General features: G+C 42.2%; 1 protein-coding gene across 2 annotated transcripts; it reads left to right on the top strand.

Annotated features, from left to right (window-relative positions):
- Positions 1-45,665: 45,665 nt before the first annotated feature.
- LOC111156631 (solute carrier family 24 member 2) lies at positions 45,666-285,327 on the top strand. Of its 2 annotated transcripts, XM_022517639.1 has the most exons (10): positions 45,666-46,595; positions 192,703-192,741; positions 195,276-195,384; positions 221,248-221,298; positions 239,929-240,027; positions 243,192-243,310; positions 262,685-262,816; positions 271,095-271,184; positions 278,261-278,427; positions 284,703-284,952. In XM_022517639.1, the coding sequence occupies exons 1-10, from the start codon at positions 45,666-45,668 to the stop codon at positions 284,950-284,952; spliced, it is 1,986 nt and encodes a 661-aa protein (XP_022373347.1). The 2 variants fall into 2 exon arrangements, with proteins under 2 accessions (XP_022373347.1, XP_022373348.1); XM_022517640.1 differs by lacking the exon at positions 221,248-221,298 and having other exon boundaries at positions 284,703-285,327.
- The last annotated feature ends 3,031 nt before the right edge of the window (positions 285,328-288,358 follow it).

Genomic DNA, 288,358 nt, shown 5'->3' with positions numbered 1-288,358 from the left:
GCTGCATTTTCCCCCCTTCGCTGCTCTTCTGGCTTCTATTCTTACTAGAATATGAAACCCCACCCCACTTTACACATGCCTTGTCCTGGAAATAGCCTATATCCTCCTTGTAAGGGACAAGGAGTTAATGATTCTCTAGAATTAAATAATATTTAAGGAAGGGCCAGGTGACAGGGACCCAGAGGAAGCTATCCTATGTGCATTCCAGACCATTGGAGCTAGACATCTCTGTGCCAAGACCCCTGACTCCAAGGAATAACACCTGGGCCCTTGTTTTTTTCTAACTGGTTCCTGGACGCCTGAGAGGACACATATACCAGACCACCATCCTCAATAAGAACACAGCCAGACCCCAAAGAAAGATAAGACTCCTGCTCTTTTCCTTTCCAAGTCACCCAGACACTCCGTCAGTATCTCTCTCTCCCATATGCATGTATCTTCAATAAACTCTGCTTTCAACTCCCGCTGGCTCATGCTCAATTTCCATTCTGCATGAAGCCAAGGAGGGTGCCCTTTTGGCTGGTCCCACGGGAACCCCCACCTTTGGGTCTTCGAAGCTAACCTTCAGGCATCACAGACAAAGACAAAGCTGTAAGGACAAAGAAGGTGACACAATACGAATTCAACTGGAAGAACCCTGAGGGAATTCAAGCACCCAGAAATAAATCTGTCCTTGTGTAGCAAAGGGAGCTACTGATACCTTCTACATTTCTAAAAATTTTCAGCTATTCATGTAAACTGTTAGAAAACATCTGGGTCAAACTCATACATATTCAAGAACATTACACCATTTCCAAGTTCTCATACAGACCAAGGACAACCTCCGTGATCCTGAAATAAACCATTAGAATTAAATCCTACTTTTAATTTTGTTTGCATTTTTAAACTTTTTTTTTTTTAAAGCAAGGATTCAATTATATTTATATAAAAAATGAGAATGGGAGATATAATCTTTCTGGGAAACATTTTTCTATTCTAGGTGAAGGAAATCAATTTCTAGTGCAATAAATTATATTAACTGAAAAACAGTGTACACACAAGTTTATAGCATTTTTGTCTGGAGTTGGAGTCTATGGGTTTTGGCAAATGTTCAAAGTGGTTCATGACTCCAAAAAGTTTTAGAATTTCTGATCTAGAGAAACAGTTGTGCTAGTTACCCTCAAAGCAGGCAATAAATATTGTCTGTGAACTAGGACGTTGATGGACATTGGAGGCAGTGATCTGGGGTATCTGGGCAAGTGCACGAAGTCTAGTCAGACTATCTTGCAGCTTGAGTGCAACATTTTATCCTTTACCCCTCAGCATTACTAGGGAAGAATTAAAATCCTCATAATAGAACTGAGTTGCCTCTAAGAATTTGTCCCTTTTCCTTTCCTCCTCCTACCAGGTAAAGATTCTCTTCTGAATGTAATTTGGGTTAGCTTGACTGCCAAGATCAAGGGGTACATAAAGCCCCAAATTCCACATCATAGAAGACAAATCATTTCAACTGAGAAAAAATGTTATGATTTTCCACTTAAAAAATATAGAGTAAATCTCCCTTTCCTATCACAGAGACTAAAACAGAAAGTCTAAGAACTCAGGAGGATTAGGGGAAAAGTCAGCTTTCTGTGGTCTCTTTAGTTTGTCGACTAAATTAACACTTAGAAGCTTTTAAAAACTGAAATGTGAAATTGTGGTCAAGTTCAAAGAAAGGAAAATGAAATTCAAGAACACTTGACTTTTCTGTGGGAAATGCCGGTTTACCCTGCATAACCTCCAGGTGTTAGAGGAGGCTCCTGGTACACGTGGGAATATAATAAAAAATAAGGTTGAGATAGTTTACTTGGTGTTGAGAGTTACATGTGTGTTATTTTATCAATACATATTCTTGAATAAAGGCACAGCCATTTGATTCTACCATCCAAGCCTTGCCGCTACAAGCATACTATCTCCTGAAGCTTTCTGATTTCAAACACTTTGTTTTTTGTTTGTTTGTTTGTTTGTTAAGATTTTATTTATTTATTTGAGAGAGAGCAAGTGAGAGAGAGCACAAACAGGGTGAAGGGCAGAGGGAGAAGCAGACTCCCCGCTGAGCAGGGAACCCAATGTAAGACTCAATCCTGAGACTCTGGGATCCTGACCTGAGCCGAAGGCATACGCCTAACTGACTGAGCCACCCAAGCGCCCATCAGACAACTTTGTTTTTAATGATTATGCTTAATACTATAACATCCTGACTCATTCCAGTCCTCTGTATTACTCATCAGGGGGTCTTCTCCCTGGACAGCAGTGGGTGGGTTGAGAACCCAGGTATCTTTGCAGCCAAGACAGTCCCCGTTCCTATGTGCCCCAGGGTTTTTGTTTGCCTTCCTGTTGCCACATACTGAGCTTCTGCAGTGTCCTTTGTGACCATCTGGCCCAGCCACCACATTCTACAGCTGGGCCTGCTGCCCAGAGAACCACAACTGCCACCACCTTGACATTACCCAGTAAGACTGATATTGGACTTCTTGCCTCCAGAACCATAAGAGGATAAGTTTGTGTTGTTTTAATACCTGAAGCTTGAGGTCAATTGTTACAACAGCAATGAGGAAACACTTGTTAAGATGACAATCTTCCCAAATTGATTTCCAGATTCAACAAAATCTCAACATGATGATAATGATGATGATGATGATGATTTTTTTTTAGAAACTGACAAGCTGATCTTAAAATTTATATGGAAATGCAAAGAAGCTTGAACACACTGAAAACGGCTCAAGGGATTTTGGGGAGAATGATAGATACGTTTAAAATTGGATTTTGGGGGCACCTGGGTGGCTCAGTTGGTTAGGTGTCTGCCTTCAGCTCAGGTCATGATCCCAGGGTCCTGGGATCAAGCTCCATGTAAGGCTCCCTGCTCAGCGGGGAGACTGCTTCTCCCTCTGCCTCTGCCTGCCGCACCACTGGTTTATGCATGCTCTCTCTGTCAAATAAATAAAGTCTTAAAAAAAAATAGAAATAAAACTGGATTTTGGTCATGGCTGCACAACTTATAAATAGCTAAAAATTATTGACTTACACTCTTAACACAGGTGAATTTTATATATAAATTATACCTGAATAAAGGTGTAAATAAAATGTTTGCATACTTACAAGGAGGTGTAGTTGCTGGTACATAATGCTTTTTTACATTTAAAAACTGTTGAACCTAGGCGATGAATGAATCTAGAACAATTCAGATGATCTACTTCCTCAATTTTTCTTTGTGTTTAAAAATGTTCTCAGTACAAGAATTCTTTGGATTTGTCATTTGTTGCAATATAAACTAAATTATGGAGAAATAGAAGATGAGATCATTGAGTAATATCTCATACTATTGCATCATATTAAATATAATTTTAAACCATTACTCTGATGCCTACCTAATCGGTTTTTAATTATTTAAAAGTCTTCATAATGTACAGGCATTTATTTATATAATCTCGGTGGAGTATTCTTATAAGGAATTGAGAACCAGACCCTTATTCAGAAACATAACTGTATATTGTAACATTGATCCTATGAGAGGAGCAGGTTTTATTAAGATTTAGACTTTGGGTCTCTTTTCTGAGAAAATAACCTGCTGGGAAGTTGAGCCAAGTGCTTTTTAAATTTGTTCACATGTATCAGCTCTTCTTTTCCCTCACAACAACCCTTTAGGAATTTTGTGTGTCTAAATCCATTATAGAAACATTTATTTTAAATATCCTTGATTGTTGATGAAATATCACATCAGTGTTTTGGTCTTCACAGTTTAGACGGGTGCCTGCTATGTTTATGTCTTCTTAGAGTCATAACATTCCAGACGTAGAGGGATAAAGATGTTTGCGTGGTTGCTTGACAGAAAGTCTATGGCCCAAAAATAGACACATTTTTATGCTTATAGGCTATACATTGGTGAGTATATTTTATTGTCACTCATATTCACACTACTTTATAATGCATTCCATTTTAAGAACAGACATAAATCGGGGTGCCTGGGTGGCTCCATTGGTTAAGTGGCCAACTCTTGATTTTGGCTCAGGTCATGATCTCGGGGTCCTGAAATGGAGCCCCACATCTGGCAGGGAGTCTGCTTCAGAATTCTCTATCTCCCTCTCCTTCTCCCTCTGCCCTTCCCCCTGCCCTCATGCACACATGCTCTCTCACATTAAAATAAATAAATCAATCTCTTAAAAACAATAGACATAAACCTTTTTCTTTCCAGTGTTGCTTTACCTCTCCAATGAAACATTTGCAAACTAGAGTTATAAATGTAATGACAGTGCAATGTTCATTAGCCAATGTGAGCAGAAGCTCATCAGATGCACATTTAAGTTAACTGAATGTAATGTTATAACCTCAGCAAGAGAACGTTTATTTAAACTAAAATACTGCAAAATGTTGCTTGTACACTTGCTATTACTTACTTGACATTACCAGAGACATCACACACTTATACAGCTGTGGATCTGTACAGAATTTATTCCATACATACTTAATGGGCAATTAAGAGATTTTTTTTTTGTAATGGTACTCTGGCCCTAATACTAGTTTGGTTTTGTCTTGCCTTACTTGTTGACTTTAGTACCTAATCCCCAAACAGAGCAGATGCAAGACTGCACTACCCAGAAAACCTCCTCTAACACCCACCCTGCCCCTGGGGTTTCAGCACCCACTCCGTGCCCTTTAGGACCCTACATGTTTTCCCACGTGCTACTTGGCTAGGGAAGCAGCTATCTCTTTCCACATCTGCCTTTCCCACTAGCTTGTGCTTCCCCTGCATGCAAAACCCATGTTTTATTTATCTTTGTATCCCCAGTGCCTGGGGCATCCTTGGCACTCAAATAAATAGGGCCTTTGAATGGCTGCTAGGCAGAACACAGATTATTCCAGGTCAACTTTTATTGAACATCTGCTGATGGAGAAGTGCTCCGTTCAAGTAAGGAACACAGGAATGAGTGGATCTGAGTCTGTGGACTGCCAGAACTCGAAGTACATCACAATTCAAAGAAGAATGTTTCGTGGTTAGAAGATTTTTACATTTTTTTGGTCTCGCCTACTGCCCTTTAAGGGAAATTGCATATAACATCTTTAGAAAATGTTTAAAATATCTGTTTGTCATTCTTACTATCTATAACTATATCTCTATAGTTCTCAAATATTAATAATAGATAACTCTCCCTGGGACCATTGTAAGTGCTTTACATACAATACTGGGTATCATTTACACCCAATACTTCATACACAGTATGTATATATACATAATTTATATACAATACTTTACCTACATTACATCATTTATTCTCCACCCAGTGACTCCCATTTTACCCAGTTTATAGACAAAGAAACAGAAGCACAGAGGAGCTAAATAACTTGCACAAGTCATTTAATATAGGATATGAAAAGAGCCAAAATTGTAACCTGCTCACTTTTTCCCTTGAATTTTAGCCTAACATTTTCAGCAAATCTACAATTTAAACCTCCTCCTCTGGACACACAAAAAAATTCAGTGTTATCAAGTTAACTTATATCTAAATGCGGAAAAATCCCTTTGTTCTGAATAATTTAAATAACAATGCCAGGGATTATAACACAATCTGACCCCATACAAGCAGGGCTGTCACAAGGGAATTGCTGAGGGTTGACAAATTTGAACTGCAGCTTCCCATTGAAAAACAGAAGTCTTTGGAAATCCGAATCAAAGCTGGGATCAAGCTTTGCGGGCAACCCAGGTTGGGAGCTTCCTCCATCCAAACATAAAATGACCAAATAATTAGTGCAGGCCCCATGAATTCACCATCTATTTGTTCTAAGCAAATTAGGCTGCTTGTTTACTGGTATGAACTGAAAAGAGGCATTACTCGAAATAAATGAATGGGGATTAGGATGATGTGCAAGGGTTGACATGGGACTAGCAAAATAAGGGATGGGTTGTGCTTGCCTGCTGTGTAAACTTCGAATTTTTCTGCCATTATGGGTCATTCTATTCATTGGTGATGCATTTATTTTTTACCTCACTGCGAGTAATCAAGACCTCAAAAACACATATATGTAAGGGCAGTTTTTTAAAAATCTAAAAAGAGGGGTGCCTGGGGGCTCAGTGGGTTAAGCCTCTGCCTTCAGCTCAGGTCATGATCTCAGGGTTCTGGGATTGAGCCCTACATCTGGCTCTCTGCTCAGCAGGGAGCCTGGTCCCACCCCCCCCCACCCTCTTCAGCCTGCCTCTCTGCCTACTTGTGATCTCTCTCTCTCTGTCAAATAAATAAATAAATAAAATCTTTTTAAAAAAGTCTGAAAAGAGAGTAAGAGTCAGAGAGAGGAGGAAGAGATTTGTATCAGCAATCACTGAGAAAGATAGCTTAATGTGACCCAGAGTTACATTCAGCACCCTGAACTTCTTGGCAGCCAAGGCTAAAAGAGAAACAGTGTAAGTTATGTGATTCACATTATCGGATACAAGAAAGCAGTTTGTACTTTGGGGCACAGAAACTTTTTCCTAACATTCAATTCTACAAGAAACTTCTCTCAGGGATATAGAAGCAATGGGCAGTATTAAAGGAACAGATGGGACCGCCGTTTTGTAAAAGAGGCAGAAAGTTCTATTGTTTCTTATCTTCTGAAACATTCTCTGTTTTCTCACTTCTCTGTTTACTTGTACCTGTGTAGCATGGACCCCTTCTCCCCCAAAATCCAATGTAACAATTGTGTAATGTCAAATAATGAGAAAAGCCATTTCTCCCCCACGAAATGATCTTGAAATCATTATGAACAGAACCCAAGCCAGGTCTGCATTTCTGTTCCAACATTTAATATAAGTGGAAATTTCTGAACAAGAATTTAGGATGCCATGAACTCCTCAAGGGCAACGGCTCAGTGATTAGTGAAGTCCCAGATGAATAAACACATATTAAAGCACAATCCTCCAAAAGATATTGCACTAACAGCTACATGCACTATTTTTTCCAGACTTTGGGGTTTTATGGAGGACTATAATCCTTCATGTCTGGGGGTACAGATACAGAGCTCCTGATTTTTCATATTTTATCAAAGAAAGATTCCAGAAAACCCTACATCTGTTATGACTATAATTTTAAAAAAAGATGGAGCATATTAACACAAGGATAGTATGAAGGGCATAACTTCAACATAGAAGACAGTCTTCTAGCTTGAATATATTAGCTTTGTAAAAACCTGGCTATATAATTCATATTTTTTTCCTCTTTGATGAAGGCTGGGGAGAGCAACTACATATCTCTCCCCCAAACTTCCCTGTCACTAATATTCCAAACCTGTTCAGTGTCCTTTATCGACAAAGCTTTAGTGTGAGCTGGAAAAAAAAAAAAATTATAAGACCCAAATCTAATTTCACAGAGCAGGCAAAAAAGGTGAATTCAGAGCTGAGAGGCAATGGGACAATAGCTGACCTATCATCCACCATAAAAACCCTTTTCACAAGATGCCTGGGTGGCTCAGTGGGCTAAGCCTCTGCCTTTGGCTCAGGTCATGATCCCAGGTCCTGGGATTGAGTGGGGCATCTGGCTCCCTGATCAACAGGAAGTCTGCTTCTCCCTCTGCCTGCTGTTCCCTCTGCTTGTGCTCACTCTCTTCCTGTCTCTCTCAACCTAAAAAATATTATGCACATTGAACAAACCAGTAACACCTCAAGAACTTTGCCTTGCTCTTCTTTTACCTGAAATGCTTCCCCCAGATATCCAGACAACTGCCCTTCCCCTTGTCCAGGTCTTTGCTCAAATGCCGCCCCTGCTCAGTGATGGCTTCCCTGGCTACCCAACAGCCCACACCCCTTCTCTGCCTTATTTTACTCCATAACACTTATCGACATATACTGTAATGTACATTTTTTTTACTTATTTATCTTCCTTATATTTAATGTCTCTACTAGGAAGTGACCTCTGCAAGAATAGAGATTTTGTCTGTTCTGTTCACTGTTGTATCCTCAGCACTTAGCATACTGTCTGTCTCGGAGTGGGTACTTGCTAAACATATGTTTAATGAATGGTCTTAAGCAGAACTTAAATGTTTGTATACATGTAAGTCAAGGGTAATGAAAAAGAATATGGTTCCCCCAAAATTAAAACATACGTCCATGAAAAGACTTGTACAGGAATGTTTGTTGCTTTATTCACAAGAACCAAGCACTGTAAACCATTCATCTGTCCATCAACAAGGGAACTGATGTGTATTCTTACAATGGAATATATTCATCAACAAAAATGAATTAACTACTGAGACCCCAGCAACAAGGATAATTCTCAAAAACATTGAGCAAAATAACCCAGTTACAAAATGTACTTCCTGGATGAGCATTTTTATATCGAGTTCTATAATTGGTAAAAAATCAGAGTAGTATTTGTCTAGGAAGAGGCAAAAGGAATACAAGGGTATTTTCTGGGATGATAGAATGTTCTGTATCTCAGTTGGGGTGGAGGTTACCAGGAATATATACTTGTCAAAACTCATTGAATCACGAACTTAAAATAAGTGCATTTCATCCTACGTAAATTTTACCTCCGTGAAAAACTCAGTCATGTCTGATTCAAAATAAAGTCACAAAAACAATCTGTAATCCCAATTTGATGATAATCTATTAATTAAACAAGGACAATACATAGATTCTTTTATCCTAACCTTACCAAGAAAAAAACAATTACCATTTGAATGGCATATCTTGGTCCTAAATGGCTTCTTTACTTGGAAATCAATAATTTCCTTTCAGAAAGATGATAAATATTTGACATAATGATGGTTTGAAATTTTTTTCTCACTACTGGAAGTTTTTGTATTATAAACAACTTTCTTTTCTTTGTATTATGAACAACTGGGTACATTTTAAGATGATATTATGTCTGCCAAATTAAAAACCATTTTTAAAATTCAGTTGGAGAAATAAAAGGTCTGTGAATCAAATGTAATGAAGAATCCAATGACATTTGCAGCCTACTATTGTTCAGGCTGATTTGATTTCAAATTTATTTGGGGACAGGATTTAAAAATGCATGTTTTTTTTTCCCCCAAGTTTCAAACTAGCTCATAAGTGGTTCTACTTTATGAATTAATGGAGAGGAGATATTTCAGATGGAAGAAACAGTAAGAGTGGTGGATGCGTTTTAAAAGAGGCATAGAAAACAATGGACTTGAGAGACTCTTAACTACAGGAAACAAACTGAAGGTTGCCGGAGGAGAGTAGTGGGGGGCTGGGTTACTGGGTGATGGGCATTATGGAGGGCATTTGATGTAATGAGCACTGGGTGTTATATGCAACTGATGAATCACTAAATTCTACCCCTGAAACTAATAATACATTATATACTGACTAAATTTAATTTAAATAAAAATTAAAAAAAAAAAAGAAAAAAGCAACAATGGACTTGATTTTTACTCAGACTACTTGAGATAGGGCAAGGAGAACTTGAACGTTCTTCCCTCTGGGCAGCCAGACTAGAATACATAAATGTGCTTGATAGAGCTGATGACTGGAATTCATATAATCAGGCATATGCCAGCCATTCAGTGTCCTTTACTTGGTTCTTTGGCTCATGGGTCAATGCCAAGGTCCTCAGAGTCCCTGTAATGTCCAGTTAGGGAAGGGTAAGAGTCTGAAGTCATTGGGTCTCGATGATTCACCACATTGCAGAACTGCTCCTGTGAACCTTACAGGGCCTTACTGGCTCCCAGAATGGAAGGCTCTTCAGAGAGTCCGTCTATTTCATTCCACCTGAGAGATCCTAAAGTAGTTGTGGGGTGAAGTTTCAACTGGATGATTCCAGGCCCTGCTCTTACTGTATGATTTAGTATAAATTAGTTAACCATTTCTTAGAGTTGGCATCCTGGTTTGTAAAATGCAGCTACTACTAATTCTTATCTCACAGTGTTGTGGTGAGAATCTAGTGAACTAATGCATATCAAAATCTAGCACAATACCTCATGACAAGTAAACACATAGAAAGTGTTACTGTAAAAATATGTTAATTAATTTTAAAGATCTTGGTTTCCCGAGGGATTCCCCCAAATGACTTACTTTTTCTGGGGTACTTGAAGCAAACACAGTGTCTAGCAGATTTCTTTGAGCCATAAAACCCAATATTTAAGATAGAGCACGTCCATAGCCTGTGCTCACAGCGGTCTCAAGGCCTCCACAGCAGTTCTGCCTTGGCACTCTGTTGGAAAACTACTAGAAAGACTCTTCTATCTCCATCACAGACCAGATAACTCATCACCCATTTACTCCTCCTCCTGGGTGGTCAAGGAAGCCAATGAGGCCAATATCATCCTAGGTTGTATTAACATACCAAATTAGAAAACAAAACAAAACACCTGACACTGGAAAATCCAGATACAATAAAACTCCAAATTTTGAGTAGTAAAAAGAAAAAGGAAAGGAATAATTATATTAGAAGAGTTAAAGGGAAAAAAGCTATAATTTTATAAGTGAGAAGAAAGGAAAGGAAAGGGAAGGGAAGGGAAGGGAAGGGAAGGAAGAAGGAAGGAAAGAAAGAGAGAGAGGGAAAGAAAGAAAGAAAGAAAGAAAGAAAGAAAGAAAGAAAGAAAGAAAGAAAGAAAGAAAGGGAAAGAAAGAAAGAAGGAGGAAGGGAGGAAGGAAGGAGAGAGAAGGGAAGAAGGAAGGAAGGAAGGCCGACCGGCTGGCCCTGAGCTTTCTAACAGCCAAGGCAAAATGAAGATTTCTCAGGTTCCATCCTCTGCTTAAAAGACATTGACAAAATTGCAGAAGAGACAAGCATTTTCCTGGTCTCATGTTCTGAGATTCATTTATCAGGTAAATGTCAAAATAAGAAATATTAAGCAACACGCCATATGGAACCTCAATGTCAAGTTTGAAGTGATTTTTTTTTCCATGAAATGATATTCTATATTGCACATATGGCCCTTTTTGTCCCTACCCAGTCCTCATTAAAAACAAATGACACCATTATAAATGATAATTCTATACATCCAGTGTTGCAGAGAGGCAGTTCAAGTCTATATGGAGATAGTCGAAAAAAGAGCTGAAGTTCAAGGTCCTGTAGGGGATGAAGCTGTTCAAGACGAAGGTAATTAAGATAGAGAATAGTAAAGAATCCTGAAGGCAAGAAATCAGAAGGGCCAATAATGTAGATGAAACTAAATTACCTACCAGTTTATAAGCCAGATGATAAAATCTAGTTCTCAGAAATGAAAAGACTTTCTAGGAATTGTACAGATGGCAGACTCAAGAGTGGGGCTCAGGGTGGGGGTTAAGAAAGTGAACTGAAGAAATATACAGGGTGCTTGCAAAGATCAGGCCCTCTGCTAGAGCCTCGTCCCAGTGAATCTGGAATCCTCACAAGCACTCGGCATAGTCTTACGATCTCTGAGTGGTGGAGGCAGGTGTCAAACACTTCTGTGCTCCAGACTGTGCTCTCGGCATCCCTTTGTGTGGGCCATGGAAGAGCCTGCTATGGGCCACTGAGGGGAAGGGGAAGGTGAGCCATGCAAGTGACTGCATGGGCCACTGAGGGGAAGGGGAAGGGGGAAAGAGAGAGAGAGAGAGAGAGAGAGAGCTAAAGGGTGCCTAGGGAACCAAGAACTACACAAACCCTCACATCCTGTGAGTTTCAGGTACATCAAGACAGTATGGTCTCAATAAAGACAGCTTTACTGGTAAAGTTGGATTTCAGTCCTTCTTGTGTAGAGACCCAAAAAAGTGAGAAAGAGTTAGAGATGAAAAGGAAGGGTAAGAAAAAGAGCATGGGGAGAAGACAGCAGACAGTGTGCGGTCTAGCTGGTAGGAAAGGGCTGCTGAAGGTCCATCAGTGATCCAGAAGAAAAATTGTTGACTCCGTTAAAATGACCCTATGTAGACTGCAAATAGAATGTTGGCATAGAGTCAGGGCATTTCTGGTCTTGAGCAGCAGACCCTCCCCTCCCGTAAGCCCCCTCCTACCTTCAGCAAAACAGCTGGTGCTGGGTCACCTACCAAAATCTTCTCCCTTGCACATACCCCCCCGCCTCAGGCAATGTGTCCTTTTATGACACCTGATCACTTCTAAAATTCCTTGCCATCTGTCTAATCTTATACGTTTCCACCAGATCTTACCAGTTTTTAAAACTTGAGGGGGGGAGGCGGACGGCGCAGGGATTAAATGCATGGATAAGACATGATTTGCCTAGTGAATCTAGATATGAGCCCCTCTCATTCGTGAATTTATACTCACAGTTCTCAGAAAACAACTTCATTTCCTATTTTTCTTAAATATTCATATTCTGCCTTATGGGGATTAAATAAAGCCATCTACCAAACAAAATGCATGTATTTCTGGCTGTTATTGAATCATAAGACTATTTGCACATAAAAAAATAATAATACTAGGCATCAGAAAAAAGCAGGCTGGGGTTGTTAAAAATTAATCTCTTGCAGCTATCATGAAGGATGGTTAGGACAGCTGGACAGCAAAAGGACACGCACATGTGAAAATTGTTCAGATGAGACTAGGTTTGCAGAGAAAAGGGCGTCGGCTGACAGAAATAGTCTAGAAACGTCTTATAGATGGGTGATTCCAGAGTTCATAGAATCCTCTAAGGAAGGATGTTTAACCCACAATAGGAAATTTTAAGGAGATGACTTCTCTTCACACAGCTAATAAGCAGAAGGGGTATCTCCAGAGGGCAGGAATGAGGAACTAGAAAATATCACCCTATTCCCTTGATAGAAAGACAACAATTTAATATGAGCTTTTGGCTTGTTTGTTGAATATGGGGGAGGGAAGAGGAGGAAAACAGAAGGAAGGAAAACAAAGAGACACTATTTAAACATGCATGTTGAATGTAAGCCATATTCCCATTTCAGAAATGTCAAAATACATGAAAATGTGCATTTTAGAATCAAGAAAATATGGTAATAAGGCTAATAATATCTTTTATAAAAAGTATTTTTTTGTAAATGATAAGTATTTGCTCTTTCTTCATGGTCATTTGAATGTCCCTGTTAATCTTATAAACTCCCTATGAAAGGTACATACTTTTAAATATAAGGTTAACATTTAGAGACTTGGAAACATGATTTCCTTTGTTATAAAATCAATCTCTCATATTTGATGACCAAGTCTTAATTACAATGTGAAATGGCAAAAGGGGTTTTTTTTTTAAATACATTTTTTTAAAGATTTTATTCATTTATTTGACAGAGAAAGACACAGCAAGAGACAGAACACAAGCCACGGGAGTGGGAGAGGGAGAAGCAGGCCTCCCCCTGAGCAAGGAGCCCACTTTGGGGCTCAATCCCAGGACCCTAGGGATCATGACCCGAGCCAAAGGAAGACGCCTGATGACTGAGCCATCCAGGCACCCCAAGGGTTATTTTTTAAGATATTTATTTATTTTGGGGAGGCAGAGAGAGAGAGAATCTCAGTTAGACTCCCCACTGAGTGCAGAGCCCAATGCAGGGCTCCATCTCACAACTTTGAGATCATGACCCTGAGATTATGACCTGAGCCAAAATCAAGAGTTGGACGCTTAACCAACTGAGCCATCCAGGTGCCCCAAAAGGGTTATTTTAAACAAGCAAACAATGTTACAGTTTCCTGATGTATTCTAGATATGCCAAATTCCATATGTGTAATACTTCATATGGCCATTATAAAAATATGTGTGTGTATATATATGTATATGTGTGTGTGCATGTGTGTGTGTGTGCATGTGTATATATATATATGTGTGTGTGTATGTGTATATATATAGATATATATATATAAATATATAAATTCACCCAATGAGAACAGGTCAATTTGCTCAAAGATCTTAACTTAATGATCAGTTCAACACACTTTTTTTTTTAAAGATTTTATTTATTTATTTGACAGAGATCACAACCAGGCAGAGAGGCAGGCAGAGAGACGAGGAAGCAGGCTCCCCTAAGAGCAGAGAGCCCGATGTGAGGCTCCATCCCAGGACCCCAGGACCATGACCTGAGCCGAAAGCAGAGACTTTAACCCAATGAGCCACCCAGGTGCCCCAAAACACTTTTGATTGGTTATTTATCTGTTCTTTTGGCTCTTTTGGGCAATTAACTTACAGTGCAGTTTGAAATGGCCAAGATAAAACCAATTGTGATTGGGTTCTCAGCATGATTCACTACAATTGTTTCTTCTATTTCTTCTGATGCATTTGTGGAATGATATAAACCAATAGACTGAACCAAAGATCTAAGAGGGATGCTACCCATCTGGGTTTCCTCCAACATAGTAAGCCTGAAAAACACAGGCTCTCCTGGATTAGTACTTTGAGACTATGTAAACTGGGCATCAATACCATGATGGAGCTGCTGCTTCTCCAAACCCTGGACACCAGGTGTGCGATTGCTATGTTACTACTCATCGCAAACTACCTCAAACAATTACATTCATTCTACAAATACTTATTGAGTGCCTACTAGTGGTTTGCATGATGCTTGAGGCCAGCGGAACACAGTAGTGCGGTAGAGATAGGCAGATGCCACCAAAACCTCATGCTCCCTCTTCTAGTATTGAGGTGTTCCTGCAAAGAAGTTATACGTCCCAAAACCCCCTTGGCACCTTAGGTGGGGCCATGGGAGCCGGTTTTATCATCAGAGTACATTTGCAAGTGATGTATGTCACTTCTAGGTCAAGGTGATTTTTTTTTAAAGATTTTATTTATTTGAGAGAGAGAGTACAAGCAGGGGAAGGGTCAGAGGGACAGGGAGAGGCTGACTCCCCATTGAGCAGGAAGCCCGATGTGGAGCTCAATCCCAGGACCATGGGATCATGACCTGAGCCGAAGGCAGACCGCTTAACTGACTTAGTCACCTGGGTGTCCCTGGGTAAAGGTGATTTTAAGTGGGTGATTTCTCTATCCTCTATTCTCCCTCATGGAAGCAGAGGACTCTGAGGTCCTAGAGGACAGTAGAGCTATAAGATGGAAAAAGCCTGGGTTCTTGAATAACCACGTGGAGGAAAGCCACTCACCAGCCAGCTGGGAATAAGGAGAATTTAGCTATGCAAAAAGGGAAAGAAAGGCAAAGAGAAAAGCATGTATAAGGTGCTCCTAGTAGGAAAGCACATATGTGAGGGACTAAAACAGACCAGAATGTCCCTGCTGATATCAGCAACTGGTTGTCAAATACCATGTAAGTCGATCAGGGGGGAAGGGTGTGGAGGGAGAGGTCTTCGGGGACATCAAAAAATAAAAAATTAAGGTTAAAAAAACAGAGCAAAAAAACAGATGGATAATAACATCTGTCCCAACATGGAAGTCTTTGGTACTGCCTGTGCTCTGTTGCCCATTATACCAGCTACCATTTTTGTGTATAGTTCTTTATGTTTTATAATCCAGGATGATATGAACTTGAGATGTTGAAAAGTAGAATGTTCAAAAGTGTGATACAAAAGAACCTAACTGTTCAGAGAATGTTTAAAATCTGATACATATTAGAAAAAAATCTAAATATGTTATACTTCCTTTAATTTAGAAGATAAAAATTAGTCTTTGCATGGGCTCCAAGGAGTCCATAAATCTGAAACACACAGACAAAAGTCTATGGGTTTTGTGCAGAGATGCCTTTTTCTGGGGATAGGTTCCAGGCACATATCTGATTTTAGAAGATTAAGAACTAAATGAATTAGTGTCTAGAAATATTTAGAAGGGCAGAGAATCAAACAGTCCAAATGATGCCAAGAAAAAATTAATAAAGTGCTGAATTTTAAGTGAGCTAGTAATTAGGTGAGAACAGTGTTTAGAGAAATTGGCCCAAGGCCCATCCAATGAACTGAGTAAGCAACCTTCCAATTATTTCATTGGTATAACCAGTATATCCTCAGAGGCCATATTTTATTTTCTATAACAGATTGGAAAAAGAAAAAAAATCAGAGTTAGAAATATTAAGTGCCTTTTTCAGAATTCGCAGGAGAATCCAAGGACCCCTCTAGTTACTGCTTTTTGCTCTTAACCAGCTGATTATTCACATAAAATTGAAATGGGTGCCAAGAGAGCTCTTACCCTCAAAATTTAGATGTCGTCTGTGTGTTAGAGCCCAATGTTTGCAGTGATTATCTTAATAGGGAAGTTCTCTCCCATTAGCCAAAATCTATATTCTGCTCTACCTTGAAAAAGAATGAACATTTTTCGTTAACCTTTAAATTGCAGACCAATCAGTCTGAAGGATGACCTTTTAGAATTCTCTGAGTTTTCTTTTCACTAAATTTCAGGACCACATGGTCCAACCACATATCTGACATAATGAGGAAACAGTTTTCCGACATGATTTTTCCAGTGTTCATCACGGTTATGCTTATGCTTCTCTCCTTTTTGGAAACTTAGATATCATTTGCAAAATCTTTCTAAACAGAGGATTCTTTTTTTTCTTTTTCTTTTTTTTTTTTTTTTTTTAATTCCACCAATAGAGATGGTTTTAAATTTACAGAGATGCCTAATGTCTGAATGGTGACAGTAAGAGGGCCATAAAAATGGTCAAATTCTGCCATGGGTGTGTTCTGGAAACCTACAGCCCCCCATGTGGGAAGACCACTCCCCATCACCCACCCCAGAACTGTAACTGGCTTCCACTATCTACTTTGGAACACAGCACTAGTTGTTCACTCTGAAACCCATTCTTCCTTTCTTTCCTAAGAACAGCATCATGATTTTTAGTTAGGCATATTATCACTCAGAACATTTTAAATTACCTTTTATATGTAGGATGTGACCATATGACTAAGTCTGAACAAAATGTTGATGGGTATGATGGAATGGCTTATAACACAGCAACATTCCCACTGAGGACAATTAGCATAAAATAAGCAAACAACAAACAAGCTTAAAGCCATTAAAGGATGGCTAAAGCAACCAGAATTAGAGGGACCAAGATTTTGGAGTGGGAGCAACAGTGGAGAAGTGAACCGAGCATCTGCAGCTGCTTTTTTCTCTGAGGATATATGTCCAGTTGGAGCTGGGCTCCAAAGCTTGGCTTTGCACACACAGAGGGCTGCTGAGGATTGATAGAGAAACCAGTAAAAATTTTGGTGGTTTCATGGGGGCCAGAGAGTCAATATTAGAGACATTATAAGACAGAATGTGTGTTGGGTGGGAAGTGGGGACAAAGAAGCAAGCCTGCCAGGCGGCTGGTTTATTCCTTTAACAAATTACCAAATTCTGAAACTCCACAGTGCAAGAGGCTAAGAAGCTAAGTAGGAAGAATGCTTCTAGGAAACAGAACAGAGTTTTAGCTAAAGGTCAAGGATTAGAGTTCAGGACCTTCTGGAAAGAAAGGCCCAGAGAACAGATCAGGCCCTGAAGAGCTATTTATAGCTTAAGAACAGAAGAGAATATAGGTATGTAGGGACTTACTAAAAACTACAGAGCTCAGGGCCTACATGAAGTGAGATTATAAGACCCAGTTCTTTCTGCCTAGAAAAGAAAATGGTGAATACTTTCTAGAAGAAGACAAAATCATCTAGGGGCTGAATGGTAATAAACAGTGTTTGGCATGCAATCAAAGTTATCACACATGCCAAGAGACAGAACATGACTTGAAGAGGAAAATGAGATGACAGATGTAGGACTAGAGGTGGTCCTTATACTGGAGTCACCAAAGATTTTAAAACAGCATGACTAATACATTAGACAAAACAGTTGAAAACTATGGAGAATTTCATCATGGGATTATAATCTATAAAAAAAAATCTAATGGAAATTCTAGGACTGAAAAGCCCAATACTTGAAACTCGGGTTTACTAGCCAGTTAGAGACAGCAATAAAGAGGATTAGTGAGGTGGAAGAGAGTTTGCTAGGACATATCTAGAGGGAAGCACTAAGAAAAAAAAAAGCATTAAAAATTTACAAGAGAGTAAGACACATATAACAAAAAACCAAATGTAAACATAATTGCATTTCCAGAAGGAAACAAGAAAAAATATGAAAGAGGAAAAAACATGGAGAGATCATGGGGCAATGGAGTTTTTAAAAAAATTAGCTAAGGGAAAAAAAGCATATTACCTTCAAAAACAAAATCAGAACTTCTGTAAGTCAGAAGATAACAAGATGACATCTTGAAAGTGATGAAAGGAAATAACTTTAAGGAAGGGCACGACACAGGGAATATAGCAATGGTATTATAAGGGCACTGTATGGTGACGGATGGGAGTTACGCTTGTGAACACAGCATAACACACAGACTTGTACACCTGACACTAATGTAACATTGTGTGTTATATTTTAATAAAGACAAGAAAATAAGTTTAAAACTAAAGTTTTATATTTAGTAAAATTATCCTTCAAAAATGAAGGTAAGATAGGGAAGTTTTCAAAGAAACAAAACATAATTTTTACCAGTAAATGTGTACTAATGGAAGTTATTCAGACAAAAAAAAAAAAAAAAAAGAAAGAAAAAAGAAAAAAGAAAGAAAAAGAAAAATTATCCCAGAGTGAAACATAAAAATGCAAAAAGTAAAGAAGAACAATGGAAAGGATAAATAAAAGTAAACTATTGAGAATACAAAACAATAACAATGTCTTTCAGTGTTTTAAAATAAGATTAACAGAAGGATAACTGAGTTAAGATGATCTAAAGGTTTTAATATTAGGAAAGTGGTAGAAGATAATCCATATTAGACTATAATAGATCAGGACTGCATGATGAAATCTCATAACCTCTAAAGAAATAGTGAAAAGATAGAAAATCAATGGGTAAAATGGAATGATAAAATTGATTAATCCAAAAGAAGTCCAGAAAAATAGAGAACAAAATAAATAGACAAAATAGAAGTCTGGGGAGGAGTCAAGATGGCGGAGAAGTAGCAGGCTGAGACTACTTCAGGTAGCGGGAGATCAGCTAGATAGCTTATCTAAAGATTGCAAACACCTACAAATCCAACAGGAGATCGAAGAGAAGAAGAACAGCAATTCTAGAAACAGAAAATCAACCACTTTCTGAAAGGTAGGACTGGCGGAGAAGTGAATCCAAAGCGACGGGAAGATAGACCACAGGGGGAGGGGCCGGCTCCCGGCAAGCGGCGGAGCAGCGGAGCACAAAATCAGGACTTTTAAAAGTCTGTTCCGCTGAGGGACATCGCTCCAGAGGCTTAACCGGGTGAAGCCCAGGCGGGGTCAGCGCAGCCTCAGGTCCCGCAGGGTCACAGAAGGATCGGGGGTGTCTGAGTGTTGCAGAGCTACAGGTATTAGAACTGGGAAGCCGGCTACAGAGACAGAGCCGAGGAGTGAGCTCTAAGCTCGGGGTTACCTTGAACCGGTCGCAGGCTCGGTCAGCTCGGAGCACGGCCGGAGGCCAGGGTGACGGGAGTAATTGGGCGCTGTTCTCTGAGGGCACACTGAGGAGTGGGGCCCCTGGCTCTGGGCTCCTCCGGGCCGGAGACCGGGAGGCCGCCATCTTCATTCCCGCCCTCCGGAACTCTACGGAAAGCGCTCAGGGAACAAAAGCTCCCGAAAGCAAACCTGAGCGGATTACTCAGCCCAGCCCCTGGTAAGGGCGGTGCAACTCTGCCCGGGGCAAAGACACTTGAGAATCACTACAACAGGCCCCTCCCCCAGAAGATCAACAAGAAACCCAGCCAGGACCAAGTTCACCTACCAAGGAGTGCAGTTTCAATACCAAGGAGAGCAGCGGAATTCCAGAGGAGGAGAAAGCAAAGCACGGAACTCATGGCTTTCTCCCCATGATTCTTTAGCCTTACAGTTAATTTATTTTTTTTTCTTTTTCAATTTTTTTTCTCTTCTTCTGCCAAATTTTTTTAACTTTTACCCTTTTCTTTTTTAACATTTTTTAACTAGTTTATCTAATATATATATATTTTTTGATTTTTATATTTTTTCTTTATTCGTTTTCTTTTTTTTGTTTCTTTTTTTTTTCTTTTCTTTCTGAACCTCTTTTTATCCCCTTTCTCCCCCCTCACGATTTGGGATCTCTTCTGATTTGGCTAAAGCATATTTTCCTGGGGTTGTTGCCACCCTTTTAGTATTTTACTTGCTCCTTCATCTACTCTTATCTGGACAAAATGACAAGGCGGAAAAATTCACCACAAAAAAAAAGAACAAGAGGCAGTACCAAAGGCTAGGGACCTAATCAATAAAGACATTGGTAATATGTCAGATCTAGAGTTCAGAATGACGATTCTCAAGGTTCTAGCCGGGCTCAAAAAAGGCATGGAAGATATTAGAGAAACCCTCTCAGGAGATATAAAAGCCCTTTCTGGAGAAATAAAAGAACTAAAATCTAACCAAGTTGAAATAAAAAAAGCTATTAATGAGGTGCAATCAAAAATGGAGGCTCTCACTGCTAGGATAAATGAGGCAGAAGAAAGAATTAGCGATATAGAAGACCAAATGACAGAGAATAAAAAAGCTGAGCAAAAGAGGGACAAACAGCTACTGGACCACGAGGGGAGAATTCGAGAGATAAGTGACACCATAAGACGAAACAACATTAGAATAATTGGGATTCCAGAAGAAGAAGAAAGAGAGAGAGAAGCAGAAGGTATATTGGAGAGAATTATTGAAGAGAATTTCCCCAATATGGCAAAGGGAACAAGCATCAAAATCCAGGAGGTTCAGGGAACCCCCCTCAAAATCATTAAGAATAGGTCCACACCCCGTCGCCTAATAGTAACATTTACAAGTCTTAGTGACAAAGAGAAAATCCTGAAAGCAGCCCGGGAAAAGAAGTCTGTAACATACAATGGTAAAAATATTAGATTGGCAGCAGACTTATCCACAGAGACCTGGCAGGCCAGAAAGAGCTGGCATGATATATTCAGAGCACTAAATGAGAAAAACATGCAGCCAAGAATACTATATCCAGCTAGGCTATCATTGAAAATAGAAGGAGAGATTAAAAGCTTCCAGGACAAACAAAAACTGAAAGAATTTGCAAACACTAAACCAGCTCTACAGGAAATATTGAAAGGGGTCCTCTAAGCAAAGAGAGACCCTAAAAGTAGTAGATCAGAAAGGAACAGAGACAATATACAATAACAGTCATCTTACAGGCAATACAATGGCACTAAATTCATATCTCTCAATAGTTACCCTGAATGTTAATGGGCTAAATGCCCCAATCAAAAGACACAGGGTATCAGAATGGATAAAAAAACAAAACCCATCTATATGTTGCCTACAAGAAACTCATTTTAAACCCGAGGACACCTCCAGATTTAAAGTGAGGGGGTGGAAAATAATTTACCATGCTAATGGACATCAGAAGAAAGCAGGAGTGGCAATCCTTATATCAGATCAATTAGATTTTAAGCCAAAGACTATAATAAGAGATGAGGAAGGACACTATATCATACTCAAAGGATCTGTCCAACAACAAGATCTAACAATTTTAAATATCTATGCCCCTAACGTGGGAGCAGCCAACTATATAAACCAATTAATAACAAAATCAAAGAAACACATCGACAATAATACAATAATAGTAGGGGACTTTAACACTCCCCTCACGGAAATGGACAGATCATCCAAGCAAAAGATCAACAAGGAAATCAAGGCCTTAAATGACACACTGGACCAGATGGACATCACAGATATATTCAGAACATTTCATCCCAAAACAACAGAATACACATTCTTCTCTAGTGCACATGGAACATTCTCCAGAATAGATCACATCCTGGGTCCTAAATCAGGTCTCAACCAGTATCAAAAGATTGGGATCATTCCCTGCATATTTTCAGACCACAATGTTCTGAAGCTAGAACTCAATCACAAGAGGAAATTTGGAAAGAACCCAAATACATGGAGACTAAACAGCATCCTTCTAAAGAATGAATGGGTCAACCAGGAAATTAAAGAAGAATTGAAAAAATTCATGGAAACAAATGATAATGAAAACACAACAGTTCAAAATCTGTAGGACACAACAAAGGCAGTCCTGAGAGGAAAATACATAGCGGTACAAGCCTTTCTCAAGAAACAAGAAAGGTCTCAGGTACACAACCTAACCCTACACCTAAAGGAGCTGGAGAAAGAACAAGAAAGAAACCCTAAACCCAGCAGGAGAAGAGAAATCATAAAGATCAGAGCAGAAATCAATGAAATAGAAACCAAAAAGACAATAGAACAAATCAACGAAACTAGGAGCTGGTTCTTTGAAAGAATTAATAAGATTGATAAACCCCTGGCCAGACTTATCAAAAAGAAAAGAGAAAGGGCCCAAATAAATAAAATCATGAATGAAAGAGGAGAGATCACAACGAACACCAAAGAAATACAGACAATTATAAGAACATACTATGAGCAACTCTACGCCAACAAATTTGACAATCTGGAAGAAATGGATGCATTCCTAGAGACATATAAACTACCACAACTGAACCAGGAAGAAACAGAAAGCCTGAACAGACCCATAACCAGTAAGGAGATTGAAACAGTCATCAAAAATCTCCAAACAAACAAAAGCCCAGGGCCAGATGGCTTCCCAGGGGAATTCTACCAAACATTTAAAGAAGAACTAATTCCTATTCTCCTGAAACTGTTCCAAAAAATAGAAATGGAAGGAAAACTTCCAAACTCATTTTATAAGGCCAGCATCACCTTGATCCCAAAACCAGACAAGGATCCCATCAAAAAAGAGAACTACAGACCAATATCCTTGATGAACACAGATGCAAAAATTCTCACCAAAATACTAGCCAATAGGATTCAACAGTACATTAAAAGGATTATTCACCACGACCAAGTGAGTTTTATTCCAGGGCTGCAAGGTTGGTTCAACATCCGCAAATCAATCAATGTGATACAACACATTAATAAAAGAAAGAACAAGAACCATATGATACTCTCAATAGATGCTGAAAAAGCATTTGACAAAGTGCAGCATCCCTTCCTGATCAAAACTCTTCAAAGTGTAGGGATAGAGGGCACATACCTCAATGTTATCAAAGCCATCTATGAAAAACCCACCGCAAATATCATTCTCAATGGAGAAAAACTGAAAGCTTTTCTGCTAAGGTCAGGAACACGGCAGAGATGTCCATTATCACCAAAGCTATTCAACATAGTACTAGAAGTCCTAGCCTCAGCAATCAGACAACAAAAGGAAATTAAAGGCATCCATATTGGCAAAGAAGAAGTCAAACTATCACTCTTCACAGATGATATGATATTATATGTGGAAAACCCAAAAGACTCCACTCCAAAACTGCTTGAACTTGTACAGGAATTCAGTAAAGTGTCAGGATATAAAATCAATGCACAGAAATCAGTTGCATTTCTCTACACCAACAACAAGACAGAAGAAAGAGAAATTAAGGAGTCAATCCCATTTACAATTGCACCCAAAACTATAAAATACCTAGGAATAAATCTAACCAAAGAGACTAAGAATCTATACACAGAAAACTATAAAGTACTCATGAAAGAAATTGAGGAAGACACAAAGAAATGGAGAAATGTTCCATGCTCCTGGATTGGAAGAATAAATATTGTGAAACTGTCTATGCTACCTAAAGCAATCTACACATTTAATGCAATTCCTATCAAAGTACCATCCATTTTTTTCAAAGAAATGAACAAATAATCCTAAAATTTATATGGAACCAGAAAAGACCTCGAATAGCCTAAGGAATATTGAAAAAGAAAGCCAAAGTTGGTGGCATCACAATTCCGGACTTCAAGCTCTATTACAAAGCTGTCATCATCAAGACAGCATGGTACTGGCACAAAAACAGACACATAGATCAATGGAACAGAATAGAGAGCCCAGAAAGAGACCCTCAACTCTATGGTCAACTCATCTTCGACAAAGCAGGAAAGAATGTCCAATGGAGGGCGCCTGGGTGGCTCAGTGGGTTAAGCCGCTGCCTTCGGCTCAGGTCGTGGTCTCAGGGTCCTGGGATCGAGTCCCGCATTGGGCTCTCTGCTTGGCAGGGAGCCTGCTTCTCTCCTTCTCTCTGCCTGCCTCTCTGTCTACTTGTGATCTCTCTCTGTCAAATAAATAAATAAAAAATCTTTAAAAAAAAAAAAGAATGTCCAATGGAAAAAAGACAGCCTCTTCAATAAATGGTGTTGGGAAAATTGGACAGCCACATGCAGAAAAATGAAATTGGACCATTTTCTTACACCACACACGAAAATAGACTCAAAATGGATGAAGGACCTCAATGTGAGAAAGGAATCCATCAAAATCCTTGAGGAGAACACAGGCAGCAACCTCTTCGACCTCAGCCGCAGCAACATCTTCCTAGGAACATCGCCAAAGGCAAGGGAAGCAAGGGCAAAAATGAACTATTAGGATTTTATCAAGATCAAAAGCTTTTGCACAGCAAAGGAAACAGTTAACAAAACCAAAAGACAACTGACAGAATGGGAGAAGATATTTGCAAACGACATATTAGATAAAGGGCTAGTGTCCAAAATCTATAAAGAACTTAGCAAACTCAACACCCAAAGAACAAATAATCCAGTCAAGAAATGGGCAGAAGACATGAACAGACATTTCTGCAAAGAAGACATCCAGATGGTCAACAGACACATGAAAAGGTGTTCCATATCACTCGGCATCAGGGAAATACAAATCAAAACCACAATGAGATATCACCTCACACCAGTCAGAATGGCTAAAATTAACAAGTCAGGAAATTACAGATGCTGGCGAGGTTGCGGAGAAAGGGGAACCCAACTACACTGTTGGTGGGAATGCAAGCTGGTGCAACCACTCTGGAAAACAGCATGGCGGTTCCTCAAAATGTTGAAAATAGAACTACCCTATGACCCAGCAATTGCACTGCTGGGTATTTACCCTAAAGATACAAACGTAATGATCCGAAGGGGCACGTGCACCCGAATGTTTATAGCAGCAATGTCTACAATAGCCAAACTATGGAAAGAACCTAGATGTCCATCAACAGATGAATGGATAAAGAAGATGTGGTATATATACACAATGGAATACTATGCAGCCATCAAAAGAAATGAAATCTTGCCATATGCGACGATGTGGATGGAACTAGAGGGTATCATGCTTAGCGAAATAAGTCAGTCGGAGAAAGCCAACTATCATGTGATCTCCCTGATATGAGGGAGAGGAGATGCAACATGGGGGGTTAAGGGGGTAGGAGAAGAGTAAATGAAACAAGATGGGATTGGGAGGGAGACAAACCATAAGTGACTCTTAATCTCACAAAACAAACTGAGGGTTGMTGGGGGGAGGGGGKTTGGGAGAGGGGGGTGGGGTTATGGACATTGGGGAGGGTATGTGCTATGGTGAGTGCTGTGAAGTGTGTAAACCTGGCGATTCACAGACCTATACCCCTGGGGATAAAAATATATTATATGTTTATAAAAAATAAAATTAAATTTAAAAAAAAGAAGTCTGACATACATTAAAACCAAATATATTAGTAATCATAGCATATGTAAATGAATCCATTGCAAATTTAAGTTTGTAATGTAGATGAACTAAATGCTCCAAATATTTGGAAAGATATGCAGCAAACTGCTAGCTCTGGCCTCTCTGGGGAGTGAAATTGTTTGGGGAAAAATAAGGAGAAGGATTTTATATTCTAAAATGCTGGTTGTTAGAAATGTTCCCAATAAGCATGTTTTACTTTTGAGTTTAAAAGAAAAGCAAATGGGATATTTTATATACCTATTTAGCCAAATATTCTGTAAGTTTTATCCATTTCTTCCTGTGGACTTCACACATTCCTTGCTAAGGTTATCCTTAAAGTTATAACCTATTATATGGCTTAAAAAATTATTGTGATACAATCTCAATGTCCATTTTGTTTTCTAACAAGTTACTGGTTATATAAAATAGAGCTATGAATTTTATCATGGTTTTTCTTAGAACCAGCTACATTATTGGATGTGTTAACTGAATTAATACCCCTCTTTCAAATATTAGGATATTCTACCATCTTGGGATACACAAGATCTCCCTCTTTCTACTTTATTATGAATGCGAGTAACGCCAATGAACTATTGAAACGCATTGCCACCTACGACCACTAAAGTTGATCAGTTCATGTTCTCAATACAGTTCCTAGCTTTTCTTTCCTATTTACACAATTTTTTAAAAAATCTAGTCTTTGTAGACAGATACTATATTAATAGATTAGATAAAATGCCTACAAATAATGAGCTTCATCTGCTCCACCAGATGTTCACTCTCACGCACTGAGGTCCCTCCACCCTGGATAGCCACGCTCCCTGTGGTTGGTACCTGGTCTCCTGGGACTGTGCCTCGCCGACCTGTAGGTCCTTTCTATTTGCTAGATGGGATGCTACCTGATTCATGGATTGTTGAATAAATCCAGTAAAATCTATAAAATTTACTCCGTTGAATTTCGTTTTCTAACAATAGAAAAATCTTCTTAAATAATCCTGAAATGTTCACTTCCTGCATTTTATCAGAAAACTCTTGTTCTTAAACCTGTTAGCTATTATTCTAAAGATAAGGAGTTCTAGGGTCAAATACTCTTTACGTAAATGTCATCCATTTCTTCAGGGGGGTTTCAATTTCATTACTCACATGACTTTTAAAACTGAGTGCAATGTGTGTCCTTCAGACTTACCAGAGATGAGAGAGAATACTGCAGTAGTTTCACAAACATCTGTCTAATCCAGTAATGCTGACACGATCATGGTGGTTTTATTTCAGGCACCTTCCAGCACCATCTATATTTAACTGTTTAAAAAAAAAAATAGTAACTATTTCTTTTAGGATTCTGAAACAAGATCTAGAAAGAACCCAAAAAGATTACTCAGTATAATTCTCCATCTATAGGGAGTCCTTAGGGTGTAGAACCCAAATTTATCTACCTGCATTTCCCCCATAGTTCCTTCCATTTAGAATTTGCTCTATAAATGTTCTCGGAATTGACTGGAAGTCCTAACCATTCAGAATGGATGACTACGCCTTCATGATTTTTCAGGGGGTCATGCTGTTTGTCACAAAAAAAGGGTCCTGGGGCCCCAACTCTGAACAAATGAGGAATCAGCATCACAATGTTAGAAACAGGTATCAAGTGGCCCTTATGCAAGGGAACTCGGATACTGTACAGTATCACAGGGGAATCACTTTTGTTTAAATCAGAGGCCTCAGAGACCTCGGGGAAAGAATCTGAGGGTTTCAGAGAGGAGGGAGGTGGGGGGATGGAGCAGCCCTGTGCTGGGCATTAAGGAGGGCATGTATTGTATAGAGCACTGGGTGTTATATGCAACTACTGAATCATTGAACACTACATCAAAAACTAATGATGTACCAAACAGTGGCTAACTGAACATAATAAAAAAATAAAATAAAATAAAAAATAAAGCAGAGGCCTTTCAGTAGCCATAGGACGGAGAGGAGCTGGGGGCCCTGTCTCCAGTTTGAAATGGTAGATTTCCTCCAGTTAAAATTAGCATTTAAAATACTTTTCATATCCTGTTTTATTCAAATATGCCACCTCTGTAGTTAGAGTAACCCTGTTATATTTAGAGCTGGCTGAAGCTAAGTCTGCTTGAGCCGTTCATTATACGCTCCCTCCTAAGTGTACCAGGTGTCTCTCCTCTCTATTCTTTCTAATAGAATCCAGTGTTGCGCTCTTTTCTTTTAACATGTTCGTTCACCCTAAAGGATGTGAGAAAAGCAAAATAAAATATCCTATTGAATAACAAAATTAGGAAACAGTTTCCTAGACTAACAAGAAAGGCAAGATGATGTCGTTGGGTTCAGTGACATGGCAGGAGCCAAGTTCTTACATAGATTTCGAACCTTTAATGTTCCTTTTGTCCCTTGTCACCATAAAGATATGCCACTTAACTGACTTAAATTCCTGAGATTATAAATGGTCCCATTTGGGTTATAAAATTCAAGGGTCAGACCAGCAAGATTGTTTCCAAAAGAGGACAGAATCCAAATGCTAGAGAGAATTTAAGTCCATTTGCTGCCTTTTTTTTTTTTTAATTTATAAAGGAAAAATCTCAAACGAGATAGAAGACATCATGTAAAATTAGCATTTTCCCCTGTATTTCTGTTTTAGGATCTGTTTTGACATCTGATTTTATGTTTACAGGAATGGATTTTCAAATCTGTTCTATTTAGAGACAGGCATCAAAATTCAGAGCAGAAGAAACCTCAGTTTATCTCATCCAGAGCCTTTATTCTGCAGGTGAGAAAACTGAAGCTGCAAAGAAAAGAGGGACCTACTCAGGGCATCTGTCTAGTTAATGGCTCAAGTCAAGCCCCCTACTCCTGACCTCTGTGTTCTTTCCAAGACATGCCCAGTCTTCACACCATTCTGGTTCCACTAAATTCCTTAAGACTTTAAATCTCAGAATTTTATATTTTGCTATCATTTTTCCAGATAATTTTTAGAATAAAATCAAATAATACTCTTTAGCCTAAGTTACCCTAATATTGATAAAGAGCATGCCCTTTCTAATTTCGTCTAGTTTAATAATCAAAGATAGAGTAAAATGAGGCAAAGAAAAAGTCTTGATTTAGCTTTTAGGAGGAAAAAATTGCATTCATTCACTCATTCATTATACAAGCAGCAATCCACTGTGACATTTGAGATAAGACAGTTTCCTGGAAAGCTAATACATCTTCAGCTTCAGGGACCCACACTTGCCTAGGCCTCTTCTAACATCCTATGACTAAAAAAAAAAGGTCCTATGGCTAAGTTTATATTCTTTTTCTGAGGCCCATGAAAGTGTTTGAGCTTCAGGTTATGCAATACCTGGACCCAACAGTGGAAAAAAAATGGTCAAGCTCATAATTTGGATGCATTTGAAGGCAATTGTTCACCAAGAACTAATCATGGTAACCTAATTGCTTTTCCTTTTTTGATTGCTTATTAGGTTAGTATAAGAGATTGAAATCACTCATGTAACATGATTATCAAGATCCTTCTGTGTGTCAGGCACTGTTCAAGGGTTCAGGGATAACACATAGCAAAGTAACTATCCTCACAGAGTACACAGTACAATGAAATTAATGATATATATCTTCATTTTGAATAAGCTTACTAAGATGTATTTTTGAATAAGATGATGGTCTGTGCTCTTCAGCATTACATCATTGGGTAGATTTCCTATCAGAGGAATATGGCCAAACATTAGAGAATTGATGAATGGGTTCATGTACACTTGGACAGCAGTCTCTAAAAGAATAGCATAGGGGATGTCAGTCAATGGCATTGTTTTATTCAGTAACTTTGCTACAATCTGAAAGTAAAACACAAGCATCCTTACAAAATGTACAGCCGAAGAGTGTAAGTCAATAATGATGAATGACAAAGTCAAGACTTGTCAATATTTTCCATGAAACATTGGTGGGCTTCCATGCAAGGCTATTCCATTATTGACAGCGTTATGCCCCTTTATCACGTTGTGTTGACAGGTGTCAAGAATAATATGTTAGTACACGTTCAATCACTGTGATAGTTTGTCAAATGAATATGTCAATTTTAGTAACTGAAACATTTCTTTCTTATAAAGTTCAAGAAAGTACAGACATCTCTGTTATAATATTATTTATTAAAACTAAATCTCCAAACACCTGACAATAATTAATGTAATATACTATATCAATAGAGTAAAGAACAAAAAGCACATGATCATCATCAGAGATACAGGAAAAGTGTTTGACAAAGTCCAATACCTCTTCATGACAAAAAACACTCAGTAAACTAAAATAGAAAAGAACTTTCTCAACCTGAGAAAGCCCATCTGTGAAAAACCCACAGCCAGCATAGAGTCAATGGTGAGAGACTGAACACTTCCCCCTGAGGTCAGGAAAAGACAGCTCTTGCCACTGCTATTCAACATAGTACTGGAGTTTCTAACCAAGAAAATTAGGAAAGAAAATGAAATAAAAGGCATCTTGTTTGGAAAGGAGGAAGTGAAACTCTCTATTTGCATATGATATGATCTTGTATATAAGCTATTCTAAGGACCCACTAGAAGACTGTTAGAACTAATACACCAGTTCAGCAAGGTTGCTGGATATAAGATAATATAAAAAATTAATTGTATTTCTATACAGTAACAATGGACAATCTCAAAATAAAATTAAGAAAACAATTCCATTCATAATAGTTTTGAAAAAAATTAAATACTTAGTATTAAATTTAACTAAAGAGATAGAAAACATGTACTCTGAAAAGCTACAAAATAATGTTGAAAGAAATTATTGAAGACCTAAATAAATGTAGAGAATTCCCATGTTCAGGGATCGAAGGACTTTATATTGTTAAGATAGCAACACTCCCCCAAATTAGTCTGCAAATTCAACACAATCCCTATCAAAATCCTAGGTGACCTCCTTGCAGGAATTGATGAGCTGGTCCTATAATTCATATGGAAATGCAAAGGACCCAGAATAGCCAAAACAATATTGAAAAAAACCAACGTTGTAGAACCCACATTTCCTTATTTTCCACAACATCAGATGTTCTAGACCACCATTCTTTGTCAGTATCATTTCTTCTTCACTAAATAATATTTTTCTTCACTAAAAACAAATATACATTTTTAAAATATAAATTTAATGGTATGGGCATTACACCTCAGTAAAGGTGTTTTAAAAACCCTAATTCTTCATTCATTTTGAAATGAAATTTTTTCATTTCTCAAATATTTAACCAGCTCCTTTCACAATTCTTAATAATGGCACAATTTCCAAACTATTTTTTAGCTCCAGCATTACAAGCTGCCAACTGAGGTGCAAATATTTTTCTAATTTTCATTATTTCATTTCCCTTATCTTCCTAAATAGTGGCTAATTCTCTCTGATGTTTTTTGATGAATAATAGTATGTAAAATTATCAACAATATATATATTTTAGGGGCACCTGGGTGGCTCAGTGGGTTAAAGCCTCTGCCTTTGGCTCAGGTCATGATCTCAGGGTCCTGGGATCGAGCCCCACATCAGGCTCTCTGCTCAGCAGGGAGCCTACATCTCCCTGCCCCCACCTGCCTCTCTGCCTACTTGTGATCTCTGTCTGTCAAATAAATAAATAAAATCTTTAAAAAAAGAATATATAATTTTATATCTTTAATTGCATCATCCAGAAATTATTGAATAAGGTGGTTAATATCAAATAAAAATATCCAGAAAAAATTTAAATCATGGTTAAAACTCCAAACTTTCTCCATAATGTTACACTAGCACACCTGTATAATGTTAGCAGAGTTTTAATGTCCACATATTTCACTGAAATCATTTCTCTCTGGCACCACCAACAAAAACTTTTTAAAGCATTTCAGATCTTACTTATGTCAGCTCTTCATAACATATTTATGTTAGGTTATTATGTCTATGTTGGAAAGAAAAAAAATTTCCAAGTTTCTTCAAGGGGCTGAATTTCTCCTTTAAAGGAAATTATTCTATGTTTACATAAAACAACTGAAACATCATCAATAATGACTGAAATTTCACCGCTGATTTATGTTTTCCAAAATGTAGTGTTCTTTTCCGAAGGATACAAATATACAGATTTGAAGGGATACATGCACCCCAATGTTTAAAGTAGCATTTTCAAAAATAGCCAAACAATGGAGAGAGCCCAAATATCCATTGACTGAAGAATGGATAAAGAAGATGTGGTGTATGTATACAATGGAATATTGCTCAGCCATGAAAAAGAATGAAATCTTGCCATTTGCAATGACATGGATGGAGCTAGAGAGTATTACGCTAAGTGAAATAGGTCAGTCAGAGAAAGACGAATACCATACGATCTCACTCATAGATGTAATTTAAGAATGGAAACAAATGAGCATATGGGAAGGGAGAAAAGGAGAAAGGGAAGTAAGCCATAAGAGACTCATAGCGATAGAGAACAAACTGAGGGTTGATGGAGGGAGGTGAGTGGGGGATGGACTAGACGGATGATGGGTGTAAAGGAGAACACTTGTTGTGGTGAGTACTGGGAGCTGTATGTAAGTGACAGATCACTGAATCCTACCCAGGAAACTACCTAAAATTTAAATTTAAAAAAGTTAGAGTTAAAAAAAAAAAGTAGTGTTCTCTTGTCAGTAAACATATACTTTTTTAAAAGGATTTATTTATTTATTTATTTAGTTGAGAGAGAGGGAGAGAGCATGCACATGCACAAGAGCAAGGGGAAGGGAGGTGGGAGGAACAGAGGGAGAGGGAGAGAGGGAGACTCCCTGCTGAGCACAAAGCCCAGTGATGCCAGGATCAATCTCAAGACTCTGAGATCATGACCTGAGCCAAAATCAAGAGTTCGATACTTAATCAGTGAAGCCACCCAGGCGGTCCAGTAAACATATGCTTTTAACAAGCCAGGACAATAAATATAGATTATAATTATGTATCTATATTGATATTATTCTTTTTTCCACAGTTTTATTAAATATTCATGCCTAAAAAGCCCATTCTTTTTAAGGATTTGGAAGTGACTTCATTTACTTTCTCAAGAATTTGACTTAAATTTTTGAAATTTTTATTGACTTTTTATTGAACTTTTGAATTTTTATTATTCCACTCACTCTTAATATTTTAAAATGTTTTCCTTAATGATGATCATAAATTTCTTATGCTTAAGTCATAAGATCTAACAGGATTCCTAATCTAATAAAATGTTTAACATTTTTTCCTTTTAATAGTGTAATTTTGATGTCATTTCTTCTTTATACTCCCACAGATTCAAATTATTCCTGTTAATTATATTTAATGGAAATATTGAGAAACATATCCAAATGTTGTCATCCCTTTGTTCTAGGTATTTCTATGCAACATTTTGTTTTAAATCCTTACATTCCAAAACATTAAAATATACACTTACACAACAGTTACAACATACTAACTATAAAAGACAAATAAAAAACATTATTTAGATTCAGTAGCAACTATAATTCTAGGATGAATATAAACTGGTCATTCTCCCAAATCACAGACAGTTTTATAAAGAACACACCATCTATCTCCTCTGTTTACTGGACTTTGGCCAACTGGCTAGAGCTATCACTATTTCTCAGATGTTTTTATGACAGGTGACCATTTATCAAGAGTTGCGGAATATCATACAATATTTCAATAGAACTAGTGAGTTTATATTATGAATGAACTTTACTATTGCTATATAACATTTACCAAGTGGTATAGAAATACTTCAGTATTTTAATAACCAGTCTGGCCATTAAATATCAGTCCTAAGTCTGCATGGGCCGCTCCATGTAAGGATCAAGAAAATTACTCTCTCTGCCTGCCTCTCTATTTGTGATCTCTCTCTCTGTCAAATAAATAAATAAAATCTTTAAAATAAAAGATTTTATTTATTTATTTGACAGACAGAGATCACAAGTAGGCAGAGAGGCAGGCAGAGAGAGGGGGAAGCAGGCTCCCCGCCGAACAGAGAGCCCGATGTGGGGCTCGATCCCAGGACCCTGAGATCATGATCTGAGCTGAAGGCAGAGGTTTAACCTGCTGAGCCACCTAGGCACACCAAGAAAATTACTCTTAATAAAGGATGTTCTCCATTATAGTCTGATGTGTGCCTAGTATGGAAAACTAACAGGACAGGAAGTATTTGATGGAAAATAATGACCCTTCCCTAATACTTTTGCTAAGGACTTGGCCAAGACAAGACTGGAAGTTCATTGGTCCTCCCTGTGGAGTAAATTACAAGGTAAAATTACCACTGGTTATTGAGGGAAATAGAGACATCCAGGGAAGAGCATTAACAGAGAAAATTCATCCTTGTCAACCCACTCATGAGAGAAAGACACAAGTGACTTCCCAGAGTTTCCAATAGCAAGAAACATACTTCAATATAGAGTCTTTACACACTGAGTTAAATATATAACAATGTCCACTGCAGTGCTATTTATAATTGGGAAACAACAATATGGTAATTGGAGAATTGTTAAATAAGCTGTGATCCACCTACAAGATATTATATAGCCCCTCAGGAAAAAAAGTAGTCTTTCGGTAAAGGTAGTAGTATAAATGTATATCTTTATTTGTCTCACTGAATACCTCCAAATCAACAAAACTAAACTATATACTGAAGGGTATCCCATCTACAATGAACCCAGGACATGGCTCTATTCCAAATTACCAATACTAAAGAATTTCTATAAAATATAGCGATATTTGGGAAAATTAAGTAAGAATTAAAAAAAAAAACAGATAATGTTCCACTAATAGAGCTCAATGATATTCCCTCAAAGTCAGTGACAGGCATGAGAAATTGGATCTCTGGCTTGAAACAAAAATTAAAGTAGGCTAAGCAAGGGGCTGATATACCTTAGTGCCACAGTTTCGAGTCCTAGATTGGCAAGGCTGGAGTGGTCAGATTGTGGGCCAGCCTTAATGTTTTCTCAGACTTGGACTCTAACTACACACATTTTGGGTTGAATACCCCCACCCCACCAGCAAATTCATATCTACCTGAAATTTCGAAATATGATTTTTTTTTTTTGCTGCTATCCTCTTGATTTCAGACTTCTAGCATCCAGAACTGTAAAGTATCCATTCCCGTAGTTTTAAGCTACAAAGTTTGTAGCAACTTGCTTTGGCAGCCTAAGGAAACCAATACACCACATAAATAAACCAGAGTGTGATGAAGGATGGAGTGAGGGAATATCAAGCAGATTTGCAGTGCTTACCAAAGTGGACTGAATAGAGATGAACACCAAATGGCTAAACACGAAGCATCTGTGATCTATTAGCCTTCATTATGAACCACAAAAAAAGACTAAACACTGTCTCCAGCTGACAGCCAGCAAGGAAATCAAGACTTCAGTCCTGCAAGTGCTCAGAACAAAATCCTCCCAATACCTGAATGAGCAGGAAATGGATTTTCCCTTGAACATTGAGAAAAACAGCCGTGCTGATACCTTAATATTTAGTCCAGTGAGACTATACTGGACTTCTGACCTACTGAACTATAAGACAATAAATGCATTGTTTTAAGGCACTGAAGTTTGTTTATTTTTTTAATAGCAACAATAGAAAGCTAATTGAGCAAGGACACAGGATAGGCCCCAAAGATGGAGAGCTTCACTGAAAGTCTTAAAGAAGCAATCACTTCTCCAAAGATCCTTCCCCATCCTGTGTAGCTAGGAGATGGCCCTTCTCACACTGGCAGAAGCCTGAAGGTTGACCCTCAGAAGAAGCTCAAGAAAGAGTTATCTGGGACATAGGGCAAAGCTATGGTCAAGTGTGAGCTATCTTAAAGTCTATAAACTGAATGATAAAACTCCACCAACCTCATTTCTTGTTCAGCTCCCATAATGCTGGCAGCTAAGAATACATACCCCCAACAGGAGCTTGGAGAACTCCCCCATGGGGAAACTGATCAGCCAAAGTAGAGTTACCTAAAGATACTGACACTTGTGTTTCTTGCAATGTGATGGTCAAGTCCCCACTTGATTACCCTATAGTAAAGCCCTCTTCTTGACAGGTCCCATCCAAGTGGGGGCTTTGAATTAATATTTTAGTGCCTCCCTCTTAATTATCTTTTTTAAAAGATTTTATTTGTAAGTAAACTTCACACCCAACATAGGGCTCGAATGGATAACCTTGAGGTCAAGCATCGTATGCTCTGCCAATGGAGCCAGGCAGGCGTCCCCCTCACTCTGAACTATTAACAGACACCAAAGTCCACCAGACATTTTCGAGAGGCCTGTGATAGGAAAACTAGGCCAGAATAAACAGTGACATGGAACACGCAGGAAACTGAATCCTCAAGAAAATGTGCAATAACTATAAGAAATACTCTGTTGTTCAAAGATTTTATTGAACACCTACTGGGCACTCACCATTCTAGGTGTTGAACATAAAGTAATGAACAAGGCAGGAAAAATCCCTGGCCTTAGGAGGCTTACATTATCTAAGCAATGTAAGAGAAGCCACTAGACCTAAGAACTAAAAGCAGAGAACTAGTACATACTAAAGCAATAGTCAAAGAACAAGATAGGGCTTTTAAAAACTAAAAATATAATAAGTAAACTTTTAAATACTGGAAGTGTTAAATGATAAAGCTGAAAATCTCCTAAGGGATAGAAAATGGAGAAGAAGAAAAAAATGCCTTAATTAGAGGATCTGGCAAAGAAGGTAGTGGGAGATGACGGGGCTCTAGGAGTGACATCTCCCAAGGGGAAACCACACACCTGGCAGATCGCTGAAAGGTGTGAAAACAATGAGGGAAAAAATGAACAGTGCCATCAGAGAGTTTGGGGTGAACCCGTATACTAGACAGTTCAACTGATGATTATATTTGCATAATTCAAGGGATGTACTGTTGATTAACAATGTGAATATTAACTTATTCAAAATGGCAACATAACCATATTGAAAGGATGGGGGAGCGGATTGTGTTGCAATGAGGGTTTCAGGGAGTGAGTGTGGGGACACTGTAAGAGGAAGAAATCCTTTTCTTTCATAATAAGAATTTAATAGTTAACATCCACATCGGAAAAACCAAGAGATAAAAAAAACAAGCCTACAACTTTGAAAGGTAATGATAAGTACCAGGAAAAAACAAACAAACAGCTAAAACCTTCAAAAACGATACATCCGGGGACAAGGAAGCAGGAGTTGCAGGGAGAAAAAGCAGCAGTTTTTAAAATAAGCCTTGTAAAGTATTTGATGTCACCTGTTGTCCATCTTGATTCTGAACAAATTGAGAAACAGACAACATGGAGGGGCAGCCAGAAGAGAAACGATCACTCTTATTCTGATAAAGGCCAATTTGGGGAGGAGGAGCCCCAGACAGACTTATTAACTGAGTCCCATGGTTGGGCCAGGGGAGGCCTGCTCCCAAGGTGTCAGGACCCCCAAGCCCACCACCACACACATATAGGTTATGTGGAGGAGGATGGATGTTGCTGAACTGAATGGCTTGCACCTCCTGAACTGGGAAAATGATTAGCGATTCATTTTACGTTCATGTGTTGAAGCAAACAAGGATCTTATTTCAGTGTTCAAAACCAAAGAGAGAGTGACACATTCCTGCTGGCTTGCTCTACATACAGTTGATGACCAAGGCACATATATCTTCTTTCCCAATATCTTAAACTCTGTGTTATATTGAAATTCGGAGCCAGAGGTAGGTAAAGGGGGAACATAGTTTAAGTGCAGGCATACAATTTTTTTGAGCTGTTAGAAAGAAGTGCTCCCTGTTTGCTCACCGTGTGGACTGTCCTGACTCTACCTCTTGCCAACAGGTCTCCTTTCACCAGTATTATTTATCCTTCTTTCCTTGCTAATGTGGCTTTAAGAGATAAAGGGGTACCTTGGAGGTCACTCAGGAAGTTCCTACTAGAATCAGGAAGACAGCCAGGGTTTTAGACTCTAGGTCCCTTGTTAGAATCAACAGACCATGCTCCTGCCCTCCTCTAAGCCTGGCCTCAGCCCTGTGCCTACCTTGGTACCCAGGAGGCCTGAGCTGAGCTGGTGTTGCAAAGAGAAACTCAATTTTTGTGCTTCCTGAGCATTTAAGCCCGGAAAAATTCCTGTCCCTAATGTAAAAATCACAGGCATTCATCATTTTTCATTTCCTAAATAGATGAAAAAGAAGAAAGAGCAATAATTCGGGTGTGTTGCTTTAAGTGCTATTGCAAAAACCACTGTCAAACGCAAAGAAGTGTGTACTTACGTCCTTCAACCCCACAGATATTTTTTTCTGCTTTTATGGTTCTTATTGAACTGGAAGGGGAGAGCCACAGGCCAAAAAATGAGCCAAATGCAAAGGAAAACAAAGTCAGCCCAGGGTTGGGAGCCAAAGGAGAACATTTTTCAGAGAACATCAGGATTTTATTTTGGTATTTACACCTGTGATTTTTAAATAAGCAAAACAGATCTTCTTAGGAAGTAGAAAGTTATCCTAGATTATAGACCAGCTGGTGGTAGAAAAACCCCATAGGTGTCACCTAGGGATATGATCACAACAGGAAAAAATGCAACTAACTCTTAGATAGGCAGGGACTAAAAATATGTCATGTAAAATGAGGACTAGTAGAAAGAATTTAGACATTGGAACCAATATCGGGAAAATGAGAGTTATTTAACATTGGGCAAGCTACTTAGCCTCGCTGAGCCTCAGCTTCTTCATCTGTAAAATGGGAATAACAGTGATAAAAGTCACGAGATTGAAGAGATAAATGAAAAAGCTTGTTCAGGGCAGCTATGCAACATATGTTACTTCCCTTTGTTTGTTCCTCTTTTCCACTGGGGTAGTCATTAGTGCCAGCCACCAAAATTTTCCCTTCTTTCCCAAGCACATGGTGCAACTATACCTTCTTGCTCCATTGAAAGTATTGCCAGGTGCTTTGCTTTGGCCAGTGATATCTGAACAACAGTAATGAGTCACTTCCCAGCTCAAGCTTTAAAATCAAGTACAAGATCTGCCATGCATCTTTTTTCTCTAGTGGCAACTGGCAATGTTCCACATAGTGACCAGCTTGGAGTCAGGAGTGAGCATGACATGGCAAAATGCACAAAGAACAGGTAGCATAAATAAGAAGCAAAAACCTTAGTTCTAGCCACTGTGAGTTTTGAGCTCTTTGTTACTGTGGCAGAACCTGCCTGATGGATTCATTCTCTTTTGAGTAAATGCGTTTGCCATCAGCTCATTAATTCATGCCGCAGATAGGTGTTGAACAAATGCCAAGCACTGTGTTAGATGCTGGGAAATGTAGGATACTGATTCTTGTCCTCAAGAAGCTCCAAGGAAGAAGGAAGAAGAGGATCATTGTCAGGAGTCTTTTAGAAATATCCCTCCATTGATGCTGATATTGAATGAGAGTCAAGAATGAGAATTACTGCTTTTGTGCACATGGAATCCTTCCTCTATGCCCTGACTACCTGCAGATATTAGTAACAGAAAGCGTGGGATTGTAATAAAAGAAAGGAAGAAGGTTGTGTGTTGGGGAAAGAATGAAAAAAAGAGGTGGTTAAACTGACAAAGTAAACAGTGAGTATTTCATGTCGTCTCTTGGTTGCCCACAACTTCCTGGCTCAGCTATCTCTCTTCCACTTTACCCTGGTGAAAATTTACTAGAGCTTTTATCCCTTAGACTGAATATCAAGTAAAAAACAACATAAAGTTGCTTATTATAACTTTAGAGCCATTTACTTTTTTAAACTCCTCAATTTATTATGGAAAAGATATAAAAAGCCAGAAACAATAAATTTTTTAAAGGTGAAATTGTAGGCATAGTGCCAACTGCGGATGCCATTTTGGGTGGAAGCAAGGGGAACTCACCAATCCTATCATACGCCATGCCATCTTGTTTCTATGATTCTATCTAAATGATATGAGTGTTTAGTAAATTGTTAATTCATAGCCCTTTGGCAGTTTTCATTAAGGTTTTTCTCTGAGGTTTTTATCTTGTTCTTTTGTTTGGAACCCATTCCTCTGCTTCTTCATTCTCCCTGGCCTTCTGTCTTGGTCTCTAGGCATTACATGAAACAGCCACCTCTTCCAGTCTTGAACGAGCGGCTTCATATAAGAGATGAACTTTATTTTTCAACCCTGTCCTAGCTCTTCCTTGTCTCTCAAACCTTTGTGATTGTCCAAGCAGCCTATTTTATTTGTAACTGTAGTTCAGGGAGTGCTAAGACCTGTCAGTGTCCCGGAGTGGAGGATCTCAGCCCCTAGACACAGGCTGATTAGAAGCCAGACCCTTGGGTACCAGCTTTTAAAGTATGCAAATATATACAGTCCTATAGGACCACAAGGGTAAGCCCCACCAGGGCTAAATGACCTAGATGGGCCCTTTGGCAGCCCTCACAAAAATCCGGACTCGGGACAAGTGTATGAGCCTCTATAGGAGATAACCTGGGAGCTGTAGCAAAGCAGAGAGAGTGCGCAGAAATTGTATGCTCAGGTCTAGACCCTTACATGTATGCTAAATTCTGGCCAAAGCTCCAGAACAAGCAAATGGGCCGCTTCCACAGAAAGACTGACGCTGTGTTTCAGGCTGCTGTCTGTGCAGTGCCCTGCAGTTGGGGGGGAGGGGGAAACGGCGACGGGTGGGGACACACAGCCTGCCAAGAACTAGCTGTATGATTGTTCCAGGCCTGTGGGACCCAGGAATACAAGCCCACCCCCACCCCCAGCCACCACACCAGGCAATCAAGGGGGCCTCCCCTGGCGGCAGCAGCAAAGAACAGGGCACCACAGAAAAAACTAGGGCGCCAGCGGTGTGTCCATCTCCCCTCCAGAAGATACCGGGACTGTGGAGCAGAGCCGAGCAGGCTCCATAAACATGGAGCCCACCGGCTAGACCCAGGCAGAGGGAGCGTGCAGACACGGCCCTCAGCCAGGAAACAGAAAAGAAAGCAGGAAAAGTCTAGAGTTAAAAACAGACACTGGAACACAAAGAAGATGGCGCTGGAGCCGCCATCACCCACGGGCACTGGACCCATGACAGGAGAGCGAAAGAGGGCGCCTGCCAGGCTCCCACCCAGGACAGCATCCCCGTAGTCCTCCCACAGATGTGTCCGACAGGAGGCCTGACCCTCAGGGCGAAGCTCCAGGATACACAAGTGGGGGCTCCCCGACACGAAATCCCAGCGCCCCTCAACCAGGGTTTCTGTCCTGGGCCCTGGGGCGGCGGAGTCGGAGCGAGCCCATGAAGAGCTGCTTCTCAGGTCCTCACAGCCTTGTGGGGCTCGTGGGTGCGACCCCCACTGGTTTTCGAAGCTAAATGTTGCGGGGGTGCTTTTTGCTCAGGTACAGGTCTTTAAAGGAGGGGTGCCTTGATAGGGGGTTCAAACTCCCTGAGCCCCGCAGGGAGAAGGTCTGAGTTTTGAGTTCCTTCCTCAAGGTGGGTCCTCCCACCCCGGGTGGGGTTCCCGGCCAGACTGTGTCCCAGCCTCTCCTACCTGACAAGTAGGAGTCTCTCAGACGATGTTTCGGGTTTTGTTTTGTTTCCGTTTGGTTTTTGTTGTTGTTGTTGTTGTTGTTGTTGTTGTTTTTGTTTTGTTTTGTTTTGTTTTTCCAGAGGAAGTTGTTCCTCAGCTAGCTGTGGATTTTATGCTTTTGCGGAGGAGGGGAGTTCAGGATCCTCTTAGGTCTCCATCTTGAACTGGAACCAGGATCTTTTCTCCCTTTGGCAATTTTATATTAAAGAGACCTTATTAGCTGAAGGATGATCCCGCGCTTTTAAAAATTCATTGCTGATTTTTGAAAGGCTCCCCTCCCGAATTACAAAAAAGAGCTCAATATTCTTAACTGGTAATTACCAATGACTCCTATAAACTCTATGTTCAAAGAAATCACAGTTAATTAAAGGGTAAATACGATGCCAGCTAATGTTTGTACTTATGCAGGTATCTAAAAAATAAAAAGTTGGTTCTTTATAGTTATAGGAATATTCCTAAAAATATATATTACAATTTTCTTCTCTTAAGCAGAACCTTGTATAGAAGATCCAGCCCCTCCCCCACCCCACCCCATGTAGCCAGAGACATCCAGTGTATCAGAGAATATTAGGATCGTTGGGCCAGGAAAATAAAGACAAAGGCAGAGTAAAAGTATAGCCTAATTGGTTACCCTGAAATCCGTTTTGTATTTAGAAAAGGCAAAATAAATGCATGGCTGTTCTTTTTTTTTTTTTTTTTTAAGAGCTTCAAAACAATACATTCATTCCCTTTTAATCCTCAACAGTGACCAATCAACTGAGTTGCTTTAGAATTATTAGGAACTTACAGATATAATCATATTTGATGTGTCTGAAATAATTACAGTTATTATGAATGTTGGGTGTTCAAAATGACCCATCCTTGCCTGGTGGGAACCTATTTTAACTGATTCTTAGGTCCTTTTGACACAACCCTGGTAGTGGTTGGTAGCTACCTTGCTTTCTGTAAATATTTATCGATAAAATGTCTGGGATTTGCTTTAAAATGATGGCACAGGAATGGGGCGCCTGGGTAGCTCAGTGGGGTAAGCCTCTGCCTTCAGCCCAGGTCATGGTCTCATTGGGATGGAGTCTGGCATCGGGCTCTCTGCTGAGCAGGGAGCCTGCTTCCCCCTCTCTCTCTGCCTGCCTCTCTGCCTACTTGTGATCTCTCTCTCTGTCAAATAAGTAAATGAAATCTTTTAAAAAAACAAATAAATACAAATAAATAAAGAATAAAATGATGGCACAGGAAAAAGAGGTATAGATGAAACAAGATTGGCCATGGGTTGATAACTGCGCCCCTGGAGTTTCCTTACACTATTCTCTTACATTTAAATATGTCTGAAGTTCCCAAAATAAAAAGTAAAGATTAAAAATGTTCATCCTGTGACTTCCAAAATAGCACCTAAATCCTTAATAAGACAGTAGTCTTAAATGTCTGGTTTTGATGGGAGAAAAGGGGATTTGTCCCTTTCCAAGGCTTCTCTTGACTTAGAAAGAAAAAGTATTAGAAATCTGAGTATAGGGGCACCTGGGTGGCTCGGTGGGTTCATCCTCTGCCTTCAGCTCAGGTCATGATCCCAGGGTCCTGGGATCGAGCCCCGCATCGGGCTCTCTGCTCAACAGGGAGCCTGCTTCCCTCTCTCTCTGCCTGCCTCTCTGCCTACTTGTGATCTCTCTCTGTCAAATAAATAAATAAAATAAAAATTAAAAAAAAAAAAAAGAAATCTGAGTATAGAGTTTTCCTCAAAATCAGAGGTAGTGAGCTTTCTGGATATGAATGAGGACATTTCCCCAGCCCCAGGAAGACATGTAACCCCTCTCTAAGATAGAAAACAGGAGGGTGGAGGGTGAAGAGAGTGGAAAACAGGGAGCTGAAAGCCCCAAAGATTTTCCTGGTGGGTACCTCTTGACAGTTTTGGTCTTGGTCACAGGGCTGGCTAAAAATGGCTTCTGAAGGTAACCTGTGTGTCTCATCTTCTTCCACTTTTTAGGCCAGATTCTTATCTCTAGTCCCCCAAAAGACTGACTCAATTTCTTGTGGTCCAGGAAATCTTGCTTTCCAAACAGGGCAAGAAAGAGCACTGGGCTGGGAGTCCAGAAGCCAACATTTGAGCCCTATGACTCAAAATGACACCATGTCTTAGGGCTCAATTTCCTCACCCATTAAATGAAAGGTCAGCCTGCAAGACTCAAGATCTTTCCATGTCCCTACCTTCCAAACCTGAGATTTCAAGACCCCTGGGCCTGAACACACAGCCCTGCAGGCCTTTATGCCTTTTCACAGAACGCCTCTTCCACCATTACACAGCCTCCTAAAGAAATATATGACTGCTGTCACTTTTTGCAGATAATTGGGAGAGGAGGGGCCCAACATAGCTAAACCCCAAAGTTGGCCGCACTTTCAGGCTTTGGCAATCAGGCGCGTCACCGACCTGTACGATTTCTCCTCTCTGTCCTTGCTCGCCTGCAAATCCTGACCCCCGTCCCCACTGCGGAGAAATCGCCTAAGAGACGGCTGCCGGCGTAGCTTCTGCGCCCAGGAGGCGTGGAGCAGAGGGCGCGGGAGCTAAGCACGCTGCGGCCACGCTCCCCGCGCAGAGACGAGAGGGAGGGGCCGGCGGGGGCCGGGCAGCACCAGAGGCGGCGCGCGGGGCTGGCGGCGGCTCAGTCTCCTCCCGAGCCCAGCCCCGGCCGGCCAGAGCGGCGGCGGGCGATAGCCGGAGCCGGAGACCGGGCCTCGGAACAAGGAGGTGGAGAGCCAGAGAAAGCGGCGGACCCGAGTGGAGGGCCGCGCTCGGGCCCCGCCGCGTGCGCGTCCTCCTGGCGGATCCCGGTAAGTGCGGGCGGCCGAGTCCCCGCCAGCCTCCAGGCTTGGTGGCCGCAGCGGTCGTTGTCCCCGGATCCGGTGGCGCGCATCCCGCCGCTGCATCACAGCCTCACAGGTGGCTCCGCGGTGGACGTGGGTACCCCAGGCCCCGGCAAGGAGTTAGCTAACTCTCTCCGCTCAGGGACGCGGTTTCGAGCCCCCAGCTTCTTCTACCCCGACCGCCCTGGCTTCCGGCTCCGAGGTGGGGGGCGCGGAGGGGCAGGGCCTGCCGTCGGAGTAGACGCGTGGGAGGAAAGCTCCCCTTCCCCAAACCACCCATAAACGGTTCGGGAAGATGCGGGCCAAGCGCCTTCCCAAGCTGCGTCTATGCTTGCTAGTGGGGCGTCTGTCCTTTAGTTTTATTTTCCTATTAACCCACCAGGGAAAGTTTGGGACCACACAAAGCAAAGTTGGGGCGAGGCTGGGGGTGCACTTCTCCAGCAGGGGCAGCTCCCCTGGAGCGAAGCGGCGGGTTTGCAGGGGGAGCAGGCTTGCTGGAGCTGACCCTGCGCCCTGGGAGTTGAGTCTGTCCCTGCTTGTAGCCCTGGCCAGGCATTGTGACAATCCCCGGAGCGCTGAGTCGCTTAATCTTTGGTGCTAAGCGTCGACATCTGCAGCCAGCCAAGAATCTCTGATGGGTAGCAGCATCTTAGCCTGGTTTGACTTGTGTTCTTGCTCTGCTCTGCAAACCTGAGCTCCAGCTAATCTCGGTGTTTAACTGGCGTGTGTTTAATTAGCTTATTTTACACCTGAGATGATCTCGGCGAGCCTCTAAAATGAAATCGTTAATGTAAAAAACAACAACAACCGTGTTTTTAAAGAAAAATTTAAATAGGAGCCTTCAGAATATCCGCTGTCGTGTCTAGATATCTAGTTTTACCCATCTCTGTGGGATAGAGAATGAAAACTGCTTGAAATTCTAGCCTACTAGAAGAGTCGGTGTCGGGGCTCTTTTTGTCAGATGTTGTGGACAGAGGTGTTGCTGCAGCTTGCTTATTGTCTACGAAATACACATTGAGTCTCCAGAAATAACCTACTTGTTAGGAGTTGTTTGATTTACTATGCTGTCTAATTTACATATGACTAAATGTTGTTTTTAAAAACAAGCTTTAGCTGAAAACAATATCTGGATGTTTAGGGAAGACGGTACATGTCACCAGAACATTCTTTTGTAAACTTAAATTTTTAAAGGACTATTTTCCTGCATCAGACATAGGAGAAGCTTTTCATGAAAAATAAGACGCTGAGATCTTTATGTGTATAGAAAAAGAGGGCTGACTCCTCCGGCACTCAGTGCTTTCAAATGACAGATTAAATCAGAAAATTGTGCCTTTAACTGGAATTATATAATTGGGTTGAAAGAAAACACAATGAGTAATTATTGGTTGTCAAGTACTTAGGTAGTTCTAAAAGAAGTGGTATCTTTTATCACTGGGCGGTTATTTGTTACATGATTAAAGGTGGGATAAACTGATAGATTTTCATCTACAAGGTTTTCTTTTTTTATATTTAACACACACTTCTACATAGTCTAATGGACATGGGGCTTACCAATATGTTTGAGCATATAAATACATGATTGCTATAAGTGCTTACTAGGTGCCACATCCTATTCTAAATGTTTCCTCTTCAAAGCAGTCCTTGGTGGCAGATGCTGTAATTGTTCTTATTTCTGGGATGGGGAAATGGAGGCACAGTGAAGTGAACTAACTTACCCAAGGTCAAATCCAGGATGGGACTTTATCATACCCGGAAGTTCTTTTTGTAGAAAAGACTTAGATTTTGTCATTTACTTATCCTTGTTTTAATTTTTCTTTAAGCATAAATGTCGAAAATATTTCCTGTGAAGCATAAGAACCCCTGATTGTGGAAGGGTCCCACAAGCACTGTTGACTGTAAAGTGAAGAGAACTATGAGAGAGCCATCTGGTTGAGTCTACCATCGGAAGACCACCACATCCACCAGAAGACCCAGGATGGATCTGCACCAAAGCACTGCCATCCCTTTCCTAGAGAAATGGTGTTTGGAGAAGTCACTCTCTGGCTACAGGAGACATTATAATGTCAGGAAAAAACTGAAGTTAATTCGAATCTTGGGCCTTCTCATGGGCCTAGTCGCCATTAGCACTGTCTCGTTTTCAATCAGTGCCTTTTCTGAGATGGAGACCCAGAGCACAGAAGAGGCCGTGGGGGCAAGTGGCTCTAGCGCCATACACGGTTACCGTCAGAGAACTCTCTTAGATTTAAATGACGAGATCCTGGATTATACTCCACAGCCCCCTCTTTCTCAGGAAGACACATCTGAGAATGCTACAGATCATGCCCAAGGAGACTACCCAAGAGACATCTTTTCCCTCGAGGAGCGAAGAAGAGGCGCCATCATTCTGCATGTCATTGGAATGATCTACATGTTCATAGCCTTAGCCATTGTCTGTGATGAGTTCTTTGTTCCCTCTTTGACTGTCATCACTGAGAAATTGGGCATATCTGATGATGTGGCCGGAGCCACTTTTATGGCTGCGGGGGGCTCTGCCCCTGAACTTTTCACATCTCTCATAGGGGTATTTATTGCTCACAGCAATGTTGGCATAGGCACAATCGTGGGCTCAGCGGTGTTCAATATCCTCTTTGTCATTGGCATGTGTGCTCTGTTTTCTAGAGAAATCTTAAACCTGACATGGTGGCCGCTCTTTCGGGATGTGTCCTTCTACATCGTTGACTTGATCATGCTGATCATATTTTTCCTGGATAATGTTATCATGTGGTGGGAAAGCTTGCTTCTCTTGACAGCTTACTTTGGTTATGTGGTTTTCATGAAATTCAACGTCCAAGTAGAAAGATGGGTGAAGCAAATGATAAACCGCAATAAAGTCGTCAAGGTGACAGCTCCAGAGGCCCAAGCGAAGGTTGGTGGTGGTAATTGTTTATTTAATGTTCTGAATGATTATTTATTTGAGATCTACCACTTTCTTAATGGGATGGGGTTTGGGGCTAACGTGGGTAGCAGATTGCTTTCTGCAGTTCTGTGATAGCCAGACTGACGGGGCAGTTGTAAACATAATTTGGGGATATTCTGGTGGATGTCTCCTGAATTCCCAAGCTCCTGGCTTCCGAGTTAAGCATTGATGAATACTGGTTATGTAAGTATCCCAGAGTGGACTCAACAGTTATTTGCATCTGGAAGTAGGCATAATGATTTCATGAGCAATTTAATTTTCACAGGAGTGTGTGTGTGTGTGTGTGTGTGTGTGTGTGTGTGTGTGTGTAACTCAGCAAGTTGCAGGTATTTTTTTTTTTTAAGTAGGTATGTGACAATGATCAAGAACCTTCTTTTTAAAGACGTTTAAGGAAGAAAGTTTGCTTGTGTCATCAGAGCTGTACCTTTAAGTGAGCATCAGGGCCCAAAAGGACTGGTCATTGGAAATGGTCACAGCCATTTTTCTTAATCCACAAAATGATCTTCAGACCACTTGACCAGGAGCTGATGGAGATCCATGAGAAAGTGTCATTGCCAAGCCCTGCTGTCTGCCTCCATGGCTTGATGGCCCACTTTGCATGCCGTGATAAATATGACCCAAAATAATTTTACAGTAGAATTTGAGGGAGTTTCATGATAAGAGTGGCCATCCTTCCACTTAGATGGTGAGCGCATTGGTATAGGGCTGAGAATGAATTGCTCTGCAAAAAGGTAAACCAATTTTTTAAAATAATGGATAAACAACACCAAAAAATCTTGGGTTAAGTATATAATGAAGTTCTGATTTATATCCTAACATTGGAATGTTGTCTCTGAATGTGATTTTAAACAGAAAACCAAAATACATATGCGGATTTTTCATATGAGCATCTGGGGGAAATCTCATGTATGCAAAAAACAGATGTTGAGTGGAGGGTGAGATATTTTATCAAAAAAAAAAAGATATTAACTTAGCATAATTCCTTTATGTACAGATTGAATGACCACCCATCATTTTTGTAGCAACCATGGCATAGAAGCAAAAAACAAAAACAAACAAAAAAAACCCCCCAAAAACCAAAATGCCAATAATACTATTTATTATGTGTAAAAGAAAAATGTTTTCTACTATATTTTTTCTGACATTTCACTCAGCATATGGTTGTTTGTTAGAAACTGTAGTAAAAAAAAAAAAACACAAAAAGTTATTTAGCAGTAGACATGGCAAGTAAGCTTTCAGATGTTAGAACCGAATATATATCCTTGCGGGCATCATTGGACCCCTCTTCCTGCTCTAATTTTGTAGCCAAAAGGATGATCCCTCAAGCCTGATTGCTAGTTTGAGCAGTTCACATTAATAATCTATGTGTTTATTTCAATTAGAGTACTTAATAATTGCCAAGGGAAGGGCATATTTGTTTAGAGCAAAGGAAACAATTTGTCATCTTATAAATACACATCAAGGGTAAAAAGTCTTTTCGAGGGCTCAGTATATTTTTGTTTTGTTTCACAACAGTGGAACTTCACTAACTTAATCACAGATTCTGCTGCAGGTTATGCTGACATTTGTGATAAAGGAATTTACAGAGCAATCCAAAGGTATATTTAGAATGCAGGGGGATTTTATATTATGATTTGAGGAGGAGCTGGTTCTGCACGTTTGGGAATAACTTTTTAAATACAGTTTACAGGGAATATTTAATCAATTATAAACCATTCCTTAAAGGAGCTCTGGCAGGATCTTTACCTATACAGTAGGTGACTCTCATGTCATTTTTGTAGTTGAAAGTTAGCGGCTTAGGCTGACAATCCTTAGCAGTTGTTATGCAAATCCATAATTCAGTGCTATGCTTAATATTGTACAGTTTTTAAATTTGGAAATTCTGGGTTTACCTAGTTTAAAAAGGGAGTAGATTGGATTCATGTCTATTTCTCCTGTTTTTTATTTTCCCCCCAAACTATGTTGACTGTAGTATTTACCTTATTAGCACTAAGTAGCTTTAATTTATTCCTTTTAATCATTATTATTTCTTTTGGCATTCAATAACTACATTGAACTATAAATTATCATGAGAATAGAATTTTTTTACACACAGCTATGTCTTGTTTGGTGTTCCTCAAAAATGCTAGAATACATTTCTTAGGGGGAACAGTGCATAATGATAGGGGATTTCCTTTAGGAAATTTCACCTTGCCAATTTCATTTTGAAGTGTCATTGGAAAAAAAATTTTTTTGTTTCAGCTGTTAGTCTTTATCATATGCTTGATTTCAGAATCTCATGGAGGTTTTGCTGCCCAAACACTGAACGTAAGCTGTCCCAAAGAGGGATGAGTCTTTGAGTGTGGCCATCTAGTTCTCTAATCTGTAGAGTTGATTTCTGAAGACATACCCCACCATCCTACAGAAGCCAGTGCTTCTGATATCATCAAACCATGCAGCTAAGAGACCCTAATGCAGCCCTCAGTGAAGTCTTCATGGAGAGGAATGAACTGTAGAAGAATTTAGGAAGCAAAATAGCATGTTTTTTTGTGGTTGTCTGTGTACAACTATGGAGCATGGGAGTTTGGGAAACTAGGGGAAACATATTTTAGATGTTCTTACACATATCATCCGTGGTTCTTGCTAAAAAATCATCAGCTCTGCTGCGCTCTTGGCAGTGAACTGTTTTGGAAACTATTTGCTTCAGAGGCAAGTTGAAAATTCTAATTTGGTTCCATTATTGAGGATATATGTCATGGGGCAACTAGGAAACATGGAAAAATGTGAGCTGGCATATTTCTTCATAGTTACAGTAATAGTTTCTCATCTCATTTAATTTTTACACCCTATGTGTGGTTTTTATTTGTTATTACTATTATTTCTTTTAGTGATAAGAATATCCTTTTTGAAAAGTTGTATGGTGTCATGACAGGGTAAATAGATCTGGGACACTGACTCACGGTAAAAAAGGGTTTTGACCTCAGTCTCTAATCAGCCGGGTGATCTCAGAAGTTATATAAACTCTTTGAGCCTCGGTTCCCTAATTTGGACATGAAAGTAATAATGCCAAAAAAAAAAAAAAAAGAAAGAAAGAAAGAAAGAAAGAAAAGAATAGTGCCTACTTCATGGAGCTAGGAAAATTATTAAATGAAGAAATGAATGCTAAGCACCTAACATAGTCCTTGGCAAACATGGTTGTTCAATAAATGTTAGCTCTTTTCCTTTTATAATCTGTTCTTAAATGAAAAGTGAGTCAAAATAAATTATTTTTTAAGATTTATTTATTTAGTTGAGAGAGAGAGAATGTGAATGTGAGTGGGGGGAGGGACAGAGGGGAGGGAAAGAGAATCTCAAGCAGACTCCCCGCTGAGCATGGAGCCTGCTGTGGGGCTCCATCCCACAACACTGAGACCATGACCTAAGCTGAAAACAAGAGTCTGATGCTCAACCGACTGAGCCTCCCAGGCACCATTAAAATACATTATTTTAAATTCAAGAATTTCACATTTTTTAAAAAACTGGAATTCATGCCAGTGAATCACTGAGTTAAGCAGGTCATTGTCTCCCTTTGGGGCAGAGACTGTTTGTCACAGTATGATATTTATAAGCCCTTGTTCACATAGAGTGAATACATGCAGGCCAGGTATTATCATAAACTCTAAGGAAACCTCCAAATGCATTTATTGTCCTGAAATTTTATTGTGTAGACTTTTGCTTGAAATAAGTAAGCCGTGAACTGGGGTTGAGAAATACCGATGCTGAGCAGAGATTTTTAAGTGTATTCTTATTTATATTCTAAAAAAACCTCTCCAAATTGGTCAGGAATAACTGAATCCTGCAGGATGTGAAGCCACAGAATCTCAGGACATTCAGAGCATTTTACGGTGCTTCTGGTCCCTTGATCTGTTACTGTGCTAGGCCGTCATTGGCCTAGAAAGCAGCTGTCCATGGTATTTAACTTCTTCTGAGATTTGGCATTATAATCTGACAGCAAGTCAGCCCAGTTCTGATGAAGAGGACGGTCTAAATAAAGGCGCTTAAAGCTGGATCGTGGAAGGGTAGGCTAGTTAGTAGTTTAGGTGTCCTTTGCTTTATTCAGTTTGTATATTCCTGAAAAGTTGTTTGTAAATAGAGTTTTTGTGGTTCAGATTGTTATTAATGTTCATGAGAAAAACAAAACCAGAACAATACTATAAATATTCCTCACAAAGTGAAGTCATTCTTATAAGGTGCTACACCACAAATAATCTTATCAATCCAAGTGTGTAGGTCCAAGGTTGCTTATGGCACGGAAGATTCTAGATATTCAACCTTTGTTTCCTTTCTTAGTAAATGAATTAGTAAAATTCCTGTACAAACTTCAAGGAAGGTAAGGTAAGATCATCTTTATAATAAACAAATGGATAGTATTACTTAGCAGATTTGGAAACTCTCTGTCCTTGTCACAAGAAAGAAAATTTAGGCATTAAAATTCTTACCTGAGGGTGTCTGGGTCGCTCAGTTACTTAAGCAACTGCCTTGGGCTCAGGTCATGATCCCGGAGTCCTGGGATGGAGTCCCACATCAGGCTTCCAGCTCTGTGGGGAGTCTGCTTCTCCCTCTGACCTTCTCCTCTCTCATGCTCTCTCCCACTGTCTCTCTCTCAAATAAATAAATAAAATCTTTAAAAAAAATCTTAACTGACTAGATGTCTGTGAATGTAGTATATTTATCTAGGAATACAGCATGGCACTCTTTTCCTTGCTTTCTTTCCTTCTACTTACATTAAAAGCAAACGCTTTGGTTACTGCATGTGATTCGGAGAGTGAACAGGCATTTCAACAGACCCAGAAAGCCCAGCAGATTTTAATACACAGAAGTCAGATTACATTTGGCTTTTCATCCTTGCTTCTCTGATTTCTCCAGTAAGAGAAGACCTAAACTTTGTGAATCCTGGCAATCTTGAGAGCAAGGATTTACCACCATTTCCCTTCCTTCCTCCCTTCCTGCTTTGTCCACCCCCCCCCATTCCTCTCTTCCTTTTTCTTTACTTTTCTCTCTGCCTCTCTCTCTTTCTGGCAGAACCAGAACATTTGTGTTTTAACTTTAATAAGGAATGGGATTCCTATGTTGAACACTTCTTTGGTTGTTGGGGAGGCAAGTACATCTTCAGTGTAGATGGTTTCATTTTCTCATTCTTTGATTTTCAAACTTCTTTTGTTTTAAATAACTCCCTAGTAGGGAGAATATAGCTACATTTTGCTTAATTCAGTTTGACAATCATTATCTTTTAACTGGAAAGTTTCATTTATTTACATTGATTGTCATTACTGTTACATTTGGATTCTATTATGCTACTTTTTACTTTCTATTCATTCTGATCCTTCTGTTTCTTTCTAATTTTTTCTTCCCCCTTTTTTTTGGGGGGGGAGAGGAGGGGCATTGAATTATTTTCCTTAAATTTCTTTTTCCCTTTAATAGTATGGGATTTATACACTCTATTTCTATTCTTTTAGTGTTGGCCTATAAATTTTAATATGTATAATTAACATAGTATAGGTTAATTACACTCCTGCCAAATAACCCAAGGACCTTAGGACATTTTAACCCTATCACTTCTCCCCTGTTGTATATGACCCAAAGTCCATGATTTAAGTTCTGTCTTCATGTTTGATAACAGCTTTATTGATGTATAACTTCACTTTTTTAACCCTACAAACTAGACGTTGTCGTCATGCCATTGGTGATTTTAGACTTACCCATTTTTACCAGCTTTCCCCCTCCTCACTCTTTTCTTCTACTGACTTAGATTTTTCGTAAGTTCCTTTAGCAAGAATCTATTCCTAGTAGGTGCTCCTGTTCGTATTTGCTTACAGATGAATTTTGCTTTTAATCCTGAAAGACAGTGTGGGTAGAAAATTACTTTCTCATTTGACTTGGAAAATTATATTCCACTGTCTCTGGCTTCCATTTTTGAGGTTGAAAAAAACAAAAACAAAAACAAAAACGCTGTAAGTGTAAATGTTGGTCCTTTGCAAGAAATCTGTCTTTTCTCTTTGACTATATTTAAGGTTTTTCTCCTTGTTTCTGGTGGTTACTGTTTTCATTATGCCATGTCAGGTATTGTTTTCTCATTTATTTATCCCCAACTTGTGATTCACTAGACTTCCTGATTTTGGAGATTAGTGCATTCTACCAGTTTCCGCTCTATCTCATTCTTCCTATGGTCTTGTAGAATTCCGATTAAACAGATATCCCATCTCAACCCGTCTACCACATCTTGTAACTGCTCCTTTTTTTCTGTCTCTGTCCCTCATTCTGCTCCTTTCTTTATGTCGACCTCCTAGTTTCTAATTTTCTCTTCAATTTTGTCTAATCTGCTCTAGAGCTCATCCATTAAGTTTCTAACATTATTATATTTTTCATTTCTAGAAGTTTTCTTGTGGCTCTTTCTTATCTGTCAGGTTGACTTTCATTGTTTCTTATTCCTTAATCATGTATTGACTTCTTTTATTTCTTTAGAAATGTTAAATTCACTTATATTTCGTAATCAATATTCTTAGTGACAATGTTCTTGCAGATCTAGTGTTTGCTGTTTTGCTGATTCTCGATCATGTAGTGTTGCTTTCTTACATATGTAGTGATTTAAAAAACAAAAAACTGAATTCCTATCCCTTGGAACTTTACCCATGGGAAGTCATTGAGGCCTGGGTTTTAAGTGTGTTCTTCTGAATAGGAATGTATTTGTTCTTCGGCAGGTGACTGATAACACAACCAGCCTGGCATCATTCTAACCTAGATGTTTGACTTTTTCTACCCATGTAGTGTGAACTCAGACTCCAAACCCATGTGAGTGAGCCAGTGATAGAAATTTTTAAAGGATTTGTGCTTACTTGGTGGTGTTGATTCTAAGAAACCCCTGACTCCTCACTAACATAGATAATTTAAAAAACATTATATCCAACATTTTGGGGTATGATCTACTGAGAATTGTTTTTCCAAATATTTGGTCTATTATATTGCCAAAAATATATGTTTCAGACTGTGGGTTTTTTCAGAAGATAATGCATATAACAAGAGATACTGATATGAAATTTTAACTGAGTACTCTCAGACTGTTTCATGCAGCCTAACCACCACAATAAAGCTTCTCATCAACAAAAATCCTACCAATGGTGAATTTGGAGTCAAATCTAACAGGCAATTCTAACCAAGTTATTTGGGACCACTTTAAATTTGCCTTTTAAATAATATGTTTACCAGATACGAAAGTAATATATTCATTTTACAGGATTTTAAAAACACATCAAAATATATTAAAGAGATTTAAAATAACCCATAATCTCTCCACGGTACCATCCAAAAATAATTCTGCATGTTTGCATGTATTCTTCCAGACTTTTCCCACATGCACATACACACACGTATATTCACATATGTATCTAAGTATTTAGATAAATTGGAACATATTAGACTTGAATAACTTTAAATTTGAGTTTTTAACATTTCATTTTTTTAAGATTTCATTTATTAGAGAGAGAGAGAGAGAGAACATGCAAGAGCATGGGGAAGGGCAGAGGGAGAAGCAGACTCCCCACTGACGGGGGAGCCCAAGTCAGGGCTCAATCCCAGGAACTGTGAACTGAGCTGGAGGCAGATGCTTAACTAACTGAACCACCCAAGTCCCCCCATTTAATTTTTTTTTTTGTTTAACTTGACTATTTATGACTATTTCCTCATATCATTAAATGTAATTCCTTGTTTAGTATTATTGTAAAAAAAAATTCCTTTTCAGATTATAAAATATTGCAAATATATCACTACTATAAAAAATGGTACAACAAAGAGCCTTACATACACACACATTCTGATTACAGAAAAACAGGAATTCTGGATCAAAGTTTATGAGCATTTTAAAGGTTCTGCTACATTGCAACATACTTGGTAGTGTTGACTATTATCATTTTTAATGTATTTATGTTTTCACAGTGAAAATAACATTTTGTTTTAATTCGCATTTCTTTGAGAGGTGGCATATGGAAAAATATGTTTATTGAGAATTAATTTTTAATAGGTTGCCAGTTTGCTGTATATCCTTTGTGTCATTTTTAATGTTTTTGTGATGATTCGAAGATCTCTTACAAGTATATGTTGAGAATCACAAACATTCGCTTTCATCCCTCTCCATTATTTCCACACTCATATAAAGCCAGGAGGTTTTTGTGTTTTTTGTTTTAAAGGATGAATTATTTTGAAGGAGGCCTTATGACTCAGGAATTGGGAGACGAGGTTCCCAGGGACTGGCCATATGACCTTCGGGGGAGTCTGTTCCACCTAAGACCCCTGTTTTCTCATCTGGGAAATGGGAAACTTGACCCGGATGACCTAAAACGTTGCTTCCAGCTTGTGTTTCTGTCCTTGGAAGCTCTAGTGTATCCTATGTGGAGTACTAATAACCTAATACATTTACCTAAAGCAGAAGGCCAGACCCTAACCATACCCATGCCACCAAACTCTGTTTCTAAATTCGCTTACCTGTGCTATTTTCACGCAAATGACTTATTGGCTTTGCCAAGCAATAATCTTGCCTTGGGCATATGGTGGGAGGTATTGGTTCCAGACAAGAGAACAAATCGCTTGGGAGAAAGTCATTTAAAATTTACAACAGGATTCTAGACCTACTCAGCATTTGTGGCTGACCTTGGCAGCTCCGTGTGCATCCCTGGGACGCTTGTCTCTCCACAGTTGAGAGAAGAGAGAGGTCTCTTCTGGTCGTGTGCTTCTTACCAGGTCCTTACTCCAGCAACCTTCAAATAAAGATCATCTCCACCTGCATATCAGGAGCCTGAGAGTCAGGAAACATAAGGGATTGCCTGAGGTCCCAATTGAGTGGTATTAACCTGCATTTGAACTTGGGTCTGACTCCTAAATGCCGGCTCTTCTCCTGGTGCTTCTCACTGGATAGCTGGTGATAAAGACAAGCGCAAACCCCCAAATTCGATTCACATTTCGTATTAGGCTCTGTTCAGTTAGTGACTTTCAGATATTTTTTACCATGACCTCCAGTAGAAATCCATTTCCATTCTCACCCATCATGTTGCACAGTGTGTGTGCATGCACACAGACATAGGATCATGCTTACATACACACACAAAAATAATCTAAGTGTGATACACTTTTTATTGCTTAAACTTCCCATGTTCTCAAAAAACCAATTGCAACCCTCTAACTTCTTGACCCACCCATCAGTTGTCACCTGAGTTTTAAAAAATAATGTCATGTTAAGAAATTTCCTTTTTCTCCTCTTCCTCTTCGCAGGGTTGCCCTGAAATTCTGTACTAGTTCACTGCACAAGGTCATCTTTCTGACCAAGGGGATGAATAGGGACAGAAAGTCAGACATCAATCTGCTGGATAAGCTGTGTGCTTTGGTTTGGAACCGTGGCTGCCCAGAGGAAGGGTGCCTTTTCTTCATTCAGCCAAAGTGCGCTTTGGGCTGGTGGTGGCTTTGCTTCATACCCTCAAAAACTTCTCTTTATAATTGACTGTTTAGAGTCTCAGACCGTGGATCTATGGGGACCCTTATGTGTACACAAAGGCATGCTGATGTTCATGATTGGGACCATTTCAGGCATTTAGTCAGATCCACGTGTCATCTCGGCTTCCTCCCCCAGCACACACTGTGTCCACGTTCAGTTAGGTCACTTCCACCCACAGATTTCTACAGCGTCCTAAAATGCCACCATCCGCCTAGCTATGTCTTGCTCTCTGGCTCTGACATAGACTGATTGCAGGCGAAGGAAGGGGCAGATCAAAGCATGATATGCTCCCTGAGCCTCGACTCATCCTTGTTTCCCAGGGAGCTTGTCATCGGGTGGCAAAGAAATGTGCATGAAACTGGTAGATGAAATCAGAGGAAAGCAGAACCTTGGCGAGAATACCAAAGCTGCATTTCAATTAGGTTGGTTTCCTTTTTTTTTTTTTTTTTTCAAAGGCTGGATTTGTAAGCCAAATGATGCAGACGTGGTTCTCATGCTGGTAAAAACTGGTGGGTTTGGAAAGGGTCCGGGCACGAGGCTGTAGTAAAGTCACGCTTCACGCTTACAGCTTTAAAGGATACACTCAGAATCTGCACTGGCAGGAACCAAGCCTGGAGAGTAATGTCCTTTCTATCCCACAGAGTGGTGGTCTAACCCCGGTCCAGGCACTTTGGCCACAAACATCTCTCCTCTTTGACAATAAAAAGGCCAGTATATCTCCTAGGTCCCCACCAGCTCTGATAACTCTGTGCTTCTCCATTACTTTTGGAAAAAGATTTTATTTATCCATTTGAGAGAGAGGGCAAAGGAGTCGATGAGGTGTGGGCAGGGGGAGAGGGAGAAGCAAGCCTAATGTAGGGTCCCCCGGGAGCACAACCTGAGCCCAAGACAGATACTTAACCAACTGAGCCACCCAGGTGTCCCTGTGCTTTTTGACTAATGGGAAAGAAACAAGTATATGCCTGTAATTATGGACTGGCCAATAGAGGAGGTGATCAGGTAATGAAGCCCTGAACTTGCCTCCTTCCACGGGCTTTTCCAATTAAGGAACTCTATCGGAGCAGCTTAGTTCCTTCGGAGGGGTAATGAGGGCTGCCTTACCCATCCGCAGGACCTTCCTGGAAAGGGCCAAGTTTCCGGTGCACTGTAAGTCCCTTTCTCTCTTACTGTTTGATGGATGTTGAACTGAGCAAGCAGGCAACTGGTAGAAACACAGGTTTCACCTTCAGCAGCCCTCTTCCTCCCACTTAAATCTGCTCATCTGTTGCTCTAACCTCTCAAGTCGACTGGCTTGGTTTCGTTTTTCCAGGCCTCCGGATAGCAATTAAATACATGTTAAACCACTTCTATTATTTTAGGTCTGTGGTAGACCCTGAGCATGGGTGTGTTTCAGAAACCTGGGACTTTGTTTTCTGAGACTAAGTACGACAGTGAATGTTTAACATGATGGAATTATTATTTAAGCCTGGGAGAGAGTGTGGCCATCCTAGCTGTACAATCCTGGGCAAGTTACTCAGCCTCTCTGGACTTACCTTGGCTTATCTATAAATTCGGAAAAATAATAGAATTTTCTTCATAGAGAGGCTGTGAGTTTTGATGCAGCTGCGCAGGAAAAGTGCTCAGCAGAGTGGTGTCCCACCTGCCTACCCAAAGATGCCCTACTCCTGACCTCTTTTCCTGTCAGTCCCTTCCATGTGCTACTAGCCCCTGTCCCTAAGTCCAGTGTCTCTACCCCCAACCCGCAGCTCCCCAGGGTGTTTTCCTTATGTCATTTCAGGACCTTGCTGCCATGCCTCCCACGCAGCCATATGAAGGGGCAGTTGCTCCAACTAATCCCCAACTAATAGCTCAATCCTCAGTGTCCGGACTTGAACCTGCTTTCCCTCTGTTGTTGCAGAGGATTAAGAGAGAAGCAGTTTCCCTATCTATGACACTGAACCTCACTCAGCTGTGAAATTCTCCTGTGCCCTCCTGTCACTGCCCTGTAAATGCATTTACTCTTTTCTTATGTGCACCATCAATATGTAATCTTAGCTTGTCATGTCTCCATCCGGTCATGGCTCTTCCTTATGTTGGTTTGTTAGCATCTGTATTTTCTGCCTTGGATTCAGTCACCGCCCTTGACTCAGGGACTAACCAATCCCATTTGCAGTGTTTGTTCCCAGGCTCCTAGGTAAAAGTGCAAAGGGCACCTAATGCCCTTTGAGAGGTTGGTAATGGTGGTGATGAGTGTTTGTGATGAAAAGTCTGGGTCCGGAAAAAAATCATAACATGAGTGGCTTATGTACTAAAATCAAGTGGCAAACAACAATTTTCCAACTTAAGAAATACATCATTAGAAATTCCCCAGTCCCATTGGGGAGGGTATGTGCTATGGTGAGTGATGTGAAGTGTGTAAACCTGACGATTCACAGACCTGTACCCCTGGGGATAAAAATATATTATATGTTTATAAAAAATAAAATTAAAAAAAAAAAAAAAAGAAATTCCCCAGTCCCTTCAGGTTGCAAGTATGGGTATCAGGATGGGTAAGGGCACCCAATTCTAAAAGTCCAATCACTCCAGCTATAGCTTTAAGAATTTTTTTGAGATATAATTTATTACAGAATATTATATTCTATATTCTGTTATTATAAAGAAAAATATTTATTTATTATGTAGAATTATAATCTCCCACAGGATTTACCCTAAGTGTACAATTCAGTGGTTCTTAGTATATTCACAGAATTGTAAAACCAGCACCACTATCTAATTTTAGAACATTTTCATCACCCCAAAAAGGAAACTCTATGCCTATTAGTAGTGGTTCTTCCTTTCCTCTCTCCCACAGGCCCTAGAAGCCACCAGTCTACTTTCTGTTGCTGTAGATTTGTCTGTTCTGGACATTTCATAGAAATGGAATCACATGATACATAGCCTTTTGTGTCTGAGTTCTTTCACTTAGCATAATGTTTTGGAGGTTTATCCATGTTGTAGCCTTTTTATGGCCAAATATTCCCCTACACAGCTGGACCACATTTTGCTTATCCATTCCTCAGTTTATGAACACTGAGATTCTTTCCATGTTGGGGGCCATCATGAATCATGTTGCTTTGAACATTTGTGTACAAGTTTTGTGTGGATGTATGTTTTCAGTTCTCTTTGGTCTAAACTTAGGAGTGAAATCGATGGGTCATATGTTCACTCTATGTTTAACATTTTCAGGAACTGCTAAACTGTTTTCCCAAATGGCCACAGCATTTTGCATGCCTACCAGCAATGTATGTTCCGGTTTCTCTCTGCCAGGATTGGTTACTATGTCTTTTTGATTGTACCCATCCCAGTGGATGTGAAATGGTACCTTATCGTGATTTTGATCTGGATTTCCTTGAAGGATGATGATGTTGAACATCTTTTCATGAGCTTATCGGCCATTTGTATATCTTCTCTGGAGAAATGTCTATTCAAATATTTTGCCCCTTTTAAAATCAGGTTATTTGCCTTATTGTTGAATTTAAGAGTTCTTCGTATATTCTAGATACAAGTCCCTTACCATATATATGATTTGCAAATATTTTCTCCTATTGTGTGGGTTGTTAAGGAATGTGCTCCATAGATGAGGCAGCTCCTAGACTGGGGACCCTAGAGTCTCCAAGTTGTTCTAGGCATACTTCTATCTAGAGTGATTTGGGTCCCTTGGGTCCAACCCTAAAGCTGCCTCTTTCCTTGAGCTGGTCTTGAGAAAAGATCGATCCCCTTGAAGTGAAGGACTGGAAAAGGATTCAGGTTTTTGTGGGGTCCACAGCTTCCTGATTATGGAGATTGTGGGAACGTGTGAATTTACTTGAACTTTGGTCCCTGGGTATTTGTGGTCTGCTGGCGGCATTACCCCTCCTTACCTACTCCTGATTCTTCCCTGTATTATCTGAGAGAGTTTCTTGTCATCAGATCCCCTTCCCTACATCTTACCCAGAAGCCCTTGTCAGGAAAGAAGCTGGGCCCCTGGCCTTCACTTCCAGATGAGAGCCTTGCCCATTCTCCCATCTGGACCTTGGCGCTTAGCTTTCTGTATCTTGGTTGTGGGCCAGTCCTGTCCATTTCCCCCTTTCCCCCCAGTATAAACCTTCCTACTCTAGGCTCTAGGAACATTTGCCTCTATCTTAAACAAAATTTTGTAAGTATATGGTGCAGCATACAGTAAATAATAACAATATGGTCATGATCTACTCCATCATTGTCTACCATAAGCAGTAATTGGATGAACCTGATTAATGAGCTTGCTCTGAAAGTAAAGAGACCTCCAAGCAAGCACGCTTATACCATGCAGTCGTGGTACAAAAATACACAATGGTTTCAAAGCTCCAGCAGTTTCCGAGGGGCTTAGGAACCATCTTCTCTCTTGCTCCTAGCTTTCTTCAGCTGCACAGTGAATGGTGGCACGGCGGAGGGAGTTGTGTGGCCGTAAATAAGAGGCTGGTTTATCTATGTAAGTTCAGAGGGGCCAGGCTGCTCTCCTGATGCTTATTTTGAAAGACCATTACAAATCTGCTGTTCTCGGCTGCCTTTTATTTTAAGTACAATTAAGTGCATAGCTACAGATAGCTCTGACCTTGAAAGCTAAGCGAAGGTGAGATGGGAAGACAGGCTCGGGAAGCATATGTTTTGGCATGTTCGCACTCTACAAGTCATACACACTCACGGAAAATAAATAGAACGGGACAAGATACTGTTGTGCTTTAGGAGGAAGAATTGGAATGCCCTGGGAAGTAGCACCACATGCTTCACTGGTGGATAATCATAAACTGTGCTGAAAATTAATCCAACTCTCTCTCACTTCACTGGGGCTCTGGGAGACAAGCCCCCCAGATGCCCTGTGATGTCCGTGACATTCAGCGCCTCATCGGTATATCTGCTCGGGCCACAGCCGAGCTGTGCTCTCAGCAGCCCCAGCTCAGGATTTCTATTATTTATTTGTAGTCAAACAGAGCCTAGAGTACCATACACCATTTCAGTTCAGTTTCTTGCAAATGTGGATCACTGGAAGACCCTTCTGTCGTTGAATAGCTCTTTTTGAGAATCTTATCAGCATGGGGCCTCGTATTAAGATTCTTAAAGTCCTAGAGTTGGACTATAGAGGTTTAAAGATTTTTTTTTTCCTAGCCATCTTTACAAAAATAATATGCAATATTTTGTGATGTGCTGTGAGCTGCTCTTTGCACTTCTTACCCTTAACCTCACAAGTCCAGGGACAAAAATACTTGTTCAAGAATTTTACTGATTCACTGAATGGCAGTTCTTTTTTTTTTTTTTTTTTTTTTAATGTTATGTTAGTCACCATACAGTACATCATTAGTTTTTGTTGTAGTGCTCCATGATTCATTGTTTGCATGTAACACCCAGTGCTCCATGCAGTCCGTGCCCTCATTAATACCCACCACCGGGTAATCCATCTCCCCACCCCCCTCCCTTCTAAAACCTTCAGTTTGATTCTTCGAGTCCATGAAGAAACAGTTTTGGTTTCTGTGCAAATATTTTAAAATATTTTTGTTTTCTAACTATCCCATTAAATGCTCCAACATTTCATGAGTTACATATGTGTCTATCTGTCCCCAGTTCTTTACATCAAGAAACGGGGGCAGACGGCTTTCCCATTGTCTCATGGGATAGCGCAGTAATTGACAAGGTCATAGGAATGGGTCACCGTCTGAGCCCACAGGCGAGCAGGACTGCAGACACAGAGAGAGAGTGGCAGGCACTACATGAGCCTACTAGGACATAGGACCAGAAGGATTTCAAGCACATTTTCGTGTAAGGTTCACATACATTATCTTTATGGAAAGGACCACTCTAAGGTGAATATCCCAAAAAATTATTCGTGTAGTCATCTTAGGAGAATCATAAACCACTCTCTGGCAGTCTGTATTTGTATATGATTGTAATCTCATAAGCTTCTGTTTTTCTGGAAGTCCTGTGTCCAGAGGATCAGAACAGAACCAAGATCCAGGGCCAAGAGGACTTTGGAGAGCCTAATAGATACCAGAAGTCCAAAGTTCCAAATTTCAGGCTCTTAATCATACAACAGCCCCATAAGCCTCTTTATAAGATTCTGTCGATATGTTTTCCCATAGGCAAAACTCAAATAGTTTAGGTTGCCTGGCTTCCCAGCCCAGAAAGAAATTAGAAGTGACCAACATAGTCTCTCTGGGGCAGGAGATGGGTAGAGCTCTGTATCCATGCACACAGACAGCAGGCCTGCCGCTGGCCTATTCACTATCCTTAAGCAGATTTTAAAAGGCTGGGCGCCTGGGTGGCTCAGTCGTTAAGCAGCTGCCTTCGGTTAAGGTCATGATCCCAGGGTCCTGGGATCGAGCCCCAAATCAGCCTCCCTGCTCAGAGGGAAGCCTGCTTCTCCCTCTCCCATTCCCCCTGCTTGTGTTCCCTATCTCACTCTCTCTCTGTCAAATAAATAAATAAAATCTTTAAAAAAAAAAAAAAGATTTTAAAAGACTCCCTGCTCTGACCAGACCAATTAGGAAGGGCACAGCCCCACTCCTCCCCTAGCTATAGACAGCTCTGTAAGTACGGGATGTGATGAGCAGAAGGCATCTTTATGCAGAGAGAAACGTGCTGTGTCCTGGAGGTGGGCGAATACAGTGCCCACCAGGACTCATGTCTTGGCGTGGAACACAGGCTCTGCTCACCCTTCAGCCATACACCTCAGGCAGTGCACACCTACAAAGTCATACAGATCTGCAGACACACATCACATCAGTAAGAGAGCCAGTGGCTACAAGAATCTGAAGAACCATAAGACCAAACAAAAATACATCTGTCTGTGGTAAGTGTCGGTTCAAAACAGAATACTGCAACTTTTTATGGTACTGGTGGGCATAAAAGTCATATAATAATTACTGTTGATAGTACCCACAGAAACACTGAGAGAGTCTGAATTCTGTTCAGTATAGCTTGTGTGTCTGGCTGTGGTACTACAGAGTGGGAGCTCAGTGACCTACGTGTTCGTGTGAATGGTGCCATGGTCCAGATGGGGGACAGTGGTGGCCTTGCCAGGCTGTTGACAACAGAGGCACTGAGAAGTGACCAAATTCTGGATTTATCTTGAAGGTAGAGCCAGCAGAATTTGCTGGTGGGTCAGAGACAGGGCATGACAGAAAGGAAGGAAGGAAGGAAGGGGAAGAGAGAGAGAGGAAGGAAGAAAGGAAAGGAAGGAAAGAAGGAAGGAAGGAAAGAAAGAAAGAGAGGAAGGAAGGAAGGAAGGAAAAAAGAAAGAATGAAAGGAAGAAAGGAAAGAAAAGGAGGGAAGGAGGGAAGGAAGGGAGGGAGCATGATGCCAAGGTTTGGGGCCCGAGTAATAGGAAGAATAGAATTGCCATTAACTGAGAAGTGGAAGACTCCAGGAGCAGGTTTCAGGTGGAAGATAGGGGTTCCGTGTTCAGTTGCAGTTTTGAGACCTAAATAGTTAAGTTTCACATTAGAATGGGGGTGTCCAGTAGGCAGTTATAGGCGCGTCTGGAATTCAAATGAGTGATACAAGTTCAGAAATCCTGAGACTCCAGGTAGTACAGAAAGCCAGGGGACTGAATAAAATCCCCAGCGAGCAAGGGTAGATGAAGAAGTGAAGAGGCCAAAGGCCTGCGTCCTGAGGTTTCCAGCATGGAGATGGGTGGGAAAGGTGGAGGAGGGAGCAGAGGACCTGGAGAAGAGGCAGCTGTGGAGGAAGGGAGAACACCTGCAGAATGCAGAAGGCCAGGGCAGAAGGCATCTCAGGACAACAGAGTGATTAAGTGATTAAGCAGGACGGGGACAGAGAATGAGATCGGCCTCTCGGTGAAGAGGTCCGTGGTAACTCGCCGAGACCCGTTTTGGTGGAGTGGGTCCCGGAAATGGGAGCGTGGGGATTAGAGATTTGTGCCCAGGCGAACAGACACACGGAGGACAAGCTGGGAGAAGGTGTAGGGCCAGGAGACGTTTTTCAAGTGGGCAGAAGCACATGGGTGTAGTCATGGGCATGATACAGGCAAGCGGGAAGACTCAGTGAAGCTAAGAGGGGAGAGCTGCAGGAGCCGCGCCTCCTTGAGTGGGGAAGGCGGGGAGGACCTGGGCCAGACAGGTTGCTTGGGATGAGCAACACTAAGTAAGGTGTCCGCCAAGGAACTGCAAGGCTGCAGCGAATGGGCCGACATGTTCCGAGACTCGTGCAAGGTCTCTCTTTGTGTCTCTTTTCTCAGCAAAATAGGGAGCAACGGATTTCTGAAATCAGATTGAAAAATGCTTCGATGCGTAATAAAATCTGTCGATCACAGCAATGTTCAATAAAATCAAGTTTTGTGGCTCACACTGAATTACAGAAATCTGTGCTCCTTGGGAAGCCAAGAAGAATGATAAACATTAACCCATCTTATCTTAAAAGACTTGGTGATGATGATGATGATGATGATGATGATGGACAACAGGATATAGCAGGGAGCTTCTGAGGAGTTCAGTGGGCCTTCTGGGCGGTTTTCTGACCCCTTGGGAGCCCCAGATAGGCCCAGGACATGGTTTACAGTAGAAATGTAGAAGTCAGGGAAATACAAGCTTCATCAGGGCAGAGAATTTATTTTGTTCCCACGTGAGTCCTTAGAAGAGTGCCTCGCAATTAACAAATGCTCAGTAAACAATTACTGAATGAACGATCGATGCCAAACCAAGGGCAACCAGAGTATTTTTTTACTGAAAAGGGTAGTTACCAGTGATTTTAAGTGATCCATTTCTACACGCTCAATTGTTCATTATTCAAGTGAGAGTGTCCATATGGCTACAACACTGCCCCCCCGCAAACACTTTATTCTTCAGAACTGGCTGAAGAACATTGCTTATAGCTCTGTTTTTATGGGATAATTTTAGAGGCTTTTAATCCATAAAGTCACTTTGCTGTTGAAAAGCTGGCAGAATCTCTGTGCAGAATGAAAATCTGCTCCCTGATCTCATCAGGTCCAATCTCATTATGAAATGGTTATGGAGATCATAGCGTTTCATGGGTAAAATTCCGGGTACCATCTGTTGGTGAGTTGGACACCTACACTGATCAACCAGATATGGTTGTGGAATTTCAGAATTTCAGAACAAGGCCCTCTGGTACTTAAGTGAGGCCCGACGTGCTACCATATGGCAGGCCTGGAAGCTAAATAGAAGGGCTACACTTTGTATTCCCAGCCTAGGTGCCTATTGTCTTCCGTTTGATCTTCTTTGTAAACAGTAGGATCTCCAAGTAAGCTAATTGTTCATTTCCCTTTGCTTGGCAAGAGGAGTGTCTTCGCAAAGATCAATAGGCTGCCTACTGATTGCGTTGCAGTCTCGCCACAAAAGAGCTGTGAAAGCATGTTTTGCAGTCAGTCCCAGAAGCCTCAGAGGAAAGGTACGTTGCAGTATGGGGTAAGCTACAGAGTCAAGGAGAATAGATGATCTTACCTTTGTAGAAGCAGAGGAGCTATTTTAGGTCCAACTTATCTTGTGAACAGGAATGAGACTGGTAAGACACCAGTGATTAGTAGGGAGTAAAACAACTTTCTTGAGGTTTTGGATTGTCATATTCTTTAAGGGGATCATCTTCCTCATTAAAAATAAACCAGACCGGGCGCCTGGGTGGCTCAGTGGGTTAAACCTCTGCCTTCAGCTCAGGTCATGATCTCAGGGTCCTGGGATCGAGTCCCGCATCGGGCTCTCTGCTCTGCGCGGAGCCTGCTTCCTCCTCTCTCTCTCTCTTCTCTCTCTCTGCCTGCCTGTCTACCTACTTGTGATCGCTGTCAAATAAATAAATAAAATCTAAAAAAAATAAAAATAAAAAAATAAACCAAACCTAAAAAAAAATAAATAAATAAACCAAACCTCACAAGGGTCTCCCCTCCCCTTGGGCATGGGCACAAGCCAACCCCACAGAATGACCTTTAAGATGTACATCACTCCTATGGGACTTTCTGGTTCCAAGGGCTGACGGAAGGAAACCATGCTCTCTTGTTCCTTTTGAACAAGGAGAATGTATTTTCCCAATAATAACTCTTAGGCTGTCTTGTTTTTGTTTTTGTTTTTTTAAATGAAAGACCTATTGGGCCCAAACAAGGTAAGGTCAGAATTCCCTATGAAATGGTCCCAGTTGCAAAGTGCAGATGCTGCCAACAGGTTTTTGGTGGTGGTTTCTTTCCTCTCTCAAGGCTTACCCATGTGGACAGCAAACGATGAGGGGGACTGGGACTCACGGGCCCTTTTTGGGTCTGTCTTCTCTTTACCAACTTAATTCAGGCAAAAGTATGGATTTTGTGTCTGTTGGTGGGTCATAGGCTATTTTTTTTCATACTCTATAAACTGGCTCTTCCTGTTTGACATTGAAATGATGCTAGCACAGACTCAGTGGTAGAATCTCTTAGGTTTCCATGTTGGTATGTCTAGATCATTGTCAAGATCTTCAGCGGGTTGTTTGTGATTTTATAAAGCCTAGGAAATCCCATTGGCTTATTGGGGTGTTTGAACTTTGCCTTTTCCTCAAGCCATTTTTCTTTAGAGGTGGTGAGAGACAGAGAGGGAGGAAAGAGAGAATATCAAGCAAGCTTCATGACCAGCACAGAGCCTGAAGTGGGATTCGATCTGACAACCCTGAGTTCATGACCTGAGCTGAAATCAAGAGTCAGATGCTTGACCTACTGAGCCACCCAGGCGCCACCTACCCAAACCATTTTTTTTTTAACTATCAAGGGGATATTTCTGTTTTACATCTTTGCCAACAAAGAATATAATAACCTTTTCCCATTTTAAGTGAGTATTCCTTAAAGTGAGAAGAAGAAGGAAGAGGAGAAGGAAAAGAAACAAAAGAAATGGCTTTACATTTTTTTCTATCCTTCTTTGCAACCGAATTTATAAACCAGTGATGTCTTCTCGGGATGGATCATTTTTTAAGATCCAGCCGTGTATTTTGCTGCTATGTTTAGTTTCATCTAAAGCTCTCAAATGTATCAGACGCATGGTGTGCTAAATGCAGGACAGGCCCCTTGCTGGTCACGTTGCGTACAGAGATAAAGAGGATGGAGCCTTGCCTTTACGGAACTGACACTCTGTCATCATTTGGCCAGTCCGTTGTTTCCCAGTTGCAAAGTGCAACTGAGAAAATTGTAGGTGGGCAAATTGGAGAGATTGACTCTGGAATTTTGAGGTCAGCATTTCCATTGTTAAGAGTCTGTAGCAGAAGCCTGGAGCATGGATTTCAAGCTCTAGTTCTATACATTTCTGGTGCCAGAGACTTCTCCCCACAAAATCTTCTCTAAACCTGAGCATTTGCCTGGAGGACTACAGCAACATGGTATTTTTCTGAGTAAAGTGAACCTACTTGTGTCAAGAACCTCATCTGAATAAGAATCAGATACAATCTGGGTTTCTAGTTCCAGAATAATCTGAAATGCTTCTGGCTTCCGGCATGCTTCTGTAATCTTTAGCACCTCCCAAAGGCAAATTAGTTGTCCCGTAATATCCTGATTGTCCAAGCTGAGTCATGCCGCACCCAGACTTTTGACCTGGAGAAATTGCAAGGCGATAAAGATGGAGTTTTAAGTTTCGGAATTTGTGGTAATTTGTTTGACAGCAGTAAAGAAGTAGTGTAGCCATGATAACAACATTATATAAAAAGCTGTCCAGGGGTGCCTGGGGAGGTGCGGTGCAACCAGTAGAGTGTCCAGCTCTTGGTTTTGGCTCAGGTTGTGATCTTGGTGTTGTGAACTCAAGCCCTGCATCAGGCTCCGCACTCAAGGTGGAGTGGCTTAAGATTCTCTTTTTCCCCCTTTCTCTGCCCCTCCCACACCTACACATGCAAACACTAAAATAAATAAATAAATCTTTAAAAACAAAAACAAAAAAGCTCTGCAAAAATGTTGGGATACCAATAGCTAAGCTTTGAGTATTTTCAGAGACTCACCATAGAATATTTAAGCTCCTGATTCTTCTTTTCTTGGAGTCTCTCTAGAATTGTTTTCTTTTTCTCTTGGTTTCTATAGTTAAAACAACAACAACAACCAAAAACTCCTCTGCAGAAGGACACATTCACTTGTTTATGGATTTGTGCATCAAATATTTATTATGTATGAACTGTGTACGTGTCTGTTGCTCAGTTGGGCATTTGGAAGTAAAATCTGACTAATGCATGGTCGTTGTGCACCAGGAGCTCAGACAAGGTAGATCATTGCCTACAGTTTGGATCCTCAAGCTTGAAGATTATGGCTGGTTACACAGGGCACTGGAAGCAGGTGGCATTTACCTTGGTGAATTTGCCACGGTCAGGAGCCTGGCTGTCAGCCCAATGGGCTCATAAACCTGATTGTGATGGCGCATTGCAAAGGGATTGTCTCTCAGAGGTGGACCCATATTGCCCAAGCTCATTATGACTGCTATCTATTAATACAAATCCAATTAGAGCCCATTAAAATACAATGAGAGCTACATCTCTAAAACCGAATGGAAAGCTCAAATCAGAAAATCAGCACCTTATTATCCCCCAGTAGGCAAGTACATGGAAAACAAAATTATAATAATCAGGGTGACAATCTATTAATTTGCAATGAGGAATTAAACTGTCAAGTTGACTGATCTGACCAACACATTGGCTCTGTATAGATAACAAAATGTGAAGCCAGATTATGGCATCATGATGGATTTAAGAAGTGTTGCTTTGCGAAAATGCTTGACAGACTCTCACCACAGCTGAGATACCTTACACTTGCTCAGCCAAGATCCCTTCTACCCTTGAGAGCCCTTGGACAGGCCTGGCCAACTCTGTCCCATTGCGATGCTTCCTACTCTTTGCTGTGCTTCTGAAACACGTGACCACCTGTTCCTAACCCAGCACGGGACATAGTACGATAGAGACAACTATATTTCCAGGTAATCAGTTAGAAATAGTTTTCAGTTCTCCTTCTTTAGGGTTACTCCTTGAATGGAATTTAGGATAGTTCTATACTCTTTACTCCCATGTTAACAGATGGCCCCTTTGGGTTTGTGTTCACAGAGAGGTAATCATTACAATACGATAAGCTCTGTAAACAAAAGTGTACAGAGGGTCCCATGGGAACTTAGGGTAAAAAGAAACAAACATTTATTGACTTTCTTCTAGGGACCAAGCACTGTGGCCAGCATTCTACATGTATTACTCATGTAATCCACAATAACCCCTTCATGTAGGAACTGGAGATTAAGAAACTTGCCCGTAATGACACAGTGAATAGGAGACAGGACCCGGGTTAAAGACCAGGCCCTGTGAGCCCAAGGCTATGTGCTCTCAACTGCTGTGCTTCCTTTGGTCTTTTAGTCCTCTCACTCACCCTAAAGGTTGGAGAAGGGTGTCAGTCTGGTCTCAGCTGCAGAAATTGGAAACTACCCTATTGTTTTAAAGAAAGCAAGGGTTTTAACATGGGAGCAGAGTGCTTACAAAAACACTGGCAGGGCTGGGTCCCCAGGCTTGACTTTACAACCAAACAGGAGGCCTGGCCTGCCCCAAATAGGTACTGCTTCTGCCTCCATCAGGAAGGGGAGGAATCAGGAAGCTACCCCCGGGACTGGTGTTTCTGGAATAAGCCCCCAGTGCCTGACCTCTCGGCATTATGATCCTAGTCACTAAATACCACAGGTTGATAAGAAAAATCCTCTCCGTGATTGCCTGGGGAAAGAGCAGAAGTAGCACAAGCAGAGCAGGAATCTCACTTTTCCTTCCTAAAACGAGTTTGAGAGTCCGATCAGTTAGACCTCCATGACACCCTCCACCCCAGCTGCAAGGGAGGCTGGGAAATGTCATTGCCAGATTGGCCAACCTCTACAGTGCAGGAAGGCACCTCAGAAGGAAGGTGGGTCAGATGTTGAGCACTAGAAGCTATGTCCCTGAGGAGTCCCACACTCAGAAGTATATGTGCCCGAGGTCATGAAGCAAGGAGAAGGTGGGCCAGGCGCTCTCGCAGAATTGGTCACATTCTGAGCTCTGTGTTCACATTCCTCTCTATTGCCTAACTCTGCCTAGTTGGGAAAGGAACATTTCCAGAGACAACTTCATGGAGAACCTGAATCTCGAAGGAGGGGTGGACTGGATCCTGTGAAGGCAGTGGGTAGGGTAGGGCCTGAGGCCCTCCTCCCTCTTCCTCTGGGACAGAGGTTGTCACCCCTTTTTCAAAATCTCTGAGGCATCGTTGCAGTGGCTCACCTCCATGACAGTGAAATAGTGAGCTTTCTTCCCTCCATAGTGTAGTTTAAATTGGTAGCAGGGTGGAAAAGCTTGGAGCCTTAGTTTTTCCCTTATTTGTTTTTTTTTTTTTTTTGAAGGGTATCTCTGTTGCATGCATGTTCAAATATATGATTTAATAATTTACATACTTTGCTGCTAGAAAGATTGCTTGGTTCTCGCAAAGAAGCTTGGTGGGTGATGTAGGGGGGAGATTCTGGAAGACGCCGACTGTGGGAATCAGAAGAGGCTCATGGGGAGCATCTTCTGCCCCTGCAGGGACAGAGAGAAGTCTGGGGAGACTGAGTCCTTCTCCCCATCTCATCCACAGTCAGATGCCATAGGATCCCTGTTCGGTCCTCAGTTTGGTTTTCTACTAGTGCATACCTGCGGTAGAACAATAGTTTTGAAGGAATATCTTATTCTAAGTAGATAGCTGAGTAGGCAAATACTGGGCTTGGTGGAAAAAAATGTGAACATACCAAAACAAAGAAGTACTAAAAGCTCTTTGAAGCTTGGAGATTCCAATATTACTGTTCCCAGTAGTGTGATTTAATTCATTCCTTAGAAGTTAGAGGTGAACATGATATTATGGGAAGATGGCAATTTAAAAATAAAGATTGGTTTTGTGCCATTCTGACTGATAAACACACAATTACACAGGAAATGGACAAACTATTTGGGGATGTTCATAGTTGAGGGTCATTAATTTTTTTTTCCACATTTTTAGCTCTGCTCATCAGCACTTAGAACTCTCCAGAATAAGAGGCATCTCTGTTCTTAAAAGCTTTATTGATTGCCAACCCAGATAAAATTCAGGGTTTCAAAAATGCTGGAACTTGGAGTGGGGGGGAGGGCGACCAGTTGAGAGATGTGGTTAGATGAGAAATGACTCAGCTGTGTGCTCTTCTCCTCTCTGTCTGCTGAGTCAGGGGAGCTGCTGGTGATCTGAGGCCATCAAAAGGGGCCTTTTGTGTCTCCAAACAAGGCCCTTCAGCCAGCTGGAGCAGGCAAAGAAAAGGATGTGATAAAGAGGGAGTCAAGATCTAAATCCCATTCCTGGTACCTGAGAGACCAAGGGAGTCCCTCTTTGGAAGCTGTCCCTTAAGGATCCTGGCATTTCCATTTTTCTTGCCTCTGACATTTGTCCTTATTCTGTCTGCTAATATATAGAGAGAATTTTGGTTCAAAATCAGGCTTGGCCACGTATTATCTATAGGACCTTGAGGTAGTCACTTAAGTTCTCATTCCTCAGTTTCCTCATCTGTGAAATGGGCATGATAATAGTGCCTGCTTCCTAGGACTGTTGTGGGGATTAAGTAAATAGTACAGACACCCTCTGTAAAAGTTAGCTATTATTGTTGGTGTGAATTCTTTGTTTCTTCCTCCCCCAAACCCTATGAGGTAGGTCTTTAATAAGACCATTAAACCCAGGTAGAACCCGAGGTTCTGTGAGTTTAAGGAGATTGCTCAAAGTGACAGAACTTATAAGGGGTTGAGCCAGGGTCCAAATGCTCAGGACCAAGTGACTGCAGAGAATGTACTAAAAAGCATGTTCATTCTCCATGATGATCGCGTTTAACTCTGGAAGAGACAAGATGTTCTTTTTTCAGCCATAAGGAATCCTTGTCTTTGCTCATTAGGATGCAGCTATAACCCCTTGGTTTCTGGGTCTCTCCTTCACGTTATGAACCCATCTTTGTCCCATGTGTGATTCCTACTAATACTTCGGAAGTCATGTACCTCTCTTAGGTCTTTTCTGTCTGCCAAGAAAAATCGCCTGCCTTCTTATCCCCATCCTGGATCAAGGCCTCATTCTTTCCACACCTAGTTCCTCTAGATTTTGTTCTTTCTTATTTCTTCCCTGGGAAGCAGCTAGTACTGATGTCACATAACCAAATACCTGTCAGGCACTCATCAAATGAACATTTTTAAGGTCAAATTCTGCCTTTTGATAGCTTTTCGACTACATAGAAAGTGGTTACCGCATTGCACATTCTAATTTTGGCAAAGGAATGATTTTGCAGAAAAGCAGCTGGTGCACAGAGAGGAACAGGACCGGTCCTGTCTTTGGAGCAGATGAGGTGGGATCATAGTGCATGTGCTCAGAAATGTCTAATTCAGTCACCCTGGTAAAGTGCACTCACTGGTTGGAAAGGAGTTGTCTCCACCCGCCTTCCCCCTCCTGATCTCAAGTCACACACATACTAAAGAAAAACCTGTGGTCCTATCTGCAATGCTGGAGAAGGAGACAGAGCAACACATCGGATGGGCCTGACCTTCACTCATCTACAGGCGTCTAATGCTTGATGGGAGACTTGGGGGCATAGTGGTAGAGCCATGGAACTCTTAGCTTCCAGTGTCTGGGTCCTTCCCCCCCCCCGAAAAACCATCTGACTCCTCTCTCCCCAACATCAGTTGTATTTTCTTAGGATGAAGAGAGTAGATCGGTGATCCTCAAAGCTGGCTGCACATTAGAATCATCTGGAAAGTTTAAATAAGCTCCTCCAGGCCCCAGGCCATCAGAGATTCTGATTCAATGGTCTTGAGTGGGCATGAGCATCAGTATTTCTAGAAGATTCCTCAGGTGCTTCTGCCTTACCGCTGAGTTGAAGCCACCAGTGGACAAGACATGGCACGTCGGCCTGCCCTTGACCTCTTTGCTTCTTCTTCAACCAAATAGAGATAATAATAATATTGGTCCCATAGGGTTGTTGTCAGGATTAAAGGGTTAAAATACATAAAGAGTCCCGGAGTGAAGGCAGGCACAATGCAGTATGTGGGCACAGACTAGGAAGCCTCTCTGGAGAGGGAAGGAGCTTACCAGAAGCAGGCCCACCCCTTGAGCAAGGTCTAGAAGGACCGATTTGCCAGACACAAGCAGGGCGGGCGGAGGACACTCCAGGTAAAGGAATAGTCTCTGCAAAGTCATCTTAACATGCAAGAGCATCAGATGGCAGACAACTGGCCAGAGTGTGGCACCATCTGTTGTTAGGGGAGAGTGATGGTTGAGAGGCTGGAAACAAAGACCAGTGCCAATTCCTGAAGGATGTGTGTGCCTGCCTGGAGGCAACTGGATTTTACCCTACAGGCACGAAGAGGCACATTGGTTTTGAAGAAATGGAGAAGCATCCTCAAAATCGCTTTTTAGAAAGTTATCTCCTAGCAAAGAGGAGAGGAAATGAAAAGAGGAAATGGCTGGTGGTGAGGAGGCTCCGTGAAGACCCACTTGCTGATGGCTGAGGTGAGAGACCCTGACAGCTGACCCTCTTGAACTAAGGGAGCGGCTGGGGGCGGGACTTGAGAGTGGGCTTCCCAGATGTGATAGTTGATTGGCAGGTATAAGGAAGTAGAGGCATGGGGGCATGGTGCAGGGGACAAGGAGGCTGCCAGGCTGGGGCTGTTTCAGCCTTGTTGTGCGGTATACAGTTGAGACAGGAATTCTGGGAGGACAAGGAGGTTTGGAAAAGAGAGTGAATTTAGTTTGAGCATGTTGAGAGGTGGGAGCCCTCTGGAATATCCCGGTGGAGGACATTTACATAGAGGTTCTTCAACAGGGAGATGTGAGAAAGAGAGACTGTCACACCCCCATGCCTTTTCCAGTCGTCCCGGTAAATCTTTCCACACTCTGTGAAAACTTCATCCTTCAATCAGCTTTGCAAGCCAGGAGTCAGAATTCCCTTCCAAGACCTGCTCTCCTTGAACCACAGTCTACAACCAGCAGATCCTCCTTGTCCAGGAGGCCCTGGTAACTCGCCATCCCTTTTGTCTTGGCCCGCGTTCTAGAGAGTCCTAGCAGCGGTGTGCCCGGCTTGCCAGTTTGGTGTATTTCGCTAGGCTTGATCATGAAGGGTATTCCCTATGGAAGAATTTGGTTTATGGCCCGAGTGGCAGAATGGGCTGCAGTGCCACAATGACTTTACCCTGTTAAATACAAATGTTACTCAGTCCCAAGTTGTGGTACATAAACAGGTGCTGCTGCATAACCCTGACCCCACAAAGCCTCACCTCATTAGGATTCCTCAGTAAAATACAGGGCCACCGATTAAGTTTGACTTTTGGGTAAACAAGGAATCACTTCTTCATAGAAGTAGGTCCCAAATGTTGCACAGGACAAACTTACACTGAAAGTTGATTGCTTGTTGATCTGCAATACAAATTTAACTGAGTATCTTGGGTTTTTATTGCTAGACTGAGCTACCCTAAACCCAGGTCCCCTCGAGCATTCCTTGTGTTGCCTAGAACTCTTCTAATAAGAAGTAAATGGCTCCTTTTGCCTTTAGCACAAAGAGATCAGCTGAACTCGATTCTGGAGTGACATGGCCCTGGTTCTCCCTTATCCCACGCCCGATAAATTTAACGTTGTGGGTTGCTTGTTTGTTTTGTTTTAGATTTCTGGTGGTCTTTGTCTTTTTCTTTGGACACACACCTTTTAAAAAAAGAAAAAAAGCAGGTACCCAAGCAAATATAAAAAGAGAGCCCAAAAAAAGAGATCCTGGTCGGTTTAATACAATTCAGACAGGGAGATAGCCAAAAGAAATTAACCGTGTTCTATTTCCCTATCTCCTTTAAACAGAATTAGCGAATACCTTTAATTTGCTGAGGACACTGGGGATCTGTATTGCATGCCCTTTTGTTATTTTACTTTGTTATTATTTTTTGAAGATTTTATTTATTTATTTATTTGACAGACAGAAATCACAAGTAGGCAGAGAGGCAGGCAGAGAGAGAGAGAGAGGAGGAAGCAGGCTTCCCGCTGAGCAGAGAGCCCGATGTGGGGATGGATCCCAGGATCCTGAGATCATGACCTGAGCCCAAGGCAGAGGCTTTCACCCACTGAGCCACCCAGGTACCCCTTGTTAATTATTTTAACCTCTCTCCCCTGAGTAACCTGAGCCCAGGGCAAGAAGAGAGGTGACTTGGATCCGTATCTGGAATGCTCACATCAGTTGCTGATTCATGAGACTCTTCAGGGCATCTGGAAATAGTTCTGGAAGCTGGTTGTGCGGATCCGATCAGATGTGTTTTATCCTGCACCACAAGGTCTCAGACACAGAGAGAGAGATTGCACAATCTGGTGCAGCAACCTGTTCCAGATAGGAGGAGGCTCTTGTTTCTAATTTAATACAAACCCACTTCCTCTTACATGCTCTCCATTTGAAATGGAGGGTTGCTTATCACCTCCCCTGAGGCTGCAGGATATCCTGGGATTCTTCTGTCCTCCTGCACCTAGAGACCTAGAGATGCTTCTTTAGCTCTTCGGGTCAGGCTGGTACTACTATTAGGAAGCCAAGAAGATGTTTGAGCTGTTAAAAGCCCAAAACAAAAAAAGAACAACAGGAACAATTGTGCGTCGTTTCCCTAGATAGAGGGGCTGACCAATATTGCCCCAAACATGGCGGGTCAGACTACAGCCATAGCAGTTTTGACACCAACCAGCCACATCCCGCAAGCATCCTACAGAATCCTTACAGTTTAGTTGTGACTACACATTTCATTAAACACGCTCAAAAAGGTGCCTCGATAATTCTTTTCTGCCACGCACCCTGCCACATCAGTAGAAGACCAGTCTTAAAAATTCCTGGGTCATTCCTCCGTGCAATTTCCAAGGGAAGAGAGTAATGTTTTCTTACTTTGTCGAGCATAAAGAAACCAGTGTCTCCTGGACAAGGGGGAAATCTGCCTGCTTGTTTATGAGTACGGGTGGGAGGCAGGGAACGGAAACCTCGGATCTGCTCTCCTGCACAGCCTGTGTCTATCTGCCTCAGCTCAACTGAGTGTAAGCCACTGTCAAATGCTAATGGCTTCGGTTATTTGTTTTTAGTAAATAATTCAAGGAACCCCCCCCCAGGTGGCTTGGATGCCGTTGGCTGTTGCATATCTCTTTTATGAATGTGCACCTTTTGGAAAATCAGAAAGCAGAGAAATCTGGGTGGGCTGAGAGGTGGAGGGGGAAGCTGAGTGTCAGCCCTGAGCACAGGCTTGCATTTCGCAATCTGCGGTGGCACCATTTCCTAGCTCTGGGATCCTCTGCAATTTATTAGTCTCCGTGTGCCTGTTTCCTCACCCATGAAATGCATGGAGTTGTATGAGTGAAATGGCTTAGTGCGGGGCAGATGCGGCTGGTTCCTGTGCATAGTCCTTCTGTGTGCAGGGAGTGTGTGCGTGTATGTGTGTCCGTGCCATCATGAGGGACTCTGAGCAGTGCTCTCTCCATCTGATCTGTTCTTAGGTCATGTGAGTGTATGGAAGACGTTCGTAGTAAAAGTTAATTTCCAGGTAAGGCAAGAAGAATATGCTCTGGCTAATCTCAGGAGAGACCACTTGGTATGTCGGATGATAATAAAATTTTATAACTACCTTCCGTCCGTTGTCTAGTATAGGCTGGACACCGTGCTCATCACTTTACCGGACCTCACATGGTCTTCTTATAGGTAGGGTTATTACTCCAGTTTGACAGCTATGGAAATTGGGGCTCAAAGAAGTTAAGGATATGGGTATTGAGTTACATAATGTGGGGCAAAAAAAGCAAGTTGCATATGTATATTATGAAACCAGTTATAGAAATGTTTTCGAGATATATACATATGCATATATGTATATAAGAGAGAGAAAGGAAAGGTATAAAAAGTACATGGGAAGGATAAATAGCAAATCAGAGGGTGAGGAAAAGGAGAGGAGAAATGGGACAGGAAGGGAGGACAGAGAGTCCAACCTGACCGGTTTTACCTTCTTTCTGGGAAGTGTCAATAGGGCAATGTGTTAAAATCTGAGTAAGTCCAGCAGTGGATTCACAGGCGATTATTATCTTCTCTGTACCTTTTTGAGTGTTTAAAATATTTCATAATTTTAGGGAGAGATTCTGTCACAGTGGTCTGGATAGAGTCAACAGAGCACAGGTGCCCACAGATAACCGACAAATGAGATTGTTCTTGTGTTTTGGCTCTTTTCCCCCATAAGTATTGCTGTGAGGGAAGAGTGCTGATTTCACTGTTGGAATTCCATTCTGCAGCAAAGATGCAGCAGTTAGAAAGCTTTATATGAATCCCCAAAGGCACCGAGATCGCCTTCAGGAGTGTTCTTGCAGTGGTCGCGTACACCAACAACATAAGCCAACGTGACCAAAAATACGTACCTTCAAGTGCACCAAGTAAATCTTCCTTGTCAGAAATAGCACTTAGCTTAGCCTCCCCACGGATCCTCTATAGGCATTTGGCCTTCATTTTTTGAATACGTGAGTTAAAGAAATAAGGCAGGTATTTTGAGAATAATACCGGAATCAGGGAAGAATAATTCTCTGGGTCAATCGAAAATTAAAAGCTTCCCATTGCACGCCCTTGGGTATATTTCATAATTTTGGGCTGATGGCAGAAGCAGTATCAATTTTATTGACACTACACTGTTATGGTAATGGAGTTTTCTTTATTATTGAATTCTATTACACTTAGTCACAGCGAGCCTACACACACAGTCTGCAGTTGGAGTTGCCTTGGGCACTCCTCTAATAGTGTAGAGATATTGAATATTTTCCTATCAGGATTACCAATTTCCCCTGTCTGTCAAGGCGGCTAGAAAAATCAGCACTGCCGATTTCATTCCATTTAGATTTTACTTTCACTTTCGGGGTGACTTCTGACTTTGATGCACAGAAACTAAATAAAATATTTGAATGGGTCACTGATGAGCTTACTAGAAGGTTGCCATGGGCTCTAAAAACAAGGGAGCTTCTTATCTCCCAACGATACCGTGTAATTGAAAAGAGGATGGTATTGCCCATGTGTGCACTCATGCATTAAAAAAAAAATACACAAAGAAAATGCACACTAGGAGGAGTTGCAAAGATGGAAGCAGAGGTAGGAGGAGCCTAGAACCAGGAGCCAACGAACATGGGTAGCCTTTAGAAGCCAGAAAATGTAAGGAAATGAGTTCTGCCCTTGAGCCTCTGGAAGGAATGCAGTTCTGCCCACCCATTTTAGATATCTGACCTCCAGAACTTGCTTGTTTAGCCAGATATCAATGGGTGACTTGATCACACATGTGCTTTGAAGGACACAAGTTCCAGAACATGCTTATATCCTTGCTAAGAGGCAGTGTCGCTCAAGCAGAAACTGAGGGCACCAGCCCATACCTTTCCAAGGACAGAATCACCTGGCAGGAGAACTGGCCTCAAAGAAGTTTCTGGAAGCTTGAGACAACCTCCAGGACAACAACAAAAGAAACCCTAGTCTAACCCATCTGTAGCAGGAATACCAGCAAGAGGATGGAGGAGATGGTATCAAAGACACAAGGGGGAGAGTTGGTTTGGGGAAGGAATGGGAACATCTGTCACCCTGGTGTGGAAAGGAAGAAAAGAGAAAAGATGGAAGTAAAGGAAGTCACATTTGTTTTCCAGTTTTATTGAGAAATAATTGACAGACATCCCTGTATGATTTACGTATATTGTGAAACTGATTACAACAGATTAACATCCATCATTCCCTGTAAATAAAATAAAATATAATAAAAAGAAAAACAATTCTTGTGATAAGAACTCTTAGGCTCTACTCTCTTAACAAGGAAGTGTTATTTTGCATGGAAGACCATGACCTTCTCAGTCTCAGAGACAAGATCCTCTTCTGAATCTGAAGGAGGGGGCTTGTTGTCCTTGGGACGAGAGGTTTGGCAACAGAATCTGCCAAGAGTGGACATGAGGTAATAAAACACCACAGAGCAGCTCTGCAAGCCCCTCTGAAATGAAATGAAATGGCCTTTGGATCATCTCCTCCAGCAACACTGTACAGCTCAGTGGTGAAGGCAGTGATGCAGGACAGAGGATCCAGAACCAAACGGGGAACCATTTTTCATTTTAAATCACTTGACTAAGCAAATAAGCAAGAACTCCTCAGCTTGAGTGTGAGTTAATAAAGTTAAGAAGCATCCTCTTTGCCTGCAACCCCACCAAAACAAGGTACCAGTCCTGCCTGCAACCCCACCAAAACAAGGTACCAGTCCGTTCACTGCTGTCCTGTGTGCCCTGTGTAGTTTCTAGAACACCAAGAACTGCATCTAAATCTTCATGCTTTTTGAATCTGGAAAGGCAGTAGCATGCCTCAAGATAAACAGAGCCCTAGAATCGGAGCATCATTTTACTGCTAGATATTTTAGAAGTGGGCAGCACTTAAATAATTTACCTAGTAAGTAATTTAGAACATTTTTGTCTTATGCAAACAGGAACAGATTGTGGAATGCAAAATCTCTCTCTCTTTGTTGGATAGAGCACAGATTTCCAAGAAATTAGACTTCCCAGCAACCACTTTGGGCTCCAGGTCTCTGCCCAGCCCCCACTGACACCCACTCTCTGTCCTCTGCTCTGGGACCATGGCAAAGTCTGAGAAATATCACTTCATTCTTCCAAGTTGTACTTATAGTACAGTAAATGATCATTGTTTTAAAAAAGGTAGAAAATCAGTGTCACCTGTATTTCAAATACTGTTTCCCTAAAAAGCAGCTGATTAAAATTCTGTATAGTTCATAAGGAAAATTACAAATCAGTGTATGATCAGCTTCTCATGAAGAGGAGTGAAAAATTGATTGACCCCCATGACATAACCTCAGACATAATTATCCAACTCAGCTCTAACGGCCTTCTTAGGGCAGTACTGATTTTGATTTTTTAATTTTTACATGCTACTATTTTGTAAGAGATGTTAAGCTTTGGATTTCTTTACTTTTCAAAATAACAGGTTTTTCTCAGACTTATGAAAAATTCAAAGACATTTAAAAATTGTTTAAGTCTCTCACTGAAACACAAAAGAGTTCTCTGTTTTTAATCAGAAATTCCCATGTCCCACTGAGATTGCCATCTGTTGATAAAGGGTCCTGGTAGTTTCCCTCCAAATGCCACAATATGGTGTCATGAAGCTGTCATCCGTTCTGAAGGGAGAGCTGCTTTCTTACCATTAGGAGTACATTTGTGGTGCAAAGACACCAACTGACTCAGTGTCCTGTTAGGGGACATTCCTGAGGACAGTATGTGTGTCCAAGGGGATGAGAGGTTAAGGTCTTTGATTCCTTTCACAGGTCAGTTCTTAGTTTGCCTTATTCCTGAAAAGAGACATGCTCTAATACTGGTCAAGTGCTTTTAGGAAAGGAGGATCAGGCTATAAATCATAGAGCAGGATCTAGCCCTTCTTTAGCCACTTGTCTTACATTTGAATTAAGGAAAGTTTCCAACCTCCCTATACTTAAAAAAAATTTTAGACTGGATAGAGGGGAAAGGAGAACGATAATACCAGCTCTGTTCCGTAAGACAAATGTAAAAATTCAATGCAGTCATGCTAATGAAAATGCTCTTTGGGAATGGTTCTCGTTATATACAAATATTGAAGCTTATTAAGTAGAACACCAGAGATGACTGTGTTCAGGATATGTCTCAGAAATTTGTTCAGAGGAGATTGTTTTACACACAAATATTGATTGGATACGACAATGCTGCGGTCTAACAAAAATGGAAAACAGAAAAGTTCTTAACTTAGGGGAATATCAATCTATTGATTCAAGAAGGCTCTCTAACTTCGATACTATTGAGGGCTTTGTCTCCTGCTTTCACACCTTCTGAAAAGATGGGCGACAAAGAACGGGCTAATAGAAAATAGACAAGCTGCCAGTTTCTTGTCTTTTATTTTTAGCGAGTCTAGTCCAGGTGACTTAGTTAGTGTTACTGGCTTGATTTCCTTAAGAGAATACCCATCCGTCTTCTCACAGCATATTTTGACTACATTGGCAATAAGTTGTTCTCTGGTTTTGGCAAGACCCATTCATATAACAGGCAACTTTTCTCTCATCTGCTTTTATTTTTTTTTAATTTTTTTTTAATTTTTAAAATATTTTTATTTATTTATTTATTTGACAGAGAGAGAGAGAGATCACAAGCAGGCAGAGAGGCAGACAGAGAGGGAGAAGCAAGCTCCCTGCTAAGCAGAGAGCCCGATGCGGGACTCGATCCCAGGACCCTGAGATCATGACCTGAGCTGAAGGCAGAGACTTAACCCACTGAGCCACCCAGGCGCCCTGCTTTTATTATTTTTTTAAAAAGATTTTATTTATTGAATTTGTCAGCGAGAGTGAGAGCGCACAAGCAGGGGGAGCGGCAGGCAAAGGGGGAAGCAGGCTCCCCGCTGAACAGGGAGCCCCATGTGGGACGTGAGCGGAAGGCAGGTGCTTAACTGATGGAGCCACCCAGGCATCCTCCTCTCATCTGCTTTGAAATAAGCACCTACCTTGTAGCTCTCACATGTGTATAACATCCATGCTTTGATGGCAATTGCTTCTGAGACGGAATTTGGCTTTTCTGCTGCTGAATTATAGTATCACGATATTAATTTCATTCATCTTGGGAGCCTCTAAGAAACATAATGTAAACCTGTGAGAGATGTGTGCCTGATAGCTCAGATATACTTTGTCCAAAATTATTCCAGTTGACACTGTGCTAATCATGGTATTATTGAGCCAAGACTTGTTTAATTTCCAACAGTCCTTTAAAAAAAAAAAAAAGAATGGAGATAGCTGAATATTCAAATAGTTGAAATTGTTATTGTCTGTTTACTTGGAGTGGGAAGAAGAGGCATTCTATATTTTACACAAACGTGTGCTCAGTAAGAGGAAACAATCCATACCTTTAAGTCAAGCCCAGAGCATAAGTTTTGAAGGTTGTGTCAGTGGGAATCCAGTGAGGAGGGAGGAATCTCACTTGTGACTTGAACAGGATGAGCTTAACAGAAAGAGTGGTTACCTACATACAAAGTTTACTTAAAATGTAAGAGAACCCTAACGTACCAGGGAGGGAGAATTGTAGAAGCAGCTGGAACAGAGAAACAGGGAAGAGGCTAGACTTTTTAAAAGTTAGAATCCTGGAGGAGGAGGCTGCTCATGGATGCCCCTGTCTTTGAGCAGAGGGCTATGAGCCTGATTACAAGAAACAGCATGTTGGACTTAGCTGTGGGGAAGGGAAGGTACCGCCAGCCCTGGGGTGAAATTCAAAGGCTCAGGAAACAGACCAAAAGTGTACAGGAAGTACAAAGGAAGGAGCAAGTCTGGTCTCCCTTTTTCTAGCTCCCCTTTTCGGAGAACCACAGGGTCTGGTCACTTCTGGTCTCCCTTTTTCTAGCTCCCCTTTTCGGAGAACCACAGGGTCAGCCGGCAAAACAGAAACCTAGTTTGCAGAGCGGCAACCCCAGTTTCAGAAATCCAGGATACAGAAGGGTGGGTTTCGATCTAAGAGGCAGTAACTTCATCACTGGCACAAAAGTTTTCAGACAAGAAGGCTAGCGGATGGTGGCAGAAGAAGCCAAACCTATGAGCTCTTATGAAGGGTCAGACAGCCCTCGGAATGCCAGGAAAGGCCTACGAAATGTAGCATCATCTTAATGATTGTCCTCAAATGACATTCAGCCTCAGCAGTGTTTATTAACCTTCAAATAAAGCCAATAATACTATGATCCAGTCATAGAGGACAGTAAACCATCATGAAGCTGTTGTAGGTCTTTGCGAATAATTTTTTTTTATTGTGGTCAATTTCAAATGTACCTAAAGTACAAAGAATAATACAATGAACCCCCAATGTCCCCTGTACCCAACTATAACAGTTGTAAGCATTTGGTTACTCATGTTTTATTTATCCCCCCCACACTCCCTTTCTATTCCTCCAGCTTCCCATTGAACTACATGATTTTCTTCCTAAAACAATTCAATATGTTTAATTACAGCTCTGTGAATTTCTACAAATTGAACATGCTCACGTAAACCCCACCTAGATCAGGAAGAATGTTCCAAACCACCCAGAGTCCCTTAATAGTTGTTTTCCAAGTCCTCTCCCCGCTATTTCCCTGAAGAGTGACTACTATCATCTGTTTTGAATTCTGAATATAGGGATTTATGGAGTATGGGCATTTTAGAGTTTGGCTACTTTTGTTCATTGCTGTGAGTGCGATGTACTTTGTTGCATGTAGCCATAGTTCATTTATGTTCATTGTCCTGAGGTAATTCACTGTAGGGTGACACCACAATTTATTCACTCATTCTCCCATTGATACAGAATTGTTTCAGCTTTGGGCTATTATAAAAATATTGCTGCTAATATTCTTGTATCCATTTCCTTTGGATATAGGTCAAGAAAGGAATCGTTGGATCTTAGAATATGCACATGTCTAACTTCAATAAATCCTGTCTAACAGTTTTCCAAGTGGTTACACCAGTCTACCTCCTGCTAGTTCCTGTTGTGCCGTATCCTTGTCAACACTTGGCATTGTCTGTATTTTTCATTTTAAACATTCTGATAGGTGATAGGTGCGTCATGGTATCTCGTTATAATTTTTAGTGTTTCCCTGATAAGCACATTTTCGAATGCTTGGCTATTTGGATATATTTTATAAGGAGTCTGTTCAAGTATTTTGCATGCTTTTACTGGGGCATCTATGTTTTTTCTTACTGATTTGTAGGAGTTCTTCCTATATTCTGTACCTGAGTCCTTTGTTGGACATACACATTGTACATGTCTTCTCCCACTATAGCTCACTGTCTCATTCTCTTAATGGTGTCTTTGATAATAAAAGTTCTTAATTTTGTTGTAGTCTGATGTTTATCAGACTTTTTCTTTATAGTTAGTGCTTATCATACCTTGTTCAGGAAGCTTTTACCTATTCAAGTGTGGTAGAGATATTCTCTTGTGTTATATTCTAGAAGCTTTTTTTTTTTCCCCAGTCTTTCATATTTAGGTCTGTAGTCCACCTGCAATTGTAATTTGTTTATGATGTAAGATATGAAACAAGGTCTTTTTTCCCCCCTCATATGGATATACAATTGACCTGGCACCATTTCTTAAAAAGATGATTATTTCCTCACTACTGCAGTTTTACCTGTCATAAATCAAACAACAGTATAAGTATGAGTCTGTTTATGGTTTCTCTATTTGTATATTCTTGTACGGATACTATGTAATTTTGATTGTAATAAGGATTGAGACATCTAACGGTGTACATTCTTGAAGTTTGTTCTTCAGAAATTTCTTGACTATTCTTGCCTTTTGTTTTATATCCATCTAAATTCTAAATTGGCTTATCAATTTCTAAACTGGTAGCATTTAGATTAGAACTGCATTCAATCTATAACTTAACTTGAATAGAAATGACTTATTTGCAATATAGATTCTTTTACCCATAAACATCTTCTAACTTTACAGTGATTTAGACTTTTTAAATTTCTCTAAGGAATGTAGGTTTTGTGTGTGTGTATGTCAAGGCTTTGCATATATTTCATTGGATTTATTCTTAGATGTATGATTTTCATAGGTTTATGCTATTGTAAATGAATAATTTTAAAATTTTTTATTTTCTGTGTTCTGCTTGTGTATGGAAATCTAATTGGTCTGCTAAATTCAGTTATTCAAATAGTTTATTTGAAAATAATTTGATTTTTTTCTGTGTATATAATCATGTTGTGTGCAAAGAATGCCAACACTTTATTTCTTCCTTTCTAACCTTTATACCTTTTTGTTTGTTTGTTTGTTTATTGCACTAGTTAGGACAAATACCACTTTTAGACCAGCATATCACAAATACACATTGAACATAATGTTAAAAGGGCAGGGGCTCCTCTTTCACATAGGATGTTACCCTAAATATCCACTTTAATCCTAACACCATCCAACCCCCCAAAAAATGGTTCTCCACATGTCTTGCATTGTCTTTTTTTTTTTTTAAAGATTTTATTTATTATTTATTTGACAGAGGGAGATCACAAGTAGACAGAGAGGCAGGCAGAGAGAGAGAGAGAGAGAGAGAGAGAGGGAAGCAGGTTCCCTGCTGAGCAGAGAGCCGGATGCGGGACTCGATCCCAGGACTCCGAGATCATGACCTGAGCCGAAGGCAGTGGCTCAACCCACTGAGCCACCCAGGCGCCCCTTGCATTGTCTTTCAAAAAAAAAAGGTGTTGGTATCCTGATTCAGTGACAATTTATGAGTTTTCTTGTGTTGATATTAAGGACAGATATTGCTTTGCTTTGCAGTAAGGGGAGGATGGAGTGGCAGAAGCACTTAATGCAAAGTCAGATTAATTAACCTGACACATCTGTCCTCTTAGCTAGCAAGAATGCATAGACTTCTTGAATAATGAAATATAGTTTTCCACTAGTTTTGGCTTCTGTGTTCTCCTTGTGCTCTTATTTGTGGTCCTAGGGATTGGCAGGTTTGCATAAATCAACATTTTTGTAGTCTTTGTACATCCCAGACAAGGAGCACTTTCCAGAAGAAAACAACTGCTATTACTCTCAAATTTGCATTTAACTCTAGATCTAATGTATGTGATGCTTCATACTGATTCTTTTTGTTGGCATATGGAAGAACACGGAATGCTAGAACTGAAAATTTTTTACATTTATAACAATAATCAAGTTTATGAAATTTTCCAAAATTAAGTATAAAATATTGGGTTTCTTTAAATTTGATTTTAAAATTTTGAGATTCACTATATTTTTTGTACCCTGCCTTTAGTTTTACTATATAATTTTGAGGATTTTAGGAGAAAAGTGACATTTTTGAAAACAAAAACTTTTTGATTTTTACATTTTCTTTATTTCTAATAAAAATATATTAAAATTTATATACTTCGAATAAATTGTATTTTCTTTTTTAATCCTTTAAATCATTACTTTCAATATTACCTATTCTATGAAAATCTTAACCTATAACAACATGAGAAATTTGAAAACATAATTGTATACAAATAATCTTATGGAATAAATAGGTAATAATTGACAGATTAGTCATGCATTCGTTGTATGACTTAGACAACATGGCTGGTCCATCAACAAGACTCAGGTAGGGTGCCTGGGTGGCTCAGTGGGTTAAGCCGCTGCCTTTGGCTCAGGTCATGATCTCAGGGTCTTGGGATCGAGTCCCGCATCGGGCTCTTTGCTCAGCAGGGAGCCTGCTTCCCTCTCTCCCTCTCCGCCTGCCTCTTTGTCTACTTGTGATCTCTCTCTGTCAAATAAATAAATAAAATCTTTAAAACAAAACAAAACAAAAAAAAATCAAGACTCAGATATGTACCATAATGGTCTACGGCCATACCACCCTGAACGCACCCGATCTCGTCAGATATGTACCATAATGATCAAATTTAATCATCTTTGATACTTGGCTAATTTTAAGTCATAAAAATATTAGTTTTTATTTTTTTATTTTGTCCTCATAAAGGTATACTTCTCAAGGTTGGAGGATAGAATGTGACCTTCATTTGTCTTTACCCTTGTCCTTGCAAATCACCTCAGGTGAGTCTAGCTAGGACTTTGGATGTAGTGTTGTATAGAGGAAAAGAGAGCCAGCATTCCTGTTTATCACAATCTTCGATACTGATTTTTTTTTGTTTGCTCTATCAATTTCAGGGAGAAGTACATTAAGATTTCTCATGATTGTGGATTTGTCTATTTTTCTATTAATTTTACTTTATATATTTTGAAACTTTGTTATTAAACATGTAAATTGCAAATTTTTATATTATTATGCTGAGGTAACCCTTTTATTCTTGTGAAATGGCCCTCTTGATTTCTAGTAACTCTTCTGGCTCGAAAGCCTGTTTTGTCTCATTTTAATATAGCCATATGAGCCTTCTTTGGGTTAATTTTTGTCTGGAATTTTTGTCTGGAATTTTTTACTCTTCCAATCTTTCCATACTCATATATTCAAAGTGTGTCTCGTGGAAGCTGCATGTGATGCAATTTTATTTGCAATCATTTAGTCTTTGTCTCCCAATTAGAGTGTTTAGTCAATTTATACTTGATGTAATTATGGATATAAATGGACTTAAATCTACCATCTCATTTATTTTCTTTATGTCTTACCAACATTCTCAGTTCTCTTTTTCTCTTATTATTTTGCTACTTCTGGGATTATTATTATTACATTTTGTTAACTTCCTCTCTTTCAGTATTTTATTAAAACTGTAAATTCATCACAGAGGTTTAACTTACGGAAGTCCAATATAAACAAGTACTTTTACCACTTTCTGGACAACGTGTATTAAGAATCCTAGGGTATGGGCGCCTGGGTGGGTCAGATGGTTAAGCCTCTGCTTTCGGCTCAGGTCATGATCCCAGGGTCCTGGGATCGAGTCCCGCATCGGGCTCCCTGCTCAGCAGGGAGCCTGCTTCTCCGTCTCCCTCTGCTGCTCCCCCTTCTTGTGCTCTTTCTCTCTTTCTCTGTCAAATAAATAAATAAAAGCTTAAAAAAAAATCTTAGGATATGTTAATTCCATTTAATCCCCTCCCACTTTGTGGGCTTACTGTTGTCAAGTATCTTATTTCTAACGATGTCTTTGCCTACCTCAATTGCTCTGTCCATTTTTGTCCATCTTTGCTCAAATGTCAGTTCCTAAGAGAGCCTTGCCCATGTCATCCTAATTCAGACCACCTCACATCACCCCTTTCTTCTCCATTCCTTTGTTTTCTTTTGTTTCGTCACAGACTTAGCACATGAAATGAAGTATTTGTTTGTTTTCTTTGTCATTAGAATGTAAGCTTCAGAAAGGCAGAGGCTGTCTGTCTTCTTCACCAGGACTTGGTCCAATAAATGTAGGTTGACTCACCAGCACAGGTCAGAGGCACCCAGCAGAAACCACAGCCGCTAACTCTCAGCAGTGAAGAAAGCAAAGGCCCATTGGCCATTGGAGAACTGCTGCAAACCACAAATCAGTGATTTTAAATCAGGAAAACGTGGGTGGGATACTACGATCCCTCCAGAAATAACATAGTGGCCAGATTTCCTCTTTACATCTTTTCTGTTCATTCAACATTTCCTGAACACCTGTTCAAAATCTGGGCACCAAGCTAGGTGCTGAGCACTGCGCTAGACTCCATGATATGCGTGGTAAGCAGCATTCTCTACAAAATCCCTTCATAGATCATCCTGGGAAACAAGGCCTAGCTGAACAGAACATTGTAACAGAAAGAAACAGAGATGGTTCTGCTGGTGAGGTGTTCTTGGGCTGAAGGAACTCAAGAGCTTTGATCCCAATAACTTAGGCCAGCTATGTTGAGACATGAGGCAAAAGGGTGTTCACACGTAAATGTCCTGAGAACTGACCCAAGGAAATTCTAAATCCAGACCTCCCTGCAGATACAGTGCCCTGTTTTCCTCATTGCTGACATTCAAGAACCTAAGGCTATCAGGCCTGGAAACTTGGACCGGATACCATCCAGAGAGCAGCTCAGATGCTGAGGTTTGGCTTGGAACCATATTAGCCTTTTTTTGTTTTTATTTCTTATTCACCAGTCCCATCTGAAGACTTCTGCCATGTTCTATCCTTATGTGGTTTTATGGTCACTATTTTCTTCCCTTGTAAGCAGTTGGGCCTGACGTGGTATAAGGGATACTTGCCCATTTCTGAAATTTAAAAAAGAAAAAAGGTTATGCATTAATTCCTAGGTGTACTCACAGAATGGTTAATGGGAAAAAAAAAATCAGCATTTTTTTAAATAGTTGGGACAATCTTATCTTCACCTTTTTGGCTCTCAGCCTTTTCTCCAGCCTGACAGGTAGATGGGAAGGCAGCTGGACCTACAATCAAAAGCGACCCCAGCAGCCAGGCCCTCTGTTTCATGGTCAGCCCTGGCTTCTGCCTGTGGATTGCCATTGGCCTTTGCAGGCAGAGGACCTGCAGAGGAAGAACCAGCACGGCTGTGAAGAAGAGGAAGGCCTCAGGTGTGACATTAGTATCTCCTCCTGAGATCACAGACCTGAGATTACAGACCACCAGCCCTGAAGGACTCATATGAGTGGTTGTGCTCATGCCATTAAGCAGCCAGTGATTCTAGTATTTCTACAAGTTTCTAGTATTTCTAGTATTTCCACAAGTGCTGGTCTTACAGTGCCCTGCCAGTCCAAGCCACCAATCACGGTTTGGTTTGGTTGGTTGGTTGGTTGGTTGGTTGGTTTTTTCCTAGAAGCCATGTGAGCTATGTGGAGATTATCCCCCCAACCTCTGCCTCTTCAATGCCAATCAGTGGAGCTAAGCCACCTGCAATGTTTGTTTGATTTGTTTTTACTGAGTACCCAGTGGGGATCAGGTCCTGGGCTGAGTGGAACGAGACAGGTGTCTGCACCTGCCCTTTTTCAGATACATCTGAGTCTTCATGATTTCTCTTAACCCTGCAAGCAACTCTTTAAGGTTTTCTAATGGACATCCCCAAAAAAACATGACAATGGGTATTGTTTTAGAGTGTGTGCCAACATTATCTCAGTGTGCCAACATTATCTCAGTTTGCCAACATTATCTCAGCCCTTTTCCACCACATCCTCAAGTCCTTACAGCCCTGCAAGGTAGATGTTGGGACACCCATTTCACAGACCGAGAAGATAACTCTCAAGCGGTTATAGAAACTGACTCAGAGGAAGTACGTTGCAAAGCTAGGGTTCATATCCAGCCCAATTCTACGACCCTGTGCATCTTTAGAAACTGTCTGCATTGGTAACAATTTACATTATCATTTAATTCCCCAAACTATTAAGTTAAGGATGTTGGAACTGCTCCTCTTCCTCTCCATAAGCACTGGTACCATCAGGGCATCCAAATCTCTGGTTTAGCTTAGGCTCCCCCCCTGTAAAGGGATCACATCCCATTCAGATCTCTGTCTTCTTTCTGAGTCATCACTCCACGTCAAAGTGACAGTCAGTTTTCTTCTCTATAATACTCTGTTCTCTTCACGGCAAGAGGTATAAAATACTGAGATCATGACTTCAGCTAAGGGATGAATTTTCAATCCTTTAACTCGTCACCTTGAATGTTGACAGTGGTTAGGGATCATGGCATCCACTTATATCACAACCGAAAGTGGTTTCATTTGAATGTACTGGTGACTGTAATCGATGCGTCTCTTTGATGATTTAGTGGTATCATTATCATTATTGTGTATGTGTTATTGTGTATAAAAGTTCTATTATTAACAATGTGCATGTTTTTACAAATATATATATTACCATGAGAAGTGAAAACTGTCTATAGCCGCCATTTATTCAGGGTCAACTCCGTACTTGGTACTGCACTTGATGCTTTACCCAGGCTCTGTGTATTAGTCAGTTCAAGTTGCTGTGACAAAAGACCACAGACTTGGGGGCTGTCAGAAATTTATTTTCTCAAAGTTCTGGAGGCTAGAAGCCCAAGAGCAAGATTCTAGCCCATTCACTGTCTGGAGAGGACTTTTTCCTGGCTTACAGACTATAGCCTTCTTGCCTCGTCCTCACATGGCAGAAAGAGAAGGAAAGTGAGCTCCCTCATAACTCTTTTTATAAAGCATCTAATTCTATCAGGTGAGGGCCCCACCCTTATGACTTTATTTAACCTTAATTAATTTGTCATAGGCCCTGTCTTCCAAGTCCAGACCCATTGGAGGTTAGGTCTTCAACAAATGAATTGGGGGTGAGGGGACACGAACATTCTGTCCATAGCATTATGTATACAATCCTCACAAGAAACCCATCTTACAGTAAGTCTTCTTCATGGCAGAGACAGGGGTCAAACCAGGACTTGATTCTAAAATTCACACCCTTTCCCCCAGCTAGACCTCTTCCTTTAAAAAAAAGAAAAAAAGATTTGATTTATTTGACAGAAAGAGAGAGCACAAGCAGGGGGAGGAACAGAGGGAAAAGGAGAAGCAGGTTCCCCACGGAGCAGAGAGCCCGATGCGGGGCTCGGTCCCAGGACCCTGGGATCATGACCTGAGCCAAAGGCAGATGCTTACCGACTGAGCCACCCAGACACCCCTAGACCACTTCCTAAACTTTATTCACTGGCTCCTCTCAAGAAAATATGTAAATGAGAGGAATAGCTAAACTTGATTTATCAGTCATCTTATGCATAAGCTAGTTTGTTCTGTGCTGGCTTATTTTAAACAATGTACCTCAAGACAAATCAGTGTCACTTAGCCTTTGAACAAATATATTATGAAGCAAAATGGAATGAAAAGTATTCAGTTTTAAATACAGTCAAGTGCTTGAAAGATGAGTGCTTTTTTTTTAATTGTCAGAAAGTTTTATTACCAAAGGTAATGTTTAATTATCAAAGTTCTATTGCCAAAAAATAACTTGAGGCTACAGGATTTAAGTGTAGAAAGGAGGAGTAACAGTTGAAAACACTATTAAATATGAACTTAAATGCAGTCGTATTTATTTAGAAAAGATATGTGTTAAGTATTTTAGATGTTTAGACATTTTAATGCAAAAGTAATATGTGCATATTTTAAGCAACTCAAGCAATGGAAATATATAAAAACTTATGTAAATATACATATGTTTTTAAACAAAAATGACTCTTGGACATCATATTATGCATTTGCTTTTTTTCATGTTGCTGCACACAGATTTGCCTCATTCTGTGGACCAGTAGCTCAGCAATCCATAGTAAGGTTGGACCATCATTCACTTCACTATTTCCCTGTTGGTGGACACTTAGGTTAACACAATCACAAAAGAACATAGCATTGAGGATCTTTGCACTTCTTTTTTCTTTTTCTTTTTTTTTTAATATTTTCTTTATTTATTTGAGAGAGAGAGAGAGAAGAGAGAGAGAGCATGAGAGGAGGAAGGTCAGAGGGAGAAGCAGACACCCTGCTGTGCAGGGAGCCCGATGCGGGACTCAATCCTGGGACTCTAGGATCATGACCTGAGCAGAAGGCAGTCGCTTAACCAGCTGAGCCACCCAGGTGCCCTACACTTCTCTTTTTCTACACATGGGCAGATAAATCATGTAACTTCTCTGCAGGATAAATGCAATCACTGTGTCAAAAGCGTACATACTCAAGACGTTGACAGATATTGCCAAACTAAATTCATGATAAAGTTTCATATTTAACACTCCTAAAGACACATTCCACCTCAAGCGTGATGAAATAATGCCACAGTACTCAGTGCATTGCCTCCCTCTCCTTTGGTGACATTTGAGCAAAGCTTTAAAGGAACCGAGGGAGAGAGCCCTGATGTTCTGGAATGTGCTAGCAAAAACAGCAGCTCACTGAATTTACCTGTGGACTCCGTCCGGTGAGGTGCACTGACATTCATTCATTGACATGGTAGCTCCTTTCTCCTTCTCATTCTTCCAGTTCACTCCTATGTGGAAAGCAAGGTGATGGGATGATGGTTGTTCCAAAGGTGAGTCGGCCAAATAGGACCTTTCCGCAGTTTCATGTGCTTCACCGTTCTGTTTTTGGTACGCAAGGATTTTGACTTGTTTTTAATTTACACATAACAAAATTCACTCCTTTTGGTACCCCACTTTCCTTTTTCATTCAAACCTCAACTCAAACAAAGATAAATTGTTGCTGTTGAATATACCCTCTACTGTGATTTGAACGTTTATGTTTCCCCTAAATTCATAGGTTGAAATCCTAATGCCCAAGGTGATGGTGTTAGGAAGTGGGGCCTTTGGCGTATTTAAACCATGAGGGTGGAACCCTCATCAATGGGATCAGTGCTCTTAGAATAGAGACCCCACACAGAGTTCCCGAGGCCTTTTCCACCAGGTGGGTACACAGGGAGAAATTTGTGACCTGGTGGGGAACCCTCACCTGATCATGCTGGTGCTCTGAGCTCAGACTTTGGGCTTCCAGAACTGTGTGAAATAAATTCTATATTACAAGCCACCCAGGCTACAGCATTTTGTTGTTATCAGCTGAGATGGACTAAGACATCCTTTGTCAGTGAATAAAAACAGCTAGCCTAGAGTTCTTTGGACCTCCGGCTGTACAAAAATTTAGGAGCCTTCCCATATGCAGAGTTTCCTACATCAAAGTTCTGTTCAATTTAACTTTTTTTTTTTTAAGTAAAATGTGGGTTACCACTGTTTTTGTTTTGTTTTGTTTGACATAAGCATGATGTAGCCTTTGAATTTTATGCCTGCCTTTTCTGAGCCTTTCTCCCTGCCAGAGCTGAGAATCTTCTCTAATCATTACATGTGACAACTTAAGACTTTTTTCATTACAACAAAGCAGAACGAATAAAAGGTATAGTCTTCCGAGCTGAAACCGGACTACCAAGCTGATGCTCTGGAAAATGCTAATACTCAGTATATTAAAAGGACAGCCAGCTTCACCTTCTTAATGCCCATTTGCCTGAATTTATGAGATATCATTCTTTTCAGTGGGGTATTTTTAAAATTATCCAGCTGAGAGTGACACAGATTTTTTTGTCACTAATTCATTAAAAATGCCAGTCATACCAACCAACTCAAGTGAGACCATCTGCCTTTCAGAAAACCTTAAATACTCAAAGAGCATTTGAGTATGGGACTGTATTCTTTGGACCTGAGCTGGGACCGATGCATTTAGAAAGGGCACGGCTTCCAAACCTAGGACACCTAACCCCGCTCCACCTCCCCCATTTCCTTACCTGCCCAGCAGTTGAACTGTTTGGGACCTTGGCTGTTTCACTTGAGAAGGCCTCATGAGGTTGGCTTCCCAAAGCTGTTAAGGCCCTTAGGTTTAACCTTTCTTTCCCTTTTTTGAACTTCTAGGGGTGTGTCATGGAGAATGGAAGCAACCCATCTACCCACTGAGAAAGAATTGAGAATAATCTTAGTTTATGATTTCTGGTTTCAGTAGTGCCCCTGTTATCAAATAAATATAAAACTGATCTGCTCTTTGCTTAGAGAAAGATAGAGCAAACTCTTATAGGGTCGTGTTTTGGATAGAGTCATCTTTTTTAATACTTAGGATAAGTGAATTTTTAAAAAATATATTTTCTAGAAAAGGGTCTACTGAGATTATTTGAAGACCTTAAAAATAGACAAAGAATGAAAAGATGTGGTATTCATTCAGCCAACAAATAGTTATGAGTATCCACCACATGCTAACGACTGTTCCAAGTGCTTAGGCACCTGCAGGGAACGAAATTAGCCCAAATCCCTGCTCTCTTGGAGCTGATCTTCTTGAAGGGAGGGGGGAGGGTAGATAATACCAAATAACTATGGAAATGATGTAGTATGGGGGAGGATGCAGGTGTTATGGAGAAAAAATAATTAGGGAAGAAGCGGGGAATTACATTGTCAAATTCTTAATGCAAGAGAGATACGATTATGAGCTAAGCATGTGAGACAAGGTATTTAAGGCCACTTTTCATAATCTGGATTGCATCTGAAGCCTTCTTTTTTGTTTCTTGAGATAACAAAAATGTCACTGTATGGAGATCCCCTCTTCTTTGAGTCTACCCACAGGAAAATGTCTAATATTTGTGCCAAGTCAAGTTAGGATGGTATAGCATTAAAATCTCAGCAGATTTCCTCGATAAGAAGAACCCAGGTATGGCAAAGCCTACAGATACAGAATCGCTGTTTTTACTTTCCTTACAAAGAAGGTGACGTTAGTGGTGAGAAAATTTCACCCCAAATTATTTCCATGCCTGAATGAAGTGGGTACAAATAATAAATCTGGCATTGACTTCACGGAGGGATCCTGCTGGATGACAATCCCCCCTGGACTGTAGATACAATACAGTCTTTCTGATAGGAAGGAAAAAATGCAAATGGACCCAGAGTGTTCATTTTAACTTTAAAGTTAATCGGAAAGTATCCTTGGTGTAAACAAAAAGAAAGGGACTATAGATCTGGTTGACTTTGCCTTGGGGTAAACAGATCAATTCTACAGGATGGATAGTATTCTGTAGAAGAGCTGGTAAACTGCAAATGAATTTCACTAAATTAACCATCCGTGAATAATGCTATCCAGTGATTTTAAGTGAGTCATCTGCATGACAAGTAGAGGATATTTAATGCTAACTGGTTTTATTAGCTGACGGGAGTTGGGTAACCCTTATGAAGAGAGCACAATCACATTTTGCACTCTGTTCCATTTGGAGAAGAGGACTGAGGGCTCTGAGCAGGGATCACAGCTTTCTCTTCCAACTCCCATCCCGTTTCTTGGGGGAGCGCTCTGCCTTCTGATTCCTGCTTGGAAGCAATACCCACACTGCCATTTATTTGCTTTCATATTCAAACAAAACAAGACCAATAAACAAGCACAATGGAAGTGAGAATAATGCACTAGTGACACAGGAAGATTGTGCCATTGTTTATGGAATGAGGTTTTGTCCTCTCGTTTTACCCTTTGGGTTGGATATAAGATACTCTTGAAGTTTTATTTTTGTGCAGGCAATTAGAATATTGTTACGGCAGCAAGGAAACTGCCAGTTGAAAGGAAGTGTTAACCCTACACCATGTTTAATGTGAAAGGCTTGTCTGCATAATGGAAGGTCTTGCCAAGAGGTGACTCCAGGGAGATTGGTTTTTGAAGTCCTGTAAAGCTGGAAGCAGAAACCTTAATCAGGGCGCATAGGCCTTGACTCTGCTTTCTTTCCTCGGCGAGGATATGGCCTCCCTAGAGATGAGTTTGCTCCAAGAATCAAGAGATCACAGTGTTTGTAAATATTCCTTGCTGAGCATAAGCACATACAGACCTGAAGCATAAGTGTCTTCCTAATACCATTTAAGTCTGCATATAAAGAGCCAGCGCATAGCAAGAATTGGACTTTTCCCTCAAATCTGGCATAGCTCTACCCCAGAGGGGAATGTGAGCAACTATGGGGTATCCTGGGAATTGGAGAGAAACTCTCAATGATACGATCCATCTAATGCTGAACGGTCAACCCACACCCATTCAGTTCTGTGTCTTTCAGTTCTGTGTCTTTTGGAATATGGAGAAGGCGTGCAGATAAGCTGCTTTCCCAAACTCTCACCGCTGAAATACCATGATCACAGTGGTCTTCACATGTATTTTTAATGCTGTAATCTTCATTCATACACCGTCTCGTTTTCTTGTGTATATTTCCCTTAAAATGACAAAAATTCACGCACGCATAATATAAAATCCTGCAAAAAATTTAAAAATGCAATGCTGTGAAATGTATAAATGAAGCCCTAGGAAGATAGCCTGTTTTGTAGACTGCCTCCAAATCCAAGAGCTTTTATCAAAACATTCAACAGAAATTGTACACATTTCGTCCTAAGCCAGCATAGAGTAAAAATAAAATGTTGAGCCAAATTCTCTTACCTAAACTCCTTGCTTATTCTGAAGGAGGCATGTCTGGATTGGCATTAGCTCCTTAAGCTACTAAAGAAACAACTGACTGAGTTATATGAAATTAACGACATGCGTATGAAATTAACCACTTATCAGATGTACAATGTGCAAGGTGTACTCTAGGGCTTCTTAGCCTAGGCATTATTGACATTTTGGGCTGAATACTTCTTTGCTGTAGGGTACTCTGCTAGGCACAGAAGGAGGTTCAATAGCTTCCCTGACTTCTGTCCACTAGATGCCAACAGCGCCCCCCCTACCTGTAGTTGGGACAAATATGTCTCTAGACATCACAAAAATGCTCTTGGGGTGCAGAGTCACCCACTGGTATATACTATAGTGGATAAAAAATAATTACAGTATAAGACAGAGGTTCTGAATGGTGCAGACCACAGCTTTGAGACTTGTGAAGGGGGTGGGAGATAGTTTCCGATGGGGAAGGTTGAGGAGGCTGTAGGAAGAGGTGAGATTTGACTGGCTCTTGAAGTTTGTATAGGATTTTGATTAAACTGTGGTTTGGTTATTGGTTTACCTTTAATGGTATGTTTTCCAACTGGTGTTTATATTTGAAATATGCCCTATTGGTTTCAAAGCTTTTTAAATTTCTAAATATGCCAAAATTGTAATTTGTGCATGAATTAAAACTTGAGAGAATTTAAGTAATTTTCATCTTCTTTTTAAAACTAAGACTGAATTATTTCTGAACTTAATAATGTGGCTTTTTTGGAATTGGAGCATCTGGGGGTAATTGGATTATGTATAAACGTGCTGTTCTCCATGTATAAATGCCACCCAGAAAAGCCACTTGGCATTATTTTACTGAAAAGGAAGTGATATAAAGGGCCTTGTATCAATAATGTTACCTTTTGGGAGGACATCCTCCCAAGTCCCCCTACCAAAAAAAAGCAAAATGCAAGTCAAGTTCTTTAGACTTTTTATCCTGTATCCAATGCATCTTGTCCAAATCAAAATTGTGCTCAGTTGGCTTTCAAATATTTGTTGAATCTTCAATGCAGCTTTAACTTGAAGGCATCACCTTTCTCAAAGGAAATGACTTGCTGAAAATTGTGTCATGTTTGAAAAGCAGATGTTATTGCATTCTGATGTATTGAAATGTCATTCTTTTCCTGGTAGCATGCCTCATTAAGTCTGATTGAACAGTAATCAGCCATGCACTTAACCAAGTGTGTGAGATTAATCATAAGTCTGTGTTCACCAAACTTTGTAGCTCTGAGTTATCCAAAACAGAAGTCCTCTGGGATGGCTTGCTCTCAGATTCTTCTTCAAATGAATTATTATTCTCTTCCAGGTATAATAATTGTGTCACTATTAACATCACTGCATAACAAATTAAATTTTAGGATTATGGAGGAAGATGTGTTTAGATAGAAGCGTTACTATCCATGTACCACAAATCATATCATACCATGAGTTAGATTACTTCATAAATTAAAGACCTCTCAATAGTTTGATGCATTTAACCAATGTAAATTTATGAATTGCAAATATTCAGTATGGCAGAATGTTCATATTATAAGAGATATGTTGTACGGGGCTCAGTCTCTAAGTTCTCAGAAAGTGTTTGAAATAAGCCCTTTTGTTTGTAGCTGTCCCAAAGTATGATGTGTGGAAGACTTTCCCAATTGTGAATTTTGCTTCAATGATTTTTCTCACTTTCACTCTAGCCCTGGACTTCTGCTATTAATTATTAACAGAAATTCTCTTGAAATTATCTTTCAAGGAGAATTCTATGAATAGGACAGTAAATGATCTGTCTCTATCTGATTCAGTTATACTGGAAGGCAAGGTAGTATCCCTAATATTTTTTAGGATCCCTTCTAGGGCTATAATCAGTCCCGAAGTCATAAGGCAAAAATTGCTTGTTTCAGAGAACCTACGCTAATGTCACTATAATAAGATGAGAGATTCAGTTTATGGCTTTAGTTAGAGTTTAAGGGAGGAAATTTTGGCTATAAATTAAATGGAAGGTGATAGAACATTTGGAATGGAAACACCTGTTTTAAATACCATTTTTAATGGGGGTGGAGTGCCAGATGTTCTGTGGGCTCCTTCCTTTTTGCTGCATCTTATTTTTTCTTTGTTGTTAGCAAAAATATGAAATAAATTAAAACTCTTTCACATCTACGCAACAGAAATAAAAAGAGAGAACAAATGACATGACTGCTAGATAAAGCAGCACCTAAAATAATTGCCATAAGCAACTTGGAGATTTATTGTGAATTAGATTGCAGGAATGTGCGTGATGAATGTAGCATCTGTCATTTTAAAACAATATAGTAATTTATTTTAAAATGGATCTTTGTGCGCTCCTTAGATTGACAGGTCTTTAAATTTTGATGATAATTTTATCCCTACCACCCCCAAGCCCCAGTATTTTATGTGCCGTTTGCTTTGGGATTTTCCTTGAATTAAAAATTGAACAATCTTATTGCAGTGCAGAGAGGATTTCATTACTTTCAGAGGTGACCTTCCAGATTCTATTAGGACAAGAAAATAGCCTTTAACAATGTCACTCAAAACCTATCTTTCCATACTGGCTTCACCTCATTCTAGCACCTTCAAATATTCCAGAAAGTCTTTCTTTGACACTTCCTCCCTCTGCCCTTCCTACCTGGAGTCAGTAATAGATACATGTTAAGGTTGTTTGGAAGTCTTCTTTATCGTTTTTGTATGATTCTGCCACTTGCATTTTTTTGCCTCAACCCCTCAGGTTGAAAATTAGTACTTGAAGACAGAATTGAATATCTTACTTCTTTGTAACTGTCAAGAGAGTGGAATTCAGATCCCTGTACCTAATGGGCCTCTGATATTGTTCTGGTTCTTTCTGACGAAATATCCCATTATTCCTTTAAAGACTGTTTGGATTTATCATGCTGACTTATTTTTTTGCTGTTCATAAGAACTATAAATATTAATCAACTATTCTCAGCTTTCCCGTTGAAGATGTAATAGTGCCGAAGGAAGGAGAACTTCTATTCATTTTACTGTATACAAGTCATAATACTATTTTTTATTTTAAAGTGATATGAAAATATGTATCCAGCCCAACATTCTCAGCTCAGCCCAATTTACTTCATATTTTTTTATTGCTTCAATAGAATTTCTAATCTCATAAACTTTCTGAGGCAACGTTCTTGACAATGGTATTGGATTTCATCTGCTCCAGGATTCCTTAATCCAGTTTTTTTTAAGATTTTATTTATTTATTTGACAGAGAGAGTAAGCACAAGCTGGGGGTGGGGTGGCTGGCAGGCAGAAGGAGAAGTAGGCTCTCCTCTGAGAGAGGAGCCCTATGTGGGGACTTGATTCCAGGACCCTGGAATCATGACCTGAGCCGAAAGTAGATGCTTAACTGACTGAGCCACCTAGGCGTCCCAATCCAGTTTTTTTAACCTCAGTAAATCTATTTGCACCCACCTCCTACTATGCTCAAAACTACTTAAATACTGTTTTCTATAACTTCCATTTAAAATTAAGCAAGACCATGAAAATAACATGTACTAAAAATATAATAACAGTTAATAGGTAGTTTCTGCTCTCGGGAGGGATTCTGTAACCAGTGGAATGTGAGAAATTTGAAAAAGCATCATGGAAAATAACTTTATACTAGAAAATGGAGAGGAAAAGGTATATAAAACGAGTTGAAGAAATGAGGTCTATTATCTGAAAAGAGCAAGAAGCCACACTGATTTGGTGACTGTTTTCAGTTATAAGAAGAATAATGACCAGTGTTTTCCCCATGAATATACAGATAGATTAAAAAAAAAAAGGAAATAAGCTTTAGATGGCAAAGATTAAGGTTAGATTGGATGAAAATATTCCCCCAAATGAAGGCTGTTATGTGTTAGAATGATTTATTTATAAGGACTGTGGAATTGTTTCATTAGGAAGTCATAAGAATGAGGAAGACACATAAGTGTCTGAAATGATGGGAACTAAATGATATTTTAAAGAGCTTCCTATCTTAATGGTTTTTAAGATTCCCTTCCATTTATTATTTAATTTCTTTATTAACTTCCCTGATTCTATCAGATTTATCATCATTTCATGATTAAAGGTTTTTTTTTAACTTTCATTACAAAGGAAGGGAGAACATTTCCATATTCAGTTATTTTTCTGGAATACATATTTTTGTTCCTTTTTCTTCTTCTGTTGTTTTTCTTCTTTTATTTTTGTCACTCCAAGGCAATTCACTAGCTCCAAAATAAATAAATAATCAGGATTGGCACATGAACTCCTCTATCCTGTATCAACATAGGGTCATATATGGTAAAGGATGACTGTAGCCGAAATCCAACAGAGATCATCTTGCTCTGGGTCTTCATGAACAGGCAGAATTAATGTGTTGATTTTAAAACAAACCAAGTGAGTTGCATTTTAAAAGTGAGGTTTTTGGGGTGGAAAATTTCTGGATTAGATGCTGTTTTTCAACCTGTGTGTTTGTATGTGTGTTGTGAAAAATTTTTAATTCTTATCAATTTGGGACAAGAGTGGCTTTTCTTAAATTTATAAAATGGAATAGTTATCAAGAAATGAAGCTTGTAAGAAGATGGGTCAGAAATTAATATTTCTATATCACAGAACTACACACTCCAGGTCAGAATTAATGGGACTTTGTATAAATGATCACTTGTATTAAGGATTATCTTTAGAAACTTAGAAAATCAAGTCAAGATAATATTAACATCACGGAGATATGTAGAAGCTTTCGGAGGAATCATACACACACACACACACACTCACACACACACACACACACACGCATGCACCATACATAAACAAATTGTTTCAGAACTATGGAAAGGAATTTGAGGTCACGAGTTTCCACTTAAATGTTGGCTATTGAGTTGAGTCAAGAATACATCAGATCCTCTTCCCCACACTGAGGTGGTCTGGTATTTTGTAGGGGGTTTTCCGGTGTTTGTTTGTTTTAACATACAATATGTTCAGTATAAGGTATTTCCATACCTCTGAATCTTGTGAAGAGGCTCTAGCTTTATGGGGAATTCGTAAGCACCATGGACAGCTGCAGCTTTCTTTCTGCACCTCTGTGGTTTTCCTAACACTGAGGGACCAGTGAAGAACATATTCAGGGCTCATAATCCACATGTGTACTCTGAAATTTCACCCTTGCATTTTCAGACAAGGCAATCTCAGATGAGCACTTCCATTTTCAAAAGGGCCCTTCCCTTTATGTTGAATAGTTTGTGTACTGTCTTCTACAAGTTCTTTTGTAGTGTCTGCTAAATTATTGTAGATTCTCAGAAAAAGTCAAATTGATGTCCCCCAAATTAAACTCAGCCTCCTTCAGTTTTGTTTGGCACACACAGAGGGAGGAAATAGCAAGGCAAGATTATTAAGATACAATATAACAGGGCAAGAATTGCTCTTGTTGGTTGGTCTCAAAACTAGCAACATAACATCTACAGGTCTGTCTTCAGCCTACTTCATTCATTTGTGTTACCTCCCTGGTCCTTGTAGGAATTTTATTTTGTGAACCATATCATAGCTCTCCAATAGAATTTTGAAAGACTTTAGAGTTGTCTCAAATAAAGACGAAGTCCCTAAAAGATTGTGTGGCTTGCTTAAAGTCACATAACATTCTATATGTTATATATATTGCTAAACTTTATTTCCAGGTGTGATGAACTCTATGATGTACATTAATGAAAACCCAGAGAGGGAATAATCCAGAAGGGTAGCTAATAACATGAAACAAAACATTCTGAGTCATTGAGATGAAGTTACATGACATTTGTTTAGGTTTGAAATCCATTTTACTTGGTCAGTGAACTTGCTCACTTCTTGTAAAAACTGAAAATTTTACTTAATCAAAAATGAAACTTTTCATAAATTCCTAAATTCAACCCAGACTGATTCCTGTCTTTCTCTGCTCTGTTTTTCACTTTCTGGACCCTTTCTCTTCTGCCGCTAGTTAGAGGTGGGGGGTTAAATGCAAATCCTCCAGTAGTTGGATTCTCCTCATTTCTTAGTGTCAGCTCTTACCCTATACAACAAAGGTCTTAGAACCAAGATGGTGAAGACATCTTAAGAGTACTGAGCATCATCTAAGAGCATTGTTAAGAACTCAGATAAAACAACAACAACAACAAAAAAACCTATGTAGGATAGTCTAGGTCGGATATGAAACAGAATAATAGTGCTTGTAGTGATTAGAACTGGATAACTAATCATCTACCAGGTTTTAAGATGGTTGCCATGCTTCTTTCCCCACTAATTTAGTCACAAGAGTGTTGTGATAGGACCCTTGAGGAATAGTGAGACTTTTCCTGACCCAAAGCACGATGCTGCTAACCAAGGAAAAGAGTATCTTGTGACTGTGAACACCAGGATGAGAAACTATGCCTCAGAAAATGTCAAACAATAAAGTCTTAGCAGTACATGCCCAGAAGGAAGATTCATCAGGAATCCTGGCATTTGGGATATTATATGAAGTGGAGGTGGAAGGGAGCTGGTGGGACTCACTTTGCAGAGGACTTACTGCTTTCTGCCAATATTCTGTTTGACGGCTTGTTGCCGATGGGTTTCTCTTTCTTATACAAGTGAAATGTGTCAAGGGAAATGTGTCCCACTTTTCTCAGACCAGCTCTAAGATTTCAAAAGGCAAGACTCCGGTATAAATTCAGAGAGTCCTGAGGGAAATAAGTTGACACCAAACTTTAAAGTTCCAAAAGTTGAAGAGGAGTGAAAATGGGTCATCTTTTAATGAGGTATTAGAAAGGCATTTCCACAATGGGAAGTCATTGATTTGAGTATTTGGACATGCATGAGCTTCATCTCCTACTCAGAGTGTTCAGTGTCCATGATATGGGGATCATAAGCCTGGCTATCAAGAAGGGCCGGAGATACCAGTGTAAGTAGCCCAGTGAAGCTATCACAGTCCTAAATCACCCAGTTGTCATCACTCTTTTCATATATCCCAATCATAACATATGTGTGCGTTGTCTTTCTGTAAAGTTTTGAATTTTCAGGCAGTGGAGGCATCAGTATACTAATTATTAGACCCTTTTATGTGAAATCCTAATTCAGTATAAGCATTGCAAGAAGCTTCAAATAGTTTTAGTCCTAGAAAAAGAGGAGATGCTGTAGAGAACAACTAAGAAAGTAAATTAAAAGCCAGGTAAAAAAAATCCAGAATCTCAAGCAACATATTGGGCCCAGATCAGGTGAAGTAGATATTATGTAACTTTATTGTTTATCAGTTTGCTTTCAAAATTTAAATGGATTTATATAGACTTCTGTTTTTCTAGGATCCTAAAAAAAGAAAAAATCAAGTAGATTGTTGTTATTGTTGTTGTTATTGTTTTATTATTCTTAATGACCTCTGAGGCAAATATTTGGGTAGCATCCTTTTATTAAGTGCATTCATCCTTTGAATTCATGCTTTGAAAATTAGAAATCCATATATTGTGTATATGGCAATTCTTGGTTAATCAAAGAGGTAAGTTGACCTAACCATTTGGTTGCTTCTACTACCATTTCCAAATACACTGGAGTGTACTGGGCTATTTATGAGGCACCTTTCTCCCATGGAGCCTTGGTGTAGGTCTCTTTCTGATCTAACATTCCTATTTTTTTTTTTTTTTCTGAAAATGAGAACCAGTGAGTCAGCATGGTATGTTCAAGGTTGCAGAGAAATAGATGGCAAAGCTTAGAGCCCTTTGGCCTGTTTCCAGGGTGCTATTCATTAGCTCTTACCTTCTAATTCTGCCTCTACATTTTGTCAAATGATGTGAATGTACCTGGTGTCTCCGGAAAATCTCTCACTGTTTCGGGCAAAGTGAACTGCAATAGCTCATCCATTATGCAGAACTCAGATGTCCTATTACAAACAACTTCAAGCATCTGGAATAGCTCCAAACCAGGTTTGATGAGAGAGAGAGGAAGTGCTGGGGACAGATAAATGTGTGTTTGAAAGGACTCTTTGTCCAGATTTTGAGCAGACAAAAGTAACAATGGTAACCAATAAGACTTAGAAACCTAGAGATTCTGTTGTACCATGGACTGACCAGACTGAAAGCATGAACACACAAGCATGAAGACATGACTGAAGCAAAAGAAAGAAGCTAATAGAAGCAGAGAATAGATGACAGAAGGGTAGGAAAAGGAAGAGGCTGTTTGGATGAGAGGGATGATGGTGACTGTAAGATGTACTGTGAGAAGGGTTCAACTCAAGAGGGCCAGCAGAAGCACTTATCAAAAAATTATTCTGGATCTCAGCAATCCCACAATACCTGATTGGCCCCAAAACAATGATCAGACATCAGCCCTGGGATAACACTGCTGTCTACGGTAGTAAGGGTCATAGATCAGATAAGGATAAATCAGATCACACAGGGGTGTCACAGCATGTCAAGTTTATTGAAAGCCTTCAGACATGTCAGACATGTTCAATAGTGACTAATGACCATGAGGCCAGAGACCTTGTTCTGTCACTGGGACTCACATATTTCTGGTCATATAGTACTTCCTCGGGATGTATGCTGAATGAAATAATGAATAAGCCATCATCATTGTCGTTTGGTAGAGTCTTTGGCTGTAGAATAATGGAAATATGCAGTTGAAATTGGGAGTGAGCATGTTGTAGACCATACCCTAGAAGATGGACTGGGAAAGGCAAAGGGGAATGAAAATAGGAAATGGAACCCAAGGGTACTTGAAGTGAGCAAGCCTGGGAAACCTAGCCTGGACTGTTACTCATTTTTTCTCTGTTGTATAACCTGATTAGAAAGAAATACTCTTCATAAGCTTTCTGATTTTATGTTGTACATTCTGTTGATGTGTAAGCTGCTATGCTTGGCTGAATGGAAGTACCTCTTCTATTTGAGTATTTCTCAGTGAAAAGAGAAAACACTTTTCCCTTCCCCTCCCCCCAATATGACTTGCAACTCAAAACAATGTGAAAAGACATATTTTAAAGAACAACTTAGAAAAACAACAGATTCTCAGTTGGCTAAGGCACTGGGTATTTTCTGCTAGGTACTTTGGTTTAGCTTTTATAAATAGCCACCATATAATGCAACTATATAAGAACTGTCAGCTGCTTATTCCTTTCATATAACTCACTTGTAAATAGTGCCCCCTCCCCCACACCTCGGAGTAACACATAGTAGTGTGCCTTGGTCACATTGGCCAGATATGCTGTGGTCTGTGCCTGGTTTTAAACATAATGAGGACTGGTTGGGCAAAAACACAGGGACTAGTCTTATAGACTTCTAGAAAATAAAAGCTTTGCCTTGTGGGGACAAAAGTCTTTAGAACAGAGCTTTCAGAGGAGTCTAGGCGCTGATTCCAAAGGACAGGCTAATGTGTAGAGAGATGAAGAATACTTCCCAAGAGGTTCCATTATTTTTTAGTACCTTCAGGGAAAGACCATTTCAAGTCTGAGTCTTACTTGAGGATGCTTCAGATAGCTCCAGCTGGGCAATTACGGCTCTAACCTTGAAGAAACAGAATTACGATCTTCAATCATTTTCTTGCCTGCCCATGTAGCAACTCGGATATTATTTAGAAAGAAAATATGAGAAACATTTGATATGTTCTACAAATACTACACAAAACAGTTAAACTTACTGTCCAGTGAATGCATTTTGTAGGCATCTAGAATCCTTTTCAAAGTCAGACATTGGGAAATGCTTCAAGAAACATAGAGTCTGGTGTCAAATCTCTGGATGTGTTCATTTTCCGATGATGCTAATGGAATTAGAGAAAATGAGGCACTTTATGAGGAGTTCTTCCCCCACTTCTTCTCACATACACTCGTGGGCTAATAGTGAGGAATCCTCCTCCTCCACACAAGGGAAATAGCTGAGTGATGTGAGTTGCCAAGAGGGCTGACTGAAGAGATCACAAAGGTGCTTTACAAGGTTACTGAGAAGCTAATAAGACTCTGTAAAAAAGAACAAAGAAGTGTGTGTGTGTGTGTGTGTGTGTGTGTGTGCGCACGTGTGTGTGCGCGCGCGCGCGCGTGTGTGTGTGTGTGTTGATCAAGAGAACCCCAGAAAGGAAAGGCTATGTTTAGTCCAGGATTCAGCAATCCCTTTTGGAAAAGGCAGGCTTTTTATATTTATGTTGTCATCATGGTTCTGGACATGCTGCACTTCACCTGTGAGAGAAATAAATCCCAGGACTCCTCTTGGCTCCTAACCTGAGACCTGAACGCACCCTTGCTTAATGCTTATGTGCAGTTTCACAAAAGAGCTCGTGTTCGTAAGGATGAGCATAAGTCACTAACATTTGCGTGCATGCGCACACACGCACACACACACACGCATGTGTGCACACACACAGACACAGATTTATAGATACTCTATTTTAAAAGGGAAGTATTGTGGCATTGTGTGTTTCAGAAAGATTTTAATTAGTGAAAACTTGGAAAATATGAAAGAATTGCTTGATTGTTTAAAGTTCTACTTAATGTATTCAGAAGTTATTTCCTAGAGTTTCTCAGGAGATGGAGTGTTAGGGAACTACATTTAATACCTGGCTAGAATCAAGTTCTGTGAGAGTATTCGGACGCTTCTTATGGATCTACCAGAGGTCAGGAGAGATCTTTTTTTTTTTTTTTTTAAGATTTTATTTATTTTTTTGACAGAGAGAGAGATCACAAGTAGGCAGAGAGGCAGGCAGAGAGGGTGAAAGGAGGAAGCAGGCTCGCTGCTGAGCAGAGAGCCCGGTGTGGGGCTCAATCCCAGGACCCTGAGACCATGACCTGAGCCGAAGGCAGAGGCTTAACCCACTGAGCCACCCAGGTACCCAAGGAGATATCTTTACCTCCTCCAGAATGTGCAATTTTTTTTGGCACTTGTAATTTCTCTTGAATACTTGTACTTTCCAGAAGAAAGTCAGCATCTAGGGCTGGAGACTAGGTAATACCCACTGAATTGATAGGCCTGGCATTACAGTAATGCTAATAAAAACCTCTCAGAAACACATTTTCAACTTATAGGTCTTTAATCAGGTACTTTTGTAATTTTGAGAATGCTTTTTGCTCGATGGCAAGTACATATTGATGTTTATAATGGGTGAGAACTTAGTTTCTTGATATGAGATGACTAATTTTAGGTCTCAAAAGCCCATACTACCCATAAATGTGGTTGAAAATACATTTAGAATGTTTTATTTCTGCATTTAATGAATCCTTTTAGAGTAGGTGAGTAAAAGTGTGCCCATTATTAGAAAATTTCCTAAAACTTGTCAATTGTTATATGTAACCATCAATATAGATTTCAGTAGCCACACAGAACTGAAGGCTTCCCATTGGTGGCATGTCTCCATTTCCCTAAAATGAGAACTTTCTTTCTTTTTTTTTTTTTCTTCCAACTATTTAAGGGGAACACTCTTCCTTCCTTCATTCAACATATTTTTGTAAAACATCTACCATTATCCGGGTTCTAGGTGTTAGGGGTACAGCCGTATACAAAACATTGAAGACAGACAATAAAGAACTATCTGGTACAACGTTAGCTGGTGATAAATATTATGAGGAAAGATAAAACAGAAAAAGGGGACAGAGAGAGAGGGGGTTTCTGTTTTGGCCTGAGTTTTAAAAAAGGTTCCCTCGAGGTAATATTTGAGTACAGAGCTCAATTAAGTGAGGGAGTGAATCATGCAACTATCTAGGGCAGTGATTCCTAACTGGGGGCGATTTGTCTGCTCATAGGACATTTGGCGCCTGGAGATGTTTTTGCTTGTCACAACTTGGTCTGGGGGTGGGAAGGTGCTGTTGGCATCTGGAGACTAGAGGCCAGAGATGCTGTTAAACATCCTGCAATACATGGGACAGCCCCCATAACAAAGAATTATTCAACTCAAAATGATCATAGCACTGAAGTTAAGAAACCCTCACCTAGGGCAAGAACATTCCAGGCTAAATTAATACACAACAGGACCCAAGATGGCAACTTGTTTGGCACATTTGAGGAAAACCAGAGGGATTGTGTGGCTGGAACTCAGTGACAAAACATGTTTACCAGGAAAAGAATTTTAAAGATAGCTCACAACCAGGTCCCATGGGGTAACAGTTAAGACCTCTGCTTCTGTGTTCTCTGCCCCTGCGTCCTACTCTACTCAACTCCTGTTCCACAACTCTCCTAGGAGAAGCAGCCAGCTTTACTAGCAGGTATCCTAGGAAGCTGACTCTGAGTTTTTGTGGAAGAATAAGGTTTCACCTACTTGTTTACCTAAGGAGTGAGTTCTCCTCAGCTATGTTGTCCAGCAGAGGGGAGTCTTCGATTTGGCTCTCCAAAGATCTGGAAGATCAGTCCACTGAAGTTCTAGAAAGGAGCTTTCCAGTATGGTAGTAACTAGTCACATGTGGCTATATTTGAATTTAAATTAATGGAAATAAAATAAAATTTAATTCAGTTCCTCAGATGTGCTAGCCACATTACCAACACTCAACAGCCACATGTGATTATGGCCGCCATATTGAACAGCTCAGATATGGAGCATTTAATCATTGTTATATTGGAGAATTCTGTTCTCAAATAATTAAATATTAATAATATAAGGAACCTTTGAATTGAGCACTGATTTTTTTTGTGTGTGTGTGAGCTATAAGAAAACTAGAACAAAGAAGGATTAACTGATATGCCCAAGGTAACTGTGTCAGTTAATATTTGCCCCATTAAAAAACCACCCCAAAATTCAGCATCTTAAAACAGAAATAATTTATTTAGTTTATAGCTCTATGGGTCAGAAGTTTGGTCTAGTCTTGGCATGGCAGTTCCAGTTTGGGCTGGTTATGCTCATGACTGCTGTGTCAGCTACTGAGTTGGCTGGGAGTGATTGGTCTAGGTTATCCTCAGCCATGATGCTCACTGTCTGCTCCACGTGTCTGTCATCTCTAGCAGACAACTATGGCCTGTGCACATGGTGCTGGTGGCAGGGATCATAAGAACAAGGCCATGACCCAGGTCTGCAACTCTCACATCATCGCTTCTGCTTCATTATAATGGCCAAAGCAAATCATCTCATGAGTCCACATTCAAAGGGTGGTGACATTGACTCTTGATGGAAGGAGCTGCAAAGAATTGTGGCCATTTTTAAAAAAACTTAATACCATCCCACATATAATAAGTTGAAAGTTGGAATGCAAACCCAAGTCTGGTATGTCTAGTGGTGTACTTTAAATTCCTCAAGGTTTTCCTGTCCCTTTCCTCTCACACCTTCCAAGTCCTGTTCCCTTAGCACTTACGTTTTTGACTTCCCATACACTTAGAAAATTAAAAACAAACAAACAAGAGCCTTGGATGCTAACAAATGGGATACTCAATTAGTATTCAATTCATTCTCTCATATTACCTAATATAGGAAAATAACAGATAATTTTAAGTAAGTAATTAAAGAACATAATTTATTTTATAAAATATACAGGAAGAATTTTGAAAAGCTCTTTCAAAACCTGGATGCAAAAAAAAAAAAAAAAAAAAAACCTGGATGCAAATGGTAGCCAAAAAGTAATTATCTTAAAGCCCCAGCCTAATTTTGGAAATGGAGGGCAATCAGGAAAAAGAAGCTGGAGCACAGGAGAGTCCCAGAGCCGGGACAGAATAGGAACATCGGGTCAGCTGCCGTGATGGGTGGAAGAAGATGGTCAAAGATAGTGAGCCCAGGTATACAATGCAGGTGTTGAGTGGACTCATTCAACATGGCGACAGTCCAGGCTGTCTTGCGCTATTTATCCTTTAAAAATTGTATTGAACGTTCTCCTATGAAAATTTGAACAACCTTTCTTGAAAGTAGGTTGGCAGAATGCACTAGAAGACTTTATAATGTTGCTACAGTTTTCTCAGAATTTCCATTTCAAGGAGTTTATCTCCACAGGTGCTCAGATATAATCGCAACAGGGAATGTCCATGAATGTTAATCACAACAATGGTTATTAATGTGAAAAATTAGTAGTAATCTAATTGAGAACAATAAAGCAATCAGTAAATCATTATGCTAACCATTGAAAATTAAATTCTTAATATATCTTTTTCATTAAATAGCAAAATCTTTAGGCTACAAGGTTAAATGGGATAAAATGGTCAAATTTGTGTATATAGTTTATTCAAATTTTAAATAACTATTTTTTATGTTTTCTTTATTTTTCTACAGTCAAACATGAGTTGTTTTTACAATTAGAAAAAAAGGGGGTTTTAAAATTTATTTCATATAGCATAAAACATTTGGAAACCATTCACTTCTGAGCAGGGTTAGATTCAAATGCTATTGTCTTTGGGCAAAAGGCCAAAAATTGACAGAGGAATAAATAAATCCAAAGTAATTCATGAATTTATCTAAATCCTTCCTGCAGTACCTGTTAAGGATGATAAGTTGATAAGATGTTTTATTTGCTAAATAGAACTCTATTTATTTTTTTAAAAAAGCAAAACGTCTCTTAAATCAGCCTCTTTCAGAAATTTCCAGGACAGTCGTTTGTCATATAAATCAAGGACTAGAAGATATCCACCCTTTCTGAGGTGTCATGTATTTCAGTCACAAGCACTCCTTAGTCTTCTTAGATTTACCTATGAGTGAATCCTATTTTGCATTCAGGCTTTTCACTTTCATTGTAACATGTTTTTATTACTTGAAAAATGCTACGTAGTTAAAAAATCCAAACAGTAGGAAAATGGGCATGGTGACTTCCAGTCGTCCAGTATGCCTTCCTACCAGGGCTCTGTTCATTTCACTTCTCATAGATTCTTCTATCAGTAGTCTAGGATTATACAAGCATTTTTATATGCATAGACTCGCACCTCTTTTTTTCAACAAATGAGACTATATTACACACTGTGTTCTCCATTTGTTTTTTTTTTTCTATTTTATTTATTTGGGAGATGATTTCATATTAGCACTATGGATCTCTCGTTCTTCCTAAAAGCCATATGGAAACCTGGTCTTATGTCTTGAGCTTTAACTGGCCTCAGTCTCCTGGACCACTTCCTGTGTTGCTCTTACCCTGACCTTCCTCCAGGCTCTTCATGCTGAAATACCCAGTGACCTCTTGGAAGGTCAACACCCCAGTATCGTTCAGGGGCATGATAAACCTTCTTTGGCTGTCTCCAGACCTCTTCAGATGGCAAGTAGGTGACTGCCAGGTTTGTGCTTGATTAGCTAGTGCATTTCCCTTAATCTTTTAAAAAATATATTTTATTTATTTATTTTGGAGAGAGTTCGCAGGATCAGGGTCGGGGGGCAAAGGGAGAGAGAGAATCCCAAGCAGACTCCCTGCTGAGGGCAGAGCCAACACGGGGCTTGATCTCACGAGCCTGAGAACATGACCAGAGTTGAAATCAAAATTCTCAGATGCTTAACCAACTGAGCCACCCAGGGGCCCTCCTTTAATTTTTTAAAGTAATGGTCCATAGGGGATCCTGAAGTCCTTTCAGCGATGGAAACTTTTGAGCGTGGAGCTCCCGGTTCTCTGAGTCTAGTTGCGCATCTTTTCTCCTCACTGTTATTTTCCACATGCCCACACTGCAGCTTCTATTTTGCTTTTCTGCCCACACACCAGAGAGCTTGTTCTCAGCTCTGAGTATTATTCAGTGGCTCTGTTTTCTAACTTTAAAAACTAGTTTCAAGAGCGAAGTATCTTCAGAATCGCAGATCGAGATCTCCTATTTCTACTTAGTACGCTGCATGTCATGCACTTCTGTCTTGAGTTAGGTGGCATCCTTAAATCCCAGATATTATCCTTATGTTGTACAGGAAATAGCTCTGATTTGAAAGGACAACAAATCTCAGATAAGGATCAGGCTCTTCAGTCAGTAGAGGTAACTCTCATAACTTTGTTGAGCCCTTGGGAATGGATGCTTTAAGATGTTCGTTAAATGCATATAGCAGTGGCTCTAACATTTTGGAGTCTCAGTCCCTCTTTACACTCTTAAAAATTAGTGAGGACCCCAAAGAAGTTTTGTTGATTTTCTGTATTGCTATCTTCAAATACCTTCAAAAGCTATCTTCAAAATTAAGTCTGAGAAAACTTGAAAGCTCGAGACAATCTGAGCCCATATAATGTTAGCCATGACAGCAAATGCATCACGACCAACATTTAGCCTTTGGAAAATTCCATTGTATGCTTTGAGAAAATGAGAGTGAAAAAGGCAAGCAGTGTCTTAGTATTAATATGGAATAGTTTTGACAGCACAGCCCCCCTAACGGGAAATGCAGTGACCCTCAAGGATCCCTCGACCTCACTTGGAGAACCGCTAGCCTGTTGTATAAACCTGAAACAATTTCTTTTTAAGGAGAGCCAAGTATTATGTGACCAGGAAATTCTTTTTCTATTGCTACAGAATTAATCTTCCCTTGGCCTAAAGTAGCCAGTAGATCTCTATGGAGAGAGCAGGAAGGAAAAAACCAGCATTTATTAAGTATATTCTCGCTGCTTCTTCCATCATCCCCCACTTCCAATTAATCCCCAATCTCACTCCATTTGCAGTCATCCACCTCCACTGACATTGGCCTAGTTCACAGTAGGCTCATCTCTCACCTGCATGAATGCAGCAAACTCCTAGCTGGTCTCCAATTCTCCTGTCTTGCCTCCAGTCCTCTCTGTGGCCAGAGCATTCCTCCTAAAGCCCCAGACAGACCATGACTGACCCTGACAATGTTCGTTGCCCTTTTGGTGAAATTGCACTTCCTCTACATGGCTCCCAAAGCCCCTTCACAACTGGGCTCTGCTCACCTCTCTAGTATCACTTCCACTGCCCCCACCTTCTACCCCAAATTCGTATCCTCACCCTTTTAGTCTGCTGAGCACTTGAACATGCATGGTCCTTCTCACATTTGAGCCTTGAAATGTGGTATTTCCACTGTCGAAAACTTCCCAGCCTTTCTTGGCTGAGATCTACTGGTCCCTCAGCTCTCCATTAAATGTCACTTCCTCCGGGAAGACTTCCTGACCACTCCCACCCCTATGGTTGGGTTAGGCACATCTCTTAATTTTTCCCATGATAGATGACCCTCTCCCTGTTGTAGCTGTTGTTACACTGTAATTGTGTCTCCTTTAGTATACCTCCTGAGCTTGGAAGCATTCTGAGTTTAGGGAAAATGTCTAGGATTATGCACAACTTCTGCCCTCAGAATAATTTCTGACACATGGTGGATACACACTGCATAGTTCCTGATGATGAATTAGTCAGTCAGTCAATTCTTTAAGCATATCCTAATGTCCCATAATAAATGCTTTCCGTGCATTATTTCATTTAGTTCTCTTGACTGAAGTAGAAACTATTTCCCCCAATTTCATGTAAAGGAATGTGGGCCCTTTACTTCTGTTACCTAAATGTCTCAGCAGCTAGGAAACCATGAAGCTAGGATATAGGTCCTTTTCCTACCACAACATGCTGAAATAAAGAGATCACCCAAATGGCCATCAGCTGGTAGAAATGAATGAAGTTTAAGGTAAATTTTCCAAGAGAGAAGGCTGGCAAAGAATCATTCTGACAAATCGTCTAGTTCCTCCTTCATCTTCCAACCAACACTGTTGGAATCTATCTTCCCAACCAGAACTGAGAATAAAACCATGGGAAATACTTGCTAAAGGAAATTGATCTGTTTCATCATAAAAATACTTGCCCAGTTGGCAGTCTTGAAAATGTCTGTGCTCCTATAGCTTCATAGCCCTGTTTGGTTTTTTTTTAAGTTGTTTGCTTGTTTTTTATGTGTCCCAAGAGCCCCAGGGACTACAGTATAGAGGTTACACAGCTTCATTTCACACCTGCTGGAAAAATCTTACATTCTTTCTCCTTTCTCCTGACAGCGTCCTGTGACACTGGTGAAGCTCCTGTGGGTTGTTTTTCTTCCAGTTCAGCCTGTTGGTTCATGTTTATTTTTCCAGAAAGAGCTGAGTGGGATTCTGAAAACAGAAAAAGAATGAAAAAGAGAGTTTTATTGCTTTTATTTTTTTTTATTTTTTTTTAAGATTTTATTTATTCATTTGGCAGACAGATCACAAGTAGGCAGAGAGGCAGGCAGAGAGAGAGGGAAGCAGGCTCTGAGCAGAGAGCCCGATGTGGGGCTCGATCCCAGGACCCTGAGATCATGACCTGAGCTGAAGGCAGAGGCCTAACCCACCAAGCCACCCAGTGCCCCTGCTTTTATTTTTTTTAAAGAGGCATGTTTGAGACAAACCATAAGAGACTCTTAATCTCACAAAACAAACTGAGGGTTGCCGGGGTGGGGGGGGGAGGGCGGTAGGGAGAGGGTGGTTGGGTTATGGACATTGGGGAGGGTATGTGATAGGGTGAGTGCTGTGAAGTGTGTAAACCTGGCGATTCACAGACCTGAACCCCTGGGGCTAGTAATACATTATATTTTAATAAAAAATAAAAAATATATAAAAATAAAATAAGATAAAGAGGCGTGTTTGTAGTAGCGAATACAGATAAGCCAACAAGAAGGAAAACTTACATCTCTTGTACTTCTGCCACTGTTGGGATTTGGGTGTGTACTCTTCTTATCTGTCTTGCTGTCTCTGTCTCTCTCAGCTATCTGTGTCTTATGTAAAAGTTGCACATACTTTGAAAAACTTCCGCCCTGTAATTGCAAATCTCTTTCTGTGCCACTGATCGTCTACCTCAGTGTTTCTCAAACTCGAATGCACGTGTGACTCGCTGGGAACTTGGTAGAAAAGCAGAACCTCAGAGCCAGCTTTGGACCTGCTGAGTCAGAAACTGCATTTTAAGAAGTGTCAGATGAAGGTGGTGATGTCAGTCTAAGAACCACGTTTCAGCAGCACAAGTGAACACCCTTCACGAAGACAGCTGTGTCCCCAGAGTCCATGTGTCAAAGTTGGTGTAACTAAGCCCCATCTTGTCAAATGTCAGATTTACTTCCGGTTTCCTTGTCGATGAGGCATACCTTTATAAATACTCGTACCCACCCATCATTCTTTAGGAAAAGGCCCTGTAAGTAGTTTACTGCATCATACCTACTGTTGAGGGAAATAATAGATTTGTAAAGAGACCAGAACCATAATGAGGTCTACCTCACAGCGTGGAAGACCAAAATGTAGCCACGGCACTTCCTGTCACGTCTGCCTTTTCCCCTAGATGCAGGGAACCAAGACAGAGCTTTCTGTGATATTTTGGGGAATTGTGATCATGGTGCCGTTTTTATTAAAATGCCTTCCCTTTGTCTTCAGTTCCTTTAATTTTATCCTCCCTTTCACGTGCTGTTCTCATCTCACTTCCTCCAGAAAGTCTTCCCTCTTGATCCCACTTACAGTGAGCTCACTGGCTAAGTATTTTCATCATTATTCTCTGAGTCACTTATCTGGAAGCACGCTTACTTAGTTTCTCTCGACGCCATTTGAATGTGCCACTTGGCGTCCCTCCGCTCTATAGCTGGCTAACGAAATGCTGGGGGAATGGATTTTCAGTGTCCTTCCTCCAAGTCCTCTGCGTGTGCTCTCCTGGGGGTTTACTCCACAGAGGGCTTTGGTGCCGAAGGGAGAGCACACAATCTGAAACGAGCAGGCCTCTTTTTGAGGCCTGGCTCTGTATTCACCATCTGTGGAAATCAAGGCACAAGTCACAGAACTTTTGAGCCCTGATTTTGTCATCTGTAAAATGGGAATAATACCCATGCAACTTACTTAACAAGTAACGAGGTGGTTGTGCAAATTAAGACTATAATCCATTAGATCATTTTCCCAAATCTAAATAATTTCCTTACAGAGTGTCAGTTTGGAGTTTATTTGTCTCTGAAATCAAAGATACAACTCTTTCTTTCATTCCCCCACCCTTCACCAAAAAAGAGACGATCTCGCACTCAGGAGCCTTTGTCCGACACCTTATCTAATAGGCATGAAGCCATGCGGTTTTGTTTTCATTACATTTATTTACTTTCTATTTATGGCAAGCCATATTGGTTTTGCTAGTTATGGTAGTGATATGAAATTCATTTTTAAATGAGCTTATTTAAGTTTTAAAAAGGCAAGACAATTTAAAGTAAAATGGTTGGTAAAATAGTAGAGAGTAACTTATGAAAATATGGCAAGAGATTGTGTTGATGTCATAGAAATGACTGAAGTTTGGGAAACCTCTAACTGTAGGAAGCCACCTTCCAACTATAAGACAATATTTGGATGTCAGTTTTTATTTTAGCTGTAGTAATGGAAACTACTGGAAGATAAGTTCCGTGGGTCATTCTCCAACAGAGCTGTAGATATAATAGATTCTCAATAAAAACTACTCCGGTGTGATTAAAGATAAACCAGAAAGTCAAGTGTTCTGTTATTTGACAAATGACTATCCATTGTTTCAGCTTGCAGAAGTATCCAAAGGACATAGAAAAGCTAGTTTGTTTCTGATTTAAAAAAAAAAAAAGTCAGATATAAATGTAGTTAAGGGAGTTGATCAAAGTAACTGGGTTGGCTCAACACATACCAGTTACAGTAAGGACAAGCTGGAGAGTGTGTGAACTTGGCAGTCAGACATTCTTTTCATTATCAAAACTAATAAATATTTGAGGAACACCAGTTGTACAGAGGATATTTTCCTGGGAAAGATTTGACTAAAACCTTCATTCATGGGGGGGAGAAAAAAAGATTTACTGTGCTCTGAATTAACATGATTACTGCTAGTGTATTAGAACATAAAACAAGTTCACTTAGAATTTTCCAGGTAACACTGTGACATCTCTCAAAGAAGGGGCGGGTCTAATTAATTCTGTCTCTACCTGAAGAAATGAAATCAGTCAGAGAGAGATTAAGTGATTTGACTAAGATCATGCAGTTCTTTTTAGCCCGAATGAAAACTAAGGGATTCTGGCTTTCTAGGTCTTATATTTTCATCATTGATTTCTCTCTGGGGTGGGCTTCTGGGAGGCTACATCTTCCTGCTGATCTAGGGAGGATCAGGTGATGAAATTCAATGGTTCTAGACCTGGATTGTCAGTAGTGGGGTGAAATAAAATTAAGTGGGATTAAGATGAGGACCCGCGTGACTGGTTTGAGGAGGACAGACAGAAATGATCTTCTTTGAGGAGAACAGACAGAAATCTTCAGTGTGAAGTTCGCTGCGCACGTTTGTGATACAAGTAGATCAAATCATAGGCGGCTTATTTTCATAAGACCTGAAGGAGTCTTCTCAAATTCCTTTCTCCATAGAACCAAAACCAATGTATGAGAATATAGTGATTAAAGCCTCAGGCTCTGGAGCTGAACCAGTTTAGTTTCAAACCCTGCTTTGACCAGTATCCGTATTATCTTAGACAAGTTACTTAATGTCTTTGATCTTTAGTTCAACTATAAATTGGGAAGAATAATAGTACTTATCCCTTATGCTCACAGCAAGGACTTAATGTGGTTTTATTTTAAAAAAACCATTTTTTTTAAATGTGTTTAGAGCAGTGCCTGCCTGCGATATAGGAAGTACTAAGGACATTAAAAACATTTTTATTTTTTTAAAGATTTTATTTATTTATTTGACAGAGAGAGAGGCAGCGAGAGGGAACACAAGCAGGGGGAATGGAAGGGGGAGAAGCAGGCTCCCCGCTGAGCGGGGAGCCCAATGCAGGGCTCAATCCCAGGACCCCGGGACCATGACCTGAGCTGAAGGCAGACGCTTAACTGACTGAGCTACCCAGGTACCCCAAAGATTAAAAACATTTCTAAAAGGAAAAGCATGAGCCAATGTTTTAGACATTTCAGGCCCCTCTGGGGTGGAAGTTACTCTCCTTGCTTCAGATGATGCCAATGCCCTTTGAATCTCTTACTTGTTTCATTAACAAGTGGTTATCAAGACAGTCCTAAGCCCAACATTTTCCATCGTGTCTTAAAACCTTAAAACCTCATCAGAGACATTCTATTCCTTTACTCTTTCCACCTTGTCATCCTGATGTCACCCCAACTAAAACAGAACTCAGTATCTCTTCCTCAAACTCAGATGCCCTTCTGACTCCCCAGACTTAACATTCTCCCACAGTGGCCCAGTTCACCTTTCTTGACTACTCCTTCTGTCTACCATAAGCTTCTGCCTTCATAATTTTGGTTTCAGTTTGGGTTCCCCTGGAAGCAGACCCCAAGACAAGGCTTGGAGTGCAGGTAGTTTACTTGGGAGGTCCAGAAAACACCAAGAGCAGGCAGAGTGATAGGACAGCTGAGAAGTTAGCAAGGAAGGGAAAACACACAAATACGGTGTGTTATAAAGCCACCACCACTGGGGGTGATTAGAGCTTATTCCCCAGGGGGAACCTGGGTGACAGTGTACAACACACTGTGGTAGCCCAAATAATGCCCCCCCCACCAATGGCCATGACCTATCCCCAGATCCTGTGAATATGTTACCTTATATGGTAGAAGAGACTTTGCATATATGGCTAAATTAAGGATCTTGAGAAGATTACCCTAGACCATCCAAGTAGGTCCAAAATAATCTCAAGGCTCCTTATAAGAGGGAGGCAGTAGGGTCCAGAGTCAAAGGAGATTTGAAGGTGCTAAGCTGCTGGCTTTGAAGATGGAGGAAGGAGCCAAGAGCCAAAGGATACAGGCAGCATCTAGAAGCTGGAAAGCAAGGAAATAGATTCTCCCTCAGAGTCTACAGAAATAACCCAGCTCTACCAATTCCTTGATTTTTAGCCCATTATGGACCCATTTTGGAGTTCTGATCACCAGAACTATTAGAAAGCAGATTTGTGTTGTGTGGCCATTTTTTTACAACAGTAGTAGGAAACAAATAAAACACGCCACGGAGTTCTTCTGCTCAGAGGACAAGGAAATTGGGATGTTTATATATTAACCCCTGTCATTTATCTGGCTGAGTCTGCTGGGCATGGGAGTGTGAATCCCTCAGCTCTTTGGTAAAGCGGGGAAGACCCTGGCAATCCAAAATCAGCCAGAACCCGCTAACATGCCCAGACTCCAGGGAAATGGACAGGACACCAACAGTCCGTCGTAATGTGCCCTTCTTTGGCTCTTGCTGTCTAATCTGCCTCCCGGCTCACCACCCCTTTGGATCAGTCCTTGCAGGAATTCTCCCAGCATCTTACAGAGTAATTTTTCCAGAATGTGGGGGTGGGGGGGCCATATGTGGGTTGCTCCCTTTCTCAAAAATCTTCAATGCTTCCATAAGGAAAGATTCTTACAAAAGGAAGCCCAGAGGTCAAAAACTAAAAGTTAGGTCTGGATCCCCTGATACTTTCATCTTAGCCCTTGAACTTTTAAGTTTGGGCGTGTAGAAGACACCAAGGACGTGTTTGGGATCAACTTTGTGCAGAGTTCCAGGCTTGGCGTATGAATCTTTGGAGCCTTGAGATGTGGATCCCTTAGGTCTGCATTCCTTAGAATAGCAATAACACCAGGAGGAAGTGAGAAAATTGATCTGAAAATGCAGAAGGTTAATTAAAGGAAACATTTGAGATGTGCACTTGTCAACTGACACTAGAGAAGCCGAGCCTGAGGAAGTTTGAGCTCTGCACATTTACAGAATGTCACATGTATATTGAGATAAGTCCCAAACCTAAGGAGACATAACAGGCTGAAATAACTTCCATGCATGAAAGCAGGGACGTTCACCCTTCCTACTCCGTCTGTCCTAATGGGAGGTGCTGCAGATTTCGGAGCCTTGGTGTGGCCGACTTCAGGCTTGCGTGACTCTCTTAGACTCTGTCCGCATCCTCACCTTGACTTTCCCAAGCTGCACTGACTCTGTGCTGCTGGTTCAGACCACTAACAGGCAGAGAAAGGGGAAAAAAAGAGCTATACATTTTTAACATACCAAAAATAAATATGTTGTAAAGTTAGAACAGAAGGTGCTGGATGCTGGAGGGGAATTCGGGATTTGGTTTTGGTTTAACCTTGTTTCAGAGTAGGGATGTAGCTGTGAAAAGCAGAGCCTAAGAAAGGAAGGAAACGAGCCTTCCATGAGCTTTGAGCAGGTGTTTGGTTCTCACTGACCCCCTGGGGAAGGCACTGACACTCCACTGGGCAAAGGCTGAGGCGAAGGTTCAAAGAGGTTACATAATTTGACGAACGCCATGAAACTGAAAGTCGGTCAGATGGGATTTGCGCCTCAGTCTGATTCTAGCATCTATACTCTCTTGTCTGTCTCTCACAGAAGGTGTAACTTACATCTATAGAATGTTTTTCAAAAGCATCTTGGGGCGCCTGAGTGGCTCTGTTGGTGAAGCGTCCCACTCTTGATTTCAGCTCAGGTGATGATCTCAAGGTCGTGAGATCGAGCCCTGTGTCTGGCTCTGCACTCATCATGGAGTCTGTTTAAGATTTCTCTCTCCCTCTGCCCTTCTCCCACATGTGCCCGTATGCTTGCTCTCTCGCTCTCTCTTTCTCTCTCTCTGAAAATAAAAAAGCCATCTTATGCTCTCTTTAAATTTCATCTGTGGGCAGATATCAGTTGCCACATTTAATGGCTAAAATTACAAAAGTTCAGAACTGTTTTTCCCAAAGACATCCTACTGGTAAGCAGTAAAACAGATCTGGGTTGTAAGGCTCGGGTCTCACGGTCTTTTCATTCCATCATTGTGTCCAGACCAGAAGGGGCTGAGTCATGGCACCTGAAACCAGTTAGTAGCAGAAGTTCATGTCAGAGAATCAATCTGATCTGAAAAAAAATAACTGAAACTTAATTGTTTTCTTAATTATTAAATTAATGGGGTCTGCCTACAGAAAATTTGGACAATATAGAAAAAAAGAAGAGAAAAATCACCTGTAATATCACCACCCAGAAATGATCACAAGTATTATCTTGATACATTTCCTTCTAGTACCTGTAACGCAGATATGCATGCATATTGTATTTTTTTTAAAGATTATTTATTTATCTGACACACAGAGAGAGATCACAAGTAGGCAGAGAGGTAGGCGGGAGTGGGGGGAAGCAGGCTCCCTGCTGAGCAGAGAGCCCGATGCGGGACTCAATCCCAGGACCCTGAGATCATGACCTGAGCCTAAGACAGACGCTTTACCCACTGAGCCACCAGGTGCCCTGCATATTGTATTTTTTTTTTTTTTAAGTAAGACCATGTTGTATAGAGTTCAATACCCAGGCTTTCTAATTAACATTAGATGATGGGTAGAATCCCATGTCCTTATCTCATCTTAAGTAACTGTCTCACGTACTATAATATTACAAGAACATAACCGTAATTTATTTGAACATTCACTTGCTGTTGAACATAGAAGTCATTCTTGGTTGTAAACTGTTACATGGTTTACAGCTGTTACATGCTGCAGTTTTGGTATCTACACGTAAAAATTTACATCTCCAATAGCAGTGGATGAGAGAGGTGATTTCTCCCTCTTGGGTGTTGTTACTTTTAAACCTTTGCAAGAGTGATTGGTGGGAAAAAACTCTTCTACTTGGCATTATACAGATGATAGCCAAGCTGAACTTGTTCTGCATGTGTATTTTCTCAGGGGTTCTGAAACACATATGATTCTGCCATCCTCAGAGATCCAGCGGTGGGTACCAAAACAATCAAATGTTAAAACATTCCCAGAACTCCCACATCAAGCCAATGCCTGCGTGAGAACAAGAACACCTCTGGGCAGGAACTGGGTCATATTCATCTTTCTTGTCCTCAGTTCCTGGCTCTGTGCCAGACATCTGCCAGGTTCCCAATACATTTGTTGAAAACATTACTAAAGAGCTTATGTCCTAATTTTGGTCTACCGACTTGCTCTGTGACTTTCAATGAGTTAGACCACATTTCTGTGCCTCCATGTCTCTGACTATAAATGAATGGAAATGAGGTATGATATGCTGCTTGAACTAAAAGCCATAGAAAGGCTGTAGCTTCCACAAAAGTCTCTGTGTCCGAGCACATGTCACCTGGACGGGGCCTGTCCCTCTCCTGCAGAGTGTGGAGAAGTCCATATATATTAGAAACCTTAAAGGGGGCTTACAGTTCCTGCCCCCCTTCTCATGCAATGTTCTGTGGCTAGAGCCCATTTCATATGGTTTCTCTCTCTATTCTCAGAGTCTAACACAGTGCATGGCCACAGGACATATCAGGAACAGAGGCAGGGAAGGAGGGGTCATTCGTGATGGGAGGATGGGGGAATGAGCCGTTAGTGCTGGAAAAGATCTTACAGATCTCATTTTAGAGGGCATCTTCTCGGTCACTGTTTTATTTTTGTAAACACAGCTATGCTAACTTCCTCACCTTATAGGCACTTGCTAGAATAAATTTAAATAACTAGCTGGGGAAATTAAATTGCGTACAAATCTTCCATATTAAAACATTTTGGGTCCTTTGTGTTTTGCTTTGTTTTGTCGCCAGTCATGGTCTCAGTATATATTTATTAATCAAGAAGCATAGAGTTTTCACTTCTAGAGGAAGCACACTATGTATGAAGCAATGATTAGATTACAAATGAGTTTTTCAGATGAACTTTGCAATCATATCCAAAAGTGGTGAAGTCACTTCAGTTTGCAAAGCCAATTTAAATGAATACTTAGGAAGCCAGTGAAAACTGGAAAGTACAAATTGTCTCTTCTTTGGGACTCTTTTTTCTTCCTAAATAATGAAACATGTTTATTTTAACCTGCTAAGTGCTCACTTCATCAGCACATATACTAAAATATTTTAACCTGCTAAATATGTGTATCTTTAAACGTTTCATTCCTTGGCATACAGTATTTTAAAATAGACGAGGTTTCTAAAATGACAATTAAAATGACAATTTTAGCCAAGCTGGAAAAGGAAATTAAAACTAATCCACTCACAACTTTCATCATTTATTTATACAATTAAAAATGATAGACTTTTATGCTTTTCTCAATTCCCAAATGATTTCTCTGGTTAGAACAAATTAGTGCCAAAGAAAAAGACATTTGTTATGTAATGGCAGAAGTTGTTATTACAATTTTAAAAGCCTTTGATGCAATCAATTAGCTAAGGGGCTGAGTTCATTGATGAGATTTTAAACATTGACAAATATGTTGTTTTTTATTTTTTTTTTATTTTTTTTTTTTAAAGATTTTATTTATTTATTTGACAGACAGAGATCACAAGTAGGCAGAGGGGCAGACAGAGAGAGAGGGGGAAGCAGACACCCCGCCGAGCAGAGAGCCCGATGCGGGACTCGATCCCAGGACCCCGAGATCATGACCCGAGCCGAAGGCAGAGGCTTAACCCACTGAGCCACCCAGGCGCCCCAACATGTTGTTTTTTAATTCTTAGAGTTTCTATCTTGGACCATGACGGCTAAATACCTAAAATATAATCAGTTTCTCTTCTGTAGCAATTCATCATTTCCCCCTAATACTTAACATAGTGAACATCTAGAAGAAAATGGCTGGACATGGCAATATGGTCTATTGGGACCAACCCATAGAACTTTCCAAACAGGTATACGACTCAGTTATATACTCTGTTATTAGAAAAGAAAAATTCAGTTTGTTCTAGAATGATGCCACTGGGGTTAAATTTAAATTATGTATTTGAAATCAAACTACAGAGATTTTTAAAGAAAGTCTATATGTTTTTATTTTAGATTTCAAAGCATGGGATAAATTGATTATGCAGTAAATATTCTTATAACAACTGTATTTTTTGAAATTCCTACTTCATGAATGAGACTCAGTACTTTTTATTTGGATGCAATATTTTCTTTTATCTTTCTGAAGATATTAAAAATAATTTTTATATCATATAATTTAAATTATACCAAAAATAGGGACTCCCAGTGGCTCAGTCGGTTAAGCAACTGCCTTTGGCTCAGGTCATGATCCCAAGGTCCTGGGATCGAGCCCCACATCAGGCTTCCTACTCAGTGAGAAGCCTGCTTCTCCCTCTGCCCTCGCTTGTGCTCTCTCTCTCTCTCTGACAAATAAATAAAATATTTTTCTTAATGAATTAAATAAATAAATAAATAAATAATATCAGAAATGAACCATTACAAAGCCACAATTCTCCACATGCCCCTCCCAGTCATGCTTCCTTCCCATCCACCTTCTGGAGGTGATCTCCATCCTGAATCTGGTAAATAGCTAAAATGTATGGCCTTACAGATTTAGTGGACGGATACAACTCCTAAAGGATACATAGGAAAGTTGCACATATTTCTAACTTTATGTAAATAGTGTCTTAATGAACAGGGTCTACCACAATTGGCTTTTTTAAAGCCAACATTAGATTTGTGTGATTTACCTATATTGAAATAGAGGATTCATTTGAAGTGGTTTACAGTATTCCGTTATATGAACTGACTGCAACTAATCTATTTGTTCTCTTTTGGGGGGAACAAAAAGATTGTTTCTGCTAACAAGCAAGGCTGCCATAGGTAATCTGTGCACCTGACCTAGCTCCTGGCCCAGGAGTCCCTCTGAGAAAAATCCCTGTGATAGAAATGCTGGATCACAGTTTGTTCACCTGCAAATTTGCTGAATGTTGCATAATGGCACATTAGGCTCAGTTGTGCCAATTACAGTTTTTCTTTTTAAGCGTTTTGCATGTTCCGTGTTTCCTCCAATCCTTTGTTCATATTAGGTCATTTTTCTTATGAGGTTGGTATTTGTTTTCACCCCTGACTTTCACTGGTAGACTTTCCTCAAATGTGTGGTGAAGGGTCAGCCGTTCATATTTAAGGATGAAGTCTGAAAGAACCGGTTGAGGTCCTGCATGAGTGATGGGGAAAGGGGACAGACTCTGACCCGTGCGCTTCCCTCGAAGACAGGGTTCCTTAGCAGGACCCCCACTGGCCTTTGGGGCTGGACAATTCATTGTGGGGCATCTGTTCTGTGCACTGTAGGATGCCTAGTCATTTCCCTGGCCTCTCCTCATGACAGGCCAGTGGAGTCACGTACCTCTCTCGAGTTATGACAATCAGAGATGTCTCCACGTGTCCCCTGGGGACAACCCCCTCTGCTTAGGATGAATAAGTGGCTGCCTGGCCCTTTTATTTCCTCCAACACTAAGTCCCTTAGAGAACTTCTCTGGGGTCATCCACTTTCTCCAGAGGGGCTCCTCCAGGGTCCTATTCCTGGTGGAGGAGGAGCAGAGAAATCAGCCTGGTGAAGGAATGAGGGCAGCCTTTTCCTTTGTCCTCCATTTTCTCCTGGTACTCCTTGCCAGCCCTTGGCTGGGTCTGGTATCCCTCCATTGCCTCCCAGATTAAAAGTCCTGACACTCAGGCCCCTCTCTCCATAGGGTAGTCTCACACACCTGAAAAGTGTGGGGAACAAGGATTAGCAAATTTTTACCTCTATGACCTACATTGGCATCATTGTCCTTGCATAGTGTATCTTTGTGCATATTGAATTCTTTAAGATAAATTTCCAAAAGTGGTATAAAAAATACATGCAGGGTTTTTTGTTTTTGTTTTTGTTTTTGTTTTAAGTTAGCCTCCCTACCCAGCGTGGAGCCAGACTCAGGGCTTGAACTTATAAACCCTGAGATTAAGACCTAAGATCAAGAGTCTTGATCTCAGGGGCTTAATGCCCTGAGCCACCCAGGTGCCCCAAAATGTGTGCAAATTAAAATGCACTTCTTGGTGTATGCATTTTCAACCCTTGATACATACTAACTGTGCATATTCATCTAATCAATTCTTTTCTTTCTTTTGTGGTCAGCATCCATCTTTAAAAAGTCTCTAGCCTGTTACTTTTCCTGTAGGCTTCTCTTTCTCCATGAATATAAGTAAAATAAATTGTAAATCCTTGATCGAACAAGTATTGGAAAAAGTATCTTGTTGGGGCACCTGGGTAGCTCAGTCAGTTGAGCATCCAACTCTTGATTTTGGCTCAGGTCATGATCTCAGGGTTGTGGGATCGAGTCCTGTGTGGGACTCCATGCTAGACACAGAGCCTGCTTAAGATTCTCTCTCTCCAAAAAAAAAAAGATTCTCTCTTTCCCTCCCTGCTCCCTCTCTCCCTCTCTCTAACTATATATATTTTGTTTTCCCCTCTGAACAACAAATCAGTTCTTTTTTTTTTTTTTAAGATTTTATTTATTTATTTGACAGAGAGAGATCACAAGTAGACAGAGAGGCAGGCAGAGAGAGGGAGGGAAGCAGGCTCCCTGCCAAGCAGAGAGCCCGATGCAGGACTCAATCCCAGGACCCTGAGATCATGACCTGAGCCAAAGGCAGCGGCTTAACCCACTGAGCCACCCAGGCGCCCCAACAAATCAGTTCTTAAAGAAGATATAAAGCTGAAGGAAAATTCTCCACTGCCGGAGAGAATAAATGCTTAGGTAAATGTAATCTGTAAAATTCTTGTTTGTGGCCCTTCCTCATGTAAGATAACTTTAGAGGCATTTAAACTGGTGGGAAAATAATTGCTAAGACAGTAATCTATAAGAATACCTCTACCCTGTCCGTTGCAATTCCACCATTTATTATTTTCTTGTGTAAATAGGCCATTATTTTTCTAATGTTTTAAAAACATATTTATTTAGAATAGACACTGTAATGATTCAGGGTCTTTGTAGCACGTACTGTTGACCACATTTGAACAGGCAATTGTGTTATAGCTCAACCGGTTTATTTGACCTTTGTGGTAAAAATCCTAATTTGAAGAGGACTTAATATACATTAATCTTCTGGGAAAGCTTCTATGACCATTTTTTTCCTCCCACTGATTCCATGGCCATTTCCCCCTCCTTCTGACCTACTTAGTTTTTTAGATATTTATCTTACATGAAAACAACCACAAAATTTAATTCTAGTTAATGAGCAAAGACACTTCGAAGGGTAGGAAGGACGGAAGGAGGAAGAGAGGGAAGGCAGGCAGTATGACTTAAAAAAGAAAGAAAGAAAAAGTGCCTTGTGAATCACCTTTTGAAAACTCAAATTCCTCTTATTTTCTGTATGTGAGAAGCACCTGAAAAACAAAACTGACCTTTTAGGAGACACTGAAAAGACATATGCTGTGCTTCCCAGTCTCGTCAATGTCCTGTTCTATTTTTGCCCTCTAAATGTACTTGACTAGGGAGAACACTGTGTTTTTAAACCTCTTCATATTAGAGATACTTAACAAGTAAGAGTTAAGTTATATAAAAGTAATGCTTTCTTCTATTGATTACCTGTCCTTGGTTTGGGACAGGGCCACCAACAACCAGAAAAGAAATAATCCCATTCTGTTGTAAAATCAAGGACTGCAAAGTGAATAAACTTATAAACATTTATGGCTCAGATGCTATGGAGCAGATCCTGTATCACTCATACACGGATAGGCCCGTGGATAGATACACACAGATGCTTACAGAGAGAGAACAACACTTCATGGACGTTCATTCGTTTTATTCTCATAATGCCGTATGAGTTGAAGTGTCTCCATCCTGTAGACAGACATAAACTGTGAGAAGTTATATGATTAAGTGACTTTCGCCAAAGCTCAAATGGCTAACAGGTATATATTTTTCAGATCTGATAACTGACGAGTAGAGCCTGCAATATGAGAGGATTTGGTCATTATAAACAGTTGGTCATTAATCAATGTTCATTCATCTAACAAATGTTTATTGAGCACCTTCTAGGTGCTAGTATGCTGGGTGCTGGGGACACTACGTGAAGAAGAAAAGTCCCTGTCCTCATACAGCAGACAGTCTAGGGGAGGAAAGAGACAGTAAACCCAGCAAATAAGATAGTGACACATAATGACAAGTGCTGGGAGGAAAAATAAAGCAAGTTGAGAGGACAAAGAATGATCATTAGAAGGAAGAGAAGCAATTGTTCTGTCTGAAGTCACAATCTATGAGGCATTTTTTTCCCTACCCATTTAGAAGGAAAACCATGTTTTTGCTTTACTCCTGGCATATTTTATCCACAGAGAAGCTAAGACGTGTTAATTTCAGGAATAAAAAGGAAAGACTTTCAGTTTTGTCTTGTGATATTATAGTATTGTTGTCCACTATCAAACAACGTCTACATTACAGTCATGCTTTTTCAAGTATGACGTGAAGAAAATCAAATCAGGTCCTTGTTCATGTCTATAAAACTGAGATGGTGGGGGGCTGGGGGGACACTGTTGAAGCCCATCACTGTTGAAAATGTTCTCTTGCCAAAGTTCAGGTGGCAATTATCTTGTGCCTCTTAAAGATAGATGGCTTATTTCTGCTTGATATGGTTCCTACTAAGCCTTGGTGGAGTAAAATTATGGGTACATAATTCCCATTCACTTATGACATAAGTCTGTTATTTATATCCACTGTCTCTAGAGATGGGATAATGCAGTGAACCCCTTGGTCATTCTTTACTCCTGCCTGTGGATAGGAGATAATAGACGAGGCAGATGGTCCCACATCTGACTGTTTTACTCTGCGTTCTGAGTTTTATATTTGCCTGTAGATCCATCCTTGCTTGGAATATAAGCCTAAGGCTTTGGAGCTATGTCTGAACAGAGGGGAGGAGAAAAAGATGGGTTTGTGCAAACAACACTGAAACTCAAGGCTCCCTGGGACTACTCAACAATTCAGGGGAAAAACGGTGGTCTCCACACGTGGCTTGTCTTACTTGGGGTGTGTGGTCTTATAGTCATCATTCTATAGACATACCTCAGCATGGGTAGCATAAACACCATGATGGCACTTGAAAGGATTTAGGTAGTATGACAAACATTTTTCATGATTACATGCCTGCTTTAATGTATACTAGAAAAAGTAAATTAACTGGTTTCTTCATTTCTCCAAATTTATTACCTAGAATCAGCAAGGAAGTATTTAAATAAAAGTGACTCCACTTAAAGAAAAGCCCTAGGTTAGTAATAATATAGGGTACACAGACATGAAGAAACCATGACCATGGTATGAGGAGGTCTAATGCTGAGTGAATACAACCTTTGCGATGGTCTCTGGTCACCACAAGCCCGGGGAAGACTGAGTCCCTGGGGTCCCTTGTTTTCTGCTAACCTCCTCTGCTCATGTATCTTTGCGTGGCCATAAAATGTTCTCTTTCCCATGGGTAGTGGATTCACAGCCTGGGCCTGCCTTGTAGGAGCCCCACTCATGTGAATCATGGGGGGTTGGCGAGCAGCCACACTGAGCATCGTTCCTTCCCTGGACCTCTGGCTCTTCAATGTTCCCTGTGGCTGTGTGGACCAAAGACCCCCTCCAAAGCGTCTGTTATAGGCAGGTGCATTCTACATAGGTCTGTAGGATCCTCTCGTTCTTTCTTGGTTACCCCTTCAGGAAAGGAGTGGTGCAGTGTTGCCAGTGGGCCAACCTTGTGATAGGCTTTTGGTGTCTGAAATTATCCTGGGCAGCTTTGGAGGTGTTCACTATTGAACCAATTGTCACCTGCCCCTGTTGTTTGAATGTGGTGCTTTTTATTTTTTTGCCAGTGCACACGCACACACTCATACACAGAGAAAGGAAATAGACTTCCCTTGCTGGTGCCTCTGCTACACCCAATTCACACTTTTCAATCCTACCAAGATCCACTTGGCACTGGGAATATCCATTATTGAGCATCGGAGGGATATCCTGAGAATTGCCAAGGAAGAGGATTTGGAACCGGACTGGATTCCAAGTTCACTCCTAACCAGAGTTGGAGCATGGCCTTGTTCAAATGATTTGTCTTTGCTGAGCTTCCATGTCATGGAAAATGGGTGGAAATTATACTTCCGGGGATAGGCTAGGGAGGAAGGGAAAGTATGTATGAGCCTGGCATGTGAATCAGAATCATTTGTATTTGTTTAAGCAACAAGTTTTAAAAAGAAAACGCTGTAGTTTTTCAAGCAGAATTGTCCGGTGGCTTCAGACCTGGCTAGAGCTCAAGAGGCATCAGGCATTACCATCTGGGCCTCTGTCCGTCTCTAGCACTCACCCTTGCTTTTCCCTAGGACACCCTGCTTCATTCTCAGGCAGGCTCTTTGGAAACAAGAGTAAGCACTGAACAAGTAAACAAGAAGCCACCAGCAGTTCTCAGCTGACGTCGCATCAGTTTAACACCCCATCTTAGTCTGTTTGCGCTGCTCTACCAAAATATGCTGGAGACTGGGTAGGTTATAAATGGATTTCTCGTAGTTCCGAAAGGCCAGGAAATCGAAGATCAGAGTACTCACAGAGTCGATGTCTGGGGAGATCCCACTTCCTGATTCTTTGTCAGTGCCTTCTGTCCATGTCCTCACTAGGTGAGAGATGTTAGGGAACTCTATGGGGTCTCTTTTATACAAACATGAATCCTATTCAAGAGGGTGGAGCCCTCCTGACCTAAGCACCACCTCAAACCCCACCTACAAATACTATCACATCAGGCATTAGGAGCTTAACATCTGAATTTGGGGATGACAAAAACATTCAGAACCCAGCAATCCTCAAAAGAAAGACAGCTCCTCTTTCCCAGTGGGTTGGCCAACAACCCCAGTCTTGGACCAGGAGGTGAGATGCATTAACAGGCCTGAGTGCTCCCATGAAGTGGGAGGTGGGGGAGATCCCCCCTCAAAATAAAATGGACTCACAGTAGACAAGAAAGGGGTCCTCCAAGACAGACAAGGTGCTATTTCCAGAAAGAAAAGAAGAAGATGCTGGGCATGAGAAAGCATCAGATCTCACATAGGGCCTGACTCAATGACAGGTGGCCAGAAGTGGAAGGCTTTGCCTGTGATGAAGGTTACATTAGATGCGTCACACCAGCATGCCCTTTCCCCTTCGTGTCAACTGGGCTGTGGTATTTACTCTTTGAAAACTATAATAAACACGATGTCATGTGTCACATTACCACAGTGGGAGGATGGATATTCCAAACATTCGTCAGATATATTGATAGATCTGCTCTGTAACTCCTTAGCATCCAAATCTCTCTCAGTAGCTCCTCTTACTAGTAAGGATATCAAATCATCCAAGCCAGATCAATCTTATTGAGACTAAATTGAGTACACTAAGAACATGACCTTTGGAGAAAAGCTCAAACCTTTGAAAAAAAAAATGTACGATTAAATGGCTGATTTAGTAGCTGTTTTTCCCTCCTTGGGAAGTCCTAGTGTAACCATTGCCCTTCCTTCTCTGGAGAAGAGCTAGGAAAGCTTCACTGTTTATGGTTCAGTCCACTTAATTAGCCACACCAAGCCTCAGTCACCTCTTCTGGAAAGTGGCAATGATACCGGTTTTATGAGTGTATATTGAAAATATGATGAAGTAAGAATAAGTAAAACAATGAAGAAAGAGCCAAGGGAGGTGAGCCGTGAGATGACAAACTTGGGAGCTCTGAGACGCTTTGAGAAGCATGACCTGGGACACGTTGGAGTGGCTGTTTCAGAATGAAGAATGTGCCCAGCGTGTCAGTGTGGTGCCTAATGTGTGTTCTTTCTCCTCCACATTAGTAAAAGTCTCCTTCATTATAGATGTCTGGTTTTAATAAATGTACCTTAATTCATTTCATAGAATTTAAAGTCTCAAGTTTCTGTCAGATTTGAACCACTCTAATTTATCTTATGTCCTCAGTGGTAGCTCTCACCGTCTGCCGCTTAACCCTATGAGACACTATATTTCTTCAAATTAACCAATTTAGAGAATTTAGATTCCGGGAGCTCTGAGCACGGCATCAGGAGACACGCAAAATTACAGACATGTCTGCGGTTTCAAGAAAGACATGAATGTTGGAGATAGATAAGAACCCAGAATCAGTGAAATGATTAAAAAAAAAATTATACCATGCACGCCTAGTATATTTCCTCAGTGAACATTACTCATCAGAAACACATTCTGATTTGCATCTTGAAAGTGAAGATAAAAACAAAACCCATTCTAAGGAAATTTGCTTTCCAGTCAATGTAACTGAAGTGTCACTCTTTTTTGAAACTGGAAAAAAATGCCCAGCGATTACCCATGGACCTCAATCACCATTTTGCTTTCAAATTCAGATTTAATGAAAGTATCTTCAGCCTACCTACTCAAAGGTGGCTGGTATCTTATCAGCAACATTTGCATGGGTCCCCTCATTTTGGTTCTGCTACAGTGCAACTGCAGAGATATTATTCCCTCATCTGCAGAAGAAACAGGTTCTGGAGAGGTGATAGGACTCACCAGAGGCCACATAGGCACTAAGCCAGGATCATAAAAGCCTAGGTTTGGGCTGCTCTATATCCAGGGCTCTTCTCCCACAATACCAGGAGCCTGCTCTCCACCAAATGGAGTTTTTGATTTTTCACATTTAATAGCACCTTTCTTCATCAAGATCTCTACAAGCCGAACAAATTGATTTGCAAGTTATTTATAGAAATCATTTCACCCATCATTTAAAGGAACCTTGGAAGAGATTTTCAAAAGGACATGAAAATATTGCCTTGCAGTTCAATGAAATGGAAAAAATAGGGAAATTATTAGAAGCGGCAGAGTGTTTATGCATAAACACTGGAAAGCACACATGGAGGCCTGGGGGTGACTCCCACTGAACTTCAGGGCCAAATATCACTTAAGGAACATGGATTTTTTAGTCATCGTCTGGGTCCTTTTAAGGGATCAGGGCTCCTGAATGGAACACTGGCCACTTAATTACAGGGCCCTGAACTAATCCTGTAAGTTGGGATGTTAATCTTGAAACAGCCAAAAGTCATAGCTGGTGGGAACCTAAGTCAGTCTCAAGGTGGGGTGCAAAGGTCACAGCTAGAGAGTAAGAACTTAAGTCATGTGGGAGGGGACCAGGGAATACTCAAAACAGGAAAGTGAGCCATGAAATAAAAACCTTGGAAGCTCAATGACAAGTTGAGAAACATGCGCCACGCGTGAAGCAGTCAGAGCCCTTTTCTGTCAGACTCACTGCCTGATACATGGGACCACTGGAATGGACTAACGGAATTTACTTTTCTCTTTGCTCCCTCATGGATCCCACCTTCACATCGACCACAGGAATCCCTAGCACAGTTTCATAATAGTTTATAAAATAAGTAATTTCAGGACTATGCCCATGTGGGTAAATAGTGTCCCATTTTATACATCCCATACTTAACACACAATGAACAGGCTAACCCATCCAGGCAACCATGATAAAGTTGATGTGGACCCAGGTTTGAATACCACACTGCAATGCTACCATCTTGTTATCTTCTGGGATAGATTTTTCCAGGTTTCTGGTTACCTACTCTCCTAACCATTTGGCTTCCATAAGGGGGAGAACCATATTCGAGACATCAACAAGTCTAGAAGGAACTCACTACCCTCGAACTTCTAAAATGTTCAAATGTAACTTCATCTGTCAGACAGACTCAGGGGTTCCCCGTCGGTAGTTCTTCGGCACTGTCATGCTTAGTTAGAGTGTGGTTCTGTAAAGTGCTGCCCTCCCCCCGCCCCCAACTCCAGGCACATGTGTACCATCTCTCCTTGACCATCTTAATCAAAGGACTTCCTGGTGAGGTGTCGCTCTAAGGTTGTTACCCTGATTCTAGAGGGAGACCTTGTGGGGGAGGGGTTCCTCTTCCCTTAGGGGCATCCTGATTTCCATGGGTGGGGGAGGGGAGCGATCTCTGCTTCTTTTATCATAAACCACACAGTTGAAGGAAGACTCTGTCTCTCTCCTGGGCCTTGGGAATTTGAGTGAAATGACCCCAAAACAGAAGGGGGAAAAAAAAAAGCTTGGAGCTTGGAGCTGTTTGGCCCTGCAGGGAGATAGCCCATCACTTCCTGCTGCCTAGACCCTCAGAGGACCCTATACCTGTTGTTTCTTAACCCAATTCTTGATTTTCCTTCGAAAAAGGAAGTTGCCCCATTTCTTTCCAATAAGTTCCCTTTTCCATGTTAGCCAGAAAGTTTCTTTTGCTTGGAACCATAGAATACTAAGGGCTGCTCTCAAGAAGAGGCAGCAAGAGCCCAGAGACCTAGGAAGGACTTGCCAGGAAGTGAGAAAAAGCAAAGAGATGTGGGAAGCACTCGTGTGCGCCAATAGAGGCCCCCTGTCTGGTGTCCTCAGTACCAGATCACCAATAGCTTTCTTAAATGTACTCCCCCCCCCCATTTTTTTTTTCATATTTGCTATTCTTTTTTTTTTTAATTTTTTTCATTTATTTTCAGCGTAACAGTATTCATTGTTTTTGCACCACACCCAGTGCTCCATGCAATCCGTGCCCTCTCCAATACCCACCACCTGGTTCCCCCAACCTCCCACCCAACGCCCCTTAAAAACCCTCAGATTGTTTTTCAGAGTCCATAGTCTCTCGTGGTTCACCTCCCCTTCCAATTTCCCTCAACTCCCTTCTCCTCTCTAACTCCCCTTGTCCTCCATGCTATTTGTTATGCTCCACAAATAAGTAAAACCATATGATAATTGACTCTCTCTGCTTGACTTATTTCACTCAGCATAATCTCTTCCAGTTCCATCCAGGCTGCTACAAAAGTTGGGTATTCATCCTTTCTGAAGGAGGCATAATACTCCATAGTGTATATGGACCACATCTTTCTTATCCATTCGTCCGTTGAGGGGCATCTTGGTTCTTTCCACAGTTTGGCGACCGTGGCCATTACTGCTATAAACATTGGGGTACAGATGGCCCTTCTTTTCACTACATCTGTATCTTTGGGGTAAATACCCAGTAGTGCAATTGCAGGGTCATAGGGAAGCTCTATGTTTAATTTCTTGAGGAATCTCCACACTGTTCTCCAAAGTGGCTGCACCAGCTTGCATTCCCACCAACAGTGTAAGAGGGTTCCCCTTTCTCCACATCCCCTCCAACACATGTTGTTTCCTATCTTGCTAATTTTGGCCATTCTAAGTGGTGTAAGGTGGTATCTCAATGTGGTTTTAATTTGAATCTCCCTGATGGCTAGTGATGATGAACATTTTTTCATGTGTCTGATAGCCATTTGTATGTCTTCATTGGAGAAGTATCTGTTAATATCCAGGATCTATAAAGAACTCCTTAAACTCAACACACACAAAACAGACAATCATATCAAAATCATATCAAAAAATGGGCAGAAGATATGAACAAAATTTTTTTAAAGATTTTATTTATTTGACAGACAGAGATCACAAGTAGGCAGAAAGGCAGGCAGAGAGAATGGAGGAAGCAGGCTCCCTGCCAAACAGAGAGCCCGATGTGGGGCTTAATCCCAGGACCCTGGGATCATGACCTGAGCTGAAGGCAGAGGCTTGAACCCATTGAGCCACCCAAGTGCCCCCCCCCAAATTTTTAATGCCCCCATTAAAGCCACCCCATCTACATCTGACGGCAGCTCTGTTTGCTCTGGGCTGGACTTCCATCACCCAGTGTAGTGATCGCTCTACTTCTGAACTTCTCCTTGGAAGCCTCCAATGAATACGAGTGGGGAAATGAACCAAACGCTGTTTAATTAATGAAGTTTGGTTGGCCACATCTATCATGAAAAAAATTAATAGACATTCCTTGGAGATTTAAAAAAAAAATTGTACAGAGCACAACTTAGAGGCAGGATGCCAGCTTCTTAGTGTGTAATACAGGTCACTTGATTAGAATGGCTGTGTATTATCTCGTCAAATGATCACCATCTTCTCTGCACCCTTCCATTTCCAGAAGGAAGGTGAACTCCTCTGCATCCTTCACAATACAACCCACGTCCAGGTCATCTCCCTGAAACCTTCTCCATTCCCTATGCTGAGGTAATCACCCCTTGCCCTTTGCTCCAAGGAAAGCCCTCAGTCGAAGGCACAAAACTTCCATATTTGTCATTGTTCCTGTCCGCCCCACCCAAGTCCCCTACTAAACTGGAGTCTGGGGGGCTTTACTTTCTGTGATTTCACCACGGGCTTCTTATAGTGTCTGACATAGAGTAAGCACTCTGTAGGTAATCCACCACTCTTTCGAGGGACCTGCCCTCTCCTTGGCAAACGCCCTGCGGTAGAATCTTACAGCAGCATTATACTAGGAGTGAGGTTTGGGAAGCAGAAGAATCATTGTGAGTTCCTGGTTTCACTGCCCTCTTAGTGAATCAGCATTTTTCTACCAGAAGCCCTTTTTGGGTTGGGGGGGAAAAACAGCTGCTTTCAGTTCTGCTTTGTTTTTCAATCCATCTCCCTCCACAACAGAACACGAAATCAATATATGTATAAAGTAAAAAGATAGGACAGTGGATGTCAGCCATTACTTTTTCTGGGGTTTCCCCTTGGGTCCCATCTTCGAAGAGCTTCTGTATCTCCCATCACTTGCTTAGAATAAGTACAGATTGGTTTCACCAATGGCGCAGTTTCAGATCAGCTCTTCGGGTATCTGATCCCAAAGGACAGCTGCTTTCTTACCTTGTAGGGAGCCCTCATGTGTTCACTTCTGCAGTGCTCCTCCTGCTCGCGGGCAGGCTGCTGTGTCCCACCTGATCATGCGCTGGTTTTACTTTGCCATGGAAACCGGCCTTTCCTTTGGGGTTTCCTGCATACCCGGGGCCACAGAGATTGAGACGGTTCCACTGCTGGGGTTTGGTATCGAAGTGTTTTCCCTTTTTGACACCCATGTGAAAAATTATAGGAAGAGAAGACAGCTATAAGAAGGATTACTCTCATAGGAGAGGGACATCTTTATTCCTTCTAATAGTCATTCGCAGTCCTGCTGAAGGTCGTGTCTCTCCCATTCAGGCTTACTGAATTGTCCAGGTTTTGCACTCGGCTTCCTAAACCTTGTATGCAGCTAGTTATTCCCAGGACCAAAAGGAGCCCGAAGTGTCATTTCACGTGTGCCACCTGAGGCCCCGGGGATCTTAACTCCTGGCCCAGTGAACATTTCTGGGCACTCAGCACGGCCACGTTCTTAAAATTAGAATCTCACCTCTGGTAAACGTTCCCATGAAGCATATCCATGATGCAGGATAATGAGTTTCAGAGGCCCCTCTCGAGGTCCCAGTTCCAATTAACCTGTGGCAGAGAGAATTGCCTGAGAAATGTCAACAGGAAAATGAAGCTGGTGGATTTGGGCAGAAGAAACAATGATAAATCACGCTGGTGGAACCCATCCATCAGTGCCTATTTTCGGCGCGTGAAGGAGTTGTTTTTGCAAACTAGTGTTCTCCTCTCCATTATTCTGCAAACATAATCTACTGTTTCTCAGACAAAAGTTGACTGAACGAATCTCCAGAGAGGCAAAGTAAATGATCTCCCAACTCATTAATCCATAGATCCTCAGGATGTGTGTATAGGGGTCATGTTCCCTGAGAGCAACGGCCATACCAGCTGTTGGTACATTAAGGGGGCCCTGTTAATGCCCTCTACTTTCTTGTTCATGGCTGTGCTACATAGAAAGGGTCTCGACTCCAAAACTTGTTTTTTTAGTGGAGCATTAGGAACCAGGGACAAAGGGAAAGGAAATATTGAAATCCCAGGAAGACCCAGGTTCTTGGCTGGACCACCCATGGTTCGCTTTCTGCACTGTGCCCCAGACCCCCACTGGGTTGAGCTGGGAGATACAGCCGTGAGCCAAAGACACAATCATTCCTACCCTCTTGCAGATTACATTCTAGAGAAGGAAGCCAGGAAATGAAATAAGTACATTAGATAGGATGCCACCAGGTGGGAATGACTAAGGAGACGAGAAGAGAGGGAGGGAACGCCAAAGGGCAGGGAGGCTGCAATCTGAAATAAGGTGGTCAGAAAGGCCTCCTTGGAAAAAGTGACATTTGAGCAAAGATTTGAAAGAAGGGACAGAGAGATCTAAGATCTATAAGCTATCTGGGGCGAAAAGGATTTGAAGAGGAAAATCAAAGTCAAGACCCTGAAAGTAGACCTGAGCAAGGACAGGTGAGCTCAGAGAGGTGACGTGGGGCTAGAGGGCCGTATAGAGCTGGAGGGTCTCTGTAGAGGCATTGGCTTCTGCTTCAAGATAGGAATCCATTTGGAAGGTTTTCAGCAGAGGAGAGACACGTTCTGACATTTTATATGGGGTCACGCTGCTGCTCTGCTGAGAGCAGGCTAAGATGAGTAGGAGGATGGGAGCAGGGAGACCCAGAACAATTCAGATGCTGTTGCACTTAGCAGGTAGAAAGGGATGGACCAGGTCATGGTGGTAGGGCCCTCAAGAAGGAGTCGGACTCTGGAGGCACTGTGAAACACACCCACATCTGCCCTATACTTGGAGTGTTTCAAGTCAACAGAACTTTTCAGCATTTACCATGTCAGCTCTTGATGGCAAAGGTAGAAGTTTATCCCAGTTGCATTTGTGAACTTCCCAACATTGTGAAGTTGACAAAGCGTTTTAAAATGTTTTAGAGCCGTGAATCTTTCCCTTCAAAAATAAATTTGGGGGGCGCCTGGGTGGCTCAGTGGGTTAAGCCACTGCCTTCGGCTCAGGTCATGATCCCAGGTCCTGGGTTCAAGCCCCGCATCGGGCTTTCTGCTCAACGGGGAGCCTGCTTCCTCCTCTCTCTCTGCCTGCCTCTCTGCCTACTTGTGATTTCTCTCTGTCAAATAAATAAATAGAATCTTTAAAATAAATAAATAAATAAATAAAATAAATTTGGGGGGCGCCTGGGTGGCTCAGTGGGTTAAAGCCTCTGCCTTCAGATCAGGCCATGGTCCCAGGGTTCATGGATCGAGCTCCTCATCAGGCTCTGCTCGGCGGGGAGCCTGCTTGCCCCCTCTCTGCCTACTTGTGATCTCTGACTGTCAAATAAATAAATAAAATCTTTAAAAAGAAAAAAAAAGTAAATTTGGGTCACGTCAAAGATTGTAGGGGCAAGGGACCCCCCCAAAGTGAAATTTATACTCCCATCATTTTAGCTATGAAAGTGATATACAGAGAGAACTATCCGCGTTTCCCATAACATTTAAGAAAGTTCTTCTGTGGTTGTCGTCATTCTTGCCCTAAGCCTTAGGGCAGCGGGTTTGCCCCATCATGGGCCATGTGAGCCATACCCTTCTCTCCATGAGCCCTGACACTCTGTGCATCCAGGTCCTTCCATAGCTGTGACTTCTGGGGTGCCCAGTTCCCTACTACTGCCAACCTTTAAGCCTCAGCCCGAGTGACACTCCTAGCAGGATCACGTCCTTCTCCTGTGGTCTCCATTATAATACTTCTCAGCATTAACGGATTTCTCTATTTGTCTTTCCCTCTTGACTGGCAGCTCCCTGAGGGCAAGAACTGTTTTGTGTTCTTTGTTTGCATCCCAGTGCTAAAATAATATTGCCAGCCCCTCCGGAAGTAGAGTGTGTTGAGTTAAAGTTGGTTTGAAAGAGGGGCGCCTGGGTGGCTTAGTGGGTGGAGCATGTGAGTTTCAAGCTCCATGTTGGGGGTGGGGTAGAGTTTACTTAAAAAAGTAAAGGAGGCAAATTAAAAAACTTCTTTAAACAAAGTTGGTTTGAAGAATAGCTTCATTATTTTATGTTAGGTGGCTGCCACTTGCAAGGAATATTTAAGGTTCCTTGATGTGCTGAGAATGACCACCATTTAGAGGCACCTGGGTGGCTCAGTCAGTTAAGCCTCTGACTTCTGCTCAGGTCATGATCTCAGGATCCTGGGATGGAGTCCTGAGCCGGGCTCCATGCTCGGCAGGGAATCCAATTCTCTCTCTCCATCTGCCTCTACCTCCCGCTTGTGCATTCTCTCTCTCTCTCTCTTTCTCTCTCTCAAATAGAGAAATAAAATCTAAAAAAAGAAGAAAAAAAGAATGCCCACCATTTATTATGGTAATCATTTGAAACTCTTTCACGCCAGGACACAGTCCATTGTGTAAGTTTTATTACCTTTACTTTTGTGGGTTTTATGACACAGTAAAACAGATTATTTTTCATGAACCTCCTAATGCAGAACTGCACATTTACACAATTGGTTTTCTTTCCTCACTTATCATGTTATGATGGGACATTTCTGTATTTGGTTACTTGGAAAGGCTAGCAATTTGCACCATCATTTATTAGTTGACTCATGTCAATTCTGTGAATGATGAAAAGGTATTTAATATTTTGAGGTGTTTTTTTTTTATTTATTTGTCAGAGAGAGACAGAACATAAGCAGGGGTAGCAGCAGGCAGAGGGAGAAGCAGGCTGTCTTCTGAGCAAGGAGCCCAATGCAGGACTTGATCTCAGGACCTTGATCATGACATGAGCTGAAGGCAGACGCTCAACCAACTGAGCCACCCAGGTGTCTGGTGAGCAGGTATTTAAAAGGAATCTATGACAGCCTCTCAGAGAGGCAGTCTCCTGACTCCAGACATTTTTATTTTTATATAAATTTTATCTTAGTAGCAGGCAAGTATGAGCTATTTAGCAAGAATTCATTAAAAAGGCAAAACATCTGTATTTGTTCATGAGAAGGACATCTTTAGATGTCTTCTTGACATGTTTATGGGAATGCCTTAGATTTTCTTTGGGCAAAAAATAAAAATTAAGAAATGAGGACAAGAAAAAGGACCTTCGGTGTCTACTAAGTAGAGATGAGGTGTCACACCAGACAGCCAAGTTAGGGAGAAATCAAAAGGCAAGTGCTTTACTCGGTTGCCTTAATCACTTCAGTGCCCGGGCCCCATCGATGTCCCCGGACACAGGCAGGCGGGGTGTGAGATCTGATCGGAAAGTCCTCCCACTGGGAAGGCAGGCGCAGAACGGGGTACAAAGCTTCCTAACGGAAATAGACGTAGGAGAGGGTACTGAGAATTACATAAACTAGCGCCTGAGGGTGGTGTGGTAGAAAGTACGGAATTTAGAGTCAGAATAAGATGTGGAAACAGCTGCCATGCCTGAGTATGGGCTCTGCTGGGCCTGCCCCCTCAGCTTCCGCTCTGGGGGTTGGTGTGAGGAGCCAGGTGTCGCCAGGAGGAAGGAGACTCAAAGAGGTGGAACAAGTGTGACGGAGCGAGGACTTGAGACCAGCCATGTCTGGTTGAAGCCCCACGTTGTCTGTGGCTCATTACTGCCCAGGGCTGGGCTCTGTCATCACTGTTCACTGTATTGTGTGCTCGGCATGTGTGTTTATATTTTATGTTTATATTTGCACATATTTGTTTACCTATGTTCGTGTATTACATGTAAATATTTGTATAAGTATATATATGCTTATATATGCCTATACTTATTGTATCTATGTAAATTTAAAATATAACATATAATGCCATATAGAATATAGAATGTGTGTTATATGTAATGAAACCACATATAATTGAATACCATTTTTATAGAGCTATAGTAAATATATTTGCATAGTTTTAAAAATACAGACTATTTATTTGATTTTCAATTTTCAAATTACCTCAGAATTGAAGGTTTTATTCACCTTAGTTTGAATTTTTCTATTAAAAATTTCATCATTAAAATGTTTGTAAAGAAATCCTTTGGGTAGTTGTGAGATCAAGCCCCATGTCCAGCTCCATGCCCAGTGTGGAGCCTGCTTGAGATTCTCTCTCTCCCTTCCTCTCCTTCTGCCACTCTCCCCACCCCACAACTCCACTCTTTTCTCTCAGGAAGGAAGGAAGGAAGGAGAGAGGAAGGGATGGAAGGAGGAATAAAGAAAGAAAGTCCCTTGGGTAGAAATTAAATATCAAATAATAAAATAATTTCTCTCCAAAGCCAAACTGCCCTTCTTAGTATGTACCTCAAAGACAGAGGTACAAAGTTTTATCAGGTTTAAGTGACATTTGAGTCAGAATAGGATTGCTGATTGTAAGTATAATCAAGAGTTCACTATCTTGCTTTATTTGCTACTTTCTTAGTCTTTATCTTACTAGCCCAATTTCTAATTTAAAAGTCTTTAAAAAAAAAAAACTTTTCCCACTATATAAGATACATATGTGGAAAAAGTGCCTTCATTGTGGGAAAAAATAGAAAATACAGATAAACAAAAACTACCTATAATTTTACAACCCAGAGATAACCATTGCTAACGTAAGAAGCATAGATTTCCAGGTTTCTTAAAGCATCTACTTTTTAAGTGCTATTTTCACTTATTCATACATTCAACAAATCATTGGTAAACCCTGTAACTGGTAAATGCCAGTGTGTGGGGGGAAACTCCTTGAAACAAAGAGCTAAGGGTTCTTTATTACCAAAACTCCCTGGGGAGAGGGGGGAGAAAGAAAAAAAACTCCCTAGAAACACTAAATAACTTTTAATGATTGTAGGATTAACCCCACTCTAATCTGACTACTTTAGGTTAATTAGTCTGAGGTCTCAGCACTGATGGCTGGATTAAGTTTTTATCAGGAATATCAGAAATGTTCCCTAGAAAGCTATAAGGTTCACACAGTACAGAGAAAGCAGGCTTTGCTCTCTGTACTACCTGGTGAACTAGACAAGTGCAGAGCGACTTACAGAACCCACAGAACAATTAGCCTCAGCCTGAGACATGCAAAACTCTGGGCAATGTCTGCCTCTTCTTCCCCATAATGCATTTTTTTAAAAAAAGGATTTTATTTATTTGACAGAGACAGGGAGAGAGGGAACACAGGCAGGTGCAGTGGGAGAGGGAGAAGCAGGCTTCCCACTGAGCAGGGAGCCTGATACGGGGCTCAATCCCAGGACCTCGGAATCATGACCTGAGCTGAAGGCAGATGTTTAACAACAGAGCCACCCCAGGCGCCTCTGCCAAAGCATTTTTATGGGCCTAGGCATGCTCTGGAGGCTGGCAGAGCTGGGATCACAGTCTGGTTGTGCTTATTAGTCTCGTGCTTTTGGACAAATAATGTAATCTCTCTATGCTTCAATTTCCTCATCTGTAAAGGGGGAGTAAATCAACAGGATTGTCATAAGGAAAAAATAAAATTTGGTGCATAACGCATCTGGCAATTTGCAATGGTAGCCATAATAACTTGCTATTTTAAGGAACAAGTCATGCATGGGAGACCATGAATTCTTTTCACTTTAGAGGATCATAGGATATGTGTGACTATTGTAGGGTATTGATTTTCATAAGATTACATAAGTAATAAATAGTTGTAAATGTGTTCTTGTGTGGTCATATTTGGAAGTTTCTAGCAGTATCAGCCTTGGAACCTAGTATGTCAAAATACCTAATAAAGCACTGGGCTCACCCAGCGTGGTGAGCTGACATGCTTCCCTGTGACCTTAATTCTCACCTGAGCCTTACATCTCCAGTTATAAAAGAGGAGGGATCTCAAGACTGAGGTCTGCTACTCCTGCAGGCTTCCAGTGGTACAGTGAGGAATGGGAAGGAATGTTGAGGCCTCCGAGAATGGAGTGATGTTTTCACCAGGTGCTGAGAGTTTCATGGGGTATTTAAATTACGGAGCTCCCTGGGATCGGACCGTTTCCTGAGGGAAATTTGCTGGGGGAGAACCATCTAACGCAGAAGGTCATCACTGCTGACCAGCATGAATGGGGTTTCCTCTAGGATTTCTCAGTGGGGGCTCTGTCTTATGCAGAGAATGGCCACATCCCCACCCCTGGCACCTGTAAGTGTGTTATATCACACGGCAAAGGGGAGTTAAGATTAAAGATGGAGTGAAGGTTGTTAACCAGCTAACCTTGATGTGGGGAGATGACCTTGGATTGTCCAGATGGGACAGATACAATCACAAGAGGTGCAAGAGGTCGGCAGAAGGGGAGATCAGGCAACGCAGTGGGAGACAGACTCTATCTGTTAGGGACGGCTTTGAAGGTAGAGAGGCAGGTTGCCACAAGCCTAATAAACTGGATGGCCTCTAGAAGCTTGGGAAAGTAAGGCAGTGGCTTCTCCCCTGGAGCCTCCAGACAGATCTCAGCCCGGCTGACACTTTGATTGTAGCCTATTGAGGCCCAGGTGAGATCCCGACCTACAGCAGCATAACAATGTGTTGTGTGAGTTTCTGAGTTTGTACTAATTGGTCACGACAGCAATACAAAAAACTAACAGAGGCCCCATAAGCATTTTGGGCAGGACAGTGCACTCTGGGGGACCTCCCAGGGCGTTCTGGAGTCTGGAGCATGTCAGTGGGCTCTAACCACCGATGCCACCATGGCCCCAGGCAGTGCCTCATCCCACCGCCCTCCTCCCTGCTGCACACACATATTTCCACATGCACCGTAGGGGAGCCGTGTGCCACTCCTGACTGGGAACGCTCTGCAGAGCCAGAAGTCATCCTCTCTCTCCCTCCCTTCTCCGGCACCCTCCCTCTGTCTTCTAGTTTTGGTGTTCAAGGACTCAGCACCGGATGCCATATGCCTTCCCCCTTCCTAGTCTCTTCTCTTTCTCTCACATTGTCAAGAACAGTTGTACCGTACAAGATGTAATTGTACAGTTGAGCCAAGTACATGGTACAATCCTTATTTTCAGATTGCCAGGGCAAGGGTATTTCAAAACCCCCGTTCTCAGGCAGAGGTAGACCAATGAAATACGACACTCATTCAACCAAAATTTGTGAAATATCTTTCACATGCACAGCATTGTGAGGCAGGGTTGGGGGCGGGCTGTGGCCACACAAAGATGGAAAAGACCCAGTCTCCACACTGTGGCACTTCGGTTGAATGAAGGAGAAAGTCTTGCAGAAATAACCATTGTTGGAGCTGGAAAATAACTAAGGCCATCGAAGAGAAGATGTAGGACTGTGAGTGAGTGAGTGTGTGTGTGTGTGTGTGTGTGTGTGTGTGTGTGTGTAAATACTGTGCTTGCATGGAAAGGGAAACATTATTTCAAACTGGCAAGAACAGAAAACGTTTCAAAGTCGGTGGCATTTGAACTCTACTTTGAAGGGGGAGTAGGAGTAGGACATTCTCAGGTGGAGAAGAGGCAGGAAAGGGCTTTGAGGGAGGATGCAAAGAAGGAGAATGGTCATGCAGATGCGGTAATGTTTTATGCCTTTAAAAAGTTGCTCCCAATCCACTGCTTGCATTTTGGGCAGGCGGCAGAGAGCAGTGCTGGAGCATCTGGGCTCTGGGATCGAGTTTTGACTGTTATTCCCTAGCAGTGCAACATTAAGAATGGCCTGCGTGCTCTGACCTTCACCTTCCTCATGTATCCATTGAAAATAAGAGTCAGCCGAGATTGGAAAATGAAATAGGCTGGGAGCGGGGCACCTGGGTGGCTCAGTCGGGTAGGCGTCTGGATTTCTACCTGGGTTATGATCTCGGGATCCTGGAATGGAGCCAGCCTCACATAGGGCTCTCCGCTCAGAGGGGAGTCTGCCTCTCCCTTTCCGTTTGCCCCTCCCCCCTCTCGTGCCCTTGCCCCTACTCATGCACTCTCTCTCTCTCTCTCTCAAATAAATAAAATAAGCTGGGAGGATATAGAGTAGTAGGAGGTCATACTGAATCAAGGTAGAATGTTGGCAAAGAACAACTGGGAGCATAATTTGCTTGGATAGTCGATGGGTATCTCAAGTGCCCGGGCATCGTGCTGCTTTGCTGGGGAGGCAGAGATGAATTAGAGACCCGTGTCCATATCCGAGGAGCCATCAGGGTGGCCGGGGAGATAGGGTGGTCAATTGAAACTTGACAAACACAGTGTGAAATGTGTAAGAATAGAATTAGGGTCAAAGGTCCAAGGGGGTGCTGAGGTGGCAGTGGGTGAGAGAGAAAGGTCACAGAAGGCTTCCTGGAGGAGGTGTTATCAGAACTAGTGGTGGGTTTAAGGGTAATTCTCTAGGGTTACAAGATGGAGGAAAACACTTCCAGGCAGAGTGAGCAGCGGGCCCTAAGCAGAAAGGGGCAGCTGGAATGTCAAGTCCTGTTTGGGCAGGGAGGCTCCCCAGGAGGAAGAGTTCATTATCACCAACCTTTCCACACCATTCCAACGAGCTGACACTCCAGTGTCTGTAGGTCTCAGTGAAGAGCTGCCCCCAGGAAGAGGGAGAGGGCAATTTAGGAATCTCCCCTAGACTGCAGTGAAGCTCCAAACCTAGGGACAAGAAGATCCTCTAAGAGGCTATCAAGAATGTGTGGTCCAGAGGACAGACTTGGGGGTGGAGAAAAGGAAGGAGGCAAAGCAGTGATTGGGAGGTGGAGTCACGAGGATGTGGTGACCAGTCAGACTCTAGCAGTGATCATGAAGGTTCGGGAAGGCTCGAGGCCATGAACCAAGATGGGACATGTGGGAGGAAACAAGTCTGTGTGGGGGTTTAGAAAGGATAAATCAGTGTTTTCACTTTTGAATATTTGCAAGACACCTGAAGAAAATACAGAGGTTAGAGAAGAAATAGCTTTGGCAAGATCTCTGCCCTTATCATCTTAGCCCCTTCTTCCTTTAATCATGATGCTTAAGATTTTATTTTCTCTTTTTATATGATAATTCATTTAGGGTATGTTCTTAAATAGGGAAATCAAGTGATTCTCTGGAGTAGAAGCATCTAGATTTACCAGTATCTCAGCTTTAAGAACAGACCCAATTACACAAATATAAAAGGGCCTGCTCTTTGTTAATATGTACTGTTTTATTTTAGATATTTTAAGAAAAGAGTGAAAATTATTGTTTGGATAGCTCCAAAAATGTTCACGTAGAGAGCACCTGTCATGGTGGACACACTGCTTTATAGTAGCTAAAATGCCCTGGAAAAAGAACAGAGCCCCACTTAGCGAGTAGTTCACTGTCTGAAATCATGAAAGGCACCAAGTCATATAACCTCAGGGAAAAGGACAAGATGTCCTACACTGAACAAAAACTTAACTAACAGTTTTCATAGACCTTTAGGGGGAAAAAAATCTGCTAGGGAGGAGAAAGTGGTACTTTATTACCAGTACAGGCTGTTCCCATGAATCATTGGAAATAAATATACACTCTCTACACTGCTGGATTTTAATTCATTTACAGTCTTTTTTCAAAGGTTTCAAATCTCTGCACGAAGAACGATGGATACCATACAGTTGCAGGGGGAGACAGAGCCAGAAAATTTTTTTTCCCTCTTGGAACATTAGAGGGAGCTTGCCCTGGTCCTTCCCCACCATGTGGTTTCCTCCCATTTTTCTCACATTTAATTGAAGAAATAAAATAATGTCCCCTCGACCTCATTTGGAAATAATGAGAATTAAAAAGACGTGTTGTGAAGGGGTTTAGGAAGAAAGCAGTCTGTTAATTGTAAAATATTTTATAAAAGCTAAACCATTTATGATTTGCTTACATTGTCCTTTACATATATACTACACTGTACCCTCATCTTTACTTTTTTTTTAATATTTATTTATTTATTTGAGAGAGAGAGAGCATGTGAGCACACGCATGAATGAGGGGACATGCAGAGGGAGAGGGAGAGAGAGAGAGAATCCCCAAGCAGACTCCATGCTGGGTGTGGAGCCTGACGTGGGGCTCAATCCCAAGACCCTGCGATCAGGATCTGAAGGAATCCAAGAGTCAGATGTTTAAGGGACTGTCCCACCCAGGCCCCCCCTCACCCTACCTTTTGCAGATCAGGAAACTGAAACCCCCTGAAGTTAAGTCTCATCTATAGCCAGTGTGTTTTCACCCCAGGGTTCATACTCACTTCTGCCCGATGTTGTTAGGGAACTCTACAACCAATCTGTTTGATTTTCAGCCAGTCCAGGCAAGATCAATCACAGTAAACTGTTTCCCTCTCCTCCCTGGGGCACCACCACCTTCCTAGTTACCCAGACCAGAAGCCGTGGCTTCTCAGCCAATAGCTCTCATGCCCACCCTGATCCCATGTGTTGGCAGTCCTACAATGTCACTTTCCCAACCCTTCCTGAAGCCATCCCTTCCACAGCATCCCTAATGCCCCCACGTGGGTCCAGGCCACCGTCCTTTCTCCTTGGGCAAGAACAGCACTTCTAGTCAGCCCCCTGCCCCCATCCTGGTGCCGCCTCAATCCCCTTCACCCAGCGCCATGTTGGGAAAACTCATCTTGGATACACTGTGCCATTGCCTGTCTGCTGCCCCTTGTTGGCTTGCCTCAGGAGCAGGCAGATCAGATGTGGCAAGACTGAGGGCTTGGGGTATCAATAAGCACACACACCAGCCAGCCTTGACGTTGTGTCAGAAGGATGGTGGGGCTCTGCAGTCAGAGAACCTGGTGCTTGAGTCCCAGGTGTGGTCGTTTCCTAGGGCTGCCCTAACAATGCGCCTGTAAACTGAGTACCTTCAAACAATAGAAACTCGTTATCTCACAGTTCTGGAGGCTGGAAGTCTGAAATCAAACCATCGGCAGAATGATACTCCTTCTGAAGGCTCTTAGGAAGAGTCTTCTTTGTCTCTTCCTAGCTTCTGGTGGTCATTGGCCATCCTTGGAGTTCCTTGGCTTGTAGCTGCATCTTTCTAGTCCCTGCCTCTGTCATCATGTGGTTTTTCCTCTTTCTGTGTGTGTGTGTGTGTGTGTGTGTGTGTGTGTGTGTGTGTGTGTGTCCTCTGTGCCCAAATCTCTCTCTCCTAATAAGAAAATCAGTCAGGGGCACCTGGGTGGCTCAGTCGGTTAAGCATCGGCCTTCAGCTCAGGTCATGATCCCAGGGTCCTGGGATCAAGCCCTGCATTGGGCTCCCTGTTCAGTGGGAAGTCTGCTTCTCCTTCTCCCTCTGCCCTTCCTGCCACGCATGCTCGTGCTCTCTCTCTCAAATAAATAAAATCCTTAAAAAATATATCAGTCATCAGATTTAGGGCCCACCCAAGTCCAATATGACCTCATCTTAAGCTGCATACACGTGCAGAGACCCTATTCCAAATAAGGTCACATTCACAGGTACTAGGGATTCAGACTTCAGCCTGTCTTTTCAGAGGACAGAGTTCAACCCACAACAGGCTTGGCCCCTGACGCTGCACTTCTTCAAACTTTGAATTTCTCACTTATTCAGCAGAAATGACCATATCTAATTGCCAGGGGTACTGTGACCAATAACGGAGATATGCTTATAAAGTGTTTATCAGAGTGCCTGTTCTCATAGAGACCGTGCAGTAAGTGGCAGCTATGACTCATTACCAGACTTTTCCCTTTAAAGAATTGTCTGGGAGCTAATCTTCATTCTAAGTGCACCAAGGAAACATGGCATTCCAAGAAAGCCTGCCTCCAATCCCTTGAGAAACATAGCCAATAATGGTTACCAATTTTTTTTTTATTCTGTTCTCTATATTGCATCTCCTTATGGGAGAATGCATGGACCATCATAACACAAATCAAAATCCAGATTCCAAAGTTAAGTGTACTCAAGGGCACTACCCTATGTGGGACGTGACTTCAGACGAAGCCTGCAGAGGAACCTGCTGAAGAAACCCATCTGTCACCACTGGGGTCACAACCCTCCGAGGGGGGGAGCCACGGTGCTCAGGACGGCAGATGTTTCCAAGGGCAGCCCCTCCCAATCCCTTCTGCATCCATCTGTCCAGCTGCTAATTAGAAGGAGAGACGGGAGACTGGGAGGGAAGCTGATCCCTGCTTGCAAATCCAGGTTCGCACTCTGGTGCTCTGCCCGTCCTTCGGGTTGTTGCTAATGGCTTTAGCGTCCTGTTTTCATGTCCCAGCAGCCTTGGGGATTGCCTGTGATGGCACTGACCCCACTGCCAGGCATATGGATGCTTAGTTTAATCAGTGCAACTGGGGGATGTTTAGGCAGACTGCGGTGCGGAGGGTGGCAGAAATGCTTAATGAGAGAGAAAACAAGAGGCTCTTTGGAAAGCAGGATGGGCATAGTGAAGCTGTTTCTCACGCTCAAAAGCTAGAGTTGACCCCTGCCCCCTGACAGCCTGACTGCCAGTGGGATGTAGACCCAGGAACTTTCCTGCTAATCCGATCCATCCCTCTGTCTCCAGGAATCTCTTCTGCTGCCAGGTCAGGAAGCATCTTCTGTCACTATGCTTTATGTTTGCCTGGGTGGAGAGGAGAGCAGGTTATCAGTGGGAGAATGGAGACACAAGAGATGCCTGGGTCTGCATTGTACTTTTCTCCATTATCTGTTAAAAAAAAAAAAAAAAAAGAAAGAAAAGAAAAGAAAGAAAGAAAAAAGGTGTCCCTGAGCTCTGAGCTAAGGTTTGTTTGAAATGATCAGAAGGCAACTCTTATAGAACTTTGTTGTAACTGGGGCAATGGTACAAAGATCAGCTTCAGAGGCAGACCTGGACTCTCACATTTCCTCTTTGGGCACTCACTAGCTGTGTGGCCTTGGTCAACTTTCTTGACCTCTCTGAACTGGGTTTCCTCATCTGTCAAATAGGGATAATGCTATTTCCCTTGTGGGCTTATCATGAGATTTCAATGAGATGGCATACGTTTGGTGAATGTTGGATCCCATCTTTCCTTTTACTTTTCCAGGTAGTGAACTTATCGTTACTGAACACTTAGCCATTGGCCAGTTTTGCAGGTGTAAGTGCAGAGTGTATCTTCAGTCAGAAGCCTGTTTTCTTTCAAAATTACATAGATAAATTAATATTTTATTAGCATAGCCTATAAGCTATATATATCCTGCATGCCATTGTTGCATTAATTTTATAGGGGTAGTGTTTGATATTAGTGATCTAAAACCAGTAAGAAAGGGAATACACATCTCTGTATACACACACACACACACACACACACACACACACACACCTCATAATGCAATGAATGAGACCAATAAACAAATTAACCGTGAAGGTACAACGTAAATCCTGATAAAAAGATGTTCAGAAAACAGGCATTAAGTCAAATCGAAAAGTGGCAGAGGACAGGATGCTTTTTTGAGAGAAGATGTTACTTTTTAAAGGCGAAGTGGAAGGAACATTCTGGGCAGAAGTGAAAACATGTACCAAGACAAGGAGATGGGGATGGGAACTCCAGGCTTAGGGACCACAGGTAGTTCAGTATGCTCTTTTGAAACATCAAAGTGTAACCCTGAGTCTCTGCCCAAGAGCTTGAAAATTAATTGAGGGGCCATGTGCATGTCTTGGAGGGTTACTAACACGGGGCATGGTGGTCATTGCACACTGAGCAGAAAGCCATGAGTGTGACCCAAAAAGTGAGTAGTTCACTGCCCTTGTCTTCAAGAATGATACAGGCTAGAGCTACACTGCCCAGTACATGCCAAGACTGAGCCTTTGAAATGTGGCTGGTGCAATTGAGATGTACCATGGGTATAAAAATATAGTCTGGTATATATTATATCCCATTATTAATTTTTATGTCGATTACATGTTGAGAGCATACTAATACCGATACATTGGGTTAAGTAAAATCTATGACTACAACTAGCTTTACATGTTTCTTTTTTCTTTTCATTTATTAATGAGGTGAAACACAAGTTTCAGTGTAAAACATAGTCATCTGACAATTCTGTACATTGCTCTGTTCTCACCACTGGTCAATGTTGTCACCATCTGTCACCGTACAACATTATTATAATAGTATCGACTATATTCCCTATGCTATATTTTTCATCTCCATGACTTAATTATTTTATAAACGGAAGTTTGCTCTTCTTAATGCCCTTCATCTAGTTCACCTCTCCCCCACCCATCTCCCATCTAGTAACCATCAATTTGTTCTCTAGATCAAAGAGTTTGTTTTTTTGCCTCTTTTTTTCTTTATTCATCTGTTTGGTTTCTTAAATTCCATATATAAGTGGAATCATATGGTCCTTGTTTTTCTCTGGATGACTTATTTCACTCAGCATTATACCCTCTAGCTCCATCCATGTTGTTGCAAATCGCAAATGTTATTCCTTTTTATGGCTGAGTAATATTCCATTGTGTACGTGTTTGTGTGTGTGTGTATGTGTGTGTGTGTCACATCTTCTTTATCCATTCATCTGTCACTGGACACTTGGGCTGCTTCTAAAATTTAGATATTGTAAATAATATTACAATAAACATATCTTGTATGTGCATGTACATGTATCTTTTCAAAATAGTGTTTTGTATTCTTTGGGTAAATACCCAGTAGTGGAATTACTAGGTCATATGGTAATTCAATTTTTAATTTTTTTGAGGAACCTCCATAGTGTTTTCCACAGTGGCTGTACTAGTTTGCATTCCCACCAATAGTGCATGAGGGTTCCTTTTTCCCCATATCCTCACCAACACTTGTTTCTGGTGTTTCTTATTTTAACCAAGTGTGAGGTGATATCTTATTGTGACTTTGATTTGCATTTCCCAGATGATCAGTGATGTTGAGCATCTTTTCCTGTATCTCTTGGCTGTCTGTATGTCTTCTTCGGAGAACTGTCTGTTCATATCTTCTGCTCATTTTTTAGTTGTATTATTTTGTGTGTGTGTGTGTGTGTGTGTGTGTGTTAAGTGTGTGTGTGTTAATAAGCTCTTTATATATTTTGGATACTAACCTTTGATCAGATATGTTATTTACAAATATCTTCTGTCATTCAGTAGGTTGTCTTTTAGTTTTTTTGATTGTTTCCTTTGCTGTGAAGAAGTTTTTTATTTTGATACAGTCCCAATAGTTTATTTTTGCTTTTGTTTCCCTCACCTCAAGAGACATATCTAGAAAGATGTTGCTGTGGCTGATGTCAGAGAAATTATTACCTGTGTTCTTTTCTAGAATTTGTATGTCTTCAGGTCTCATATTTAGATCTTTGGTCCATTTTGAGCTTAATTTTTGTGTATGGTGTAAGAAAGTGGTCCAGTTTTGTTCTTTTTCATGTAGCTGCCCAGTTTTCCCAGTACCATTTATTAAAGGGACTGTCTTTTTCCCATTGCATATTCTTGCCTCCTTTGTTGAAGATTAACTGACCATATATCATGGATTCTCTATTCTGTTCCATTGATCTGTGTGTCTGTTTTTCGCCAGTACCATGCTGTTTTGATTATTACAGCTTTATAGTATATCTTGAAATCTAAATTGTGAGACCTCCAGCTTTGTTATTTTTCAATTGCTTTGGCTATTTGAGATCTTTTGTGGTGGTTACTTTTTAAATGTAGCCACTAGAAACTTCACAGTTGTATATGTAGCTCATTATATTTCTATTGGACAGTGCTGGTCTTGAGATTGAAAAGTCTTGACCTAGGATGATGGGGAAGGACATGGAGCTTGAACACTGCTGTGGAGAATCAGCAGGGCTCTAGGGCTCAGATACATGTAACGGAAGAGGAAGAATTTTCCAAAAGGAGAGTGATCCATGTGTAAGCATCAAGGTAGAATGTGTAAGACCCATTTAGGAAATCATGAATAGATTATCTGGATGGAACAGGTGAAAAACTTTCAGTGGCATTTTGATAAAATGATGCATATTGAGCATTCACACTCAGATATGTTGATAGGCTTCATATGAATGAGAAACAGGAAGAAATATCCATCACTGGTAGTAACAATGGAAAATTCCAGAGAGGTTCCCTAGTGTTTCACTTTGGATGGTAGTCAAGGGTTACCATAGAGAACATTAAAATATTATCTCATGATTAGTTTTGGAAAAAAATGAAAGTGTTGATGAATCTTGCCATGCCCTTTCTTTGAACTGCCTCAACACTGTGACTTCTAAAAGCTATAAATATGTGTATGAGGAGGATATGGATGAAGGCACAGGTGACCAACCCCTCCCTGCATGAAGATCTTCACAGAGGAGTTAAGAAAAGTCTCTAATCTTTCATGATCATGTCCTGTGAGACAGCTACTAGATGTGCCCCACATGGGCCCTCTGCCACAAGAAATTGTGAGCTACGAGTACCTGGGTGGCTCAGTCAGTTAAGCATCTACTTTAGGCTCACGTCATGATCTTAGGGTCCTGGGATGGAGCCCTGTATCAGGATCCTGGTCAGTGGGGAGCCTGCTTCTCCCTCTGCCTATGCCTCTCCCCCTGCCTATGCCTCTCCCCCAGCTTGTGCTCTCTGGCTCTCTCTATCTCTCTGTCAAATACATAAATAAAATCCTTTAAAAATGAAAAGAAAAGAAATTGTGAGCTGAATTGATCCAACATGGTATTTTATTCTCATTTTTAAGGAACTTAGAAGGATATCTTGGACATGATGATTTTACAATAATTGCTGACTTTTCCTAATTCAAAAAATGCTAAAGCAAGATCCTGCCTTCCTACTGTGTTGGGTACTTTAGCTAGTGGTTTATATAGTAATGTTCAGGATATTTAGGGATTCATACTCTACAACAGACAAGGTAATAATTAGGGCTAATGTCAGTTAAATACACAAAAATACATGAATATGAAATGTACAAGTCATGGGTAAATTATCTTGTATTGGATGAGAGGGAATTACAGGAAAGGTTATTTTTTTCTATTGACATATAATGTATTATTTTCTTCAGGGGTACAGTTCTGTGATTCATCAGTCTTACACACTTCACAGTACTTACCATAGTATATACCCTCCCCAATGTCCATAAACCAGCCACCCTATCCCTCCCCGCCAACCTCCCAGCAACCCTCAGTTAGTTTCCTGAGATTAAGAGTCTCTTATGGTTTGTCTCCCTCCCCAGTTCCATCTACTTCATTTTTCCCTCCCTTTCCCCCATGACCCCCCACTCTGCCTCTCAAATTCCTCATATCAGAGAGATCATATGAAAATTGTCTTTCTCTGATTGACTTATTTTGCTTAGCATTATACTCTCTCATTCTATCCACATCATTGCAAATGGCAAGATTCCATTTTTTTGATGGCTGCATAGTATTCCAGTGTGTGTGTGTGTGTGTGTGTGTGTGTGTGTGTGTGTGTGTGTACCACATCATCTTTATCCATTCATCTGTTCATGGACATCTAGGTTCTTTCCATAGTTTGGCTATTGTGGACATTGCTGCTATAAACATTCAGGTGTACATGCCCCTTCAGATCACTACATTTGTATCTTTAGGGTAAATACCCAGTAGTGCGATTGCTGGGTTGTAGGGTAGCTCTGTTTGGAACTTTTTAAGGAACATCCATACTGTTTTCCAGAGTGGCTGCACCAGCTTGCATTCCCACCAGCAATGTAGGAGGGTTCCCCTCAGGAAAGATTATTTAACCGAAGTGCTCATAATGGCAAGAATTTTACCATTTCTCTTCTCCAGCAAAACCCACAGAATCACCTAGATGGATATTGTCCTGACTAGGGAAGGCAATTAATCCCATGTGGGAAGTTCTGCCAAAATGTTCAAGAACTAGCTCTTGAGCAAGCTCGTTAGCTCATAGACTCTTATGTACCAACAACAACCCAGTGGACCACAGTTACTGAATGTCTCAGTTCAGGCAGACCTGAGTTCCAAGCCTGGCCTTGGCATTCATTAGTGTGTTACCTTTAGGAAATCACAAAACCCTCCTAAGCCTTAGCTTCCTTAGCCGTCGCATGGAATAGTAGCCCTATCTGTCTCGTAACTCTCTCTGTGTTGTAAGGATTACATGAGGTAAAGTGTGTACGGGGGTCTGTAAGCTTTGTGGTGGTGTTGGTTGTGCTGGGGGGTTCTGCTATAAGAGGAGTCAGGAAGCTGCCTTTTTGAGTGTAAAGTGCTTTTGCCCCAGGAATTCTGAATTTTCCAGGTCCTGACACAGAAATTTCCCTGCTACTACCTAGCAAAATGCAAGGCACTCTGAAGTAGAATTTCTTCAGTCTTTCTTTTCACTTGGCTGCTCTGTCCCCAATGCCCCTTCTCAGGAAGCTTGGAGCCCCCTTTCTTGCCCTTGCTCCCAGTTACAGAGGTTTTTTAGAACTTTCTCATTTCTCAGATATCTGGGTTGAGAACACTTTAAATTCTTTCAAGGGGAGATTTATGCGTTTTCACTGGTGCCCTGAATCAAAGGAATGAAGTCAAGAGGAGGGATAAAGTAGGAGAATAAATATGAAAACACTGAAACGTAAGGGTTAAGAGCATAAAGAACCTCCTCCCACCAAGTCACTTACTTATATGAATGAGTCACTTCTAAAAATAGCGACGTCCTTAAGGAGAGATGGGAGAGCAGTAATTACTCAGACAGCAGCTTCCTCCACCTGTTTCCTCAGGGCAGGAACTGGGGTACGGAAAGACAGAGGCTTCAAGATGGTCCAGAGGATAGACCCATCAGAGGGATCCTCTGTGATGAAGACAAACTTTCAGATCTATACCTTTCATCTGCTTGCTTTTTATTTCTTTTTCATCTGAAAGAAATGCCGCATGCCAAGCAGCCAGCCTCTTTGCGTCTAAAAGGGAGCTGGCTCCCTCACAATTCCGGTGCCATGCCTCTTCACCTTAAAAATGAAACTCCTGCCCTTTGGTTTTAGGCGATGATGGAGGTCGGAACGTGAGCTACCTGCCTGGCTCTGCTCCTGAAGGTATTCATGAGAAGCTCGTGAGCCAATTTGAAAATCCAAGGGACCCTGGCTTCCACTTGCCCCATTCCGAGTGTATTTGCTCAAGAGCTTATCCTTCATCACAGTTCTGCCGGTGAATGCAGACACAGCTGGTCTGATAGCAAAAACTCATGCATGTCATCAATGATAAACGTACACTCTGCAACGCTGTGCTCAGGCCGAATGGCATTAAGGGAGTCAGTATAAGCATTGTGTAAGTTTCACCCGCAAGGTTATTAGAATTATTATGGAGGATAAGCCCTTGAGTGCTGCCATCAGATCCCTGGGTCCAGTTCCTAGCTTTTCAGCTTAGGAAAGTCAGGGAGCCAGGAGAAACATAGCACTCCCAAAATAAGTAATAGAAGAGAATTTAACGAAGGGACTGTTTCCAAAGGTACAGTGAGCTGCATTCTTTTCTGAGGGCTACTGTAACAAAGCATCATAGACTGAAGTAAAACAACAGAAAGCTAGAATCCCACGGTTCTGGAGGCCAGAAGTCAGAAATCAAGGTATGGTCAGAGATAGGCTCCTTCTGATTCCTGGGGAATCTTCCCTTGTCTCTCCTGAGCTGCTGGTAGTGGCTACCAGGCTCTGGAGCTCTGTGGCTTGCAGCCACATATGTCCCGTCTCTGCCCCCCTTGTCTTCACATGGCTATTGTCTTATAAGGATCCCAGTCATATTAGATTAAGATCCCCCTACTTTTATGCTAACCAATTACATCTGCAGTGACCCTATTTCCAAATACGGTCACATCATGAAGTATAGGGGGTAGAATTCCAACATCTTTTTTGGGGGGGATACAATTCAACCCAACACAGTAGGGTTTAGGGAAGCCCTCATGTGTCTCTGAAGCACCTGGGTTCATCTCTTGCCTGAAAGTGCAGGGGATGGAGGATTTCTAGAAGCTTCAGCTATCCCTGGCTGTAGAAAAGGATGCCTGACCAGAGCTGTGGCCTCAGGGAGGGAATTGCCACCCCTGGCAGTGGACGCCCAGGCAGGGAGGGAGCTGGGGAAATAATCATTCTGACCTCTTTCTCCTCCCAACCTCTGCTCTCCTGGGTCTCCTGCCAGCACCTCCCACCGCTTGAGTCCAACAGGGAACCCAAGGACAGCAGCCCATGGATGCAGTTCCTAAAAGTTGGCATCCTAGAGCATGGAGCAGGATGAAGTGGGTGAAGACTGGATACGGAAGAGCAAACAGAAACTAATTAGCATCATTTTTCTCAGCAACATTCTCTGATCTTTTGAGTCATAAACCCAAGTGAATGTTCTTCAACACATGGGACCCATATGGGCCAGAGAACAGCTTGGGCAAAGGCTGAGGTCATTTCCATAATGGCAGAAGGACCAGTCCAGTTCCCCAAGTACAATGTTCAGAGGCGATGCTGTGTGGTGCCCTCAGGTGTTCAGAGTCTAGCAGGACACAGATAACTCTTACTACAAGTCTCAAGCAGTGACGGTGTAAGGCTGATAGGAATACTGAAAGTTCTGCAGTGGGGGAATCTGAGAGGATTTCTGGAAAGGCTAGCATTTAGGCTGGAGCTTAAAAAGGTAGAGTTGGGGCACATGAAGATCAGAGGGCAGGGGAAGCAGGACTGCACAGAGATCACAGAGGACATGAACCAATCTGGCAGTACAAATGAGAGGGTAGAAAATAAGGTATATGACAACAAATAGGATTATAAAGGAATGGAACTAAAAACACTAATATCGGTGAAGAATCTAGAGTGGCTGGCTAAGTTTCCACTGAAAATTTAGCACTTGTGATGATACCGTGACTGCCAAGGTTATAGAGTAGGTCTGTTCTGTTGTGAATGTAAACTGGTTCTTCTTCCTTCCCTGGACCGGCCTTGTTGAAATCTCAGTGGTTCTTTCAAGGTTCTTCTGGGGTTGAGTTAAGACTATCGCCTATAGTTGAAGTAGACATCTTCCAGAAGCCAGAGGTGGGCAGTTACTTGACTCTGAACTCCTGAGGGCACCAGCGACAGCATCACCTCCAAACAATGTACTTGGGAAACTGGACTGCTGCAAAGGTAGGGTATCCAGAGCCTCCAGTCAACAAACTGTCACTGCACAAATGGTGGCACCGAGGAGTTTTAGGAGGGCCAGAGGAAGAGATGGCCTGATGGGGGGAAGCCTGGGGCATGGGCTTCCACTGCAGGTGTGGTTGTGGGTGGATGTGGAGGTGAGATTTTTGAGGAGGTGGGAGGGATGGATGCCGTACACCAGGGAGGGGAAACCAGAAAGCATCACTGGGAGGGTGAGAGGTCCCAGGGACTAAACCCAAAGAATTCAGCAGAGGAAGCAGGTGGAAAAAGAGAAATCAAGGCATTTCAACCACAAGTGGGAGGAGAAGAGGGTAGGAAGTGCAAAGAGACCCCAACTGCATATCAGATTTCAAAAGAGGCAAAGGAGATGGAAGGAAGATGCCAAGAGCTGAGAACGAGGAACATGGGAGGAGTGTGAGGCTGTTCTGTGGGCTCTGAAGGTGGGAATGCAAAAAAGGGAATCTTCCAAGTGGGAAAAGTGAGAATCTGGGAAAGAGAAGGCAAATCAGTGCTTGGGGGCAGAGAGGACAGAAGAGGGATTTCAGAGAGGGTATCTGGAATCAATTGTTGGTTGATTGAAATCAATCAGTTGAATGAAAAAAGAGACACTTGAGATGGGAAATGAGACGCTACAGATTTTAGACTGGTCACAATGAAGAGAAGATCATCCTAGAGTTCCACAGGCCAAAAGAGCAGGTTCCATAAGCCACACACAGGGGATGACATCAGACTGGTAGAAGGGTGACAGAATTCACCACACAGAGCAATACTGACTTCCCACGGGTAAGTTTTTAGTATTTCTATTTTAATTTTTCATATTGGTTGTAGTCTTGGCAACCACAAAGGCTTTGCATTCTGTTCATTGTGGCATCTTACATAGTGATTTGACTTAAATGGAAGCACTGTCTATGGAAACGATCCATTCCCTGGTCTCAGAGAGACACACAGGCTAGCGCACAGCATTGAAGCTGATGATCTGAGGGCTTGCCCGAACAGTTCTGGAAGGACTCACTTGTCGTAATCACAGATGGAGCTTCAGAAATCCAGGTGGGAGAAAGTGATTGGGGCTCTGCGTGGGGCAGTTAGAACTTGGGGCCTCCCGTGATCCTATTCACAATCAACCGTTGCACCCTCAGATTGGAATGTTAAACCTCAGGTGGGGTTTCAAGCCCCCATGCCCTCCTCCCATGCCCATGAAAGACACCACAAGTCCATGCCAGTGGCCCCTCCCAGCCAGCCCAGCCAGGTATGAACTATAAACTGTCCTCACCATGGCTCTCCAGACGACCTTCACCCACCAACTCTAACTGGCAGGGGAGTGGAGACCCATTTGCCACTGGCTCTTGTAGAGTCTTTCTTAGAACTTTGTGTGGCTAGGATTTGTACCACGGGAGAACTCTCTAAATCTGTAGTGGAGAAAGTCCTTCACCAATTAATGCAATAACACCTCGTTATCCCCCTCATCACTGAACAAGGACCATGAACAAATGTGTTGTCCAGAGACACGAAGCCTGTTCACATCAAGCACCATTTCTGATGGAAACCTTCCTAAGGAGCACGCACTATGCTTTTCCTTGCTTGGGAAATAGAGTCTGTTAGAGGCCATTTGATCTTTTATTAGCTTTTTGTTTTTTTGAATGTAATTTAAAATATTTTGGGGTGCCTGGGTGGCTCAGGTGGTTAAGCGTCTGCCTTCAGCTCAGGTCATAATCTCCAGGTCCTGGGATCGAGCCCTATGTCTGGCTTTTAGCTGGGCAGGGAGTCTGCTTCTCTCTCTCCCTCTGCCTCTCCCCCTGCTTGTGCTCTGTGTATCTGTCTCTCTCAGATAAATAAATAAAATCTTTCTAAAAATTAATTAAATAAATAAATAATAAAATATTTTGTACAATATCTTCCTCTCTTTTGATTAGCTTCTATGTCTTTAGAATGCTGTTTGAGTCCATTTCTGGTAGTCTCTTCACCTTCCAGTTTTCTGTGTGCCTTCTTAGGCAGTATGAGAGGCTATCAAGGACTCAGGGGAATGAAGAATGTTCAATCATTAACCCATTTTCCACATACTACCACAGCGATTGTAGATGGGCTTGATGAGGAATGTTTCCCCTCTGCGGTGACCAATAACTTCTTTTATATATTTCTGAATTTGAGGTTGTGTTACAGATGTGTGAGGCCCTAGAATTTAAATTTTAAGATTAATGGACTATTTGGACATTACCTGAGAATGATTTTCTTTTGTTTGGTCTACATTACTTGTTTTGTCTAAAACAAACTAATAGGAATCACAGGTCATAACTAAGTTACAGACCATCAGCCATGAATATTCATCAGGAGAATGACTTTTCTGAACTTGGGCCTGAGAAAATGAGGGAATGATCACTCGTGTGTGTGTTACAGACTTGGCCCAAGATCCCTTCCATTGTCTCCGCAATAAATGCTCATCTTGGCCGGGCAGTGGTGTATATGAGAGAGTACCAGACATGGGTAAAACCACGGAACTGGATGATAAACTGAGTTGAGGATGGGAGGGGGCAGGTACAAATGTTATCCATAGGTTGATGAGAAAGAATCTCTGCCCTCAAGTTACTCACTAAGACTTGCAGATGGTGCATGGTTCTCAGACCTGCCAAAAAAAAATTTAAGACAATCTCTTACACCATATTTTGCAATGTCCCCTTTCTTTGCCTGGAATGAAACTCACCAATAATATGGGAGGAGGAGGATGGAAGATAATCTGCTGGTTCCTCACTGGGGCAAGGAGTAGACAGAGAAGAGGGGTTACTAACTAAGGGAGAAGGGCAGGCTCTCTGCATGGTTGGAAACGGGGTCTGGCATGCGGAGAAAAGGCCACAATTTCAAACCCCTCAGCTTCCTGGGAGCACACGGTGCTGGAGGACAGGGCAGCCAGGCCAAATATCAGGAACACACTAAGTACCAGGAGTACACCCAGACAAGACAGAAGATAAACTCATCCATATGGATGCATGCAACAGAATCATGAATCTCAGAAACGTGGGAAAGAGCCAGACATAAAAGACTATATTCTGTATGATTTCATTGATAGGAGAGTCTAGAAGAGGCAAAGCTCTAATAACTGAAAACACATCAGCGGTTGCTAGTGACGAGGGATTGGGAAGGGTTTAACTGCTAAGGGTCATGAAGACACTTTTTGAGAAGATGGAAACATTCTGTATCATGAGTGTAGTGGTGATTCATGACATGAGACTTGCCAGCAGTCATCAAATTGTACAACTAAAGTTCATGAATTGTGTATACCTTATGCCTCCATGAGACTGTTCTTCAAAAATCAGGTGTATAATCTGGCAGAGAGGTGGAATCACAGAACACCTTGATATTGAGGCACCAATTCCAAGGACGAGCAGATGAGACTGGGCATGAGGCCTTAGAGAGATGCTAGCACAGATGTAACCTGGCCAGACCACTGTTGGGATATTTACTCCATGAACATGTATCGCACACCTACTATGTGCAAGACATGTTCTAGGACCCAAGTATGTAATGATGACAGAGGGATCGCAAAGTTAACTCCAAAGTTGGCCCCAAGTTCAACATTCTACTGATATTTGCATTATTTTATATCAAGCTTGTCAGCATGGCTATTTAGGTAATGTCGGGAGGTTATCTTTTTAGCTAGATACAATGCTTTCAGGATGAAGAATATTAATCAGAGTTGATGAGTAGAGAGGCTACCAGTCCACACTGGCAGGAATATTTATCCACAATGAGTGCTAGCTTGTAGTTCTGATCATTGAGCACATTTCTTGAGCACCTACCACGTGTCAAGCACTGAAGAAGACACCCATATGAATGGGTACCTATTCTCAAGAGAACTATAAGCTAGGAAAAGAGAGAAGGCAATCCTACTACTCTCTGATCATGAAATCAAAGATGGCACGTGATCAAGTGTCTTAAGAAAACATCAATGAGCTGTGGTGCTTGGGAGAGTGTGCCTTCACTTCTTGATAGGATGTTGGAGGATACTTAGTGATAAATCTTGTTTGCTCTTGACCCTTTGTAATCTGGGCCTGAGGTCAGGCCCTAACGGTGAAAGGCCTCTGTCCTCAAGGGAGGCAGGTTTGCTTGGCTGAATGTATCCAAGGGCTGAGGGGTGGGCAGTAGGCAATGTGAGGTGGGCTGAATTTATCATAAGTCAGTGTCAAGGTCCCAGATTGGAACAGTGATAGTGAACTAAAGCCAGTTGTATTGGTGTGTACGACTAGTTGAATTTTCCCTGGCAGATAATGGATAGGGTATAGGTTGTGGAAGGAATGGCATGGGTATATGCAGGAAAAAGGCAAGGCATGCTGTTGTGCTCAGGATATCACAGCACCTGGTGCATAGCGGAGGCTGAGTAAATTTTAGGTGAGTGCAATGAATGGTTGAATGAATCATTGCATCTGGAGGGACAAACTACAAAGAAGAAAGGTTGAAAGCAAGGAAACTAGTTTTGAGCAGGCCAGAGGATCTGAACAAGATCTGAACAAGTATGTTTGTTTTAGATTCATAAGGCTGCTGAAACAAAGTACCACAAATGTTGAGACTTTAAACAACACACATTTATTATGTTAGAGTTCTGGAGGTTAGAATTCTAAGACTGAGGTGTTGGCGGGGCTGTGTTCATTCTGGAGACATCAGAGGAGAACGCATTTCTTTGCCTTTTCAAGCTTCTAGAAGCTAAACCGCCTTCCCTGATATGTGGCACCTTCCTCCATCTCCAGTACCCCACTCCTACCTCTGGCTCTGTAGGCTTTTTTTTTTTTCCTTCTAAATCTAACTCTGTTGCCTCTCTTTTACAAGGACATCCACAAAGTCCCTTTTGCCATAAAAAGTAACTTGTTCACAGATTCCTAGGTTTAGGACAGCAGGGCGTGGACAACTTGGGGGCCATTATTTAGCCTACCAAGGTAATATCAAGTTCCAAATCTTCCCTTTCACCAGACAAAAGCCAGGAACTAGAGGAAATACCCTACCTCCAAAACGAACAAAAGAAAGGTGAGAAGACAATAATAACCTTTAACCGCATACAGATTAAATAGAAGATGCTACTAATTAGCTTTAGGAGTAGAGATTCTGAAAGATTTGAAATTTCTGTCCAAACACAAGGATGTTTAGTGAGGTCATCTTAGGGAACAAATTAGTATGGGTGTCTCCAGCAATCAGACACTATTTGTGTAAGGATTTGCTGGTACCAGCTACGGAGGACTGCACAAATGGAAGGGGAGAACCAAATCTACAGGGGGAGGAAAACTGGCTTCTCTCTGAGGGAAATAACTATGGTCAGGGTTGAAAACTGAGTAGTAAGAAAGTAGCTGAACTCCCTGGAGAACTTCATAGGGAAACCTAGAAGATTAGGAAGGAATGGGTCCTATTAGAGTATAAACTGGCATCAGTTTGATGATCCCAGTAATGTTTTAGGGCCCATTAGCTTGATCTCTCATTGTCCTCATTTGCAAAATAAGGACACTGGTTAGATAAGACAACTCTGTGATTTACTTTTAACCAATTTTACAAAATAGTGATAGTTTGCTTGCTAACCCTCGTAAAGTAACAACTCTAGTGTGTTACTCCCTAGTGGAAGAGTTACACTCTAGGGAGAGGGGAGAGGGAAAAAGGGAAGAGAAGCATGAAGATGTGTGGGAAGGATGTCCCATAGGCAAGCTGTTGTTCCTTAGTGCCTCATGTCATCTTTCATCCATCCCAGGAATGCCCCTTGGCTACCCAAGGGGAGTGGTGTTAAGATCGTGGCTTCTAAGTTAGACTGCCTGGGTCTAAATCCTGACTATACTCACCATATGACCTTGAACAGGTTCCTTAATTTCTATCTGCTTCAAATTCTTTGTCTATAAGATAGAAATAACAATACCACCTTTGCCATTGGCTTGTTCCAAGAATTAAACTAGCCAACACATGCTAAGGTGCTTAAAACATTAAGTACTATTGTTAAGTTATTATTAGGAGCAGTTATTGCTGACACAGCTCCTAGTTGGGGTATTGTAGATTTGCTAAGAATGTTTATTTCACATCATATTGAAAAAGCAAATGAGGTCATCAGGGCTTTGGATCTGTGCTGTTGAATACTGTTAGGTCCACATCTGAGCTTGTATCTAAAGAAGTACTTGTTTTCAATTTTTTTAATTTTGGAAGACAGCACACTGTCTTTGAGGCAGATGGATACCCTCTCAATGCAAGTTGACCACTTAGCTGTGAGTTCTCATCAAAAAAACTAAGTTATAGCCTTGTTCTCCACTTTAGAAGCATTTCAAACCTGCCAACAGAATTGACTTCATAGAAAGCTATTGATGTTGTCATCAGTAGAAAAACAGAAGCTGATTTGTAAAAATACCTATGAATTAATTTCTATTCTCATTATAAATCTTGTTTGTTGTTTGCTTTTGTGTTTTTATTTATGTGTGCATATGTGTTTGGGTGATTGTGTATGTTGTCATGTTTTGTTTTCTCTGCAGATGGTTTAGCTGTCTGAGAAAAACTAGTCTATTCAAGGACATTGCTGACTCTTTTTAATGAGGCCAAGGTCATGGTTTCAGTTCCCATTTGGCCAGTTAGCTTTGCTCTCTGCTTTCTTTCATAGCCACAGGCTTCTGCCTATTCATCACATCTCAGCTGTCTTGTGGGATGTGAGAATGAGGACAGGAAGCAGATTATCAGGGCCAATCTTCAACTGCAGGTGAAGCTTATGGCAAGCCAGAGACCTCCAGAAATGTTAGCTGTGATCACTCATCAGGTGGTTCTTCTTTGTCTTCATTTGATGACCACGTCTTAATTTTCCCTGGGTTGGGCCCCTGCAGAAATCCGTTTCAGGCTCTGTTTCTTTTAACCAGTAGATAGATCATTTTGGCATTCATCCTCTTTACTGCCAGAGTATACTCCTGGGACCCAATTAGTACCACTATTTTTCAGTCTTCTAGAGGTATTACATCTTTAGTATCTTAAATTTCCAGCTCTCGAGTCTCTTTTCAAAGAATCTGCTAGTAAGAACTAATATTTATTAAGCACTTAGTTACCAGATGCCGAGACCTTCTTCATGAATTACCTCCTTTAATTCTCAAAATAGCCTATGAGGTAGAACATAATATTCCTTTCTTCCAGTGAGGGCAGAGGTATATAACAGTTCCATTGCCAGTTGTACACAAAGTGAAGATTCAAACTCTTGCAGTTGCTCCCAGATCCTGCACTCTTTAGTCACTGTGCTAGGACAATTCCCTGCAAACATGCAGTCTGGACAGAAGAACTAGCAACTGGGTGATTACTGCAAATTCACACTGCGATGAATCGCTTTCTGATTTGGGGGATGCTTTTATACTGTGTCACCATTTTGGGAGCTAGATCAGGATGACCATCTGGCAAACCAAGCCAACTGGACAAACTATTATGTGTCAGCTATTTAAACTTATTCCTGTGTGCTGTCCTTATTTCCTAGCTGAATCACATGCCACTCGAGACTATTGCCTGGACCTCAGAAATATTTTATTGAACAGAGATGCTTGAACATACTAGTATTTGGGACAAAATGAAACCTGCATTTGGGGGATCCTTTGATCCAGACGTGCTCTCTCCAATTGCCAGTGTGTACTAGACCATATTTTTGGAAGTGGTTTTTCAAATGCTGAAAAGAAACCCCACATTAAAGTCCAAATATGGTATTCTTACTGACCTCCCCGACCCTGACTCTTATCACAAAGATAGGGCTTAAGACACTGAATGGTATAACATCAGAGCTTTCTTTTTAAATGCACTAGTGTTTCATGTCTTCCTGTCAAGTCTGAAATATCCAGCAGATTTTTTTAAAGATTTTATTTATTTTATTTATTTTATTTATTTATTTATTTTATTTATTTGACAGAGATCACAACTAGGCAGAGAGGCAGGCAGAGAGAGAGAGGAGAAGCAGGCTCCCCACTGAGCAGAGAGCCCAATGTGGGGCTCAATCCCAGGACCCGGAGATCACGACCTGAGCCAAAGGCAGAGGCCACCCAGGCGCCCATATCCAACAGATTTTTATGCAAGACTGCAACCTACAAGTCAACAAGTATTATCTTTTTAAAAACGAAAGCTTCAGACTTTTCAATGGTTATCATAAATGTAAATACAAAATGCCTACTGCCTCATCTCAAGAAACAAATGTTTCCCATATACGTTAATTCTCAAAGCTATTTAGCTGCATCTCTAAACCTCTAAACACAGTGCTCACAAATTGGGAATATTTGGCACTGATTCCTTTCTAGTATTTAAATGGGTCTGACTGATCCCTGATGTTGAACTTTTCTAGAACCTTTCAAGATGGTTTCTACATTTCCCATCATCTACATCTTCTGAAGAATTGTGGGGGGGAAGGGTAATTTGTTCATGATGGGCAATGGTGAAACTCACTAAGCCCTCTTCTTTTGAAATGAATAACTTTAGGCCCAGACAATTTGAGCAAAACCTGTTTTATTAAATAACTTTGAGTCATTTCCTTCCTGTTCTAGTCTTCCCAGTCTGCCAACACACGTGGGTGGTACAGAGTCTGTGAAACTGAATACAAATTGACCCTTTTTATGGATTGTTTTATAAACACAAAACTCAGCAACCAACCTGAACCCCTTAACCTGAAAGGTGTCCTGTTTGGTTAGGTATCTCCCTTTGTCAGTGATTTGGTGTCTCCCTGTTTCCCTTCTACCCAACAGAACTAAATGCTATCCCTATTCCAAACAGTGCTTACAAACTGTCTCCCATTTGGGCCTTTTTTCCTACAGGTGAATTTTATTTCCTTCACTTCTCCTGACATGATCTGGTTTAATTTCCATGTTTTGTAGCATTCTGTTATGTTGGTGCAGGTTCTAGTTTTAGGTAACTTGTTTCTTTATCTTACTTTCACTTTTTCTCTTATGTACTGACATTCTTTCCGTCAGTGACATCCAACTCCTTTGGATGTTTGATTTCTTTGTTTCTTGGTTTTTGGTTTTCAACGTCCCCATCTCATCTCTTGCTACTTCTCTGAATCCATTAAACCCAATATTTCTGAAAGGTATTATCCTTGTTTGACAGATGCTCCTTCTTTATTAGAATCAGACAGACATGACAATAACACTTATTAACTGGATGGCCTTAGAATGACTTGCTTAACTTTTCTGCCCATCTGGAGAGTAAAGACAATAATAACCATCTTACAGGGATGTTGTATCTATTATTTGAATTAACATCCGCCCCCTGCTGAATACAGTTTATGGCACTTCAGTTAATGTTTGTACCGTTTTTATTTGTGAGAACTAGTCGATAGGGTTAGCTATCAACTAGTTAACTAACCTTGGCTGGTTAGCTTTGTATCTTTTATCTCTTTTCTTGCCTTCTACAAATCCCCCCCCATCCACTACCACCAATAGGAGAAGGAAGGAGGTTCAAACCCAGGATTCACAATCCTCATGTGGATGTCCACTGTAAACGAGAGGTTGGCTAACTCAAGTAAGACCCACAGTCACAGTTTCTCTTTGTGCTGCTTGTGAAATCAAGCATTTCCCCATGTACTGATAAGAGTTCATGAATCTTGTAAAGGTGAGAACTTAAATTCACTTAAAGGATTGGGGTTAACAATAGAAACATAAATGGTTCCCTACTGATAAATTTCATGAGCATTCTTTCCTGCTGATAATAAATCTTGTCTATTTCCCCCTTCCATCTTAATCCAGAAAGGTTATTTTGAATATGTTTTTCTTGTCTTACCCTTAAATTATTTTTAATGCCCCATTTCCTTGACCCCTTAATGATTCCTAAACCAGTAATGCTGTTCTGAGCCCTGCTGCTGTCTCCCCCACCCCCATCTCAGGGACCTCTGTCACATGAAACCAGAGCCATGAACACCACCTCTTTCTCATCCTACCCACTGCTCCTTCTCTAATTGTAGAGACCTGCTTGTGGTCTTGTCTTCTTTAGCCAAAATTTCCAGTAAAGAAGATTTAGAAAACCCTGACACAGGCCATCTATAAATTCCCTAAGATAAAAAAAGGACAACCTTAAAGAGTTTCAACAGGGAAGTGTTCTTATAAATACCTTTGGTAACATCTTAGTTTCTACCGGAGAGACATAGACAACTAACTTACTCCTTGCCGAGGAAGAGTTCACAATATAGAAAGGACACAGATAAAATAAACCACTCAATGCAGGCTGTAAATACCACTATAATTGAGGAATCCTCAGGGTAAAAAGGAAAAGGAAATTCATTTTATCTGGGAAAATCGTGGAAGGTTTCATAGAAGAGATGAGCGTTAAAGAATAGAGAGAAATCCAGCAAACTTCTACAGGGGAAATGGCCAAGGATGGATTTCTTGACAAGAGGTACAAACAACCTGAAAGTCCTTTCCCTCAGTGTGCGTGTGTATATATGTGTTTGAGGATGAGGGAAGGAATTCTAGTGGGAAATACATGCGAGGACGATTGGTTCAGCCATATTTTTAGGGCCATTAAAGCCACAAAAACCTGTTTTTACTCTAAACATGCCCAACAAGATAATAGCCGAGAGGGAGCAGATTGGCATAGGGTGTGTTTATGTCTTGTTCCTGTCTGATTAGCACACCCTTGAAACAGGAAAGCTTGTTGTTATCTATCAAAATCCTTCTGCCTGTCAGTCTTATCCCACCCAATTTGAGGCCCCTCACACCCGTCCATTCTCACAGCCGTGACCTTTCTTTAAAAGGCGAACCTGGCCTGACATCACTGATGTTTTGAATGCAGCATTCAAAGCTTTAGAAGCATTTATTTCTGAAAGAAAGAAAGTGTGTCAGCCCTAAAATGACAACCCCCTGCTTGCTATGGAGGAAGATACAAGTTTTGGGGGGAGTTTGGCGTGTGGGGTTTTTTGTTTTTTGGTTTTTGTTTTAAGATAATCAGTGGCAAGGGCAATTTCAGAGAAGAGAAAAATCTGTTGGTGAAAATCTTCTTCAAATCTTCTTCAAGGGGAGCCTGAGAACAAGTGAGAACTCAAATCATTTATATTTTACTTTGTGAGAAAAAGAAATAATATACCAAAATATACCTGTGTGTTTGACCCTTAGTTATACAAAATGGCTAGAAGTCTTTGCATTTTTGTTCAAACTCAGAGCTTACAGAACTGTGCCTAAAGTAGGTTACTTGATAGCTAAAGGCTGTATGGCTTTACATCATTTCCGAGGGAATTTCATATACATCATTCCATGTATGTACACTTCCTGGCACTCCGAGGAAGGCCTATGATCCCCTTATAGCTGGGGAAGCTGGAGCCACAGAGGCTGGCAATGTTCCCAGAATCACATGGTGAGAAGATGTGGGAACATCACTTCACGTGGGCTGTCTGACCTGGGTCCCGTGCTCTTTGCATTTCAAACGCAGCCCTTTCTCCAGGGAACCATTTCTTCTTCTTTAAAAAGACAGGAAGGGCAATTCCCTTGAGATTCCTTGCAGACCTGAAAAAGTTATATTTGTGGCTCATCTGAAAAAAATTGTGCCAAGTCTTTCTTGCAGAACCCATGTAGGAAATCAAAAATTGAGGTGTGAAGCGGGCCAGAGCCTATGGGAGCTTTGGGCTACTGGAGATAACCTCTCCTCACCACCACCATCACCCAACCGCGTGCTTTTGTTTAATGTTTAAAACACGCATTTTGTTTATTTTGTTACCTGTGGAGAATTTACTCCAAAGTACAAAATATGTCCCTACTTTTCTTTTATAGCCTAAGCTCACAAACTAGATTAGGCTAAATAGTCCTGAATAATTCATTGTAACAATGCAGCATACTCTCTAAGGAGCAAAAAATAATAATAATGTCAATTTTACAGTATGAGATATTCTTAAGATGATGAAAATTCCAGTTATCTTTGTCTTTACAAATGGACGGGAATAGAAATTATATGAATACAGTAGCTAATTTAATCTCTGGAAGTTAGGTGTATTATAAGATTCAGGTATTATGTTCTTGCTAATGTGTCCCCTCTGTCTATATCTTTATAATATAAAGCTTAAATACTAAAATTCTTACTTTCATCAGTGGGGGTGAGGAGCATCTCACCTATACAAAATGGAATAGAATAGAATAGAATAGGATTTTTTTTTTCTCATCTTCAAGTACTATAGATTTCTTATTAGACTTCTTTAGTTTTATGGCTAATCCAAATTTGTTCTAGAAGTTCCAATTCATGGTTAGTTCATGAAAAAGACCCTATTTAGTACTTTTCTACCCAGAGATCACAGAGTGAGGACAATAACATAGTCATTCACTTACAAAATTTTCAATGCAAACAAGTATGATGATGACAAGTAGTCCTTAGGAAGAATCCTATTTTTCAGTTATTTATAAGTATCCACTAAGCAGAACATGAAAAATGTCATGGTTAGTTTTTTTAAAAAACATAAACATGAACTCTTTGTCTTAAGCAGATTACTTGCATAAAAATGTAAAGAAAATATGCATAAGCCAAAGTCAGGTGAGGAAAACAGGACTGTCTTTTAAAATTAAATGAGCTTAAATTGAGATGGAGAGTAACAGGGTGGTCAAGGGCACAGATGTTGGGTCTAGACTGGCTGGGTACTTTGGGTGAATGATTTCATTACAATTCCCCTTCTTCTCTTTTCTCAGTGTTCCTGTTCCATAAGTTAGTAAGGAAAACAGAACTTATCTCACAGGCTGTTAAAGGATTCACTGAGTGAATCATAGAACTTTCCTGGCGTAGGAAGCATACAACAAGTGTTACCTTAAAAAATTACAACCATGTCCGGTTAGGCTGAATGTCCTTATCCCTCAGAAACCAGTCTTCCTCCTACCTCCGTGCATATCACTGGATCATTTCCACCACTGCTGTGTCTAACATCGCACTGTATTCTTGCTTGGCATAAATCTTTGATCTTTAGATGAGAGGTGCCATTCCTTGGAAAGCTCTAAGTCGACAACGGCAGCGTTGAGTGGGACGAGGGTGTCATCAGGTGGGACCTGTGTCATAGGCGGTTAATATGACTTAATCCACTCTGTGGATTAAGCACATCCCGAGTCCATAGCTGGATGGGTGTCAGCATGTCAGTGTCATTTTCACCGTTGCACAAAAAAACGTAATGTTGAGAACGGTCCTAAGCAGCGTATTGATCTTGATGTATCGCGAGTGCTTTGCAAACAGGAAAGGCATATGTGGGTAATCGTAGTAATTTTTGGTAAATGTGTGTTACAGAGAGGAGGCTCGCCCCCTTTCAAAGTAGCTGAGAGTCTGTGGGGCTCTTGTCCTGGGACATGGCTTCTGTGGCAACAAGGCCCTCTCACCCGTTCTCTGAAGCATGTCCTCACTAGACTCCTTGCTGGTCCTTTAGTAGCAAACACTCCACATACAGAGAAACATACCCAAAGGATCTATGTTCAATTGGCTACCATTTTAGGGTTATTTGCCCCCATTATTCAAACTTAATATCAGTAACAAAGTGTGGAGTACCAGAAACATGTCAAAACCAAAGCTAGAAATATTTCATAGAAATAATATTAGCGAAAAATGTAACATTTGGCCTGAATAATGGGTCCTTTGATCTCTGCAAATAGACATTTCAGCAGGAAAGAGTCAATAAACCTAAGACTTCCAGACTATAGAAACCACTGAGTTTAGAAAAATGCAGGTATAAGTAAAGCAGGTACTCGTGATTTTTTCAATATTTAACATTAAGATAAAAATTCTTCATCTTAATACGGTCAGACAGCTTACACTGGATATGCAAAGAGCGTTTAAAATCAGTAGTTTCTAAATCAGATCCACTGATTTTTCTAAGTGGGTAGCTGATTGATGAACTCATTCAGATCAGTGAAAAAAAAAATTGATACCATTTCTAGAAGCAGGATCTTGAAATCACAAAACATGAGAAGTCACAGCCCCGTATAAGCAATCATCAGAGCCAAATCAACCCGCCGCAAAGCAAGCAAGCATCGTTCAGTCTTTGCGAGCAGGACACGTAGGCATAGCTGCTCATTAAGTGGCCTCTACCTTAGCGATCTTGGCTCCCAGAGGAGGATATTCTGAGCCTGGAAAGTGACCCTATGGTTTTGGTACACCGCCACCTGGTGTCACCCCTGTGCCAGGCCATGGATTCTGAGCCATTCAAGCAGGGCTCTGGCTGGGCATTGTTGCCAACCTTGTCTGCTTGAGCAGTCTCCCAGATGATGACTAGACATATTTTCATTAAAATCACTCTAATCCCTCCAAGACCAACCAGCTGCTGGAATATTCCTCCCTCTGGTCCCACATCCAGATATGTGGACCTGGCCCAGGATATGAGAGGATGTGTGTGGTAGGCCTAAAGTGGGGACACCTTCTAGCCTCTGTTCTGCTGGAAGAGACCCAGGCACACGAGGAACCAGTTCTCTCCAGCCCGTGTCTTCCACCTTCCAAAAGCCAGTCCCGTCTGCCTCTCTACAGCCTGTCCTGGGAATTCAGTCATCCTCTTTGCACCTTCTTACCCCTTATCACCTCAGCTTCTACCATCTGGGGCAGACCCTACCCTAACTATCTGGGAACTATGTCCTTACTAGACCTACTGAGGTTGGTGATGATTTTATTAAAAGAAAATGGGGATACATTTTAGCAATAGAATTCATGGTATTTGCTAGCAGATTGAACATAGGACAAAAGAGGAAGAGAAAAGAAAGATTTCTAAATTGGGGGGTCTGGAACAGTTGGGGAGATGGTAGTGCCATCAACTATGGAAAGGTAGATGTAAGAGTAATAGGTTGGGGAGTGGAAATAAAAATTTCTAGTAAGCATGTGTTGCTTTCATAGTCCAAACATGTACACGTTATTTTAAGTGTTAAAAAAAATGCTTCAACAACCTAAAATAAACCAAAGAATATTGAGATGTTTTATAACATCTAAGTGTATGATTGGACTGATTTCAACAGTACAGTGAGAGAGGCATTAATATCTATGAAAGTGAACTCAGTCTAGTGGTCATAACAGACATCACATGGCTGATGAATGGAAGTGGCTAAGTGGGAGGTAGATATGCATGTTTGGAGGGGACGAAGTAAGGACTAGAGGGGTCTGTTGATGGTGTGGAAGGCCAAGGGATTGAGAGCACAAGAGGGCAGAGCCCGTAAGGTAGAAGGAAAGCCTCGGTGAGAGAAGGACAGAAGTTATACACGGGGTGACAAGGCCCATGAGCTGTGAGGACAGGAGGGGGCCACCGTTTTCACATCAGAGTGGTTTGGTGACTTGGACAAGAGTAAAATCACTGGACTGGGACATCAGCCTCCTAACTAATCTCCTACTCTCCACACTCAACCTCCCTCCAATCCCTACAGCAACCAAAGCCATCTTTCTAAATCTTAAATTCCATCAGTCACTTACTTGAAAACCTTCATTGGCTTGCCATTTGCACTTAGAACAAAATCCAAACTCCCAGCACTGGAACTAGGGCAAGGTGAGCAAGGCCCAAAATTAAAGGGGGGGCGGGGTACCCCAAATCTTGGTGATCAAGATAAATAATATTTTAGTGCGGTGTTTTTTAAAATCAGGTTAGCAAAACTACAGCCCACAATTACTGGTTGGTCTTTGTTGTTGTTCTTTGTTTGTTTCAAGTTTTATTTAAATTCCAGTTAGTTAACACACAGTGAAATATTAGTTTCAGGAGTAGGATTTAGTGATTCGTCACTTACATACAATACCCAGTGCTCATGACAAGTGCCCTCCTTAATCCCCTTCCCCCATTTAACCCATCCCTTCTCCCACCACTCTCTCCTCCACCAACCCTCTGCGTGTTCCTTATAGTTAAGAATCTGTTTTATGGTTTGCCTCTCTTTCTTTTCTTTCCCCTTTGTTCATCTCTTCTTTCTTAAATTCCACTTACGAGTATTACTCTGACATAAAAAAATGAATGAAGTCTTGCCATTTATAACAACATGGATGGAACTGGAGTGTATTATGCTAAATGAAATAAGTCAGAGAAAGACAAATACCATTGGATTTCAGATGCTTGTTTTTATAACTGGAGTTTTATTGGAGTTCCAATTTATAATTGGAACCAGGGCCAGGATTCAGATAAGGTAGGTAAGAAAGGTTTAGACAGATGCAGAGTCAGAGCCGGGCTTTAAAATCTTGATCTTTTGTTAGTCATGGAATTTTGGCATTCATTTTGATTTTTGAAATACTGCATTTATATCAATTGTATTACTGAGTTTTTTGGTGCTCCCTGAAATTTTTGTGCATGAGGCAAGTGAGACATTCCCCCCCACCCTTGTCCTGGTTCTGCAAACCCCATGTCGAGACCTGTGCTTTCCAGGGAACATGTATTGCTTTCATGGTCAAAAACAGAAATATTAGTTTAAGTTTTTCAAAGTGTGTAAGCAACCTAAAATAAGCCCAAGACATCTGAAGCTGTTTCGCCCAGTAATACAGAAAGGCCCCCAACGTTACCATCTAAAAAAGGGTGAAGATTCAACTTCTTATTTTCCAAATGGATCTGATCTTAACTTACGCAGTGAGCGCTCGGTGAGGCACATGGATTAATAACAGCAGGAGAGCCATTTTTAGATACAACTGATGATGCTTTCATGGAAACATTCCAGGCAGATTAAAGTTGCATAAGACTTAATGCTTTTTGACTGCTTAAATATGTTATGATCATAATATTTTGTGACTTCTCCAGCCCGGAGAAAAGATTTTCCTTATTTACCAGGTTATCAACCAGTAACTTCAATTTCTTCAGGCAGCTTTAAGTTCTTCATTTACCTCATGAACTCCCATTATTACACTGAAGCATGAAGAATCTTAGAAATCCATTAACAAATTTTTAAGAGTGTGTATTTATTTGCTTAAAAAATATTGGTAAGTTTTCCAAGTTAACAGGAAATATTTCTCTCAGCCTCTCCGCCCTCTTCCCTCATCTTGATGCCTTATGTTGTGAGGACTGAGTTGCTACCCCTGAGAGAAACTGTGGATAAGTGGATTTAGCAGGACCTAGAAGTTCTTGGCTATCAGTCTAGTGCTAACATTATAGGAGATGTGTTTGTCCCAGTTTTCCTATTTGAGATCTGAGAATCCACTAATGCAAAATGCTGTCACCACTACCAGAGGAGACTGGTTATCCAGAAATTGCAAGTGTGACCCACATGTCCAAACAAGATCATCAGTGAGAAAAACACCTGAGTGTGTCCCACGTACATATACATCCCTAAAGTACTTGCCTCACTGCTCAGATGTAATTTCTGTCATCTGGGTGATGGCTGGCATGACATCTAGCAGGGACGGCTAGCAGGCTAGCCTAGGCTTGTTCCATGGTGGCTGGGCAGAATTCCAAAGGAACATCTAGACACACGCACTGTCCCTGGAGATCTAGGCTGGAAACCGGCACACTGTCACTTCTACCACATTCGATTGGCCAAAGCAAGCCACAAAACTAGCCCAGATCAAGGGGAAGGGAAATAAACTCCACTTCCTGATGGAGGGGAGGGGCACCACAAAGTCACTGTTGTAAAGGCACCTGGAAAGAGAATAATTGTAACCATTTTGCAAACTACCACAATCAATAAAATGGGAAAAACCCACTCATTTCCCTAGGGTATCGTGGTTTTACCTTATGATTTTTTTAACAAGGTTATTATGGGAGAAGGTAGATGAAGAGCTGTGGAAGGAATCTTTGTGTTGGTAGAATCACTTGCAAATGCAAAATGGTGATTGTTTGATGAGAAAATGGGAAAACTGCGGCAGAGTCCGTTCTCCCCTGGCTGGGATGACAGTAACTGCCTTGCCCAGTTCTCCATGGTCATGTGAAGTTGCAATTCCTGACCAAAGCTCCCAAGAGACTCAGTATTTGTTCAGAGACAGGAATTCCAACCTGCCTGTGATCTTCTGAGTTTAGATATATCTAATTGTTCTGATGATAGATTCTTGTGATTTTTCTCTTCACCTCTGTCTACTAAGCACCAGTAGCTATCCAGGAATTTTACATGTATCATCTTATTTAATTTGGTAATTAAACAGCCCTCTGAGATTGCTGTCATTTACATGTTACAGTATAGGAACTGAGGTTTCCAGCCCTCTAGGAACTAGCTGGAGGCCACAGAACTAGTCACTGGCAGAGCTAGGGCCATTTAAAACACTTTCTTTATTCTGTAGTGTCATTCCATGGCGTTATCCTCTTGAATCATACCCTGTGTTAACCATAAAAATAAAAACTACCAGTTATTTTGCCAGCATAAGATGGGTTTATTCAGGAATAAATGAGAATTGCAATCTGGGATGAACAAACTGCAGCAAAACAGTAGCCAAGTCTGAGGAACAAAGGAGAGGTACACTTTATTGAAGAGAAAAAGGGGTATTATAAACTAAAAGTCCATTGGAGTAAACTGGGAGTTCAAAGTATGGTGGCTTTCACTGGCTGAGCTCTTGGGGGGTGAAGGTGAGTGGGGGAGGGCAGGAAAGTGTCACTCCCTCCAGCTGGAATAGTAGAGTGGTATCCATGTGCAAGGTCAAGTCCATGTAAGGTCAAGTTCATCTCTTCCTATTGGGTCTGCAATGGACTACAAGTGGTAGAGCATGAGAGCTCCCCCTGCCCACTTCACGTTTTAGTGAGGTTTCCCATTACTTATTTTCCTAATCACTGTTGTTCTTGATACTTAATGTTAGAATACAAATGTCAAAATCTAACTAATTGGGAAATAATTATTCCATTATCAAAGAATAAACAGAATAGAGATGCCTTTAGTTATCCTAAGATGTTTAAATACTTATCGGTGGATCTCCAATGTAGGTAAACAGGAAGTATTAGAATCATCTGCCTAATAAATATCCATTGGCTGTAAAGAGAAATTCAATTTACTAAAACTTGGTTTTCTACAAAGCTTCTCAAGAATGTGTTTATTGGATAAAACAAGGATTCATTTGGGGGGAAAAAAGTGACCTTTTCTCATGCAACTACATGCTCTCTGGTGGTCTGCAAGTCTGTGCCCTCCCAGGTGTTAATACATACCCTGATCCCACCTGGTCCATAGCCTCAAGCCTACAGAGAACCAGTCTCTGAGCTAGTCTTGGACATGAACCCTGACTTTATCAAGCCCTACATCCATGACTTAGGCTCTTTACTCAGCCTCTCCAGGCTACTTTCTCAGCAATAAAATGGGACTGGTAATGTCTATGGAACTATAATATTAAATGAGATAATACATTTAAATCAAATGGTTCAAATACTAAGTGCTATTGATTTGTCTCTCACCATGCATTTTTCAACAGAAGCTAGCTCAAAATAAAGCACAGTAAGCAGATGACCCCATGGTGTGTGCTGACTTTTGTCTATTGTTCTTTTTCATTGTGTATTCCACCCCTGTCCTCCCCCAGTGAGTGAATATTTATAAAACAACAAAATGTGATGGAAAATGGCATTTGACAGATGCAGGTTCTAACCCCAGCTCACTGAGTAACTAGCTGTCCTTACCCCACCCAATTGCTTCATTTCTTTGAGCATCACCTCCTTCCAGCTGTGAAACAAAGATGGTGAATTCTGCTAATACTATGAGACAGCCATATGAAAACACCCAACAGAGCACCTGGTACTTCCCAGTCATACCCTGGTTTTATTCCCTTTGGCATGTGCAAGAAAGTGTACCAATTTTTAAACATCCAGGTATCTGGAGACTCTCTTCCTTTTTCTCACTTGTTTATTTGGGGTTTTTCTGCTCCCCCTTCTGGGTTTCTTCAAGGTGAGCTCAGTCATGGTTGTAAACTGCCCCAAAGGCTGCCCAAGCCTACAGAGGGGCGATGTTTGGAACAAAGACAGTCTGGACAAGATGGGTGCCTCATCCCCAGAGCGGACCTCTGGCGCTCTGCCTGAGCCTCTGCCCACTGAAGAGAGTTAGGCCATCTGCAGTAACATTCAGACCATTTTCCTAGACTTTGAACTAATTGGAACTTGACAGAGTGTGTAATATGTTTCGTGCTGCCTTCTGCTCCAGCTCTCTGCCAGAACCCAGCTCAGGGGCACCAGGCTGTCAACTGGATGGAATAGATGAGTCTTTTTGGAATCCCTCCCTTCTGTCAGTTAGCAATTGATAGTTTATGCCCTTTGTAATTATATCTCCCAGCTTCCAAAGCATAAGCATTTTGAAGGCACTAAATCAGTGGTTCTTAACCTTCTTAGGATTGTACTTTCAAGAATCTCATGGAAGTTATGGGTGCTCTTCCTGCTACCCCTGAAAATTTATACATACACAAAATTTTACATTTTCAGAAATTTCCCACCTTCTGCCTTTAAATCCAGACTTGAGATCCCCAATTCTAGCATAACTAGTGTTGACATTTATAGAGATCTGTATGCTTAGCATTGTTCATCAAGAAGCTAATCCCCAATAGCAGGCAGGAAATGAGTACTGGTGTCTGGAGCAACATTTTTTTTTTAAATGAATCATATGATTGGTAACCTGTTCTCATGGTGAGAAAAGTAGAGAAGGGAGGAAATCTTAGCAAATAAAATAGATATTTTTAAATTAAGTTTTTATCTTAATTCCCATATCTTTAATAGACTGTGCTATATGTCTTAGGTGTGCAACATAGTGAATCAGCACTTCCAGAAATCTCCCAGCATTCACTGGGGCAAGTGTCCTCCTTAACCCCCATCACCTGTTTCAGCCCACGCCCCACCCACCTCCCCTCTGGTCACCATCAGTTTGTTCTCTATAGTTAAGAATCTGTTTTAGATGTGTGTATGTGTCTCTCTTTTTGACTTTGCTCACTTGTTTTGTTTCTTAAATTCCACATATGAGTGAAATCATATGGTATTTGTCTCTCTCTGACTGACTTATAAGAGGGATACTTTGTTTTACGTATGCTTAACTGACTTTGGGGACAAAAGTATAAGTAGAAACATATTGGATCATGTTGTCAAAAGGGCACTCTGAGTATTGTTATCCTGTCAATGCAATGTCACCTATGACATGCGTACAAAATGTATGGTGTGATTATAGAGGACGACATCCATATCCTCAGAAGATCGCATGTGAAATGTGTAGGGGTGAAGATTGCATGACATCTTCAGCTGGTTTTAAAAGGATTCAGGAATGGGGCGCCTGGGTGGCTCAGTGGGTTAAGCCGCTGCCTTCGGCTTAGGTCATGATCTCAGGGTCCTGGGATCGAGCCCCGCATCGGGCTCTCTGCTCAGCGGGGAGCCTGCTTCCTTCTCTCTCTCTGCCTGCCTCTCTGCCTGCTTGTGATCTCTCTCTGTCAAATAAATAAATAAATAAATCTTTAAAAAAAAAAAGGATTCAGGAAAAAAGTATAGACATCTATTGATAAAGCAAATACGGAAAGTGTTAATAATTACTGAATCTAAGTGCTGGGAATATGGCTGTTCATTGTATTTTTCTTAAAAGCTTTTTTTTGGAATTTTTTATTATAAAAACATAGCTAATAAATTCATTATTTTGAGAAAATGTTAATATAAGCAGTCTTCCACTTTCAGAGTGAATTTTCTTCCGTCAGTTGATGAGCCTTATTTTCCCTTATGTCCAGCATATTTTTCATTGTGGTTTAGAATCCGGCCCTAAGATGTCCAATGTTTCTACTATAATTTAGTAAATAATAAACTTCCAGTAATGATATATCACACTTCATACAGCATTATATTATTATTATGGGCATTTAAGATGCTCTCCAGGCCGTAAGCTCATATAGTAGGACCTGCTACAAAATGACTGGCATAGAACAATTTTGAGAAGTTCCCAGTGGTTAAAATCAAAGCTTCAGAGCCTGCAGTGGTCACAAAGAAAGCTGCTCCTACAAGACAGTCCTCATGTCATTGTCCCCTAATTCTGCAACAGATTTTTAGTTCCAGCACTGAAAGTAGTGCTATTTGGCCAAGAAGATGGTACTAACCATAGTATTCATATCTCCTGGCTCCATTTGACTGTAATGCTGTTAGGATACCCAGAGCATATCTTTTCCATTTCTGTTACTGCAAGGCTACATCTGTTTTCAATAGTACACAATTTCCGCTATGCTATTGACAGATAACAGATAAGATATGCCCTAGGAGACCACAGCCACTCTCTGGAACCAGAAATTTTATTTGAAGGCCTGAACCTTCCAATGTCATTAGTCCATTACTATTTCACCAGCAAAAATAGAGCACTGTCTTCCTTTAATGGCAGACCTCAGTTTCATCTCTCTTTTTCTGTTCATACTTTGTTTTCTTGTGATGAGGAGGATGCATGATGTTTGAGAGTACTTTAAAAATCATGTACTTTTTGTTCGAAGAAAAGTTAATGATTAAAGCTCTCTACTTCCCTAAATAGTTTAATGAAGATTAGGTGGCCTCCATTTACTGAATAAATCTCCTTGCATTCTGCCTGGAAGGTGAATTCAGAGGGTGTTTTATTTCTACTTAGAGAATGCAAAGAGAGTGATGCCTTGGGCCCAGGCAAGTAAGTACACGAAAAATGTTCAACATCATAAGCTGTTAGAGAAATGCACATTAAAATCCCAACGAGATATTGTGCCTGTTAGAATGGCTAAAATAAATAATGACAGTACCAAATGCTGGCAATGCAAGCAAAAGAGCTGGATCATTTGTACATTGTCGGTGGGACTATAAAATGGTCTAGCCACTCGGGAAAATAGTTTGGCAGTTTTTTTCTAAAACTAAAAAACAGTCTTATGACCCAGAAATTGTATCCTTGGGCATGTATCCCAGAGAAATGAAACTCCTTGTTATGCAGAAATTTGTACTTCAGTGTTCATAGTTTTTATTCATAATGGACCCAAACTGGAAACTATCCAAAGGTCCTTCAATAGGAGAGTACGGTACGTCCATATCATAGAATACGACTCAACAAACTATTGATACAGGCAACAGCATGGTTGAACTTCAAGGACATTGTACCCAGTGGGAAAAGCCAGTCTCAAAAAGATACATTACTGCCTGATCCCACTTATATAACAATCACGAAATAACTTAAATGAATACCAGGTCAGCAGTTAAGGATGAGGCAAGGGGGTGGGTAGAGATGTAAAGAGGTAGCACAAGGCCAGCTTGTGGTAATGATACAGTTAAGTTATCCTAATGCATCAGTGGTTACATGAAGCTACACATGTGATTAAATTGGGTCGGAGACACGCATACCATACACAATCACAAGGAAATGCACATGTAACTGGTGAAATCTGAATGAAATCTATAGATTGTACAATTGTTGGCTTCTTGGCTGTGATATTGAACTATAGTTAATGTAAGATGTTATCTCAGGGTTGTGGGGGAGAGTAGTTAAGGGTGCATAGGACCTCCCTGCACATGTTTGTTTTTTGGTTTTGTTTTTTTTTTTGCAACTATAATCAGTTGTGTTAATCTGTCATTATCTTTTAATCTATAATTATTTCAAAGTGGAAAGGTTTTTTTTTTTTTTTAGTGTTTCCTATTTGTTCCTACCACCGAGAGTTGTGACAAGGGTGAGCATTTAGCACAGTATCTCAGGCATGATTAGTGCTCAGCAAAAGTCAGCAGGCCTTTATATATGAACTCTGCTGTTGCTACTTAATTGGAAGACTATGTCTGAAGAGAGAGATTTAAACTAGAGTATAAGGTCCACGAGCGCAAGGATTTGGGCTGCTTGGGTCCCTGTTGTATCCCCATGCCTAGAACAGTTCAGCACGTATAAATAAGGTGCTCATTAAGTACGTGTTGGACTCTGAATGAGGGATTTTGAAGATACCGTGAAGGAAGATATGTGGCAAATGGGGAAAAAGGGAATAACTTGGTCATATCCAGGATAGGACACAAATAAAAGAGCTAAAATGGCAACTTGCCAGGACTGCCTTCTGGATGGGAAAGATAAGTGAGCCGAGAAGATATTGAGGATAAATTTGAATTCCCATGTGACTCTCACTTCCCTCGATTGCATCAGTCTTAGGGGGACAGTTAGAGAATTTAACCATCTTCATGTCAAGCCCATTGGTTGGACTCCTAGTCCTCACCATGCACTGTGCTTTTCCAGGGTATTCAGGTGTCTCATGGTCCATGCCCAGTGGACCTTAATGCCATGTCCTCCACTTACTACCTGGCCTTGTTCCATTCAGTGCCTCCACCAGCTAAAAGAGATCACTACTGGGACGCCTGGGTGGCTCTGCCTTCGGCTCAGGTCATGATCCCAGGGTCCCGGGATTGAGTCCTATATCGGACTCCTTGCTCAGCAGGAAGCCTGCTTCTCCCTCTGTGTTCCACTCTCCCTGCTTGTGCTCTCTCCCTCTTTCTCTGGCAAATAAATAAAATCTAAAAGAGATCACTACTACCGCACTCTGCTCTGCTATTAGTAGCACTGGTCCAGCTGGATTGGACTACCAGAAGGAAGACTGGCTGTCTCAGGTTAAAGGACCCATGCAGTAGTGACGAGGCACATGTTAGCTGATGAATTGTTAGCTGATGTCATTCTCTGTTAGTCAAAACAGTTTCTGCTGACCCTGTTCTTAGCCCCAACACTGGATCCATGGTCCTCAACTCTTTTCCCTCACAGAATGAATTTCCTGCCTAGTTAAGCATCCTCCTCCCTTGCAAAGCTCTAGACCCACCTCTTTGTAACTGTCAATCAAGATATCAATGTTCAATATTATGAAGATATCCATGTTCAAGAGGGTGACAATCCCAGCCAAGCAAACAAAATAGCAAACACTGACAGTCAGGAATAAGTGGACAATGCCAACTTTAAAATAGGAATTCAAAGAAGAGAAGTTTTATATTGTTACCTTTCCATCAGAATGAGGAAATAGAAGCCTGGTCAGTGCATACATCTCAGGTACATGGAAGGTGAATGAGAAGAAACAGTGGGGTCATTAGCAGTATCAAATGATAAGAAAATAGTGGCACTGTTCCGTGTTGGGCTGAGAAGAAGCCATTTGTCTTCCAACTTTGTTATATTTGAGCATATGGGCTCATTAAACAATATATCTAATTTCACTTATTTATTTTTAAACATGCACCTAGCACCACTGTGCTAGGTACTATGAAATAGTATAAAATGGGGGGAAATGGCCTCAGCCCTCAGAAGGATGCTCAGTAATGGGAAAGAGAGAAATGAGACAAGTGATATAGAAGAATAAACTAGGGAGCAAATAGGGAGATATAGTGAGTGTGAATGGAATATGGATATAGCCAAGCAGAGTCCCAAATGAATGCCATTGCTCTCCCATCTCCATTACGTGAATGATCTTACTTTCCTCCTGGGCTCTCTTAAAACAGGAGAGCAGGTCAAGAAATGGAACCAATTCTCAATATCAGTACATTTTCAACAGGAAATCTTATATACTTCATATTTGTATCCTTTATTTTTTTACCCAAAGTTTAATTACATTTTCATTTATATTTTTACAAATAATTTAAGTTGGGTTTACACAATACACATTTGCTTCCTGGGAATTCCAAAACCAAGGTCAGCAAATCTGGCATCTCTCCTTCTCTGTGCATGTGGAAATTGTAGGAACCAGGTGCTGGTCTGGTGAAAGTGAAATTTCTTGGATCACAAGTTAAAACTGTAGTGGGGAATCAATGTTATATTAATGAGGTTACATTGTGTCTAGGAGATCATGAAAGTGAAAAGTTAAATATACCAAAATCATAAAGTTACATTCAAATTATAGTCTTTTGTTCTTCTTGGAGTTCAGAGTTCCTTTTCTTTAGTCTTAAAAATGTGAAAGTTCTTTTACAAAGCTTGTTGCCAATAATATGCCAAAACTTAATCACACTTCCCATTTCATTACTTTCAAAATGTACTTCAAATATTTAGTGCCCTTTTCTCTATGGTGGGTTTATAATTCTATAGTCAGAATCATGTTCTTTGAATTCTTCATAGCCTTTGCCAGCTTCTCTTCAAATCAGAGTAGATGTTTACTATGTGATTAATAAATTAATCATAAAGTTGTTTACAAAAGTTATGGTTAGGCCACAGTTAATTCACCTAAGTATATCCTTAAATATAACACTTGATGTTAAGTGATCTAACTACAGTCCTTTCTGTCTACTTAATTTTACAATAATAATATATCCTGGGATATGAGCTCCACAAGGACAGAGATTTTTTACAGTTTTGGTCACACATATATCCCTAGAACCTAGAAAAATACCTGGTATAGAGTAAGTGTCTAGTAAATATCGCCAAATGAGTATTATTAAATGGCTGAATTTTTCAATTCAAAATTTCCTATTCAGAGTTGCTCATTGATGCTTCAGACACTGAGAGTGATTATTTAATTTTTTTGAACTGTTCCTTCCTTAAAATAAACAGCAGTAGTCCTTCAAGTGACATCAATAAATTGAAGACTGGGGACACCGTGTTTCCAAACCAACTAAATATAGACTGGTATGGTACATTCACGGTGATAAATGAGACCACAAGAGGGCCCCACTTTTCCCACCTACTGCTGAGCTATAAACTCCTTCATACAAGTCAACCTGATATATGGATAATCTAATTTGCAGAATTACTTGAACCTATGCCTTTGTGAAGGTCATAAAAGTGCCTCCATGACTTTCAAGAGATAGAGCCAATGATGAAAATTCATGACGATTGTAAGTGAGTCTAAATAATAATGCTGGAGGGGCACTTGGGTGGCTCAGTGGGTTAAGCCTCTGCCTTTGGCTCAGGTCATGGTCTCAGGGTCTTGGAATTGAGCCCCGCATCGGGCTCTCTGCTCATCAGGGAGCCTGCTTCCTCCTCTCTCTCTGCCTGCCTCTCTGCCTATTTGTGATCTCTGCCTGTCAAATAAATAAATAAAAATCTTTAAAAAAAAATTAATTAATTAATAATAATGCTGGAGAGACAGAAAAAAACAACCTCTATTCTCTCTCTCTCTCTCTTTTTTTAAGATTTTATTTATTTGGCAGGCAGAGGTCACAAGTAGGCAGAGAGGCAGGGAGAGGGAAAAGCAGGCTCCCTGTTGAGCAGAGAGCCCAATACGGGGCTCGATCCCAAGACCCTGAGATCATAACCTGAGCCAAAGGCAGAGGCTTAACACACTGAGCCACCCAGGTGCCCCAATAACCTCTATTCTTGTTGCATTCCCAGGCTTCAAATTTTTGTACCAAACAAATACAAATAAAATCTGCCATTTTTCGTTCATATCACTCACTTAGCAATACCATTTTCTGGACTCCATTGGAAGTCAGAGCTCATGAATAGCTTTTAATGTATGTAAACTTTTTATTGTAATAGGAGTCTAGTGCCTCCAGCCTCCTTCCCACGGGCCACTGCTAGGAAAATTCCACTTTCTCATTTCTCTGACTCATAGGCTCTGGAGCCCAGCTGCCTGAATTCATATCCCAACTTGGCCACTGACTAGCCTATGTGGCCTTGAACAAATTATCCAACTTCCATCAGCCTCAAGGTCTTTACATATTAAAGGTGGCAGGAGCGGTTATAATACCTGTTTTCAGGGTTCAATGAGATATTCATATTTAAAGCACCTAGCACATATTGAACTTTCAATAGATATTATCCATTATGACTAGAATCTGTTTGATTTGCAGCAAATCACTGTGGTTTGTCCAGCACCAGCATTTGTGGGCATTTTCTTTAAAACTCATGTCCTCTTAGACACTTTTCCTTCAAAGAAGCAAGGCAATCCAGACTTCATATGTGAGTGTACTTGGGATTCTTTGCTAGTCAAAGGAAATTTGTGTGACTACAGCCAGAATACCACCAGCAGATTGTGTTTGATTGGCATATCAAAATGGCTCATTAGCAATTGTGAGGATTGCTCAAGCAATACAACAAAGTATATTAACAACATCTGGATTTTGGGGTTGCGGGGAGATGAGAGATGACAGTGATAGTTGGGTTGTTAATTCCTAAATTACATGAATTAACAGGAGCTTAGTATCCTGAGTACATAAACAGACTAAGGAATCTCCCGCTTCTCTCTGTCCATTTATAAAATGAGAATTACTGTTTTCTGTGTACCAACATAATAAGTATTATTTTCTTAAAAAGAGAGAGAAGAGGGGCGCTTGGGTGGTGCAGTTGGTTAAGCGTCCAACTCTTGGTTTCCGCTTAGGTCATGATCTCAGGGTCGTGGGATCGAGCCCCGTGTGAGGCTCCACACTTTGTGCAGACTCTGCTTGGATTCTCCCTCTCCTTCTCACCCTCTCCAACTCACTCGCTCTCGCTGTCTCTCTCTCTCTCAAAAATAAATAAATAAAACTTTTTAAAAAGAGAGAGAAGAAATTAGTCTATGTTTACTTAATGATTGACAGCACCACATAAACAAGATAGATGATGGATGGACCGATGAATGGATGGATGGATGGATGGATGGATGGTTGATGGATGGAAAGACAGATAGATAAAGGATAGATGCTAGGGGTCCCTGGGTGGTTCAGTTGGTTGAGTCCAACTCTTGGTTTCAGCCCAGGTCATGATCTCATGGGTCTTGAGATCCAGCCCCTGAGCTCAGCAGGGAGTCTGCTTAAAGATTCTCACACTCTGCCCAACCCCCATTCACACGCACCCATGTGAGTGCGCTCTCTCAAATAATCTTTTTTTTAAAAAGTACATTTAGAAGATAGATGATAGACATTCACATTGTGTATATGATACTTGCTCAGAATTTTTTGATAATGGTATATGATCAATAAAGTTTGGAGACACTGATAATATGCAATTATGAAGATTTCAGCTGGTCAGTTACAGTGCAATTCTGCATCTTGAAGTTACCCTGTCCCCATGGCCTTCCTGGGAATTCCCAAATTGTATTTCTTAAAAATTTTAGAGTAGTTCACAACAGATGCCCCATCCCATCTGTTTTGAGCAGCTGCCCTCTCATGGGGTGAGCTTTCTTCAGGTTTTAACTGGGACCTTATTTCACTCTATCCAAACCATGATTCAGCAAATGTAAGAAGTGCTCATACTGGACATGTTCACAGATCATCTCTGCACAGCCTGGCTTCCTGGATTCCGAGAATCCTAGTTCATCATGTTACCTAATGAGCTCCAGCAGAAGTTGAATTCATCCTAAGCCTATAGCCTTTCTGATCCAGATATTTCCCTTTTTCTTCTCACAAGCGACATCTTGATAAGTGAAAGTGTTGAGCAGAAACTCGCAGGGTTCCTGGGGTGGGGGAAGATGTCCTTTTGGCTCAGACGTGAGTTCTGCCTTCTCTGAGTTTTCCAACCTCCAGAGCTTCCCTTTCACTTAATTTCTACCCTTTATTTCCATTCTAAATGTGTTTCTTTATTTTTTATTTTTTCAGTGCATTTATTTTTTTTAAGATTTTATTTATTTATCTGATATCTAAGGAGAGAGAGCACAAGTAGGCAGAGCAGCAGGCAGAGGGAGAGGGAGAAGCAGTCTCCCCGCTGAGCAGAGAGCCTGATGGGGAACTCGATCCTAGAACCCTGGGATCATGACCTGAGCCAAAGGCAGCCACTTAACCAACTGAGCCACCCAGGTCCCCCCTAGTGTGTTTCTTTAAAGCAGAGTTGTGAAGTGGGTGTTCCTGCATCCTGGGCTGCCACCTCCATCCTTCATTAATTTTTGAGATTCTCACATTCTTAATGGGCAGAGACACTGGGATAATTACCCAGCAAGCAAGGGTTGAACTTACATCTCTTAGTATTTCTTTCTTTAGGAATTTATTTAATCCTTCCCCCCTCAATGTCTTAGGGAGTCTTCTAAGACCAAAAAGAGAGGGAAACAGTGATGATTTCACATCTGATTAAGTGGTAAGATTTCTTTCCTTTTAGATTTCCAGGTTTGAGGCTTTTGCACCTTCTAATCTTCCCATGGACTTTGAGATTTATTCACCTTTTTCCAGGAGAGATGTTTTGAAAGTTATTATTTGTTACAGCTAAGTGAATTGAAAGAAAAAGGAGACATCATTTCATACTTCCTTGTTAACTTCTTAAACAAAAATCCATTCTTCTCCTCCACCCAACCTTTCTAAATTCCAAGACATCATAACAATGTCAGTTAAGTATTAGATTAACATTTCTAATCACTAGCATGTATGTTTTAGGTCACATTTATGACAAAATAAGGATACTTTTAAATTTGTTTTTATAGACTTTGTACTGTGCTTCTGGGTCCTCAGCACAATAAATTCTGGTGCATTTCTCAGATCTAGTGAGAGATTATGTAAGTGGTAGAAGTTGATGGATGTTCCTTGACTGTTGTGAGTAATTGCTTATCTCTGATGCCGTGCTACTGTCCAGTTATCTTCTGGATTATGACGTCTTCCCAGGGACCCATTTGATGATGTGATTTGCCGGTGGGCAGTTACTGGTCAGAGTGAAAAAAGGACTGTGTGGTCACCATAAGGCCACACTGTGTTGTATTTGCCTGATACTGATGTGTCTGAGGTTGAAGCAGGGGCCTGTATATGAGGTAAATTTCTGTGTAAGGTCAGATCACACACTTCGTGGTCACAGAAGTCATTACTCCACTGGTGGTTTCGGAGGTTAAAGGAAGAAAGACAGTGTAAGGGTTTATGAATGGTTGATAGTATTGAAAATGCTCTCTAAATGGGCTGTGTGTTTTTTAATGGGGGTGGGGTGCTTTCAAAACACCTGGGAAATAGGTAGCAAAATTCCCATATAGAACTAGGGTTTCTACCAGGGAGAACAACAGATACTAATGGCATCATTCCAGTTGCTCAATTTCCCAAATACTTGCAGTGATTAGAGAGGAGGCCAGTTTAAGTTAAATAAAGGGTTGAATTACAGAATATTTTCTTTTAAGTAAAAGATGCATTCCTTATATCCTGGCCTCATAGATGTCCTGCTTTCATGAATGAAGAGGAGAGTCTGTGTTGATACACCAGAGCCCCATCCTGGGACCCTTGGGGATGCATTTTATGAAATCTTTTAAATACTCCTCAAGAATTTCCATGTATGTTTCCAACTGATTTAACAAATTTTAGCTTGCACAACCTTTCCACTGACCACCAGGAACTGGGCTTTCAAATTAGTACAGCCCAAATGTGATATTTTGGTGGCTTAAAATCAAGGGCATTTAAACACAAAATGTATAAGAAGAATGCCAAGATTAATCCTCAAAGTCCCATTAGACTACTTCTTTTTTTTTTTTTTTGAAAGATTTTATTTATTTATTTGACAGAGACAGCGAGAGAGGAAACACAATCAGGGAGAGGGAGAGGGAACAGCAGCTTCCCAGCGAGCAGGAAGCATGATGCGGGTCTCGATCCCAGGACCCTGGGATCCTGACCTGAGCCGAAGGCAGATGCTTAGCAACTGAGCCACCCAGGCACCCCTAGACTTCTTTTGAAGAAGTTGTCTTCTTTATATACAGTGGGTGAAAATGACCTTGCCACCTGTTCAGTGGCCCTGAAATAAATTCACAATATTAAGGCCAACCCCAAACCCAGATAGTTAGCTAAATAATTTAGTGGTTAGAAATACTACAGTCTTATCAGCATCCACTATACACATCTGGATCTTTTCTTTTTTTTCTTTACTAGTTACTTTCAGTGTAATTAAAACCCCTTTGAAGTTGAATTTCTGACCTAGTCAGCATCGTGTCCCTAGGACTGTGAAGCGGCTTCACCCCAGGGCCGTTAAGGACTAAGCAAGGCTGAGTCCACTAAGCATGAGGAATTAGCAGTAGAAGCGGGTGAGCCCCCCAAAATGAGCAATTATCATCATACAGCACACTTCTCGCTTCTTTTACAACAGGGCTAGATAAAAGGAAAGTGGAGGGGTCTTAATGGCCTCAGTTGCCATTTATGTATGTAACAAAACATACGTGTTGTAGCCTGATATGTATTCGTGTCTGCAAGTTACACTTGAAAGAGAACTAATGATGTCAACTTCTGCTGACATTAAACAGTGGGAGATTTTGTAAAGCATTTCAGACGTTGCTCTGCACTCACTTTTTTCTTTATAGAATCCATGTACAAGGCCTTTTCTCTCCACTTATTGTGTCTTAGGATCCAGCTTGCTTATGAGAGAAAAAGGAAGTCAATAGAGCAGATCTTTTTTTCTCCCTGGCAGACCACAGGACAGGTTTGATATATTTTTCCCTCCTCAAATATTTTCTTTAAATATATTTTTTTTTTAAATCCAAACTCGCAGCTGGTTACAGTTTTGTTCTCATAAAGACCACCCAGGCTCTTTCCTCCTTTTCATCCTTTTCCTGTGCTATCCATCCCAGCTCATAATTATTTGTCTCCCATTTAGCCACAAGGTGTAAATTTGCTAACTGAAAAGGCGTGCTCTGACAGTTCATCTCATTGTGTGTCCAAAGGCTGAGCTTGCTGCACCAGTTAACTCCCCTGGGGGATTGTTCTGTAAAATGTGGGGCCATTTGTTGAGCTGTCTGATGTAGAAGAAGGGAAAATGAAAGGACCTGCTAGAGAAAAGTGGGATCATACAGTGCCTTCAGAGCAAAAAAGGGAAATCAAAGAACAATTTCAGGTCCACTTCAGTCTCCAAGCACGTTCCTGGGAACTAGGGAATCAGCGATATTTTCTTATTCATGTTTTTAGGGAAGTCGCTGAGAGAGAGCCCCAAATCAGGGGAATGGTGAATTTAGAATGTCCAAGGGCTGTGCTCAGAAATTACCGCCAGTGGAGGGGCGTCTGGGTGGTTCAGTTGGTTCAGCATCTGACTCTTGATCTCTGCTCAGGTCACGATCTCAGAGTGGTGAGATTCAGCCCCGTGTCAGGCTATACACTGGGTGTGGAGCCTGCTTGGGAGTCTCTCTCTCCCTCTGCCCCTCCCCTCACCTGTCTCCCTCTCTAAAAAAAAAAAAAAAAATTACCACCAGTGCAGGATGCTTCTCTCTGGGCCTGAGACTTACAGGGTCTTTGAGGACCCATAAAAATGTTTGGAACCAGAAGAAAAAATATATGTTGATATTGACTCGAAAATCTAAAAAAGGTACCCACAGGATTATTAAATGTTTAATTGAATGTCTACAAATATTTAATATCAACTTCATTAAGTATGAAATTTAGTCTTCTTAAAAGTTACATTATATGTGAAAACAAATTATGGATTCAGTTTCTCACATTCCAAGATCTCAAGCATGCCAGTCATAATTAAACAAATTGCATGTAGCCAATAATTTGAAATACAAAATCATAAAAGGATTATAAGAATCTTTTCCATTTTTGTACATGGAAATGTATATTTTAGGTGGGATAGGGAAGCATCTTAACATTCTTCTATAAAGACATATGGTAAGACTGAGAAAGAGAGCCTAGGGTTCATGAAGGTTCTAAAACAGGTCCACACTGTGTACTCATCTCCATATGGGACTGATTATTCCTGAAGACTTGATCACCAAAGACGCTAATGGGGAGGACCAGAGGCTAGCCCAGGAGCAGGGTTGCAGTTTGTTCTTGCTGTATGCACCTGTAGGTGTGGTCTGAGCATGAGGAAGGTCACAAAGCACCTACACATTGTTAGAAAGATGGCGGGATGGTGTCCTGTTTCTGCCGAAGGAGGGCATGTATTAAATTGACAAGGCAAAGCCAGCCGGTTGGATCATGTTGGTAGAACCCCTGTGTCCCTTTGTTGGAGTTGTGTTCTCTCCTAACAGATGACCGGGCCCTCAGGCACCCTGGTGTTTTAGTCAACCTTTCTCTATTTGACAGATATTTCCATTTTCAGAATGGAAACCTTGAGGTGGTAGAGGCAGAAAACATGTGTTATCAGAATTCTGCATGGGATGGTCTTAGTCTTTAGTTCAGTGGCTTGACTTCTTCAGGCTTTATTTTATTCACCATACATGGGGCGGCAAATGTGGATTCCCTCCAAAATACTTGGAAAGCAATACTTCCTTGTAATTCCAATCCCCAGCAATAACCACTAATAACAGTTCTGTATGATTCTTGCAGCAATTTTTCCTTTACATATACTAAAGCATTGTTCATTTATTTTCCTCTATCAAATGACATGATAAGATTTTACTTTTTTTCTACTTGAGCAGTATATCTTAGATATTTTTACATGTCAATACATATGTACCTACCTCAGTAACTTTAATGACTGCATGGGATTCCATCGCATGGATGGGCCATAATGGATTGAACTGCCCTCCATTACTGGGCATTGGGGATGGCCATTCAACTTTGAGAGTTCAGGAGAATGGACCATGGGCCTACACAAACTGTTATATATTGGCTAATAGTCTATAACACTGGCCCCTTTGTTGGATCCTTCCTGTGCAGAAGCAGGAAGTACCCAGTCTTTCCTTATACTGATGCTTGTTATTAAATATAAAACTGACATGGGACTTGTTGTTTATTTATTTCTTTGTCTTTTGTTTTTGCCTTTTTCTCTTCTGCAGTCATCTACAGCCAGGGACAAGGATGAGCAGGCTCTACCGGTAGGAAGCGGTGGCTTTGTCTACACCTGTTCATGTGCCTGTGGGGACAGGGGTGGGAGGAGGAGGGCTCATGGGCTCAACAAACCATCTTCCCCCTTGGGATACTTAAACGGCTTAATCTACTGGTATATATGCATACTCAGTCCTATTGGTATCAACTGTATTCTGATATTCACTGATATTCAAATTATTTCTGGGACTAGATATCAAAAAGTTTGAGTTCTCTCTTTCATTTGGCATAAACTTTTATGTGAGTTAAAAGAATGAAATATTTCCGGATTGCATGCCATGGGATGTTGAGCTGATATTTGGGGATAGTGTGGGATCTAATGCTTGATATCTATTTTTTGTATATCTGCATGCCCTTACTTTTTGATTGGAAATTTCTTTTGGTTCCATCAAAAGAAATGTTGCATGAGACCTATATATTTAATAAATACATAATACCCTAAAGAATACCCAAATAGATGTAATCCTTTGCTGGTGAAGTTCTCCACAACGAAGTTCTTCCAGTTTCCTAGAATGAGCATAGTAACAGTGATTATGACAAATTATTAACAACAAACACATTTTCCAGTTCCTATCCAATTAACACATCACATTCTGTAATGTGCAAGATGGCGAAGAAATGACCTTCAGAATTTTTATGTTCAGCCAGCAGACAGTGGTTACATTTCAACTGAAGTCAAGTCTCTTGGCCTTGCCCCTAAGATATTTTGAACCTTAATCTTCTGGATCAAATATTACAACACATTAAAAAATGTTACAGATTTTTAAGACTGCAAAGTCTGTTAATAAAGATACCTATGACCCCATCCATTCTCCTGTAGTGCTCAGAGCAAAGACTCAGGACTTTCACTGAGAGCCCATCAGTTATGCCAGATCTGGTACTAAGCTAGGGATACAAACCAAATCTCTTGCTTTGAGATGATCCGGTTCACAATCTCCTCTGATTCTTCTTCCATCAGAGTTAGGAGTATTTCCGAAGGCATATCAATGATAGTAAAATTACACTAAGAAAGTCAGATGTTTCCATGTATCTCACACTGACATTTTACCCATACTTCAAGTTACCACGGCTTTTCACCTTTGTCCCCAAATATGTGGACCACAATTGTTAATAAGTATTCAAAAAATAAGAGACCTCAGGGCACTGTCCAAGTTAACCAAGTTAACCAGATTTCTTTAGTGTTACACCCAGTGGTCTAATGTGTATCATAAAATGCTATAGGTGGGTTGGTTTAGGATGTAGCACTTGCCAAATATATTCGATTGTGAAGTCTCTTGGGGGACCCTGCTTGGGAAGCCCCCTTGTGGGTCTTGACTGTGATGGCATATATTGGGAAGCCCCATAAGTAGATAGTTGGGAGACTTCATGGGAAATCGTATTTTATTTTTACCTGGCCCCAGAAAAATTTCATGTTGAGATTTTGGATCAAAAGGTCAATAAGCAATTAATTCCTTCGCATTACCTTATCTCGCTCCCTCTTAAATCTGGCTGTCTGTAAACCTCGACTGCACAAAATCAACCGAAGGGGGAGAAAGCATTTCCCAGTCAGGATAAAAATCCATCAAATCCTGAGGGTTTAGGATGTCTTTTTTGTAGCTTATTTGCTTTCTGAAGATGCCATAAAAAGAGTTTGTCAGTATCCTTACTCTAGAAGTTCTTTCTTTCTCTCTTCCCTGTCAGTTTCATCTCCTTGGCCAAAGAGTCACACCAATAGTTTATGCAAAAGGAGCCCCCCTCCCTCTAGCTTGGAAGTCAGGAGGTTTTTCAGTGGATTCTTAATAGGAGTTTCTTTCCCTTTAGATCTCTTTTCATAGAGACCATAGGGCTTCATGAATTAGGACTGTGGTCTCCAAGGTAGAGATGGGGTACCGCAGGAGATAAGCAAACTCTTCTTTTGAGGAGCAGGGAGAAAATATTAGCACCTCTACTATTTACGTTCTCTATTATTCTTCATAATTTCTCCTTTTGCAAATGTTTTTTCACAGATATGTTTACATTTGGGTAGTAGATATAAAGACAGACATAGATACATATATTCATACTGAAAACTTTTATAGATAGGGCAGCCAATCTAAACATTTTAGAGACCATCCACCAGTTCAGATAACAGATTTTGAGGGAAGCAAACCTGAGATCCATTTCTCTATCCTCCATTTTTTATCTCGTTTCACTTCTCTGAGACAGTGTCCTCCCCTCTCTAAAGGGAATAATGACTGTATCTAGTTCAGAGGGCTCATTTTGAGACTGAGATAAACTAGTGAAGGTAAAACGTTGTACATTGTACACTAGTACATTTAGTAAACGCAAAAAAAATAAAATAAAATGGTAACAATGAATTCATTTAGGATATGAAAAAGCCATTCCTTGGCAAGATTTGAAATGTACTTTGAGCGTCTTTCATACAATAGTGTGTCGTCATGTGACAGAAATCAGTGACTACCAGACTAAGTGAGGTCTTGTCTATAAAACACTCACCTATAGTCTTGGAGAGCTAACAGCACTTTTCTCTGGTTTCTCTGCTCAGGCTAAGCCCCGTCTCCAACGAGGTGGAAGTTCTGCCTCCCTCCACAACAGTCTCATGAGGAATAGCATTTTCCAGCTCATGATTCACACCCTTGACCCACTGGCTGAAGGTAAATGTCAGGCATGAGTTGGGGAGCTCTTGTAGGGGAGGGGGGAGGAGTGGAAGAGGATGTAAAAAGGCTTCTTTTCAGAAAACATGTTTACGCTCCCGTCGTACAAGCCTGCCACTGTCCTCGCGGGGAGCATCTGCCAGAGGAAGCCCTGGGCCCTTGGCCTGCTTTATCTGCAGCAGCTCAGTTCACAATTGGAGAGTGTTGTACCAGGAGTGGGACCTAAGACTGATTCTGTCTTTTGATGCTCCCAGCATAGAGTTTGTGAGGAGGCAGAGAAGACAAAAAGGTTTTTCTCCCTCCCAGCTGGAGTGACAGCTCTCTTTCATCATCCCTCCCAAGTTCTAAAATGACGTTGTATTTGGAAATTAAATTGTGCATCTTTCAAAAAGAAATAAGAGAACTCTATGACTTAGGACCATGAATAATCTGGGGAATGATGTTCACTGTAGAACGTTGATATTGTCCTGATTCTTTGGCAGTTGGAGGGTGGTGGGTGCATCTGAGGAGACTTCTCGAAGGTAACTGCTTATTGAATGTTAACATCAGTCTCAAAAGGCCTGGTTCACCTCCTAGGGAAATCCTATAAAACATCACAAGGAATCCAGTATTATGCTCTGTAAGTTTTACTGATTCACAATAAAGGCAGATTCGTCCTTTTTCTTAACTTGCAAAGCTGTCCTAAAATTTTAACTTTTCAGTAGGTAGATATCTTATGTGTCCAAAAAATATCAGAGTGAAGCTGCCAGCCAGGGGAGCAAGTGTAAGCTAGTGTGTTCTCCCTTCATCTCTGGACCTTGTAATTGGGCCTGACGTTACATGGGGGCCAACAGGGATTGTTGGAAGAGCATGGCCTGGGACACGTGGGATGAGATTGTCAAATCATGTCACATATATCAGAGCTCTTGCCCAGTATAAAGTTTTGCTGAATAATTTCAAGGGTATGGGTCATCAGGAGAGTCAGATGAAGGAAAGAACATTTGGAGACCTCAAGAATGGCTCCCCAGGTCCTATCTTCCCTCACTAAATACTCAACTCTCACCCAGAATAGTAGGTGAGGATCATGGGGTCACCTCTCACTGCACAGCATTTTGATTATGAAACATCTCCATTTTATACCCCAGAGAGTTGTACAGCTGACATGATATTCTCCAAGGAGGCCTGCCTCATGGACCCTGAGTCCTGTTTACTAGAGGTAGTCTTTAGCCTATATCATTACTCTTTACTTAGAGGCCCACTAGATGAGGGAACCACACCTGGTCACTAGCCTTCTTTCCATTCCCCTGGGTCGCCCCACCAACACCAGCAGCCAGAGAACAGAGTAAAGGGATGTCAGGCCAACTTCCTCCCAGCCACTAAGCAGCTGTGTGACTTCAGGCAACTTAGAGTCTCTCTAGTACTTGGTTCCTCATCTGTAGGAAGAATTACCTTGGTCTAATGCTTTACGGTTGCCAAAGCATTTTCACACCTGTGAACTTAATGCTCCATAATTACTTCTCATAGCCAATGGTATATACTAATTGCATAAAATATCATACCACCCAAGTAGATCTCAAACAGATCTCCTCTCTGTGCCAGCTGTCGATTCTGAGCCAGCCTCGTCGCTTGCCTGCATTCCCGTGGGGCCTTCCTAACTGGTTTCCTACTGCCTCCTTGCCTCCTCCTCTGCATGTTTTTCACATGGCTCCCCAGGTAGTCCTCTTAAAAAGTCAATCAAATTATGTCACTCCTACTGCAGTGGCTTTCCCGTGGCTCTTGGTAGAATTGAGGAATACTTCTCATGGTGCATATGATCTGCCTCTTTCTCCACATTCAGCTTGATTCACTTTGCCTTAGCCACAGAGGCCTTTCTGTCTTCAGACAGGTACTTCTTTCCTGCCTCAGAGTCTTTGCATGAGCTGTTACCCTCACCCAGAATCCTTTTCGTTCTCCCATCTTCTTCCTCTTCCCCTGCCCATATTTCAGGAGGCTGTCTACAAGACACTTCCCAACCACCCGGTATAAATCAGGGCCCCAATCCTCATCTCTCAGAGTCCCCTTTGTCCTTCTTGCTCTCATTCTATTTTGTGTGATTATTTGTTTATTGCCTCTCTCCTTGAGGGTGCAGTAAATTTCTAGAGAACTCTGTTTTATTCACTAGTTTCCCCTAAACTCTAGCAGAGTACCCAGCACAGAGTAGCTGCTTAAAAGAAAGATTAAGCGGCGTGGCCCGCGTCAGGCTTTTGACCTGATAGTCACAGAATTTCAAGGCCCTCTAAAGCCCCACAAATTGTATCTTGGTTGTTTTGAGCTGCCATCTTTTCCACTCCATCACCCTGAAGGGCCATATGAGAGAAGAAAAGAACCATTGTATCTGCCCCAATGTGATTATGAGTAGGCAACTGAGTACATTTATTTTTCGCAAGGCCACATTAGGAAGTAATTAAGAGGATGGACTCCAGACCCCACCTCACTGGGTCTAGATCTCAGCTCTGCATTTACTAGCTGTGTGAACTTGGACAAGTTACCTAAGCTCTCTGTACTTTAGTTTCCTCCTCTGTGAAATCAGGATGCCTACTTCATAAGGCTGTCATAAGGATTAAAGGAGTGAATATACAGAGAGTATTTAACACATTCTCCGTAGCAGATCGTAAGTACGATCAGCTACAGGTTTGGAATTATTCTATTTCATTATTTTGAAAAATGATGCATCATATGATTTTTTTTTTAGATTTTATTTATTTATTTATTCATTTAAGAGAGAGAGAGACAAAGAGCACAAGTCAGGGGAAGAGCAGAGGGAGAGGGACAAGCAGACTCCTAGCTGAGCACAGAGCCCAACACAACACTCCATCTCACGACCCTGAGATCATGCCCTGAGCCGAAATCCAGAGTCGGCTGCTTAACCAACTGAGCCGCCAGGCACCCCTGATTCTTTTTAATGTAAAATATTCAAAAGTCTATGATTAAAAAAAAATAAATCTCCCTCCTCCATCAACCTCTCAATTTTTTCCAGCCCTCCCCCCAGTTCTTCCCAGAAAAAACTGCACAGTGACCCTTTCTGGGGGCTCATTCCAGAGATACCCTGTGTTTCTACAACTATGTGCGTGCGTGCACGCACACATGTGTGTCCTCACCCCCAGGCCCCCAAAATCTAAATTTCTCTGGTGTTTGTCTGAGAGAGTTCAGATCTGGGTAGGGCTTGTTATCGTTCTTCCTCTTTGGTTGGGGAGGTTATGCTTTGTTTCTGTGAGATAAGAAAAAGTGAATCTGGGTTTGTCTCGGAGTCAGGCCATCAGTGATTTTCCGAAACACCTGGCCCTTGTGGGGCTGTGTGCAATTAAAGTGTTTGTTCCTGCTGTAGCAAGATGTGCCTTCCAAATCCAGCGCCTGCTTTCAAGGTGAAACCTCTCCCTGAAAGACGGGGAGCGCTCTGGTGGTGTGAATCCGAGAGAATGAGGAAAGCCATAATCAGTTCTGGACTTGGGTGATTAGAAAATATGGAAAGCACTTCAATGCTTTAAAATTGCTCCATAGCGTGCGGCCAAGAAAACAGATTGCTTTGGTATTTTTCCCCCAAAATTCACAATCATTTTCCGTTCCAAGAACAGCCCAGAAAAATTAACCCACGGCTCTCAGAAATAGTCATCTCTCTTTTCGTTTGCATCTACTCACTTGAATTCACACGTCCTCGTGCCAAACTGTCATCTTTTAACGATACAGAGCACGCTGGTTACATCAGTGGAGAGCTTGAACGCTGCCGACACTTCCCCGTTACACCGAAAGAGGCCCCTTGAGGCTCCTGGCGTCCACCTCGGTGGGCACTGGTGTCATGGGTCACAGAGTCAGTGTTCACAAAGGCAAGTTTTCAGCTTCCTCGGGAAACATCATCCAGGACCGATGGCTTATGAAAAGACCTTTGTCCCTTGGTCTCATTGGTGCCTCTCTTGGGTTTGTGTCTTCCGTGACCCAGTGACTGCGCTGTTGTCTTAGCTGGCAGTCAGTATGTCTGAGCCTGAGTCACAGATCCAGCAGTTATATATCTATTGTTACATGTCTATCAGAGCACCCAAGATGCAGGTGGCTTAAAGTGCCTCTGTATTATTATTGCTCATGATTTCCTGGATCAGGAAACTGGGCAGGGATTGGCAGGGTGATTCTTCTGTTCCCTGTGGAACAGTATCCATGGAGGTCATTTGGTGTTATTTAACTAGTAGATGAGCTGGTTAGAAGGTTCAAAAGGGCCTCACACTCCCATCTGGCACTTTTTTCCTAAAGATTTTATTTATTTATTTGAGAGAGACAGAGAGCGCAAGAAAGAGGGAGCACGAGCAGGGGGAGGGCCAGAGGGAGAGGAAGGAGCAGACTCCTCACTGAGCAGGGAGCCCGACGTGGGACTCAATCCCAGGACCCAGGAATCATGACCTGAGCCGAAGGCAGAAGTTTAACCAACTGAGCTACTCAGGCACCCCACATCTGGTACCTTTGAAGGCACAGCTGGAAAGCTGGGCTCAGCTGGACCCCCCTGACTCTCCATGTTGTCTCCGGGCTTTTCCACATGGTTGGACACAGTGGCTCAGGGTTCCACAAGCACATCTTCCAAGAGGCCCAGGGATAAGCAGCAAAGATTCCAGGGACCTGGCCTGGGAAGTCCCCAAATGTCATTTCCACATGCTACCAATCAAGCAGTCACAGAGGCCAGCCCAGACTCTAGAACAGGACAAGGAGACTCTATCTCTCAATGGAAAGACACCCAAGAATTTGAAACCTTTGATCAAATCCAGTCTGTTTCAAGGACACATATCACTGACCACTGATTGATTTGTGTGTTGACTGGTATGCTCTGGACAAACCAAACTGTGGGGAAGGGACAAAGCCACAGTCAACCTGCCTTGGATGAATGTTTAGTTCAAAACAAGATGGGGCAATTCCCTTCCAAGGGCCACAAAATGAACAGGATATTGTTCATGAAAGAAAAGAATCTGCTTATAGCTGACATAAATGGTTGGAAAAAGGAATTTGTTTCTTTCATAAGAAAGCCCTAGAAAGCTGGCATTATCATTTTGGTGGGGGTGGGGGGGGTGTCACAGTATGGCTGTCTGAATTGATCTTTCTAATACCATCAGTGTCTCATATTGATTTTCACATTTTCTTGAAACAAGCCATTGTATTTACCCAGATATACATCTTTATGAATCTAAAATAAGGATGCTGGCTATAGGACTTTGGGATTGGATAGCTTCTCCTATCCATTTGTCTAAATGATAATGCCGCTACCTAATATTTGCTGAGTGCTTACCGCGAGCCGGGCCCTCTGTGGAGCGGTCTACCTAAGCCATCTCCTGTAACCCTGACATTAGCCCTGCTCTGTCATTCGGAGAAGGACACTGAAGCGTAAGGAGGCTGCCTCTTGCCTCCCCAAGCGATACAGGCAGCCGATGGCAGGGCCACAATTTAAACCTACATCTGCCTGACTCAAAGTCTGTGTTTATGCTTCTTGGGTTACTCTGCTGCCTCGTGTAATGTCATGTCCGACTCAGCATTCCCTGATGTCATGATGTAGACCCCAGCTTAAACAGCAGACCCATCCCTGGACCAGTCACACACTTGGTTCATAAGATGTGAATTTCCCATGCACACGCCTGTGCAGCAAGGCCAGTCTTGGCCATGGCTCCTCCCATCACAGCCCCACGCCTTGAGTGCCAGCCACTCTTGGGGGCTGGCTTGCTCTCCTCCCTCAGCTGCTGCCCAACTTCATGAGTTACTGTTGATCTCCCTGACCAGGACAATATGCGTACTACCCTACCCAGGAAAAGGTACCCGTAGCTAAGTCTGCAACTGCAGGGGAGCGCAATGAGTGGGTGATGGAATGGGGAGACCAATGTGAGGACAAGGCACGTGAAATGCCCTTAGAGTCTGGTTATATAGCAAAGAGGTCAGCCTGTGGTCCAAGAGTCAGACTGCCTGGGTTCGAAACCTGGCTTAGCCTCTTGCTCTGAGACCCCAAGCCAGCTTCTCACCCTCATTGGGCCTCTGTTTTCCCACTACTAAGATGGGATAATGATAGCACCACCAGCACAAGTTTCTGATTTGTATTCCTCCACCTTTCAGGACTTTGGTTTCTTCACCTGTAAAAGAGAATGATGGTTCCACTATCAATACAGTAGTGCCCCCAAATCATTACATCAGTGTTCATTGAGTGTTAGCAGTGACTTTCCAGTTAAAAGTGTGTTCCATGTCATGAAATAGAATCCAGCTGCAGTGGCTTAATATAAGAGGTTTCTCTAAGGCTTTATTTTTTTTTGGAGAAGTTTTCGGTTTACAACACTATTGAGTGGAAGGAAAAAGATTTCCCATAGAGCACTTACCCCCCCAACACATGAACATCCTCCCTCATTATCAACGCCACTCACCAGGATGGCGCATTTGCTACCAAGGGTGAACCTACACTGACCTCACAATCCCCCCAAAGTCCTTAGTTCACCTTGCGGTTCCTTCCTGGTGCTGTAGATTCTATGGGTTTAAGCAAATGTATAATGACATATATCTATCATTATAATATCAAACAGAGTATTTTCTTGCCCTAAAAACTGTCTGTGCTTTGCCTGTTCATGCTTCTCATGCTTCTCATGCACACACACACACACAAACCTGGCAACTGCTGGTCTTTTTACTGTCTCCATAGTTCTTGCCTTTTCTAGAATGTCACAGAGTTCGAATCGTACAGTATATTATAGACTTTCCAGGTTGGCCTTAATAACTTTTTAGGGTTTCATTTCTCTGATTTAACCAGGAGCAGTCCAAGGTTGTCCTCACAGCTCTCCTCCATCCAGAGCTTGTTTCTCTCCTCCTCATCCTCAGAGGAAGGCAGCTGCTCCCCTCCAATACCCCCCCATCTGTATTCTGGGAAGAAGACTGTGCAGTTATCTTTTTTTAATCAGAAAAACCTGAGTATTCCCAGATGCGGACTTCCACTTCTGTAACACGGGTCACTACAGACCTGTGTGACCACCCAACTTACAAAGAAGCCAGAACGGGGCACTGTGCCTCCCCCAACATGGAACTCCATGTAGATCCCAGGGAAGGTCAAATGTGTTCCCCGTCTTCTTCCTTTCCCTGGTAACCTTAATCTGGTCTTCTTGGGTCCCTGATTTACAGAGAGGAGAGGTGACCTTTCCTTTCTTTCTCCCTTTTAAAGGGCTCTCTGTTGACCCACAAGTCCAACTTTTGTCCAGTGGCCCTGGATCCTTCTCCAGAAAAGGCATGTCCCCAAACCCACCATCTAAGAAGCCCGGGTTTCCTAGAGCTGAAGTGAGATCACGCCCCACCTCTGCTCACCCATCTCACCAATGGCAAAAGCTCTAGTCCATGCCATGACCCTAAGCCCCCTGGACCCTGGCCTCCCTTCCTTCAGATCAGCCTTCCCCTGTCACCTGACCAGAGATGCCTTATTCAGTCAGCCTTTGAAAAGTAGCAACACCAAAACAATGATGATAAATCAGTTTTGGATCTTCCTTGACCTGCTTTATTATTTCTCTGTACCACTCACTACCATGAATGTATTTATTTGTTCTTTGCTGTCTGTCTCTCCCTGTTATCACGGACAGGGCAGGACACGGGGCCCAGCACACATATGGACCCCACTTTGTATTTGTTGACTGCAATAAATGAGGGCTTGCCTTTATGGTTTTCCTGCTGTAGAGCTCTATGTCTATAGCCGTGTAGACTGTCTTAGCCCATGTCCTGTCAAAGGGCTCTCTTCTGTCGTGACTGACAAAGTCCTCGTCACTTGAGGTCTGTCTCTGCAGTAGTGAAGAGCAGTCATTTCTGCACTGGCCACTGTTGTGCCCCCTGCCTCTCGCATGACACAGACGTGAGGTAGCTGCTCAGTCAGTATTTGCTGCGTGATGGAATAAATCTCCCTCTGGTTCTGCTGGGATTGCCGCAGTGGGAAATGTTTGCTGTCTGTCTCTCGCCTTCTTGGTGAAATCTCCGTCCCCTTCTTCTGCTTTTCTTTCCCAGCTCTTGGTCCTCTGGTTTTGCTTCCTCTTCTTCCTCTTATCCTACCTTTGGTTCTTTTACTAATTGCATTCGAGGGGCCTAATTTTATACAGTCACAGAATTACCATCACTCCGAAATCCTAAAAAGTTTATTGGCTGAGTCTTTGATTCATTTTACCGCATCAAACACCTATAAAATAGCATCTACCCCATCACTGCATGTGAAATTGTGTGTGAGACAGAAATCCCAAAAGAAGAAGTTCCTCATTCAATCTCCATGGGTTCTAGGATCACCTTCTACAAGTCCAGTAATTTCTTCTTCCTTGTGGAACTTTAAAATTTGATTTACATTTTTTTTTGGTTACAAAAACAGTTTTATTATTAATGGCAAAATCTAACAAAGGAGCGCACCTGATACCTTGGCAGTACCAAAGAAATAATACTTGCCCCGTGGACTGTCATGGAGAGGAAGGACGATTTCACTGTGGGGCCTGAGGCAGTTTAGAACAGCAGGTCCCCATGCCTGCTCTGCCATTCCCTTCAGGCTGTTTTTCATGACAAAATCTTCAGAATCCCATAATGAGATGTCTGACCATGACACTGTGCTCCTACCTACCTTATTTGCTGTTAGAAAGACAGACAAATTTTTCCCATTATAAATTCACTTCACGTTACCAGAGCCAGCCAACCTATTCACCTTACATCCATTCAGACCGGTTCAGGGAGCGTCCTGGGAGACTGGCTGCTGCCTTCCTGAAGGACAGTTTTGCTCCTTCCTTCCCCCCTCCAGTAGCCTTTGTGACAGCCCTGTGCCATCTGTCCCATGCTTTATCAGTCTGGCTCAGGCAGTGAGAGGTGAGCAGGCAGCTTTGGTGACCTGAATTCCAGGACATCTCAATTGTAAAAGCCTCACAAATGAGAGGCAAATACTATTTTTTTTTTCACCATCTTCCTGCATGGGTTTTCAAACTTATTAAAGAAAAAAAAAATTAGCAGTAGAATCTTTGCTCAAAAGAATTCCCACAGGGGAGAGTAAAAAAAAGAGGTTATGAACTGTTAGAACTGCTAAGGGTTCACTCAGGTCAAATCCTTTAGCAATGTGCCTGATTCAATAACCTTCCTCTAGATGAGTGAAAATCAACATAAAACCCATAAAGACAGCACCTATAAAATGCAACAAAGCCATCAAGTACCCCGCATTAACCCAAAAGAAATGTTTAAGAACTTGATAGCAAAAACAATAAGTAATCATTTCTGAAGAACATAGAAAATCCAAATAAATGTTGACCTATTATAAAGATATGAGTTCTCCCCAAATTAAACTCTAAATGTGACCCAACCTTAATTGAAATCCTGAAAAAGATAGTTCACGGGACTTCATCACTTGGCTTGTAAATTTATATAGAATAAGCAAGAGGAGCCAAGACACTTTTCATGAAGAAGAACAAAAAGGGAGAATAGGCCCAACAGAGATCAAAATGTAGCTTTTAGATACTCTGGTTGAAGTACTTGGGCGGGAAGGGGGAGAGGCTAGACCCAAGGCAACTGGGGTCTCCCCGGGGGACAACCCCTAAGGAATAGCAATAAGGTGTGAGAGCCACTGTCCCATGGAATCTGTTCATTGTTCTAGGTGAAGCACTCTGGGGGATAGGGCTTCTGGAGGCACTAGAGCCATTTATCTGAAGGAACAAGGCCCTCAATCCTGAAGCGATAAAAACACACATCACGTGATGACAAGTGTGGATTCATGAACCAAGTGGGGAAGCTATCTTGGGGCACACAGAGTGCCGAGCACAGCGGTGGGCAGAACAGGCTCTCAGCGTGGGTGAACATGGCTCGCCAGATCTTGAGGAAGGTCATTTTGGGGGGTGAGCCTGAGGGCAGGCCGAGCAGGAAAGTACACCTAGAGAGAGAGCTTTGAGCATGTTTCTGAGAGGAGGTGAGGAGCCTGGACAGGCAGAGAGAACGGCAGCGATTCAAGGCATTAGAACCGGCAGAATCAGGGAGATCCCAAACTACTCTTGTTGACCCAACCACACTGGGGGCCCCTTTGAGAGGAGCAGGCACATATATGGTTCTGTGTCCCCTGAACCAATATTCTAGCAGTCTCTCCTGTCCAGGGGCACTAGGGAGGCATGTCTGTGTGTGTGTGTGTGTGTGTGTGTGTGTGTGTGTATGCATGTGTGCATGTGTGTGTGCATGTGCAAGCATGCATGTGTGTGTCTACCATACCTGTGCATGTGTGATTCAGGTGTAGGAAGCAAACGGTCTTACAGTTGGTGAAGAAGGAACACATGAGAGTGGGATTTATAAGTGCCTCTTGTGGGCCACACCACTGATAGTCCTCTCAGGGGATGCCCTCAACAGGGGCTGTGGGAATTTTTGTGTGTTTCAGGTCTGACTAAACTGAGGTGCAGAGTGACATTACTTGCTCATAGTCACTTAGCTCGTAAGTTTGTCCTCAGAGCCTGAATGCTTTCCACGCTCCCGGGACTCCCATCTCTTGCCACGCATGTCCATCTCTTCTACACAAAGCCAGATATCTTTTTTTCTAAAATCATTCCAATTCCTCAACATATACATTTAGGGTTAACTTGAAGCTGACACTAAGATTAAAAAATGTTCACTTGCTTGCTGGGTTTTCTTTTTTTTTTTTCTCACCAAACAGTAGAACTTGTTATTTCCCTAGCTTCTATTTTAAAAACAGCTTCAATATGAGTTTTCATAAGTTGTCATTTGATCCTAGAAGCAAGTCATTTGCAGGCTTATTTCGTTCCAAATTGTGGGGAAGCTGGCCTGGAAAGGCAGTAGTGTAACCTTTCTCTTTATCCCAAGTCATAGATTTGTTTAAATTAGCAAGAAAAATGTTTGCATGCAGCTTCGGCTGGTAAGTGAATAGGTAACAGGAGTGGAAATCTTCACTGGAGAAAAATAAAAGCCCATCCACTGGCTGTGTTTTTAATAAGACGACCGTAGTTTAAATGCCTGATGGAGGAAGACAAACTATTCATGCCTCTCACAGAGCAAACACAGGAACAAGTCAAATAGCTCCTTACTTTGGGGAATACTAAAGCATTACTCTTGGATTTGAACAGCCAAGATGGTTGAAATTGAATCTCTCTTTGGGTTGTACACGTTATAAATAAGTTTCATTTGGGGCATGAAGGGAATGTGAATGACCTTATTCAAATCAATGATTCTGAGTATGGAAAGGGGTTCCCTGTCTCTCTCGCAAGCTCTCGCTCTCTCTCAAGAAGGTTTGCTTTGTAATAAAGGCCACAAAGGAATGTGGCCAAAAAACCGATTTTGATGGCACTTCCACATAGCCCAAAGAAGGAAAAAGACACACAAGCATCCATCAACTTACAGCTTCTTCTCTGTGCTCTTGAACTTATCACACACTCAGAAGATGCAGTGAGAACTCCTTCAGAGCAAAGGACTCAGAGTTCCAGAGATAGCAAGCTGTTGTCCCAGGCTTGATGATGTGGAGGACCAAAGGACAGGGGCAACCGCTGAAAACGTGCTTTGATTTTACCGACGACTGCCCCTTCAAAATGTGTGTTGATACATAAATACCATCTGTGATATGAGAGCATTCAAAGGTGTTTTCTTCCAAATGAAACACTAAAGACACCTCTGCTGGTTTCAGGAACAGCAGGGTTTCGCTTCATGGAGAGCTGGTTGGATGACTCGCATTCTGTTAGGAGATGGTTTGCTGTGATAGGAGCCAAAACTCTGCCCAGTTTGACTCTGGCGTCTGGGATGTGAGCTGTGTGCCTCGCTCACTTCTGATCATGTTGGCAACACGCATCCTCGAGCAGCTGTCAGGGTCTATATATCTCTGACCCCACGACACCAGATCCCCCAAACCTGACCTCCTTGCCTGGGCCATAACAAAGAATTCCCTCACCCCACACCAAACTGTCCTTTCCAGCCTTTCCAGGTTGTCTAGGGGCTTGACTGAGACTCTGTAACACATGTGCACACGCATGTGCACACACAGATACACATTCACACACATCAGGAGTCAGGCAAGACTGTGGTTCATAGAAAGCTTATGGGTCTACATCAGATTGATTTCTTATTTGTGTGGGGATTTGGGTATGTGTTGACTCATTCATGCACAAAACATGTTCCTATTGCAAGCTGATGTGAGTGGTTGCTCCGTTGGGAAAGATTTTTCTTCACAAGCCCCCACCGTAGATAAGTCTCTGGGGCAACGGTAGCTTGTGCGCCTCCCAGACTAGTTAACTTCCTGAAAATCAGTTTAAACGATGTTGCTGCCTCTGAGCTTCCAAAAGCAGCTGTGGAAACCCACATTGCTCCTTCTGGAGTGGTGATTTCTTTCTATGACTTCCCAGGGCAGCAGCACTTAATCCCAAAAAACCGGTAGCAAGGGCAGCTTGGCTTCAATGCCATGGACTTTAGACCAGATCAACCAACATCGCCAAGAGTTAAAAATCATAGTGAATCAGTATCATTCCAGAAAACTCTTTATGATAAAAATACTCCTCTGCCATTTCTGGGGGAAAAAAAAAAAAACCTTTATCCAGCGATTCACCTTCCTTTTTATGCAATACATTTCCATTTGTGACACCATAGGTCATGAGGCATTTCTTTGCAAGAAAAAGTTACGAACTCTTTTTCTAGACCTCAGGAGCATATCCCATCTTCTTAATGCTAGTGAGGATTAGAAAATGAGGAGCATAAAGGTAGCATCATGCAATATCCTATCGAAATGGGCTGTCTCTCCCCTGCTGGGCACGTTCAGGGGACCTCTTCCCAGCAGACTCATAGAAGGAAGAGCATAGTGTACTTTTTAGACTTGGTGTGAAGCCAACCACCTCGGTCCCAACTCCAGCTCGGCCACTTACTTGTTGCATGACTCTGGGCACATTATTTAACTTCTCTCCAGCTTGGCTTCCTCTTTTGTAAAACAGGAAAGATAATAATATCTGTCTCTTAGGCCTATTAAGTATACTGACTACCGTGCTATTCATAGAGCACAGAGAACATTGCTGGTCGCATCATTAGTTCTGTGTAGATATTTGTCAAATAAATTGTTTTCAGCTGTTCTTTTTTTTTCTTTCTTGCAAACATCATATTTTCAGGTACTTTTTGGTACCTCGGTAGTAGGTTGTTGAATTATCTTTTCTCTATTTTCCTTTAAAAAGAAGTCTATTTGCTATGTGCCAATTTTTTAGATCCCCTTGTACCTATCTAGAACACAACATGGGAACTGTTTTTTGGCAATCTGGCCTTTAGTGCAGCAAAAGTTATCCTGAGGTTGTATGGACGTAGTTTATGTGTTTATGAAGTCCCCCCATCCATTGTACAATAAGAAGGAAATCGTGTGACATGGTACTTAATTCATTTCCTTCCAGAAGTCCTATTCCATCTGGGGTTCATAGCTTTCAGATGTTCAGCAGACTCAAAAAAAAAAAAAAATCCTGTTTCTAACATATTGATAAAAATCTGGAAAAGCAATTACTGTACTAGTATATTCGTCCTACAGAGACATCATTTGACCACCATTTATACAGATGGGGATTAGAAGGTCTTGCCATGACTGGCCTCTTCGGACATCATCAGATCTCTAGTTCACTGGCAGGCATTTGTTATTTGATCAAAGTTGTATAATGGACTATTTATGAAACACATCTTTTTTTTTTTTAAAGATTTTTTTATTTATTTATTTGTCAGAGAGAGAGAGGGAGAGAGAGCAAGCACAGGCAGACAGAATGGCAGGCAGAGGCAAAGGGAGAAGCAGGCTCCCTGATGAGCAAGGAGCCCGATGCGGGACTCGATCCCAGGACGCCGGGATCATGACCCGAGCCGAAGGCAGCTGCTTAACCAACTGAGCCACCCAGGCATCTTAATCTTCTACCCTATCTTCCTATCTGAACTCACTTGTAGAGTCCCACATTAAACAACATGGCATTTAAGTAGGAGTGATGGTAAATGGATTTACACTTACATGAAATTTAAAGGATTGCCTGACAATTCTTTCTACTTTAAATTTGAACCTTTAAGTTCTTCATAATTTGGGGTGATTATTTCTGTTGTGGTAGGGATCCAAGGAGTCAATAAAATGACATCTTGAATAAGACAAAAGCACAGGATATAAAAGTATAAGGATAGTTTTTACTTTTAATTTCCTTCCACATTAGCGGCATTAATTTCCTTTCTCACGGTCTTTTTCCCCCCTTCTTTTTCATTCTGTTCTCAAATTCTTTTAACTTCTCAGATCTCTCATCCCTTGTCTTTTATCCCCCCCAGATAGCTAGAGTGTTTTGTTTTGTTTTGTTTTGTTTTCATTTTATTGCTTTTCCTCTCTTCCCCTAGGATGCTTTTCTGATACTGTTTGATGCTCAGTACATCACAGGGTAGAAACTCAGCTGTGCTGACCCAGTGGCTGGGTATAATTTAGCACTGATCCTCTCTGCCTGGCGAATACCCCTGCATCCAGCCAGGCTGCAAGATGGGATCCAGGAGAACATCCAAGTTGTTCCACAGCCAGCATTCAGTATCCATTCTCTGCACCAGTGTTTTTTTCCATCTCCATTTCCAAGTTATCATCGCCATTTTGTCTTCTGCATGCCGGGTACTCCACTGATGGGGCTTGCGCATGACATAAATCCTCCTACTTTTTACAGAGGCAATGGAAAGGGTTCCAAGAGTTGAGGCCACAGACATCTTCCTCCCTGCAGAGATACTGAAAACAGAATAGTTGAAACTGCAGGGTTAGAATACTAAAATGGAAGGAATCATAGGCATCAGTACCAAAGGTAACTAGGTTGAAGAAGTTCAACAGTGCACTATTAAATAGAGATCTACTTCAATCCAGTAGCATTTGAACACCTACAGAGTACCAGGAACTCTGCTGGGTGCTGAAATTAACAAAATGAATAAGATGATTCTTTGCCCTCTAGGGCAGAAAGCAGATAGGTTAGGGTACATTTGATGAGCACACAACAAAAGTATGTACTTGGAACAGACACACAAGAGGACCTGACTCCCACTAGGGATGGGGACCGTTCAGGGACACTGCCTGCAGGAGGGAGCCTCAGAACTGGGTTCTGAAGGATCGAATAAACTAGGAGACCTAATAAAAGTCCAACACAAAAAGTGCAGGATTCAGAGCTATCGTATTTTGATTTTGTGTTTTGAAAGCATTACCTGGAAAGTGTGAAAGAGAGGTGAGAGGTGCTGGGAGTAGAAAGCAGGAGGTGAGAAAGATCAGGAATTGAGAGTTCAAATAAGACTATGGCAAGAGCCTTGGACTAAGGCAGGGCAGTGGGAATGGAGCAGAAAAGACGGAATTGAGGATGTTTAGGCATGGAACTGATAGGGCTTCCTGACTGGTTAGGATGTGGGTGTGGCTTAAAATGTAGAAGCATCAGCACCATCTGGGGCTCCACCCTGTGGATCTTGGTCACATGTAATATAGTCAAGCTCCTACATCTGTGAAAGAAAATGGGGGGCCTATCTAGACATACCACCTCCTAAGTCCTTTAAAAAAAAAAAAAAAAAAAGGAGTCCGGGGGAGGGGGACAGGAAAAGGGAATGGAATGTTTTACCACTTTAAAGACTGAATAATATATGTGTCAGTATCCTGCACCCCAGATTTGATAAGGCTTCATCAGAAAGCACATTTTGCTTGATTTCATAATCTTTCAATTTCCACAAATGCAAAAATATGCCCAAGATATTAGAAGATGTCATTAGTGAAAACATTAGCTTCCTAACCCCTTAGCCACACAGAAGAAAAATTTATCAAAAACATGTTTTGGAACCTTGCTGTTAGAAGAGGCCAAACAGATTTTCTGAAAATAAGAAATAAATTCCTAATGTTATATGGATGGTACCTGATACTCTGTGCTCTTTGTGATTCAAACTATAGTCTTCCACTCTCTTTGACAATATCATTTTCTCCCTGGAGACTGCAGCTGAAAAAGAAGACACTGGAAAAGGTATTAAATATTCAGCCAAAACTCTGAATAGATGCCAACAGAGACAATTATAATAACAGTCAGTGGAATAACTAATGTTTATTGAATACTTACTATGTGCCAGACAGTATTAAGCATTTTATATAAATTAACTCACCTAATTTTCACATCAACACTATGAGATAGGAACTTCTGTTATAACCATTTTATAGATAAAGACCCTGAAAGTTAGGGAAGTTAAATAATTTGCCTAAGGACATGAGAGAAGCAACTGAGGAAGTCATGTTCAAATCCAGATTCGTTGGATCCCAGAACTCACTCTCTTAAGTACTGGACAATACCCACTTTTCTAAGCAGTTGAAGTCCCTTTTGAGCTTTCCTTTTGAAAATCAAAACTTAAAAGATCACTGTATTATCTCTTTCCCTGAGTTGGACATTCTTTAAATAGTGCCAACAGTATCCATGTACTTGATGTCAGATTATACAAAAGAATATGACATTCATAGACTTCCTTTGGCATGATGTAATTGGTCGTTATTTTTGTCATTCTTCTCCTTTTACCTGTTTCTCCTCCAAAATAAGCTTGCAAAAAGGATGTTCCGATGCCAGGTCACTTAATTGTGACTCGCTGTGTTAGCCTGGATACTCATCATTCACGGGACTTTGGCGCAGTCACAGAACGATGGCTCCTGTTGATGGAGCACTTCCAATGTTCCAGGCGTCTAGTGAAACCCCTTACAACAACACAGTAGGGAGTGCTAGAATTAGCCCCATTATAGATGAGTAAACAAAGGAGTACCTAACTACAAAATCACATATCTAAGAAGAATTAAAGTCTGGATTAGAATCCATATCCATTGACTCTAAAACTTATACCGTGCTGCAAGATCTCCATGTTCTGCATCCTGGTGAGGTGTCTTGATACCAGGTTCACTCTGATTTTGTAAAGATCAGAAGAATGCTATGCATTTGAAGGAAAGCCAATAGATGCCTTAAGGCCATAATAACACCTACCATACATTTAACGAATACTGTGTGTCAGTTACGTGTTAAGTACCTGCAGTCCTCACCACACCCCTGCAAGACACCTATTATTGTTCCCACTTTACAGAAGGGTAGGAACCGAGTATCAGAGAGGTTAGGTAACATGCCCGAGGTCTCAGGGCTAATACCTGGCAGACCCAGTTGTCAAGTCAAGGTCTACAGGGCTCCAGACTACAAATGATACAGTTATTATGCTCTATCATTGATTGCTTTTCTCGATCCCTTTGGGGAGAAAAACATTCTCACAGAGTATCAGTACTTAAACGTATGTTAAGGTTGTTATTGAGATTTTGAATTATATAATTAAAAGGATATCCCTGAAAGCCCAGGAAATCTTTTTTTTTTTTTTAGCTGCACTGTTTTGGGTGGATTCTTCTATCTAGGTTGCTCGCTGTTTTTCCTTAAAAAATCCTTCCCTGGGGCGCCTGGGTGGCTCAGCAGGTTAAGCCTCTGCCTTCAGCTCAGGTCATGATCTCGGGGTCCTGGGATCGAGCCCCGCATCGGGCTCTCTGCTCAGTGGGGAGCCTGCTTCCCCCCGCCAACCCCTCTCTGCCTACTTGTGATCTCTCTCTCTCTGTCAAATAAATAAATAAAATCTTTAAAAAAAAAAAATCCTTCCCTTCCCAGAAACCTGCTTTGCTCTGTCCTGTACTCTCTCCGGCCCCCAACCTACCTCAAAAGGAAAACAACAGAACAGCCCATCCAATACCCGTTTTCTTCTTGCTTGATCACCCAGAGCATGTAAATTACAGTGAAATATGGCCTGAGTCAGCTCCTCACAGGACAGAAATCAGTAACCATTGATATTGCTAAGCAACACCACAGAGGAGCAAGGCTGCAAATTAGGTGACAAATTTATAAGGAGTCAGAGTATCTGGGGACTCACTTGGGCATTTTATTATGAACCATCTGGATGATGCACATGATGACCACACAGTATTGTTCGCTGTGTGCAGATGGCAACTCGCACGTCATTCTACGGCCCCTCCCTCTGCAGTCCTAACTTCCCTCTCAGAACCTTCCACAGGATTTTTCACAGTCTAAATAGTTCCTTGCAAGATCATTGGGAAATGGTTACACCTAACGGGCAGCCTTCATTCCTTCCCAGAATAAAATTCGAAACAATGCAAAACCAAACCATTCCATTGGCTTGTGTGAAAGCCGAGCCAGCTGGGCAGGAAGACACCTAAGGAGGGAATTAGTCACGGGATCCTGGCAGCTCCATGGGCCTGACATGGGCTCCACCTTGGTGGTCCCAGAGGAGCCCGAGGTGAGAGGTTCACTTGGTTCCTAAGCCAGAGATGAGCAGACAGTAGGACCCACACCAGGTAAATAAATCTGTGTGCTTCAAGAGAGACAAGGTAGTGAGCCTGAGCCCTTGACCTTCTGGAGGATTACCTAGCAAGGACCCCTCCCACTCCCAATATCCAAGTTGGTCTCATTTGTTCGTTCATTCATCCAACTAATAGTTATAAGAAAGTTAGACCAAGCAACCTGATTTTAAACCAAAGATTATAATTTGATGAGCCAAATATGACCTAGGTGGTATTCTGTTTGGTCTTTTTTTTTTTTTCGTAGAAAGAGAGCAGGAGCGGGGGTGGGGATGGAATCTCAAGCAGACCCCCTACTGAGCATAGACTGACATGGGCTCCATGTCACCACCCTGAGATCATGACCTGAGCCAATACCAAGAGTCAGGCACTTAACCGACTGAGCCACCCAGTGCCCCTCCAGGTGGTGTTTTTTAATTTGGAATTCATTGCCAACATTTAAAAAGCAAGAGTTTTGGGGTGCCTGGGTGGCTCAGTGGGTTAAGCCTCTGGCTTCGGCTTAGGTCATGATCTCAGGGTCCTGGTATTGAGCCCCGCATTGGCTCTCTGCTCAGCGGGGAGCCTGCTTCCCCCTCTCTCTCTGCCTGCTGCTCTGCCTACGTGTGATCTCTGTCAAATAAATAAATAAAATCTTTTAAAAAAAGAAAAAAGTTTTCACATAAAAGTTCAGATATCTGGCTTCCCTTGAATTATCAGCAGGTCTGTCAACACTGTACCCACATTTCTTCGTGGAGCTGGGGGTGCGTAGCCACTGCCCGTTTTGGGGCAGGCACACTGTCCCGGTGTCCACAATCACACATCTCCCTGTCCTTGTCTCCAGCCCACTCTGCCCGCGGCCCTACCTGGGGCCAGTGTTCATTCGTCCTTTGTCCGAATGGCTTCCGTGCCCCCAGACAGTAGGCCGGATGCTGGGGACCACTCTAACTCCGGAAGTAGCCGGGGATGTAACACCGGTGTTTTGTTGGGAGCTGGGGCCCCAGAAAGATGTCAGCAGGTGGACATAAACAAGGAAGGACAGAGTGGGAGCGACAGAAATATCAGCAGTGATGAACCAGTGGGTCCAGGTTTGCCAGGAGCCTAAAAAGGAAGAGCATGTCATGAAGGGGTGAGATTCAGAAGGCATGAAAATCAGGTGATGAATTTCTGAGCGGTCTGTTGGGAAACCCTCCTCGAAATTCCATAGCTGATGGCAGACGACGCCCCAGCTCAGCCCTTTATTTTCATCTGCACGGCTCTTGCCGGGCGTCCAAAAGCCTGAGTAAGTGAGAGGTTTTCATCTTGCAGAGGAGAAAGAAGTACAGATTAGCCTGGAAAGGGAAGAGTCAGGTGTCAAAGAACTCCGCAGAGCAAAAGCCTCTCTGGTAACCCCTTGCGTGTCACATCTACGTAGGGCCACATGTAGGGTACGGCTGTCCCTGGGCAAGTGTGTCTACATTAGGAGCCTCTTAGGGAGGCTTAGCACGTGAACACCATCCCCTCCCCCCCAACAGAATGGTAACAGAAGCTCTGGCAGTGAATCAGTACTTTGAAAGCTTCTTCTGAGTGAGAATTTGAAGGTTAAAATATTCCTTTCCTTCTGACTTTAATAGGAAGTGAGGACTTGTGGTTGTTTCCTCGTTTAACCTCAGTCTCTCCGAGATGATTTTTCAGCTAAAAAAGTTACTTGCATTGGCATGAATTTGATATAAAAGAGTAATGACCAAAGAAAGCCCTTTAATGGGAAGTAATTCATTATGGTGGCTCGTGCGTCCTTTTTGAGGTGACGTGAAACCAAAAGCTTCACGCTGGGCTGTATTGGAAGATACCTTTTAACTCAGAATTTGTGCTTATTGTGATGCAAGTTTTTCAATGAGGCAGAGACAAGAGAGAAAAGGTGAGGCTAGATATGCTGTAAGAAACTTAAAAATTCTATAGATCTGCAAATATAAATGCTACATTTATATTGGGGAGTGGGATGGGACATTACAAATACTAACTGGCAAGCCCCCCGCCCATTCACAACATTTCAATAACAAAAATAAATTCACAAATTAAAAAAAAAAACAAAAAAACAAAAACAAAACCATCTCTGGCTAAAACTGCGACACACGGTTCTGGAAGTTAGCCAGGACAGCCTTTCACTAAACTGAAAGATTTTCTTTAGGCAGTTTTCCTTATGTTTAAAGGAAGAAGTCTCGGTGGGTGGTTGCGGGGTTGGGGGGGGTGTTACTGACCTGCACGTGGCAAGTATAGACATTGACACTGGTGCCCACCCACAGAGATAATCAGAGTTTGAATAGGATGCAGCAACCTCCTGCTGGGCTGAGTTCATGTTCATGTTGGATCTTTGGCAGACAGTGAAGAGGAGTACCACTTCCTAAGGATGTCTGCACTGTACCCATGTAAAGTGCTTTATATGCTTTTCCTCATCTGATCCTCCAATAACCCTCCTGAAAATAGGTATTTATTGTTCTTGTCCCCATTTTATCTTTTTAAATTTATTTATTTATTTACTTTAGAGTGAGAAGACCGAACATGAGCAGGTGGGGGAGAGGGGGAGGGGGCAGAAAGAAAGGGAGAAAGAATCCTTAAGCAGACTCCCCACTGAGTGTAGAGCCTGACGTGGGGCTCCCTCCCAGGACCCTGAGATCATGATCTGAGCCAAAATCAAGAGTCAGACACTCAATTAACTGGGCCACCCAGGTGGCCCTGTTCTTGTCCCCGTTTTAACTGAAGAAGAGATCGAGGCTCAGAGTGGACCACTCAGCTCATAAGAAGTAGAGCCACTACTTTGAATCAGCCATCTTGTCCAACTCACTCAGAAGCATTCTTAACCTTGATAATGACATCATGGTACCTACAGTCAAGAAGCTTCAGGCATCGGTGCGTGCCTTCCTGACTTCAGCTTCTAGGGAAGTTTAACAAACCACAACATCCTAAACTTCACTATCATTTGGGAGCTGTGAATCGGTGCACTTGAAGAAACGTGAGGAGAATGTGGTAAGAAGAAAGCACTGTTCCGGGTTCTGCTGGAAGAGATCCAAGAGAGAGAGGGTCTCTGTCTCCAACATGTGGACAACCTAGTTGGAGAGATAGGCTTGTGTGCAAAATTGGAAGGGAATGTGCCATGCCTAGGTCCCAAGTGGAACACTGGTGTTTTTTAGATGGATAAAGGGTCACGTGCTATCCCAATGGTTGTGGTCCACGTGGTGACATTCCCCATAGATCTGAGAGTAGGAGAGGACTGATGAAGACATTTTTTTTCCATGCCGGCCCCAAGGCACAGTATAAATAAAGGCACAGTAGCCTTTATTGTTGAGCAACAAATATCTATTTAAAACCTCTTTAAGTAGGGTTGAATTTGCTTTAACAGACCTGTATAAAATACCCAATTCTCTAACTGCTCTGCTCCATGTCCCATGGGTTCTCCTTTGAGCTTCTCCGTGGTGCTTACGGTAGTGAAGCTGCCCCTTACTTATGGCTTAGTAGGTATTATTATTCATCTACTCTTTACCACAGTTTTATGGGATTGGTACGGTTATGCCCCTTGCAGCTAAGGGCACCAAGACTTAGAGAGGTCAAGGAATTTGCTCAAGATCACAAAGCTAATAAGTGGCAGACCATGGATTCAAGCCTACACCCTGGTTTCAAAGCCCATGACCTTAACTTCCATTTGCTACTGAAAAATCATCCTTCCGTGGGTTGATATAATCTACTGTCTGCATATACCTTCTTGATAGGCCTTAATTTTTATGTCTTCCCCATTGAGTTCAAACCAATACCAATAATGAAGAAGCTCTTTGACTTGAAAAATAAACAAGTAATCATTTGTTTTCCTATCAGCTAACGCTTAAGTAATAAATACTCGTTCTCACTGATTTCTCTCTCTCTAGTTTTTGTTCTCATACAATGAACTCAGCATAGGTGCTTCCACTGACTTTCTGTTTTATGTATCAGAATTTTGAGGCCCAAAAGGGAAGAAGTCCCTTTTCTCCTGCTCCTGTCTGGGGAGATTTGCTGGAAAGGGGGTTGAGAATACCAGAGACCTCAAAAGTGGAGTGAGAAAGTCAGTGTCGGAAGGAGAAATCTGTATCCATGCTATTCTGAAGAAAGGAGATCAGGAGCCCAAAACACTAGCTCTTATCCATTGATTCCTTGACTAAAGATAAGACCCTTCCCTTGACTTGTCAATCATGAAGTATGGACAGGAATCAGGAGGCACCTTAAAGCAGGTCATTGTGTTACAAGACACTTCTGGAAAGAAGTGGACAGAGGAATTGACAAAGGCTCTATCCATCCTAGAGATCTGGGAGTGTGGATGCCCATGGCCTCAACTGTCTGAATAGCGTGGACGCAAGTGTGGTCACCATGACAGGCAACATTCACGATCGCCCTGCAGGCTCAACTCCAACACCAATCCCTGGGTTCTGGAATTTTTTCTGAGGCTGGGTGGCTTTCTTCGAGAAATATAATAGTGAAGAGACACCAGGTGGTACCCAGGGTGATAGTCACTGGTGACCCATCCCTCTCCTGGTCCCAGCTTTCTCTTGCTCAGTTGATATAATGGGTGTTGCTAGTTGGGACTAAGCAGCCCTCTCTTGAACTCCTTCACTTCCTCCCATCCCAAGGAAACTCAGCTTAGATGAGGCCCCACTGGAATCACAATCCAATGATATCATGGCACCTTGGTTAGTCTCTGTGGGGAGTGCACTGACTGAAGGCCATTTCCCCCTGCAGGTGAGTTTTCATTCATGCCACTCAGGCCCTCTCAGGCCACAGTGGCTGAGACCACCCTCCATGAGGCATCCATGGTCTGTGGGACACCAGCCAAGTGCATGATGTGCTCTGGCGGAAGTGTGCATGGTGTGTTCGTAGTGTGTTCATCCTCGTCACCTATCATACCCCTCTTCCTGCACCCCTTGAGGCCCTGGTTCAGAAATGGGAGCCACCAGCTCTTGGAGATGCATCCCACTGACCCTAGGATGCTGCCCTGACCACCTGAGAGCATGGGAACCCTGCGCCCAGCATCTCACCATCCTGTCGCAGTGTGTGTTAAAGACGATTCTAGTGGGGCGCCTGGGTGGCTCAGTGGGTTAAAGCCTCTGCCTTCGGCTTGGGTCATGATCTCAGGGTCCTGGGATCGAGCCCCTCATCAGGTTCTCTGCTCAGCCGGGGGCCTGCTTCCTCCTCTCTCTCTCTCTCTGCCTGCTTCTCTGCCTACTTGTGATCTCTGTCTGTCAAGTGAATAAATAAAATCTTTAAAAAAAGAAAAAAGAAAAGACGATTCTAGCAGGCTGGTTTCCTTCCCACTCTTCTCTGTCTTTGCTTCAGTGAGCAATGAACGTGGTTCCCTTCAACTGCACACATAACCTTCCCTTGAGCTCCTTCCTCCCTGTGCTTCCAGCTGCTATGTCACCTGTTATTACTTGGCTTTTCACTACTCTTAATACCTCTCTTGCGCCACTTCAGCCTTATTTGTGGTATGTTCCATTCAGTTCTTATCCCTCTGTCCCATTCACACAAGGAAGCAGCTAAGAAACAGTCTGGATGTTTCCACAGCAGCCACCAGTATGTGTGACCCTTGTCAGACGTGGACGGTTCCAATTTCGACTGCGTAAAAATAAAACAATTGAAGAATGTATTTGTATTTCTTTATACCTGATTCCCCAAGAGATGGGGTAAAAAATAAGGAGATGTTTGACAGTTTGTAATTGATCCATGAAAACATGTGTGTCTATGGAGAAGGTGCGTCTAAAAAGACAGATCTAGAAGGACTGCTGTGGTCTATCTTTCCTGCACAAAATATGGTTTACACCCTACTCTGCAAACCCAGAGCCGCCCATGTTCTGTTTTCCGAGCAAATAGTTGAGAATACCAGCTGCTTAGGCTGAGTAGGGGAAGAGCACAGGCTACAAAAAAATTAGTTGCCTGATATAATTCGTGAACTTACTATAAGATTTCACATACATGCACACACACGTGTGCGTACATACATTATGTGTAAAGCCACCATGAACATGTGTTTAATATTTATAAAGGTATTTAGATCATTTAAGAATTCCAAGCTTGTGCAATGTCTTATGTATAATAGACTACAGTTCTTAAAATACCCAGAAAAAAATTATATTCCACTGAAGGCAATCCCCAGAAGTCGTTAAAAAGACTTTCTTGTTATTTACATAAAATTTAATTTCTTATTGAAGTACTTGCACCTTTTGTCATGTATCTAACAAAACCAGAGTGGGCAGGTTTTTGCAGAAAGATAAGGATGGGGTGATTTTTCTCCTCGAGACGTAATTTTGCACTGGAGTGTTAAAATAGCTTGAGCAAAATTTTAGGCGAAAGGGAAAAAATACATATATAATGTATGCATACACATTACATACATAACATATTTAGAATGTATACTATAAATATAAAAGAGAAGAATATTTATTATTGTCCTTAAAGCTAGATCCCTCATCTTGCACCCAAAACCCCATCAATTATTAGTTGGTTCCTATGTGGATTTTCACTGGCTTCCCGAGTTAATGAGCCAGGAAGGCATTCTACACAATCACAAGGGTATCTCTTGAGTCTAATTAGTTTCTTGAAGTTTATAGGGAGAGTGTTGTTATGATCAGGAAAAAATATTTTTAACCCGCTCACCATGTCACTTGAAACAATTTGGAATTTTCAGATGAACAAGAATAAAAGTTTCTATTTTAGAACTGAAATAAGAAAATAGACATGGTGCGTCCTGGCCCCTTCTCCTCCCCAACCCCAGCTAACTCAGCCCAACTGCGCTCTCTGAGTGTGGGGGTCCGTGACCGCGGAGCCCTTTGGCGATCCGTGCACTTGGAGGCGCTGCTGGTAGCCTCCCGCCCCGCCCCCACCCCGCCATCCGCGGAGCAGCGGGCAACACCTCAGTCTGGGAGCGTCGCTCTGTCACCTGCCCTGAGCCAGGTGGCTTCCCTCTTCCTTCCAGAGCACTCTGCACATTTTGCAGCTCTTCTCAGCAGGCTGTACTCGTGGTATTCACTGTTTTCTGTCTAAAATAGGAGCTAGAAGTGAAAGGGAAGTTTAGAACCCGGTTTTGCATTTTGGGTTTTCCCAAGCAACCTCCTTAATCTCTAGGAAGTGGTTCTGTTGGAGAGGACCCGAGGAATGAAGTTTGGGGCCCGCCAGCTGCCTGGCCAGGGATGCCAGGGGGCAAGCCCCAGGGGGCCCGGACATTGTCCTTGTTCTACCCTTTCACTTAAAGCATCACCTCTCTACAAATGACAGGGCCAGTCTCAATCCGGTGTGAAGTTCTCTTGCCAAGCGCTCTGTTTCATCAGATGTTAAAATAACTGTGTCCTCTTCTGTCATGCAGGGCACATCCTACCCCCGGGAGAATAATATATTTTAAGTGATTTCTGAAAATGGGCCGTGAAAGCTGTCTGCCACATGGGCCCATGTTTGCACATCTCTATATAGTTACGATTGCGGAATTTGACAGTATAACTCTGAATCTGATTAATTAAGAATGTGTAAAAACAAAGTTCTTGCATTACAGCTCGTTCCTTATCTTTGTGTCTTTTACTGTGATGTTGTAGAACTTGGATCATATGGAAAACTAAAATATTATGACACAATGACTGAAGAAGGTAAGAATGATTTTAGAATTGTATGCATTGGCTTTTTTTTTTTTTTTTCCATTTATGGTGTCTGGTGCTTGCCCATTTTGTTTTTTCATCTTCTTTTCCTCTTTGCATGACTTCAGTGACATTGTGTGATTTCTTATTCTTTCCACATTTTCGTCTAGTTTTTGCCATCGTGTTTATTTGGGATTGGAGACGTGCAATACCATGGGTAATCATGTTATTCCATTCAGATGATCCAAACCATCTCAATTGTGTAACACGCTCAGAGAAATGGTGTCAGCAACGTAAGCACAAGCACACACCCACTGGGTCAGCATTATTTCCCACACATGCTCACAACACCACACAGAAACACACCCAATCAACACTCTTTTAATAAGCCCTGAATTTCCGAGGGGATGGGTATTCCCATCTATCCAAAGGAGTAAGTGAACCAAAGAAACTCCTCCACCCAAAACCAGCTGGAGACCTGTTTCCATTGCAGAGGACTGTGGGGTCCTGTCTTCAGTTCCCACAGTCCCTGTGCCCTTGTCCAAGTGCATTACTCTGAGAAGCCAGGGCTCCGGTTCTGGCCCATGGACCTGAATTTACTGGGGGTTCACACTCTGTGAGACCGAGCGTACCATTTCAACCATTTCCCCCGAGTTGTAAATGAAGCCTGGCAGAGATTTATTTTAAAATGAATTTACTAATGAAATCCAGGCACTATCCCACAGCACTGTCTTGACCCAGTGAAAATCACTTCTCTTGAAACAAGTTCACCATGGAACAGTGATTTGAAAATTCTACTTTCTTGTGAAGGCAGTTCCCCAATCGCCCCAGCCCCCCATTTCACCCCACACGTACCTCCATCTTGTGAATAAGAAACAATATTTGGAAGTTATAAAAACATTTGGGGTTTCCGTGTGATTCTTACACTAGATTCTGACAAGTAATCCAACGGTAGCCTAGAAGGAGAATCAGCTAATTTTGTCTTTCAACATGAGAGAAACTCCCAAAGGCGTTGCATATCCTGTTTTCAGCTTCTAGTATTTCTAAGTTGCCTTAGCTTGCCAAAGATCTCCTAGTTGCTTTGCTTCCAAGAATTGAACATCTGACAAGCCTTGGTAAAAGAAAGCCCCTTCCTTCTTTGCCTCCCCCCCACGACTCTAGCTCCAACACAACAACTAGGATATACTCTCCGTTAACCACTGTGATGGTTTCTAAAGCAGCAGGCCATGATGGGGATCTCAGATTGGACCCTCTTATGGCTCAGGACCCTCCCAAGAACCTGGGGAACTGAGAACCCCAGAGACGGAAATCTACCATGAGAATGAGCGTCCTACCACCAAGAGGCTAGAAAGAGCAATTCAGAACTTAAAGGCAGGTTCTTGTCCCAGCTCTCATTTTTTAATCCGTGTCTTCAGACCCCCTCCGTGTTTTATGGATGGTTGGCTTGAGAAGCTAAAGCTTTGGGACTCGCTGACTCAGAGTTTGAAGGCATCTCTAGGCATCCGGCTTGTCCCCAGCCTCTGTTTTGTGGCTCGGGGTCAGGGGAAGGTGGGTCTGTTAGCTTCCTCCCAACCTGTCATGACTCCACTTTCTTTTTTGACTCCCTCCTGTCCTCTGCCTCCCACCCTTACCTTCCCATTGTCAGAGGGGCTTCTGCCTCCCTGTTGCCTTCAACACCCCATCTACCCCCCGACTCTGCTCCTTTCTTTCCTGAGCGAAGGTTGCCACTCTCTTTCTCAGCCCCTCTAAGCCAGACAGATCAAGATCACACGAAGACGCACAAATATTACTTGCAATCCGATGAGTCTACGTGGTAACAACTGGGCGTTCTAGGCAGGAACACAAAGTCAGAATCACGTCTGGAAGGAAGATCATGGCTGCCCCTTAGCAAGGTCAGGATATTGTGTTTAGGAGTCCCCCGTGGGCCCCCTGTCACATTTCTTATACTTCCCTCTCCTCTCCCTTCTTGCCTATCCCTTTGTGTTCCGTTGCTAGCTGAACATTCATCCGTTGTAGAAAAATAGCGAGTCATAGCGAAGGCAGCATTTTTTTAAATTTTAAATCATGGTTACTCGCAGGAAAGATACTTTGGAACTGGAAGTCTTCCTCTAGCCACATCAGATCCCACCCTCTGGCAGCCGCCTCCATGACAGGCCAGGCCCGGCTTATTCCTAACTCTGGGATTCTGCCTAAAAGGCTCAAAGCCAGGCCACAGCCACATGTGACTTCTTCAAACCCTCGAGGGCCCCTCCCCTCCCACCGAAAATCATGACTGGAGCCTCTTCCATCATACAACTAAAAGAAGTGTCCTACAGATAAAGATGTTCAGGGCTATAACTGTGGGCTAGCTGGCCTTCAGGAAATCCCTGCTCCATGTTAAGCATCTCTTTCCACTGTTTTCAAGATGCAACTAGCTCTCGAGCAGGGCTTTATTGTAATTGCCCAGACAACTAGTCAACCTTTTTCGCCCTTTCCAGAAAATTCTCTGGATGGGATGTGAAGTCAGCTAATTTAAATGAAGGCCTGTTTTTTTTGTTTGTTTTTTTTTTCCCCCTCAAGTGAAGCAAATGGATAGATGGATTCTCTAGGCCACCCTGCCTTAAGAGGAATTGAGTGATGATTTCCTAAATAGAATTGTCCTGCACATATTCAGCTCGTGATTTTAAGCACCTGCTATCTGCAAGTTATTTTGCCAGGTGGTCTAGGGAAATATGAGATTAAAAGCTGAGCAGTTTGCCCCCACAGAACTTATAAACAGGGAGAGAAATAAAACACAGGAACCATTGAGTCACCAGGAAGGAAGTGGGGAGTCCCATAGGTATATGGAAGAGGATCACAGGCTACACAGAAAGAGGAAGGATGGCCTTCAACCAGAGGGGAAGACTAGTAGAGAAAGTGAACTGGGCCCCAAGGACCTGTCAATATTGGGTGTACTAGGGAAGGAGGAGTGGAAGTTCTGACCTCAAGGCTGAAAAAGGGATCAAAGAATGGGCGTACACCAACCTTCACTGGGTGCCTCCCACCTGCCAGGGGCAGTGCTGCGGACTTTATATATTGTATGTCATTTAAACCTTACAGTGACCACACAAGGTGGATTTTATTGAAGATAAGGAAGCCAAAGCCCAAAGATGTATTATATTAGATAAGGAAACCAAGACTCAGAAAAGTGAAGTATTTAGCTGTGGGACTAGGGGTGATAAGTGGTAACTTGGGACCTGAGCTCAGGACTGTGGCAGGCCCAAGCTCTAACCTCTTGGCCCTAATGTGATTTGCTGTACTAGGTAGCTGTGAGAAGCTAGACAATTCAAGTTGGTGTCAGTATAGGGAGTGGGAAGAAATGCTTGATAGAGACCAGTCATAGGAAAGGTTTAAACCACAGACTTAGAATGAGGGTATCATAGAGTGAGCGACAAGGAGTTGCTGATTAAAACATGCCTCTCCTTGAACACTCCACCATTAAAAAAATTATTTTAATAAAACAATATATTCATTCTCAGACACTGGATAAAATCACGACAACTTTACAAAATGGGTCCTTGATCTCAGAACCCTTTCCTTCTCTCCCTCCCTCTCTTATCTTCAGGTGCCTTAGGATCTAAACTGGAACAGCTCCCCTGGGCCAGACCCAACCCCCTTCCCCACCCCAAGCTAATCAGAATCTTCCTCACTCCTTCATTCAATCACTAAAGCATTTACTCAACGATTCTTAGTATGTACCAGGCACTAGACTGGGTGCAGGGCTCATGAAAGACAACCCTTCTCCTAAAGAATTCACGCTGTAGTGGGGGATACAGGCCAAGAGATGAGTGGTGTGATAGACAGACCAAGGTGTAGGGGGAGCCCAGCCAAAGGCATCATGTTCAGCCTTGAGAAATGAGGGCGGCTTTTCAGAGAAATGATGTCTCCATTGCCTCGTTCCTGCATCCCAGCCACCAGATACTAATGCGTTCACTTAATAGTGATGGAGCACCCTCTCTGTATGACACATACTGATAGACTTGCTAGATTAGTAAGCCTTATTCCTCCCAAGGACTGTATTTCCTTCTATTTAACAAGGTATTTCCAGGGATATGAACAAATTACTCTAGAAGTGGTCTTTTGACGACCTCAGACCCCTCTACAGGGGTGGCTATCCTCTTATCTCCTCGTGCAGTAAGACTGCATACTCTTGGAAGGGTGATTTTTTACTTTTACTTAAAGCTAATAACCCAGAGTTTGTTTCTCATCTGCAAATACCCAAATTACATACCATTCTCATTCTGGAAAAGCCTCAATAAATGGAACTTGACTTCCTTACTAAAATTACTCTAAATGAAAATGTAGAAAGCTTGTTCAAAAGAAAACAAACTTATGTGATAGAACAGATGAACTGAAAAGAGAAAAGACCTTTCCACCAATCACATTATGTAGAAATACGAATTTTTACTCTTTGGAAATAAGCATTCGTAGAGATGTATGGATGGGTAGGTAGACAGAAGTCCTGACTAATATTTTACAAAGAAGCAGTGTATGGGGAGATCTACCTGTAGTATACTGTCCTAAACTCATTGCCATTTACGAATAGACATTCCATGAAAAATAATTTCTCTATCATTTAAAAAGTCTTTGTTCATTTGCATAAGAAAAAAAGATGTTAAAAGTTGTTGCAATGTCAAGGGCAAAAATCACAGTGACCTTTTCCTTAATGAAATTAAGGGTACTGCTCATGGCAACCAAGAGGCCCTTTACCAAGCTGAGAAACTAATGTCTCACCTGAATCATGGGGTCCTAAATTAGGCATGCAGCTGAGTTTTGAAAGCCCCCATTATCTCAAAGAAACAAAAGCACCTTAAGGTCACATAGTCTAGCCAGTCATTTGATGTTCTTAATTGCAATGAAATAGTTCAGTTCGTTTTCAAGGAGAAATTGAATTTTGAAATGCCATTTAACAGTGTTTTCCACTGCCCAAGATGTAGCCTCTGAAAATGTAGTCCAGCCACAGGTCTTTGGTGTTTTCTCTGGCCTTCACATTATATTTTAATCCTTGCCTAAATGGGTAAGACTGTGTTATATACACTCGTATATCAGACTGGATAGGTTCAGCTATATATAGTAGAAAATCCAAATTAACAGTGGCTTTGGTCAGATGGATGTTAATTCCTCTCTCAAATATAAGAGGTCCAGAGGCAGGCTGCGCCTGGCAGATAGGGAAGCTCTACAATAATCCAAGCCTCAGGCTTCTTCCATCTTCTGCTCCATAATCCTAACATATGACTTTCAACCTCAGGGCACCTCATGGTCCAAGATGGCTGCTGCTAGAGCTCCAGCCATTACACCTATATTCCAGGAAGGAGGAAGAGCCAACATGATTTTCCCCAGCCGTTTTGTCTTCTTTTTGAGGAGGCTCCCCTTTAAACCCTCCCAGTAAAACTGCCCACAACTCAGTTACATGCCTACACCTGGTTTCAAGGAAGCCTGGAAATATTTTATTAAACCAGGTGATTTGCTGTCCCAAATAATTTAGGTATTCTATCATTTAAAAAAGGAAAGGGAATTGATATCAGATAGGCAACATGCATTCTTTCCACAAAAGAAAAATATCATTTTTGTATAATTGTATGTTGATGGGGAGGATGGAGAACAGATCAAGCTCTAGGAGCGTTGTTGAGAACTCATGTAAAGTCTGAGATGCCTATGAGACATTCAAATGGAGATGTGGGGGGAAGTAGTGGAAATGGAGTCTGGATCTTGGTAGAAAGGTCAAAGCTGTGGATGCAGATTTGGGAATCATACTATAGTTGTTCTTTACAGCCACAGAACTGGTAAGAATACCTAATTAATCAATAGGGAAGAGGAGGTCAAGGTTGATCCCAGGGACTCCAAAGTTTAGAGTCTGGGAAGAAGGGGGACACCAGCAAAGAAGACTGGGTTGGGCAGAGACCCAGGAGAGAACTGCATCCCAGAATCCAAGGAATTCAAGAAGGCAATGAAAAGGTGAATTGACCAATGAAAAAGTGAATTGACCAATGAAATCAGAGAACTGTTGTAGCCCAAAGGTGGGAGTAGGGAACAAAAAATGAGATGCTTCAGATCGGGAGTTTGGAAGTGGGGTGGTTATTGCTAAGTTTAGGGTCGAGCAGTAGGATCAGAGGAATAAGGTGAGCTGGAGGGAAGAGAAGCTGGAGGTGACCAGGTTAGGGTGGTGAGGAGCCAAGCATTGCAGGGCTTACCGATAAAGTCACCAAGGCTGGTGACAGGAGCCATTGTGTAAGTCAATAGTGAATCGCATTCTGATCTCTTCAGGAATGAGGGAGGGAGGATGAGGAAGTCTGCAATGGAGGCGGTACCGGTGGCTTATGCTTCGAAGGAGGGAGAAGAAATGGTCCAGAAGTAGTGAGGAAGGAGGGTGGAATGTGGGGCATTTGGAGAGACAAGCAGCTGCCCCTTTCAAGGGCCATGAGAGACCTTCAGGAAACAGCCAAATTTCCGTTGAAAGAGAAAGGCAAAGAGAGTATTCAGAGCAGAGGTGAAGGACGTGGAGACAGGCTTACTGGTGGCAGAGGTGGGAGACTGAGTCAGGTCAGGCATTTTCACACAGAGATGAGGGGGTTCTGGACATTGTTAGATGCCCCAGAGGCTCCGCTGAGTTAAACAGGGTTGTGGGATGGAATGGGAGCAACTTACCAATGTGCTAGAAGTTCTAAGTTGGGATTGGCCCCTCGGACAGTTTGCAGTGATAAAGTAGGGTCTATCTTTCCAGGAGAAGGGAGCTCTGGGGGAACCCTTAAGTCTAGCTGGGGATGAGGAAGGTTAAGGAAGGAGCCCTCCTCAATTCAGAGAGAGAAGGTTCCGCCCAGCACGAGAAGACCTTTCCTACGGACAGGGCCAAAGACGCAGTGAGCTGCCGCAAAAGGCAGTGAAGCGCCCTCTGCTGGAGAAGCCAAGGAAACCTCCGTCAGAAGAGTGTTCAGATAATGGACACCCTGATGCCCCTTCCGGTCCCATGTCCAAGATTCTGTCCTGGTGCCTTTTACTAAATGTGATGGCAGACATTGGTTTCGAGTCTGCTTTTAAGATTAAATCTTTTGAAAACTTGATCCTCCATCTCGGTTAAGCCACTACCAGGACAGTGGGTAGGTAGGTTCCTGGGACACAGCTTCTGAAATAGAAGGCCTGTGTATTCTTTGATCCAGTTCAGAGATAAACTGTTGATTAATGTGGCTACATTTATAGCAAATAGGACATTACATTGTTTCTGTGAAATAGACCTTTAAAAGAACAACAGCTATCTTCCCTTTTAGTTGCAGATACGAACCTTTAGCCCAGTAGAGAGTATAACTGCAAAGTAATTTTAATTATTCCTCTTTATGATAAAAACATTACATGCACACAGAGGTAAAAAGCAAACACTACATAAGGAAAGGCAATAAAAGGGAGTTTTCCTTTTACTCCAGATTCCACTCATCCCTTAGAGTTAACCACTCTTACTGGTTTTCTAACATAGGCTCTTTTCTTCTATATGCTGCTCTCTCTACCTGGCTTTTGGTTATCAGCATATACTGGAGACCTTTCCATATCAGCACTGCCCTCATTCCTTTTGGCAGCTGCATAGTATTCCACTGCTTGGCTCTTCCATGGTAGGTTCATTCCATCAGTCCCCTGTTGATGGACATTCACAATATTTCCATTTTTCGTGGATTTGTCCAGTTATTAGAACATGACATGAGCATCTTCTTTGCCCATAGAGCAAACTCTACTGAGCAGGGAATGTATACATATAAAATAAGTCCCTAGAAATAGAAATACCAGATGAAAGCATAAACACATTTCAAATCATGAAAGATAATGCCCAGTTGTCCTCCAGAGCGATTGCACCAGTCTTCACTCCCACCAACAGTGAAGGAGAGACCCTCCGCTGAATTTAACTAAGTCCTTTGAACACTGATTCATAGCTGACTTCCGTACAAAGCAGATCAGCGTTGGTATTAGAACTACCTTCTACTTTACTTGTGCTAGAAACCTGAATTTTTTTTACCCAAGGTGAGCTAAAGCCAGGGTATGGGTATGGTGGAAGTCTTTCCTCTGTAAATTACATGACGAGGCTATTCCTCCCACACAGAATATCCAATTTCCACCGTAGCATGCGCCCTTCTTACCACAGGGCTGTTGACAGCCCTGAAGATGTCTAAGAAGTACACTGCAAGTTAACTTTCTTCCTTCCGGTTACCAAAGTGGGGAGCCCCTGTTGTGCACAGACACCATTTCCAATACCATGTTATGTTTCATCCATTCCAAGTTTATGGTTTAACTCATTCAGTCCAACTTTTCGTAACCAGAGGATTTTTCGAGGCACTTGGCCAGATACTCTCTGCAAGGCTGAGCCTTACCCCCTCCCTCCCAAAAATGTACTGACTCACCAGTTATTAACCACATTACTTTTTTAGAGATGTATTCTTGCAAGTATCTCCCTGGGGCTGGATCTTAGGAAGACAGCAGCCTAGTGAATGTGTGTAATCAGACTAAACAGCTAGTAACCGTTATCAGATCTGTCAGAAAGACCAAACCAGCTGTGTGGGTAAATCCACGGTCTTCCTGAAAACCAGGACCAAGGAAGTCTAATTAGAATACATCCGGTTTTTCAAACTTCATTGCATCTTATTTTCATGATCTAAACTGTTGAGCAGTAAAAGCAGAAAGATTGGACCTGGCAAGTAAAGGCAGATTTTGCCACATTGCATATGTAGAAGGTGTTAAGTTGCAGCAGAAGGCAAATTGTGGATACCGCTTTTGGTCTATTTCTGACATCCCTAGAGCTGAAAATGTTAAGTTGCCTTCGTTAGTCAAACTCGAATACTATTATTATAAGTTAATGATATAATTTCCCACCCCCATGAAGCTTTCTCTTAAAAAAAAAAAAAAAGTGGGAATCGGTAATACCAGGAGGCTGGCATGTGCAATTAAGCATGGTAAGTTTCTCTTTTGATTAAATCTGAAATGAACTGAATCATCTCATTTTAGTCATGGACCACTAAGCCCTCAGGAGCAGTTAGTTAAGAACGCTCGGCATGTGTCAGCACTTCTGTTGCAAACCCGTGCTTCCAAATGAAATTACAGGCACCAGTTTACAATGTAACATCGAGGATTCAAGAAAACTAGGAAGTAGGAAGTCAAAGTAATTGACAATTCCCAGACACATGAAATCCAGGTGACGGGAGATGATAAACGTACATGAGCTAGGGGCTGCTCCTGAATGAATGTCAGCCAAACCTAAAGTCAAAATAAATAACTGGGTAATATCTAGGCTCCTTGTGAGAAAGAACTGTTGAAGTTCGGTTTTTTATATACAAGTCAGAGTAACCATTCAATACACATTTACTGCACCCGCCTCTTTGTCAGGTGCTGTGAGCAAATCAAAACCTTGCCCAAATCATCCATTCATGTCACAACCAACTTGCAGAGAGGCACCCAAGATAGCGGCTTTGAAAAGTGACTCTTGAGGAGATCTTTTGCACGCTTCAGGTGGCAGCGGGGCTGGATGTTGGTGAGTCTTGAGATCTGAAGCCTGCCCTAGTAGAGTGATTTTTTAGTCATTTATCTCTTAGATATCCGCAGGGTGCTAAGGATGGGAACAAGAGGAAGACATGCAAACTTTCCATCCGGCAACCCCTACCTGGCTCAGAACTCCAAAGCTGAGATCAGAGAAACCCCTCTGAGAATTTTGTGTGTGTGAGCCATTTGTATCTCTGTCTCTGAGACAGAAATTTACAGAAAATTAAGTTCCTAAAATAATAAAGCAGGTGACCTAAAATGATAAAGAACATTAGCTTTCCAGCAGTGTCAACCTCGGCTAAGGTCAGCAAATTGGCTCTTTTCCCAAAATACTGTATTCTGCCAGTGATCGCCGCTGCAAGCTTTTTGGTTTGTAAAATTCCAATTTTGCCTGAACTTAGTTAGATTATATATATATTTTTTAAAGAGCTTCAAAATAGAGAAATATTAACTGTAAACACTATTAGACTTTAGAGGCTTAATCACCCCATTAACCTAGAACGCCGGGTGAGTTTTGTACACTGTTCTTCTGGTCCTTCTTTGTTTCTCTGTCCCCAGAAGGAACATAAACTATGAATAGATTTTCATACAGCAAGCACTGTAAGCGACACACACACACACACACACACACACACACACACACACTCCCTTTGTCATCTGTACTAAGGTTGTTACATTCATAAACATTTACAAAGGACCAACCTAAGAAATAGGCACTGGGGAGTGGATGAGAAATGGCATCCCTATCCTTGAGGGGCTCACGGCTCGCTGGAGAGAGGTCAGTAAAATGCCTCCAAGGGTCTGTGATAACAGGTATGGTAGGACGGGTATGAGAGGTGCCTTGCCAGTCCAGGAAAGGGACTCAAGGAAAGCTTCCTGAAAGATGAGGTGCTTTAAATCATTCTTAAAAAGGAGTAAGACAAGCAAATAACAAGTGTGGGGCATTCCAAGCCATGAGAAGCATAACTTAAAAACTGGGAGACCAGCTAAGAGATTGTAATCAATATCCAGGCAGGAAATGTTGGACCTAAGGTGTTCAAAGGTAGACTCAGAAGGAGCTGGCAACTCATTGAGCATGGGGCGTGAGAGGGATCTCTAAGATGGCTGGAAAACACTGCGAGTGAGGAAATCACCAACAGAAAATGCAAGGAGATGGGTGCATTCCCAGGAAGAAGGTGATGTGTGGGAGTGGGGGGCAGGCTGAGTTTAACTTTTGGAGGGGCTTTCTGAGTGAAGTGTTCAGAAGTCCTTTGGATAAGAGGATCAGAGCCAGAGATCTGATTTGGAAATCACCGATATTCAGGTGGAGGTCCGCGGGATTCTTTGGAAGAATGTGGGGGATGAGGGGGGGGGGAGCCTGGGGAATAGTAGCTCAAGGCTCACTCACAGGAGTCCTGGAAAATCAGATTGGACTTCGAGGACAGGGCTGAAGAATATCAGATGCACTGAGAGACCCAGTCATGTGGAGGCAAAAAGTGGCCCAGGGCGGGTTCAGTGGAGCGATGCTGCCAAAGGCCGGATGCAGAGTGAAGAAGTGAACAAAGGTGCCCTAAGGGTTCCAAAGCACCAGCATAGGCTGACCTTTCTAGAGGCTTGGCTGCGGAGGGCAGGCGAGAGAGGGCAGTGCCGGACTCTTGACTCTCTTGACTCTAAAGTCAAGAGAAATGTTCCCGGGGGATAGCCTTAACCAGGACTGTATGCTGAAGGAAAAGGAAGGACTGGAGATTCACCATGAGTGAGTAGGCAAAGTCCCTGCAGGGGCAAGAAATTGGAATAAAGGGCAAAGTATCAATCTGTGAGATATCAACTTTGAAAAGCATTGGAAGTCTTCCAAAATATTTATGAAAGCACTCCACATTTCCAATGAGAAGGTGACCCTGACCAGTGACAGGGACATGATACAGAATCAATTCACATGCGGACAGATCCACTCTTTACGGGTGATTCTAAAGGTCATTCTTATAGAAAATTATTTTTTAAAACCTTCATAAGGAAATCTGGCTTCTTCATTTCATTCCGTGATGGCCACCAGTTGAGATACAATTATGTATATATTCTCATTAATTACAGAAAGTAGTCCTATGATTATGTCTATACAAATACAATTAAATTAGGTTGATTACCTTTATTATATGGTTCAGAATATTGACTGAAGACATTTTACAAAATATTACAGTACTGGTTTAGTTTCCATTAATACCAATGTAGTCATAATTGGTTTACACGATGCTTCACAAAAATTAGAAAAAATAATTTAGAGATTATACTTCAAAAATAAGTGTAAGAATAAGAATAAGTAAACTATGTTCTTGGGATTTTTGCTTAAGGTAAAAATTTTTGCAATGTTTTGCTTTTAAGAATAAAAATCAGGGGGCACCTGCCTGGCTCAGTCAGTAGAGCATACGACTCTTGATCTCAGGATCATGAGTTCAAGTCCCATTTGGGGCATAGAGTTTACTTAAAACAACAACAACAAAACAATAAAAGTCAGGCTAGATCCTATTAGATGAATAAGCTGCCCCATGAGGACAGTTTATAGAATGAAGAGGAGTTTATTCCTTCAAGCTGCTAAGTGGTATCTTGTATCTTGGAACTCTTCACTCTTCTGTGAGTTTCCATACCCTTCGGAGAAGGCCCCCACCATCATGAATCTTAAGTCCTTGTTTTTTGTCTCTCTGGCTCTCGGCTGTGACTCTACAGGGCACCAGCTAGATAGATCGTGTTCACTAAACACTGCCTGGTACCCAGCACAGGTTTGGTTAATATTTGCAGAGTGGAAGATTGTTTGTGACTTGCACCCACTTGAAAGCAAAGCTCACACTTCCAAAGAGAGCTGACCTAGGGAGAACTTCACTAATTCAGTGGGTGCCCATGTGCCAAGCACTATACTAAGATGCTTGTTGAGGAACACAAGATGGCGAGAGAAGGTCCGTGCCCCCAGAGAAGCCTGCTGTCTGATGGGAAAGCAGACATGTGGGCAGCAAACTGGAATCAGGGCTGTGATGAGGTATAATCAAGGTGCCATTGGAGTGATGGATTTCCACTTGGGAAGGAGGGGTGTGGGTATCATTTGAGAAACCTTCAGGTTGGGCCTTCAGTTAGACCTTGATGAGAAGTAGCTTACTAAAGAGGGAGGAGCCAAAGCCCTGATTTCCCTTCTCTGCCCTCTACTGTGCTCTCTGCACCTCTTCTGTGTCACAAAGGCCCCTCTCACCACCCATCTTGCTGGTCCCCACCTTATGCAGAATGGGGATGACTGACATGCCCCTGTCTCCCATCTCTGAGCTGTGAACACCTAGCCACCCCATTCTCTCCTATTTACCTCAGAAGTTCCTGGGATTCCACAGGTAGACTCAGCCCCATTGGGGCCTTGGGTTTGGGTAGACGTGAAAGGATTTACTTTGGTCATTAGCCACCAAGAAGCCTACTAAGGAGTGACTGCCTCATCTACATGCCTGGAAACCCAAACACAAGGACTTATCAAGCCCTACGGGGCTCTGAGGACACCACAGAGAACAAGACCCATGGAAATCCCTTCCTTCACGGAGCTTAGCTGCTAACAGAGAGCAACAGATGATCAAGAATAATGATGATGCAGTATATCAGATGGTGGTGAAGATTAGAGAAAACAAGCTGGGGATAGGAAATACGGGAGAGAGAGGGGCTGCAATTTTAAATAGGCTCCTCAGAGAAGCCTCAGTGAGAAGGTAACATTTGAACAAATACTCGAAGGAGCTGAGAGAGTAAACAGTGGATCTCTAGGGAAAGAACATTCCAGGTAGAGGGACCAGTCAATCCCATGGCTCTGAGGTGGGACCAGAATGGCTGGAGCTGAGTGAGCTCAGAGACAGGGAAGGATGAGACAGGGCAGCCTAAGTGGCTAACCCAACCCCCCACAGGTCCTTGTAATGACCTTGGCTTTCCCTTTGACCTGGGGAGCCACTGCAGGATTTTGCCCAGAGGAGTGACATGATCTGATTGATCACTAAGGATACTGGCATGAGACCAGCCTGGGAGACAGAGAGGTCAAGGTGGAAAGGGAGACTGGGGAGTAGACCAGCAGGATGGTTGCTGGGCCTAGGAGGGGAGGAAAGAAAGGGGTCAGCTTCTGAAATATTTTGGAGGTGGAGGTACCAAGTTTGCTGATGGATAGCACGTGGGCTGTGAGGGAAAGAGAGGAACCCAAGCTGACCCCAAGGGCAGTGTTTGCTTATGACCACATCCGTTTCATTGCAAGCCTTCTCAGTGTTGATGGCCCCTCTGACTTGAGTCTCTGCTTCCAGAAAAAAAAAAAAAAAAAGCAATGAATAAACAGGAGGAACTGCTGCACTTTTGCTTTTTAAGCTACCTGCCAAGTCCTAGACTTCAAAGACGGAGACAGGAAAGGCAAAACTGAAAACACAAAAATAGATGTAAAAACACTATAAGTTTTCCCTTCTGTTTCATTTTTTCTTTTCTTCTCCCAAGCCAAGGTCTGTTCACTGAGGTGTGTGTCCCTTTGCATCTATGTGCCTCTTTTGTCCCTTTGCGGAATCGCTGAGCCTTGGAAAGTTCTGCAGCAGCCAGTTCATCTGATCACCGACCCAAAGCGTCCCTTTGTAACACTGCCTGTTAAAGGCTTGGTGGGAAAGAGAGGAAGGAATTTCCAGGGACTGTTTTAATTAATTAACAGCAGAGCAGAAACAAAATTCATTCCCCTTGCGTGGACAGACCCACTGAAGGTTATTTTCCTGTGCCACTTGGGGCTTCTCTTTTATGTCTGGGGGATAGGGTCAAGGATTTTGATTTCTGATTGTTTTTCGAATTTGTTCTTAGTCCCACAAGATCCTTATGCTTCGATCTTTTATTCCGTTCCTCCCTCCCACCCCCTCCACACATGCTCCCCTGAGGACACTCAGCAGCCATTCTTTTGGAAATTTCAGAACAAGCTCAACTATATTAAAACCCTGTACTAGGTTTTGACGTAGGTGCCTCACGATTTGAGCAGAGTTTGCTATTTCTGAGATTTTAAGTATACAAATATCTGTCGCTATGTAAAAATACAACACTTTAAGGCTTCGCACCACAACAGAGTATGTTTTTTTTAAGGTTGCCTTAAAACATGTTAAAAATCGCTCCTTCCCTCGCTTTGAAAAGTACCCAAAAATGTCTTCATCCTCTATCCCCAGGCACAGAGCTACAATCGTCTCTGAAATCTGTCCCTGTGTGGCAGCTAAGAATGCCAACGTGCAGTCCATGCCTAAAATAGTCTATGGACGCAGCCCCTTTCCGGCCAAGGTCTCCCACACCTGAGGCTGCTGGACATCCATTCTGTTGTGAAAATCAATCTTTTTATTTTCAACACTTCATGGGAAGCATGTCCTGAGCATTTAATGTATGTCAGAGCATGTGCATTAACCTGATGCCAATTAGCCCCCTGAGCCGTCCGGCAGCTGTGTGAGAAGGGCGATCCCTGCTTTAAAATTCTGAGCCTGAGACACAGAGGAGTTAAAACCCCTCACACATCAGGAAGTGCTTTGGAGCGCACAGATCAGGGCACAGAAGTAATTCCTCCGTGAACTCTGTCCTCCCAATGATGGGGGAAAGCTGATCACCACCTCTCCATTTTCAGATCACAAAGGGATCGACGTTTAAAACACAGAATGGCAGTTCTATCACTGTGACCTCTCAATTTCAGGAAGAGGCAAAATGATCCTTTTCCTAATCAGTTTAGGAACTGACTTTGGAGGACTCCCTGGAACCCGAATAACACCGGTCCCACTAGGCTTAAATCATTGGGTCAGGGTACAGCTAATTCTCCAGGCTGGCATGTTGGGGTTGAGAGAAGAGAAGATGCCAACGATTTTCCTAAGGCAACTCAGGGCCATGTCACCCTTGCCCCTGTGGTTTTCGTTAGTTTGTTTTTCTTTTTCCTTTTGTTTACAGACTTCTTCCAATGCCAGCCATTATGATAAGCCCCTTGCACACATTTTCTCCCTGAAGCCTTGCATTTAACTCATGTGCCTGCCATTTTAATCCCTGTCCAACAGATGCAAAACCAGAGCTCAGGAATTTTGAGGAACTTTCCAAAACTCACCCAGCAGTCAGTGAAAGGGACAGGGCTTAAACCCAGATCTACCTGTCCAAAATTTAAGTCACGTCCAAAATTTAACCACAATACTGTGCTCTCCCCAACACACTTGTAGCCTAGCTGGTGTTCTCCCCAGTTTCTGGCATCAGGCTTGCCCAGGTCCTGAAGGTACCTTGTCTTCCTACCACGAGGCACAGAGGGTCACTTTGGGAATCACAGGTTCTGTGCTGGCTTCTGTCCTGGAGACCTCATGCCTACTCTTGTCTGCTTAGCCATCCTCATGACTTTTCTCAGGAAGTGCCCTGTGGCGATCCCTGGGGTGTCCGTTGGGCTGAAAGGAACATGCCTTACTTTGTCAGGCTCTGCCCCACCACCATCGAGAACCCCACCTGAGTGCTGAATTCTGAAGGTGGCATTTCAACTGCTGCTTTTCTAGAAACTCCTCTTTAAGAGAAAAATCCTTTTAGGCTGCAGAGGAATGCAGAACGGTAATCAGGTCATGCTAACTGGGACTAAGGTTGAATCAAAGAAGTGGAAGAAGTGAGGGAAAGGAGAGGTCCTAGCCAGCCTCCCCAACTTTCCTGGCTGCCCCTAGGGCTAAACCCCAAGAGAAAGCAAAGAGAGCCAACCCCTCCCACCTTTCAGCAGCTTAGAAAATCTCAAGTGTTGCTGCAGTGGGAAAAGTAGCGACACGCTACCTGGAAAGTCCTCGCTGACCTGTGAAAATGTTTGAGAACCTACGAAATCCCAAGTCTAGAATCTTTTCCTACCCTACACTCCCAGGCTTCCTTCAGAGGATTTGGGGAAGCCAGCCCATGAGTGGCAGGACCCTTCCATGCTTTGGGGTGCCTTTTATGATCATTTCCTTCTAGTCTACAGCTGAACAACACTCCTGTTCACCACACACAGTAGGGAATCAGCTGTTTCCTGTCAAGTATGTTCTCTGCCGTGATTCCTGACTTGGGGGCATTCCTTAGATTGGGTTGTTTCAGGTTGTTTCTACAGGTTTATTTGTCTCATCTTCTGAATGCTTTCCTGCTTTATTGTCATTTTTTTGTAATTGTTAAATGGCAATTACTGATCATCTTCATTTCACAGAGCTATAGACGTTTCTGAGTTCAAACAGTAACGCTGAGACCACTGAAGAGTTTCACTGCTAGAAGCGCCATCTTCCATGTTTCAGAACTTTCTTTCTCCATCTTCTGGGCTTTGTAGCAAATGAAGGAGGACCTCTTGGAGGTGTCTTCCACGAGCAGTCCCCCTCTTCGGGCTTATGGCTGCAGAGTATGAAGAAGCAGATAAGACTAGGTTTGGCAGCGAGGAGAGAGCCTGATGTTCACGCTGCCAACCTCCAGGCAGTCCTGCCTGCCTCCTCCTTCCTTGAACCCCTTTTTCTCTTCATTTTCTTAGTCCTTTCTTAGTCCCTTTCACCTCTACCTCCTCTTAATCCCCAGCCTTTCTTTTATTTCCCCTTTTCTTCCCAGAGTTTCCCTCAGAAATTAGATAAAAACAGCTGAATTCAAAATACCTTCCAGCATGGAGATTCTAACACTGACCTTCTGCCTCCCTCAGGGACGGACATCGTGCCTGTCGCCTCATCCTTCTTTCTCACTCCTCGTGAAGCCCAAGCCACGTGCCGACCTCCTTGGCTCTGTGTTACATTTCCTTTCCTGTTTCCCTCGAGAGGGTGCGCTCTGAGGCACGTTTGTCACTTTCACCGAGGCGCTCTCGTCCTAGATGCTGCCTTTGTGGTAGCAAGGTGTCTGGGCTTGGGACTCATGGAGCTTGGAAGCAGAAGGGGCTCCATCTGGTGTCACCTTCACCGTTGGAATCAGCTGGTCCCACTCTGGCTTCCAACTCCTGTCATCCCTGCCCAGTCACACAAGTCACCACTGTGACGACACCCCGTGACTTCCACCTGAGAGGAGGGGAGGCTCAGCGGATGCCAACCTGGTGTGTCCCATCCCAGGAAAAGAGACCTTCTCGAGAGAAACATCTGGGTTTGGGTGTGGTTTGGTTCAGTTTGGGTCTAACTAGAAAAGTAAAATGAGCTCCCCCCGTTAGTATGCTGCTAGAGAATTCAGCCAACACAAATGCCTATGGAGAAAATTGTAGAAGTTGTGATACCCTGAAGGGACTCAGCCCATCTGAATCTAGGCAAGAAACAGTCTGTTTAAAATGAGGCTCCTTGTACCTTAAATGTTCTGGTGGGGGGCAGGCCGGCAGGAGGAGGGGATCAAGGATTAAAAGAGAAAGCAAAACGGGCTACGTTTCACTAATTTCTGCATTTTTGCATGCTTTTTTTTTTCCTGTGCCTGTTGCATGCATTTAACCATTAATTATGTCAGTAATGGAGAAGAAATTGTTTTACTTGTGGCATAGCTGTTTGAAATGATGATTTTGAGAACTTGGAGTATTTTTCCAGCACCTTTCCCTAAGCGGCTCATCGCTGACAGACTTTATTGGCTGCGCTCAGTTGATCGTTCTTTGCCCTAAATCCCCAGGTGGAAGCAGTTGCCTCCTTGATGCTTTAATTGCAGCTGACTCAGCTAATTCAGAAACTTGGGATGGATCCTCCCAGCTCGTTTAGAAATTTCAATGTTGATTAAGATAGATGTTGGAAACCAAAGTCAACTCAAAGGCCCCCTGGACTTGGCTTTCCGGGGATGAAAGCCAGTTCTGAGATGGACATTTAAGGGCTGTGTCTTCAGCGCAGCTCTGTGTCTTTGGACCTGTTTTGGATCTCAGCAGGAGGGGGAGTTTTAGGGATGACCGGTGCCTTCGTTTATTTTGTAAGCAAGCGGGAGGGAGGGTAGAGGTCCAAGTCCAACCTTCCATCTGTGGTCTGGCTGCTTGAGATTCTCAACAGAGATTTGGGCTAAAGTAATCCACAAAGGTAAGAGTGGGACACGGGGCCTTTGGGTTGAGCATGCAGTTGTGGAAGCCACAGGCCTGTTGGGCGGGTGCTTTGCCATTTTCCGCGAGCCCCTCTCTTTATCTTCCTCCTCATTGTGTCTCCTTTCCACTGCTTTCTCTTGCTTCAGGAAGGTTCAGAGAAAAGGCTTCTATTCTCCACAAGATTGCCAAGAAGAAATGCCAGGTGGATGAGAATGAGAGGCAGAACGGGGCTGCCAACCACGTGGGTAAGTACAGAGAAACTTGTATCCCGTGACTTTCCCGGAGCACACGGAGGGGAGTAGGGAGGCAGGACCCAGCGTGGGCCCCCTTGACTCGGTGCAGACCCCCAACTCTGCAACTCAGCCCATTTCTGGGTGTCCGCAAGAGCCCATTTCCCCTGGGGGGGGTACAGGGCGTAAATGGACCCAGTCTGTCACCTACCCTAGGGGAACTCCAAGAAGAGAAAAATGATTCTCTAAGGAACCCAAAGTAAAACCAGCTTCTACCCAGGCATTTTCCTTGAAGAGTAAAAAAATCACTTTTCAGGAATCCCACAGAAAGAAGACACACAGACACCTCTCATTTAATGTTTCACAAAAGGTGCGAGTATCATTTCTGAGATTCTCGCCTGCTAACCAGATACTTACCCGTTATACTTGGGACATGGTCCATGCCACACCCACTAAGTTAGCAGCCGGTTCACTTAGTCACTCCTAAACTGAGTGAGGGGGTCCCTTCAAGGCAACACCACCTCTCCTCTCTCAAGAATTCAGCAATAGCAGTCCAGGTCTCTTTGGGCTGACTTTTTCTGAGTTCCTGTGTGAACCAGATCGTGACATTCAGACATCTTATTTTAACTTGGAACATGATGTTCCTCCTGTCTGCAACTATAATTTAACTCACTAATTCTAAATTCAGACTAAATTTAACCTAATCTGGATCTCTGCTACAAACGATGCTATTGCCCAAGAAACTGCAATGATCTGCAGACAAAATGCAACAGGGTTGCCCTTAAAATACGGGCCATTCCTAAGGAAGAGTTTATGCCTCGGGGCACCTGGGTGGCTCAGTCAGTTAAAGCCTCTGCCTTTGGCTCAGCTCATGATCTCAGGGTCCTGGGATGGAGCCCTGCAGTGGGCTCTCCGTTCAGCGGCAAGTCTGCTTCTCCCTCTCCCTCTGTGATTGCTTTCACTCTCTCTGAAATAAATAACATTTAAAAAGAAGAAGAAGAAGAGTTTCTGCCTCTCCTGTTGGCCTGACTTCTGGCTCCCGGAAGATCTTTGGCCAAGAAACAGTCAAAATTCTATTGGGCATGAAAAGAAAAACTTGAGGGAAATAAGCGCAAGTGTTATATATTGTATGCAGGCTCTATTTCTTCTCCTCTGTTCATGTCTATTCTCAAAGATCTTAATTCCACTTTGGGACCTGATCATCCCTTTTGGTAGGGTCAGTCTTGGCCATTGTGGGCTGATCTCAATGTTGTCTCACTTCAGCTAACAGACACCCCAAAACCCAGTTTTAATATTTCCCCAGGTACCTGGTGTTTGTTATTTTTTCATAACTGGACCAAGCCTATTAGGGTGAGCTGGCAGAGCCCCACACAGCAGAACATCACATACGTAACAGTGTCACTATTAAAAACATGGAAAGATAAAATAAATCTGAGCTTCTGTGGCTTTTCATATTTTAATATATTTATGCCTCTGTATTCTACAGCTAAATACATGAATAAACAGAAACCCTTCCCTATGATTTCCAAAAGGTGGCCACTTCAAGCCCAATCATTTGTATGTAACTCTCAAAACACTTTCCAGTGATACAAATGTGTCGTCCTTCAGAAGTCACTAGAAACAAACATTCTGCACTCTGTGAGCGGCCCGATACCGCTCATATCTTATACTGACGAGCATGACGATACTCCCAGCAACCCGACGTTGACCGTCACGGCTTCATTGTCTCCTGAAATCCTAGATTTCCCCAGCACAGTCAGAAGGCCTAAGCACCTTTCTCTTTTGCTCCCACTGAAGTCATGGCAGGCCTTGGTGGTGCTGATCCCTGATCCCGGGAAGTGCTCCTCTCAGCCCCCAGAAGAAATCTACTAGTGCCGGGCAGTTACTGTAATCGGGAGAGGTTGTTGCTTGCTTGCTCTGTGCCAGCTCTGCGCCAAGTGCTTTGTGTGCATGTTGTTATCTCATCATCGCAGGCATACCCTTTGATTGCTGTATTGTTGTTAGCAGTATTAGCTCCTCCCCCCAGGTTCACAAGCGAGGAAGCTGAATCTCAGAGAAGTTTCGGTACTCGCTCGGCGTCCCACAGCATAAGCAGTAGAACCGGAGTAAAGAGCCCAGGCTGGTCTGTGATGCCCAGTGTCAGAGAGTCCCAGGGCTTCACCATGATCCTGGAGGCACTTCTCAACTCCCAGAAGGAGACTGGAATCTGTACCTGCTGACCTGTGGCTCGTGCCAGGGAGACGTTACCCCTCACTTAGGAGTGACAGAGGTTTCCCTCTGTTTCTCGTTCACCTTCCCCTCGCCTTGCTTGTGATAGGATGCCCAGGTGTAGGATGGGCTGAATAGCGCTCTCCAGGCATTGAGAAGGCCGGGCTCTTGAGCCTGCCCCTGCCACCCAGATATAGGCAGGGATGTATACTCAACGAGCCTAGAGAATTAGAGCTGGAAGCAGTGGGCCCTAAGGTCAACCAGTTGCACCCCCTCATTTTACGGATAAGGTTCCTAAACCCAAAGAAAGGAGATTTGCCTAAAGTCCCAGCCTAATAATGGCAGAGCAAAGCCTTGGACCCAAGGCTCCTGGGCCCTAGCCAATAAATATCCTTTCCAGAATGTCATATAGAAGAAAAGATCCTACAGTAAACATTCATGGAAAAAAAAATATATGTATATATATATATATATATATATACACACACACACACATATATATATGGAGATAGATAGATAGATAGATATGTATATATCTATCTATCTATCTATCTCCATCCATCCATCCGTCCAAGGGGGATAGTCCTAGGTATAAATATTAGTGTGTAGATTGAGTATGGTTTTGGTGAAAGAAAAAAGGTCTGTGTTCATGTTCTCGAATGGTTACTTGGTGACGTGCCTAATGTAGAAAATGCCCCCCAGCATTTTGAAAGGGGGCTCAAGATATAAGGCCGGACTGAGAAAGCCAGAGAGCTATTAAAGAGAGGAGGAGGACTGAAAACACCGAAAGGTACTGGGGAGAAGGTAAAAAATCCTTTGCTATTTGGTGCCACCCCAGCCTGGGTCTTACCACCACCCCTCAGAAACCACTGTCTTCTCTGGCCTAGCATTTCAGGACGTTCCGTCCCCTATGGCTCTTACCCCCACTGACTCCATTTGCTTTCTCTGTGTGTGTCTACGTTGTACCACAGAAAAAATCGAGCTCCCAAACAGCACAAGCACGGAGGTTGAAATGACACCGTCCAGCGATGCTTCGGAACCTGTACAAAACGGAAGTCTGTCCCACACCATTGAAGCTGCAGACGCCCAGGTACGGCTTTCTCCCCTTGCTCTTGATGTCCTAGCACCAGCAGCGCAGACCTTCCATTCTCCTCAGAGGCGCATGCTTCTGGGCAGAGCCGGTTCTCTTCGTGTCTGTGGCTCAGTACGGGCAAAGAGCCCCACGTGCATCAAGCTCTTTGTGCACTGAATGAATTCACACATTCTCTGAGCCGCTGCTTCTCAGAGTGAGATCGGTGGCCTCGTGCATATAATCCAGAGATCAAAATGCAGATCCCTAGGCTGTACTCCACACCTGATGAAGCAGCATCTTGGGGTAACGACATCCAGGAATCAGCCTTTTAAACTTGCCTCCCGGGGATTCTTGGTAAATGATGGCTGTTCGGTGCCTGTCGCGGTCTGATCCTTTCTCTGTGTCTTTAAGATCAAGGATAAGTAACCAAGGAACTCCAGCCAGTCACACCTTAGTTAACCCCCCTTTGCCTTCCCTGTCTCTGCAATTGAAATTAAACCGTACTCTGGCTGGTTCTGCCCTCCAGTGGTGCAACCGATAGAGAGCTGCTTGGCCTAATAGAATACTCAACCTTCTGCGTGCTCTGTGCCGTGGGTTTGGTACTGGCACTTTGCATATATTGCCTTTAAACCTCACAGCTGAAGGCGGAGGCCTTTACTTTCTGCATTTTAGAGGTGAGGAAGCAAAAGCAGGACAAGATGAAGGGCTTCATCAGGATTACCTATTCAGTAGTTAGCGGAGCTGAGATTCAGTCCCTGGTCCGTCTAAATAGAGTGCCGGGACTCTTGCCACCACACAGCACTGCCTCTGGACCACAGCTGCTCACAAAAGGAAGCAGAAACCCCAAAAGGAGGTGATGCTTGCCACATTTCTGGATCTCCACCGCACCGAGTGTATCAGGATTTCTTAGGTATAGAGGCCCAACTCACATTTACATCAGGCACCCTCGGTCCGCGTTTCTCAAACTTGAATGCGCTTGCAAAGCTCTTGGGGGATCCTGTTAAAATTCAGAATCAGACATGTCCTGTCTGGAGTGGGTCCCAGAGTCTGCAAAGCTAGCGAGCCCCCAGATGGTTCTGGCACTGCTCATCCAAGGACCTCACTTGGAATAGCACGGCTGTAAAGTTCATGGCCTACTTCTCTAGACAGAATTTTCCCGATGAGCCGAAAAGTTACATCGTGCCCACAAATAGAAGCCAGACTATGACAAATCTATTCCGGCGCTCTCTCCTCCTTTATGCCAGGATACACTCTGCAATGGAGCCTGCTCTTCTATGGGGGAAAACATGCTAATTATTGTCCATTGCCCTTATCCCCTAAAGGAATAGGCAAGGAAAGTCTCTTCGCTTGAAGGAAAGGGTAAAGATGTTGAGCACCTTTTTGTGTACCTGTTGGTCATTTGTAGGTCTTCTGTGGAAAAATATCTATTCAGGTCCTTTGCCCATTTTTTAATCTGGTTATTTATTTATTTTTCTACTGCGCTGTAGGGGTTCCTTATATAATTTGGATATTAGCACCTTACCAGATATATGGCTTGGCAAATGTTTTCTCTCATTCCATAGATTGCCTTTCTTCTTGTTGATGGCTTCCTTTGCTGTGCTTTCACAAAATATTTATCTACACCAAATGACTGTGTTGTGCACCTTAAATAGATATGATCTGTATTGGTCCATTACATTTCAATGACGCTGGAAAAGAAATAACGAAAGGAAATGATAAAGAAAGGGAGCTCCTTCTGCCCTATCTCCTCTGCCTTCTAGGCTCTCTCCCTTCTGCCCAGAGCCCTGCAGTCCCTTTGCATTAGCTCGAGGGTAAGCTGGCAGAGCAGCTTATGTCCCCGTGGATAAGCAGCATGTGGCAGCAGGAGGCGGGCCCCAAGGACATCTGGCTGCCCTTGGGGATGGCACAGTCACAGGTGTACGGAGGGCAGCGTCCTCATCGTGCCTCTCCATCTGGCTGGCAGAGGGGCAGCTGTGCCCCCCAACAAGGGAGCGCTTTGCTGCAGGGGAGGGAGAGAGCCCCGCCTGACCCCTCCCTGAGCAGAGCTGTGCCCCCAGATATCACATCGGGAAACAGGACAGATTTGTGCACCACCTCAAGGGCAAACAGATCTCCAAAGAGCCACCCGTGCTGGCCGCAGGACGGCCTGCTGGAGGCTCGCAGGTCCACCCAGAGTGAGTTACCTAATCTCGCTTCAGTGTCCCCATTGACAAATTAGAGATACTAACAGTGCCAACCTCGTTTGGGTTATTGGGAGAGTTGCATGAAAAAACATATGGGAAGGGGCACCTGGGTGGCTCAGTGGGTTAAAGCCTCTGCCTTCAGCTCAGGTCATGATCTCAGGGTCCTGGGATCAAGCCCCATGTCAGGCTCTCTGCTCGCAGGAGCCTGCTTCCCTCTCTCTCTCTTCCTGCCTGCCTCTCTGCCCACTTCTGGTCTCTATCTGTCAAATAAATAAATAAAATCTTTAAAAAAAAAAAAAAACATATGGGAAGCACTTAGCACAGAGCTAAATGCTGCAGTTTATATCATTGTATGCACACACTTACCATATACATCCCAGCCAAGGTGTTCCTGCTCGTTTGGGTAAAATAAAAATGTAATACATATAGGTAGAGAAGCTGCAGATGAACACACACACACACAGATGAATATATATATTCATACGAATATGTGTGTATGTGTGTGTGTGTGTGTGGTGTCTAAGCGTAGTCAGGATATAATAAGTAAATAAATAAACATTTGTGGTAAGTAAATAATTATAGCCCAGTGTGACTGCAACTCTGTGCAAAGTGCTGTGGGAGCCTGCCTGAGGAAGAAGTTGACACTCCCAAAAAATATAAAAGCTTCATGGAAGAGGTAACATTTGACTGGGTGTTGATGGGTGAGTAGGAGTTCGTTGCTCAGAGAAGGAAATGACAAGTGCAAATGTGTAAAACCTTAAGAGGGAAGTTCGTGTTTAGTGATGGGTGAGAAGGCCAGTGGACCTGGAGACCAGAGCAGAAAATGAGGAGGGAGGAAAGATCCACTAGGAAAGGTAAATGGGACTGAAACTCTTCAACTGTTCAATCAGAAAAATTTTAAGTGTTCATCTAATACGTGTCAGGCACCATGTTGGGCACTGGACATACCCACACGTTCCAGCAGACCAGAGAACTGGCAAATACAAACCAAGATATAGATGACCACAAGGGCCAACAAGAAAATTCAGCATGGTGGTGTGGTGATGACTATTGGAAGGCTCCTGTAGGTTGGGAGCTACGGGGAGGCCTCAATAAGGAAGTGGCATTTGAACTGAGGCTGAACTCCAAGGAGGGAGCCAAGCAAAGAGCACCCTCCCAGGCAGAAATGGGTTAGGCTTGTTCAAGGAACAGAAAAGTCAGTGTGGCTTATGGGTAGGGACCAGAGGGAGGGGAGGATGGTGACAATGAGGTGGGACAGGAGGGTCAAGCAGAGCTGCCTCACCTTGTAGACCATGATAAAGAAGTTCACGTCCTTCTAGGGTCACAATAAGCCACTGGAGGTTCCCATCTGTGATCTGCCCTTCTACAAAAATCCCTAGGCCTATGCTGCCATGTGGAGAGTGAATTTGGGGCAAGAGGGTTGTATACCAATAGTGGGGCAAAGGGGTCGCTGCAGGAGTTGAGGCTAAGAGCTGATGGTGGCATGGACCAGTGCAGTAGACATGAAGGAGCGTTGTGGATTGTGAAGGGCATTGTAGGCTCCACCAAGCACCCCGGACTTTACCCTGCCACAAGTGGGGAGCCACAGAGGTTTAAAGGAAGCCCTGTCAGTGTCGTAAGAGAGGAGCATAGTGCTTTCAAGTTGCTCAAGAGGGGCCAGAGTGAGGGAAGACTGGATACGGGGTGGCAAGGGAAGAGCCTCCCAGTTCAAGGTTCAGCAAACAATGATCCATGGCTAAATCTGGGCTCTAGCCTGTTTTAATTCAACCCGTGAGACAAGAATGTTTTTACATTTTTAAAGGTTTAAAAAAAAAACAGTAGCAGCATATGTGACAGAGACCATATGGACCACAAAGCCTAAAATATTTACTATCTGGCCCTTTACAGGAAAAGTTTGCCCACCCCTAGACCATCTGCAGTCTTAAAAAAAGAGAGAGAGAGAGAAAGAAAGAAAAAGAATGAGGAATTTCTTCATGTATTGATATGGAACGATCTTCAATATATGTTCAATGAAAAAGGCTTACTGCCAAATTGTACCCAGTCTAGGATATTTGTATGAGGGGAGAAAACAGAGGGAAATAACATATGTATTTGCTTGGGATGCTACCAATAAAAGTGGTTGTGCTCACTACCTCCTGAACCAGGGCCTGGATGGTGGAGAACCACAGTGGCAAAGAGTCTTTGCAGTATGCAGCTTTCTCTAGCTTTTAAATTTTGAACCCGTCAACTGTATCCCTATTCCCAAAAAAATGCAACAACAATAAAAATAATAATGGGTTAAATTAAAACAGAATCAGTATGGTTTAGTGGTTTAAGATCAGAGACTCTGGAGACAGACCACATGAATCCAAATCCCAGATCTGCCACTGACCTGCTCTGTGACTTTGGCCACCTAACTTAACCTCTCTGTTCTCCATTCTCCTCTGTGAAACATGGATAATAATCCAATTTCATAGCGTTGCTGTGAGGATAGAATGCTCTTGGAACAGTTCTTGGCATGTAGGAAACACTGCCTGGGTGTTTGCTATTATTAACAGTACTTAGTAAAACTTAAAAAATGGTATCTATCAAGGAACCCAGGTGCCAAGGCCTTAGACCAAGTATTGGCTGTGACAGGAATGGCAATGGCTGGATCTGAGAGCCATTTCTGAGGTGGCATTGAGCAGATCTGGCCCTAGAGAGGGAACAAGAAAGGAAGGTGCAGGTAATCCTGAGGTTGCCAGGCTGAAGTCACTGAGTGATGGGGTACGTTAGGGCTCGGACTCCAGAATCAGAATAAAGATGCAAAATCAGAATGTTCTGCCCGTCCCCCACCCCAAAGCACAGCTTCTCCAGAGATGATTCAGTGCCTTTATGGTGTTAGTTTCATCTGTTTCCCAGTTGTGTGTTTATCACACTACATGAAGAATGAGGTGTGGATCCTAACTTTATTCATGGAAATTATGAGCCCCGTGCACCACGCACACATTGCAGGTAATCTCCGGAGACTTGAGCCTGTCTCGTGTAATTAACCTGCTGTTTCAAAATCCCTATTTACAAGGGAACTAATTTTACATTGACACCTCATCTCTGAGAGCTTTCTCCAGTACAGGCTTGTACACTGGCAACGAAGAACATTTTTAAAATAGTCTCTTTTGCAGAGGGAGCCCCTTTGCAGGAGGTTTTCTGCTTCATTTATATGTTTTCTGGAACCAAGAAATAATTTGACTTGTAAACGGCTTAGTGCTAATTATCTCCTCCCGTGACTGCTGACACAATGCAGTCATTGCGTTAGAATCATCTAACACAGAACTGATCCGAGCTGCTGCAGAGAATTTGCCAAGCCTCCAAATTTGCAATGTCGGGACTTTAACTGGGTTCAGAAGACGATTAAAAGAAACAGTCTGGGGCGCCTGGGTGGCTCAGTGGGTTAAGCCGCTGCCTTCGGCTCAGGTCGTGATCTCAGGGTCCTGGGATCGAGTCCCGCATCGGGCTCTCTGCTCGGCAGGGAGCCTGCTTCCCTTCCTCTCTCTCTGCCTGCCTCTCTGCCTACTTGTGATCTCTGTCTGTCAAATAAATAAATAAAATCTTTAAAAAAAAAAAAAAAAAAAAAAAAGAAACAGTCTGTCCTGCCCAAGACCCAGCATTTTCGTACACTTTCCTTCTGCCAATCTAGACAACAACCAGGTGATGGTCCTTGGGCAGCTTGCTGTGTGAATCAGCCCAACCTCGATGCATTCTGGGGCTCAATGCACGACGTGGCAGAACCCCCTAAATACACGTTCATGATGACCGGGGCAGAAAGGGCAATGCCTTGCAAATGTCTTAGATTCGGCAATCTGAAAGTCTGACTTTTCTTTAATTGTGTCCTACGTGTTCACATATCGGGAGCTGGTTTTTTATATGTTGCAGCTTCTATTTCATTTTGCCTTGAAGATTTTGCTCTGTCCTTAGGGAAATCAGAATTGTCCTTGCTTTGGTGAAAAGTTGCACAACTGCACCAGTGGGCAAACAGAATTATATAAGAAAATTGAATTCCTAGGGGGAAAAAAAGATGTAGATAGGTAAACACTCAAGAATGTATAAGATGCATGCTTTTTTTCTTACTTGCTTTCTGTACACATAAATATCACCTTAGTGTGTTAAGCTTTTCTTTCCTCCTTTTGGGAACTGAGCCCTGATTTATTTCTCCCCAGTCTAGCATTGGCCTTTACCTAAGCTCAGGAGAGTTTTTAAGACCTGCTTTCCTGAAGCCTCATAGTGCTGATAAAGATGTCACAGTATTATGGGACTAAGAATGAGTAAAAAAAGATGATGAAGGCCAATTGTAATTTAAGATTTTTCTTGAAAAATAAGAGAAAGTGCATAAAATATCTCCTTTCCATTAAATGTGGATCTGTGAGGATGGCTAAAAAAAAAAAAAAAAAAGGCAGGGGCACCTGGGTGGCTCAGTGGGTTAAGCCTCTGCCTTCAACTCAGGTCATGATCCCAGGGTCCTGGGATCAAGTCCCACATCGGGCTCTCTGCTCAGCGGGGAGCCTGCTTCAACCCTCTCTCTCTGCCTGCCTCTCTGCCTACTTGTGATCTCTCTCTCTCTGTCAAATAAATAAATAAAATCTTTTTTTAAAAAGAGGCAGCAGTTAGTATGGGTTTTTCTTGTTGTTCTTTGGTTTTGGAGCTCCTTTGGGAGGCTTCATAATAAATTTTGGTCAAAAATGTTAGCTCGGGGGCACCTGGGTGGCTCAGTGGGTTAAAGCCTCTGCCTTCAGCTCAGGTCATGATCCCAGGGTCCTGGGATCGAGCCCCTCATTGGGCTCTCTGCTCCGCGGGGAGTCTGCTTCCTCCTCTCTCTCTCCCTACCTCTCCGCCTACTTGTGATCTCTTTCTCTGTCACATAAATAAATAAAATCTTTAAAAAAAAAATGTTAGCTCAGATAGGGGTTTCTAAGATGGCACCTAGAATCCCCATGATGTCTTCCTAAAATATTACCCTGAGTTAGCAAACGTTTATGTTCTCAGCCGCAGTGAGGTTTAACCGAGGGTTGAGAACCTTGAACATTCCTGTTATTCAAAGAGTGGGTATCTTTTCTCAGTGACTAAGGTGTAACAACCAGGTTCACCATTTTGAAAGTTTAAAAATAGCCAAGGGTCGTGTTTCCCCCATTGATGAGATTATTCAACCTCTTGGAACAGGAGGGAAGCATAATAAGACGATTCTGGCTCCCGAGAAATGCAGGCTTTGGTGGAAAGTGGGATATGTCTGTGTGCCTGATGCTGCCGGAGCACGGGGCAGGGCTGGGGGGAGATGCAAAGGCCCGACCGTGAAAGGAAAAGAACATCCAAAGATTCCCCATCTGGCTGGACTTTGTAAGCCCCACGCCATGTTGGAATTACAATTGCCTCAGGAAAGAAACTCATGAGTATCAGAGAAAACCCAGTACAAACTATTTTTTTAGAAAGTAGAAATTATAGTGTCTTACCTAACAGACCTTATTGCAGGAGTTCATTCCATTTCTGGAAGAAAGAACATTTTTTTCAAACCTAGACATATATTTATCTAAGGAAAAGTTGAGATCCAGTTTGTGTATCTGGTGACCTGAACAGTAATTACGAACTGCTTAAGATGCACCCAAAGGCCTTTCAAACACATTTTAAATGAAATTAAGATCAGACTTGAGTTTCTGACTTAATTTGAATATTGACAAAGAATTATATATTCTCTGAGAATCTTACTATTAATAACACCATTTGTCATTGTGCTTTCTGAAAGAGTTTGAAGAATGTCTATTAATCATGCACATAAAGTACATTAAAGGTTGACTATTAATAAAAGGGAAAAAACTCTATTACCTCCCTGGGAAAAAAAAAAAAAAACACTGACATTAATGTTACTGTTCCTATGAGTAACTCTATTCCATTCGATAGTAAAATGATGGGAATGATTTTTGAATTATTTTTTATGATTCTCCAGTAGCTTTTACGTTGACAAATCTTTTATGATTTGTATCAGCAAGATTTACGAAACCCATGAAAATGATACAAAAACAATTTATAACAGCAGTACAGAAAGCAATCCGTCTTGTCCATAGGTTGCACCTCGGAATTATTTGGGCAAAACGCAAAGTGAAGAAAAGCAATTGCATTCACCAGACTCTTGAGATACCATTTTATATTGCAATGAAATGGTTTCTTGGCTCTCAGAGAACTTGGTCTTCCAGACAGCTCCATCACTCACAGCAAGATCCTTTGAAAACTTGATTTCAATTCAAAGTCATGTAGAAGCAGATTATGGTTTTTTCTGGTTGCTGTTGCTGAGTGAAACCTTATCTTGTTTTTAATATGCTAAATTCTTGATGTTTGGGTTGGGTTTTCTTTTTTTAATTTTTCCATCTATATGTTAAAAAAACCATATGATGGTATTATAAGGGGAGCGAATTATTTCCTGCCTCTAGGTGGGCAAAGATTTATCACTTTTTTTTCTTTTAAGATTTTATTTATTTATTTCACAGAGATCACAAGTCAGACAGAGATTACAAGTAGGCAGAGAGGTAGAGAGAGAGGGAAAAGCAGGCTCCCTGCCAAGCAGAGAGCCCGATGTGGGGCTCGATCCCAGGACCCTGGGATCATGACCTGAGCCAAAGGCAGAGGCTTTAACCCACTGAGCCACCCAGGTGCCCCAAGATTTATCACCTTTTAAAAGAATTTGTTTGCTACTTAAATGTTAGCCCTGTTGGTTCAGGATGTCCACACAAAAGGCAGTATAAATGTCTCAGATGGTGCATCTTTCCAAAAAGGAGATGCTTTTGACTTGCCTCTTTTTGACTTATCTCCTTGGAAAAAGTGATAGAAACAGAAGATTAAAAAACAGAGTGGAGGGGCGCCTGGGTGGCTCAGTGGGTTAAAGCCTCTGCCTTTGGCTCAGGTCATGATCCCAGGGTCCTGGGATCGAGCCCCACATTGGGCTCTCTGCTCAGCGGGGAGCCTGCTTCCCTTCCTCTCTCTGCCTGCCTCTCTGCCTGCTTGTGATCTCTGTCAAATAAATAAAATCTTCTAAAAATAATAAAATAATTTTTAAAAAAAGAGTGGAGAGAATGAGGTATATTGTTAAGTATATATATATGCATATATATGTATGCGTATATATATGTATATATATATAAATGCAAAGACACTGAGAAACCAAGATAACAAAAGTAAAAGACTTTTTGAAAGACTCAAAGAATTAGTGAAAAGGTGATTTCAAAATAAATTACAGCAAGTGAACACAACGATTTATTTCAAAGCCAAAAAGCCTATTGAAAAAATGAGACATTGTTAAAAGATAAATATTCATATTGTCAGTGTGTGTAAGTCTGCTTGGACTACCATGACAAAATGCCATAGACTGGGTGGTTAAAACCACAGAAGTTTATTTTCTCACAGTTCTGGAGGCTCTAAGTCCAAGATCAAGGTTCTGGCCAATTCACTTCCTGGCGAGGGCTCTCTTCCAGGCTTACAGATGGCTGCCTTCTCTCTATGGCCTCCTATGGCCTTCCTTGTACACATAATGCAGGGTGGGGGGCACCCTCTGATGTCTCTTCTTACAAGAACATTCATGCTGTCAAGCTCAGGGACCCACTTCTTTGAGCTTATTTAACTTTAAGTAATTCCTTCAAAGTCCCATGTGCAAATCCAGTCACACTAGGGGTTAGGGCCTCAATGTATGAATTTTGGAAGGACACAAACATTTGGTCCATTATTTACAGTCAGTAAGGACTCATCTTAAGAGTGGAGTAAACAGTTTTTTCCAAATGCAGCTCTCTGGTTTTCCATCATTGAGATCTAACAGCTTTTCTTCTTCCAGACTATCCTGTTTTTATTCCCCTTTCAAAGAAGAATCTAGCAAAAGGCAAATGAGGTCTCCGTTAGCCATAGAACCCTCAGCTGACCCGTCCCAGAACTCTGAGTTTGCTTTCAAAATGAATCACAACGCACCTTCCTTGACAAATCCTGAACTACAGCTCTGGTGTCCCCCAAATTTATTTTTTCTTGTGTCACTTGGAGATTTTGAGTACAGATTTTTGGGTCTATGAGACCAAAATGATCCACAACCTAGTAATGAATATTTTTATAGGTTGATCTTTTTCATATGCGATGTTCTATTTCTGTAATAGATATAATGAAGGCCACTGGTATGTTGACCCCACTAACCGACCGATTAATTTAGGAAAAATGGAGAAGCAAATCACTTACCATCTGTCCCTGAGTCAGCCAGTATTTATGGGTGGGAGTTGGTCATAAATTTCTATTGCTCTTTCTACTTCTATTTAAGCCACCTAGTCTACTGCATTTTGGTATGTCAGACCAAATAGGCTAATACACTAACCATATGGATATTTATCCTTGAAGTATCTCATTCTTTAAATTTCTTTATTTGTTTGTTTGTTTTGTTTTGTTTTGGAGGTTAGAGAGGGAGAGGGAGAGAGAGAATCTCAAGCAGACTCCATGCTGAGCACAGAGCCCAAGGCACGACTCAGTCTGAGATCATGACCCAAGCCAAAATCAAGAGCTGATTGCTTAACCAACAGAGCCACCCAGACACCCCTAAATATCTCCTTTTTGAATAGATTTCCTTTGTAAAGCACTGGTGTGATTTGCTCTTACGAAATGGAAAGCGCTCTCTAGAACGTTGCTTGGGAGGGACCTTTTACTTGCCAAATAGTTGTTGATTTCAGAGACTTTCACTGTATTAAAATGTGACTGTACATTTTTGGCAACTTTACCTTTGAGAGTTCCAACTCTGCTATTGTTTTTAGCTCTGCACAAAACACAGAATCAAGGTGTCACAATATTTTGAGTCTTGCCATCTGCTTGGAAGCTTTGTTTCTGATAGAAAGTCTACTTACAGCCTACCTACTGAAAGAAAATAGCATTTTCTCCATCGAGCTGTGGAATTTTCCCTTTCATCCTACTTATAAAGGCCTTCTACTTAGTCATGTTACCTAAAAGGAAAATAAATTAGTTTGTTGACATCACCATAGTCAATGAATACTCAGTAAATGTTTGATGAATGCATAGATGGAGGAACAAAAATTTTTACAGTTTCTACTTTTATGTCAATTAATTGAATTACAGGATTTTATTGCTAGAAGTATCATAATTCACTTAGTCAGGCTTCTTTCTCCTAGATGTCTTGGAAGAAATTATTTTCCTAAACACTCAGTAACTGTTGATTATTATTTTTTATGTTCACTATGTGCCAAACACCATTTTAAGGAACCTCCATGAACTATCTCAGTTAATTTTATAACAGCAATCATGTTGTAAAAGACTTCTGGAGCAGAAGATTTATCTATAAATCCCTTCTCCAACAATTCCTTCATGGGTACGGTGCTTTCAAGATTCTTTCTCTCTCTCTCTCTGTCTCTCTCAGAGCCCCCCCACACACACACACATGCTGTACAGTGTGTGTGTGAGTATGTGGTGAATATTCTTCCCCTGAGGTTCTACAGGCCTTTTGAACGCTGAATCCTGGAGTCTGGAAATAACCTGCCTCCTATTTCAGTCCTTGCCAAAATCAGCCTCAAGAAAGTTTATTATTGTAAAGGGCTTAATCCATCTTCTCCGATGGCCCCTAGGCATTCATTTGAGAAGTAGCTAGGGCAAGATGATCCACAGTGATGAGAATCGGGGGTGGCATCAGGCCATGAAGAGCACATCAAATCTCCAGCCCTCATTTTGGCCCTTGCTGTGGCTTGGCTGTCAAGTCCCCCTCCCACCGCCATCACATGAAGCCTGGGCAAGATTTCAGTCCTTTTTCCTTGGACAGAGATTCTAAAGAACAAGTCTTTCTTCTTCACGTGTGTTGGAAGTTCTGCCATCCACGGATATCAGCCTCCATCTCATTTTTAAATTTGTACCTGGCACCTTGGAGATCGGACCCACAGAAATAGAGGCCCCTTCTATCCACATACCCCCAGATCTGCTCTTCGTTTCCCTTCAAAGCTGCCCTGGATATTACAACAAGAAATGCCATGGCACGAATAGCTTAGAAACAACAGAAACATATCTCTCGCAGTTCTAGAGGCTGAGAAGTCCAAGATCAAGTGGCAGGTGATGGAATCCACTTCCGGGTTCATAAATGGCCATTTTGTTTACTGTGTCTTCACATGGCGGAAGCGGCCAGCTAGCTCCCTGGAGGCTCTTTTATAAGAACACTCTTATAATCACCTCCCAAAGGCCCCACCCCCAGACACCATCACACAGGGGAGTAGGACCTCAACGTGAATTTCAGAGGGACACAAACATTCAGTCTGCAGCAGTCTCGGAGAGAAGGAAAAGAATGCAACTAAGAACAGATGTTTCTGATCACCTTTTCCTAGCAATGTGGGCCATTAAACCACCAGAAATTAGTTGTAGGCTCAAGAAAATTAGGCACAATTATGTCAATTAAATGCTTGGTGCTGCCTATAGCTAACATTTCGCGTTGAATAGGTCAAATTTATTACAAATAAGGCTGGTATCACTGGGCATAGAACACATTTATTTTTTTATTTAACATACCTATTCTTTAGGAGTAAGGAAGGGAGGCAGTGTGAAATGGGGAAAGAGCCTTGAGCTGGGAGTAAAGAGGTAACTCGGACCTAGCCTCCAACCATGACCTCTCTTCAGCATACCACTTCATCCCAGGGCCTCATCCACCAAATGGGGTGGCGGAGGGGCTGGTCTCGATGGACCGGAGTCCTTTAACTCTGAAATTCAGGGCTCCTTCTCTTGGACCCTAAAGCTCCTAGCCTAACTGATCTCAGAGGGCTTGGATTGCAGCTTGTCTCTTGTGATCTAATAGTGTCCACACAATGAACGGAATAACCCAACTTCATGGTCAAGAAGGTGGCCCCACAGTAGAGCATCGCAGGGGAGGAGGAAGTTCTGCCTCACCAGGACGTGGATTTTAAGGGCTGCTGGGACCTAAAATGCAGTGAGGGGTACCAGGACCTGGTGCCTTACAGATCACACATAGTATATGTCCTTTGGCCGTTCCAGCATTTCCACTGGTTTGCCTAAGATCACACAGCTCATTAGTCTCAGAGGTGAGCTTCATGGCAGAAGGGAAGAGGGCTAACATGCATAGATCCCTAGGTCTCTACCGGGCACTCTGCCTCCTGGAGTTGCCGGAGAGTTACCATCCTCAGTCTGTAGATGAACGCCGCCCCATCGTCTAGACAATACGCATTCTATTAGCCCCTTTTTTAAAACCTTGTTGGGAATGCGGTTATTTTAATATTCTCGATGTGCCCACCCAGTTTCCTATCTTGGGCTGAGTGATGTTTTTCTGAATCTGTATTCCCACCCTCGGCCCCTCTCTCTGAGCCCGTAGGCGATTCCTAGCACGCCTCACGGTCTTTTGGTGAGCTTCGCCCCGTTTGGTCATTCATGTGCGCATCTGTGCAGCCGAACAACAGGGAGATAGAAACCTCTTTGCTTTTCCCAGATACAAATGACAGAAAGAGCAACAACAGCAAATATATTATGGACATTCTCTTTAAGGAAAAGCACAAACCACTGAAAATCTTAACCTTCACCCCACTTAACCATGGCCCAGTGCTTTAGAGTAATGAGTTCTGTTTTTCGTGGCCTTTTAAGGGCTGCCCTGTTATTCCCTCCAGCATCACGACACACGGAAGGGGCTCCCCGGTGAGAAGGAAGAGCACTCCTGAGAGCCGAAGGATGTCGTCCTTTTTTAGGGGAAAGAGGGGTGAGACGTTCACTTTCAACCCGAATCAAACCCCAACCGGGCTGAAATCTGGGCAGATCCAGGTGATTCTCAGAGATTGCTCCTTGCCACCTGGAGATAAGATGTTATCAGCAATCAGTAACACTGAGCTTGAAGATGGCCTACGTTCAGATGCCTCTCAGGTTTTCGTTTTAATTCTCTAATAGAAGAGATTGCATTAAAATGGGCTCCCCTTCACGCTGAAGTCTTGCACGGTGCCCTTCACAGACAAGAATAAGAAATTGGGATGCTCCCAGGAAATATTTTTCCAGCTGGAGAAGCAACCTCTGGACTGGTGGATCCAGCTCAGGCCCCTCTGTGGAAACCTGATGCCTCTTCTGGGACAAACCGTCCCTACCAGGCACGAGTAGAAATAGTATAAGGTATACATGCAAAGAAGCTAAAAAGATTCCCATGAGGGGCGCCTGGGTGGCTCAGTCAGTTAAGCATCTGCCTTCCGCTCAGGTCATGATCCCCGGGTTCTGGGATTGAGCCCCACATTGGGCTCCCTGCTGAGCAGGGTCTGCTTCGCCTTCTCCCCTCTCCCTCTGTGATCTCTCTCACTCTCTCAAATAAATAAAATCAATCAATGAAATAAGAAGATTCTCATTGTAGTAGGCCACAAATGGACAGGCTATGGCTCTCCTCCCATTTATGAGATAAATAAAAAATAACTTGTTGGTATCAGAGACCTCCTGTTCTCTTCTGTCTTTCCATGGCCAGACCTCCAGGGTCCAGGCTTCAGTCTTGATAAATGAATCCTAGAAGGTGATCGTGTAGTTGTCACTTAGGGTAACACTCTCTCTTTCTCTCTCTCTCTCTCTCTCTCCCTCACACACACACACATACATGTGCACACACATCCACACCCAGTTATCCAAATAATTCCATTCAGCCACTGAGAGTTCTAGTTGTAAGTCTGGCCTACCTCATTCTACTAAGATTCAAGGCTGCTTATAAAAATACTTCTGAGGAAAAGGATAAAATGAAGAATTTTGAGAAAATTCAGCACAAGATGTAAAGGAAAAGGAAAGAGTGGGACTGGAGGAAGTGAGACAGACCCCAGGGCTGTGATTAGTGGGTGGAGGCTACAAATTTGGCTCTGAAGTCCCCCGTGCAAAGCAAGAGGGAAAAATAGTGTCATTTGCCTGAGTCACAGTATTTCTGAGATTTTTCAACGTTTCTCAAAAGAAGCATGACTTTTCCTAGGACTGAGACGTGAAAGATATTTTCCTCTCTTGATTCCTCCTAAAGAGGACATTGCATTAGTCAGGGTAAGGTTCCACTGGGGGCAACCAAAAACCCAAGGAACACTGGCTTGAGTAAAAGAGAATTTTCAGTTTCTCCCAAGTCAGCATATGTAGCTCAGGACTAGAACAGCCCTTGACCGGTGTCAGGAACTCAGATCCTTTTGTAGTTTTTCTCCACTTCATGGTCCAACATGACTGTTAAAGCTCAAGCCAAAATGTTCCTATTCCAGCCGGCAGGAAGCAGAGATGAAGGACACACCTCCATTCTTTAAAGATACATCCCAGAGTTGCAGAGGATTTTTCTGTTGACCTCCCATTGGCCAGAACCTCATAGGGCCACACCTCATTGCAAGAGAGGCTGAAAACTGAGCCTTTATTCTGGGCCTAGATGAAAGTGTTCTTTCTAGCAACGATGCAGCTGGACAGTGTATTAGTTTGCTAGGGCTGCTCTAACAGATTACCACAGACTGAATGGTTTAAACAACAGAAACGATTCCTCACAGTTTGGAAGCTGGAAGTCCAAGATCAAGGTACTAGCAGCATTGTTTTCCTCTGAGGCCTCTCTCCTCGACTTGCAGATGGCTATCTTTTCACCATGTCCTCATATGGCCTTTTCCTCTGTGCACACAAGCCCCTGATACGTCTCTGCGTATCCTAATCTTTCATGAGAAAACCTTACAAGGACCCACCCCAATGGCCTCATTTTATCCGAAGGGCCCTCTCTCCAAATACAGCTGCATTCTGAGATATTGGGGTCAGGGAGTTCAGCAGAGGAATTGGGGGAGGGCACAGTTGAGTTCATAACAGGCAGAATCAGAAGTTCTTGCCACAAAAAAAAAAAAAAAAAAAAAAAAAAGAACTCTTGCCACATGTTCTGTAAGCACCCCTCCCTGAACAGAGAGCCCAACATGGGGCTCAATCCCAGGACCCAGAGACTAGGACCTGAGCCAAAGACAGACGCTTAACCGACTGAGCCACCCAGGTGGCCATTCATTCTGTCTCCTCTTTTAAGTCCAAGCTTCCTTGGAACCAAGAGTTAGAACCTAGTGCCCTAGTTCACACCAAAAGGCACTCAGTGATTACCCGTAGATGATGGTGGTCACTGCCCAAGAAATCACAGCAGGAGCAGAGCCTGGAAGCCAGCTCTGCTGATTTTCCAGCACCTCCTCATTTCACCACGCTGCACGGATCCCTTCATGGTCGGACAAGCAGCACACATTCTGTGGCAACTTAAAGCCGTGCGTTTTCGTCTCAGAAGTTCCATATCAGAAATTAGAAAACCCTGAAGCAGTGATTGCTGGCCCCGGTTTCACACAATTCTAGGGCTTCTACAGAGACCCCAGCAGGCATCAGACTATTTTAAGTCCTTCTATCAGAAGTCACTTGAATTTTTTTCCAGATTATTTTTCATTGTTTTGTTTTCTGCAGACACCCCACAGGAGATTTAGGGGGCTAGGATGGGTTGCTACAAGGTCAAAGCCACGGTGCCACAAGTCTAGGAAAAACTGAAAAATTGGTGCCCTAACCTCAGTGGCCTCTCACCGGGGTTGGGACTAATAAACACGCCAGCAGCCCCAGCTTGGGCAAAGGCACAATGTGCCCAGACTTGGAACAGTATATTCTCTCCACTTTTCTAACCAGCTTGCAAGCTGTTGCCCATTGAACTAGAGTGTGATGGCGCTTGGCAAGATGACAATGAAAATTTTCCCCAAAATATACCGACAGCCTTGCTCCCAGGACACCTCTCAAGTCCACCCCAAGGTTCTGGGCTCCTGTACTCAGTAGCAGGACTCTTCCCCAAGGGGCCATGGATTCTGCCTGAAGAGCACTGTTTGTCTGGCCTGAGACCCAGCTCTTCCCCTTGCCCATTTCTGCCCTAGCAAAACGCCACCTCAAATGCAGCTTTTGGCGTCTGCACAATATAGCTAATTGTTTGCGCTGGACAGTAGTATGTTTAGAGTTTATGCATCTAAACAGACAATTATTTTCTTCTATTTGCTAGTGGCACTGCCTGCCTGGTGACTTTGGCAGATGGAGAAAGGGGCTAATCCGTAGGTTATAAGCAGAAGGGTTATTGATGAAATGTCACCATCTGTCGGTGTCATTAAAACGATATGAGTCATCAAGAGTTGCTTTTGGTTTTTTCTCAGAGAAAGGTTAGCTCAGAGTTTAGAGGGAAGTTGCTGGATTGCAGATGGCGGTTTGAGAGGGACCTGGGGGCCGGGAGGGTCAGTCCTGGAAGCGGGGAGGAGCCTCGATGAATTTGTCAGATGAGCTGGATGAGTCTTCGAAGTGCTGGAATCCTCTGCCTGAATAAAACCACCCATCTGGTATGAGATGAGGTACTTATTAGGAATGATGTAATCCGTCAACTATCCCATGATTCCTCCCCATTTCTGAGGCATCTACTGGAGCGGGGCGGGGGGTGGGGGAGAGTCATTCATTTGGGCCCAACAAGAAAGATCTTTTCTGGGAGGGAGCAGTTAAAATGTGCCTGTCTCCTAAATCCTCCTTGCCCTCATTACAGAGGGCTTATTCATGCGGGCCAGCTGACACCCTGGAAGGCTGGCAATCTTGGTGGGGAATGATATTCTCTATGTCTGCTGTATCTCCTGGGAGGACGTGGTGTTGTCTCAAAGAGGGAACCAGAGATAGTATGCCCAAGCTTCCATCAGGGACGGGAGCCCTCAGGATGGAGAAAAGAAAGCAGTGGGCAGAACCATATGAATTGCTTAGCAAAGGAATCGGCTTTTGGTCTTGTTGACTTTATGGACTCCCTCCCTGTCAGTTTCATTGATTTCTCCTGTAACTTTTTTGTTATCTATTTTCTTCGGCTTACTTTGGATTTAATTGGCTCTCTTTTCTCTAGTTTCCTAAGAAAGAAACATAGATCGTTGATTCTTTCTTCTTTTCCAATATGGTGCCTAACAAAGGGATGGGGAGAATGAGAAATATATTTAAAGAGGATCCAATGACAAAAAAAACACTGTGCCAACTTCCTCATTCTGCCTTTTGACCTAATCCTCTTAATTCCCCCATATTTGTTGCTTATACACTCACTTACCCACTGCCAAGGACATATGCCCAGAGAGAAAGAACCTGTGATTACCAACTTTTTTCAGTATGGCTTAAGGTTCCTTTTACATAGACATTTTTTTAATGTTAACTCTTGGAGAGAGAGTGTGGGTGATTGTGTAAACCACTACAAATCCTTTTGGCAGTACTAGGGCTTAAGTTAGAAATAAATATTATACTGCACTTTGTCAGGCCTCACACTCAGCCCTGCGTCTGGGTGAGTCCTTTTCTCCCATGCTCCTGGCCTGAGCCTGCCCCCTCCGCCCCCTTGGTGGGAGAGGGTGTGCTGCTCTGGGACTTCAGAAGCCTCTGACCTCAGCAGGTGGTGCGGGCTGCTAGGTCAGAAGCTCTCAAGTTCACCCCGGACTCTGAGATCCCGTGCCGTTGACACCCCCCACCCAGGTTTTGTGGCTCACTCAACCCCCATACTCTTGTATCTCTGAGAATGGGACACGTGTTTGTGTAACAAGGCTTCGGCTGGAATTAAAATGGTTTGGAATTTAACAAGATGATTGTGCATGGTTAAAAACACAACCACACGACAATCCGTGAGCTTGATGATTCCAGGGCCAGGGAAGGAAGCGGAGTATTGTTACTGAATCGTTTCTATGGTTACTTGCCTTTGCCCACAAAGAGTCAATGCTGTCAATACATATAAATTTATTTTTAAAAATAAAAAGATACATTTTATAAATTTTTAATTTAAAAAAAAAAAATCCTTCCCAAGGATTCCTGGAATGAATCCTATAGCTTTGTCTTCAAGGAGAAGGGAAAAGGAGGAAAAGGTGGACATTCAAGTCTTTTGGTCTATGGATGTGGTTTCCATAAAAAGTTCGTGGATCGTTGCTGTGGGCCACCCCAGCTGAATGATCCCTTCCTTTAAGGCAGAAGCTGAAGACTGTTCAGGGAGAGAAAAAGAAGTTCCTCAGTCCCCCTGGGTGCGTGTGTCTTGTCTGTCCCTGATCCAGACTGTGACAGATGGGGCTCTCGTACAAGCCTAAAAGTCACATGATGAACTGCTGGGATGACCCGAGAAAACTCCTGAGGGGCACCCGAGCGCCCCTCCCTGGATTCGTGCTCTTGCTCTTGCACATTGTTGTCTTTTTTGTTCGTTTATTCTTTCATCTCTGTCTTTCCTCAACAGACCACGGAGGCAGGTGAAGATGAGGACGACCAGCCTCTCAGCCTGGCCTGGCCTTCCAACCCCCGCAAGCAAGTCACGTTCCTCATTGTGTTCCCCATAGTGTTTCCCCTCTGGATTACCTTACCTGACGTCCGCAAGCCGGTGAGTAGATCCTTGTTTAGTTGACCCCTTGGTATATAGGTATATATATACTTGGTATATAGATATATATGGTATATAACAGTATACCTAGGTTGTTGCCTTTTGCCTTAAGAGGAAAAGGGGGGTGACACATGAACATGTGTACGTTTATATATGTCTGAAATCTCTCTGGACAGGTGCACAATAATAGTGATGGTTCAAGTTATCCAAACTATGGACAAACAAACCGTCTCAAAACTTAGTGGTGCAGAAACAACAAATATTTTGTTCTGCTTATGGGTTGTGTAGCTCAGGAATTCAAATAGGGCACATTGGGGTTGGCATGTCTCTGTTCCACAACATCTCGGGACCTCTGCTGGGAAGACTTTGAATGGCTGTGGACTGGACTTATCTGGAAGCTTCTTCACTGAAGTTTCTAGGACCTGGACAGAGATGATTCAAAGGCTGGGTTCACCTGCGATGGTCTACAGGAGAGCCTACCTGTGGTTTCTCCATGCGAGTGGGGCTCCCTCACAGCATGTGGCCTCAAGAGAGTCAGATATCATTGATGAGAAATCAGGGCTCCAAGAATGAGCATCCCAGGGGCCCAACGCAGAAGCTGCATGGTCTTTGATGACCTCGACTCAGAAGTCACACACAGTCACTTCCACTAGAGTATAGTGGTCAAAGCAATCATAAGTTTGTCTTGATTAGAGGGAAGGAGACAAAAAAAATCTACCTAGAATACATTGATGTCACAGAGGCTAGGACACCCCTGATGGAAGGAGTGTCAAAGAATTGACAACCATGTTTTAAAACTACCACAGTGATTGTCTCTAAGAAGGGGAACTGAAGGTTGGAAGCAAGAGGGGAACTTGGATTTTATTTTATTGAGTATTTGTGTACATGTGTATTAGTCATTCAATTCAAAACAATCATTTAAAGAAATGCATTCATGTAGTATAAATGCTTGCATATCTTCTCCATCCTATATTGTTCTCATTACTCTAATCAACATTCTTTTCTACCATTAGTATGTAGCAGGCACATTGAATACAATAACGTCTTATGAGCACCAAAATACGATCTAAATGGAGATCAAATCAAAACTAGGTTCTTGGACCAGTGCCCCAGAGGTAGAGGAGCTAACGATAACAAGTAGCTGTCCTTTTTATTATGGATCTACACACATAGCTCATTCAACCAAGGTGTGTACCTACTGTCCATCAGTATGTACCATGTACTTCCAAGAAGCTATATTATGCAGCCTCAGGGAACAACTAGCATAGGTATGTGTACACACAGACACACATATACTTTATATTTCTATTCCTTACATATAATGTTATATATTATTGGCATAAGTAGAAAGAAACTTAGGCACAAAGAAGTTAACCAACTCCTGCCTGATCACTTCCTCGGGGATGGAGCGGAGATTTACACCTAGGTCTGAGTGACCACACAGCTTGGGCTCCCCCTTCCTATTTCATGATACCAGAAGGTGGAAGTCCAAGAACATTATTTCTGAGAGCATTTACAAGAGGACACCATGGTCACATATGGCAAAATTTAGCCCAAGTCTTAAGAGCCCCGTGGTGATCCACTTTCTGTACTCGAAGAAGACAGAAGAGAAAAGAGAAATCCCGTCCCACTGGCCTGGCCTATAAATGATCCAGGCCAGTGGAGAGCCACGTCTTGTCAAGTACAGGCCAGGAAAGGAGCCCCTCGTGTAAGGACTCCCAACATTAGAGGCTTCCCAGTGAAGGGGGCATGTAACAGGTGTGGTTCACTTAAAGCAACACTTAGGTTTCTTCATTCACGACGCAGTTGCAGAAGATCTGCTCCATGCAAAGGCCAGGCTTCCTGGCAACCTCCAGCCGAAGAGCTGGAACGTGTTAAGTTTCTTCGCGGCTCACATCACAGTGACATTTTGGAGATGTGCGTGCTCACGTGTGCTCTCGCACATGCTTTCTCTCTCTCTCTCTCTCTCTCTCTCTCTGTCCTTCCATTGTTCTGCTGTTCAGACCAGTGTTTTTGCTTTGCTCTCCGGAGGAAAATCAGAGAGACAGACCAGCTTTCCTAAATCCCTGCGGCAGGCCTGGTGAGGCATGGCGCCAAGTAGAGGGGGCTGATGGACGGCTGAGAGGGAGTTAGCCCACAGCCACTGGGGCGGTCAGCAAAGGGTGCAGGACTGAAAGGAAGATGCCAGTGATCGAGGCCCGGGCTCTCACATTGGCCAGGACCCCCAGGGCAAGGCCCGGCAGAGTGTGGATCGTCTCCATGATCTGAGCTCCCAGGACAAGGATGCTGTTAGGGGAGATCAAAGCTCTGAAACAGCCGCTTCTGGACAGCACACAGAGTTCCACCACACAAGTCATAACCCGGCTCACGGCAGCTCTGCTGGCTGATGCTGGAGCTCCCAGGGGTACGGAGCAAGAGGATGCAGTTTCATGATGCTCTCCTCTGTAATACCACAGACTGTTCATTCGCTGCGCACAAGCCTCGAGAGCCAGCCCCTGGGCTGGGGTAACCAATGAGGTTCTTGCACTTTGCACAGCCAGGCCAAGTGCCATCCCTGGGATGGATTGGATTTTTTTTTTTCCTCTCTTTTTCTACATAGCCTGTGGGCTCGCCCCAGCAAAAATGCGACTCTCAGCACATTTGGTTGTTTTAAAATGTCCTCAGCCAAATATTTACTGAGTACCTATTACGTGCCAAGCATCAAGCCTGTGTCTGACAGGTGAAGGCCCAGAACTCTCAATTCCTATCTCTAAGGAGCTCTAAAGTTAGTAGAAGAAACAAGGCATAGACTGTAGAGTAAGACTGCGCAGCCGTGTCGCCGACAGGAGCTCGATCCAAGCAGAAGTCTCCTGACTCCACAAGCATTCTCATTCTACCACCATGACCACAGTGGTTCACACCCCCACATAACCCCACATAACTCACGAGCTGCACAGCCTTCAGGAAGTCAGTGTTCAATGCTGGACCTCACTTTTCCTCCTCTGCGAAAGAGAGGGCGGGAAGATCTCTCCACTCCCTGCCGCCCATGACATCCTGTGATTAGGGAAAGCGTAAAGAGATGACCGTTACTATAGCACTGCAGATCTAAGGGGCCATACATCCCAGTTTTCCCAGGATAGTCCCAGTTTAATCCCAAAGCATGCTGGTTTGGCAGATGAATTATATGGCCCTCCTTTGCATATACAAAACAGAACGAATGAAACCATGCCAGTTGATACAAAAGCCAGTAAGTGGCTTTTTGATCATGCTTAGCACAGAAGAGTTTCAGGAGGTTTGATCTTGGATCAGTGATCACCTGCTGTGTAACACCCCTGCCCAAAATGTAGTGGCTTTAAAAAGGAAGCAATTTTTTTAGTCCAGAATTCTCTGAAGGGACCCTTTGCTCTGGGCTCAGCTGGACAGTTCTGTTCACTGACCTGGCTGGGGGCTTGTTGGTCTAGGAGTAGGTCAGCGGCAAAGGCTCATCTCTGCCCCACTTGGTCCCTGACCCTTGAGCAGGCAAGCCGGAGCTGACGCGCACGATGGTTGAGTTCCAAGGGCAGCAAGAGTGAAAGCTGCAAGACCTCTTGAGATCTAGCTCGGGATCTGCATGCTGTCGCTTCCACCATGTTCTGTGGGTCCAAGAAAGTCCTAAGACCAGCCCAGATTCAAAGGGTGGGGAAACAGAGCTCGCCTCTTGTTAAGAAGAACTGGGGGGACGCCTGGGTGGCTCAGTGGGTTAAGCCGCTGCCTTCGGCTCAGGTCATGATCCCGGCGTCCTGGGATCGAGTCCCACATCAGGCTCCTTGCTCAGCAGGAAGCCTGCTTCTCCCTCTGCCTCTGCCTGCCACTCTATCTGCTTGTGCTCACTCTCGCGCTCTCTCTCTCTCTCTCTGACAAATAAATAAATAAAATCTTTAAAAAAAAAAAAAAAGAACTGGGAAGTGCTGTGGTCGTCTTGGCAGTCCACCAAGGCCTTCATGCCCTGCCACCAGGCCCTCCTGAAAAAACATCAAAGGAGAAGAAAAAGAGAGGAGAAAATTATTAATTAATAAACGTAGGCTCCTCCGGAGGGCCTGGCAACTCTGTTTCCCCAGTAGTTTTTGAATTACCCGTGGAGATGAACGTTCCAAACCTTGACAGTAATTACGAGGAAAACGTGATTTTTTAGTAGCCATCCAGTTTCAGGGTAAACAGTACTCCCCCTTGTTTTTCTTTCCACTTCATTTATATGCAAATTATATGACAGTATTTGTTGGATTACACACACTTCCGATTAATTCACTTTCATCGTTTTCTTCAAATAATGGCTTTGGTTTCAAAGCAAAAGAACTAAAATATAAACCTTAATGAGGAACATGTCTTTGATAAATATTGAAAATAATAAAGGAAATAAAGACCTCCAAAAGTTATATGCACTCCTGACTTAGGATGGGTGATCTTATAAAATAAGAATGCATCTAAATGCATCAAAATGTGACCATCTGAACGGGGGAGGTACCTAAGAAGTCAGCTCTGTTCCTGCGATTCATACCAGTCATCGATTCATCCACCAAGTATTTACTGGGTCTGCTGTGTCCTGAGCACAGTTCTAGCAAGAAGGAGGGGATTGGGACCCAGAGAGGTTTAGTGACTTGTCCAAGCTCACCCAGCAAATGAGAGGCAAAGCCAAGACCCCCAGCCCAGTCTTGGCAGCCACTTCCACCTCTCTGAACCTCAGTTTCCTTGTCTCTTAAAAACCAAAATGAAGAGAACAACTTCTAATAAACAACTGCCACTATTATCTGAGCACTTACTATGTGCCAGCCACTTTGGTAGACACTTCATAGACCTGAAATCCTCAGAACAACTAGATATTGTTATTCCCCCCATTTGGCAGATGAAAAAGCTGAGGCTTAGAAGGTGAAATGATTTGTCTCAAGTCACATGTCTGGTAATCGGTGAGCAGAGATTTCAGTACTGGTCATATTCATCCAGAGAACACACTTTTAATCTGTCACAGGATTGTCTGGGGGACTGTTGTTAGATATGTATGTCCCCAAACTTTGCACAGAATAGAAGCTCAGTGAATATTTGTCAAATTTAAATCAGTAAGGATATGGCCAATTTGTGCAACCAGCTAATGTCCAGAAACATTTTTCCAGCCAAGAAAGTATCACACTGATGTACTAAAAGCTTCTAATGAGAACATTAGCTGTCTATTATACACATAAACCATTATACTGGGAACAAAATGGCGGGCACATGGACACAATTTGCTTTTTTGCTAATTAGGATGAGGTTCATCCCAGCAGATGTTAGGATGAGCCACCATGACTAACCAGAAATTGACATGTCAGACCTTGGCTTCAAGGGCTGTTTTCTTCCTTCCAGTGAGACTGGGAACTGGATAATTGCACAAGTGCGACTGGGGAGCGATGTCTGGGATAAGAGACCATAGCATCCAAATAAGGGGAGTCGTTCAGAAAAAATGAAAGGAAAAAGAATTACCTGGGCTGTGAGGTTGGAAAGATAAGGTAGCTGGACAGTTGGGAAACATTTAACTGAACCGACAATGCCTAAAGGGTTGATGCTTCCCAATCAGGGACAATACGGGAGGTTGGGTGAAGCAGATGGCCGTTCAGCTGGAATGCTAGCCTCTATCTCCCCGATGCTCCTTGTATTTTCTGACATTCAGAGCATAGGCTAGTGTTACAATGATCATCATCATCATGTCTATAGCTGGGCATATTCTGAGCATTATTGGTCCTGTTTTTCTCTAAGAGCAAATCAGTATGACCTAAATATCAGGTATATATGCCAGATGGTCAGAGAGACCTAGGTTTGAATTTCAGGTCTAGTTCAAGATTTGAATACAGAGAAGGTATCTGGCCTTTACCTACCCCTAGTTTATGGTGAAGACCTGGAAACTCACCAATAAAAACTATCTTTAATTTCTTGTCACTGAGCCCCTGATACAATACTAGGTATATATAGATGTCCATTAATTACTAATTGGCCTCTTGATCAAGAATCACAAGCATCCTTGAAAGAGGTTTTCATTAGCATGTTGATGTGAACTTAGTTCCTTTATATCCTTAGCCTCCTTCTGTAGTTTCTACCTTCTGCCTAGGAATGTTCTATGGTGCAGGGATGTTTTTCAGGTGAGAAATAGGTTCAAATAATTTGATTCTGACTTGTCCCATTACTCAATGTACAGATGTACAAAGGCATACTAAAGAAAAAAATAATTATATAGTTAATAAATGATCAAAGCTGTAAAATGAGCAATGTATGAAATGAAGACTCTCCCAAGATCTCCAGTACATTCATCGTACCGGAAAGTATGAAGACGGTACTCCGTTCCCTCAAAGGATGCTCAGAATCAAGTTCACAGCCTGGTGATTGCTCCAGTCTCATGTGGCCCCATGTCCCAAGAAAGGCCTTTTCCTTCCCTGTGACAGAGCCTGGCCACAGGAGATGAAATTCTCATCCCACTTAGGATCCTGAAACCGTGACCAGAGGAAAAGAATGGGGACTCCAATCAGCTAAACGCTATATCTGGGGAAACTTGCCTTCTTTGCTCTGACAAATTAAGGCTTGGAAAATCTGGTCTCCAAAATCCAGCTGAATCATCAACTTTAAAGGAATTTGTCCTCAGAAGTGAATGTCTCAGTGTCCACTTTGAAAACTTGATGATCTTTTCTTTTTCCATAACTCGCTAAAGTGCTGGGGCCTGTCTTTAGCCACGATATTTTCCTCCTTCTCACTGTGGCCTGATGTCTCCCCCAATTTAATCAAGCCCATGGGTCTTGCAAACACTGCTGCTAACGAAAAGCACCCCCCCAAAAAAAAGCAGCACTCGTTAAGCAAAAGAAATGGTTAGTGTGAAATTTAACAGAACAATATGAGCGATAATAAAAAAAGGTACTGAAAACTCAAAATTAGTAAAAAGAACATACGCCTGGTTGGCAGCAATAGAAACTGTGTTTGTTATTATCTTAGATATTCAAAACATTGCTAGGTACAAGTTTATCTTTTCCTCTAATGAATCTCTCAAAAGCTATGACAAAAAGCATTCTGTGTGACTGCCCAAGGTCAGCTCTTGAGACAACTGAGATAGCTTTCATCCAAATCAACTTCAGAATTCACTTCTCGGGACAAAATTGGATGGCATTATCAAAGCAAAAAAAAAAAAAATGAGATTGTTTCTTGTAGTGGAAAGCTTTGAAATAAAAAGTGTTTGGCAGTAACAGGTGAGAAGCTGAGGGCATTCTGCTATCTGAGCCTGTTTTAAAAGGCCCCAATTTTGCAGAAAAAGCTCTCAACAAAACACCAATACAACCCCTGCAAGCCTGTTCTCTTTGTAGTGTGATCAGTAAGAAACACTGCATTTTGAGTGTCTGCTTTTGGCTAACATTTGAAAGAAACTAAAAGTGTTCACACTGAGCTCTGGGTCATGTATAGAATCGGTGAATCTTCGTATTGTACACCTGAAACTAATATAACACATGTTCATTATCATTGGATTTTTAAAATAAAAATAAAAGTGCTCATACTGTAAGCCCGAGATGGCACAAAGGCCAGCACTCAAAGCAGAAATGGACATTATGAGGTCAGGGCTGGAGAATAGGAGAGAAAATCATCCCAAGATCATCTACTCTACCACCTCTGTGGAGAGCAGTGCGCCGGGGCCTGTGTCTACTCTAACTCTACAAGAGTGGTTCAAATGTCCTGGAGGGTGGTTGTGTCCTCAGGAATCTATCGAAACTATGGTGATGGCTTCTTTGTGGCTTCTCCAAATAAGTTGCAAGACAGTAAGATGAACCTCTTTGGGGACCTATTGGTCCTTCTTGTTAAAAGCAATTAATCACCTAGGCTTTCTGGGCAGTGGACTGCTAGGATACATGGGGTAAAGAACAGAAACCAATTCTGATGAACTCGAGAGGAAAGGAAAAGGAGATGGAGGAAGGCTATGGGGTGGTCAAGAGATTGAGGCCAAGGCTGAGAGACCAGGCCTTGGGAAGGACAGGGACGGGGGACATCTGAGCAACCAGCAGCAGGAACAAACACTGTCTTCAAGAGATTTCCATCCCAGGAACTAACTTGATGATGATTTGGCTCCAGCCAACATTCCCAAGAGAGAATCTTCCTGGCCCAGCTTGACCAAGGGTAGGCAGGGCCTTTTGAGTGCTGAGCCTACAAAGATGGAAGGCAGCATGGGGTGGGGAGTAATGTCTCTGGTGGGTTTAGCTTTGGTCTCTCAGGTCCACCTCATGGATGGCACTGACGCTCCCACCTCTTCCTGGCTCTCTTTCAGTCATCAAGAAAGTTTTTTCCCATCACATTCTTTGGCTCCATCACCTGGATCGCTGTGTTCTCTTACTTGATGGTCTGGTGGGCACACCAGGTAAGACCTTGAGAAAAGCGTGCATCTGCCTGGTTCTGCTCATGGTTGCCAAAGGTTTTGTCAATGTGTTGCTTCGGGAAAGTGTCAGAATAGGTGTCTGATAAGACAAGGTACCTATTCCAGGACTAGATGATTTTACTCCCACTGAACTTTCCCCATACCTCCTGGCCTTTTCTCGTAGTGGGGAGTCAGATCAGCATAATCCTGGACATCCATGTGGAGGAGGTCACCCTAGCTCTTCTTGCCCTCTACATCCTGAATCTAGGCCTACCTGGATCTGGGAGGAATGTCGAGGTTTTGCCTGACTCCATGGCACTTATTTCCTCTTGGGCAGCCACTCACGTTACGCTTTCACCAGCCTTTCAGACTGGCTCTAGGACAGACCTAGAGACAAAACAGTCTCTTCCTTGAACCACAGTTTGCTATAATGATGATGTATTTTGCTTTTACCACTTTGAACTCAGTGCCAGTCCTAGTGGCCATCACAAGAATAAACTGTCAGGAATTGTTTGTTGTAATGCATGGATGAAAGAATGAAGCACAAACATTTCACATTCCCAGAGATAATAGTGGTAACCATTCTTGATTGAATAGATGCCACATGCTGGATAATTCACATCACTTGTCTTCATGATCTTGACATTCACCCTGTACAGAGGCACAAATCCCACAAAGGAGCTGCTATTATTATCCATACTTACAGATAAAGGAGTTAGGCTTAGAGCTAATAATAAAATTGCTCAGGATCTGGGGCGCCTGGGTGGCTCAGTGGGTTAAAGCCTCTGCCTTCGGCTCGGGTCGTGATCCCAGGGTCCTGGGATCGAGCCCCGCATCAGGCTCTCTGCTTGGCAGGGAGCCTGCTTCCTCCTCTCTCTCTCTCTCTCTGCCTTCCTCTCTGCTTACTTGTGATCTCTGTCTGTCAAATAAATAAATAAAATCTTTAAAAAAAAAATTGCTCAGGATCATGTAAGGTTTTTAAATAACAGAACTGAGGTTGTAACCCAGGGCTCTGAAACTCCAGAACCCATGTCTTTCTCCTCCATTGTAAACTACACAAGTTTCAAACTTCCCACTTGTATTCTTTGTTTGATGTAGTCCTAAATATAGTCCTTTGATATAGTCCTAAAATATACATCATATACATCTGAAAAAGCACTTCCATGTAGGAGACAGACAGATAGATAGATAGATAGATAGATAATTTTTAAACCCTCTTAAATCTCAATAATAGAAAGGCAAGGGGCACCAGACTGGCTCAGTGGGAACATATGACTCTTCATCTCAAGGTCATGAGTTCAAGCTCCATGTTGGGTGTGGAGTCTACTCAAAAAAATAATCATAAAAAGACCAAGCATCTATGGGCATCCTAATGTTTAAGATGGACAAAAGATTTGAATAGATATTTCACCAAAGATATGCAAATGGATAGTAAGCACAAGAAAAGGTGCTCAACATCATTATTCACTAGAGAAATGCAAGTCAGTGCCACAATGAGGTACACTTTGCTCTCACTTAGGATGGCTATAATCAAAAAGACAGACAATAAATAACAAGTGTTGGAGAGGATGTATAGAAACTGGAACCTTTATATATTGACAGTAAGAGTGTATAATAATGCAGCCACTTCAGAAAACAGTTTGACAGTCCACAAAATGTTAAGCATAGTTACCATAGGACCCAGGAATTCAACTACCTATATACCCAGGAGAGATGAAAACATCCACACAAAAATGTATACACACAGCGGCATTATTCATAATTGCCAAAGAAGTGGGCACAACCCAAATGTCCATCAACTGATGAACAGAAACACAGAATGTGGTCTATTCATGCAATAGAATACTATGCCATAATCAAAAGGACCGAAGTATTGGTACCTGGTACCTGTGAATGAACCCTTAAAATATTATGCTAAATGAAAAAGCCAGTCACAAAAGATCACGTTGGAATGAGTCATTGACATAAAATGTGAAAAATAGGCATATCTACAGAGACAGAAAGATAATGGTTGCCTAGGGTTGGGAAGGCTGGAGGGAAAGGGGAATGACCGCTAATGGGTACAGGGTTTTTTTCCTGGGATGATGAAAAAAGTTCTAAATTTAAATTATGGTGATAGCTCTAGAAGTCTATAAATATGCTAAAATATTCAATTATATATACAATTTAAGTAAGTGAGTTTTATGGTATGTGAGTTGTATCTCAAGAGAGAGTATTGTTCCAGAATAAACATAAATGCACTAAATGTGATGATATTGCACTTAAAACACTGCTTGGTGATGGGCATATAGTATACACTTAATAAATGTTAGTTAATATTTTTCTAGGACCTCAAAAAAAAAAAAACAAAACATAAACATAAGGGACACCTGGGCGGCTCCATTGGCTAAGCATCCAACTCTTGATTTCAGCTCAGGTCACAGTCTTGGGGTTGTGAGATGGAGCCCCATGTCAGGCTCCACACTGGGTGTGGAGTCTGCTTGAGATTCTCTCTCTCCCTCTGCTCTTCCCCTGCCCCCTTCCCCGCCCACTCGCCTGCACAGGCTCTCTCTCTCTCTAAAGAAATAAAATAAAATAAAGTAAACATGAGATACTACTTCACAACCACTAGGATGCCTATGCTCAAAAACCTAGACATGTTGATGAGGATGTGGAGAAACAGGACACAGGACTGAACACATTTACCAAAACTATGGAACTATACACTTTTTTAAAGGATGGGTTTTACTGGATGTCAAATTAGACTTTGCTGTATGTGAATTACACCTTAATTTTTTTTTTTAAAGAGAAAGAACATATAACATCATTGGGGAAAAACCACCAGAAATGTCAATTAGTATATCCAGTATTATTCCTACAAGATTCTTCATCTTACCCCTATCCTAGTTATTTTATGATGTTTAACTTCAGATTATTCTACCTGGATATTTCTAAAAACTGTGATCCCGGGAAGAAGTTCCACTTGCCCCAAAGTCATGATTTCCCACATTCATTGACAGTCATTTGCCACCAATATTGGCCAGAAATCATACCTCAGAAGAGGAGCGGCTTCTCAGCCACCAGATTGCCAGGCTAGAAGGACAGTTTGCCATTTATAACATGTAATGGTTTTTCTTAATAACTATTTGTATTCCTTCATGTACTGATAAAGAAAAAGTGGTGGGTTTTTTTCTCACTTGTTTTCTAGATCTCTCTCTCTTTGGCCATTCTAGAAAACATCAATCTAGAAACTTCCATCTTTTTTTGTCCTTTTTAAAGATTATCTTAATTCCACACTCTTGCTTCTTTTTCATTCTCTTATAGAAAAATACAAACACAATGGTTAGAGCAATAATAATCACCAAAAGGCCCAGGAATATAAAGTACGTAAAGAGAAACCTTGCTTTCTAGTAATGAATGAGAGGCTTCCCTTTCTTTTCTCCTATAGAAATGCTCTTCTCTTTTAAGACTTCCAGACAGCTGATCAAAATAGCAGGTTCTGTTCTAAGAAGTCTAGCTCTAATTCTGTTGCTTGTACTTTTGAGCTATAAAAGCAAGGAAGATAACAGATGCACCATTGAGTGCTCAACTGTTTTGTTTTCCTCAGTCTTACCAGCAATAAATGCTCTTTAATATCATTATTTAGCTACTGTTTGGCTAAAAATAAATGCCCTTTACATAAGCTGTTTCATGCATTTTTTCCCTTAGTTTTTGTTACCTTTTATTGTTTTTGCATCAAGAAATTAATAAATTTCTTTTTTTTTAAGATTTTATTTATTTGACAGAGAGAAACACAGCGAGAGGGGGAACACAAGCAAGGAGAATGGGAGAGGGAGAAGCAGGCTTCCCTCTGAGCAGGGAGTCCGACGCGGGGCTTGATCCCAGGACCCTGAGATCATGACCTGAGCTGAAGGCAGACGCTTAATGACTGAACCACCCAAGAGCCCCAAGAAATTAATAAATTTCTTGTGTGATGAGAACATATAGTTAAAACCCATGGAGAACTTAATTCTGGGAGTCAGATACAACCTTGTGTCTCATTTCCACAATATGATATTTTTACAGTTCCTCCTTAAACCAAGGCAAGGAAACACATCCCGCAATACTCAGAGATGCACTGGATTTGGGTTCTGAGTAGCCCCGCCCCCATCTACTTCCACTAGAAAACAAAGGAATTCCGCCCCTCCCCCCCAAGAGACTGCTGATGTCCTTTCTAGCTCTAACTTAGCTGATGCCACTGATTCGATCTTGCCTCTAACTCACCAAAAGCCAAATGCAGTGAAACGTTCTTAAAATGAGCTTAGGAGACTAGCTCTCCATCAGCGAAAGTGTTTCTAGGAGCCGCACAGATTCATCAGGAGTTGGATAGGCAATAAAAAGCCTTCATTATCCTGGGGATTTCTCACATCAGAGGCTGACGTCTATTAACCAGCTTCGGTCTCTGCAGCCAGAGCCCCGTGCCTGCCGTCTGATAAGTCAGAAAGAGAAAGAAGTAGGGTCTGAGTTAGCATAGCTGATATTTATTGACTATTTCTACCTGACACTATGCTGTTTGCTGTCTCATCATCACAACAGCTCTGAGGGTAGATGTTATTATCCCCATTCTACAAAAGAGGGAAACTGAGGCTTGGGGAAGTTGGCTTCCAGGTACTGGGAGCGGTAGGCGACACTGACCCCCAGGTCTCCTTGTATCCACGCCATCCCTGTTAACCACCAAACCACCCCTCTTCAGTCTCTGCTTTCCTCCTGTCTGTAGAGCCATTCGAACTCTAAATATAAGTGTTATTTTAAAATAGTCACTGCTTCAGAACTCCCTCGAGGAATCAGCCTATTTATTGGGGATGACAGTCATTCAGTCAGCATTTTCAGAGTCTCTGAAAGTGTTTCATTCCACATCAGACCCAAAAAATAGGTCATCAAGAAGAGGTCTGCTCGAAGAGGGCACTCCTGTGCAGAACTCTTACTTAATTTTCTTAGGAGAATTGGTGGAAAATATGCCAGTAAAATCACCTAAGTGTGCAGATTGACTGATTTATTCAGCAAATAGGTATTGAGAGTGTACTAAGTACCAGTCAATATTCTGTGAATTAAGGAGACCATAGTGATCAAAGCAGTGATTCTGTTCACATGGATTTCCTTTATTTTTTATTTTTTTTTAAGATTTTACTTATTTGAGAGAGAGAAAAGGAGAGAGCGGGACTGGGGGAGGAGCAGAGACAGAGGGAGAAGCAGGCTCCCCGCTGAGCAGGGCTGGATCTCAGGACCCCAGGATCATGACCTGAGCCAAAGGCACTCACTTAACGGACTGAGCCACCCAGGTGCCCCCATGGACTTCCTTTCTGATGGAGAACAGTGACTCTTTGCTCCATGAGGACAGGATAAACTAGTTGCTAGACAGGCTCTAGAGCCAACCTGACCATCAAAACAAAATTAGCTCCCAACTCTGCTTTTAAGTTAATGGAAATGAAGCTATTACTAATAAGTCACAGAAGGTATTTAAAAATGAGTTACATTCAATTCCCTAAAAACCCTTATTCTTACATGCTACTCTGGCCCTCTGAATTTTTTTCCAAAAATGACAAATGTCATCAAGTAGGCTATTGAAAACATTAGTTTTAAAGTTTTCAGAACTGCAGTTTGCTGACTCCAGAAAACATATAAAGCTTTTGAAAGTCCCAAGAAGTCTCTTTAAAAAGTTGCTCAAGAGAATGGAGAAGCAAAAGAATCAATCGAATCGAATCGAACAGAATCGAATCGAATCGAATCGAATCGAATCGAATAGAATAGAATAGAATAGAATAGAATAGAATAGAATAGAATAGAGTAGAATAGAATAGAGGGTTCCTCCAGCTAAGGCTAGACCAGCTGTCCAAAATAGACCTCCTCAGTGTTAAAAGGCAAAGACGGGCACCTGGGTGGCTCAGTTGGTTAAGCAACTGAGTCCTGCATCGGGCTCCCTGTTCAGCAGGGAATCTGCTTCTCCCTCTAATTCTCCCCCATCTCATGCTCTCTCTCTCTCTCACTCTCAAATAAATAAATCTTAAAAAAAAAAAAGGCAAAGACCGAAATAAAACATAATAAATGTCCCCTGTTGCTTTTCAGTAATGCTATACTATTTGTAAAGGGCTTTTCCACAAATCATCTTTTTAGTTCTCCCAACCAATGTAAGATAGATATTATCATCCCCACTTTAAGTATAAGAAAGCAAGGATCAAAGACATTACACAATTGGTTAACTTAACAGTAGGTCAAGTTCTTAATAAATGCCAAAGCCAGACCTTGGACTTGTGATTCCCTAACTGCTGGTTTCTCCACAGCTGCCTGGCTGATTTATAGTCCTGTATTACCAAGCCCCAAAATACCCCAAATCAAGTTTCCTATGGAAACAGTAGTCTGAAAGTGTTGGAGAGTGGGTTACAGACACTAGGAGATGGCAAAAGAAAATGGGAACACTGGGTGTCCATCCTTAACCTTCAGTTGTTAATCCAAAGGCAAATCTGAGACAGGATTTGGTACCATTGTCAGGCACTGGCCCCTGGAGCCAATGGCCAGTTGAGTTTTAGAACTCCCTTCTTCTGCCTCCCTTGCTCAGTGCTCACAGACATCACATAGAGCCTGCATTCAAGCCCCCTATAGCTCTTTCCTGAGATTATCTGTTTAATCCTCCTGTGAACATTCCTGATCTCCTGGGTCTGAATATGGTTAACGAATGAACTCCTCTACGGTGCTGATATATTTACTCTTCTTTATAATCTCAGACCCCCCGCATAGTGGAGGGATTATTTTAAAGGGAGTTGTGGGGCGCCTGGGTGGTATAGTCAGTTAAGCATCTGACTTGGTTTCGGCTCAGGTCATGATCTCAGGGTCGTGAGATCGAGCCCCACGTCGGGCTCCATGCTCAGTGGGGAGTCTGCTTGAGATTCTCTCTCCCTCTCCCTGCCCTTCCCACTTACGCATGCTGCTCTTGCTTTTTCTCTTCCTCTCTCTCAAGTAAATAAATAAAGCTTTCTTATAAAGAAAGGGGGTTGCATGGAAATGTTTGTGAGTTTGTTGGTTTTGTGACTTCAAACACTCATATGTGTCCCTGTCATTACTTTCAGGTTGGAGAGACCATTGGCATTAGTGAAGAGATTATGGGTCTGACCATCTTAGCAGCTGGGACCTCCATCCCTGATCTTATCACCAGTGTCATAGTGGCCCGGAAGGGACTTGGAGACATGGCTGTGTCCAGCTCTGTTGGAAGCAACATTTTTGACATCACTGTGGGGTGAGTAGAGACAGCTCCATGAAAGTGGACACACCAGCTTTGTCTTCTGGCGTTGTCTGGCTTTGTCTTCTGAGAGGCTGTGAAGACACAACCAGGATCTCTGAGCCCAAAATTAACCAATACCAATAAAAAGTAAACACTGGGAGTACCGTTCACTTACTCCATTTTTCATTTTCAGAGAACTTAATGAAGAATAAGCTCTCCCTAGGTAGGCAAAAACACATGCCTGCAAATGGAGTGGATATTGTAGGAAATACTTTAGGAATTTTGCTTATATAATGGCATGGGTTACAAGTTAAGAATATTCAGTATTCAGGTATGATGGAGATGCTGTGCAGTTTTCCTGTATTTTTTTCTATATTCTAATTCTAATTAAAGTCCCCACCAGCCTCGGATGAGATTTTGGTTTTTCCTTTTTTTTTTTTAAAGATTTTATTTATTTAATAAATACTTTTATTTATTTATTTACTTATTTATTTATTTACTCATCAGAGAGAGAGAGCATGTGCGCAAAAGCAGGCAGAGTGGCAGGCAGAGGCAGAGAGAGAAGCAGGCTTCCTGCCTAGCAGGGAGCCCAAATCAGGACTCCATCCCAGGACCCTGGAATCATGACCTGAGCCAAAGGCAGCGGCTTAACTGACTAAGCCACCCAGGCATCCCGAGATTTTGTATCATAAAACAAATTGGAACAAACATAGTCCCAGCAAAAATATTCTATCGCCTTTGGAAAAGGCTGGCAGTTTTGGTATTGTTATTTATGTATGCTGGTAAAGATATTCTAAGTTTCTCAGGGATGCCTGGGTGCCTCAGTCAGTGAAGCACCTGCTTCAGGTCATCATCCCAAGGTCCTGGGATCGAGTCCCACAGCCAGCTTCTCCCTCTGCCTGCCTCTCCCCCTGCTTGTGCTCTCTCTCTCTGACAAATAAAAAAAAAATCTTAAAAATAAAAAATAAAACAAGATATTCTAGGTTTTTTGAAAATCAAAAGATGAGATCTATTCTTACAGCTAAGCAATCTGGAGTTCTCAATACGAATCATCTCTAAAGTGGGTCAGACTGGGACACTCTTGTTTCTGTCATTTCATTTAACGTGTCTGAAGTAAAAGGAGTCTGATAAGTAATGCTGAATGAGAACCCCTGAGAAAGGAAGACATGGGATGTGATCCTTATGTTCCCGGAACTGAGTCCCTGAGACTTGAATTTAGAAACTATGGATCTACTTTCGCATTGAACATCTTCCATATTATTCTCTTATACCTTTGTGTTGGCTGGGTTTTCTCAGTGTCTGCTTTGTGAACTCTATGTACATTTTTATTCCTTGAAGCCACACAATGATCCTATGACATATGTATTATGTTCCCCACTTTTCAGATAAGGAAACTGAAGGGCACAGAGTTCACAAAACCAGTAAGTGAGACAGCTGGGATTTGGGCAGAGTCTGTGCCTTCCACCGTGACACTCTGCATAAAACACTGCCCTGAGCTCCCACCATCTTAACCACCTATGGATCCCAAAGGATTCCTCTCCTGCCGTATCTCCTTCCTTCACAGGCCCCTCTCACTCAAGATTCCTTCCCACATGTCTGTCTGGAAAACTCCAACTTACCCTACCAATGTCAAATCCCAGCTTCCCGGATGCCCTTGGGCCTGACGTTCCTGGGAACTCTCTGCAGATCATGCTCTTATCACGGTCATGTTTATCAGTCTGCAACAGCTCCCCGTAGCCTCAAGCAATCCCTAATGCACCGTGGTGACTTCACAAATGTTTGCAGACTGACTGACTGAATGTATGAATGAATGCCTTAAAAGGTAGCTATTTGGAAGGAAGGGGGTCTCTGGTAGAAACAGTATTTCTCAGTTGCACTGATTACACATTTAGAGTAGTTTTTGTGGTCAGTCTCCTGTAAAGAGGAAAATAAAATGGCTTAATACAAAGAGAAAACCCTACGAATTGGGGAAAATCGTAAGGCCCATTGGTCATGTTTTTGAAAAATAAATATTCTAGGGAATTAAAAGATGCTTATGTTCAGTGTTCTTAAATTGTATATATAGTCACAGGTTACAGGGAAGTGTAAGGGAAAGTAACCCCTAACACTACTACCCAAGACCAACACTTAACTTTTGTATGGTCGCTTTCAAGTATTTCACATTTTCTTCCTGAATATTCAGTTTTGTCCTTTTGGGGGGCTTTTTTTTTCCATTTTAAAGCTGTTTCTGCCTGGCACAATGTAGGCATCTGTTAGCTAATTAGTAAATCAACTATTTTTCTAAGTTTCTTTGTAGCTCTCATAATTAACAGCTTATCACTTCAACGTATTTCACTGCCGCTTTCCTAACAGCATACGGGAGAAGAATGAGGCACAAACAAGTCAGCTGTAAGAGAGAGGGAGCCGGGGATGACAGCTGGAAGGACTGTCGCCCAGAACAACTCCTCAGTCCCGTGTTTATTCGATACAAGATAGCAAAGGAGAAGAAAAGAAGGTTATAGAAGAGTCACACGTCTAGTACCTAGTACATCTCCTGGGTAACCAAGGAGGAACATGAGTCATATGTTGGTCACAAGTTTTAGAGATAAATGAAGTAAACAAGAGGAGTAAGGTGTGTCTGCTCTGGCAGCAGGGTTCCGTAGTTGTGCAAGCGCACTTAAAGGGATTACCTTAGCAGGAGGCTCTCAGAGGGTCTGGGAGATGATGGAAAAGGGAAGTGGGCGGGTTCCACCCTGAGCAGGCCGGGGTGCTCCCAGCTGCTCGGCTTCAAGGACAGGTATCATCCCCTCCACCAGAGGCCTGCTGCTGGTACAAGTTTTTCTCAAGGTCATCTTTAAGCATGCTTGCATGACCAGTACAACTATTAGTTAAAGTTATAGTTTAAGCAGTATATTATTCTGAGGGACAGCTACATTTCACCCTGTTGCTTTTCAGTTTAGCCACAATTTTTTTTATTTTTTCCAATTTTCAGCAATTGTGGGTACTTTGATGAAAATCTTCATGCAGAAAACTTCCTCTTATAATTATTTTTATTGGAATAAATTCCTCCAATAAATATTAATTAAATGAGCATTTTAATGGCTATTGATGTATACTTTTCCAAAAAGAGTTTATATCAACTGATGAACTCTTAAGCAATATATTGAGCATAAAAGATATTTCATAGTCTTCTTGGCTTTTGCTTTTGCTTATTATTAATACATACTCATTGTAAAAGATTTAGAAAATACATATAAAACATAAATAAAAATCAATGATAATACACCACTCTGTTTTAGATATATATAGTTTATAATATTGAAATAACATTGCTTTTTTTATGTTCATCCTTCATTTCAACTATAGAATTTCATCATGAGTATTTGCCTATATCATTATAAGCTTATGATTTTTAACGGCTATATGACACTACTTCGACTTATGAGTTTGTTACTTAACTAGTTTTTTTGAATTAGAGATTAAGGTATCCCCAATTTCTCACTACTCAAAGTAATACAGAAAAAATGATCTTTTTTTAAAAGATTTTATTTATTTACTCATGAGAGACTGAGAAAGAGAGGCAGAGAGAGAAGCTGGCTCGCCACTGAGCAGGGAGCCTGATGTAGGACTTGATCCCAGGACCCCAGAATCATGACCTGAGCCGAAGGCAGATGCTTAACCATCTGAACCACCCAAGCGCCCTGAAATGATCATTTTTCTGAATAAAACTACATTTGCAAGTTTTATAAATATGTATATTTCAAATATATATTATTTATTTATGTATTTAGGAGCAAGAGAGAGAGAGCATGGGCAGGGGAGGAACAGAGGAAGAGGGGGGCGGAGAGAGAGGGAATCCCAAGCAGGCTCCATACACAGAGCAGAGCTAGACCCGGGGCTCCATCTCACAACCCTGAGATCACGACTCCAGCCAAAATTAAGAGATGCTTATTCGGGGCGCCTGGGTGGCTCAGTGGGTTAAGCCGCTGCCTTCGGCTCAGGTCATGATCTCAGGGTCCTGGGATCGAGTCCCGCATCGGGCTCTTTGCTCAGCAGGGAGCCTGCTTCCCTCTCTCTCTCTCTCTCTGCCTGCCTCTCCATCTACTTGTGATCTCTCTCTGTCAAATAAATAAATAAAATCTTCAAAAAAAAAAAAAAGAGATGCTTATTCGACTGAGCCACCCAGGCACCCCAACATTCTTGCTCCCTGACAATAGAACTGGTAGATCAAAAGGCATGAAAAAATGTAATTTTTCCTACAGAGGGTTTTTACCTATTTGTGGTGCCATCCAGCACAACTTCACTTTACTTGGATACGTACATACACACATGCATGTCTGGCTTAATAAGAGTACAATGGTTTTGGTCTTTTCTTCCTAAGAATGGGCAGTATGGAACAAGAGCTCCCCAGGACAAGTCCCTAGTGGAGGTTTTCACGTTTGTACCATCTCCTCGCAAGCACTTCACCCCAACACAGACACACACATACACACACCCCACTCCCTCTTTTCCTAACTTTCCATTACTGACAGCAGGATGCCAGGGCTCCCCCCCCACCCCACCCCCACCCCCCGCTGAGAGCTGGAACTGCACCTTGTGCCCAGAGGTGGCCTGTGGAACCCCTCCCCTCCTGACCTGGTGCAGGAAGTCTGCGCCTCCCAACCGGGCTCTAGTGAGCAAAACACCTGTACTGATTGCCATGAGGCAGTTGCATCAATCACTTCAGCTTGGCCCAGGTTAAATATGAACCCAGACGGGGCCTGTATGTGCCAGGCCCTCAAGGGCTCTGCCTTCACCTGCTCCCTCCAATGGAGGAGTCCAGATATGTAAACTCACTACCCCTTTCACCTCATTATTTCTCTCAAGCTATTTGCTTTTCCTCTCAAGAACTTGAGCTTCAAAAGAGCACCTCTTCTTTCATTTCTCTGAGGTCAGACCAAAACCAAATCTCCCTTAGCCAAAGGCTAAGACCTTGCAGAAGCTTCATCCAGCTTGGTGGCTGTGTCCATGTTTCCCCAGCCAACGTTCCATCATTAGGCTCAATGGATAGCACTGCGTCTCACCCAGCCGCCTAGAGATGCACAGGCCACATGGGTCATGTGTTATCGGCCATTTTCTTCTCGCTCAGAGTCCTCACTCACTCCCAAGGTGCACCTGACAGTTGGCTTTTCTGATGTCTTCCAGAATCGCCACTCTAGATAGAAAACAAAAGATATTACCAGATTTTTAGAAGTCAAATACAAAAGGACAGAGCAGATGTAAAAATACGTAATAGCGTTTTTTTAAAAACCACATCACAAATGTAAGATACTATCTTCCTCAAATTTTTCAGGAAGACAAATTTTTAGTCAAAAGGTTGTCCCATCTTTTCCGAAATAAATCTCAGTCAGCTAAATCATGTATCATTTGTTTTCACTGGCTGGTAGATTGTAATTAAGTCATTGCTATTCCTTGTCTCCATCCCTAAATATAATGTTGCCATTTTCACCACTGGTTTCTATGCCTTTTCTCCATTTGTCTGCTCCTTCTCCTGTCCTGTACAAATCTTCCAGTTCACCTTTTTAGGGTAAGAAAGAAACACAATTATTTCAACTCCCACTCAGAAATCAGCTGTGGTGGTCATACTAGTCTTTTGGAGTACGAGTGTGGCTCAGTCGGAGAAGCGTCTCACTCTTGGTTTTGGCTCAGGTCATGACCTCAGGGTCTTGGGATCAAGCGTATGCTGAGCTCGGAACTTGAGAGTCCCTTTCCCTCTCTCTCCCCCACTGCCCCTTCCCCCACTTAAGCTCACTCTCTCTCTTTCTCTAAAAATAAGTAAGTAGAGGCACCTGAGTGGTACAGTGGATCAAACGTGGGACTCTTGATTTCGACTCAAGTCGTGATCTCAGAGTCCTGAGACTGAGCCCCGTGGCAGGCTCCACACTCAGTGTGTGGTCTGCTTAAGACTCTCTCTCCCTCTCCCTCTGCCCCAACCCCCACTCGCTCTCTCTCTCTTAAATAAATCAAACTTTAAATAAAAAAATAAATAATTTTTAATTTTAAAATAAATAAATAAAATCACCTGCAGTGGTCACAGCTTTGCTCTTACTCAGCCCTAGAATGAATCCTCTCTTCTCCCTAATTCAGTCAGGAAATAAATAAAGGTTTTTGAAGGTCACCTGACTTCCTTATGTGATTTCCTGGGCCGGCCTCACACCAGTCATAGTGAACCTAACCAGACACCCTCCTCAGATTACAGATTTCAAGAAGCTGATGCTACGCCGTATGGCTTCTTCAACATGTCTGACCGCTCCCCCATCTATCCCTCACAGGCTCCCACTGCCCTGGCTCCTGTACACCATCATTCACAGGTTCCAACCAGTGGCTGTCAGCAGCAATGGCCTCTTCTGTGCCATCGTCCTCCTCTTCATCATGCTGCTCTTCGTCATCCTCTCCATTGCTCTCTGCAAATGGCGGATGAACAAAGTGCTGGGCTTCATCATGTTCGGCCTCTACTTTGTGTTCCTGGTGATCAGCGTCCTCCTAGAAGACAGAATTCTTGTGTGCCCTGTCTCCATTTAGTAGGAAAAGCCATATCTTGAACTAACAGCATGGATGGTCCCTCCCCACCCTGGGTTCTAGGCTCCTTGACCTCTCCAGAGGAGGCAGCTGGCACACACAGCCATGGGCATTTCAGAGCGTCCCTCCTTGGTGGATTTGAGGATGGATGGATTCACGCTGGGCCCACTCATTTCACAAGCTGCTGCCAACCTTGCCTACTGAAACAGCTCCACACAAGAGACCATGCAAGAACCGTCCATTTGGGGCTTCTCTCCATTTCACCACTGACAGGTACTCCTCGCTGGTCGGAGGTACATTCATTGTAACGATGCAAACAATGACAGAGGTTCTTTCTCTATATACGTACAAAATATACAAATTTTAAATAGATGCACATGAACATACCCCTGCCTGTTCCTGTATTATACCTCTCCTTTCATACCTATAGAGTAATACGTACCTGTATACAAAGAAAAAGAAAAATTTTATATATATATATAAAATCATCACATATATATATATATATATAAATACAAATGCATCTTTTCAGGGATAGCTCTAGTATATTTATAGCACCTATTTGAAGAGGGGCATCAACCTTCAGTCAGAGCTTTACCTCTTAAGTGCAAGAGGTAAACTAACAGAATCATTGCTGTGACCTTCAGCCTACCTTGGACTTATTGGGATCCTGTCTGGTAAGGTGGATATTTTAGAGAAATCTGTTGCAGGAGGGAGGGCTTGGTGGAGAGGGTCTGTAGGGACCCTGAGATGAGACCTCCAAAATATTCCCACCAGCCAAACAGTGAAGACTATCTGCCCACCCCTGCTGGGGTACACTGATCAAAACCCGTGGGTTTACTTGGGACAGACAGATGTAAAACCCAGACTGAGTGGATATTGCTTTGGGGTGGGGAGAGGCAGGGGAGAGGTGACCAGGGTTAGGAGTTTTTGAAAATTTTTTAATATATTGCCCTAGCATGCAAGTAGAAAATATAACTGCAAACCAAATTAGTGTTCTTCTAGGACAATGAGACTATATAAACTGAACCTATATTGTTCTAATGCATGTCTCATTATCATCCAAAAAGGGGGGTGGGGGGGCAAGTCTAGCTTTGTCATTTAGGCGTACTTTGATGCTAAGGGCTCACATATAATCCAAATGCCTGCCCAGAGAGCCTGCCATATGTAATAAGAAATATCATCGAGTAGAGGGGCTCAGTGAAACTTGCCACCTAATGGGAATATAAGGGCGTACGCAGTTCTTTAAAGCATCTTCCAATGTGGTTCATAAAGGGCTTCAGTATCTAAAGAAATCATTATTCCACCAATAGAACTAAACTGATTCTGATCAATATTGCTTGGATTAAGGTAGCTTAGAGATGTTTGGAAAGGCATTTGCACACTCAGCACACTCAGGAAGGTTTCTGAGTCCTCCGCCTAGTGGTGCCAGGACCAGGATTTGGTTAAGGCACATGCAAAATCTGTGTCTCTCCTTCCACAGGGACCCCATATGGGACTCTTTCAAGCGTAGAGTCCACTGAAGACTTCTTCACGCTTCTTCCTCAACCCAGTCACTCCAGGGTTTTGATCTCTTCATTTTGCTCAGCATTCCTGTGACATTTTCATTTCATTCATACCCCCCCCAATTCTGTTTAATATCTTGGATGATTTCTCAGGTCTGTGTCCATAGAAAATAAAAAACATCACGGGAGGGGAGGAGGCAGCGAAGTCAACTGATGAAAAATTAGTGTTTCTCATTCCCCCAAGTCATGCTTTCCTTTCAATCAGCTGAAAAAGTAAACAGAGGATGGCCCATTATTCGGCACCCACCTTCCAACCTAGGCGGCCCACGCCCCATACGGGCAACTCTACGGCATGTGTTCTTGTCTCCAGTCTATTGTATCCCTGATGACGCTGTGATTCTGTTGTGGGCATGGACCTCCTCACATGGGGAGAGAGGAGGCGCAACTCACAGAGAGCGAGGGAGGGAGACCTGACAGCCCCAGATCAAGCTCAGTAATCCTTCCACAAGACCCCAGCTCCCTCCACAGCGCAGGGCGGTAACAGGCAGCGCGGGTCCGCTCCTCCCCCGCCAGCAGAAAGCGCTTCCGGGCACCGAGGACCTCTGGGAAAATAAAGATGGCCGCCACAGCGGAGGCGAGCCCGCCCCACCCCCGCCCCCACCCCCGCTTTGCAAAGTCAGTGGTCAGTTGAGTGAGAAAAACCCGCATCTTCATCAAGGGCAGGGTGTTGTATTGAGGCAAGAATTTGTGCTGCTTCCTTGGAAAGAGAATGAATAAGTGAACTTTTTGTCAAATCCTGCGGTGGTTCCCCCACCCCACCCCCGCGCTTTACTTGAAGGGGAGCAAACTGGGTTACTGTGTGAGTATGTATTATTGGCTGGTCTGTTACCTGAGGGAAGGTGTGGATAGGTGACGTTACCTCAGCTGCAGACCAACTGCATGAAACCCAAAAGGATGAGGGAGGCCCACCGTAGCCGGGTTCTTGTTCCAGCACCTGCTGACGCTTCCCCGCCCCCGCACTCCTTCCCAGCCGTTCCCAGCTCACAGTGAAGACCCACCCAAGCCGCCACAGAGCATTTCACTTGCCTCGGGAGCTCCACATCCCAGGAAATGCTGTGGCTGTTAAAAGTCGCCCTTGAGAAGACAGGATTTATGAGCCTATTCTGGCCTCTGTGAGGAGCACTGAGCACTATATACAACAACCGTGTCCCCTGCCTGCCTGGTAGGCAGTCCCCTTCCCTGGCCACTGCTGTCCTCAGGATGGGTCTATGAGGTCATGTGTTGGGCTACGCTAAGTCCAGAGAGCGGTGTGTAGAATGCAACAGTGGATCTTGAAAAGCCTTCAAATCTCTAACATAATTCTAAGAAAGAACTTTCCTGAGCAGGTCATCTCTAGCACTTTCCCTGCATGCCTGTATATATACATGTATAAATATATCCTTATACCAGATCTGTATGTACACACGCTACATCATCACCCTCTGACCTGTCACCTTCAGGATTCAAAAGCAGGGCACATCAAGTTTGTCGTGACGAAGGAAGAGGAAAGTCACACACACCACCAAAGTAAGGGAACATCTCTTTCTGATCTCTTAAGGTTTGTTCTGGGCGTGTGTTCACACTAAGCTACATAGTATGGCCTCACTCCTTATACTTCCCCACTCCAAGAGTAGAGTTATGGAAATGGCCAGCTGTAGCCTCAGTGCTGACATACAGGCAGAGACTACACAACTACTACGCAACAGAAAAGCCTAGACTGCAGAAATTCTTCTCTTTCTTGTAGCAGGGTGTATAAATATCAAAAATTCTTGAACCACCTTCTTGCTTCTCAACCTAAAACAAGCAAGCCTTGCCCAGACGGTTTCAGTCAGCCCCAGCAAACCAAGCAGGTCTTGCTTGCTGAC

This window comes from Enhydra lutris, unplaced genomic scaffold, assembly GCF_002288905.1.
Source record: "Enhydra lutris kenyoni isolate GAN:26980312 unplaced genomic scaffold, ASM228890v2 scaffoldscaffold47, whole genome shotgun sequence".
NCBI classification, from domain to species: Eukaryota; Metazoa; Chordata; class Mammalia; order Carnivora; family Mustelidae; genus Enhydra; species Enhydra lutris.
The sequence above is the reverse complement of the archived record's forward strand: the minus strand, read 5'-3'. Positions and strand labels throughout refer to the sequence as shown.

What these genes read in the sequence shown, in the direction of transcription:
- LOC111156631 (XM_022517639.1), top strand. Translation starts at nt 45,666, where the DNA reads ATGGATCTGCACCAAAGCACTGCCATCCCTTTCCTAGAGAAATGGTGT. An exon ending in CGGGGCTGCCAACCACGTGG is followed by an intron (nt 240,028 to 243,191) that starts GTAAGTACAGAG and finishes GTTGTACCACAG; the next exon opens with AAAAAATCGAGCTCCCAAAC. An exon ending in TGGTCTGGTGGGCACACCAG is followed by an intron (nt 271,185 to 278,260) that starts GTAAGACCTTGA and finishes CATTACTTTCAG; the next exon opens with GTTGGAGAGACCATTGGCAT.